We start from the raw sequence: 288,358 nt of genomic DNA on the forward strand, positions 1-288,358 counted from the left end.
GTGCAAATAGTTTGGCACTGACAAAATATATGTATAAAAGTTTTTCCTTCTTGACAACACATTTAAAAATTTAATTGGGATTTAATTACTGTTAAAAGATTTCACCATTTCTTTCAGGACATTATTCAGTGCCTACAACCCTCATTCAGGTAGTTCTGTGTCTCTCTTGGCCATCATTTTTGCAACAGGTTATTAAAAAATATTACCACACCATGGTTTGAAATACAGCATGGGTATGGGTGGTCCTGATTTATCTTTGCTCAGGTCAGTGTTGCTACTGCTCTCAGGAAAAGGTAGGAGACTGGAGTGGATCTGGGGAGTGAGAAGGGATGGCAAACAGGAGACACAAGGGGACAGAAAGCACAGATCCATAACACATATTCTCCTGTAACTCAGGCCTGCACCAGGCATCACCAGTAACCACAGCATGCAGTACTGTTAATAGACCAGGCGCTTCTCTCTGATCTCGTTATGCTATTAGCCTAAGCACACATAACCTCAATTGTTTGGGAAGGAGAAACCTTTCATTTCTGATTTAGCTCTGTGAGCACTGGCCATTTGTTCCCATGCCAACATTGGTTAATTGATTTCTTCTCTCAATATTTTTTTGATCAGATCTCCTCACTTCTTGTGTATGGCTCTTGAGAAGTCAAAACCTTCTAAGACAACAAAGGTTTTACTATACTAAACAAGTTGAATTAATTTATGGTGCCTCTTCCTAATAATTTTTCCAGTCTTACACCTTTTTCAGTTTAAAATCATTCTTTGCCCAGTGTGCTGAGGACATGTTGCCAATGCCTTGTATAATGACATTAATATGTTCTTATCTCTACTGGAATTGGTTAATGCGTCAGATAGAGTGTTTTTGATCTTCCCAGGTGCTGAGGAGCTGCATCTTTGTCACCAATGCACAGTATGTTCAGTTCTTACTTGCTGGGTTCTACATGGAGTACATCTGAAAGCTCTTTTAAAAGCATTCTAGTATCGCTGTCCCTGTTTTACAAAGGCAGTTCAGATGATGAAATAACTTGCCCAAGGCCACACAGCAGACTGATAGACAAAATAAAGTGAAGACTGTGTATATCTTGACCAACAAATCCTTTGTTGTCTAAGTTACAGACTGCAAAAACAACTCAGGCCTTTTTAATCTAAGGTTTAGACAAAATAAAGTTAAATATTGCAATTAAGGAGGATGGAAGACCTTTTGATAAACCAGAAAGTGACCCCCATATGAAATTCTGTTGACATTATATCCACAGCACTTCAAAAAAAAACCCAGGAAACATGCCAGAGCACATCATTGCTTTGTTCTCATGACAGTTTTCATCTGTGGAGTACAGGCTATCCTTGCTAGGTCAGAAATAATTTCCAGCTTTCAAGGAGACAAATAGCTGTATTGCAGGCTCAAGTAATATTGCATTGCCCTGATTCTGCAAGACTTAGATTTTTTTACTTTATTCACTGTGATTAGTAGCAGCTGCTTACATGGCTTTTCATTAAATGCTCAAATGCATGCTTGGAAGATTTTAGTCAAAAAGTCACTGGGAACAGTAGAAGCATCTGAATTTGGGAACTCTGTCCCAACCCACTGTCCCCCACTGGGTTTCTTAAAATGTTGCCATGGTCACTTTTCTTTGAGACAAAGAGAAATCCTCTAGGGAAGTAGGTACTGCTTACATTTTATTGCTTGCAGCAAGGTCTGAAAAAGTAACCTTCACTGAGTTTAGATCTTATTACAAGTTTCTAAACATGTTACCCTGACTAAAGAAACACAGAACTCTTGAGGTTGGGAGGTATTGGTGAAGACTGCCCTGCCCAAGCCCCTGCTCGAAGTAGATCAGCCATGGCAGCTTACTGAGAGGTGTGCCAAGTAACCCTGAGACTCCACAGAGACTCTCTGGACAACCTTTCCAGTGTTTGACCACACTCATGGAAAAACTCTCAAAGATTTTTCTCATGTTTCAGTGAAGTTTCATGTACTTTAATTTTTGTCTCTTGCTCCTTCAAGGGATGTGACCAAGAGGAGTTTAGCACCATTTATCTTTATTCTCTACCCACCATCCCAGTCTTAACATGGATGTTAGGAGGTGGAGAGTTGGGCATCTTGCTGAAGTGCAAAAGAATACTATTGGCTTCTCTTTCTGTGTTCATCAAGAAAGTCATCCCTTTGTAGAAAGCACGCAGCCTCCTGCCCTCTCTCGTTCTGCTTGTTGGCAGGCACTGTTGTTGAGCTTGGAGCCCAGCAGCTCTCTTGGACTCCTCCTCTCTCCAGTGCTGTCTCCCATGGATATTGGCAAGTAGATCTCTAAAACAAGAAAAAAAAAAAAAAAAAAAAATTCTAATTCTGCCTTTCAGAAGTCCAAGGCTGTGATTTTGTGATTTGCTCTGCTACTCTCTCAGGATCCTGACATCTGCAATCTCATGGTCACTGCAATCAAGGATGCCACCAAACCTCATATCCCCAGCTAGTTCCATCTGGTTTGTAAGTATCTGGTCCAGCTGAGCATCTTTTTTCTTGGCTCCTCAATCACCTGTGTCAGGAAGCTATTGTTCACAATTTTATTGGAAATGTCTTGTATATCAGGTGTATTGGTAACAAAAAATAAGGAAACCACACTTCTTTTTGGAGATAATATCACGTAGCTTCATAGATGTAGGTTTTTTCCCAACTGAAAAATGCTGGCCTCAACCCGAGACACTCATCTGTAGTATTTACTTAATGCACAAATCAGGAGTCTATAGACTTGGATACAGGACTGAAGATTACAGTGACTTGTTCCTCAAATGAAATTGGCACAGATATCAGGTATTCCACCTCATCAAGCAGAGGAATGACAGTTCAGATTGTCAGCAAGTTCTCTATTTTAGGAGCAAGATATATATTCTGCTGCATTGTGACTTACTGAAAAACAGAAACATAGTTTTGAATTTCTGTAAGATTTCTGCTGCACAGATTTGTGAATATGTACCAAATTACATTGATTTTAAACTTATATTTGTACTATATTAATTTGCCATCTCATTATACTACAGTTAATTCACTGTTTGCACTAGGTTTATTTGTGTTTTATGCTAGTAGCTTTGCTGTGAGGAAGACTTTTATAGTGCACCCATTAAGGTGTTACTATGCAGTGATAGTCTCTAAAATAGAACTCATTTTTGCTCTACTCACTACTTAGTATTTAACTTGCAGTAGTAGTTTGAGAGATTTGCTTGGGTTTGGTTTGTGACTTTTTGAGAGAGGTGGGAGGAATTATGTGGCTGTTTTGTATGCAAACCAAAATGGAGGAATGATTTTTCTGCCAATATGTATTTAATAACTTGAGTTTATCTGGAAGACGAGATGAGGCCTTTTTATTTCAGTGAATGCAAAATCACCAAGTGGGATAGGGCATTACCAATTACCCTTTTACCATTTTTAGCTCTGCATTCTTGACTGACTGTAAGGTTCCCTAGGGTCTCTTCCAAGTCCCTGGTTGGAGAAGGAAATGGAGAAAGGAACATGGCTGAAAAAGGGGAGACAGCAATGACATGGACTTCGAGAGTGATTTTAATGCTGTAAATTAGATTAAGCCCTGTGACACTAGGAACAGTTGCTTGGGGAACAGTCCCTGCAAGTGTGATGTTCTTACAAAAAGTCTTTCATTTTACTGGCTGAAATGTCCTGAATGGGGGCTGCAAGGGACAATGCAGCTTTTACGGCTGAGTAAGACTTCAAGAAGTGTTTTGTTTTTCATTTTACCAGTTTTCCAGTCTTCTTGCTCCTTTGGCATGTTGCCAGCTTCTGCTAAAAGTACAATGAATACTGTACTTGTTCTTGCAGAGAAGGTATCACTTGCTGAGTTTGAAGAACTATATAACTTCCAAGTGCTTTTGTATTACCACACATGTGCAACAAGAGTCCAAAATCCTAGCCCTTTTCCAAGCTTATTATTTATTATAGAAAAATTAATCACACTTTCCATTATCTTAACCACAATTTAGTCCATTGTATTAAAACTTGGAGCAAAGTCTATGTATTGATAAACCCATTCAGATTGACATTCAACTTGTGAAATAGTCTGACATCTTAGCAAAAAACTTTATTAGTAAATGTTTGGTTAATAAGGTAAAAATCTAGAATTAGTATCTTGACTTGTGTATGTTGTCTGTGTAGACTTCGGTAAAGCATATGACCCCATCTCCCACAGGATCCTCCTAGAAAAACTGCTTGTTGCAATTCAGTGTCCCCTCTATCAGTTTGCAGATGACACCAATCTGAGTGGGAGTGCTGATCTGCTGGAGGGCAGGAAGGCTCTGCAGAGGGATCTGGACAGGCTGGAGCATGGGCCGAGCCCAGTGGTGTGAGGCTCAACAAGGCCCAGTGCTGGGCCCTGCCCTTGGGTCACAGCAACCCCAGGCAGTGCCACAGGCTGGGGCAGAGTGGCTGCAAAGCTGCCACAGGAAAAGGCCCTGGGGGTGCTGGTGACAGCAGCTGAGCGTGAGCCAGCAGTGCCCAGGTGGCCAAGAAGGCCAATGGCATCCTGGCCTGTGCCAGCAATGGTGTGGCCAGCAGGAGCAGGGCAGGGATTGTCCCCCTGTACTCAGTGCTGGTGAGGCCACACCTTGGGTACTGTGCTCAGTTCTGGGCCCCTCACTTTAAAACAGACACTGAATTACTGGAACATGTCCAGAGAATGGCAACATAGCTTGTGAAAGCTTTAGGACATGTCTCAGAGGAACCTCTGAAGGAGCTGTTTTTCTTTAGTCTTTAGAGTAAAGGAAGCTCAGGGTGGACCTCACTGCTCCCTACAACTGCCAGAAGGGAGGCTGCAGTGAGGTAAGGGTTGATCTCTTCTGCTGTCCTTGCAGTAAGAGGATGAGAGGAAATTACCTGAAGCTGAGATAGGGGAAATTCTAATTTTTTTTCTTTCACTTTTAGGGTGGTCAAGTATTGTAATAAGTTGCTCACGGAGGTGGTAGAGAAACCATCCCTGCAGGTATTTAACAGCCATCTGGATCTTATGATCTGGTTTAGGGGTAACAGGGGTAGTACTGGATGGATGACTGGATGATCTTGTAGGTCTCTTCCAGCCTTGATGATTTTGTGATTTAAATAATGTTTTAGTGTTTTCATGCAGAAGAAAGTAAGTGGAAGGCAGTGAGTAAAGAACAGATGGACTGTAAGGATGACTTGCATATGAAGTCTTTACTATTCAAGGCTGCTAAGAAAATAAAACAAAATGACACTATTCCTGGAAAAACTTATGATGTCAGGGAATTGCTTATTTACCTGCATTAACCAGTTGCCTGCTGCTGTCAGCTACAGGAAACACTTCAGAAGTTGGTTTCACACAAAACGTCTCATGGGAATATAATTCAGCCACCACCATGCTGAAGTGTGTTTCTTCTTTCCCTATTTGTTGTGCTTTCATCCAGCTCTTGGTATGCATTACAGAATTTGTGTGGAGATGGGAAATACACAGAAATACAAGCATACAGCCATTTTCTTCCAGACTCCGGGAAATTAAAGCTATGTAAGGGCTACAACATGTAGAGATGAGAAACTGATATTTCTTGTCACTGGCTAGGCTCTTCTGTGTAAAGGCCAAAATCTGTGCTGTCTTTCTCTGTACAACAGAGATATCCCATGATAAGCTCTTAAGAGTGCCTCATCACTTGGTTTCACAGATCCACAGATTCATCAGTGATGTCAGAGCTGAGAAGAAGGTGCATTTCATACATGCTGTTAAGACATTGTTCAAGTTCAAGATTCATCTAGGCTTAGCCTTCTCCTCTGACATACTAAATTCTATAGCCAAGAATGCAACTGAAAAGAGCCAGGCAGCTGCAGTCACTAACATAAATACTTCCCCATGTTCTGACAGAACTCCGTCCTCCACCCCTCCTAAACTGGTGCCATCTACATAGCAGTGGGACTCACTGCCATGGAGCATGACAGAGTGCTCCATAAAATACTTTCCACCTCTTTCTCTGAGAGATGGGTGACTTCAATGCCTCAATGCAGGTATCCCCATCTGCTGACATTTAATATGACCTTAGTGCTGAATGAGTTTCAAGCAAGAGGAGTTTAAAGGTCAGGGAAAGCAGCAGGCATGGATGAGCACCATATGAAAACATGTTTATATCTTGTAAAACAAGAAGCACACAATCAGCCCTGCTGTGAATATGGACAGGTGTGCCAGTTTCTAGAAGAAATTTCTAGACAGAGGTGAAGTTTAATAGCTACCATTTTAAAAAAGCCTTTTAAAAACTGTTTTCAAAAACAACAGTTTTAGTACCAAGTTCTGCACTGGAGAAGCATCTTATTTTTTTTATAAAAGTCAAACAGAATTATTTAATGACTTTTAGTACTTATTTGCCTTGCATCCAATTTTTACAGCAGACAGAACTGACTAAGAACTGATAGACACCTAAAAGATCCATTTGATCTCAGATCAAGTCCATTTAATCCCAGATAACATTAGTTATTGGAAACTGGAGTTGGACTCGATGGAGTTGGTCTCAGTATGGACTTGAGGATCCTTATGGGTCTCTTTCAACTTGAGATGTTCTATGATTCTATGACTCTAAATGCAAACAAAGGGAAGGAAATTTCATTGTAGAACAATTGCATTCAGGAAATGAAGCACAGCACAGAGATTGTTTTCTGGTGCTGTTTTCCTTGGTTTGTACTTTAAACAGCTCTGCACTTGTTTCTAGATAACTTCTGATCCAAGCCTTTGGAAAACATTTTCCTAGAACATGAAATTCCTTCTTGGAATACATTGGATCTGGAAGTCAGCACACAAGAATTTGCATTTTGGCTTTGTATTCACACATTCATATTTGTGCTCCCAATGAGGCATGAAACCCCTCAATCATTTTGATTCTAGTCTTTTCAGATGTAGCAATAAAAAGTTGATGAAATATTTTCAAGATAAAAGAAAAGTTAGAATACATTAAGATATTTCTGTAACCTTGTTTGTCTGATCACAAGCACACACTGCATAGCTGCGTATTACCAGACCATTTTAGCAACTTACCCACATTTTAACAAAGCTTGTGCAGACTTTGTCTTGTCACTCATTAGTCCTCCAATTTTCAACATCTTAGAGTCCAATTAGTCTACTGGTTTTGCTATATTCCATATAACTCATATTAAGCATCACCCTTACTGTTTCAGGTTGGGCATCCACACCAAACTGGAACAGGCTGATCTTTCCCTGCTTTTCCCACTAGTCTCCAAGGAAAAAATTATACTGGTTTAATTTAGGTGTGACTGAACTATTAGAGGTAGTACAGCAGTTATGCTTTATCATTATTAAATGCATCTGTGAGGCAAACATTGAATAAAAATGGTGATGCTTTTGTTACCAAAATGCTGCTGCAATTACATTTGCATTACTCTCATCACAATCAGTCTGTCCACTGTCACTATAGGCTGTGCAAAATTTTTGCAAGGGATCCCTTTGCTCTCCTCCACATTTGGACGTTTTCCAGACCTACCAAATCCACATCTGACCTGCCTGGTACTTCAACAGGAAAGTCAGACCTTACCTTAGAAGGCACCTAAGTGCCTCCCAAACATATTTCTGACCTAGAAGAAAACTGTCAGAACACACTATCTATGGATGGAGATTTTCTGATTGTTAGTTACTGCTTCTCAGCATAGACAGCCTTGACTTTTTAGGTTTTCTGTTGCATGCATTATGAAAAGGCTGCTTAGTCTGGCTTTGTACCATAAATGTTTTTCACTTGAGCAGAACTAGCAGATAGCTGCAGTATGTTGGAGTTTTGTTTGAGTACTTTCTGCCTCCAAACATAGGAAAGTTAACGTTCATTGTGATCATGAGGACATGGACAAAAAATATATATGCTATTCAGGAAGAACCTGAGCACATCACTGTAACAGGAATTGCATTAAAGATGACAAATAACTAAAGTAAACCATTCTGTATTATCTGTTCACTGAAGGTTGGTTGCAGCTCAGTACTACACAGAAGTGCTGAATTACTGGCAAGAATAAAAACCCAAACCAAGGTAGAACAAGGTAAGTTCTAGAAAATATGTTCAGACAATCTCTAAAAAGTAAAGGCTCAAACTACAGAGAAAAAAGAAATCTGTGATAATTGTGTAATGTAAAGAAGTAAAGAATGCCTTTCAGTTTAGTACTAGTGCAAGGAAAGATCATGCAGGGTAGGTCTCCAAATTAATTTGCCTTGACTTATGCAGTGTAAAACCAGGACTCAGAAGAAGTGAGATCTATCAACTTCATTTTAAGAGAAAAATCATCAACAGTAGGAAAAGAAATGAGGTTTTCTTTAGAGCAACAAATATACAATAATAACTTGTGGAGAGAAAGCTACATGTTCATTCTTAGTCAGCCTTTATTTGAAGTCCATAAAGCCAAATTTTTGTTGCTTAGCAGTAGTGTGTCACCTTGGTGAAGACAGAAGATAGTATTCAATATTCTATTCACTGTAGCCTTACTTTAAGCGACCAGATACTTTATTTCTTGATAGACACCTTGTGGCTGATACAGCTAAGCAAGGAAATGTTTCCCAGATGTCTTTGTGATGTCCCTGTGTGACCAAAGCCTATGTGCTGCAACTTCCCATAAAGTTATCAGGATCAGGTTAATTGTAAATTATTGTTTAACACATCCCAGAACATTTTCCTTTCCTAATAAATGTTCGAGTGTCTTGAATTTTTTGTACATTAACTTTTCCAGAGGTAGTGACAAAGTTATTTGCACTCAGTCTATATTATCAATAGATTGCAGAGTGGATGATTGCAGTTCAGTTGCAAACTTGTGAAAGACTTTGTTCTTTTCTCCATCTTTGATATCTCACTACCTGCAATTGGATAGAACTGGACAGCTACAGAAGACCTCTCATGTGAACAATCTAGGCCAAACTTTTCAATATAACAATCCCCAAAATAATTTTGGCAATTTAATAAGAGGATTATCCACCCCAGCAACCTCCTTTCAGCTTTTTGCAGAAATCAGGGATCCTGGGGTTTTTTCTAGTCTTCTTAACTACTTTGAAATATGACATCAACTTGCCAAGTTATTTAATAGTTCAAGGATACTTCAACCCAGTCAAATTTAATATTAATCCATGATTATACTTTAGATCTTTCCAGTTTTGTCCCACAGAAAAGTTCAGTCTTGACATTTTGGATAAAGTTGTAAATATATTGACAAAAAAAAATTGTATAAATTCTTTTTCTGCTCTGTGAAAAAATCCAGAGTATAGAGCATTAGACTAACATGGGAAACCACATGGTTTAATGAAATCCTTAGCAAAAAAGAAGCAAGTACACCTTCAAAAACTATTTTGGGGTTCTTAGCACTGATGGTCAGACAAATCTATCAGTATGGGTCTGAATCTCATTTTCAGGATGTCTTTAACTCTCAAGGGAGAATTTATAACCTCTAAACATGGCTATAGATACTGGTCTTGTGACTGAAAGATAGTCTTAGGAGGCATTCAGAACGTCTGAATAAATGCTTGGAGTGGTAGACCATGGAATGAATCAAACAACATGCACAGAAACTGCTGTACAATTTATGCAATTTACACCTGATGAATGCAGTGAGGATTATGTGAGTTGAAGTATGTGAGTGGTAGCAGAAAACATGTTTCTGTGCCTTGTCTAAGAAGCATCAGATCCATGGCTTTATAAGTGATTAAAACATATTTCCTCCAAGTAATATTGAGAAGCAAATCCACAGAAAACAGAAAGGTCACCCAAAGGGCTTGGGAGACCCTTCTCATGACAGCTCCTTCTTCAAAGCTCTGTGGCTGTTTGCACAGACCTTGACAGGTTCAGCCCCTACAGCATCTTCTGTTGTGCACTGACCTTTTAACTGTGCTTCTCTGTACTCTTTTACACCCCCACTAGCTCAGTGAACAAAAGGAAGATCTCAGACATAGATTTATGTGAAATGCTGGTGCTTATTTCACTGGCACAGGTGTTGTTTTGCATGGACTCAGTGCTTTCTGCCAGAAAAAGAAAGAACATGCTATGCTGGTCCTCTCTCTGTAGGGAATCTAAATATTTGACTGGTGGCACGCATGAGATTTATGTTGCATGTTACTCCCTGCTAAAGATAGAGCCATTCCCTTATTGCCATAGTTTTCGGCTCCATAGTTTAGTCACTGTGCTATAAAACTTCATTAACTTCAGTTAGCACTCATGTCTTCTACCAATTCTCACATAACATGGTAATCTGAGCGTCCCTTTAAGCCAGATGTACTGTGTATGCCCTTCATCATTCACTCAATAACTAGAGTCATAGATAGAGAACTGTGCTATTTTATCATTATTTTTGGTAATTGCAGGAAAAAGTGGAAAACCTGACCATGAGCACTGAATCCCTTCTCAGAGAAGGACAAATTGTCTTCTGTGTTAATGGTCATCATTAAAAGAAATAATCTACTCCAGTACAGAGTTTAGTAACTGAAGAAAACAGCATACTAAAATAGCATCAGAAGAAGAGCAGTTCCATCTAGTTTGATTTTGCCAGATTTGTGGTTGCTCCACACTGGAGGCATGGTTTTATTCCTCTGAATGTTTTGCATTGTGTTTCCAGACAGAGGTTCATGAAGTGAAAGTAGAAGTTAAGCATCTGCTGCCTGTGTACATCAACATGTATATTAATGTATTTGAGCAGGGATACTTAGCAGGGATTTATAACCTACTAATAAGTAACCTCTTGAATTATGACAAAGAATTAATCTTACCAAGGGTGCAAAGGGAAGAGGGGATGATTTGTGGAAAGGACAAGGGATGCAAAGGTCTTGATTCACTGGTTTTTATACTGTGTCATAGAGAAAGTCTGCTGCCAAGTTTTGTGAACAGTCATTCAAACAACTTCCCAGAGTGTTCCTTGCTAATGTTCTAAGAATGTTTAAATCAAAGCTCTCAGACCCAAGTAGGTAACCAGGGAGGTCTAGACAGTAGAAAGGAAGGACTACATTGTGCAGCCATAGGACTGGGATGCAATTCTGTTGAATTCTCTTCCCTGATCTCACTCAGATGCACTGGAAGCCTCCAGCAGAGCAGATGGGATTAGACTGCAGTTCAGCTAGGTGCCTAGTTTAGCTCTTCACTTATTACTGTTCTGTGTATGGTCTTAAATAATCAGGAATAAAGCGAGGAATAAAGCAGCAGAAGCCTAGAACAGAAAGATACCGATGTGTCTGTCTCAAACATTGATAGACTGTGGAGCCAGCCAAGAACTGTTGTTAATAACAAACTTCAAGAAAGATCAATATGTGGCTGGAGAAGGGGCCACGTGGAGGTAGGGCAGCACATTTCTGGAATAAACATCTGTGTTATGGCTCCTACAGATAAGGACAGGTACAACTCAATTGCAGGAATGAGACAGAGAATTGGGAAAGGGGGAAATCAAGAATTTCAGAAAGGTCTGAAGGAATGAACTGTGCACGATGACTAATTTGCATAGAGCAAGAAACTTAGCTCCAGGGTGGGGAAAACCTGTCTATAAAGAGGTACCCCAACAATCCTAGGTGATGCCTCTAGGAGCCTGGACAGGCCACCAGCAGGATCAATGCTGGAGCCACAAGGACTGCTGAATCCTTCCTGCCTGCCTTCCTGCCTGCCTGCCTGCCTTCCTTCCTTCCCTCCCCTCCGCCTCACTGGCCTGCGCTTATATAGGTCAGAAACTAACATACCAATTTCCATGCCCGGTGTGTAATTTATTAAGGAAGTTTGTGGGCTTTGGTGGACCCTCTGATTTTTGTTGTTCCTTGTGTTCCTTCCCCTTAAGGGTGGGATGCCACAGCCAGCTGCCTTAAAGAAGGGAATGTAAATCAGCAAATAGTTACAATTATTACACCTTTGAAGGTCACCTGCAAAGTGGTGTCTCCTAAAATGCTGCCCCACAATCAGGCAGCTGTGGGTCCTGCCTCTGAAGCATGCAGCCTTTTTCAGAGGTTTTACACGAAGGCATCAAATACAAAAGTCTGGGAAACAACAGGATGGATTTCTATTCACCAATGTGGAGTCATGAGCATAGTTAAAATGCACACGACATAAAAAAGCAGCTTGCAACCTTTGTACTTGTCAGTAGTTTTTCAATAAAGCTGTTTATCACTAAACAGTTTCAGAACTAGCTGAGGCCCTAAAGTAGTCTAAGTCTATGCATATTTTATTTCTTCAGATAGAATGGGACAACTTGCTCTATTTCACAATGCAGCTAGATTTTTGAATAAAAGAATGAAGTTGTTTTAAGGTAACGTTTCTAAGTCAGTCATTATCTCCATCTAGTTAAGCAAATTCTCAATTCTGAATCTGTTTAATTTGAACTCTTCCCCGTTTCTGGTGAAAACAGCCACACACACAAAACCTAACAAATGAGCAACAAAACAAAAATGAAATCTTCAAATGTTTCATAGTCAACCCTTCCATTAGAAGAGGGGAATTTGCTTGGCAAGCTCCACCTGATGACTCTATAACAACTTATGTCTCCAACTTGGTAACAGTTGCAGCCTTAAGTAACAGAATGGAAGGGAGAAGGCATCTGTAAGCCAATCAGCTGTCCTAAGCACTATTGCTAAATTAATTTTCATCCTGATAAGGACTAAAGCTATGTAGTGCAGAACCAATCCCTTCCTGGTGCCCTTCCCTAAGGATGCTCCCATGAAGGCTTCAGTAGACTCATGTGGAAGAGAAGGACTTGGGCATTGCTTCTGTCCTTATTGAGTGGTTCTGATAAGTGCATTTTTTTCTGCTTCCCTTATATCCCAGCTTCCACCTGAATTCTTTGCCTAATCCTAAACAGGCAAAGAAAAACATTGAAACTCTTGCAGGATTTCAGTAGAACAGTGACACAACAGTAAGGTATTAAATATACCAGTTGCTCCAACACTTCAGTTGTAATAGGGAAAAGAAAGCAAACAGAGAGGGAGATCAGCAGGACAATGGAAGGTTTTGGCTTCCAGCAAGTATGTCATGTTTAATTTCCAAGCATCTATCAACTGTATTGAGAAAACAAATTGCTCCCTTTTTTCCTGTCTTGCATCATCTCTCCTTTGTTAGTGCTTTTTCAAACTTTATGAACTCAATGGATTGTTAGCATGCATTAGTGTGTTAGTGTGACATGTTCAACAAAACATCCTAGTCATCCAAGATCTAAATACTTCCTGGGAATTCAGTCTCTGACTTAAGCTACAAGGATCTTTGCTTTATCTGCATCATCATCAAAAGATGCTATTCAACATGAGGCCTCTCTAAGAAAGGAAAGAAAAAAGGAAAACAGCAAGCAAGGTGCAAGTTGCTGCTGACATCAATGTGCCAGAGAGGTTTTGTTCTCTAAGTATGCTGCAATTAATTTTTCCTTTGCAAACTAGAGATTAACACAGGTAACACATACTTAACCTCACACATAATCCTCAAATCTGTGAAGTAGGCAGATCTAATTGAGGATAATAAGTTCCAAGACTGGCTGAATTCTTCTGTATTTGTCCACAGCTATTTTTCCACAACCCCAACAGTTTAGTTGAGTCTAATATTTTCTTTGTCTGAAGTATGGCCCAGGTTAGGCGGAGCACATCATGACAAGTGAGACTGAGCTGGCTTTTCCCTCCACTATGTGAGGCCCTGAACGTGAAGGCTTCACTGCCTTATTCTGTGAAGGCTTCAGAGAGCCAGTATATTCTAAAGGAAACACAGACTTCATCCAAACTAAGTAGTCTTTGACAGGTAGATTATAATGAAGCTTCTACTTTGAGATAGTCATTGCCCTTAAGTATTTAGCAAAACACAAGTTTACTGAAGGTGCTTGAAAGGATTTGTGCCAATTCAAGTCACAGGTGAGCCAGAAAATCAGTGTGAAGCAGACTTCACCTCTTCTGCCCAAGGCAAAAAGACTAGTCAACTGCAATGGGCACAGTTCTGAGAGGAGAACTAATTGTTTGGTGTTGAAAGGACTTCCCTACCTCTTTTTCAGGGAGAATCAGTTCCAATCTGTGAGTCAGACTTAGAAGCAGTCTTTGGACTCCCCTCTAGATTGCATTTTTCCAGTTCATAAGGATAGTCCTTGCTGGAAGCAAAGAAATACTAAGCTTATCCATGCTTCAACAGCTTGTGCCAAGAGTTGGAAATTCCTTGGCTGTATAATTCATCTGCACAAAGGCAAATCAGACGCCTACACAACACAGCTGCATCAAATTGGCAGGCTGTGTTTTTGCCTCCTCCTCTACTCCTAATGCAGATAAAGCTGTTCTCAGGCATGGGTCTAGCAAGACTTGCACCAAACCCATGCACACTCACAAGTGTCCACTCAGCTTCCAGGAGTTCAGCAGCAGGGAAGGCTGGGGCACCTCTGTTTGGAACCAGACACATGTCAGACTACACACAAAACCAGCAGCCCCCTAGAATCATGGAGTGACACATTGATGTCAGTGATTAACTTGATGCTGAAGTCTGAGTGGATATTTCTAAGTGCCCAACTCAGACCTTACCCTCCAGCCTTTATTGTAAGACAAAAAAGGTGATGTAAAAGCATATATATTTCATACAAAGTAAATTACCTTCTCTTTGTTGAAGCAATGATTAAATTATAATTTATATATCAAAAGCCCTCTTGCTTCCTGCTAACTGCAAAAGATGCAAGTACAGCATGTTAAGCTCACTTGAGTGTTTTTTTGAACAACATCTGATTTTTAGACCGGCTAAAGGTAAAGACTCACTGAGATCAATCCCTGAAAAAAATAGTCCTCTTCACTTCCCAAGGACAACTGCTACATAATGCTGGAGCAAAGGCAGTTTGGTGTGGGGAACTGAGTTACACTTTGTCTGAGTACTGAGTTGCTGTCCTAGGGGCAATAGGATCTCTCTTGCACAATCAGTGCTGTGATATTTCACCATAGTTCACTTCAGTGTTGCAATTGTAGGTACACAGGCCAGTATGAATTCACAGGGCACTGTGATAGGGCCTTTTGAGGGGCAAACCCTCCCATCCACCTTGGAGGGCAGTGACAGAGCTTCTTTTTTGCAGACTCTCTGTGGGAACCAGTTGATCATTCCAGCCACTGATATCATGTCCCTGTCCTCCAGTCATGTTGGTAGCTTCATCTTTGTTCCAAATCACTGCAAGAATCAAATTTCATTAATAGTGATAAAGCAGAACAAAATGGGGGCTTCTAAGAGAAGATTAGGCCACAGAAAAAAAAATTCAATAAACCAGATCTAATACATAGAGGATAAATGATAAATATGCACCCAGTTCTCTCTGTGCAGTAACTCAGTGGAATGGATTTATTGCACAGCAGGCTTGCTATTTGTTTTCCCTCTCTTCCCAGCATGGGGGATTTTAAGTTAAACAGTTTTATTCATATCAGAATTCACTCATGTATCCCAAATTGGCTGCTTGCCAACATTGTTGGCATTTCAGGTTGATCACATCTTAATCTAGAGTCATTACAGTAACTAGGAGGGAGCCTGAATGTAGGAACAGACCCTTTCCTGGAGAGTTGCCTTTGAGATTTTAATGTAAAAGGGCATCCATACTAATTGAAAGCTTACCTGGAATGGCAGGTGTGAGTGCTGACTTTGGATAATATGGATGCAAGTGCTAACTTTGTTTACATGAGCCATGAAAAATGCACAGGAGTGTTTGGTATTTTCACTCAGTCTCAGAGCAACATTCAACCCAGCAAGTGTCAGTTTCTGGCTCATTTGCCAAGGATGTTAATGATATTACACATAGATTTCCTGAAAATTTATCTCATTTTCTCGACAGCAATGAGAGTAAGAAGTACATACAAAGCATTTAAATGCAGATAAGTAAAGATCTCACAAGAAGTCCTGTCAAGTGAGAGTAGAAGAAATCATCTGTTTGATACAGTAAGAAAGGCCCAAGAACAAAGACTTTCCTTTCCCAGGTCTTCAGTTTCTCAACCTGGAGATCATGCATTTTTTGGCTTGGAAACACACTTTTTTGTATGTTTATTTAATATTTTGTTAAGTAGAATTTCAGCATGGAATAGGAAAATGTTGTGAGATAATCCATGACCTCAGTGAACTTATTCCAACAGATATGAGGAGGCTGTTAATGTTTATACAGAGTGACGTGATTTTCCATACTCAGCCCTGTCTCTCTAGCCTCGCAGGGATATACAGGCCAACACTAATTATTCAACACCCTTTGCCTTTGGTTTCAAGCCAAGATGGAGCATCTTGAGGAGTCATACATCCTCTTAACAGAACCTCTTGTAATTTCAAACCTTAGTGGTCTGAGGGAAGATAGGGGGTGAACAGTCACTTAGTCAGCTCCACGTAATCCGGTTTACTGGAGAAGAGTGGCAGGCTGCAGACAGAGCAGAGAAAGTATGGACAGCAAAAAGGTAGATGTGAGATTGATGTCATATAACCCTCTTCCTTGATTTCTGTCTGAAACAGGAAGTTTCATACAGTGTCAGCAAGGAGTGCATATCACTGCTTCCCCCAGTGACAAGCAACTGTCTTATGAGCTGGCCAGAATAAAGACAGCTGAAAACCAGAAAAAATTGGGAGGTACATTAATTATTTGCAAGAAGAAGGAAGGGGTAGCCACCCAGACAACCAGGGTCTGTGTTTAGTTTTCAGCTTCATCTGACTTATGCTATCTCCATTTGCATCAGGTCTTTGTGTCCTTCCAGTTCGGCATTTCAGGCTAAGGCTTTGTTCCAGAAAAAAGCGGGTCAGACAGAGAAAAATCTTAAACTGTATAAAATCGAGGACAAATGTCTTTATTTCTGATGAAGCATTAACCAAATAATACTTCCAAGAGAGCACAGAAGGCCAAATAGCTTCTTGCTTGTAGATCAGTTATGTACTAAAGAAAGAGCAACAGAAATAATAGAATTGCTGTAGAGATGGAAACAATAAGGTGGTTATTGGCCTTCAAAAAATATGGGCATGAAAGAGAGAGGAAAGACATGACAGGGTTGCATACAGTGCAATGAATGTGTTATAAGCAGCCTTTCTCCCCATCCCCACTGCCTGACCTCCAGCTGTACCCACCACAGATCTCTTCACTGCCCCTGGACAAAATGCTGGGCAGAGGCCAAGGTGGACACATTTCTTGTTTTATTACAGAGGATAAATGCAAGCTTAAGTCCTTTCCAAGCCAAGAGAAAAACAGCTGCCTGTAGAAGGATGAGACAAAAGGAGATTGTTTGGCCATGAGTTCTGCTTTGTACCCATAGGCAATAGGCCACAGGGCAGTGAAATGTGGCAGTGGGGTGGGATTCCCATGAGGCACCCAGAGGGCTGCTCTTAGCAGCCTTTCTTTGCACATTCAGCATAAAGGACACGCCAGGAAAGAGGGGAACCAGAGAGCAGCCTCTTCCCCTGGCTTCTGCAGAGACCCTGCTGCAGCCCGCCCCCATCTCAGATGAGCAACCCAGGAGCCCTGGGGGCCTCACCCTTCTGGCAATACCCACACTGGGCAGATGATGAGTGCTGGTTAATACCTCCACCACTGCTAGCTCTAGCCCGCTAGAGCCCTGATGGCCTGTGACCCAAACCCTCACATCACCCAAAGAGCTGCTCCCAAACAGCTTCTAGGCAGCCTCCTGACCCTTTCTTTCACTTATTGCCAATGGCAGGGCATCCACCCACAACAGGGTTAAACCCTCCTGCTTGGGGAATCCTAGTGACTTCCTGGGCTTTGCTGATCTGCACCACCTGCAGAAGGCTTCACATATCTGTATATGTTTTAAATAGTGTTTTAATGTAGGTTTAAGCCATGCTTTTTTTCCATTTCCTTTCTTGTCTTCCAGGGCTCTTAACCACTCCACAGCTTCCTCCTATTGTTTCTGCCAATGTTCTCTCACAGCATCTTGACCTTCTAGCCTTTTACGGATGCTCTTTACACCTCACAGTAATTAACTCAGTACTGGGAAGCACAGCCAAGTTCCCACATCAGACATTTCCAGGCAGCCGTGATTAGGATTCACTCCCTTATCTTTCCGCAGTCCCCCTCGATTCTGGACCCAGAAACACATGTATTCTTGGCCAGCAGAGCAAGAAGGATAGTTTTTAAAGACCAGCTGCTAGAGGAAACGACAGTGGTTGATTGAAACAACAGAGAAAGAGTGAATCTTGAAAAAAAAACAGAAATTCACCATCTGGGATAAAATGATAGAATAAGATTTTGAGGTCTGACATGAGATCACCAAGTCAACTAAAGAGATGATATTTCCATACCTCTACAGGAGTTCTCAGGGCCTGGATCACAGAAACAGCCCGTCTTCACCAGGCCACAATTCACATGAGATGTGACAGAAGATGGTTACAGATGGCTTCTCCTTTTGGTCATGCTTTGTATCCAGGTAGCTTAATCTTTTTCCTTATTGGTACTTCCAAAATGTTTCTGTATGAAGTACAAAAGGATTTTGTCTTCTGGCTCTAAAATCAGCTGAAGTTCATTAGAACAAAACTCTGGCTGAGAAACAAATATGAAAAGACTACACTAATATTGGGGATTTATGATTTTATTAATATGATATCCTCCTCTGAATTGACTTGTTGATTAGAAATGGGGGAATTTTTCCTTTATGGACATAAAGATGACATAAAGCAGATATACCTGGCTCTTTTCTCCTTCCTTAGTTTTATATATAATTAGATTTGATCCACATGATGTGTCTTTCTGATGCAGGAAGCAGGAACTGAAAACACATTTCCCTTTTTATTACATCAGAGGATATTTTTTCATTCAAGACTGCTTCATGGCACAGTGCCAGCCTTCCCCTACAAGAATAAGTGAGTGATCAGTACAATAAAATTGTCAGATCCAGCTGGTCTCTCCTGTCTTTTTATTTTACTCTTAGATGCAACACAGATAAATTGACAAGCCATCTTCCACACATATGCATTGTGTACATGCATGGGCAAACTCCTCTCCCAAGCCACCACCAGGGGAAAAAGTAGGATCAGAGGAGGCATAAATTACACTGGTGTCCAATGACCAAAATCTAAAGGACAAAAATGACAGTATCAAATCCATCATGGAGAACAAGAGTAAGTTAGTGGGACGAAGTAAAGCACTTTTGTGTCTGTAGTTCATAATGAGTATAATGAGACAGTAGCTGGAAAGGGTGAATTTGTTGGATGCCCATAAGCTGTGCTGGGAGATGTATTCTGTTACTTTTACTGTGAAACTGTGGGAGAAATTTTGTTTTAATCATTTAACTGCAATACTGAAGGTTGTTTTCTTGGTAGTAAAGCAATTCTGGCAAACAGCTGTAACCTACACAAGAAGATTAGCATGTATAGACAGTAAGGAAATTATGATTAGTCAGAAGATGGAAACACCTGAAGTATGTATACACCTCTTCAGAAAATTTGTTGGTTTTTTTTTTTTTTCTTACAGCCTTCTTCTTGTTGTGGGTGGCAGGCTGGGGTTTGGAGGAGAGATGAGAGATAATGCTGGGCAGGCAGGGGAGAACACAGTGGCCTTGAGGACAAGGAGAGGGAAAAGCTGGAGATAAAATGAGAAAATATGCAGAGAGAAAGGCATGGGAAGTGCAATGGATTGTGCACATGTACATGCTGGGAAAGGGGAATTTTGAAATGAGAAAATTCCACCAGCGAGACTGAATCAAGAGGAAAGTTAAGTTCTGAGACGGAAAGCTTTAAAAAAGAATTTTTAAAAGCCCAATCAAAACAAAATATGGGAAAAAGACAAACACGAAATAAAACCAGAAAATCAAGACCTTGAAAATCAGAACTTCTATAGGAATTATATGGAAGCGAAGGACAGACACAGCCTAAATGGTATTTTAAACATTAAGTAAGAACATTACATTGGGATGATGGTCTCTACATGTGCCCCTCCCCTCCTCAGCTCAGCTTGTGTCAGACTGTGTTACAGCCTGACATAGAAAAAGCTACGATTTGGTGAGCAGAAAACTGATAGAAATGTGAAATTCAGCAAGGGAAAACTGCAGGAATTTCATCTTAGATATATGTACTAGGAGAGGGAAGGAAATTACCAGCCCTGCTGGCATAGCAGGTATCGGTAAAATGCCTAACAGAGATTCCCTGTAAACTCCTTAAGGAAATCAAACTTGTTTTTTTTTTTAAAGTTTGGGTTTGGAAAGGAACATTTACGCTGAAATAGTAATTTCTATATATACGTTCAAAATAGTTAGTTGTTTTATTACACAGACAGCCTGAAACTGTGTCCTTTGTTTCTAAGGATTTCTAAGTCATGTGAATGCTCTGCTACTGCTGAACAGTAGTCGTCTATATTGAATAGTTAGGTTTTAAACAGAGGGGCATATTTTTAAGCATTTCACATCTACAGGCAGAGGAAATGTAATTAAAACAAAAAAGACTGGCAAAATATTTAAAATATATTTATGGTTTCACTTTTTTCTTTTTTTTCTTTTTTCTCTTTTCTTTTTTATTTTCTTTTTCTTTTCCCTTTTTCTTTTTTCTTTTTCCTTCATTTTTTTTCCTTTTTTATTTTTAAACAATAAGTCCTGTACAAATATTTTGAAAATGTACACTCAATTGAAGTACCTATATAAGCAGATTTTGTGACCAAATGGCCCATTTGGGGATATGACCGGTCAAAACCCATATATCTGACTCAATAAACAATTTAGACCTGAGGCTGAAAACATAGACAAGACAGATCTAAAGACGCTTACATGAGGAAATTAAGAGGGGTCAGCATCTGAACTCTTACAGGAGAGATCCCTCTGTCTTTCACAAAGGGGTCACAGAGAAAAAATTGTAAGGACTTTCTCACCTGATAGCTTCAGTGTGGGAACATATAATTGTTATCGAAAAGCTGGGAAAATCAGAACATGGAGAGGTCAACATGATTCCTTCAAGGACAGACAATGAGTCAGAAGTATACCAACAAGAGTGGTGTTGTTCAGATTTCCAAGCCAGGGTCACCACTGTTGCGTGCCTGGACTTGCTTGCCAGTACCAGGTGAGGAACATTTCTAATTATTTACCAGTTATGGAACTATTTGTTCTTCTGATAAAAGACTCTGAAGACCGGGAGTCAGGCTCAGACATCTCAATACCCAAGGGGAGTACAGTGTTAGTGAATTAAAGAACTGTTTACCCTGGGGAAAGACTACAAAACTTCAGAAACATCTCCATGCATTTGGGAAGTTTTATGGCAAAACTGTGGTGCTGTGAGAGTAACAAGCTTTCCATAGAGGTGACAGCTGTGCTGAAGGGTTACGGACATAGCTGGGAATTCAGATGCTAAAAGCTTAGGTCCTTAAATCCTTTGTAAAATTCAGCCCTTGCATCTCCATCCCTGCTTCTCATTCGCTATAATTAATTTGTACGTTGATCTCTTCTGATTTGAATAACAAGCCAGCAGCAGAAGTTCTAGTCTCACTCCTAGAATTCTTGCCTATCTGGATCCAGAAACCTCACTGCAAAAGTTGGTTGCATTGGCATCTATACACTCTCCAGTGCTCTAATAACAAAGACATTTCCCCCTGCACAAGTTGTTCAGTTGCTGAGATGGTGGCTTGGCAATTTGAATTGCATTTGTGCACAAAGTGTAGCCAATGATCCACACATCCAAAATGTTATTTCTATCACTTAAATGTAGCAATTTCCCTTGTCACTTCTAATCAAACACATTGTTGTTGTTTTTAAATTGACAGAAATGGAAATTAGCAAGTACTCAAGAGTCATTGATTTTATGGCACTGCTAACTGGGGCACCACATATTCACCCTCGCCATCATGCAAGAAATATGTTTGCTACACTAATAAGGCTCTGGATGCACCTTAGATGTTGCATTTGCTTTTCATGAGTCAAGTTTAGTGAACTGTGGTTTGTCATGTCATAATGCACACAGAGAATTTGCATTTGTAAGAACATGAGCAAAAGGCTCAGTTTTGCCTGCACCTGTAAATCCATGATAGAATAAAAATTTGTCGTTTCAAACAAACAGCTGAATAGTATTATCTATTAATTAACTTGTCCTGGCACTTCCAATTTAAGGAGAAACTTCTGACATCTTGGTTGGGATGCTGAAGGGTCACAGAGCTGGATTTTGCTTGTTTGAAGCCATCTTTGTTACTGTCACCAGCACATAGTTGTGACATTCAGGAGCAGTTATGGTGCCTTAAACCACAGTTACTGAAAGAAACACGTTTTTTCTTTTACTTCAGGTCCAGAGGAGCAGCCCAGGAAACGCAGCTTTTGACATTTTTTTCTAGCATAACTGTAAATGCAGGGTTTTATCTCTGGTGTTTTTTCCATTTGCTTGTCCACATGCCAGCCCATCCATGTGGGACTACTCTGGCCTTTCCTTTAGGTGAGGGTTTCACAGTTGCACCTGCAAGTCTGTGGTTGGCAAACGCAGCAGGTAGGTCAGGTTTTCCAGGAGATGCACAGAGGAGCCAGAAAGCAGCCAACTGTGAATTCCCACAGGCTTGTAAATCCAGGTTTGACTGTTTATTTCCAGACATACTGGAAAGGCTTTTCACATCATGTTCTTATCAGTGTTATTGTGGCTTAAAAAGGAAGCTGCATACCAATGGAGATAGGAGGAACGTAACCACAAACAAGGGAGGGTTACTCGGCGGGGTGAGGGAGTATCCTTGCTGCTGACTGTTGTGGAGTATTTTCAGTGAATGACCTTGGATTTTCTCCCTCTTGGAAACCATGGCAACCAGCATTTGTTCTTGTAAAATAATTTCTTGTCTCGCAGTGAGTGATTATATATCTTCTCCGAACTCAGAGGTAAAATCTCTCCACAAAGAAGAGCAGAAATGGCTAAAGAGAAAGTCTGACTTGATTGTTCTGAATCACTATATCTTAAAATATGTGATGCAACATGGTTATCTACTGCTGACTGAACAACAAGGTAAAGAGTAGCCTCTGGATTATTGTCTGATCTTGTTTCTAGGTTAGCATAATCAAGTCTGAAATAAATACAGACATCTTTGGTGAATGCCCATTTGTTTGCCTAATTAGCATCTGACAACAATCAGGAAAAAACATTCCAAGATTATACTGAGGCTTTTGTTGAGCACTTTGCGAATCACTGACAGGGTCATTTCCCTGCTCTTAAACATATTTTAAAGTGATAAAGGCTATTTGCAAGTTATCCTTTTTTCAGATAATCAGTCTGTGTAATTCTGCCTGTAGCACCTCATAGATCTTGTGATTCATCCATACAAAACCTCCCATCACCTGGGAATTTCAGGGAAGGGAAATGTCTCTCATACATCCATACAACTCAAATCATCGGCCAAAAAAGCTGAACATCAAACACAACCCCAAATACAACAAGACAATCGAAATCTACTTAAAAAATAAAGATGTGATAGCAGCTGGGCTTGTCTGTGCACCATACCATCCCTCACTTGCCCTCACTTGTGAAAAAATGTGCAAAAAGGACATGGAAAATCCTTCAGGATCATCTCTGAGGTGTGTGGAACTTCATTTCACAGGGAAGCTGATTCAACTGTGCTCTACCCATCAGAGCTTTGTAGCTGCTTCCTTTCATCTGGAAACAAGGTGCAGATGCTAAAAATTGCATAATTTAAGCATAGATCCAAAGCAAACAAGTCCTAAGGGGAAGCCAGCTGTTTCTGATTGTGAATAATCCCTCTTCTGCAGTAACTTTGAGCCTTCTGCAGAGCTCAAACAAATCTGAGTGAGGACATGGAAACCTCAAGGGCACTGATGCTGTTAGAAGCATCTGAGCATTGGAAGCTGGGTGGGAAGCAGATGTCAGGTTTTCCTGCTTTCCCTCCTGCCTGAGCTCTGTCAGATGGCTCCATGAATCCCAGCAGGTTTCCAGGTGGTGAGCCCAACTTGTTCCTGAGGACCCTGGGACTCCTGGCCCCACAGGAAGGCCCACAAGTTCAAGTCTAGGGTCTTCTGCCCTTGGCAAGAGGTGAAACACCACCCTGGGGACAGGGATCCAGCTGCTGTTGCAGTCACCCTTGGGAGCATTGCATTTCACCTGGCTGTCCTTGCAGGCTGTGAGTTCCTGGGAATTCTAACCCAGAAACAGGTTTGTATCCCCACCCACTGCCTGCAGTGCCACCATCTCAGCAGCCCCCACAGCACCCTGCTCTCAGGGCAGCCCTGGGAGCTGAGGGACAAAGCTGCTGACGAGGCAAGCGGGCAGGGCTGTCCCTTGACAGCACAAGGGACCACCCTCCCCAGCTGTTTGGTCCCTTCTGAACCTTTCCTTGGGATTTGGGCACCCTCCCTGGAGCTCCAGTCTCTGCTTGCATCCATCATCACCTGAACACCAGCCAGACTACAAAGACAAGATTTCTGCGTGCGGTAATATCCCCACAGCTTATGTGGATACCATGGTATACCAAAAGGCTAATACCGTTTGTTGCTTTCTTATATCAGAAAAAAACCCTCCATACTATAGACATAACAGTGGCATTATTAGTGACAATTAAATGCCATACTTGAAAACTTAACTCCTACTTCATCACAAGACTGCCCTCCTGCTGCTCTGCCATTAACAGTGACTTTACCTTGCAGCTTTTAATCATCATGCCAGGACATGCAGCTATGTGAGGACTCCCCATCAGCCAGCTAACATCCTCCAAGGAAAATGCATCAAAAGCTCATTTTAAGAGGGGCTCTGACTAACATGGGGAGTGCAATAGGGGCAGGTTACAGTGAGACCTACATGTGCCAGTCAGAGGCACTGCTGCCAAAACTGTGGCAGCAGAGAGACCATGAGCTGAACGGGTGCATGGACCGCTGCATAGGAGGTTTGCTGCAGCCTGTGCTGGGGAAGGAGCACAAGTGCAGAGCTCTGTAGAGGGCAAAAGAGGAGCTCTTAGAGGACTCAGATTGATGTAGGTGTTTGGGACACTGCTGAGGCCCACCAGAAACCCTTCTTTAATAGCACCCATGGTTTAGTTCAGGAAGCACTACTGCACTGATGGACACACATAGTCTTGGGGTGCACACCATCCCAGCCCTAAGCCTGGGAGCCCAGAGATGGGGGCTTTCCCCAGGCCAAGCCAAACCACTTTGAAGAGGGTTGCAGTCATGCTGCAGCTGCTGCAGGAGCCCCTCTGATACGCCCAGCCCTCCTGGGCCACCATGCACAGTGCCCACATGACTGTGCTGAAAAGGAATGCTGAGCAGACGTGCATTAGCTCACAGATAAACTCTGCAGCCTTTTCCAGCCGCTGACTGTGAAGTGGGGGTTAAAATCTGAAAGCATTGCATAGGATTAGCCATGCATCTGCCATTAAAATCAATCCTCTTCATTGCTTTGCAAATCTCCATTTGCAGTTTTCTGCCTCTTGGACACAAGATAAGAAGAAGGGGACAATGAAGGAGACATATGTAGGGGACAATGAAGGGGACATATGTAGAGTGACTCCATGCCATTTATTAATGATCTCCTAGGACAATATTCAGATTATTTTAGTTCAGTTTCAGTTCAAAATGCCTACACAAAGAAAAGGACAATATACTGATTGGGAAGAAAAAGGTATCTGCTTGTTTTCTATAATACCTATGGGTCCAGGGACAAAACTTACGTCAGGACCTAGACAAACACGTTTTTCAGCAGATTAAAAAAAATAAAGTACAGATGTCGGTATTCTGTTATTTTAAACTTCTGTGGTTTTTTGTTTTGTTTTGAACCATAGCCTGGGCGAGGAATTCATACTTTCCCTGCAGCATGTGTGCCAGAAACATAGTATTTGCATAGATAAACAACCCCCTGAGATTCTCCTGTAATTGCTCAGTCTTGGGCATTGCCACTTTAGGATTCAGAAGATTGCAGGCATGGCATGGTGATAAGCTGGCACCTGCAATGCGTGGGAGGGTGGTCACAAGTGCTGTGTGTTGGGAGAGAAAGAAGTGATAGTAAAAACAGTAAAACAAATTGGAGGGAAAAAAAAAGAAGTGAAATCCACAAAACAGGTAGCTAAATATTTCTGTGGATGCTTTTATTTTTTTTCCCAGAAGAATGTTTATCCTGTCAGTCGTATAAAAGATGAGGCAACTGTTGTTTTTAGGAAATGACACAAAAACAAAAAATACAATCACAAAACAATTGCTGATCACAAAGCAATCATAAAAAAAGATCAAAAAGCAAAAACATGGTTCCTAGTTTTTTGCATAGATGCCTCACACTTGTTTCTTGTGGAGGTGCATGAGAGGTTCACTCTAAAAGTGATTGAACAGGTGACAGACTTGTCTTGTATCCCTCATTTTGCTCACCTGTAAGGAAGTCCAGCAATAAACATTTCTAGGAAGAAAAATGAGATCTAAAGTGCTTTGAAAGTAATCATCTCTCAGCACAGCAAACTGAGAGATGACAGCCAGACAGGAAGGGCAGCTGATGCTAGCACATTTCCACAGGCTAGAACAGCAAGAAGATGAATGGGGGCAGCTGGCCATTGCAGTCTGGTGAGTGGCCCAGCAGTGGAGTTCAGGGAAGAGGGAGCCTGAGTAGTCAGACTGCTGGATGGGCACTGCAATTGCTTATCCTCACCGTGGTAGTAAGTCCCACCATTCCACACTTCACTTGATCATTTACACTTACCAGTTCAGTGGAAACCTCAACATTTCCCTTTTGTACCAGTTAAATTTAGCATTCCAAACAATCAAAAATGTTTGATTTTGCAGCCTGTGTAGCAAAAGTAGAGGAAACAGCACAAAGCTCAAGGGTGAGCAGAGCAGCAGAGAGGGAAGGTCTTAGTTCTTTCTAACCACGGAGGACAAGGGACTCATGTTCCATACACATTTTGCCTACTTTTCGGGTTTTGAGGCCGGGCTCTTGCAGGGGGGTTCTCCACAATGAGTCCACCCACTTTGTGTGGCAGCTTTAATTACACATCCAGCAGCAGTACATAAAGTTAGGACACTAGTCACAGAGAGAGCATGAGGGTCCACGTCTCAGCTCCACCAAAATCTTAGCGATTTTACCACAGAATTTCTGTAGCCATCTCCTGGATCTCAGGAAGACACTGAACTTTGATCTCATACTCCCTGGTAACAAAATGTGTTTCATTGGTGATCTGCCTGTTGCCCACCATCTCCATCTGCAAACAGTATTGCCATGTGCAAAAATACATTATTCAATGAAGAAACCATTTTCTCAAATCCCACAGCTCAGGGGAATAGCTTTCACAGCACAGTTCTTTTAACAGCTACAGCTGCAGACAGTGGAGAAGGCTGTGAAACTAAAATGGAGGAGAAGATATGCCGTGTTTCTAAGCAGTCTAAAAGCAGCCATGCAATAAGAAAGCACCAAAATACAGAATGACAGTAGGTATCAAAACCACAGACCAGGGTGCATGCTGGGGAAGAGAGTGAGACAGCAGAGGCACCCTGGTAAGAGCTGCCTGCAAAACCAGAAAGGGGGTAGGAAGCCAGTTTCTTTTGCACACTGTTACTAACCACTTGTGACCAGCAGAGCTTCAAGATGCACAAATGCCTGGAATAATTAGGTCAGTCGTGTCTAGATGCAGAGACAGCTAGATCAGACTTGGCTGTGCTTTAGCTTTCCCCAGAAACCATGGCTGTCACAACACCAGAGTTCATGAGATGGATATAAAAATTCTGCATCCGAGGGGTTATAGAAACTACCCTATTGTCAAAAAATTGAGTGGGCTACAGGAGCTACCTATACCTCTGCATCCTCTTGCTCCCTGCAGATTGCTTGCATAAGCAGGTCTTCGACTTCAGAGGCTAGTGAGAGTAAACAGGAGAGATCAAACATATTCCATACTCATCCTGTTTAAACATAAGCTGAGTTGTCTATGAGGCAGGACACTAAGTCCATGCAACACACTGTGTATATTCAAATCCAAGGATTTCTGTGAGTAGGGAAGGACTGTGGGATTACAGCCTGAATGTTAAATAGCTTCCTCATCTTCACAATGTCAAAGCATCATTTTATGCCCCAGGAGGATTCCTGGATAAAAGTAATTAACATTATTCTGCCCGGTGTTTGAGGCAGTAGGTGTGGCAGGCCGGGGGTGCCGCAGGCAGACCCAGAGAAGGGAAGGGCGGTGCTGGCAGCAGAGCTGCTCCGGCAGGAAGGCAGCAGGGATGGGGACACGTTCCCTGCTCGCTGCCTGGGGTCTGCAGCCACACCGGGATCGCTGCAGGAGCTCAGCCTTGGCTCACCCCTCCAGCATCACTGAGAAACCTGCTGCCGGTGGAGGGTGATGATAGAGTGTTTCCCGTAGAGATTTCAAAACCTGGCAGTGGCAATTTGTGTTACAGCCACATCACCAGGTCTCAGACAGACCTGTCAGTGTCCTCACACCAGAAAAATAAAGCAGTAACATGTTTTTGTTGCTCCTTTTTGTTTTCACAAGATAACAAAGCAACCCTGCTAATGAGAGCAGGGGAAATTTATTTGATTTGGTTTTGTTTTTATTAGGACGTTTGCAAGTTCTTGTGACAGCAAAGAGAAAGCTTCCCTAGGTGTTAGCCCCATGCCCAGGATAAGTTCTAGAAACTGGATCCATTCTTCTTTTTAGTGGAATAGAATAACCACTGAAGGAGCTCTGCTTCCTTCTTTGATGTGTGTTAGAGTCCATGTAATTTATTTTTTATTTGATTTAAACTGAAATGCAAAAAGACCTGCTAGTTAGCAATAGCACAAGAACACAGTACAGTTGGAATATAAATGACATTTGACAAGAAAAAAAGAACCTTTTTTCCACATAGGTATTTACAGTATTTTGTACCTACACATAGGATTGATTCTAGCCTTTGATGCAAGTTATGCTGAAGAAATCTTAGTGGTACTGAATTGTGTTGATTTATCTAAAATTTTTAGATTTTGCCTTCCATTTGTGGTCTTCAACATTTTCTACAGATGACTGTAATTTCTTTCTTGCCTATCACAATAATATCATTAGAGAGCTTGGAGACAAATACAGGAGCTTATGCCACAAATGGGAATAGATTGATGAAAACACATAGAATATCACTTGCAAAACAGCAGTTATTAGAAACATAATAGTTGATTACCTAAGGTACTCACCAATGTCCTTCACTCAATCCCTCTGGGTTTAGTAATTTAGGAAGGAAGGTATTGTATTTTAATTTAGATTATGGTTATTGTAGTCTCCATAGGATTTGTAATATAATAAGGCCATCCAGCAGTTTTCAACTCTGGTAGCAAAAAATGTTACCGTGCCAAGGACATTATATCATACATTGACACTGGTTAGCCAGCAAAAATAGTACCTTATGACAGAGTTAGGGCAAAAATTAGACTTTTATATCATAATTCACAACAAAATTCCACCACCTCAGGGAACAAAGCATGACAGCAGCAGACAGAAATATACCATGTTTATAGACAATAACTGCAGCAGAGCTTCAGACAGCATCCTGCCAGGAGCCACACAACAAAACAGGCTGGACAGGCAAACTGGGACAACAAACAAGAAATACTGCTAAGTGCTGAAAATTAGAAGCAGTGATTCCAGGATCCACCTTTCACTCTCATCTAGAGGCGGCACTTGCTATCTGCTTATGTGTCCCCTGTCCCACTATTGTTTCAGGAAAAACCTCCCTTCCTTTCTTCTTATGATAATTAGCTGTTTCCACGGATAGACCCATGGGTCTCAAAGGCTCTTTACAAATGTTGCTGTCTGGTGTTGAATGTACACTACCTGCATGCTTTAGCAATTCAGGGTTTTGTTTTCTCTTTTTGAGTCCCTGTGCCTGTCCTTTGAACACCACCCACCCATAAAAGTAAACTTTTCTGCTGCAATACCATTTATGTTACAGGCCTGGGTGAGCAGGCCTGGGTGAGCAGGCCTGGGAGCCAAATGCTGTGTCCTTTGGTGCTCTCTTTGGTCCTGAGAACCACTAAGTCCTTGGGGACACTGGAATGAGTGGTGGACAGATGGACAGGGAGAGCTGGGAGAGGGAGTGTGACCAGAGGATGGAACAAGTGCAGGATTAATGCAACAGCTGCTTGGCTTGAGAAGGAAGGGTTTATCTGTCCAGTTTAGTTTTGCTTTACATTACCTAACTGCACAGTAAAACGTTGGGAACAGTTCTCTGCCCATCTGCACTTGCCAGGGGTTAAACCACAGCACTGGTTGCCCTGAAGGGCTCAATCACCTGTGCTTTGTTTGCAAGCTGTACGCACCCTGGGTATTCTCCTGTGGTCTTTCCCCTTTCATGAAGTCTGATCCTGTATTTAAATCTCTCAAACTAATTAACTGCACACCTGTTCCTAAAAAAGGGACCTCTGAGAGCTCCCACAGCAACTGGAGATGTGGCTTGCCAAGGTGGGGGTGTTGCCAGGATTGCATCACTTAAACATGTCAGGCAATTGAGCCTAATGGGACTGACAGAAGTGATAGAGGCCAGGAAAGACATCATGGGAACACTTTTCACCACTTGGTCTTGATTCACTCTGCTGTGAGAACCCAAGCACAAGGCAAGTTCACAATGTCTAGGATCCTAGGAGTGGGATGGAGCTACAGCAACCTGCCTTAAGCATTTTGGAAAACTGCTCTAGAGTCCCCATGCCATTTGCAGTGTCTTTTCTTCAGCAGAGTCCCTTGGAAAGGGCAGTATCTCTGAGCCCACTCATAGACAGGTGTCCAAGAAGCAATATCTTGACTGCAAACAAAAATTTCATTCATGTGTTTGAAGGTAGGACAGAATTCTCAAATAGTGCCTGTTTCTTTGTCCTAATAACAATTAGCACATAAATCAGGTCTTAGTTCTTATGAGTGCTTTGCTTCTTAAACAGAATTGCTATGGCAAAAGTAAGGAATTGATTAACAGTTTGATTATTTTGAGCTTACAGTAAGAGAATCAAAATGGAGAGCTAATTCTTCATAAAAGATGGTAGCACTTCAGAATTTGTCTGTGAAAGACATGCTGTGAATCTCTTTACTTACACTGCAGTACCACAACATCTGCATGTGAAATGTTCAAAGTTCAAATCCACAGCATTTCAATTTTTTTTTCTAATCTATTTGGTCCATATCAGTACATATTAGAACTCTCTGGCTGAGAAATATAAAACAACAAAAGGATCATAAATGATCCCCACAGGAAGCTGTTCAGAGAAGCACACACACTTAAAGGTTTCATCTTGTCAGTGTGTATAGGCACCTAAAGGCAGCAGAGCATCTGAACAAAGGCTGGGGCAGTCAGCTCCAGGTAGCCCTGCCTGAGTAGGGGCTCGACCAGAAGACCTCTAGAGGTCCCTTCCAGCCTCAGCCATTCTGTCACTCTATGATAAGCGGTATTGCTTTCAACAAAATTAATCCTACATTTAAAAAGTCATACAGCTAGTTACTTGTAAGGACAACAGTGCTTGTCTGTAGTGCTGCACATATCACAGCCTGTGTCCTCACCTAGAGAGCACCATGCCAGACCAGTTCTCAGGAAGTCACAGGTTTTACACCTATTACATAAGCAGAGGATGTGGTCCGGGAATTTTTCATGTATTATCAAAAAATGCTGTAAAGGATGGGCATGAAATCAAACCAGAAAATGGGTATGCATCTCCTGAGTGACAAGCATATTATGTAACCTACCTTCTATTCATACACACACCACAGAGAGCCTTCCTTCACCACCACTTTTATCTTAAATTTCGTGTTCGACAGAAGTCCAGTGCTGCTTCCTTTGAAATTGATGTTCAAATTATCATTAAACTTGATGAGAACAGGACTGGTCTGTCTACCTGTCTGAATTTGAAAAGCGATTCCAACACTAAAGAGATAAAATTAAGTCAGAACATTTGCAAATCATTTCCGTACCCAGCATGTTGTTATGAATGTCTGTGGACATAACTGGGGAGAATGTTAATACAACTGGCTGTTAGCACAGAATAATAATTATCTGCTGTTAGATTAGTGTAAAATGAAAGATATAATTATTTGCAATGCACAAAACTTGAGGCTTATGATAATGCTCTGTTTTGTTGAACTTTATTTCTTCACAATTGTCTTAGTACGTGTTAATCAATTTTTTCTGAGGAATGTTAGTCCTATTGCACTTTATTTCCCTTCTCTTCAGAAGAGAAGGATTTCAACTGGTGGAGATGCATCAGCAGATCAATTTTTCTAAAGGCAAAATCACTAGATGTTTACCCCACAAACTGGGTTTTAATCAATGATGTTGTGCTGCAGAAACAAAGTAAATGACAGTCTGATTGACTGGGAAATAGCCAAGGACTGTTGCACATCTGTGCCAAACTTCAGCTGGGTTAGTGTGAATTAAAGTGTGGGGTGTAACTTGCTCTGACAGGAGATGAGGCACTGTGTATCTGTAAGGCTATTACATATGCCAGCATTGCTCAGCAGGGTTCAGCAGAACTGTACTCCAAGAGTGAATCCAATCTAATGATTTCAGATCATACACCTTTACCCTGGAATGGTGCTGCTTGAAGTTCATTCGAAATGGAATTTATAAGCTTACTGACATGGGATTCCTTTTTGCTTATAACACTGCTGCAATTAGCGGTAAGGTTAAATTCCAAAATCAGCTATCAAAAATGGTGGGTTCTTTATTTCTTGCTATCTCCTGCTCAATAATTGATTTTCTTTTTTCTGAAGGCAATGCTTTCATTGTCTTCAAAATTGCAAGACTCCACACAGAGTAGCTGGCCAGAACTGTAGGGAGTGGCATTTTGAACTTAGGATTTAATAGAAGCAGGTAACAAAAACACGGCTGTATTGTATGGCACAGTATGAAATCCCTTTGGAATGGCATTTCCCTTAAATCAAAAACAACAACAACCAACCAACCAACCAAACAAACAAACAAAAAACCAACCACCAAACCTAAACCTATTACTCTTTTGTATCTGACCAACAAAACAAAAGATTCCAAGAGGAATCTGTGCCTAAGATCACCACGAATAAATTGCAGTGTATGATATAAATTCCCAAGAAAGGAAGTAGTCTAGGAGACAAGGCTGTAAATAAAAATACATGTTGGGCAATCACTTTATTTTTGTTTTATTCAGACTTTTACTCTACTACTTGTATGACAATATTGCAGCCAGGAGTTAATCCAGTTTTTACCAAAATATTGCATAACCTGCACTGCCTGTTTGCTTTTTTACTGGTCTGTATCTTTCATACACTTAAAATGACAACTGTACAACCTTCCTACCAATGTCCCTGCTACAACACATAACCTTCTAATCCTAGAACACTGTGCTCCTGATCCCTCCCTGTTAGGTTGTCATTATGAGAGCAAAGAGAGCATCACGCACATCAGACAGGACAGGGGCTTCTCAAGTAGTACACACAGAGATACTTCCTACTGCCTTTTTTATTTAACTTCTAGCTTAAGAAACATAGTGTGTCATAGTAAAACCCTGCCTCACTGAACATGGCTGTCCTCCAAACTGTGTAACACAGTCATATGTTTATGCTCTCATACATTTACAGAACTTTGCTTCTTTTGTGGCTGTGGTTCTCTGTCTGTTTAAGAGGGGAGAAGGAGCTGCATGGAAAAATTGCAGAAAAATTTTCCTAGGTCTTCCTATGAATTTTGTGTCTGTTTTGAAGACTTAAAGCTAGTCACAGCACAAATAGTGTTTTTTTGGTGTCAGCTAAGGGCAAGGATATAGTTACTGTTTGCATAGAGAGCAGTAGGTAAGCATGTAATGCCTAAAGTATCATTTCAGAGTCAGCAACAGAGAAGTACATCAGTTTCCTTGTCCTACTTAGGTTGCCTGGATGTGTCACAAAGATGAACATTCACCAGAATTAGCCTACTTTGTTAATTGGACTGAAACCACCTACAAAGACAAAACTTTTCAAGTTATTGTCTTCTCCCTGTGGCAGATGTCCTTCATCATGAAAGCACAGGTGAGAGAAAGGTAAGTGCCAGCCACCTGGGAGTTTGGTATACCTACAAGGAACATGTTTCTACACAAAGGCAACATCATGCAAAAAACCCCCAGCAGCTCTTGAAAACATCATTGAGCACACCAGTTCCAGGTAAAGGCTGCTGGTTTGCTGATTCCTGTTTCTATGATGAGTCCTGGAGCAGCTGAGGTACAACTTCCCAAAGTGAGAGGCACCTGTAGCTCCAGAGAAACATCCACTCCCTCGGTGTTGCCCATCACTAAGCTAGAAATGCCAGTATTACTTGGGCATCAGTACTGAAGTTCTGTGCCCAATGAAACTTGTCAGAAACACCAATCTTGCTCAGCTTTTACACAGATCAAACTTTTGAAAGAAATCACAGAAAATGTTCTTCCACATACTTTGGGTGCATATAAATTTAATACACAGAAATGCACTAAAAATCAAAAATTTAACTTGGCAATATTAGTCTTTTTAGACACTTCCTAATATATCTCACCTGATAGTCTTTTTTTACCTCCCACTCAGGCACACTCATCTTTTTCTATTCCAAGCAAATAATACAGATAACCATGGTGATGGTACAGTCTATAAAAAACATTTGATTTTGCTCACTGTAGCTCAAGACAGATGTAACAGTAACAGAAGAACAAAAGTAATGACAGAGCACTGGGGTGTTAAGCAAAGTTTCTTTCAAAGGAGAAAGTCAATAGCTCAAGAATCAAGGGGAAAAGATACGTGGTTTTGGCTCAAAGAAGTCACTGTAGTAGTTCTCTTTAGGCAGGATTTCATCCATGATGAAAAAGAGGGATCCATACAAAGGTAAAATATTAGTGATAGGTCTGGGGAAAATGCCTCCTTTATTTGGCCTTTATAATACTAGAACAGAACAAACGTAAGGAAAAAGCATGTAATATTAATATTAGGAAATAGTTTCATGCAGATAAGCCCATATGGGATCTATTGTCAGTAGGCTTGGAGGATTATGGAAGGACTGGATAACAGATAGTGGCAGCATGGCATCCTGCTACAAAAAACTGTCAAAGACTAATTACCATCAAAAAATCGTTGTGCCATTTCCATGAGAATGCTAAAAAAAGGCTTCTCTTTTGTGCTGAGTTGTTAGTGACAGCCTTTCCTGCATGTTCTTCTAATATATCTAATACTGCCTTCTGTTAAAAGACTGAGGCAGGACAGATCCCATTCTGGGTATCTGTGGCTAGTTTAGCAGTTTTTAATCATGTTTTTGCCTTCCTTTGTTTGGCAGGGAGAGTGACCCAAGCAGAAAAGGAGGTGGTCAAAGGTGAGGAACATTTCCTCAGCTCTAACAGCAAAATTCACAATAGTTGCTGAACATAGTCCACTCATAAAAGAGATGTCACTTGGTGGCAGACAGCTCTATTATAGTTAATCCTAAAAATAAAGTACATTTTTTGTAGTGGTGGGTGTCTGAAGATGCAGACAGTGACAAACAGCATCTCCTTTATCTTTGCATTTTTCTCTTGATGTCTTGATAACACACCCATGTCAAATATTTAAAAGAAAGTCATCTTTTCCCAATCAACGTATTTACTCCTCCAGAAATGCTAATGGAGACTCAGTACCAAAATAAGAAAGAAACACAAAGAGGGCAGCAGCACTGTACTTTCATCTGCCATAGCAAGCAGCTGTCAATGTTAATGTAAAAATTATCCAGCAGGCATCCAAATTTATGCTAAGTAAACATTTCTTGAATCTATTACACACAGCAGGAACCTAGTTTTCTTCTGGCCATTGTTCTGAGTAACTATTTCTCAGTCTTTCTTTCCTATGGTACATACCCCAAGCCAGTCACCTTGCTGTGCAAGGCCATTAGCTTGGTTGGGCAGATTTTCCACTTTGTAACTCCATACCAGCTACTTGCAGACGCTTTCTTGCAGACATCCCTGAAATGGCTTCCAGGATTAGCTGCTTCACCACATTTCCAGGGACTGAGGTGAGACTTCACAGGCTCTAGTTCCTCAGACTCCCCTTCCCCTTCTTGAAGACAGGAGAGATCCTTGATTCCTGCCACTCCTCACAGCTCTCTCCTTACCCCCTTTTGGTTGCAAGCAGCCTGTAAGGACACAGGCCAGCACCCCCGCATTGGGGGTCCATTGCAGCCTGTAGGGAAACAGGCCAGTACCCCCAGCACTTTGGGTCCATTGCATCGGGGCCATGGAGTCTATAGGTATAGTTTGCCTATATATATTCCCTGACCTGACCATCCTCCACTGGGACCGAATGTACTTTGCTCTGGATTTTCCCACTGTTCCTGAGATCACTGAGAGCAAGTTCAGTAATCAGAAATGTGAAGAAGACATTGACTACTCCTGTGTCTATTGTCACAGGGTTGCCTGCCCACTTGAGCATGGGGCCAGGTTTTCTCTGGTCTTCCTTTTGCTGCCGCTGTCCTTGTGTAAACCTTCCATGCTGGTGTTCACATGTGTTGCCATATTCACTTCCAAATAAGCTTTGGCCTTCCTGACAATTTCTACAACCAGACAGCACCTCTGCAGTCCTCCTGACACCTTTTCCTACTTCCACCTCCAGTACACTTCCTTTCTATGTCTGTGTCTAGTGGGGAGCTCATCCTCTGCCCTCTTTGCTTGGTTTCTGCTTGCTGTCATGGACCATTTTTGAGCTCGGAGAAGATTAACCTTAAACATCCACTAGCTTTCCTGGACTCCTTCTCTCTCCAAGGCCATATCCCATGGAATTCTTCCAGGCAGATCTGTGGACAAATTTTGCTCTCAAGAAGTCCAAGGTGGTCTTGCTGTTTGCTTTATTCCCTCTTCTAAGGGTTCTAATCTCCACCATATCATGGTTCTTGCAAGCAGGCTTGTCTCTGATCTTCAGATTCCTGATCAGTTCCTCCTGGTTTGTAAGAATCAGGTCCAGCCAAGCACCTCTGCTCCATGGCTTCTTGATCCGTGTAGGGAAGATCAGTGTTGTTTATTCTTGCATTGGAAATGTCTTGGAAATGGTGTTAATTGCTGCAAAAGCACAGTAGGTAAGACACTTCCTCTTGCAGAGAATACTTTACTGTTACTTTACAGACACAGGCTCATGTCAGGCTCTGACTGGCTGTTGTAGTGACAGTTATGCTGCTCTTGAAAAGGCTCTTGGACCATCTTGTGTACATCTACACAAACCACTGCTCCCTGCTGACCCTCTCCATTGCATTTATCACCATCCAAGGTCTTCATTGGCTTGCAGAACAATATTCAGTCATCCATTTTCCTTAGAGATCTCTAAGGAAAGTCTAGGAATCTCTATCTTTTCATGCCAGTCTTGTAATCCTTGCAATAGCTACATTTCTGAACCTCTTTTTCACCTGTGTTGCAAACAACTCTAGGATTTATTTGGCTTAACTTTGCCATAGAGACATTGTAGGGCTCTCCTGAGATCACATTCCACAAGAAACTCAGAAGTTTTATTAAATCTGGTTGACTGCAGACTAGAAAGAACAATAGATCTCATACAAAGATGGACTACAAATACAGAGCAGTTAGAACAGTTAAGGCATCCATAAAGCTTATGGACTGGACTCCAGGAAAGAGGCACCTCTGCATACAGGGTACGACATCCAATCAGCTGGACACTCTGAAACAGGGACTAAATCTTAGTTTCATTTTATTCCACTGACCAAAAATACTACTTAAGGATGAAACTCCTTTAATTCCTTCCCCTAGCTTTCATGTCTTCATCATCAGAAAAGAGCTGTAGCTTCCTTAGAGAAAGCCATATAGGGCACAAAAACCAGGAGTTCAACACGATGATGTAGGTTACTGAACCATCATATTCAATCCCAGTGGGACAGCAATTCTTTATTAAACTGAATTGAATAGGTACAGAAAAGCTGTCTGAAGTGCCAGGAAGGAAGTGTGGACTGGATATTCCTGCCATTTAATTCCTTAACTGCTAAAACTCCACTCTTTCAGACACTGCCAGTTCCACTGTAAAGAGAAGAAAATTTTAAGACCTGTGCTAAGAACGAAAATGCCTAAACATGGGGATATGGCAAAAGCAAGGCTATCTGAGGTATAATTCCCCCTTGCAGGACCAACAACAGGGCCTGTACACAACGGTGACTTTCAATGAGTCACAGTCTGGTGGTGATGTTCAGTGTATGCTCCAAAGACTCAGCACTAAGCCTGCTCAGCCCCAGGCTGCCATGCTGACCAAAGATGCCAAACTAAATTAGTTAATTCCCAAAGCCACTTACTTCATGGGAAAGTGTGAGAAGAGGACAGAGCAGGAGAAATGGTAGGCTGCAAGAAAACCTAAGAGGAAAAAAAGGAAAAAGACACAGAGAGAGAAAAAGACACCTGCATATAATGCCTGATTAAACAATTCAGCTGAACTCATACAAAAATAGAAAACCAAACCCTCTGACCAAGCCTGGGCAGAAATGCATAGTGAAAATTCAGGACTATTGTGGCTCCTAACAGGAAAAGTTTTTATGGACCTAATTTATTTTCTTAGTTAGTTTATGTATACAGCTCTAAGCACAAATATTCAAGAAAGCCAGCTTCACACAGGAGAAAACTTACAGACCTCCCGGAAAGGCTTTAGTTGGCACTAAGGGACAAAAACACTGACACAAACAAAGAACTTTATTTGAATGACTTGCTGTAGTCAGAAAAAAACCCAGCTGATCTACTTCTTTCCAGATTCCAGGTCAATTGGACAGGAAGAAACTTCTTTCAGCCTGAACAGGCTCTTCCAAGATCTGAATGTCAGCTAACTGTATTATGCCAGCTAATTAAGACACAGGCAGAATGAAGATCCTGCTGAACACAGCGGGATCCCATAACAGGATTCAGCAGACTGTACCAAGTCACATGGGGTGGGACTCCAGGGCTGGTGGTGACCCACATCCATGTGCAGGCTGCTGGTTCTGGGCAGGGATGTCTGCAGGGATTTTATCTTTTTGCAGTCATTAGAGACTATGAGCTGAAAAAACAGAAGAAGCAGAAAAAGGTTGTCTTTCCTTTTCTTGTCTGAGATTTCAGATTTCTGTATCATTATAAGATTTAAGAACTCTGTAAGTTACAATGGTAAGCTTTGCTGCACTATTCCTTGGTCAAACACCAGATGGAATTCTGTTATAGATGGAATATTTCAGCTTGTTTTGACCCGCAAGTAAGGAGAGAAATGGTTTTTTTAGTTCTTGTATTGACACAGTAAGGTGGCTTTGAGTTTCTTGGAAATTAAGTAAAGGTTTGTGTTCTGTATGGTTCAAGAACACAAGAAGCTTTTTTACGTTACAAGCAAGAACACAACCTGCGGCGAGGTGTACCTGGCCTGGCAGGTCAGTGTCCGGCTAGCAGAGGGTAGGCCGACACCCAGCTGCAATCCAATCCGAGCATCCCCTGGCGTCTGAGGGCCTCAGGCTGTGCTCGCCTGCGGACTGGTCTCACTGCCAACACGACAGGAAATAAGCAGCTGGACTCTTGATGGGGTCAAGTCAGGTTTAATGCGAAGCCTAAGACGACAACCAGGGAGAGACCTGGAATGGAGGGTGGAACAAAGTTATATCGGAAGAGGGTGTTTCAGGGAGGGGTTTACACAGAACCAATAAGGGAGAATGTAGGAGTGAACCTAACATAACAGGCATTAAGGAAAACCCAATCAATACAAAGTAAGGGAGGGGCCCCGGGACCACAGCCAATCATAACCCCCCTAGGGAAGAAGATTCTGGAAACCGGGGAGGAGTGGGGGGTAATTGACTGGACCCAGGGAGGAGAAAAAATTTACTTATAAGGAGATGTGGGGGAGGAGGAATTACATTACTTAAAAGACTGACAATACAAGTGGCGGGAAAACTGGGGAGGGCAGAACCATTTACATACAATGGGGGAACAATACAAAATGGGGGAGTAATACAATAAACTTAACGAACACACTACAACAAGACTGAATCAATAAGAAGTAATGATCATCTGAAATTACTGATTGAGTTAAGAATTAAATATATTTCACAGGTTGGCTTTTGCATTACGGCAGCTGTTGCTGCCTTGACAGTGAAAAAGATGACAGTAATGGGAAAACGTTTTCCTTTTGGACTCAAGGACAAGCAGCAGAGAGAAGAGAGAAAGTAATCAGGAACAACCCAGGACTAATGCAAGCTGAAAAAATTCCAATTAAGAGCCCCTAAATGTGATTTCTGTCCATACACTCACCTTGAGGACTTCAGCACTTCCCTGCTTCCCAGTGTTGAAACTTTTGGCTTTTGCTTCTGCTAAAGATCCGTTTCCCTGGAAACAGACACTATATTCTAGCAAATAAGGAAGAAGACACTAAAAACTGATGGTTAAAGAAAACTCTCTTCCTACCTGTTGAACAGCAATTTTCATCCATACAGTTCATCTGCACACAGAGATGTAAAACTTTGGATTGAAGTAATCATCCTGTTGATACACACAGCTGCCTTCCAGAGGAGGAGGTGTTTTAAAACAGCCCTTCTAGCTTGGCTTTTAAGGACCTGGTACTTGGATACCTCAAAATAGTGAGTTGTTAATAGTGGGGGTTTGTTCAGAGAATGCATGATCATGTCTCACTTTACTACTTCATCTGTACAAATTATGCACATTCACTGGCCTGCACTTGATTGTGCAGGATAGAGCTCTCCAGAAATTCAGTGATACAGAATTCTTGCATCCAGATTCAGTAGTACAGATTAGTTTATTATGCTCTGTTTTCTCACTTCACTTTAGGCTTCTAATTATAAACATCCTAAGAAAGCCAGGGTAGCACTGTGTGTGAGAGGGCTCAAATAGACATTATGAAAGATTCTGTACCAGCAAAATATTTTGTTAGCAACAAAGCATAGAAGGTGTAAACAGAGAAGGCAACCTTGGAGTTGACTTTTCTTTTTTGCTACCTGATGCTAGAACCAAATCATGAATATTTGATTGCAGGTGGGGTTCTCCCTGAGCTGTGGGAAACCAGTGCCTCCCTCATTGTCTCACAGCAGCCAGGAGCTCAAGAACTGCATGCATCCTCAGACTGCCCCACCCTGTGCCAGTACAGTGTGGGGAGAGAGGGCATCCACCAGGGGTTGCTCTTGGTTTGTTCTTCACAAGAGAAGCCCTGCTGGCATCTTTTGCTGGACAAGATAAAAGAATATGATCAATTTTTTTCTATTTTCAAAGGAAAAACAAAACCAAAAACAAAAAAAACAAACCCCAAAGGTTTGGTAAACCAGACCCTGAGGTGTTGAAGCCTCAGCAAGAGAGATCATCTCCACTTGCCCTGGAAGCTGCTTTTAAGTGGGGCTCTTGGTTTTGGTCTTTGCTTAAGCTGTGTCACCAGTGAGCCCTGCCTGGCCTGTGGGCCAGTATCTAAGCATGACCTAGGCCATGTCCCATGACCAAGTCCTGTCATGACCCTGCTCTTCTGTCACCTGCAGCTCCCAGCTTCCCTGACCTTTCATCTGACCTTCATTTTCCCTTCTTTCAAGGTTCATTCCTTTGCTCCAGGAACACTGAGTGTCTCAGAGGCTTCAAATTATGACTTACCGTCTGCCTGTAATATGTTCCAATTGCATTAATTTACAAGGAGAAAAAATCCCAAAGTGTCTGAAGTTCGTGGCAGTTAATGAAATACTATCCTTGTGCAATATATCCTTGTTTTATACAACCTCATTTTAAGTTATTGGATGTTTTCTTAATGTTTTTTTAACATACCAAAATCTGGGTTATGTTTCTAATGTCCTGAAATGGCATAAATGTGCTCCTTTGCTATGTATGTGCTTAGACTCAGGATCACCCCTGTCATAAAACCAAAAAGCTGATGGATTGTCTAAGGAAATATTATTGCAAAGCATATTTCTCCTATTGAAACCCCAAAAAAGCAAAGTACTTACATGCCTAAATGTATTGCTTGTTTGTTTGTTTGTTTGTTTGTTTGTTTGTCACTTAAATCAATATTCTTTGGTAATATTTGCATTTTATATAATTCAGACATTCCCATTAGGCTTGAGGTATAACAGTGCTGTACAAGGATTCTTGGGAGGTGTACTCTAAATTGGTCTTTTAGAGCTCACGGAAGAGATGCATTTGTTTTTACCACAATGATACCCTGGAATGGCGTTCCTGGAAGGTGTGGTTGATGCACTGACCCTGTAATTGTTTAAGGAGCATTTGGAGGACATCCTTAACAATATGCTTTAATTTTTCATCAGCCCTGAAATGCTTAGGTAGTTGGGGGACATGAGCATTGTAGGTCCCTCACAGCTGAAATATAATATTCTATTCTGTTCTATTCTATTCTATTCTATTCTATTCTATTCTATTCTATTCTATGGAAAGCAGTGAAACATAAGCAAAACATCAAAGCTAATAACTGGGCAAGAAGACTTCTAGACCACTTTTTAACACTTTCAATTAAGTTTTTCTAAAGCAAAAGGTAATTATCTTTTCTATTTAATGATTCCACCTGTGTCATAGTTTGCATGCTCATGTTGACTGTATAAAGGCCTCTTCCAATTTCCAATTTTAATAGATTTTTAATGCCTTTCAGTATGTATTCCGAGAGAGTGGTTTTTCTGTTTTTGTTTTTTAATTGACTATTATTTTTCCCAGTTCTTCTATATCTTTGAAATACTAGTTTTGGGATCCAGCAAAACTTTGCTGAAGCATGTGAGCTGGCAAGAGCACAGTGCTCATCTTGGGATAGCATTAAGCCCCAAACCCAAACTAAACTTTAATCTTTGCCACGGACAGTTGCCTTCCAAAGCTGTTGCATGAGTCTGCAAAAGACACAGAAGAAAGGCAATGTGAAGGACCTTATATATAACATTCATATTCATATGAAAGTAGGAGCAGTCATGTAGATGTGAATTAGAAGGAAATACTGTTCAATAAAAATAAAAACAGGTGACTACAAGATTCCAAGTAACAATAATAAGATCTGAACCTGGTAGCTTAATGATAGCTTCAGCTCAAGCAAGAGGAAAGTTAAGCCTGGATTTATTTAGACAAGGATTACTACTATTTTTTCATCTGCTTGCTGTTTACATTAGGTATTGACAGAATAACTCAAACTCCTATTGAATTTCTGCACCTCAGTGCAAACTTGTCAGTGATTGAGATACACTAAAAAGATCCATGACTGAAGTGCATAAAGAGTGATGTATTCCTACAGCCTGGAACAGTGTTTTTTCCTATTCAGATTTCAAAATATTTTCATGGGTACCCAATCACTTACAAGTAAAAGATGAAAGTTCAGCTCTGTACCTTCCACAACAAACATTCTGTTTCCAGTTTGCAAGCATTAAGACTTACATAAATAGGACCAGGATTTAATTTAACATTAATTCTACCTGCCTGTCTCCCAGGCTGGAGCACTCCTGGCAAAGGTTGCTTAATGTGGTCGAATTTGGTTGCTTGAGAAAGCAAATTTCCCTGTGCTGTCTTCAGTGATGAAGAAGCTCCTTGCTAGAATGGAAAGACCATGTTGGCCAGAGGTGACTTTCAGAGGCTACACAGACTAACATGGCTCCTCATAACCATGTTCTTGTAAGGCCTGCCATGAGGCTGAAATTAATTTCTGTGTCATAGAGCAAGAGATGATGTATGACGCAGAATGCTTCAGTAGAGACCTCAAAAATTACCTTGTTGGTTGTGAAAATAGGTAGCTTTGAAACTTTAGACTTATTCCTCACTTGCTGAGTTTCATTTTCCTTTAGAAGTCTCCCTAGATTTGCCCTTAGGAAAGTTAATTTGTCCTTGCTATCAAAGAAAAAAATTCAATCCTGTGCACAGAAGGATAATTTAGGACACAGTTGATGGGTTGCTGCCAGTTGGTTGAGCATGGTGCTGATAATGCCAAGGTCACAGGTTTGATCCCTGTACAGGCCATGCACTTCAGAGTCAGACTGATGATCCTTGTGGGCCCCTTCCAACTCAGAATACTCTGATTCTGTGATACAACTGAGTCCAGTGCAAACCTTGGCACTGACTTGGCTGTTCAAGCTGTCTGAAGGCGATTGGTACATTTATGTGAGACAGAGTGTACTTTCAGGCAAAACTAGGAGGAAAAATAGACCCACCAGTGAATATGTAAAAAGGTAATGTATGTGTGACCTTCCTGGAAATGTTTACACTTTTCACAGAAGACTATTTCTATACATTTCTGTAACACTAAGGTTTAAAATTTTCAAGTTTATCTGTGCAGCATTTTTCAAGACTGACTGCTGTAGTCATATCACATGGTATGCTGTAACACCTTGTTAGACAAAAACAGACCTCTCGTGTGATGGATCCCCATGCTTTACACCAAAGTATACCATGAGACTGAGGTGGGGGCTCATATTTGAGAGGGATGATAGGAGGTTATGATGCATGATGTGCTGGAGACACTCTCTTAGCAAGTTCACAGAGCACTGTTTGCTCTCTTTTTGAGCAACAAAGTGCGAAGTGGTGTCATACGAGTAATTTCTTATTTTTGAAAAGATAACTGTGAATTCTGTATGGTAGGTATTTTTCTGAGTTTAAAGTTATCTTTTCATGAAGCTGTCACTATCGGGCACAGTATTTGTTCATCCTGTGTCTGGACAGAAGCAATTCTGGGATGAGTTAAAAACATTTTACTGAGCAAGCTCATTTAGTTTAAAAATAACTTGAGATTTCTTTTTGCTCAATGGCTCCAAAGGCTGAACAACCCCTTGTTGAATACTTGGTGGACTTCAGAAAGGTGAGGTGGCTAGAGATGAGAGACACCATTACCACCAGTGCAGATGGTGCCTCTGTTATTTTGTAGGATAGTGTCCGTGATTTCACCTGATGTAACTCTGATTGATCACATAGTTACATTAAAGGATCTACAACAGCGAGCGATAGAAAGGGAAAGCATGACATGGGCTTCTCCTGAAACTATTGGAAAGCACTGAGGAAGCCAGTTGTGACTGTCTGTTACTCACTGAGGTTATGACTGCTTCCAAGGGCCAGGAATCTCTTTTATACAGACATTAGCTATTAAAAAACTAGTCTGGAAGAAAGAGGCAGTACTCTCATCTGAGGAATATTGACACAGGCAGAACAGCCAGTGAGGCTATTGCTGAATTCAGCAGGGATGTGATAGGTGGGGATGAGATGGCACTCACCGGAGCTCTGACAGGGGATGAGCTGCCCACTCACACAGCTGGGCTTACCCAAAGGTAAGTTTACCCTTTATTAATCTTCATGTCTCAGACAGGGAAGCATGTTCACCTAGAGGAGCTGCTTTGAATTAGTTCTCACTCCAAAGATTATATCCCAGAATACACTGGGTTGGAAGAGACCCACAAAGATCATCAAGTCCAGTTCAACCCAAGAATCACATCATGTGCCTGACAGCATTGTGCAATTGCTGCTTGAATTTTGTCAGGCTTCGTGACCCTTTCTCGAGGAGCCTGTTCCTCCCTTGACACAGCTTCAGGCCATTCCCTCAGGTCCTGCCACTGGTCACCACAGAGAAGAGATCAGTGCCTGCCTGTCCTCTTCACAAAAATGTTTTAAGCGCAGTAAGGTCTCACCTCAGTCTCCTCCAGGCTGAACAAGCCAAATTACCTCAGCTGCTCCATAGGGCTTCCCCTCAAGGCCCTTCACCATCTTTGTGGCCCTCCTTTGGACACTCCCCAATAGTTCTGTATCTCTCTTACACTGTGGCACCCAGAGCTGCCCCCAGCACTCAAGGTGAGGCTGCCCCAGCTCAGAGCACAGCAGGACAATCCCCTCCCTTGCCTGGCTGGCCATGCTGTCCCTGATGCCCCAAGGACACGGGTGGCCCTCCTGGCTGCCAGGGCACTGCTGACCATGGTCAACTTGCCATCAACCAGGACCCACTGGTCCCTCTCTGTGTTGCTGCTTTCCAGCATCTCATTCCCCAGTCTGTCTGCACATCTAGGCTGTCCCAGATGCAGAATCCAGCACTTTCCCTTGCTGAACTTTGTATGGTTGGTAATCTCTCAGCCCTCTAATTCATTGAGGTCTACCTGCAGGGCCACCCTGCCTTCAAGGGATTCAACAGCTCCTCCCAATTTTGTATCATTTGGAAACTTAGATAATGTCCCTTCGAGTCCTGCATTCAAGTAATTATGAACTTGTTGAAGAGTGTAGAGCCTAAGAAAGAGCCCTGTGGAAGCCACTAGTGACAGGTCACCAGCCTGATGCCACCCCATTCACTGTAACCCCTTGTGCCTGACCCATCAGCCACTTGCTCACCCAGTACTTGATGTGTTTACCCATCTGTGTGCTGGACATTTTGTCCAGAAGGATCCTGTGAGAGGCAGTATTGAAACGTTCACTGAAATCCAAAAGGATTGCATCAACTGGCTTCCCTTGATCAAGTAAGTGGGTTACTCTGTCATAAAGTTAGGTTAATTCTGACAAGCAGGACTTTCCCATCATGAACCTGTGTTGGCTGTGACCGATGGCTGCATTGTCCTTCAGGTGCTTTTCAATACCTCCCAGAATAGTATTCTCCATAATTTTGCCAGTCACTGAAGTGAGACTGCCAGGCCTGGAGTTTCCAGGCTCATCCTTGCTCTTCTGGAAAACTGGGACATCAGCCAGCTTCCAGTCAACTGGGACCTATCTGGATTCCCAAGTCCATTAGAAAATCATAGAGAGAGGTCTCGTGATGACATCAGCCAGCTCTTTTGAGTCTTCTCAGATGAATTCCATTGGGCCCTATAGATTTACAGGGAATTGGGAGTTGATCATTCTCACAGCCACTGTCCTCCAGCTCAGGGCCCTGGGGCCCATTAATCCATCATTGGCATTGAGGACAGAGGCAAAGGAAGCATTAAACATCTCTGCCATGTCCATGTCCTTGTTTGTGAGGTGGCTGTTCTCATCCTCTAAGAGGACAATGTTATTTCTCCACTGTCTTGTGCTATTAATGCGTTTAAAACCCCTCTTTTTATTGTTCCTCTCAGTTGTGGCCAGCTTCATCCTCAATTGAGCTTCAGCATGACAAATTTCCTCCCTGCAGTGGTGAGCAGCATCTCTGTGATTCTCCCACATCACCCAACATTACTTCTGCTGAGCCTACACCTTCTTTTTTTGCCCCTACCTCCCAAAGAAGATTCCTGTTCAGCCAAGCCATCTTCTGCCTCCCCTGCTTGACTTCTGGCATTTGGGAATTGCCTCTTCCTATGCCCTTAGAAGATGGTGCTTAAAATGTGACCAGCACTGACAGACCCCAGCAGCTGCAGAGCATTTTCCCAGGGTACCCTACTGACTGATTCCCTGAGCAGCCTGAAGTCTGCTCTCCTCATGTCCAGAGTGGAGGTTTTGCTCGCACTTTTCCTTCTGTCAACAGATTTTGAGCCAGATTGCTTCATGGTTGCTGTGATAAGGACAGCCACCAATCTCAACTAACACAACCCCCTCTGTCTGGCAAACAACTAATCAAGGAGAGCACCTTTCCTAGCTCTTTCCTCTTAGTACTTGTATAATGAAGTGGTCATCCAGGAGTTCTACCCATCTTCTGGACCTGTTTGTGCCCACTATGTGGTATTCCCAGCTAATGTCTGCCAAGTTGAAATCCCCCATAGAACAAGGACAATTGATTAAGAGGTGTCTCTTAGCTCTTCAAAGAGTAATTCATCAGCATCATCATCCTGGCTGGATGGTCTATAGCAGCCTCCCATAATGACATCTGCATTGTTTGCAGATCCTTACCCAGAAGCCCACAATTGTGGCATTGACAAATGTGAGCTCCATACACTCCAGCCCTTCTGTGAGCAGAAAGCTAATACATGTGTGACCTTCCTGAAAATGTTTATTTCTGTAGTGGATGCAGCCTTTGCAGAAGGGTTACAGAGTTTCTGTAGCTCTTCATATTACTAAGGTTAAAAAAAGTGCACTGAAGGTTCATGTTCATCATTCCAGCAATGTGTCTCAGGTGAGAAATTTCAAGATGGCACAGTTGGAAAAGGCAAGGATATGAGCCCCAGAAGTAGTCAGAATGACAGAATCACTGCATGGCAGAGAAAAAAAATCCATCACTTGAATGGTTGTGAGTAATATATTCACACTTCTCCCCTACGGCTTGGTGTCTGAGTCTCAAGTCAGCTGAACTAGGCATTTATGTTCTGGAAACAGGGAGGATGCTTTGAATTGAGTCTGGACAAAGGGACAGTAATAGCCTTTTTTTTTTTTTCCCATAAGTAGAAATAATCAGCTCACCAGATTTAGGACAAGCTGCCTCTTAATTTTTCTTTCTCTGTTTTTGTTTTGTTTTGTTTTTGTTTGGGTTGTTGTTGTTGTTTTGTATTGCTTTGTTTTGTTTAACCTATGCATCTCAGAGAAATCACTAGTGCAAAGTACTTTGATTCTGTCATGGAGGTATGGACCCTGCTAACAGCATCCATGCATCCTCCAGATTCTCTAGAAATAGTGAAAAAATTAACAGAATCTTTAAGGTTGGAAAAGAGACTTCTAAAATCACAGAGTCCAATCTTGACCAAACACCTCCTTATCAACCAGACCATGGCACCAAGTGCCACATCCAGTTCCTTCTTGGCCACCTGGGCACTGCTGGCTCATGCTCAGCTGCTGTCACCAGCACCCCCAGGGCCTTTTCCTGTGGCAGCTTTGCAGCCACTCTGCCCCAGCCTGTGGCACTGCCTGGGGTTGCTGTGACCCAAGGGCAGGGCCCAGCACTGGGCCTTGTTGAGCCTCACACCACTGGGCTCGGCCCATGATCCAGCCTGTCCAGATCCCTCTGCAGAGCCTTCCTGCCCTCCAGCAGGTCAGCATTCCCACCCAGCTTGGTGTCATCTGCAAACTGACTGAGGGTGCACTCAATCCCCTCATCCAGATCATCCATAAAGAACATGAAACAGAACTGGCCCCAGTACAGAGCCCTGGGGAACGCCACTAGTCACTGGCCACCAGCTGGTTGTATCTCCACCAGCAATCTCTGGTCCCATACAGCCAGGTTTTTACCCAGAACAGAATACACCTGTCCAAGCCATGGCCTGACAGCTTCTCCCAGAGAATGTTGTGGGAGTCACTGTCAAAGTCTTTGAAGTCCAGGCAGATGATGCCCCCAGCCTTTCCCTTATCCACTCCCTGGGTAACCCTGTCAAAGGAGGAGATCAAGTTGTACAGCCGGACATGCCTATCACAAACCTCTGTTGATGGAGCACGATCCCCTGGTTGTCCTGTACATGCTGTGTGATGGCACTCAAAACAATCTGCTCCATAACCCTCCACAGCACTGAGGTCAGGCTGGAAGGCCTGTAGCTCCCCCAAACTTTCTTTGACCCTTCTTGAAGATGGGCATCACATTGGCCACCCTCCAGGATGAATAATTTTCCTGTAATTACTCAAAATATCTATGATTTAAATCTTTACTATTAAACAGAAACAGTAGAAGATGGCATGAAGACACCGAACAAAAAGTTACATTCAGTGAAGTGATACAGTGGAAATTGGTCTAGTAAGGTTTTCTACAGCAGAAGTAAAATGTTTTGGTTAGACTGCCCCTTATGTAGTTGAAATTAACTGCACAGTTTTAAGTACCTATTTACTACTTCTGAGTGCTTAAGTGCACTGACATGGAACCCTTACTGTCTTTTGTGCATCTGCAGAATGTCTGATATGCTCAGCTTCACTGCTTTCTTCTTTGACCATATGAATAACTCAAAGAAACTTCTAAAAGTGCAGGAGCACTGACATGTCCCTAGGGTTATGTCACCAGACAACTGCATTAATAGAAACAAGGCGTTCTGGTCACAGAAAAAGCAAAATTCTAAGTGAATCGTCAGGCAATGCCTTTTTCCTCCTTCTTCTCAAGTTAAAATGACAAAGGAGATGGGAAGTAATGCTGCACAATTAAGCACTGACTTCTTTAAGTCTGTAAGGCACTCAAGTTCATACAAAATTTATCCCAATGGAATGTGGAGAGAAGAGAAGCTATGCTGGAAGCCCAAGGGGAGAATGCATATAACAGATACTAGTACTGCAAAATGGAGTATAAACCATAATACAAATAATACAAATGGACACTAATTCACCTTTACCAGAAGCCATGTCTGTTTCAGAGAAGAAAAAAAGAATTACATCTGGCATATAAGTAGTTATCTTTCACTTGCAATGAATTAATGTCTTAGTATTAGGGTCCTCTCTTGATTTTATCTCCATCTCCTGGCATGAGAATAGCTGATGTAAAGTTTGTATTTGCAGGTGGCAGATAATGCAATACGTAACTTAAACCCTTTATGTCAACAAAAGCAACAAATGCAATGAAACACCAGTATATGTCACTGCAACAATGGATTGTGCATGAAAACATGACACTGAATACCAAGAACAAACCCAGCAAAACAGCTACCTAAATTGGAAGTTATAAAAATGGTCCTTGTTGTGTGTATGAATCTACAATACAAGTTTTCTTGTCCCTCTGAAAATATAGTAACTTCATGTTGCAGCAATTTGTTGTGATTCAGCTTTTTTGACAGCAACTTGGCATACAGGGGAAGAAAACAGAAGCTGTCATCATCTAATTGGATAAAATTTTTGTTCTTAGTGTGTCTGCTCTGGTCACAAATATAACAAGGAAGGAAAAACACCACACAGATTGAAATAAAAGCTCTTTAGAATAGACAGGAGAATACATAACAGCATCCAATCAAGCCACAAACCTCAGTATGTTCTTCAACATACCCATCTCTGTGTGAACATAAAGTAAAAAATATGGTAAGCATTGCCACACTGTAGCTTTCTCTTCAAGCTAATGGAGAGACAAGTAGTAGCATCTGGAGAGCAGATATGACTTCTACATAAGAAAGTACTGTTGTGTCTGCACCAACCTACTCTCACTTGAGCTTTTGGTTGTTAAGGGGAAATAAGAGAGAATGAGGCACCAACTTCCAGTGAACTTTTGTTTTGTATCATGTTTAAATAACTGTTGAATAAAATATACTTTCTGACTTTCCTCACAGAGAATAGGGAGGCTACCTCTGGATAATCCTTCCTGGCATTTTCATTTCAACGTAATTAACAAAGTTACCCCCTGTGCAAACATGGTCCTTGCTGTTTAAACACTCATATGGCTGCACAGTCCTAAAGTTCTGTCCTGGCTGAATGAAATGTCCAGTTCCATCAAAACCGAATTAAGTAAATGCTAATTGTTTCACACTTTTTGCTTATTGCTTTTGTCTCACCTACCTCTACACCTTTTTTCAGCACAGAAAGATTAGGAATGAGTGACTCCTCAAATAATATACAAGCCAAATGCAAAGGAGTCAAAATTGTATCACTCGCCTCTTTGCCTACCCTGAACCTGCTTCCTCTTCCTCTTTAGATCAAAACAACCACATAAAATACTTTTGCTAGCTCCTTTTCTGAACCTATGGTTCAGCATACAGTTGAAGTCCCTACTCAAAATCTGCAGGAACTTTAAAATATTTCAGAGGTTTTTCCAGGAAATGAACAGAGGGGAAAGCAAGACACCCGCCTAAAAATCCCTTTATAAAAGATTAATTTTTTTTTTTTAATATTCCGTGTCCTGTTTTTAGTATTCTGTTTTTCAGGCTAGACTATGTTTGGTAAACCTGATCATCCAAGCACTCATGAAGAAGTGACATTAGCTTGGGCATTATTAACAGAGCTATTAATGCTCAGATAGTTGGCAGGACTGAGCATGTATCAACAGCTCAGTAACTGCACACAACTCTGAGACTTACCACCTGCATCAGCTCTGCCTTTGTCTCAGTGTGCACAGAGGCTGTGGCAGCATTTGCTGTGTCTTCATGCCTTCACAATCATTGAGTCCAGTCGTCAGCTTCATTCATGAGCTGAGGGAGTGAGAAATACTTTGCACTGAGGACCAGACATATTTAAGGAGGAAGTAATTTATATCAATGATGAGAAGAATCTGTATTTTCTTTGTTTCTTTCAGAAGATGTGAGGGGAAAATAAATTTTATTAATAGCATCTGAAATGTATAAAAGATGTTAAATTTCTTTCATCTGGCCCACTTAAACTGCTGCCTATTTCCCAGGAGAAACCGATGTGTCAAGAAAACATCTTTTATTTACTTCACTTTTCTTGTCTTCATCAGAGCCCAAGCTACACCATTTCCAATTTTATTACACTATTTTTGAAACTGCAGCAGGAAATGAGCTAGATTTCCTCAGTATGGACTGTAGCACTGCACTTTAATGGGTACAGTCCAAAAGGCATTTCAAGTGTTTTACCTGTCACTTTGTACTAGAGAGGGAATTCTGTAAAGGAGAAAATATTTCCACCTTAAACACAGATTTGTAATTTAAGTAAAGATTTTCTCCTTTTTTTGGTAAACAATTAGGAAAGTTACACATGACAACAATTTTCCCAGTACCTTTTTTTTCTTTTTTTTTGTAAATAATGTACTAAGATTGCCAGGAAAACAATTCAACTTGAAAAATACAATAAATTCATACAGAGAAACAGCCAGATAGCAATTAAAATTCTACTCTGGTAGAATGAATTAAAATCCTAAGCAAAATAACAGGACCAACAGCAGTGGAGGCATAAGCATGTGTTACATCCTAAATCTACTTTATTTTAATGTCAAAAAATATTTGCAGGTCTTCTGAGGGTTTTCTGAAACTAAGAGAGGAAATTAAAAATATTTTGAAATTACTTAAAGCTGGTAAAAGAAGCTGCAGTAAGAATTCAACTGTATTTCTTCATGCAAACTGGTATCATAATATGATTTACAGTTATTGACCAAACCCAAAGCTACTTTCAATTTCAACAGAAGTGTTGCATCTTAGTTAATTTTCTTTATCCAGCTAAACACTCATCTGCAAATAATGAGTTCTTGAAAAATAAATGAAACTGGGTCACTGCAAAGTCATCAGTGACTCTGGGGATGGGTAATGTGATACTGTGCCTTTTATATCCAAGCTGTCAGTTTTAAAATCCAGTCTAGGCCAGCAGTGACTGCCACTATATGATTTTTGTCATGCGTAACAGGTTACTAGATTTGGTTCATTTTGCAGGGAAAAAATAACATCTCTCTATGGAATGTATGATCTTATGAAACTGTCACTGAAAACTAAATTATCCTGCATCACAGAATCACAGGACTATAGGCAGGCACCTCTGGAAGTCATCTGGTCCAATCCCTCTGCTCAAGTAGGGCCACTTAGAGGTGGCTTTTAACTATCTCCAAGGAAGACTAAAGCTCTATGGGGAATTTGTTCCAGGGCTCAGTCACCTTCAAAGTAGAAGTTTCACAATATTCATAGGCACTGCCCGTGATTTCAGTGTGTGCCCACTGCCTCTTGGTCCTGTCCTGAAAAGATCCTGGTTTTGCCTTCCATGCACCTTCCCTTTCCCAAAACTAATTCACATCAACAAGATGCCTTTGAGCCCACTCTTCATGCTGAATAGTGCCAGCTTTCTCAGACTCCCTGTGTATGTCATGTGCTCCAGTCCTTGAACTATGTCAGTACCCCTTTCCTGGACTTGAGTCTCCAGTATGTCCATGTCTTCTCTTCAGATGCAGTCCACTACTGGACAAAGCACTCCAGATACATCTCAACACTGCTGAGGTGAAGTTAAGGATCTCCTCTCGGGACCTGCTGGCAACACTCCCCCTAATACAGTCCAGGATACCTTTTTTGCAAAAATAATGCACTCGTGTTCATTGTTGGCTCACTTGGTGTCCACCAGGACTTGGTTCTTTGTAATGCTGTCTTCAGACACTTGGTAGCATCAATGTGAGCCTCTGTGATCAATGAAACCTCTCTGTGAAATACTGGGTCTTCAATTCGCGCTAGGAATAAAATGTTTGAAATTGTTGAAGCTAAGCAAAGCTGACTTCTCTCAGTGCAGGGCTAATATAATCAAATGGGCACCAGTCCAACTTACTGATCACTCTTCAAGTGAGCTACAGAAATCTGAAACAGTTAACATACTGCAAGGCAGCATGAAGAGCTTTATTGGAGACACACTCTCAGAAGTTCATATAACAAAGAAATGTTCTGCTTACAAAGAGGCTTCTATGCTTGTACATTTTTTACACAAGATATGCTCAAATCTAAGTTTTGATTTTGCAGAGTAGCAATGTTAACTGCAAATATATAGTTCAAACGTTTAGATTACTGCATCATGTTGCATCACCACTGTGATACCGCAAGCTAAGACTTTAAATAAACTGACTTCTGGGTGGTCTGACTGCCTGCATAAATAATTGTATTCATGCCCACTAAGGCATATGGATATATATTTCCAGAAAGAAAAATAAAAAAATATTTTATTGCTTTATCACTTTAATTGTAAATAAATAATGAATTATGCTTTTATATCAAGGTACCAGTCTTCTACTTCAATTTTATTATTCTTTAACATGTATCGCATATCTTCCCTCCATCTCAGAAGACACTTTTATGATATTTGAATTTTACACTGAAGAAGGACCAAAGTGGACTTCTCTGCAGGAGATACTCCTGCTCTCTCATTGCTATTACAAAAATATTTTTGTGGAACTTGTAACACAAGGCTGCATCTCTTTATTAGGAAAACACCAACACCACATTCTTCAAAATTACTGGAATTTTATTTGCCTCAGGCTTATGACTTGCAACCAAAGACATTGTGCAAAGAAAGCAAAGATTAAGTACACTTTAGGGAAAAGGTGATAATCCACATTGGTAACATAGAAGATCAGTCTGATGAAAGAAGCCATACGTTACACTATATAGATTGCAATATTCAATAGCATTTTTAAACCAACTTCTTTAATAGAGAAAAAAAAGTTAAGCAAAGTTTACAGTAGACATAAATTCGATACAATTCAAAAAGGCTTTTTCTGAAGATCATCAAGCATAAAGTGGAAAAATGTATATGGGGTAAGGTGTATGAAAGCTAACTACTGAACATTTATAAGCTATTAAACAAAGTCGCATATATGTACCACAGTGTAAAAAACCAATACAGGACAAATAAAAAATTTGAAAACGGCCTGATGAAAAATAAAATAACCAGTGGTTTTGAATGACTTCTCCTGGTTATCAATGCTACAAAAGACTTTTTTTTTGTTGTCTTTCTGATGCCACTGAAAAAAACCTTATCAAATGATAAAACCAGGCACAATCAAACCATTACCAAGTCAAAACCAGCCCATAGAAATATACTATCAACCCACATTTTCCCTCAAAAGGTTTCTTTGTTGTTGTTTTGAGGCCCATTTGGTCACAATATGTTACATTTTTTTGCCTTTTTTACACCATGATATCATACGTTTGTCTGGCACTATCCTAAAGCTAATTTATAGAGAATGAGAATACAGAAACAACCCGATGTCTATTTGACAAAAAGAATTCACTGGGTGTAAAATAGGAGAAAAGAGAAGAGAAGGGGAAGGGGTCAGTTCTGCCAAGAAAATAAACCCTATGGATCACTCATCATCACTTCCGCTTGCTTCCGACTGGTCCTAGAGGTAAGAGACACAAGACAAGTCAGAAATTCTTTCCAGCTATTCTGTGGAATTTGTTAAAGAAGGAAAAATAAAAGGATGTATGAGGAAGAAATACGACAATTAAAGTGACAAATCAAGATAGCCTGAAGAAAGGTACTGTGTTATCTAGTATTTCTCTTTCATGAAATTTCATCTAATTGCTGTAGACTTCTTTAGAGAGGAAAGACAGAGAGTCAAGAAACACCAGCTCTTTCTTTCTATCCAGACATTTAAAAACAATTGGCAAGACATCTATTTTCATTTGTTGCAATAATAGAAGCACCCACTAAAACAAAGTAAAAAGTAATCAAGCTGTAAGTTTTTCATCTGTGGACAAAAGCAAACAGACCATGAGACTTAAAGGTTCAATGAATGTAGGAACAGCTCGAAGAAATAAGATCCAAACTTCTTAGACTTCTTTTCTTCCAGCACTGGGATCAGATCTCATAAACACCTCAGGTACAGTTAACACCCCCACCCAATTTTCTCAGGATGATCACTACAAGTTAAATACGTGCTTAAGCATGAATAGTTGAGAATTCTGACAGCAAGCAGGACAGGGCAGAGACGCAATCACTGTAACCACTTCCACAGTCTCACTGAACAAAACTTACATTTTCATCTTGATCCTCATCACTATCATCATCACTCACGACAGGCTTGGCTTTTGCTCTGCTTTGCCTCTTCTTGCCTTTTCCTTTCTCCCGACTTTTTTCATCCTTCTTATTCAACTTGATTTTGACTTTCACTGATTTTGCTGCAAAAAGTTCAACAGCGTACATTATTGTAACATTCACATATCAACTTTAAATGCTGTCTCTTGTTACAGAAATTCACCTCTAGTAGCAGCCTGAAAAGGCATTCCCCTCTGACTTTACACGGACTGTGGAACAAAAAGCAAGAGGTATTTGCTTTTATTTCTCTTGTTTTTAATAGTTATAACACTAATATATTAAACTATAAAGACTAACTTTTAGATGACCATATCCATTTTCGTTTGATTCTCAGAATGTATGGTATACATAGGTAGTATACGGTCCTTTGAAAAGATATACATTTAAAAGTATTTTCTTCCTTACCACAGAAATATTTAGCCTTTGTATAAACAGACTTTTTTTTTTGTATTTTAAAGTACAGAAATTCTGTGTGGAGGTTACTGGTGAATTTTGAGTTAACATGTTTCTAAAGCACATGTTATTCTGATTCCAGAATATCCACTCACTTCCAAATGATCTACTGAAGCTGCATGCTTGCACCACACACTTGTAAGGGTAACTCAGGGCCAAGCAATACAGCTTCTGTAACCAGAAAAATGGGGTAGTTGGAATTTGGATAGATGTACTGGATGGCACAAAGTGCAATGAAGGAATCATCCTTCTCCACTTCATCATGTTTCCAAACCTACAGTGACTTAATGAGTGTTCTGAAACAATCAGAGTTTCACTTAGTCCTTGTCACACTGAAGAGTGTTTTCAACATCATGTGGTTCTTAACCATATGATGAACTTTGTATGTCACATCGTGCCTGAAGGTTGACCGCTTGCCGATAAAGATCGTCTCCAGCCTTTCCAGGCACTTCCATTTACAAACAGCATGAACAGGCCCTGAAGGGCTTATAAGCAATTATGGTTGCCCACAAAGCACCTCTACAAATTGTTTCTTGCTTAGGAGTAATTTAAATAGAAGTAAGCCAGAACACCAAGTTGAGAGACCAAAACAATGTTACACCTAAGCAACCTTAGTAAGAAACTTCTACCAATAGAAAATAGAACCTTATAATCAGTCTCCATGCAAAAGCAGCAAAACCTGCTCTTCCATCCCCTGAGATATTTCCTTGTCAGTATCTAGCTGGGGACTCACATTCTGATTCTGATTCTTCTTCCTCATCTTCTTCTTCATCATCATTGCTTTCATCCTCACTTTCTTCTTCTTTGGCTATCTTCTGTCTTGCGCTTTTGAACACAGACTGAAGAACAATGGAATCCTCATAGATCTACAGTACAGGTACAAACCTCTGTCAGAACTATGAAGTCAAGCAGAATCAGAAATTCACAGCATAGACCTAAATTTCCAGTGCAAGTCTACAGAGTACATGGCCTTTTCAAATACCAAGCAATAATGTCTGTTGCATGAATTGTATAAGAAATGCCAGCATTTACTCCTCATGCTCTAAATTAAGAATTTTGTCAGTAGTGAGCTGCAAAGAAACAACTCTTACAAGGTATTACATCTAAAACGTCTAGTTAATGTTTTTCTTATTATTTCTACTACCATAGGAACTATGGTGCATTTTCATCAGATCATAACACCCTTGAAAACCTGCCAAAGGAACAGACTTCAGTAGTAAGCAGCATAATTAAAACACGAGTTATCATCTGACAATATAGTTAATAATGACAAATGGCTAACCCTCATTTAATTATCTTTAGTTTTTTTTCTGAAATTCAAAGAGGCTACAAGGAAAATAATTTATCCCAAGCAGCTCATCCCTTCCTTCCTCTCAGATTTAAAAAGACTGAAAAAAAAAAAATGAGGCTTCCTCTGAACTGAACATGTGCTCTCAAACATTCTCTAGTATCCAGAGTATCTTGGGTACATTAGATTTTCTCTTTAACCTCCAGCAGGAGGGGATTCTCAAGAGTGACTACTTTTGGCTTGTAACATATTTCTTAGATTTAACAAAGTAAAAATATTGCTGTGTTGCTGAGTATCAGATTCTTTGTCATCTCCTGAACAAATGACCTTGTGTGGTTTTTTTGGTAAAATGTCAGAAGACAAGCGCTGCACAATTCAGCTTAAAAAAATTAAGAATCATTCCTAGAAGAGTACAGAGTCACAAACTGTATTTGATTTTATCATCATCATCATCTACCTCGGCTGTCTGTCATTCTACTCCTATGGCTCAATGACACACTTCCTTGTATAAAGCAACACAAGGTATTTGTGACAAAAATAATGGAAGGATTTTGGCTGCCATTATGCAGTCTGTATCCTAAATGTGATACAAGTGCTCTAATACTTTGTGGGTTCAACAGGCTGAATTAGAAAAAAGTTTGTTCAGAATACTTAACATGAAATATCCAATTCCTACTTTTCTCACTTGACCACTAAGTGTTTTTTTTGAAAAACTGCCTTTCATCGTGGATTGCTCCCCATTCTCTGGGTTCCTCTGTGCTTTTTGTTTTGATATGTTTGACTGCTGTTAATCATGGTAAAATTTTTATGTATCTATTATCAATAAAAAATAATGCTCTCCTACCTTACAACATTAGTGAGCTATGAGACTCCAGAACTTCCTTCCTTAAAGTCAAATAATAATTGACTTTTTCTTATACCTACTTCTTTTCAAATGAGCTATTGATAGAACCTACCAAGTTCCTCTTGAGAACTATTTACTTTTCATATACATAAACCTAGCATATTAATTGTTCTTAGGAATGGCTCTTTCAACTAACCTTCTCTTTCTCACAAAAACACTTTTCTAAGAGGAAAAGAATTAAAGACCTGTACAACATTCTATTTTTTTAATGTTGGCCACTACATATTTAGGGCATCAATGTGACCTAGACTTTCAAACAGTTTTCTAATGAAATACAGAGGTTTCAAAAATTATTTTAACCTTCTTTATCTGGAATTACTTGCAATATTCCTATATATTTTGATACACAAAAATCCCACTGTGGCTGCTTCACGAATAGCTGTGCAAATAGAAATTTTATTATTTTGACAGAAACCCAATTCCAACAGGTTTCAAAAAATCAAGCAACCATGACAGTAGTTCCTTCACAAAGGGAGAAGCAACAACAAAAGAACTTCACAACAAATTACAACATTCATGAGAAATCTTTTGTTTGAAGAGACATACAAACATCTTTAACCCTGTATGCATCTGTGTGTGATTTGACTACTATAACTTGAAAAGCTTTTTAAAACACTGAAGTTTTATTGAGGACAAAAGCCTAAACACATAAAGTCATTCTATCCATGAAAACCCTGAATATGGTTCCATCTCAGATGAAACTGCTTTACGCCAAGGAAAAGCAGCAGGCACCACAATAAGAGAACACTTGAAGTTCACTGAGTGCTTAAACAACTACCTGAATTAGCTCTTTTGTTTTGAGTGCACACGCAAATAATCTAATTTACTGAAGTGAATTGTAATGTCAGGGCAAATGTAGACCAGGATTATTACAAAGAACACAAGGCATCATGGAAGCCTGGAAAACTGGAGGACTACTGCAGAAGTGTCCTGTAACTCAGGGTAAATAAAAATGAATGCTCTGAGAACTTTACATAAAAAAAAAAAAAAAGAAAAAAACCCCAACAGAGTAGCAATATCTACTAACACTTCTATCCACTCAGTATTATTCCTCTCAATTCTACCATTTCTGCCTAACAAGACACCAGTCTTCTGTAAGCAGGTTGAGTCATTCTGATGTGAATAATTTCATTATTTTCCCCATTTCACTACTGTGGTTTTTTTACCTCTTTTTATCTCCTCTACCGAACTTTACCATTTTTTGAAATCTCATTTATACTTTTTGTTAATAACTTTCCTTCACTTTTTTCCCCTCTCTTGTTATAATTAGATACTTAGAGCCATTTTACTGCTATATGAGTAAGCAGTAAACTGAAAAACTACATCTGAATATGTAGCAAAATTTTGTCCTAAGAATTCTACCACAATTAATTTACTTTAAAAAATATTTTCAGCTGATTTGTAGTTGCTTCCATGTAACTGAAGACAGTAAAAAATCCCATGTACATATTAGAGAAATAATTTTTTCTGTCTCTTGATATTAAAATAAATCACTAAATGATGAACTGACTCCAACAATTCTTCATAATAAATTCCATACTAATTTTTAATTCTCAAAATCTAATGTAAACTCCCCAATTTAGCTAAATGCTATCATTAATGTTTAGAAATTTTAAGAAAACATTCATTATTGGCAGCATCATCATTCAGCTTACTTTTATTTAGCCTTCAAATAAGATCTTTTTTATCTCTTTCATGTTAGGGAAGCTGTCTTCAGGGTCTCTGGTCAATTGAATATTGTGTTTGCATCACACATTTGTATCTCATGTTTAAAAAAAATCATCCAAGACTGTGTTTCACTGTATTGTGAGACAACTTTCTTATCTATCTTATATTTCATATCTGCCATCCAAATTTCATAGTCCTTCCTTTTGCATCAGCACACTGCTCCAAATTTTGAGCCCATTCGTCTGTGCTAAACATCTGTTAGAGAAGAGTTTGCCTTCTAAACCCGAGACTCATCTTTCAATAATAAAAGAAATTTAAAAAAACAGATGCTTCAGAGGCTACATAGATCTTTACTGATGGAAATTCCTGAATTTTTATCTTCCATTAGCAGGACTGAAAAGCCTTCTATGATGGATTTCCTCAACATCGTGTCCTAGAGCTGTACTGTTAAATCTGCTATTTCTGTGATCCACTGTGGAAAACCTAAAGAGATGTATCACTCCCCACACTGCTTTCACCACAGATTCAAAGAGTCTTACTGCAGCTTTAAATTACACACAGATCAGAAAAAACTGATCTCAGAATTAACGCTAAAACCAAATTTTCTGAAAATACACACTGCAGCAGTGTCCAGTGAATTCTGGATTCTAAAAATGTGGACATTTTTCTCTACTCAAAGTAAGAACTGAAACAGAGAGTTTATATACAAAAATAGTAATCAACAAGCACTAAAAATGTTACATAGGGAAAACCCGTATGTTTAACAGAAATTAACTTATTCAGACCTGAGATCCCTCCAAGTTGAATGTCTGTGCATTGTGACACAGCAACATGACATCTTTTTCCAAATCCCCAAGACTCCGATATTTATGGTTGCGAATTCTTTCCTGTTGCATTTGTTGAGGAAATGAAGACAAGTATTTATAGGCAGTGAGGAAAGAAGAACAGCAGAGAGGAAAATGAATTAATATTTGATTCAACACACTAAAAGCTTTCTCTTAAAAAATTTTACCTAAGCATCAAGATAAGTATCTGCTTAAAACATAGAATGTCTTCAATATGTTGTTAGCATATTATTCAAGAAATGCATCAACGTAAAAGAGCAAAAAATGAGCAATTTCTTTGTGAACTGTAAGGGTTAAAAGCAAGAGAAATTGAGCTCTTTCGGTAAAAGAATTCCAGTTTTGTCTTTCTAGGAAAGAAACCCAGTAACTGTAGCACAAGTGAAAGATATAGAATTATGACATCACCTAAGCTGTAACATGCCGCCTAGACCCCATCTACCAAACTCTGGATCTGACCTGGCTCTTCCAAGGTAAGAGGTTAGGGTCTAGAAGGGAAGCCCTGTGAGATGCCAGCTGAGATCACTTGGTCTGTTCGGCCTGGAGAGGAGGACACTTATGGGAGACCTGATTGTGGTCTACAACTTCCTTATGAGGGGAAGCGCAGGGGCAGGCACTAAATTCTTCTCTGTGTTGACCAATGTTAAGACCTGAGGAAATGGCCTGAAGTTGCGTCAGGGGAGGTTTAGGCTGGATATCAGGAAAAAGTTCTTCACCCAGAGGGTGGCTGGGCCCCGTAACAGCTTCCCAGGGAAGCGGCCACAGCACCAAGCCTGACAGAGTTCAAGAACTGTTTGGACAATGGTCTCAGGCACATGGTGTGATTCCTGGGGTGTCCTGTGCAGGGCCATGAGTTGGACGTGATGATATGTGTCCACCACTTCTAATTCAGGATTTTTATGGTTCTATGATTTTAAACGTAAGTAGAGGTATATTCCCGTAGAACTGTGAAATCTTTGTCAACAGCGTGTTTTTTACCAAATCTGTTGACAGATTCACAATTAGGTCTTTGCAAAAAAGGCACTGAGATATCATCCCTGTCACATTACTGTAGTTTGATTAGGCCTTGAAATTACAGTGATACACTGCAATATACACCAAACAAAATTACTAACAAATTGTGTGACAATGTTTAAAGTCTAACCCACCAACACAGGTGGCATGAAATATTAATACTGTTATTTTAAAAACAATGTTATAGTCACACTTCTGTAAAACAAAAAGAAATGGAGGAACCTGCACTTCCAAAATTCCACCATTTCTTACCTTTATCTTTTTGAAGTCCACTGGTTTCCTAATCAATTCATAATACTCTGGTAGCTCTTTCCTAGACGGGAGCTGAATGAAGACTTCACTTAGCTGCCGTCCTGAACTGTTGAGAAAAATAAAGCCATACAGAAAGAAATTATTATTAAAACACACACATACTATCTGATAGTGAGAAAAAAATTAAAATAATGGAATAAAATGATGGTTTTTCTTTCAAAGAATTAGAAACTGAACCCTGATTTTTAAATTTGGTACAGATCATTAACTTACAATTTGGAATTTGAAACTGTTGTCCTAACATACCATTAATATGTCATTGACATCTATCATCACTAGAGATGAATATGTAGAAGAAGCTTTATGAAAGAAGAATTTGGATTTGCATCTAAATTCCACAGTCTTTTGCTGAGTACACTCTTATTGTTTCCTTGTTCAGTAATTTTTAGAAATTCTCTCATCTATCACTCTTTAAGTTTGTCTTCTTCTTTATCACTATATAGTTAATCTTGTAATTCTTCATTATAGCAAACCATACTGATTTCCATTATACTAAATGCTGATTGCTATTACACTAACTCGATGTTACAACCAAAAAAACTAGTAACTTCTATTAATGACTGTTGGGTTTCTGGGAAGATCACTCCAAGTATATTGAAAATCGCTACTGCCATTTGTACTTCTTCATTCATTTGAAATAAAGCAACAGATTTTCTACAAAACTTTTATACTATGGGAACATTGCCTATAACTCAGATGTGTCTGTTCATCCTCTTTTAATAGCTATTATAACAATTTTGTATTGAGGATCTTTTTTTTTTTTAATTTTCTTATTTGTCATTTTCCAAATAATACATGGCTACAAGTCACCCTGAAAGAAAATGTGCTGATGACACTTATGGGTTTAGTTTGTTTTGTGTTGTTTTTTGTTGGGTTTTTTCCCCCATGTGCATATAACTTTCACAGAGCAGCAGAAAAAAGCAGTCCTGTGAAGAGCTACACACAGCATTCACAAGCATTTCCCAGTTCACATTCACATGCCTCCTTCTCTCCCAGCTACTCCAGAAAGGCCCTGTTTTCTCAGCTGAATTTTCAGACAGTATCTCAGGAACATCAAACTCCACAGGAGTTGGGCAAGAAGGCTACCAATTACTGGTTTTCCCCTGGGCTTTCTCTTGCAACACCCTTCAGAGTGGTGTAGGATCTTACCAGACATTAAACTAAAAAACTGAACTGAATGTTAACTGAAGCAATTCTGCAATGGAAAATAAAGGTGTTAAAAAGTATAAAGCAGGCAACAGCTCTCCCCTTTATGGAAGTAATGAATGCTTACTATACAGAACGCATTTCTTAATGCCTGAGGTAACATCAGAATTTGAGAAGGTACTATTTTTCTTATAGACCTGATAGATTAATTAATAAGAAGGAATAAACAGATTTTCCTCATTTCTTTTCTGGTGCTCACCTAATCCACTATTTTTTATTCTTCTCAGTTTGGTCCTGAGACAATGCTGCTCCTTCCATCACAGAGGACAGTAATGTAAATACTCTAATTGCAGACTGCTAATCAGCACTATTCTACAGAAATTTTGACACCAACAGGCAGCTAGACTATTTTTTTGTTCAACAGAGACCTAGAAACCAAAAGCCTCTGTCTCATCGTGTACAGTTGTGTCAGACTCCCAGCAGCAGCGGCGGCAGCAGCAGCCCTTGCCTGCTCAGCAGTAGCTGCTAAGCTGCCTCCTGGGTCTCAGCAAGGTTCTGGCACACACCTCAGCAAGGTTCTGGCACACACCTGGCTGCTGCAGGTGAGACAAGGCAGCATCCATATGGTGCATCCATGTTCCAGGAGAGGACAGTGAAGTCTAGGTATTCCTCCTACAACTTACAGCCATTGGGACAGATACCCACAGAGAGCACTGGTAGCTCAGCAGCAGCTACTAGCAACTTCACCCAACAGATCTAATTTATTTGGGAAAAACGCTGTTAATGAAATAGACAAAAGCATACAATGGCCAGGTAACTGTCACAGCCGAGTCTTAATTATTTTTCTCCTGCCAGCAAATAACTGTGAAATTTTGGCCACTGCACCTGCCATCTCCTTTGGTATGGACTCACACATTCATTACTTTTTACTTCCCCTGTCCAAATGTTTATACAATGGATTTAAAGGCACCAGCCTTTTCTTCACCTGTGTCTGTGTCATGCTACATGACAGAACTTGTCTTCATCACAGACTGCCTTCACAGTGAAACTGGAAGCAATACAAGGAAAAGCAATGCATTACATATACATTCTACACAACTGACTGAATTAATGTGTGTTTCTATTCATTTGAAATTTGAGGACTGCATTTTTATTTGGTTTTGGGGTTTTTTTTGGTTCACAGAGGGAAGTGTTGAGCAGTAACAGCTGCAAGTGAGATCAGTGGAATTTCTTCTGAACATACACAACACTATGAAAACCAGCAACTGGATCTCAGGTGCCCAAACAGTATCTTAAAATTTAAGTTTCTATTCCCTGTTTATAAAATGAACATAAAGTACTCTAAAAGAAGTACTATATCTGCAAAACATTCAGATTCCTTAGGAGCATTATACAGAAGCCTAGGGAGAATTCAGCTCTTCCTAAGTGATCAGTGCCCACCTTATACATGCAAGGCACTGATTGTGAGGAAAGCAAAACAAAACAAAGCACTATCCTCTTGCACCATTACACAGCACACTGTAATTTACCTGTCTGCACTCGGGTGCACTATGAGTGTGGATTAACTATATAGAAGGACTATCACTGCTGTGTTTTATTTCAGCAGCCTTAACAGAAATTCCAATTTGAGTAAAATTACTGAACCACTGATGCTGGGTTTCTTCAATTGTGCTTCAGAGTCTAATACTGAACAGAATTACTTCAGTAAAAATGAAACAGCCACTAATAAACGAATTCTGATCAAATTTTGAAACATGTTTAGCCTATTAGTCCTACTGATGTAGTTTCTGGTAATTATAGCTTTTAATCTCATGGCTGTATTCTTTTCTCTTTTTACATCCACATTCTCTTACACACCCACCCTCATATGGTATTTTATATTAAAAATACAACTCATAAATTATTAAACAGCAATATTCCATTTTCCAAGTGCAAACCCAGCCAACTATGATTTGTTCACACATTCTATTAAACTAAGAATACCATAGGAAACTCTCAAGATTTTTCTTGATATAATTAATTACTGAAAATCACTTATGGTCATGAAAGAAAAAGCATTAAGGGCATGACAGAAGACTACTGCCTGATTTTTGTCTACTCAGATCAATAACAGCTTATTTTGTTCTATCATTTTTATAGAACCTACTCTCACAAAGAAGTATTTTTGTGCACTCCCATTGTATACGTGCATCCATACTATAAACTAATGGGATCTTTTCTAACAATCTCAAATTGCTGTGTTGTGGATACAGTAGGTGAAAATCAGTAATTATTAATGCAACTCTGACTTTAATCCTTTTGCTCACTTATGTAATTAGAAAATAATAACCACAACAACTACCACATAAAAATCATGTGCAGTAAAAAAAAAATCACTTATGGTTGCCTAGCAACTAGCAGGCTACGTGCAGAAAAGAAGGACCAGAATAAATTAAAAGATCTGACTGTGAAAGAACTGTGACAGTTCATTGCTACTGCATCAGCTCAACATGCTAGTCCCATGTGTGCTCACATTAAAAACACCTGCATACTGCACAAGTTAAAACAGCATAAAGAAATACTGCTTATTTAGGAAATGTTTTTTGCCTAGAAAAATATTTGTGTGCAATGTTTTTAATTTTCTCTCATTTCTGTCAAATGGCTTACAAGATGCATACAAGCATATAATTCCACCCTTTTAGTCAGTATCGTCTTTGGTGAAATGAAATGCAGGAACCCATTTGTATGAGGCTCTTTTTTATATTTGTTTTCCCTGGCAGTATTTGGCCAGAAACAAGCTGCCACAGGCCTGTTAGAAGTGTACTACTACCAATACTCTTTCTCCTTTGGCATTAAAAGGAGAGATAACTATAAAGCTGAAACTGCAATATGTTCTCGTATTTCTGGTAAATTTCAAACTTTTAACAGATAATGAAATTCAATTTCAATTCAATTTCTTCAGTTTCAAGAATGAAAAGTCTTGCACGCTTGCCCAAGTCAGAGCACTCACAAACAGAACCAAAAACTCCACCCTTCAATTTTTTTCTATCCTTATTTGAATGTGGTCAACAGCTATGTGATAGCAGGAGAAGATTTTGTGAAGTTAATTGCTACACCACACAAGTCCTTACTTTTAATCTATGAATAGATCAGATGGCAGGTAGGGGACAAATGAAATCACTGTAAGGAACAGAGCAATCAGCATCCTGGGACCCTTGAATTCAGCCATTGATATTTATGCAAAGTTAATGCAAAGTAGTGGTAGTATCAAACTGGTAGCCAGGAAACATTAAATTCCGATGCAAGGCAGAAGAAAACAGTGAGTTTGTAAGGAAGTTGAAAGACTGCAAGATATTAATGACAGAATCATAGAATTACTTCTGTTGGAGAAGACGTGGAATATCATCCCGTCCAACCATTAAGGCCAGCACCCAGTCTACCACTAAGTGCCACATCCTCGCACCTTCTCAACACCTTGAGGATAGTGATTCTACCACTTCCCTGGGCAGCTGGGTAAAATGACTGAGCACTGTTTCAATGAAGTTTCTCCCAATATCCAGTTGAAATCTCCCCTAGGGCAATTTGAGGCCATTTCCTCTTGTTCTGTTACTTGCCACCATGTAGAAGAGGCTGAACCTCTCTCAGGCAGCAGCCATAGAAAGAAAGCAGTGACATGTTCCCTAGGCCTCCTTTTCTCCAGGCTAAAACTTCCTCAGCTGCTCCTCACAGGACTTGTGCTCCAGACTCTTCACCAGCTTTGTTGCCCTTCTCTGGACACACTCCGTCACTTCAGTCTTCTTCTAAAAGTGAGGGGCCCAAAACACAGGATTTTAGGAGTGGCCTCACTAGCGCCAATTACAGAGGGACAAGCATTTCCCTAAAACCTGCCAGGATGAAGTGTAATTTATTTTCTCTACTTTACTTTTATTTATTTAACCACGAAAAGAAAGCTACACTTACAGCTTGTCTTCCTCTGAAATAAACCATAAAGAGGAAAACTACCACAAGAGAAAAAATATAGTTTAGGAGACTAAGTCTGCATGTTATGATGCAGATCAGCAGCTGGGGCTCAAATGAAGCATAAAATTTCCTTATTATGAAAGAAAAACTATCAGCAGTAAAACCCTCCCTTCTTTAAAAAGGTTACAGCATTTTAAGTAGACATACAAACTATTTTTTGTATGCCAAACTGATTTGGTGGTGCCAGGCAATAGGATGAGAGGGAACATGTAGATAACAATGCACAGAAAAGTTTCACCTTAATATGAGGAAGAACTGCTTTACTGTGTGGGTGACCATGCACTGAAACAGATGGCCCAGAAACTGTGGAGTTTCTCTCAGTGGAGACATTCAAGAAATGTCTGGAGCAACCCTGTGTCATGTGCCTTGGGATGACCCTGTCTGAGCAGGGAGGCTGGACCAGATGACCTGCTGTAGTCCCACCCAAACTGATCCATTTTGTGTTTCTATGATTTTGTGGTGTGAAAACATAACATACATAACATATGATTCCATTATATTAATTTCTATGGACATTCCCAATTTTGGAGGGTAAGAAAGACAAATTAAAAGCATGGGAACTGTAAAAACATGTGACAATAATGTTGGACTGATGCAGTGCAACTTGCTCTCTTCTAAACAGATGTTTTACACTGCAAGGCTAGAATAAGGTACAAGGGTGTAACGGCACTTAAATCTTAGTTTAAGAAGTAATTGGAACAAAATCTCAGATTAATATGTTTTGCAAATGGAGTCTGCAAGGTGAAGCTTTACTTGGGAAAATCAGGAACAATGTGTAACTGGAAACATGTTTCCAAGTCCCTGAATCTAGGGTCCTGTTACTGTACATAATCATATAGAACTTTTTTAAATCAAGGAACAAAGGCCAATGTAGTAGATAGGGTTAGGCGCTCGGAAAATCTCGCGATGTCACGGAAAGCAGTAGAATTCCTCTCCCCCTAACGCCTAGTGATAAAAGATCACCCAAGAATGTAGTCCCCCCTAACATTAGAAACTTTCGACTCCTTACTAACCAATTACAGTAAAGTAAGACCCCCTGACGTAAAGAAAAAACTTTCCCAGTATAAAACCCGACGAGACGAAACAATAAAAATCTTGAACCATCGTCCACCATACTAGTGTCTGTGTGTGTTCTTAGCCCGAGTGACCCTGAGCAGTAAGTCGCCGTGCCGTTTCCTCAGAACCAAGTTGCCTCGCCTTGCATCAGAAAGCAACAGGCCAAATCTATCTAATTATTTCTATCCCACCATTCCATATGGAAAGATTACAGAACTCTTAATTAACAACTTGTATGAACTAATAAATGCTTCCAGTCATATAACCTTGTGACCGCCATCTTGTACTTTTACATATTTCTATACTTTCTATATTTATGCTTTCCTTCTTTCCCAAGTGTGGGAAAGTGAGAGCAACCATCTTCCCCTCTCAAGACTGGATAAACAAACCAAGCTGCATCCCCTTTTTAAGTTCTCCCATGCTACTTATCACTGAAGTAATTAACTTTTCTTGGTGTAAACGAATCTTTCTTGAATGGAAAAGCATACACGTACCATATACAAGCTTTAACAGTATCACATATAATGACATACACCCATAATGAGTATTTCCATGTCCACATATGCAATAGTGCCACAAAAAGGCTCCTGTTTTCTTACGTCTGGATAATATTGATGGATCATAGTTGGCTTTGACCAATAATTTCTCAGGTAATTCTTCTCCTGTCAGTTCCACCTGAACTGGTGCTTGAATCAGAAGAAATGTTTCTGAATTTCTTATTTTTTGGTACTTATTTGAGTACCATATAATGCACTCTGAGATAGTCTACTTCATGCCATTTCTTTTACTCCAGACATAACTGTGTCCAGTCTGCTGTGATTAACACACCGCTATGATGTTTTACTTCTGGCCAGGACACTCCTCATTTTTAATACATATCATAAATATATTGTGATCTAGGCCAACACCAATTCTCCAAGACCTCCTTTTCAGTTTATCAGTGCCTTTTTAACAGTGCCTTCAGCTAGGTATTTTTACTTATTTTCACTCAGATTAATGAGCTTGCTCATGTATCTTTCTTTCATACCAGCTTGTAATGTTCCTATGGTACCCTAAAAATGCTTTAGCAAAATTGTAGAATCATAATCTGGGTCAGAAAAGACCTTTGAAGATAAACTAGTTGAACTTCTCTGCTGTGGGTGAGCAGAGACATCTTTCACTAGATCAGATAACTAGAAGTCAGAGGATTCTGACCATCTTTTCTTTCCTACTTTTGCTTCATTACAGATCTATTCTCTATTTTAAATGAGTATAGATGAAACCTACATTAATTCAGCTTTGACTATTATGGCAAAGCAGTGTAGAAGAATAAAAAAGGATCTGAATCTGCAGTACCACTACATGCTTTATGGTTTGATACCAAAAGCTGAGTAATGAGATCACAGGTGCAGTTTAAAAAGGTGGCAGTGACTTCAATAGTAATTTCTATTTAATGATTTGGAGCATGTACCCCACAGTTCTTCAGACTGAGGTATTAGCTATCTGTTTCCAGTTTAACAAAGATAAATATGAAGATAAAATAAAGAAAAGCCTGTCAACATGAAGAAAATCTTGAAGCACATCACTCCATATTGAAATCCAATGCAAAAGAGACTGCATAAATCAAGTACTGCCAACTTGTCAAAGACTTCAACAACTCTCACACCAAAGGCACTGAAGCAGTGCAAGCTCAACATTCTCAGTGTCCTCCATCTTTGTCCTTTTTCTCCTTTTTAAACTATTTTCCTTATTATATGGGACACATCCTAGACACCATAATTTCAGGAAACGAATGCTGGCCGTCAGTCAAATCAAATCTCACCACAGTTTTTTCTCCTTCAGTGTGTATCTAGCTCTCTAGAAATACCCAAAAGAAAACCAGCTTTTACTTGTAAATTGCTCTCAAAGAACTATTAAACTTATTGCCAGTGGAATGTTTCATTAAAATCAACATCACATTATGATTCACAATGGGATATTGGAAGATTGCTAAACTGTACTGCATGAAAGAGAAAAATAGAAATTAAATGGTCAAAATTGTATTGAGGACATGGAGGAAGAGGAAATTGACCTCAATACTTACTTCCACTTTCTTGCATCGAGTTCTTTATCCGAGGTTTACAGGTTCTGGGATAATGACCTCTGCATTCCTTTTTTTGAGAATCATATGCTGCATTTATTCACACTAAAAATTTACCTAAAATAGTTTTGATCTTCATATTTAAGTTTGGCTGTGCATTTACTATTTACTAAAGCTCATTGTTTGTATTACTGAAATCTTTAGCTTTCCTTCACAGAGACAATTTTTTTGGATGCTTTTTAAGTAAGGGAGGAAGGGTGGTACTTTTCCCCAGTCATTTACGACTAAAGTCAAGTTCTAGACAGTTATGAAAGCACTTGAAGAATCCTCCCCCTGCATCAACATTAGACAGTGTCACCACAGAAAAGCAGCCAACTAGTATTTCAGATTTTTGTTAGCACCATGGATTTTACCTTTTTTTTTTTTTAAGGCTTTAACAAGAACAGAAATATGGTTCTGTATTTAAAAGCAACTCTTCTCAAAAGCAAGGGAAAACATGAGATAAAGCATGGAGAGACTTAATAGCTTAGTAATTTTTTTTTTGTGCTGGACTTTATTCTGCACAAATTTACTAAAGATTGTAGAATTGGCTTTTACAAAGTAACTCAGCCCTAAGTCAGTAAGATTTTGAATGTGTATCAGCTGATCACCTTTTGGCACACAATCAGTTCTCCATAGCTCAGATGAGCCCTCTGGACTTATCGTAAAGAAAAGATGAACATCTTTTAGCACTGATTTAAGCTAAAGACAACGATAATTTCAAACATTCAAATACTAAATACATGAAACCCACTTTTTTTCCCCAGATGAAACTCATGGCCTACTTTTCTTCCAATTAACCTGTCCCTCTATACTTGCCCCAATTGCCTTCACACTCACAAAAGCCCAGAGCTGAACAAACACTGAACCCCCAACAAAATTGAAGGGTTCCAATGCCTAAAACACACTTAATTCTACAGCTGCAAATCCTGAAAATATTAATTGAACTCTAGAGCAAGTTAACGCCAAATATTTTAAGATATTTAAAGTTCCCTGATGTCTAAATTTGTAATACTATTTTTTCATAGTATTAGGTGGTTTGATGTTCTCTCACAAGAAAATTAGAATGCAGAAACTTAGAACTCCTCCTTATAACTTACAGCACTGAAGAGCTCAGTTTAAGATGTATTTTTAATTCCTAACAGAATAGAGGTCCATACACTTTTTCAATTGGAAGTAATTTTGTCTTGGATAAATGTGGGCTCCAGGGAGACGAAACAGTATGCCTTGTCACTATACAATAGCTCAGCTGTTAACTTTTTTTGACTTAAATCAGATAGGAACTTCCTGGGGGCACAAACATCAGGTAAAAATCTTTAACCTCCCCAGAAGCCATCAGTTACTATCAGTAGCTATTCCCTACTGAAGGCTAGTGGAAGCAACTTTACTTGCTCTTTCAAAAGTGAGAAGTAGATATCCTGATCAGAAGTGCTTGGTGCTTCAAAAGAAGGTTCAAGGCCAAGGGTCCAAAGTTCAGAGATGCCTCCTTCCAGTCCTAACTGAAATACCTAAACTTAAACACTTCTCCCTTCTCAGCTATTCTGTTAACTGAGAGTCACAGCAAACCAAATACATTGAGGTTGTAGTCAGCTTCTTGCTCATCATGTTTGTTGATATGAACGCTGTTGCAATACAATAAGATACTTTTTGATGTACTCTCTAAAGAGCCCACAGATCACAGAATGGTTCATTTTTAACAGTTATGTCCAAAAAACCTCAGAGATCACAGCAGTGTGTGCTTCACCAAGTACCACCCAAACTACCCTTGAGCTAGAACAGATGCAGACCTCGAACAGTAGCTGCAAAAAAGGGCAGAGTGAAGTTGCCATTTGAAGTAAGCAACTGAAAGTTGTTTACAGGCAAAAATTACATTGCTACATCTAGATGCAGGTCACCTAATGCAAATACTTCTTGATTTTCTCTCAATGCATTTAGTACTAACTTAGTTTATAAGAGGTGCTATATGATCTACGTAATTCAATGCACAGCAAAGAAGGCATAAGCACACAAGAAGGCTTTACTGATTTTTGGCAGACACAAACAGTTTAAATACAAGTTTTGCAATCAAGTCTGATTCAAAGACATTATGAAATAATTCTTAATTTCTTGCTCATGAAGCACAGGTGATTTGCAGTTTGAAAATCTGCAAAAGAGAAGTCTTCAAATGACATTTCAGTTTAGAAAGAGTGTTGTTCCCTGAAGTGCAACTATTTTGCATATTTTTATGTTGAAAATGGGGATTTCCTGACAAAGAGGCTCCCATCTCTGATGTTTCAGTATTTCTGTATTTTTTCTTTTGGCAGCTCTAATGCTTGTGATATGAGCCCTACACATTTTGGGCAGTCTTTCAGTCTTTCATTGTAAGATCCATGTAAACTTGAATTAATAAATCTGTAGCCATGTCTTTGAAAAGATTTATTTCAACACATGCTCACTAAATTGAAGGAAAACCCTGCTCAAGCTGAATGTTCTTAAGTACACACCTTGAGCAGAATTATTTCATTCCTAAGCAGAAGCTCTACACTTACTTTTTTCTTACTTTTTAAAATTGTGTTTCGACAACCTTCTATCAGATGGGTCTTAAAAAAAAACTCTACAAAGCTTGAGACTTTCAGGATCAGGCCCTAAGAGGAATTACTCGTCAGAAAACAGTGTCAACATGTCTCTCTAAAGACTGAAAAATACGAAGTTGCTATAAAAGGCAGAGAATGGTGTCAGCAGGGAGGGAGAGAGCACATGTAATAGAGATAGACTATCTCCAAGCTCACCTGTCCTTGTAGTTTATCACAGTATCAATAATGGCATTCATTTGTTTTGTCAGTTTGGGCGGGTTGGGCGACAACTTCTCTGCAGGAGGTCTGCCTCTTCTTTTCTTTGCTTTCTCTCCATCCTCCTTCCCAGAGTCCTTATCCACGTTTCTTCGTCTCTTTCGCTTCTTAAGCCGGACTTCCTCTTCCATTTCCTCCAAATTGCCGTCTTCAATTGCCTGACAACCATGGATTCAAAAAGTATGATTTTTAAACAAAAGAGATATTGCAAAGGGAAATAACAAACTATATTTAAAAACAACAATAAAAACCCTCTGCAATTCCACAGAATGCAGATAATTTGACTCTAAATGTTCTGTTTATTTACAAACAAGAATACAAGAAACTGACCTATTAGCAATCAAAGAGACACCAAACATTAACTTTTCCTAAGGATCCCACTATAATCTAAACATGTTCTTTTATCTGAACCTTGAATTCTGCACCAAATCACATTTCACACATACTGACCGGGGGTACTGTCTCAGTAAATGTACAGAAAGCATTTTCTCACACCAGTGTCACTTCTGGGTTACACAGTTCCATGCAAAACAGACTTTGATACCACTTGTTTTCAAATAGGACAATCTAAATTGTGCTCAGCTCCCAAAGCCAGTTCACATGCAGTTCTTTGCGCATATGCACAAAAGAGAGATACTTTATGTAGTAACAACTCCTAAGCCTTCAAAGCAACTTTTAAATCACCTAAGCGTTAAAATCATCTCAAAATGTATCATTTTCTTCAGGAATAGGAACCATGAGGTAGGAAGAAGCACTGCCAGTATAGTGGTTTGCTGTAAACAGGACTCATAACATGGGATACATAAAACCCATCCCACAAACTAAACCATACACACAGTCACAGGCAATTAACACTAATTTCAACTGTTTCAATTACCTGGATGTATGCTTTTAACCAGACCCAGCAGCTCTACACAGAGGGAAAAAAACTGCTACAAAAAACCAAACTAGGAATAGAGGGAACCTGTTCACACACGTTATCAGATCCACGTCATAAAGCAAGAAGCTGAACTTTTTGTGATTTGAGAAAGCAAACAAAAGAAATAAAAATACCAGGTCATAAGACAACTGAAATTAAAAATAACAAGTAAAATAAAAGAAAAAAATCTTAAAACTACAGCTCTCTAATTAAAGCTTTCTCAGAACATAACTAATGTTGATATTTGTCGCTTTTGCTTCTCAATATTGCCTTGAGTAGATGCAAATGCTAATCAATCCTTTCTCGTAGCTGAAAGAGCTCTAATCCTAAGGCAATTACCTTCATTTCTCCACAGCACCAAACATGGCTAATATTTATGATCATGTGAGCATAACAATCAATATAAAAAAGTGATTACAGCCTAGACATAATTTTTCTCAATTGTGCACAATGTCTCTTCAAAAACGTTTTGTGAACAAAACCTGATGCACAACACAAAATAACCTGGCATGTTTAAAAAAACAGTGGGATTTTGAAATCTGTTTCCTATGCATCCTCCGATGTGCAAATCCACAGGCAAACACAAAAGCAGAATCCTGTGAGACAGCCGGAAACTAGGCCTTAATAATCAAAAGACAATTTACATCATGCTTCTAGCATTCAGATATTCACTATGAAGGAGGCTCGAGATCTGATGAGTTAGGAAGAAAGAAGAAGGGGAAAAAAAAATCTGCACACAAATTCATTAATATTCATCTGGCTAAAGCAGGACACGCGCTATAAACCACTGAGGCTAATGAAGATTAAGAAAAGAAAATTTCTCTGCATATCTTGGAAGCTAGAAAAGCTAACAATAAATACAGCATGCAAGGCTGTCAACAGTTAATGTCATTGCTCTCCTCAAGCACTCAGTTGTACACTGAAATACGGAGAATACCGACTTTTGATGTGTTACACACCTACACATGCCTGTGATGTAGTTCTACTGAATCTTCAAGACAGCAATGAAAAAGGATATTTACCTTACCACTATCAGCAGGCCGGCTATCGGAAATCACAGTTAGTGGGGATAAAATTAACAAGCCAGCAAAGCAGCGAGCTGCTAGTCTCTTCATCAGCTGATCAGGAAAAAAAAGAGAGCTGGGGAAAGGCTATGTTTTCATATACAAGTAATTTTATTTTACTGAAAATTTAATACTGAAAGGATTGTGGATACTGAAATCTGCTGTTTCATTCTACCTACTACAAGGCCTGAAGCCTTCCTCCTTCAGCTGGTTTTAATATTGACAACTGCTTATCATATTTCTCCCCTTATTACTCTAAGCATTCAAATTAGATTTTTAGCTGATTCTTGTTATTACTTTAATAATAATAGAACAATTAGACAATTTCATGTATGATTTTAAAACTGAAATTGCTTGCATACATTTTAAAGATTCTTCATTACAGAAAATGTATTCCTACTGCCCTACAGAGAACAGATCAAGGTTACTGAAACTGATACAATAACTTATTCTGATTTAAAATAAATAAATAAAAAATAAAACCAACCAAGTAATCATTCTGTTAACTTTGTTAACTTTTTCTGTTAACATTTTTCTGTCCTTCAGAAAACTTCACTTAACTACAAAATATTTATATTTTTGCTTGCTAAACAGATTTTCTACCACCAAAAAGACAATCAGAGTAGTTTTATCATCACAGAATTAATAACATCTCACTTAGAATTCTGCATAAAATTTTTGGTTAGAGTAGGCAGTATTTTGGGAAATAAATATTAGCAAAAAGAAAAGATAAAAGCTGGGATTTTTAAAAATATTACATATAGCAATTTAGTAAAGACAAATGATAAAAATAAAACCCAAGTAAACTAACATATACTCTTGCACTCTTAAAATCAGTAGCTAGCAGGTAGCAAAGGAAGTCTTAGCAAATTACAAAGCTATCATCAAACATTAAACTTTCTATTTAGCCAGTAATAAATCAATCAATTACTATATTAAATTTTCAAAACTTCCATGTATCAATGTAAACTCAGACAGCTTTAAGGTCTTAGTGACCCCACTAGAAAATCATTTTGACAATACAAGCAGTACAGAAATGTTGCTATTACAACTCTTAACATTTGTTCTCAAGAGACAAATTTGTATTTTGTACATTAACAATGACATTTAAAACTAAACCTACATGCTTTATTTCGTCTTAAAACTGTATCATATGAATCAATTATCAGCAGATCGGTTAATGCTCTGTGCATATATCTACACATATGATCCAAGCATGTGGGTATCAGCAGCAACATATTTATTAAGCAAATTCATCTGACTGAGCTCTTTGTTAAAAAAGCTTACTATTCCAGGCCCTAAGTGCCACACTGAAGAGAATGCCCTTCCAAACCTTTACCAGTACGATTATGATACAAATCTCAGGCAGAAATCTCCAGTTTGTGACAGATGATGGGCTGTGTGAGAGTGCAAAATAAGACAGACATCTCCCATGTTCAAATGCCTCTGGATTAGTGAGGCATTGAACAGCAAGGAAGTCAAGGAAAATAGTACACAAATAAAAATTTAACACTTTCCTTCCATTAAGGAAACTGGACAGAACAGTACCAAAAGAAGTCTGTACACCTCATTTTTTTCACAGACAGCTGTAAAAATTTAATGTCAAATTTTGTAAGTTGTCAGGCATCTCATGAAAGGCAAATACACCAGTGAAATATGAGGACCCTGCGTTAAGTTCTGTACTGACAAAATGTTCCTGCCTTTCTGACGCATATTGCTGTAACTTAGTCCATGTACACAAACCAATTTCATTTCTAAAGAGGCAAGAGCACACTTATGGATTAAAGAAATCAAACTGTCTTCTTCCAAAAAGAAGCTTCCACCTCCCAAGAGCAAATATATATTTTTCAGGAGGCAAGCAGAAGTTACTTCTGAGACACTGTGACTCCCTATTGCTGCTTGCAATTAGATTTTCATCTTTCCTAAAGAAGAGCTGTTTTGAGGTAGAAGCATTGTTAGGGAACATCGTTACAACATTGATACCTGAGCTCCAAACATAAAAAAGTAAGGATAAAATGCAAACTGTTTATTTTCTCCATTTGAAAGACAGGATACTACATATGTATTCTTCTGTTGGTGATAATACAGCACTGTGTCTCAACACCTTTTCAAATCAGAATTACAGATGCAAATAAGGATTTAGTACTAACAGCTCAGTTTTGTTTCACGACTGTTCTGCAAGTCAGTAACTGCGTAGGCCTTATACAACTAATATGTTTTAAAATAATTTTACAGGAATCAGGTAACTCAAGTGTGGTCGCAGAGTGAATTAATGGAGGTGCTCACATAAAATCAGCTTTGGTGTCTAAGGCCTGTCTCATTTAGATGGTGAAATACTGCAGCACATAATTACTTTTCCTTTGACTGGAGATAACTAGGTAACTAGAAAATTGAGACATAGTGAAAGCTATCAGTACTACAGTCTAAAAACTGGACACAGAGCAGAAGTGGCACAGAGCCATATATTAAGTCTGCTTGAAGCTGTTCAGATGAAACAGAACATGAGTACAGGACATGCAAACTCTTTCTGTGTCCCTCTCCAATTTTACCTTAATGAGATGAACATTCAGAAAACTTGCTGCATCCCTCAACATCAATGCCCTGTGCCTCTCCAACTTGCAAAGTTGAAAGATAGTTATTCTAACTAACATGTAAAGAAATACCCTAGCATTGTAATTAAACTCAGTATTTCAAGAGAAAGCACTTAAACATAGGTGAACAGAAAAAGCCCACACCATCTTACCAAATCCCTGAACATAAATACTAACCCCATCACACAAAATCTCCAAAAGAATGAGCTTTTTTGGGAACAACAAGTAACTTAACAGGGCATTTTAGTGACTATTGGCCAAAAGGCACTAAGGTTTAGTGCTTTAGGGCTGTTAAGCACTTAAAACCAAAAAACATGTCACCAGTGCAGTAATGAACAGCAGATGATGCTTTGCAAAATGAAGTTCACATTTATGACATTAGAAGACAAGAAAGGAAGAAAAGAAACCTAGGGACAGCTGACAATAAACACCAAAAACCCTAAAATGACATCTACCTAGCCTTACCAATTTCTCTCTTCAACATGATCCTTCTTGGAATATTGTATTGGTGTTCCAAAAAAAGTTTTCCTCTTTTGCCTTTTTTTTTGTTGGTGGTGGTTTTTTTTTTTTTTTTTGTTTTTTGTTTTTTTGTTTTTTTCTGTCTTGCTCTGTCTGAAATACTTCCATTCTTTATTTTACATTTGTCCTCAGATTAAATCTGGCAACCAATGAAGATTTCAACTTTTCACTCTGCAGTTCACATTCTTAAATAGATCTCTTCAAAATCCAGTTCTCTTGCTTGTTTTTTTACAAATAACATTCCTGACATCTGGGACTGCTTCTAATTTTCACATCAGAATTGTTTCTAAGCTCTGTACATCAAGTTTCCTTACATCGTAATTGTATCTTGCTATGCAACAACATAGAGGTCGGTATACTAGATAAAGACTGCGAGGAAAAATGATTTTAACACTTGGCAATTAGATTAAAGGGCTTAAGATATTCTATCAACAGTGCAATCAATACACACATGAAAATAATTTTAAAGGTTGGTGAAGAGTTATTTTAATTCAATTTCACCTCCTTGTTGACTATTACTGCACAACAGACTCACCAGTCTAGTTTTTCTGAGACTAAAACAGAATACAGACCACAATCTGTCAAAGGCAAAGAATTTGTGATTACATCCAGTTTCAACTTGCTTTCATCAAAGTATTGTTTTTTCTAAAAGCTCAAAATACAGTTATTGAAAAAACATATCAACTTGTAATACACAGTCTTCTCAGAGAGGCTGAAATTCCATCAAATACGGTAAATGAGTTCTTCAGCCATATGTTCACCAAGCAAGAGTCTGTGTCGTCACATCACTGAAACTAGCATCTTTTTAAGAAGTGTGAGAAAATAGACTGTTTTCTGTTTTGGATTTGAAAATTATTAAAAGTTGCCCAATTATTTCCACTGAAACTCCAGCTGCCTATATTTAATTAGACATTAAGGAGAACAATAATGTAAATTATAGGTTTTTCCTAAATTCTGATTCAAAGACTGATGACAAAATGCTCTGACACAACCATGCAAAAATATGAGTTATCTTTAAAGAGAAATGGCCTCAACCAAAGCAATAAAGCATAATATTAAAAAAAAAAGGTAATGACTTAAAATATTAATAGGATCAAATCTTTTATCATCAGTGTTTTCTTTTGGGTGTGAGAATATTTTTTCAGGTCAAATATCCTAGTATTTCATCTTGATATAAGATACCTTAGTGCAGAAGCTCCACCTTTAATATGATAATTATGAAGTAAAGCATCATGCAGAGCCAGCACTGATAAACTCTCAGTTATGACAAAACCCACTGACAAGTACGTAAAATTTTCTTCTGTTCAAAAGTGAAATCTTGTTAAAAAGAAATTTTAAAAAATCTGTAATTAGTCTCATTTGTCCCTCTCCCAAAAGGCAAACAGGGATGTTAAACGGAACTTCTCAAGCTGATTTTGCACCAATGAGATTTTCAAAAACTTTGGGGACAGAGAAATTGAAGAGCACAATTAACTACTCATGATACCAGGACCCCACTGCTTGTCTACTCAGTGAGCAATGGAAGTGCTCCGTTAGAGGGAAGGAATTGGGTTATAGAAAGAAACAACTGTATCATGCTGACTATAAAGATACTTTATTCAAAAAATCAGAGCACTGAGAAAATACATACTCAATGTGTCAAGACCCTGAATGTGAAACTACTCAAAAATCATCACTATTCTGTGGTCTATATTTACTTAGCCATACTCTGAGAAGATCTAAAGGTCTGCCAATTGTCTTCTACAATGGTCTTCTTTTCAAAATGTCTTGCTAAAAAGACTTAAATTCAAAAACCTCTTGACCAAGCCAACCTCATCTAGGAGCAACAGAAAATGAGAGAAGAATCTAAAATAACTCTATGCCAGAAATATTGATATCATCCTCTTACTCTTTATCATTGAACTGTTTTGTTGTGGTGGGGTTTTTTGTTCATGTTTCCCAAACCTTCTTCCTGTCATTTTAGAAAGCTAGATAACCTGCTGAAGAATTCTTGTCACTTACAGTAATAGTAATAAATACACTTATGAACACAGGGGTAAAAACTCTCTCCTTCATGACTGGAGGACAATTAATAATGGAGTTGTGAAATATTCGGCAGGAAAATTTCCAGACGATAAACAAACATATTCCAAAAGGGATCTTACAATCTCTCAAATACAAGGTATCCTGAGTATTTCAGATTGCCTTCATATAGTACAGAACTTTAGAGCAAATTGATAACTCAAAGACTAAATACTGTTAGCAGACTGGTTCTGGAAATACTTGCAGGTATCTTTGGAAGTATGATTGGAAGTAAAATTGAGAGATTGAGTGAGATATAACTAACTTAAAAAGACACTGGAAGACTGTAAAGAAAATACTGCAGGCATGTTTCCCAGCTTTGGATTTACAAGCAATCCATCTTGAAGTAAAATCTAAGCCATGACAGAAATGTCTCATTTTATCCCCCTTTATTTTGCTCACTATGTCAGAGATACAGGTGCTTGTTGCATAGAAAAGATTCTGGAGCATTTAGTGACTGGTGCTACTCAGTGAGAAAGTGTAAATAGGGAAGGTTTCCCCCTTTTTTAATTTTATCAGTCTTATTAAGAATTCTGATTCAGGAAAGCCTACTACAGGAATGTAGTGAACTCTATACTGACAAAGGCATTGTGAGATAACTGGTACTAGAGTTATGCTTTTTCTTAACCAAGTACATTATCTTCCCAACACAAGGGGCAAGGAAAGTTAATTGCATGAGAAAATCACCTTTTCTGATGGGCATCAGGAGAAGGTGGGTGGCAGGGGGTGGTGGTGGTGGTATCTTTTCTCATTTTTTCCTAAATTCTTTTAAAATAATAAGCTTGGAATTTAGTCAGCATTAAACACGTTTCTGTCTGAGAACAGATGTTATTTCCCTGGCCTCTCAAAAGTTTAGAAAGAAAATAGTAATAGCTTGTAATAGCTTAGTTTTTACTGAGGGTTTTGCTTCAAGAACTTACTTCCTTCTTTGGTCTAAAATAAATCTTTTACTGGAGGGATTTATTGCCCTGTTGTTCTTCTGAGGTAATTTTTAAATTTAATTTTTAACGATTTGCTAAAATAGTTTATGAATTAGTTCAGAACTCATGAACAAAGCTTAATTTAGTAGTATTGCTTTTAGCACCTACACTCCATTCAGGCTCACAGACAAATGTCATAGAAGAGGAGGAAATATGCTGCAATGAAGTTATGGAAATACTCATCAATAATAACCACATTCAAGAACAAAGAGGAATTCAGCATTCCAAGGATTTATCATCTCCTACTAAGGTTAAGACGTCGTTTGCTTTACAAGGGAGATCATGCATACAAAACCTATCAGAAACACACTTATATCTGACTACTTAGAAATAAATAGTTATTCAGGATGACTTCTTTTCCAAGTTCTGAGGCAAGTATTTACACCTGTGTTGTATCCCACATTTCGCAAAATACTGTTAGTGTTGCAGGTTTTTGAGTAATTTTAAGCAATGTTAATTTGTCTTTTTCCCTTGACATTTACCTTTTTATAAACATGACATCCTTTTGTTGTGGAAAAAGAAGGAAATCTTTACTTCACAATGTCTACTGGCAGACTAGCAGTGTGGATGAGGTTTGCAGCTCATAATGCTAACAACTAAAGATTTCTTCTGTTTGATTTTACTCCTAATGAAAAAGATTTTTAAAATTCAATTTGAGAATGGGAATTAATGGATTTTTAAAAATTATTTTTGAAAAAATGTCCAGGTGTTTAGCCCTTCTTCATTCAAAAAAAATTGTCTCCTTTATCTTCTAAGACCCTACTAATTAATCAGAAAAATACCTGGTATAAAGACAGGGTTTATACCCTCATCAGACCAGCTCTTTGCAAAGAAACTGCAGTCTTGGCACTTTCCAGGACATTTGCTTCCACTGATCATTGCAAATATTTGCGGCAACAGGCATCTGCTCTATGGTAAAGATAAAACCGACAATTCTAAGCACTGGAAAAAGTAAGAAGCCATTACAAACTCTCTTGTTCTGTGACATACTCAACAGCAGGACACCGTATGTTAGAGTGTTTCCTATGAAGAACAGAATGCCTTTTCTTCCATTATGGAAACAACAGGTGAGGACTAAAACAAAAAGGGATACTGAGCAGATTTCCAGCATGAAATCACTAATTTTGAGATAAATCAGTAGTGTTACAATAAGTGAACTATTTACCTCTCACATAAACAGATATTCAGGGGTGCCTTCTAAACTGCTCAGAAAAACAGTAGAAGTTTTCTCTCTTTTTGATTAAAAGAATAATAGACTAACACAAGGCTTCTAATTTAAAGATGAGCATAAATTTTCTCTGCCCTGAAACCCATGGCTCTTAATGATATAACAAGAGAAGTCTATGGTACAAAGCTTAAACTGGCATTTTTACATATGTCGAAATAAACTCAGCTACTGCCAACAGTCAAACAATCAAATATTTTCATTCACATGTTCTTCTTTCTTATATTTAAGTATATTCACATATTCTTAAACATAATCTTTTATTTCAAGTTTAAAATGTGAAACAGTAAATGGGAGCAAAATTGAGAAAATAAACTCAAAACAAAACAGATAAAGTATCTTGCACAAAATAAATACATGAGGAAAAAAAGTAACACCGTTCAGAAACCATTATAGATTAATTATTTTTCAATGGATGTTCACAGATCTCTTGTATCTACTTATTCGCAGAAAACAGCTTAAGAATTTTTGCAATAACACGGGAAATTTGGTTTAAACATCTATCATTATTAATATAAGTACTGCAAGGCAATTAAGAATGGGAAGCACACAGTGTTAAAATAGCATGACATGACATAAACATACTTTAAGAGATTAGAATACTCACTTCCTGTGCCAAAAGAGGAAAATATTTATAGAAATAGATTGTAGTTAAATAACAAATACTATGAGGTGTCCCTTTATGACAATTCCAGTATCGTTTTTTAATAATTGAGAAGAATTTGGAGGAAGACTGCATGGAATGAAACTAAGTAAAACTTTGGAAAAGTTGCTGAAAAAAAGCTAAAATCTTTTATGTATTTTATATCAAAACAGTATGTTGTGATGCTACCTTTGAGCACTGATGCAGTGAGTTCCATGTCCTCAGGATGCTTCTGAAGGTGCAGTTATATGACCATGCCAGGACTCACAGTAGATCCTGACCCTTTAATATGCATATTACAACCTAGAAGTAAAAATCTAGCATGACCAGTATCTGTCTAGAAGGCTTTTTTGTTCTTTTGGGGTAAGTTGCATTGCAAATCACAGTCTGATGAGCATGAACTATTACCTACAAGCAATACAAAAAATTCTTGAAAAGCCGATGACTTAAGAGTACATGAAGTTTCTCAACAAAATGACGTATAGTATAGTATAGTATAGTATAGTATAGTATAGTATAGTGCATATACAAAAAACTAAAGAAAGGCTGTAAGCAACAACAAAGTCCTTGGTTCTGCATTTGAAACCCAGCTAAAAATGTCAGATGCCTCTGAAAAGAACACATGATGAATAGCCATGGAGCTATGATCTGTAACTTGCTAAACATGCAAATTTCAGAGTATGGGACAAAATTACATGGTTGTGGTTACTCACAAGTTTTTGTAGGATTTTTTTTAAGGTTAAAGTTTTACCACTAAAATAAGTAAGTACTGTACTCATCAAGCAGGGTGCTTCACGATGACTCAGGAAGCTGACAGTCACGACATGCCTAAGCATTGGCTGAATAGTTTTTGAGAAATTCAGACTGAAACCTCTGTGTTCTTCCGTATCTGTTAAGTTAGTACTTCCATACTTGTTTACTTACAAGAGAAGACAAATTGCTATCATTTAAGTTGCTACAGAAGTAGTTTCTATAGAAGAAGCAGAGCTCTGCATACATACACCAATCTATCAGAAGAATTATTTTGCCTATATGCATACTGCATAAAAAACATCAGCATACAGCCTTCCATCACCTGCTCAGGTCTACCTTCAGAAGACAGCCTTTTACAATAACGGTCTTACAATTTTCCTCTGATGACAAGACAAAATATTAAATGGCTCCCTTTTCACAGAGTGAATAAATACTTCGGCCAAAATATACACTTTGAAGGTATGGGTAATTACCTGTGTCACAAATGCAAATCAACATACGAAAATGTAATGTCTTTTTAAAAATTAAAATTAAAAAACTGATATGTGACAGAAGGTTAGCTACCATACCACCCCCACCATTGTTACTTTCAAGTCATGTCAGAGAACATAACAATACAGTGGACCCAAATATTAAAATGTTTGCCGCTTCTTGTTCCATTGTCATATATGCCCCCAGCAACAACAATCCTTTAGACTTCAAATGCAGACTTTGGTTCACGTGGGTTTTGTGAATTACTTAATAGCTGGTTTTATTTCAGTTTTAGAGTCATAGAATATCCTGAGTTGGAAGAGTTCAACTCCTGGCCCTGCACAGGAGAACCAGAAGAATCACACCACATGCCTGAGAGCGTGCAAATGCTGCTTGAGCTCTATCAGGCTTGGTAACCACTTCCCTGGGGAGTCTCTTCTAGTATGTAAACACCTTCTGCATGAAGAACCTTTTCATAATACATCTAAACCTCCCCTGACACAACTTCAGGTCATTCCCTCAGGTCTTGCCACTGGTCACCACAGAGAAGAGACCAGTGTCTCTCCTTCCTCTTCCCTTTACAACTAAGTTATAACTGCAATGAGGTCTCACCTCAATCTCCTTCAGGCAGTTGATCAGAATTTTGAACTTCCATGTAAGGAGTATTTCTGGCATCTTAACCACAGGGACTAATTCTTCTTCTGAAAAATTTTGCACTTGAAACAGTAATAATTTAACAAAACATGAAACCCAGATTTTTAACTCGCAACTTCCAGGCTATATCAACTTGGTATGTCAGAGGATACAGCTATTTCAAAGAAAATTAAGTTTATTTTATTCTAATGCCAAGAGTACTCCCCACATTTTTTTAAAGTAAGTATGTATTTGGCATTACTATTTAAGGTTATCTAGAGGAGAACACATGTACAGTTACACTTCAAGGCATGTTAATATGTGTTATGGTACTTTACATGTAACATTATATAGTCAAAATCAGACTGAAATAAAAAGAATCCTATGAAAATATGACACTGTTTTACTGGTAGGTACTCCTCATAAACAGCTGTTCAGATTTCCTGACTTGAAAGACTTTATCAAAAAACAAAATCAAACAATAAAATTTCTTTATGGAGAATATCTCTGAAGAAGAAGCATTTAAGAAGCATTTCAAAGTACTTTTTTAGTTTCCAAAATTAATACTCTTGACCCTGATTCCACATTCTGAGAAAAGACAAGAGAATTTCTGATAAAGTCACACAGCGTGATCAGGCTCTTTCCCTTAGAAACTAACAAAGCTATCCTGCCAAAATAGTGAACCAAAGCTATCAGGTAGATGCATTTAATTCCCTCTCATCCATAAAAAACCCAAGAAAATACCCTTTCTGCTTCACTAGTTTTAAATTCACTACAATGTGAAAGTACCCTTTTTTCCTTTTCTTAAATAGATTCTGAATTGAATTTAATGGAAAGGACATGAAAGATAGATAGTAAGTATACCAAATACAAAAATGTTTCAATGAGGCCTTGAAGTCATATGCAATTTTATAACCTTTCAAAAAGCAGCTTCCACATGCATAAAACTTATCTAATATTCACAGTGAATATTAGAAAACAGTACCTGGAGCATTCTGATGATCACTGGTCATAAAATAGACAACACCCTAGGATGATGAACTTTTTCATCTTCCAGTAACAGTCGCTTACATGTGACTTTTTTTTCTCGTACAGCTTAACAAATTCAATTGCATCTGCAATTCAATACTACAGAGCACGGTTTAGATTAAAATGCAATTTTCTTCAAATGTCCTGTGCAAATACTCACTTGATTGTGAAACAGGTTTAGCAGCAACTCAGGAAACTGCAACTGCAACCAGTAATATTACAGAGTAGAAACAAAGAGAGAAAATCAGGGGTGCAGGGGTATTATGCACATAAACTACTCAGATAAAATATCCACTGGGTAAAACCTTTTTTTTCCCCTCTGTCTATGAATTTCAGCCTCCAATACTGACTAAAATCACTACAGACTGCAATACTAATTCTACACACAGGTATTTCAGTACTTAATGTAGGAAGGCCTAAACAACAGGCCCTGTGGCAAAGCTGACCTCTAGACAAACTCTTCAACCAAAAGTCATGTGTATCATTAATCGGTGAAGCATTATTAGCAATATCATATATGTACCTGCTCGCTGGTGAAACACATATTTACCTTTCTGTATTTAGAAACAGGACAAGACCACATCTGGCCTTGTTTGTGGGCGAAGGATCAAAGACAACTCCCCTGGCTCCTCCTTGAGCCTTGGCCAGGCTTTGGGAGAAACCCAACAGGAGGATAAAACCTGATGTGTCTGTATTAGAAGTAATGGTAGCTTGCTTATTATAAAAGCTGGGGAACTCTCACAGCAAAGTCAGAAGCCTCATTGCCTGCAAGGTGGATGCACCACAGGATTTCCCAGCTGCTGGACATGGTTTTCCAGTCCTTCACTCTGACACCTTCCCTGGGCTGATATGTAGATCTGGATGAAGGATAAAGCAGGGTAACTGTAACCTTTTTTAATCACTATAAGCAATTTTTGTAGTTATGATTAGATGCATTGCTTAGCTTATCCTTTTGTGATTCTTTGCAGTTTTGCATTATAGAACACTACACTATCCCTTAAGTTGGTATCTGTCTCTGACCCTAGCCATCAGCACAACACTACTGTAAAATCAAATTCCACTACCCCAGTTTACAAAAATATGTCTTAAAATACCTTCCTAGTATTGATTCTGAAGTTATATATATAGAACTGAAGCTGTCTAAGAAAACACAAACCTACTTGAAAAGTTCTAGTAATTTATACCAAGTTATACCAACAAATCAACCCAAATTTACTATCTCTGCTATCAAACCTGTTAACGGACTATTATAAAGTGTGTAAAATCAAAAATGTAAAGTTCCAGTTGGTAAGGAAACAGTTAAAAACACACCAAAAATTTTTCCTGCTAGGCAGTTTATTATACCATGTAACTTTAATAAACATAAACAAAATTTATGTCTATGTTAAACAGTATCATCAGATATTTCATATGAGTGAAAGCCAGCACTGTTTTTCTTTAAGTAAGACTGACTAATTACAAACCAAATGCATGAATTTCACTTACAATTTTTAAATTAGCAAAACAAGCATAACTTTTACATGTCTGCCTGACATAAATGAGATGCTGTTAATTTTGTAATCAGGTATGCTTCCCTGATCAGCATATAAAGCTATTTCAAATTAACAAGGACAACTAGAGACTACAACTTTATTTATGTCACCTAGCCAGCAATTAAACTGCATGAGAAGCTGAAACCAGATGCAAGAGTCTTGAGGGTCTTTTACTGACTCAAATAAATCCTGTGTTTCTTGAAGCCTGTCTCAGGCAATCAAATTCTTAGTAGATGACCCCTCTCAAAAATAGTATGCCATGGGAACCAGCAAAGTATTTTGCAGTTCTGTAGAAGTGGTGCAGGGACAGAATCTGCTAAAGCATGAAATACGTCCAGAATATAAATGCTTTGTAGATCAGGAAGCAAACTCCTCCTTCCAGATTTTTTTTTTAAGGAAATATGGTTGTCATGCCAACAGTTATAGAACAGTGAGCTGCAGCGACAGCTAGTGATGAAGCCTGTTACTGTCTTAAGAGTTTTCCTGGGAGACTGTCAACAAATGACAGGCTGCTCTGGGCAGCATCACAATCTCACTAAATACTGCCTATGATCACAGGTTTCGCTTCTGTTATTATTTTGTCTCTTGCTTCTACAGTCTTGATCTCCTAGCAAGAAGGGAGCTTGGCACACTTGGTCAGTGTACAGACATGCATACAGACCTCATGGTACACTGTCCTTGAGGTCCTGTTGGGATGTGCCAGAACTACACTGTCCAGTGTTGGCATGTATCAGCAGAGAGTTCGGGATCTAACTTAAAAAGAGCCAGCACCTATTCCACAATCAAGAGCTGTGGCTGCTGAATTAGGTAAAACACCTTGAAAAAGATCTAGTCAGCTCCCCAAGACATAAAAGAGACAGCTCAGGACTACACACCAATATTATGAAATCAACGTACTGATCTGAAACAGAAGGTTTTGCTCAGAAAACTCTATAGGAAGCTAGCTATAAAGCAGCTACAGCAAGAGAAGAAAAGTGAGGGGCATCCCTCACTGCTGGTAAATAAATCTTATTTTGTAATACCGCAATAAAAATAGGCCCATGGTTACCTTTGGAAAATGGCATCTACCACCTTTTTTTTTTGTTGACATAGTTAAGCATTCCCTTGAATATGCTAGTAGTGCAACACTATTATTATGACATCTTCTTGAGATGGCATTACAGAAAAATCAAACATATTCTCAAAGACATGAAAGTGACTTCTGCTGAGAGCGCAATGGGTGCGACAAAGAACTCTGTTTCACACACATGAAAAATAAGATAATTTAAAAAAATCCAGAAAACTTACATTTCATTTCATTGTCTATCCAATGAGGTAGTTTTATTCTGAATGTGCACAAGCAATGATACATTATAAATGTAATGCCACTGAAGAGACCAAAAAGTATTATAGAATCACAAAATCATGAGGTTGGAAGAGACCTTCAAGATCATCAAGTCCAACCCATGTCCTAACACCTCAACTAAACCATGGCATCAAGTGACATATCCAGTTTTTTTTTGAACACATCCAGGAGTGGTGACTCCACCACCTCCCCAGGCAGGCCAATCCAATATTTTGTCACCCTCTCTGTGAAAAACTATTCCCTAATATCCAACCTGTATTTCCCTTGGTGCAGCTTGAGACTGTGTCCTCTGTTCTGTCAGCTGCTGCATGGAGAGAGACCAACCCCCCCTGACTGCAGCCACCTTTCAGGGAGTTGTAGAGAGTGATAAGGGCACCCCTGAGTCTCCTTTTCTCCAGAATAAACACCCCCAGCTCCCTCAGTCGTTCCTCACAGGGTTTGTGTTCCCAGCCCCTCTCCAGCCTCGTTGCCTCCTCTGGATGCGCTCAAGCGTCTCAAGGTCCTTCCCAAACTGAGGGCCCAGAACTGGACACAGCACTCGAGGTGTGGCCTCACCAGTGCTGAGTACAGAGGAGAATGACCTCCCTGCTCCTGCTGGCCACACTGTCCCTGACACAGGCCAGGATGCCTTTGGCCTTCTTGGCCCCCAGGGCACACTGCTGGCTCATGTCCAGTCGGCTGTCACCAGTGCCCCCAGGTCCCTTTCCAGCCACACCGTCCCCAGCCTGTAACACTGCAGGGGGTTATTGTGGCCAAAATGCAGGACTCAGCACTTGGATTTATTAAACTGGATTTATTAAACTCCATCCCACTGCACTCTGCCCATCCATCCAATCATTGCACGTCTTTCTGCAGAGCCCTTCTACCCTCCAACAGATCAACACATGTCCCCAACTAGGTGTCATCTGCAAACTTATTAATCAAGGACTCAATCCCCTCACCCATGTCAATAAAGATACTGAACAGAGCTGGCCCAGCACAGACCCCTGAGGACACCACTGCTGACTGGCCCCAGCTGGATGTGGCACCGTTCACCTCCACCCTCTGGGCCTGGCCACCCAGCCAGTTCTGAACCCAGCACAGAGTGCTCCTGTCCAAGCCAGGGGCTGCCAGCTTTTCCAGGAGTGTGCTGTGGGAGACAGTGCCAAAGGCCCTGCTGAAGTCCAAACAGAGAACATCCACAGCCTGTCCTGCATCCACCAGGTGGGTCACTTGGTCACAAAAAGAGACCACATTGGTCAAACACGACCTTCCCCTCCTAAACCCATGCTGGCTGGGTCTGATACCCTGGCCACCCTGTAAGTGCTGCTTAATGGCACTTAATATAAATTGCTCCATTATCTTACCTGGTACTGAGGTCAGCCTGACTGGTCTGTAATTACTAGGATCCCCCTTTCTACCCTTTTTGTGAATGGGTGTCACATTGGCATCTGGAACCTCACCAGTGAGCCAGGAGTTCTTATTAGTAGTTCTTATACTTCCATTTGCTTCATCACACCCTCAAATGCACCTGAAAGCATGTTAAACTAGGTATACAGTAGAATTATAGTAGTAATTACAATGCACTATGAAGTACCTTGTCCTAAAAGGCAATTCAGTGAATTTGAAAACTTGCTTAATTACTCAACAGAGAGAAGCGAGAATAATTTCTCTCAACAGAAGAACAAGCCATGGCGAAAAAAGGGTAGTATATGTAGTATATGCACCATCTTGCCTGGCAAGATTTTTAACTTGGCTTCACAATACAGTCTCACAAGCAAATATAAGAAACAATTACTACCAAGCGTATGGAGACCTGCTAAGAAATTATTTTCAGAGTAGTGCTTTATAGCTTTTTATCAAATGGTCCATCACTTCAGTGTTCTTACTGTCTTTAGAAAGACAGAATAGAAGGTATGCCTACTAAATCTCAAGAGAACACCAAGTTGACCAGAAATTCACCCAAGGACAGGCTTAAAATTAGGAGTAATTTTGCTGAAGAAAACTTGAGAATTATTCAACAGGGGCATATGCTAAATCCTCTTAGGAAGGAAAGACTGACTGTATGAAACATGGTTTTGAAAAGCTGGCAAGGAAGTAGAGCCACAGAAAAGGATTAAGGTCTTACACTGGATCAAAAATTTAACATGAGACAATACCTTCCATGTTAGGAAATGAACTACTGAACTATGAGGTTGTACCACAGAAGTTATGGAAAGAACTCCTCCTTACTCAAATGACGATGCAGCTGGAATTCTGATGTCTAGCTTTTGATCAAACTTGTAGAATGATGTCAGTCACATGGACAACAACTATGGGAAGTCACTGAAAACAATCAGGAGACTCAGAAAACAGGAACTATGGGAAAAGACTGCATAATCATGGTAAACTTTTTGAACTTACTCAACTGGGAGACAACTCTCCTATGACACAAAGAAATAAAAAAAAAAGTGCTATCAGGCTACTCTGCATGAGCAGAGTTACTAGGACCATGTAATTAGATGAAAATTCAACAGGAAAATAAAATAAAATATAAAAGCCAAACAGTCAGAAACAATCCACTGCAGACTTCTAAATTCACTGCTCAGAAATGCCTAGAAGAGGTAAGATCCTGAACTTCTATTATAAATGACATAGGACTGTATGATTCTGCCTGCAGTATGACAGGGATCACAGGATTTCTTTTAGGCCTGCTATTTTTGACAATAAAGCCCTCAAAACAAATATTACAGCCAACTGAAGCCACAAAACACAAAAGCCAAAGCTAACTTCTATGCTGCCATAGCCAGAGCGTTCCATCATTAAAAGAAGTAGTTTAAAATGACCCTGAGTAGATGTACACTATACTGCATGCACTTCCACTGCAGGATAAGGTAAATCTTCAAGAATTCAAACAGGAATTAAATTTTTTAGATCTTTCTTCCCCACTTGAAAATGTCAGGTATCAAACCTCTGCAGTTTCACAGACTTGCTTAAACTTACAGCTGGTGAATAATTCAGGCCTTTTCTCCCCTAAGCAACAGGTCTGGATTAGCTCTTAGTACAGTACTGCACCATGCAGTCTCCCAAACATCCCATATTAAACTAAGTAGGTAAGATTTTTATCTATCTGTAGGGAATTACACAAAACCTACACTGTATATTCTTGTTGCTATTGTCTGTAATCAAACAGACAAGTTTTTAAAACAAAACTTACTCTGTCAAACCATTTAAATTAGTTTTGCACTTATAATATTTCATTTATAAATTTTGGAAATCATACTATAACAAATTTTTTGAAAAGCCTTGCCAACAATCACCTTTTTACCATGCTCTCACTACCACACTGAAAAGACACATGCATTATTATCCATGTGTATGGAATGTAGATTTCAAAGAACAGCAAGAGACAAAATCCCAGATTTGGTGTTAGTTTAGTGTAGAATCTTTGCTTTCAGATCTTAAAATTCTTAAATCATTTACCAAATGTTTTGATCTCAGTGGAGTTAACAAATGCTCAATACTTGGAAATTAAATAGCCTGAGAGAAAGAAAATTTAAGTGAAAATTTCTGGATTCTTAAAAGGATTAAATATAGGCATCAAAAAATATAATAAGCTTGTGTGGCACAGAAAGTTTAAATATATACTGACTAATGGTTTTCATGAATATTGAACAATTCTTCATGCATCTGAAAGACGACACACGCAAAAGTACCTGAAGATGTAAGATCCGTGCAAATAAGAACACTTGCAATAGAATGCTATCATAGTCCTGACCCAGCACTTAGTAACACTCATTTAAGTTTGTGGAGAGCAGTTCAAAACTTACTTATATCTTCAACATAGAAGTAAAAGCTGGATAATGAGGATATTTTAGGCCTAAAATTGTGCTCTCCCAGTGCAGTCTCCAAAATGAAAAGAAAAACCTACCACAAATGTGTAAATTTCAAGTGTACAAAACTACCAACCAACCAACAACCTACCCGCAGCCACTGTTTCTCTGTGAGAGCATCACTGTAGTCCACATCCCTGCGCTGACGGGATCCTCTTCCAAATATTTTCTCTTCTTCTTCTTCACATGTGAGCCTTTCAACTTCAGCATCATCCTTAATAATCCAGGATGGTAATTCATCCTCCTCCATCAAGCGAGGTTTACGTTTAGGGTTTCTGGCATCTTCCCTGCGACGATCCATGTCCATGCGCTGCAATGACAATTGGCAAAGGATAAAAAAGTTTTAAAGGCAATTATTAAGTGAAATACGTCAATGCCCACCTCTCTAATAACTCTTGAAACTTTAAACAAAGTCCTTCCCAGACATCTCCCTTTCATAATATTCCTAAATACTTCTAAAATGCATCTGTAAAAAGAAGCTACACTCAATTGTTAATTTCCAGTCATATGCACTATTTCACAACTAGCTTTCACTGAAGGAACTAAGACAACACACTGCCAGGTGACACAAAACAGATCACAATAACACTGCTGTCCCCATAAGGTTTTACTACTATGTAACTAAAAAGAGTAACTAAAAATACACTAGTTTTGTTGCCCTGAATATTAGAAGAAAATTTAAAAGTTGGTACAAGCAACAAAGACTCAAAGGAGAACTAATAAATTCAGAGAAAGGCTTGTTTACACAGAGCCAGAAAGCCAACATGCTTGAACCCCTGAATTTTTTTCTGATTTTATTGTTGTATCAGACAAAAATCAAAATGCAAAAATATCAGATAAGCTTAGGTGAAGTGCTACAAATAAAAGAAGGTGATGTTAAGACTTTCAGCTGAAATTTAAATAATCATTCATTTCACATGTGGTAAACAATAGCTCAGACACGGAGACAGACGATACATTCCTACAATCTACTGTTGACTTATCAGTGAGGTGTTTTATAATCCTCCTGGGGAAGCATCCACCTCTGTCGCCTACATACTGACCTGGCCCTCATGGTCCCATGAATTGCACCTGCATTGCCTTAAGTGCTCAAATCAGATAATATGAATAGGCATTTCAAATTGGCCTTTTGAAGACTCATACTGTACTTAACACTCAGGAATCAGCTGCTAAGCAGAGAAAACAACCAGATGGCCACCAACATTTCACTTTTCTATTTGAAACAAAATATGTAAATTGACTGGCATCAGAATTGGCTGTAGCATCATACAAGGTTACTGCTTTGGCCACTAAAACTTCATAAAGAAACCATTCTCAATTATGTACAAATGTCTCCCTTGTTAGCCAAAACAAACGTGCATTAATTCAGAGGTATTATCTCTCCAGAGGGACAGCTCAAACCCAGCCAAATTTAAAACCTGAGGCTTGGTAATGGCACCATTGAACATGCTGAATCTTCTCTCATCTTGGGACTTCTCAAACACAAGCATTTCTAAAACACGACCTCAGGAAGTTCATCTTACAACTTGTTTTCATCACCTTCCCTTGTGCACTATCCAATTTCTAAACTCAGTGAAAAGCAGAAAGCAAGAAGTAGTCTTCAGTCTGCAGGTCCAACTATGTTAAAGAAGCAACTATAAATACATGGGCGTTTTCCCTGCTCCCTATTACTTCAGACAACAGCGAATGGGATATGCAGCCTGTAGTTTTTTACAGCAGACTTCCATATTTCACCTATTAAAGAACATTCCATTCAATCTGAATTAATTTCAAGAAGTCTCATTCAAGCAAACATGTGGCTTGGATTATTCTAACCAGACAACCAGACAGCTGCACCAAGAGACAGCTCAAATGGGATAAATTAAATAGACTGCTCTATTTCTATTACTTAGCTGAGAACCTGAACGGAGTCAAAAGACATCATATTTTTATGCCATTAAAAACATGAACTCAATGCTGAAACTTTGTATTTTTTCCCCAATGACTATGTTTCTCTGTCTAACACAAAAACTGAACACTAAGATAGTGTATTATAGTAGCTGTTTTCTGATATAACAGTGCTTGGGAAGGAAAATTGAAGATAATCTCAGTTAATCTCAGTTAATCTGAGATATCAGAGATTTTTTTTTTCCTGAGGATACTACTCAAACCATATTTACACCTGGGAAACCTCCAGTTCTATCTTCCCATCTCTTTCCAAAACCTGTGCTTCCAAGAGACATCTAAATTATTTTTATATAACTAATAATGATATGTTTTCTGTCATCAATAAGGCCTAAATGCTAAAAATAATATGCTACCACTACTTAAACCTAAGCATAGAACTTGAACGTTGGCACACTCAAGCCCTAAAATTTCCAGTTTAGAAAAACCACAGAACACTATTGTCCTAACGGTGGATGGTTATCTTAAACTTTCCAAATTACAACTAGAAGAGTCCTTGGAAGAAACATCAAAACCATTCCATGTAAAAGTTTTGAAATTATAACTAAGATAGCCCTTGAAAAAAAAACATTCAAATCACTCTGTGTAAAATCTGTAATTTATACACCCAGTTCTAGTAGATTGCCATTTTCACTTCAAGGACATTAACTGTAATAGCACAACTGGAGTTTTGGTACCCATTTGGCCTTCCACTTGAAAGGCATTTTTACTTATAAAATCATGTTCTTTTAATGTTTTCTTTACTTTATTTAAGCAGTTTTAACAGTAAAGGGAACTATTTCTTTTCCAGAGAAGTAGCTTATTGAAGCATTCTTAAAAAATGACCAGAGTTGTACAGGTCACATAAACCACCTGATTTTTCTCTGAGTATTTTCCAATTTTTTTTTATGATGTGAAGCCTCTAAAAGCCACAGGAACAAAGTCCACTTGTACACATCTTCTCCCTGAACAGTGTATTTAGCTCCACAGCCACATTTCAGGTCCTGCAACACTTCTAACCTGCAAAGTGACTATAGAAAAGATGCTCATGGAACTGATCTTTCTTGTTGCTCACTTCAAATAAGTAAAATACATGCTTTTACACACCTAAGACACTAAGACACCCAAACACATTTTTGTTGGGTATTGCAGACTCCTGAATTCTGATTACATATGCACAACTTTTAAAGGGAATGAAGTGGCACAGGTATAACTACAGCAAGGAAAATAAAGACTACCTTTTGTTTTTTATCTGACTATGTAAGACTTGAAATATTGATAAAAAGACAAATAGCTCTAACTGCCAAACTTGCTTTTCACATTTTTCTTTTATAGACAAACAGTTTACAAAAAATTAAAACCATTTTTTGTATTAACAATTTAAATTATTTCTTAGCCATTCATATTTAACTACAAGCTTACTATCTTACTATTTTCAAACCCTGGCTTTCAAAGCGTGTAGTTTTGCCTCTTAAAATTTTTACTACCAACTCCTTACTTTCCCTTAAAAACTTCCATGTAAATTAATACGAAAAACATACATTCAGCTCACATAGCTTCACAAATGACTTGGATGCAAGACTTGAAGGGATACTACGCAAGTTCACAGACAATAAAAAAACTGGGAGGATCTAGTCACTACCTCAAAAGCAGGGAGGGACTGCAAAGAGACCTTGATAAATGAGAGGACTGGGAAATTACCAACCATATGACATTCAAAAAGGCTGAGAGCTAGATTCTGCTTCTGGGATGGGGCAGCCCTGGGATGTACTGACAGACTGGGGAATGAGATGCTGGGAAGCAGCAACACAGAGAGGGACCAGTGGGTCCTGGTTGATGGCAAGTTGACCATGGTCAGCAGTGCCCTGGCAGCCAGGAGGGCCACCCGTCTCCTTGGGGCATCAGGGACAGCATGGCCAGCCAGGCAAGGGAGGGGATTGCCCTGCTGTGCTCTGCACTGGGGCAGCCTCGCCTCAAGTGCTGAGGGCAGCTCTGGGTGTCACAGCATAAGAGAGATACAAAACTATTGGGGAGTGTCCAAAGGAGGGCCACAAACATGGTGAAGAGCCTTGAGAGGAACCCTTATGAAGAGCAGCTGAGGTCTCCTGTTTTCTTCAGTCTGGAGAAGAGTGGGGGGACACCTCATTGCAGTCAAGCTCCTTGTGAGGAAAAGACGAGGGACAGGCACTGATCTCTTCTGTGGTGACCAGTGACAGGACTTAAGGGAATGGCCTAAAGTTGTGTCAGAGATGGTTTAGGCTGTATATCAGGATAAGGTTCTTTACCCAGAGAGTCGTGGAGCACTGGAACAGGCTCCCCAGAGAAGCTGTAACAGCACGAAGCCAGACAGAATTCAGTAAATGTTTGGACAATGCCCTCAGACACATGGTGTGATTCTTGGCTTGTCCTGTGCAGGCCCAAAAGCTGGAATCGACCTTTGTGGGTCCCTACCAGCTCAGTATGTTCTGTGATTCTGTCAAAACTGTCTTTACTCTTGACTCCTCAACTTTTTTTATATTAAATATCCTTCAAATTTAATACTACAAGTTGAAGAAAACAGATACAAATTCATCAGCTACTTTCAACCATGGATTCGTTCTTTTCTTCTGGGTCTGAAGGAGAAATCAGAAGCTCTTTTCTAGCTGCAAATCCACATTCACAAAAATCAGGGTATGTTCCGTCAATAATTCAGATGAAATTTATTTCTTTTGAGTTGTAGATCAAATAGCCATCTTTTGATTTGTGTCATGTAAATCTCCTTACACTCAAATCACTGATCGAAAAGTTTAAAAAGACAGCTGTCTGTAAGCACTCCTTTTCTCTGCAACGTGGCTTTACTGATTTCAGTTCTGAGTAACTCTTAATGAAGCCCAGCACAAAAACACGAAATTGGCAAATCAGCAAGAGAAAAAGAAGAGCCATACGGGGGAATATGGCCTTTTCCAACAGTGTACATGAACAATTGTAACTTACAGAAAAAGGGCCCCTGCATGCTTGTGTAACAGCAAATTTTTACAGACGAATTCGTAAGCAGAAGACAATGAGGGAATAAAACCTGTACTGGGCACACAGGTTTTTGCATTGGTCCTATCAGCAGTTGTTTCTGCAGATACCACCAGATACACATCCATTTATGCACAGGAGTGTCTTGTTTCACCTTGCAGAAGAAAGCTGCCTCTGTAGAATTAGAGGGCCTGGTGCTTTACCTTCGGTATTTTAAGTATTGCCCTGTACTGGTGTCAGTGGAGCCCAGAGGTCCTCTAGCAATCCTCAGACTGTACAAACACTAAAAGGCAAGAGCTATGCCTACAAAGGCGTTTCAGTAATTATTCCATCAGTGCTGAAGTATCATAAACAAAAAGGGAAGTAGTAATAAAAAGAAGTGGCTCACATTTGAACCACTAGCTCTATTTTGATAGCTGTTGCAACAGTTGTAGCAGCAGAGATGCAGCTGATTCCCGATAAAACCATCAACAATACCTCAGTTAACTCACCAAGAAAACAGCACTGTTAGTCTACTAATTTATGACCCTGTTAAGTTCCTGTAGCTGTCCTTGCCAATATCAAAGTCCATAAGTAAGACAAAATGTTGAATAGTAATAGTATGCTGTAGAATTAGCAAGACAAACTGTGACTGACACTTTTGAACTATAAATTTCTCAGGTTGTGTCAAACTCTTCCTCTAGACTGTCACTATTTCACTGACAGCAAGCAATCTCTGAAGACTCTGTGTCACTTGAGGAGCTCTGTATTTAAGCAGACTAGACTTTTTTCCTCAGATGAACAACACAAGTAAATAAAACCTACTTCTCTAGTAAAGTTTTGACAAACCTGAGTGATAAAAAGGTTAAGGCTTTTATTAAAAACACTAGAAGAAGATGATTTTTCTATGATTACACATCCTCACCATAAAGAGATCAAATTCCTCCTCACGTCGAGCAATCATCTGATTCAGTGTCTCATCATCAGGAACTTCATCTTCTTCCTGGTTAGAAAGATGGATAAAATTATTACGAAGTACTCACATGCACCTTGAACTAACAGTCTCCCTCAGTTCAGAGCTCCACTGGCCCTCTTTCTCTGACAACATGTGGGAGCACTTAAACTGAAATGAAACCTTTTAAAGTGTTCAGCTATTCAGAAGTAACAAAATAAGATGGTAAGAATGACAAATGACAATTATTACTCCCTTCAAAATTTGAGAATGAGGAAATGACCAAATACAAAACCAGGAAATTTTGGCTTGTGGTTTTCTTGGCTCAGAAGCACAGTTAGTGCTTTGGTTAAAACAGATGTATTTCTGTGCTGCTATTCTACAATATTCCTTCAGAAATACCATTCTAGATTTTGAGGGTTTTTTCCCATCAAAGCAAGATGACTGAAAAATTCCTGATTAAATGAAAAGAACAAGACATGTTTTTATGCTGGAAAATAACCCTGCCTGAATCACTTTCTCTTGACCATTTTCTGCTTACAAATTGAGATGTGAAAATTTTATTGCAAAATGGATTATTTAATAAAAACAGAAAGAGTCACTAGAAAAACAATTTAGAACTGTAGTGTTCAACTGAAAATATTAAAGCTGAAACCATTATGATACCCACTTTAAAACAAAGCCTAAAATATTCAGACTTCCTCCCTGAATTATTCTGAAACCACAGACAACAGGTCACTCTACACAGGGCTTTCTGAACAAATATTACACTATGCTACAGACCTAAGTTTTTCCTACGCTCAAATGTGAAAAGTTTAAAGCTTGCTTAGCATGGGAATATTTAACTAGATTATCAGTAAACAATATCTTTGTTAGATGTGCCAGTTGGCATCTGTAAGTCAAAGCTGTGTCAATATTGTTGATAATTTAAGTAAGAGGTTTACTTTTTTCCCATCAATCTCCCACTTGACACTCAGTGCTGCTGAAATGAAGGAGCAATGGCTGACCATTGCAGGATGGTGCACATTCAATTCCTCCTAGTCCTCAAGAGGCTGAGTGTTTGGGCAGAGTTTTGAATAGTCTCTGTTCATAAAGAAGTATTAATCGAAAGCTTCAGCTAGGAGTCAGACTACAACATCAATGCTTTAAAGACTGATGGTGGGCTATGGCAAATAAACAGTTTTTAAATCTGCTTGCTTCAGGATGGCAGATTAAGTATATAACACGCAAGAAACAAATTGTTCTGAAGTCATCTACAAAATAAGGCATGTCATGCAGGCCTAGCAGCAGCCCTGACTTCTGAAACACTGTCAGATAAATGCTTCAGAAACAAATGTACTCCAATTTTTAAAAAAATTCAGAGGATTACTGAAAATGTCTGCTGGTTTCCTACTCATATAGGGAGTGTGGTCTGCTTTAGAACTACAGGTTTACTTAATCAAAAATGGTACATACGAATATCACCAAATTTCTGCATTAACACCACAAATAAGACAATTACTGATAAAAAAGTTTTGTCACTCTTCTTTAATTTCTATGAAAAATGCTAAAACAACACAAAATTTCATCTTAATCATGCTTTTCTAAATGCTCAATGCAGAGTTTACACAAGAGGATTAATGACTAAAGAAGTAAACTCCTTGATCTTTGAAACTTTACTCCATATAACGAAGATGCTAGTGAAACACAGGCTGTAGAATCTCCTATGAGTGTACCCCTATTCACACACACAGGCTCCACTCAGAGGCAAGATTGGTCTCAAAAGCTCTGTCTTTAACCAGTTCAGGGTATTTTCAAGTTGGGAAAAAGTCAGTGCTGATCAAAAATTTCTCTTTGTGCGTCATCAGTATAACTGACACATTTATTTAATTTCTCCCAAATACAGCTTTTGTCCAAATATTGAATTTTGTTCAAATTAAGGGAAGAATCTGCAATGACAGGTGAAAGAATAGACTTATCATTCCATACTCAGAGTTCCATAAAAGAACACAATGAAAAGAGGACACTCAGTGTCCTTCACTTCCCACTATTAAAAGAACCTCACTTCCCACTTTTAAAAGCAAAGACTTGACAGCTCTTTTAAAACCGCTAATTATTTCTGAAAGAGAAAGTGGTGATGAGAAGTCTGGGCTGGACATGGCATCAGAAAGAAACAGTTACTTTTGGGCTTGTCCTAAGCCCAAGGCATATCAAAGCAGATCTTAACTCTTAAATAGATTCCAAATGAAGTACAATAAGTGGGGTCCTTCAAAACTGAACCTAGGTAGTACTAGCTGCTCAGCATGTCTGGAAATCAAAGTGCCTAGCAGAACACATATATTGGACTTAGGAAATGGTTTATAATGTGTTCTGGAAAAAAAAATCTCTGTTTGAATGCAATTATTTGCCAAAATTATAAAGGCTAGATTGGGTTTTAAGTTGGAAAGCATACTTCTACACTAAGATTTAACCATAACCATTACATCACAACCAGTAGTTTTCAATCTATTACTGTGACCATAAAAAAAGATAAAAATTAAGTTATTTCTCTAAATGGATGGTAAGAAATGATAATGAAATTTTTAATTTCAAGAGTTATGACAATCTTTGTAAATGATGAATAAAAGAAGAGTCAGTACTTCTTGAGTAGTTATTTCTAACCACCTTACCTCATTTTCTTCTTCATGCTCCAATATAGCTTGGAGGAAAGCTCTCCTTTCATGGCTTGAAGATTTCTGATCAAACATTCCTGCCTGAATAACTTTTTGATCTACATTCAGCTTATACTTTGCCGCAGCAAGTATCTTCTCTTCCACACTGTTCACAGTGCACAGTCGCAGGACTCTAACTTCATTCTGCTGACCAATTCGGTGAGCTCTATCCTGGGCTTGCAAGTCCTATTAGGCAAAGAACACAGAGAATAATTTAACAGAGAGAGTGAACACAGATAGTAAAACTCTTTTTAGTCTCGCCTCCCGTACATTTTACATGTGGTCATTGAGTATTATGTGAATTGAATACATTTGCACAATAACTGAAAACACACACACAACTATGCACTTCCAGGGATATTGAACTTACTTTCTTACAAATAGGGGAAAAAAAAGGTGGCAAAGGCATAATTCAATCTACCCCTTCTGGCTTTTTAAAACAAGCCAAAGTGGGTGTGATATCGTCTTCTTCTGGTATCTAGTTACTACTAACCACCACAGAGTAAGTTGTCCTCAGACCAAGACTCACATGATCACTCACATGGTCACCTTATTTCATGAGACAGGCAGCATTCAGCATGGTGTGTAATACTTTACTGAAGCATTACAAACTACCTACCAAAGGCCAGTGAGTTGGTTACTATATCCTAAGGGTTAAAGAATGAGTACAGTTATACTAATGAAGCAAGTTTATAACACTCCTAGCACTGAGGATACTCCAAGACTCAGATAAAATATATATATAGGCACAGAATTAGTTCACCTATTCAAATGAAAACATTTCCTGATTGCGGCAGTTTGCCTCACTAATTCCTCTCAAAGCAGCATTTTATGTCTTCCTTGGATTTTTTCCTTTCATCCCAGGCTACATCATCTATTTAAAGAAGCAGTTCAAAAAATCATCATGGATTCTTTGCACATTTTATGAAGATAAGAAAATAAATACAACCTGATGAGGATTCCAGTCACTGTCAAAGATTATAACAGTGTCAGCAGCCTGGAGATTTAAGCCTAGCCCTCCAGCCCTGGTACTCAGCAAAAAGATAAAGTATTGTGATCCAGGTTCATTGAACTTCTTCAACAGAGCAGCTCGATCCTCTGATTTTGTTGTTCCTGAAAAAAAAAATTAAAAATATCATATACTAAAGTTGTGAACGGAAATAGTATAAATGTAACATCTGTTGCTAAAACTACATGTGAAAGGGTATTTTAGTGCACTGCTTTTTGACATCTCTGCCACATTTTCCATAACACTGGCCATGAATGTTTAGGTCAACTGTCTATCACACCTATGAGATGGACTTCTAAAGGTCTCTTTAAATGCATTTGTTTTGACATTTTTAAAGTAGATGTTAAAATGTTGGCTAACATTGTTATACCTTTTTGTAACTCATATAAATTTCAATTGAAACTACTATATACAAACAGAAGAGAGCTCTAGTTTTGATTAATGCCTTCTGGCTAGAGCAGCATTAAATATTCTTAAAAGCTACTTATATAGAGATTTATCAAAATGTCACTATTTGCCTTGGGAGTCATAGTTAATGCCAAAAGACTGCAAATTCTTAAACTTCAGGGTGATATAATCATAGAAGATGACACGACAATTTTTTTTTTATTACTATGGTGGGTTGTTCCCCAACTGGCTTCCACATATAGACCCCTGCGTCCCCACACTCAGCAGTACATGGGGAGGAAATAAAACAGAAAAGCTCCTGTACTGAGAAAAAGGCAGCTTAATAGAAGTGAAAGGTGTGTGTGCAAGGACAAGAAGAGGAATTTATTTACGTTTCTCAGCAGCAAACAGATGTCCAGCTGCTTCCTGGGAAGCAGGGTCTCAGCACCTGTAATGACTAATTGGAAAGACAAATGCCATGGCAAGCAATGTCCCTGCATCCTCCACTTTTCCCTCAGGTTTTGGTTCAGGTTTATAGCTGTTCGTAACCCTTTGGTCAGCCTGGGTCAGCTGTCTTACCTGGGTGCCAGTTCAATGCAGCCTTACAGGCCTTGGGGGAAAGGTGTGTTTGGAGAGAAAGCCTTGACACTGCAAGTGCTGCTCAGCAATAGCCTAACAATAGCCTAACCGGGGTGATGTCACTGGTGGTGTAACAAGTGCAAAGCACAGCATTACACTGGCTGCTAGGAGGAAAATTAACTCCACCCGTCTGTAGCCACCACAATCATACAGCCAAACTGCGAGCCCACTGCTGACACAGTGAACCCAATAAGCTTGTGAACTGGGTAGGAAACACTCCATGTAAGAAGTCATCTGGGCAGAACCTGGATAGATTATATCCCAGTATGAAAGTATCTGTCATTATGAAACTGGAAAGGAAGAAGAATGGTTTATGCAATTTAATAAACTACCTGAAAAAGCCAATGAGGTGTATTTACCATATTGCGTCTTGCCATAAATATTCTAGCATGAAAAGGAATCCGTTTAAAAATACATGATGTAAAGTTATCTAAAACATTTAAAATGTAATGTAATTTATTTGTCTTGAATAGAAGTATTAAAGCACATGCAGGCCAGAGGTATGAAGAGGGCTTTGTTAGCATGCCCTCTGCTCTTCAGACAGTTTTGGCATTCTATGGCACAGTGAGATAGCTCATTTGTGTGTCCATTTCATAATCCCAATTTACATTCAAGGATAATACTGGTTCAACTTCATGTTCATTAATATTAATAAAAGATGAGAATATTTCTTGGTACTACTTTTTCTTCTGATTAAAGCATGAAGTTAAGAGTCAATTTAAAACACTGTTAAAAATGTTCAGAAGAAGCTTTAAGTCTCACTCACACTCTTTGTATTTACCTGAAATCATTGCTTCTCTACCAAAAAGCATTCTGCTAAATGCTGCTGGTCCTATGTAATACTACTATGTATGAGATAAAACATTAAGCAAAAATGATCACTATTTAAGAAGCTCAGTATGAGGTAGAGATCATCATCATGGAAGAAGACCAAAATGGAAACTTCTTTCACACTGGTTTAAAACTTACGTGGGATTATTTTTAATTTTTCTTTCATAGAATTGCAGGACTCAATTAGCAAATCAAATAGATTTGCTCTGAGATCATCGAGTCCAACCTTTGATCAAACACTACCTTGTGTACTCAATTACAGCACTGCGTGCTACAGCCAATCTTTCCTCAAACACTTTAATGCATGGTGACGTTCCCATGTTCCTGGGCAGGCCATTCCAATGCCCAATCTCTTTCTGTGAAGAAATTCCTCCTAGTGCCCAACCTGAACTTCCCCTGGTGCAGCTTCAGACAGTGTCCTCTCGTCCTGTCACTGGCCGCCTGTGAGCAGAGACTGACCTCCACCAGACTACAGCCTCCTTTCAGGGAGTTGTAGAGTGTGATGAGGTCTCCCCTGACCCTCCTCTTCTCCAGGCTAAACAGCCCCAGCTCCCTCAGCTGCCTCAGCTGCCTCTTCCAGGACGTATTCCCAGACCCCTGCCCAGAACCGCTGCCCTTTTCTGGACATGCTCCAGCAACCTCAATGTCCTTCTTGGAGCGAGGGACCCAGAACTGAACACAGAACTGAGAGTATGGCCTCTCCAGTGGGTACTCACTGAGTACAGGGGGTCAATCCCTGCCCTGCTCCTGCTGGCCACACCATTGCTGGCACAGGCCAGGATGCCATTGGCCTTCTTGACCATCTGGGCACTGCTGGCTCACGCTCAGCTGCTGTCACCAGCACCCCCAGGGCCTTTTCCTGTGGCAGCTTTGCAGCCACTCTGCCCCAGCCTGTGGCACTGCCTGGGGCTGCTGTGACCCAAGGGCGGTCTGTGAATCTACTGGGGATACATTCAATCCCCTCATCCAGACCATCCACAAAGATATTGAACACTCAACAGAGACACTGAACAGAACAAAGATATTAGTATCTAAAATGTTTCTAAACCATCTTTTTGTTTGAAGTAATAAAACATATCTACACATGAAATAATTGAGGCTTTTGATCAACCTGTGAAATTCAGGCATCACACTGAAATTCAGCTACCTTGTGAATGATAGCAGCTGAATTTTAAACAGACAAAAATCAATTTATTCCACTGGAATACAGGCCTAACACTGGCATTATCATCTCTTATCATGAGAAGATTTTGAGGTAACTTAGATAGTGATGACTGATTGGGAACCTTGGATTTTAAACCGTATGTGAAAAAGAGATGAGCCTCGAAGCAGCAAATCTATACATAAGCTGCATTCCTGGTATAGATCTGAATGTTTATCAGAAGAATCCATTGACCAAATGGTCCGCAGATTAAACAGAAAAAATAAAACACTGAAAGAGACAGAGAGAAATACTACCAACAGAAGCAAAAGTACGTCTTTCTCAGTACCTTCTTTGTGTAGAAGAATATGAGAAATTCTACTAAACTGCCACTGAAGGGTCTACTGGCATAACTTCATGGTAAATACACTTGCAAGATTATAAACAGTATTTTGAACCTGTTTTCACTCTTGTATAGTCACAACACACTGTTATGAAAATATTGGCAGGAGAATCCAGGGCTCCCATGCCCAAACTAATGAAGGATACTACCTTTTATCTTAGTATTTATCCTTTTTTCATTTAGCTTACCATCGAGGCGCAAGTAAAGGAAATTTCGAAATGCAAAGTAATCTTCCATAATGGTCATGAGTGATGTCATTTGACAGAAAAGAAGCACACGATGGTTAGTAGCTCGTAACTTTGGTAGAATACGATCGAGTAGCTCAAACTTCCCTGAGGCCCGATAAAGTTCAGCTCTGTTGGAGAGAAGCAGCAAAGTAAATACCAGAATAAGCCCACATTTAAAAGTCTGTAGTCATTATCATGTCAGAGTATAACAAAAAGACTAATTTACTTAATCTAAACAAGACTAATAGCACTTTTCTTTCTTTAAAATTGCACATGTTGGTGAAAATAAACACATGCAAAGTCCCGTTTTCCTGAATTTTTTTAATTACAGAAATTGTGCTGACTTTCAATCACTCAATTCTTTTTCATTATTTATTAAAACAAACGCTATTTCTTAGCTAAATAAGCATTCTATAAGCTAAGACATTCACCTCTTGCTTTGTTTTCAACTGGCATTAAAACAACTTTCAGTTGCAACTGCAGTTTTAAATTGTATTCATCAAGCATTTGTTGGAAATTACCCCGTTTTCCACTCAACTACCACACATGTAGAAGTGAAGTATTGCAAATGGAACTAATATATGGAGATAGTGGCAGGAGTCTGACATACACTCTTTAGCCATACAACTTGGTCATCCCGAACAGTATTTAGCTGTTTTGATTAGCTACTCTTTTGTCTTCTATGCAAGAATTGCAAAACCAACTCCTAGCACAGAAATGCAACCCACAACCCAGAATATGAATATAAGTAAACAGAACATCTAAATCAACACCACAGTGATACACTTTACAGGAATAAACTTCATGCAATGTTTCTCTAACCTTGAGTCTGCACTCTCAAAATACAATTTATCATTAGCAATGGCACAAAATCCAGATGATACATAGCCTTCTGACATGCACTCATCTGTAATCAGCCTAAACTGTTTGGGAGACAAGTATTTTGGTATACTAGCTAAGGCCACAAAGAGTCTGGTATACTAGATAAGGAAAAAAATATATCATTAGTACCTAAACAGGAAGAAAGTCAGGTGGATCATACACACTTTTTGTTTAGAAAGCATCCATTAACTTGACAGCTGCACAGAGTGTCAAGAAAAATAAAACAAATCTTTTTCATTTCAGAAAATGGAAGAAATGCAACTTTAATTTGGAAAAGAGATAGTAAAAAAGGAAAAGTAGAAGGCAAAAGTAACAATAAAGAGAAGAAAATCCTAACAGATATCTCTGAAGAGTCATCCCAATGAATTTCAGATGGTATATTATTTCAAAATAAGGGAAAAAGAAGACAAGAGTCTTTTCTGTCTACCATCCTGAAGGAGACGGACAGTCATGAAAAGATCCTGTAACACTTCTATTACTACTAAGTTTTGCTTTACATATGTGCCCTGTACTTCCTCTGCCTGTGTATGAAATGCTTGAGTTCCCTAGCATGTGGCTTCCAGAAAAATAAAGTTATCATTAATTCCAATACAACACTATGGACAGCAGGAAAAACAGAGAGTTACCCGTTAATGACCCCATTTGAGTAGCCCAGATGTTCAGCGAAGGACTCCTGCAGAGTTATAAGCAATAAACTTATTACAAAATACACAGCAGTCAAAAACTACAAGTTCTTATAGAAATCAAATTAAATATATGAGTATTGTGGGTTGCATTCAATTATGTTCATACTCTTGGAAACCACCTTGTGGTAACAGTGCTCTGCTTAATGTTTTCCTGTACAATTATTTGAAATTCATGATTTGTAGAACTGACTTCTGCAGCACACGTTTTACCAGATTACAAACACGGTAGAATACTGATTATTAATTTATACTGATCAGTAGATGATCCATCTGCAAATTACTCAATTTAATTACTCAGCATACAAGATCACAAAGAGAGAAAACTACTACAACAAGAATAATAATAATAATAATTAAAAAATACTATATTACAGTAGGCATTTAATTATATTTTCATAAATTTGGCTATATACCAGATATCTATGAGCCTTTCTATCTTTTGAGATATATTACATTGCTATACTTAGGTCCTATTGAGAGATGGTATATAGAGTACATTTTTGCTGAAAAACAACATGGATAGAATAGAACAATTGCAGTCGACACTGCAGAAGATTAGCAGTCTGCTAACTACAGAGATTCTACACATGATATTTTGAGCCAGTGTCTATACGTAATGAATTTGGAGTACACAAATGCAAAAAATAGCTCTGGGTTGTCTTAAATTAATAAAAAACTCTTCACTTTTTAATGACACTGCTCCATAAAATTAACTATTTTAAAAACAGACTTTGGATTATCAATAAAAAGATGGCACTTGTTGACTATAATACATATTTTTTTCTGAATCTGTCCCTTCCAGTATAAATTATGTGGACAGAGATGTCTCCTCCCACACACATAAGCTTTAGCAGCAGTTTTCTACTATCCTATCCTATTTTACTGAATAAAAATAACTCTCAAAATCAGACCTATCAGTCTTACCTCAATGTGTTGAAACATGTATGGGTGATTGCATATCTTTCTCAATTGCATGATAGTGTTCATAAGAGTTTTTGCTCCACCTTTTCCCTATGGGTACAAACAATTCAAACCAAATAATTAATTTCTCAGCTTATGAATATATTCTTTCAACATACTTTTATCCCAAATCCAAACATTACATCACTAATTAAAAAAAAAAAAAAACAAAAGGAAATCAAAACACAACAAAGCTCTACAATAAGAAAAAAACAAACCAGGACAAATCAAAACAACAAAAATCAAAAAACTATTGTCTTGCTCTATAAATTCATCTGTCATAAGGATGCTCTGTAATGAAAAAGCAAGAGCTGGAAGGAATTGATAAAGTTCACTAGATTTCTACCTGCAGTATTCTTGATACTGTCCTGCTTATTTATTCTGTTTAATATGAAACCATACAAACTTCATAGTGTCTGAACCATCTAACAGAAGTAATTCTAGCTGGACTATTTTCAATTCCATAGTAGCTTCTCCAATCCATTAACTCAATATATGGATTTCTTACTCCAAGCAAACATCAGGCCAAGCAAAACATCAGGCCAGAGATACTAAAATGCTAAAGCTCAACAACTTTGTGAGTAATATTATTTAAGGAAGCATATTCTCAAAACATACACTACAGGTAATAAAACATACACTATGGTAATCTTGTAGAACCAGGACACTCATCAGACACTCAGGTGTAACACTACACAGTTAAAAACTAACTGCAGCTGGTCAGCATACATTTGAGACCATTGTATCATATTAATGTTGCCAAAAACCTGTTGCTTTCTAATGCCATTTTGTTTTGTTGCCGCTTTATAAAAATGTGATCAGAGTGGCATCAGTATTCCAAGTTTGCTATATGACTAATTCAGATTTATTTTAAAAATCTTAGCCAAAATAATTTTGGCTAATTTTGATCAATTTTGAGTTGTAAACTAGGGGAAAATTCAGTACTTAATTATAACATATATTAGCAATATTCTAGACTTTTCTGGGAAGTACACCGAAATCATAACTTTCATCTAGAGATAGTCCATTTGAAGGGGGCACTCCATATATTTAAAACTTGGTTTTGTTCTAAGATCATGTCTAATTTGCTCCAAAAATGCAGTTCATATTTGTTATAAAAATAATTTCCTAGAGCTTTCCATCTGAGTGAATTGTCTCTAATCTCAGCTGGGTCCAGGCCAGAGCTGCAGAAGGACATGATTTTTTTCATAACACAATGGTTGCTTGATCATTGAAGCTAAGCAATCTTAACAACCACCTCCCTTTACTGACAACATGTAGCAGTGATAACAGAGTTTGATTTAACATTTTTTAAAAAAGTCATTTAGGAGAGAGTTGCAAGAAAGGAAAAATTTTAGCCCCCTGGGGAGAGTGGATGGCAAGGGAAGTGTTCAGATGACAGCAAAGGCAATTTTAACCGGTTAATCACACAGGTCGAGAAACAGGTAGGGAAAAATGCATGGAAATGTCTGAGCAGATGAAAAAAAGACCAGAAAAAGAAGTGGAAGACTGTGATACAAAATGAACTTTTTTAGGACAAACACAGACACCAAACTGAAAAAAATGCATTAAAAATACAACTGAGGAATATGAATTAATGTCTAAAAGGTGTTCAAACTATGAAGATGCATTTCAATATCCAGTCAAAAAGAGCCCTTTTGCTAGAGTTTAATTAAGCACCAGTAAAGAAAACAATTTGACTGCAAAGAACTAGGAAGGTAAAATAAGATACTGAAGAGAAAAATCACCAAAGTATTTCTTCGTACCAATGCAACATGAAAACGGATAATGGAAAGACTACATGTGCACTATATATAAACACTAGAGGGTGCAAACTGAAACTCTTATATTCTAGATATTCTGCAGTGTCTGTTCAAAGTATTTCGCATTTACTATATTTCAAATTTGTTATCACATGAAAAGTTGAAGAATGGCAATTTCTTTACTCAGTAGTGACTGGATCAAACCCCATGACAGCATAACCAACACTTACAACTACAAAGTCTAAATCTGACTATATGACATTTAATCTTCCTGATCTCAAAGAATTTTGTCACCAACAGATCTTGTAAGGATGAATGCAAGCATACAGTCCTAGCTAACTGAAACAAGACTTAACTAATCGCTCTGAAAAACAAGATAAATGATCATCTCTAGCCATCACTCCCACAAACACAATTATTCAGATATATTACTGAATTAAGCTCAGCCAAGGAAAATGCAGTTTTTTCTCAAACATTGTCTGTTTGCAGGAAGGCAGTGCAACTACACTGAATACAACTGAGTGCAACTACAAATCCTTGTGAATAGCTGCTGTCTTGTAACTAAAAGGCATGCCTGAAATTTCTCTTCCCCTGGGAGATACCCGCAGTAAGGATCTATACATTAATTTTATAAAACAGAAGTCATGTTATTAACATGTTCACTCATAATACATTATTTCCTTCATATTTTAGTCTTTCTTTTGTACCTTCTTGTCTTTTTCAGAACCATCTGTGAGAAGGATCCCCTTGGCTTGCATGTGACGGTACAGGATCTTTTGAAGAGCTGACATATCACATTTGATCACATATTCCACCTGGTATTTAAAAAAAAAAACCCAAACCATGAAGATGCTGGCATAATAATGTTAGTCAGAACTAACTGCAAGTTCTTGTCATTCTACAACAAAACAAAAAAACCTTACTAATCTTCTATCTACCAGATCGCCACATAAAGTTTCAATGACCAGCAATGCAACTGCAAGCACAGAAACGAGTATTTATGAGTCACAGCTGCAGTGAGACAGCTGGATCCTAAAGATGCAACTGCAAGATTACCAAACATACTTTATTTCTCACTCTCTAATTTTTAAAATCTAAAAAAATAACTTTAAACTAATTTTGAAATTAACATGCAACTAAAAAACTATTTTATGTTTAATAACCAATTGAATTTATTTTGTGTGTTAAGTATTATAAAAGTATCAAGCAAAGCATCATAAAAGTATCATCACTATGTATCTAGTGATTATAGAGTCTAACTGGCATAATGTTTATCTAGACTGCCACCATTTTCTCAACATCCACTAAAACACTAGGAATTAATACAGTATTGATTGTATGATTGCTACATTCAGGCTGACTTCAGCTTTGCAAAACTATATTTAGTTCTTAACTGCATACTAGATTTAAAAACAGTAACAGAAAGACTTCACACACCAATTTTATGCGATTTTTTCTATTGCCCAATGTCCAGATTATAATCACTACAGTTTTATTAAGTTATGTCAAACAAAAACTGTAACATAACAAAACCACACTAGAGGCTAGAAATCTTTCAAGCTATGAAGGAAAGACAATGCATAAGATTCCTCATGTTTAATAAGTAAACAGGAAGAAAACTATCAGGTTATTTTCTTCTCAAAAAGACAAGAGTATAAACTCCTTAAAGAGAAGTTACTTTCTTTAATGTTTACCAACATTTGCAAGAGCAAATGAACTTGATTCGGCTTCTGCCCCCATGTTCAATCCTCATGGCTGGATAAACTTCTTTTCTCAGATAATAGCAACAAAAATAAACATGGTCTTCCGAGTATGAGTGTGTGTGTAACTTGAAAATTTTGCCTCTCCAATGCCTATTACTGGATTTGTCAGTGGTTTGATTTAAGTATTATTTTCAAATGCAAACATCTTTTATTCTCAAATAAATTCTTCTGAGGATATTGAGAATTTGACTTTTGAAGGAACAGAAATTTGCAACATAAGTAGTATTTACATGATTACAAAGATGAAAAATAATTTAAAATGCCTTTCTTTGTATTGTCTCTAAGCATCTGTACACAGTTCTCCATCCATTTAGCCAGTCAGCTCATAACACACCTTATAAGTATTTCAGTTTGGTTTGGTTTTAATCCAGTTTACCTTAAAACCAACTTTTCCTTATCACACCTTCAAATTTACTTTTTCTTTAAATTTTAGTTGCTGTTATTCTGTGAAGAGGGATGCAGAATTGCAGAGGAGGACACAATGGGACAAAATAATTATCCAGAAATAAAAATAATTTCCTTTGAAATCAGAAAATAATTTTATGTATAAATAAACACACACTATAGAAGTCCTGTTCTGCAAAATAAATCTCAAAAGTTAATGCTTAGAAAGATTATTAAACCCCTTCCAAAACTCCTCTCATTGCAAACCTTTTCTGGGAGTTGAGACTCAACCTCCTTCTTCAGTCTTCTCAGCAAGAAGGGCCGAAGCACTTTATGCAGACGACGGATGATCAGAATAGTTTCTTCCTCATTTAAGTCCACCTAGAAAAGTTTATAAAAGTCACTACAAGGCAACTCAAATATATTAGTTAACGTCTTCTCTCACATGGAATGCTAAGAATGTGCAATGATTATTTGCATCTTACAACCAAACTGACACCGAGTCAAAAAATGCAGTTTAAACCTTAAAATTTTGGTATTATAAAAAAGGGGTCTTTTAGTTATGCTAAATTCTTAACATAACTAAAGTTCAAACACTAATCCTTCTGAGTAAGCTCTTTTCTGTTTTCATCAAAGTGGTTTATTTCTGATCTTTTAAAAAAACACTGCCACAGTACCCTTTCTCCAGTCATGGCAAATGGAGCGTTGAACCACTGCTCAAAGGTGCTGCAGCTCTTGAAAATGGTTGGAAGAAGGAAATTGAGGAGAGCCCAAAGTTCAGGCAACTTGTTCTGCAAAGGAGTCCCAGTCAGCAGGATTCGCCGAGGGGCCACATAGTGAGTATTCAAGACCTGAGTCAGCTTGCAGTGATGGTTCTTCATTCGATGGCCCTCATCTACTATCATGTACTTCCACCGAATCTGAAAGAAAAAGAAGAAAAGTTGGCAAAGTTAGAACAGGGCAGACTTTGTCAAGGTGCTCGCAATAAGTATAAAGCAAAAATACTTAAAGCCTGAGACATCAATCAGTCTCAACCTTGATGAAAGCCAAATCAAGCATTATGCAACTATCAGTGTCCTTGCTAGCAACACACAGAGAGACAAACACTAGGTACACTCAATCTGATGATGAATTCTGACTGGAACTGAAACAGTTAACAGCAAGCAGACTCCTTCCATTTCTGGGAAAGAGATTAGAATGACTGGCTCTTCAAGGCCAGATTATGGTTCACAGTGGAAAAAAGAAACCATATAAACTGCAAACAATCTGTCTGTACCAAGAACCTTGACAGGAGACAAAAGCCTTTTCAGATAAAGATGAGTATGCTCACAAACACCAGCAACCCTGAACTTTATTTTGTTTCAGCTAATACTATGTTTTTACTTGAAAAGAAAGCAGCATAATTAAAAACATCTCAGTTACTGCATTTTCAACTAAAGTATCTATTTATTAATATGAAATCTTAAATGCAATCACAGCAGATGTTGAAAGCTGTTGTTCAAGTGCTCTGGTATCACATGTACTACAACATACTGACTATGTGACCAGTTTGTACTTTTACACGTGCTACCTAATTCCATTTCCCAGGACAGGATATGTGGCATAGTGCTGTCCTTCTATCTTTCAGAAAGAGTCAGGGTAAAAAAAGGAAAAAGAACATTATGTAGTCTCAAGCTATCCTCAAGCATTCAGAATGATACTAAGAAAATGCACTGCCTTTGTATTAGAAAGGACAAACAAGTGATAGGCAGTAAATATGCAGAATGTAATAGATGAAAATGAAGTGAAACTGAACAATAAAACTACAGGAAAACCAATATGGTTTTTTTGTATAGCAAAATACCTCTGCTTTGTGCACACATGAAATAGTCTTACAGTGTAGTAGGCTTTTTAAATTAATTATTTTTGATACCTACCTGTAGAGAGACAGTGAGCCCCTAAGAAGTGCAAGGTGTAGACTCTTTAGGCTGGATACCAAATTCATGATATAGGTAACTAGTCATGTGGGGGAAAGTGACCACAGAGCTGGAAGGGCCCTAACAGGAGTCAGTTTCAGGACAGAAGTAACCGAAAAAGTGAAAAGTCACTGATGCAGATTAGGCTGAATATTATGCAGAGGTGAGAAAAGTCATGTTCTTCCAAGGACAGCCAGGTATACAGTACTGACAGAATTGCACAAAGGAATTAGTCCCCTGGACACATTTGGGAAAATCCTAGTGTTTACAGAAGGGACAGCTGTGACTGAGAAGTTCAATTATAAACTGAGAAACAGTTAATGAAAGACATAACTTTTATTGAAGGACAGAACAACCAGGAACTTTCCCATAAAATAAAAATGTGTTTTGTGGTATGTACCACTTGAAGGTGTCTGGGTCTTGCTGTAGAGACATAATGGTCAAAATTACCTTAGCAAGGATATGTTTGTCCTTTATGATGTACTCATAAGTAGTTAAAAGAACATTAAATTTTCCACTTCGAAGCTGAGGAACAAGTGAGCGGCGCATTGCAGGTGTACCCTAAAAGAGAGAGACACGTGAGTTGTGATTCTTTACTTTGATGAAGAAAAAACATTGTTTTTATGAATTAGCAGATAATAAGCAATCAGATGAACCTGCAATCCTACCATTCTGTGAATAATACATTGATAAAATTCCAGACCTTGTCAGAGCGCCTTTCCTAAACCTCTGCTGGACTGTAAAGCTGCTGATGGGGCTCACGGAAATATAAAGCCAGTGGTCTGGTCTCCATATAAATTGTTTGGCTATATCACTACTACAGGAGCCAAACAAAAAAGCATTTAGCTAGGAATAAAATGTTAGGTAGTTACCATACTTAACTCTCAGCAGAAGCCTTGCAAATGTGATAATTAAATATTTGGTTCTGCATTTTGTACAATGATTTACAGCTGTTTTACTTCTACAGTCTTTTACAGTTTATGATAGTCCTCTTAGTATGGCTAACTCACACTGCTTAGTACATGACAAAACCTGATGAGCAGATAGTTTAAGAGCTCGCAGAGACAGAGGAAAAACTGTCTCTAGTTCTCATTCCTTCAATTCTACAGTCATATAAAAAGCAAATCAAACCTTGTAAGATATCTTCACCACTGAAGGAGCCCATTTGTCAAATTCATATGTCCAATTGGATAAAGTCCTATAGAGATTATAGAGAAAAAGTAACATGTTTCATCATCTGCAGATCAAACTTTTTAAGTGTTCCCAAATGGTTGCCAGCTTTTTAACACATTTTATGTAATCAACCCACATAAATAACAACTTCTTTTAAAAATGCACTTTATATACAGTGCAATAAAATACAAGCATCTCAGAGGGAAACAACCAGAAAAAAAATGTGTGAAACACTCATTCAGCTTGTATTCAGGGCCTTTTCTGAAACCAGTAAAAGTAGTGTTTTACATGCACGTTTATATTTTGGAACATAGTAACAATAAGAACAGTGTCTCTGGACAAAAAATAGATTTTCAAGTTCCTCTATACTAGATATATCATACAAAACTGGACACTACAGCGTTTCAATTACAGCCCAATGAAACTGACAACAGACTTTATCTCTGCTCTACTCCAGCAGAACTACTCATAGTGCCACCAACCACTACTTTGAGGATCCACTCTTACACTGTTTCTGCTGTTTTATCCCAACAAAAAAGTTGCTATATAGTGAAGCTAATTGCTATTATGAGACAACAGCAAAAAAACCCATTGAGGTTTTTCAGCTGGTTGCTATTTTTATGCTCTTCTTAGTGGACCAATGATGGCAGCAATACTAGCAAGGTAGAAAAGGCAGAGAAAGGCAGCTTTTAAAATGTATAAAAGAAAGAACTTTCAGCTCTTCTGACTTTTAAAAAAAACACTGGAGTACATAAAAGAAATCATATTTTTTACTGTGCTGACATGAAAATTGACATTAATAACACTCCCACTATTTTTGTTTTATAGATCTTCTCCCAGGTGTTTCTTCTCAAACTAAGCTTATCATTTGTGTTCATACAATTAAGCACACCTGTGGCATTTATCTTAGTTAATCATTTACTACTACAGCAAAGCCAGAAGAGAGGACACCTCAAAATAAGTCAAGAGATGACTACAAATCAAATTTATCCTAATTCTAGAACAAATTTGCATGCTCAGCATAACTGGTGGACAAATTAGCTAATGAAATTACCAGGGAACCTCTCAACATCAATCAAGTCAATTACACATAAAAATAAGGTAACAAATCCTCAACACAAGATTTCCACAATGACTGACATTTTTTATTCAAATCACTAAAACCCACACGTGACCTTTGGAGAAAATAAAATGCGCTGAAAGAAATTTATATAACAAGCAGCATTTTGAAAAGCTAAGGAAAAGCAAAAGGGGGGGCAGCACAATAAACAATCATAATCTGCACACCTGATGAAAGTGTGTATATCAATCAAGGCTACATATATCCAGGGATACCTATACAGTACTTGAAAGATCAACCTCATTAAAGCATGCTTGCATGGTATCAGATGAGGCACCAGCTGCTTAAAGAATTAAGCAAGAGATTTTTATTATCAGTTAAAAGCTGAAAGGTGAAGTGCTTGCATGCAATAGGAAAGAAAAAACATCCCCCTCACTTGGCTTAAGAGTGAATTACAGTAAATTCAATACAGTTTGCCAAAATTAATAGAATCAAGTGTTTTACCAGCTTTCTGGTTTTGCCAGTGTGTTGTGCTCCAAATAAACCAATCTACAATGGTTAGGACAATAATGCCAGAATGAGACACATTACTTACGACAAGGGAACAATGATGAGATAGGGGCCATTGAGTCTTTTGTGCTCCATCAGGTAAGTGATCAGAGCAATAGTTTGTATTGTCTTTCCTAGTCCCATTTCATCTGCTAAAATTCCATTCAGATTGTTATTATAGAGAGAAACCATCCACTCCAGTCCCTGGAGCTGAAATTAAGAGTAAGTTTCAGTTATTTAAAACCCACAAAAATAATTAACAATAAATCAGCAGCATGGAACTAATGTTCTGATGTCCCTGTCTACTTACAAGTTGGATTTCCTTTAGTAATACTTTATGCATGGAGACCCCTGCCTATCCTTACATGGAAAACATGTTCTGTTTAAAACACTCGGTAAGATGAAGTCAGATTTCATGTATAAAGGTTTTACTACTGCACACAAAGCAACAGAGGCACTTATAGTAAGGCTGATAAACACCACAGCAGGTATTTGTTCCTCAGTTTCAACACTCTCAAATGCTGAAGCTTTCTGTGTGTATTTCATGACATTTGTGTGTGTCAATTAAAATCTTTCAAAACCAAACTCATCATAACCGCTCAAAACACAAAGTCTCACACTTGCCAGCTGTATCACTGGTATGCTAAAGCTCTTGTAGCACATGTCCACTTAGTATTTGCCATTCAAAACTCCATGTCAGAATAGGCCACCTTTGTCCAAATATGCCTTGTGTATAAAATTCCAGAGATGGAAGGAAGGCAGAGTTCTGTAGCTTAGCAGTATCAACATCATAGAATTTCACACTCCAAGGAATACTGCTAGAAAGCACTTTTCCCTTCTCAGACAGATTTTCACATGTGTTTATCACATTACTGACCGATGTGTGAAGTTTCTGCTCCTCATATCCAGAGTTTTGGTGTGTCCCATGCATGGAGAGAACAGGAAATTAGGTGGCCTGAGAAAGTTCAGAGGGAAAATTCTACAATACACTCTTGAAGTAATTGTTCTTCCTGCACGACAGTATCCAAAATAACATTGCCAATTTACTGGCCTTACATACATGTGGACTGATTAATATTTACTATTAAGTCATCAAGAGCTGACTGGAATCTGTAGTGTCACTCTATGTCCCACCTACAAAGTCACTTCAGAATTGAGGAAAGCTCTTTTGTCTACATAATTATTCTTTTATATATACAAGCAATGTTCTCAATAGAGATAAGATGCAGGTTGTTGGAGTTCACTAGAAAGTTGTGTGATAGCAGAAGTGCAGAAAATAGGCATCAAGGACATTTTCAATCACATGTGAATCTAGCTTATATCAAAATAGTAAAGGTCTTGGTTACTAAATGCAGCGAAAGTCTGTGAAGAACACGTGACACCAACCTCCATAGCAAAATATTTATCTTATTTTCAAGTTGCACCTATCACTGCCCCAAAATATTAGGACCTTAATTAAAAATAAAATTCTAAACTTGTAAATATTGGAAGGAGGAAAATACTGTTAATCCACCACAAATTAAAAGAGTAAGAAATTAAAGTACAAGTCAGAAGGATACCAAAATCAAAATATTGTTCACGTGTAATGAAGAAAAAGTAGAGATAGCTGTAAAAAGTTTGTATTATTCAAGGAGTATGTATGTAACATTATCTGTGACACGTATCATTGCTTTGTCCATACTTCCAAATTCTAACCTACTACAGCCTTTGTATTTCTTAACAAATTTTCAGTTTGCCATTTGAAAGGTCACACTGAAATGTTTAGCATAATCCCAAGTTTTAGGTATTTTATTGTTTTAATGATTTCTCACCTGATAATGTTTTAATGTGCCATTAATAAGAAGGGAAGACTGCTTTTCCACCCTTTCAGTGATAGCATGAGCAACAGTGTAGTAGGATTGAGACCCTCTAGCACTATATTGCATGCTATATTCATCATCCACATCTTGTTTCGCTGTCCTGGAAAGCAGAAAAAGAACTCAAGTGAATTCCTAAAAACAAGTATTTTTTGACCGTGGCTTACATGTCTAAAGAAACAGTTCAAGTCCACAGCTGTGAGTGAGGTGAGTACACCAAAGGGTGCAAGATTATAAAGAGTATACAATTAAATTACCATGTTCCTTCTCCGGCAGGTATTTATACCAGAGAAGTAAAGCAATTCACCGTAATCTAAGGAAAGCTACTCTTGTGAAACACCACTGTTAGATATCACAGTTCCTAATAAACAGTACTTAAGGAAAACTCACTCAATGATTTGCTTTGCATCTTTCTCAGAAACTTCCTCACTGTTAGGATCCAGGAGTATTTTCTCATCTGTTTCTAATTTGCTTGATTCTTCTTCCTCATCCTACAGAAATACAGAAAAAGAACAGAAGTGCTGGGAAGTATAATGTGTTCCTCAGTCATACTTTCAAATGGCATTCTCATACTGGTAGCTTTCATTGGTCAAGTGTTTTATGACAGACATCTGAATCATAAGGTTCAATTTACACCTATTCTGCAATAAAATTGCACTGCTGCATAACAAAATGATTAATTTTTGACATACACTAACAAACAGGAAGTCAATAATACTTTGAAATACAAATTATTTTCCCCTGTCAAAGGCTTTCTCTGACTACCGTATTCATGGAGAGTATTCCAACACCATGTGGATTTTTTTATGTTGTATTCTAGATGTCTGATCAACTAATAAGGCTTAAAATACTGTCCCGTACTACTGATTTAGGCCTCTAGTTTCTTAATTTTTTAAAACCAGTTATTTTTACTCTTTTTGAAATAACTCATCTTTTCACTAGTATTGCAGCAGATAGCATTAACTTGAAATCTCACTAAGTGAGATTCCAAAATCTGACAGATATCAGGCCCTTCTCTCCTACCTTAAAACTAACAGACATGTAGAATTACATAACCAGAAATTACTCCTACAAACACACACCGTAACATCATACAGTCCAGTCACTTTCAGTGGTTGTTTGGTCTAGTAGTGTAAAGACTGTTAAACATAGGAGATCTGAGTACTATACCTAGTTCTGCTACCAGACTGTTGATTGAACATGGTCCTTCTCTATTCCTCATTTCTATTCTCCTTTAGAAAGTACTGATCTGAAAATGCTATGCAATTATCACTATTCATTATCCATAGTATGTGATATGATAACTCTGCAAGGCTGGGATCTTTGTAGGGGTTAATGGTATGATTATTTTCAAAATTTTTATAACAACAGTATTTAAATCACCATCCAAATACTGAATCAAATAAGCCTACCCTGAAAAGCCTGAATATAAATCCCTGTCATAATACCTAACATTTTAGTACACATAAGTAGTAACCATGATTTTTATTGCCTATAAAGCCTTCAATGCATAAACTTTGAAGATGTTAATTTCACTCAGCACACAGCCACAATGCAGCATTTTCTGAGATGTATTTTAAAACAGGAACCTGCTAAATCATCTGGTTTATTACCATTTATAATCAGAGTAAACTATTTACTCTTCCTAACAACAATTACCAGTTAGGCCTTTACAGAGTATATAAAGAACAAATGCTAAAAATCAAGAACTACAGAATCAATTCATTTTCCTGTTCATAACAGTCTTAAAGCACCTGCACATCTGCTATCACCTCCCATCTCTTCATTATGAAGAAGGGGAAAATGAAATATTAAATAAGTACTTGTTTTTTACTGTATTGTCACAGTATTTCTTTTTGAAGATACATACCTCCTCCTCATATTCAGAGCCACTTTCATCTTCACTGTCTGATCTGGGAGCAACTTCATAGCTGTACAAAAATGACAGAAAGATCATGAATTACAGTTAAAAGGGGGAAGCTAATAGGTGCAATATATCTCCCACTCAGCTTACATACAATAAACTGAAACAAGAATAGAATTGGTAAACAAGAAAGTATAACATGAAAAACATCAATGCAAACAGAAAAAAACAGTCTACTTTGTATACTAACTACTTACCCAGGGTTCATTTCCAGCCAAGCATCCAGCTGACTTGCTTTGGGTGCTTCTGGTCCCAGAAGAACTTTGCCTGTTTCAGTGTGAGTCACTTTGACTGGAAGGTCACTCATCTGACTGCTCTCATCTATGGGCTAAAAATTCAAGTGACAATTTACACTATAAGGCAACTGAACTTCATACTTTTCTTACATAATAAAAAGAACTAATAGCACTATCAAAATTCCAGTTCTGTACAACCAGTGAAGTTCTGTTACTAGATGCCACACTTTCCCACTAAGCAAACACCAAGTCACAGTATTTCTGTGTGTAACATACTCTATGTGACATCCACAAATGTACCCCAGTATCTCAAGTAAATTAACAAGAACAACATGGAAAAGAACATGCTATTGGTTTTCATGGACCAAGACACAAGTTAGGTATTTTATAGCCCTTTAATCCTGTTGTTTATACCAATAGACATCTGTAATGAAGAACATACAGGGACCTTATGGCTTTTTTTTTTTGAGAAATAAGAATCAAACAATTCAGTTAACTTTCTAAGTAAAGGCCTGTTTTAAAGATTCACTGTCCTAACTTCTTCAACTAAGCTGATGAAGCAGCTGTAAGAACAAAATCTCTTATCTGTGTTGTAACAGATCTAGAATAGTATAATCACTCTTTATGTTATTTTTTTGCCCTGTTTAATCACAGATTTTTTTACTTCAAAAACTTTTTGCCTTCTAATACTTTTTTACCCAAGAATATTTTCCAAATAAATACATATGAGCAAGAAAAACTAATTCTGAACAGTTCTAAGTAGTGACTCACAGAGTGCAAAACACAGCCAGTTTCCATTAAACTGAAGTTACAGAAATATTATGTGCATTTTCCTTGTGCAAATACAAATATACTGAAGTATTTTTGCTATAACTCTAACTATACTAGCAGAACTATCACTTCCAAGTATAAAAAGAGAGCACAAGTAAAACAAATACAATTCTGAAGTCTTTATATAAAAATGAAGTGGAAGAGAAAAATTGTATTAACAGAAGAGCTCTGAATGAGGCAGCATATGCTGTGCTACTGAATGGACAATATTATCTGAAGAATGACAGAAAAATTACTAATTTCCATTTGCTTCTGAGGAGGAAAGAATTTTCAGATGTCTTAATCCATCACAACACTGTACTCAGTCCTGTGACTGCAAGATAATTACATGCAATGTCAACAATGTATTTTTTATGAAGATGAGAAGATTGACTATATCGTGTTCATGCACTCAAACTAGAAAATAAGTTGTCTATATTTAGACTGCAAGAAAAATATTTCTTGTAAGCACATAACAAAACTGAGAGGCAGACTTCATCACACTCAGTGATAGATTCAATATAGTTTTCATTTTAGTCTTTGATTTTAGGAATAGCAAAAGGCTAGCATACATGTTAACCTACATAATTATTATTTCTGTTTATAAAAAACAGCTCCTAGAACAGTTGTCATCATAACTCTTTTTGAAGTTATAGCCATGACACAAAATCCAGAATAATCACTGGAAAGTTGTTTTTTTTTAAAAACCAAAAAGTAACAAGAAGCAAAAAAACACCTTGTAAAAATTCATACCTCTCCATCAGGACCAAGACCAGATGCCACTCCTTCTGCATTTTCCTCAGCTTTCTACAACAAATAAAGAAGTCATAAATACTACGGTCAGATTAAAAGTACAGAAAGTATACTTTATATGATGTAAATATTTTGGATCATGAATATGTTTCACTTATTTCTGAACAGCCTGGGATTCATGTTTTTGAAGGTGTGGATGGATATAGGCAGAGATAAGCCCAGAGCAATAAACACACAAAAATAATTTACTAACGTAAGGAGGGTACCTACTCACTTCAGTCAATGATATAAATCTGCATGTAAGAAGTGGTTGGCCCACTCAATTTCCAGCTCAGACCTAAAGCTCAGTTGCTTATAGGCTATTCTAATGCAAGTAAAATAATAAATTATTTTCATATTATTTACTATTAATTTCCTCTAAACTGCTTTAATCTCCTAAATGTGTCAGCAGGCATCACAGATTGTACATTCATGCAAGGCAGTTTAGTCTTGCATATGTATTTCCGGTTTTTTGGTCTGACAACTAACTAGAAGGAGTATTTTTGGAGCTTTTTGTACTACATTCCAATCATGTGTAGACCCTACTCAAATTAGAAACAAAAGGAACCCATGAATCCTTCACTGGAGAAAGCTATATTTTCTTCTCTCAAACCTGAGAAATGTGCAGTATCTTCTTAAAGGCTTATTCGTATTTACCTCACTTAAAATGTCAGCACAGTATGAGGAAAACAAAAAGACATATAGTTTGCTTCTGTATTCAAACTTTCCTACACAATTCTAAGCAAGAAAGGACATTTTACATCTTCTCCTTATATCACACTGCTGACTTTGTAGTACTATAGCAAAATATTCCGGATACTAAAGTTAAGAGAACAGACTAACAACAAAAAGCGATCTCTTAAATTGTGTTTAGAGATAAAAAACTTCCAAGTATTATTAAAGCAAGTGATCAATACAGACCATCAAGTTATTCCTTTTTTTTTGTTTAAGAAGTATACTTGAGGAATAGCTGCACTTCTCAACATTGATATAATCCTTAATATCTGCTTCAGCCCTTTTCTTTGCCACTAAATTCCATTATCTAAAGTATGTACTTGAAATGAATAAGCAGCAGCTGATGCTCAGTAGGAACAACAATACAAGCTTCAAAGCTGCCTGCGTCAGCACTTCGGTGCAGCAGGTGTGACTGCTGACAAAGAAAGGAACTGTTCCAGAAGTGAAGATTTTAAATAAACACAAGGGCAGGATAAGTTACGAAAACACTTATCTATTCTTGGCTGAACACACTACATTGACTGAGAATACTTTTTCCCCAGATGAACCAGGGCTGGGATCCATTCTTTTACACCAGAGAATGCTGCCTAATACATAAAGATTGTTATAGCTCGACTACAGGCAATGGAAAAGAACCTTAAAACTCAAATCACAGACAAGTAGCAAGCATCAGCACTGTTCACTGTGCAGAAGACATAACCTGCTGTGAGAACACTAATAACCTACAGTTAAAAATTTTGGAAATCAGAACATATTACAAAGAAAATAAATGTAAATAATGACAGACATTTTGCACTTTTATTTTGGACCATGCAAACTGATCTTTAATGTTGACAACTTAACCCCTGAATTGGGGAAATTTCAGTATTAAAAATCAGGAAGGCACGTTTTGTTAATTTTCTGCATAATGACAGGAAAAACTACTAACACTAAAGAGAAAAGCTGCACTGCAAGTGGAACTAGCCTGGAAGATGAAAATCTCATATGGAATATTTTTTCTTTTGCATGACTACAGTAAGAAGCTATAGACAGAAAACACAAATAGAGGAATATGAAAGAATCAAACAAGGAAAATCTATAATGAAAATTACAGAAACTGTATCCCAGAGAAAGAATGGACTAATCTCAAATTTTATTCTACTAAGAATATAAGGTTCACTCGGATATCTATAATGAGCTGGCAAAGATTATTTCTTCATCATCTTCCTCACTGCCATTTCTAGGAGAAAATCCTAAGAACTCTCTTTTTTGTTTTTCTGTAGGTACAAAACATTAACTACAGTACTACGAAATTAAACTTTATTACAGATTACAAAACATAAAAGTTTAGGAATTGAAAGTGTATGACTTGCAAAAAAGACACAGTGCCCACTAAATGTAATGTGTTCCACAGTCATGGAATGACAAATTCATAGAATACTAGATTAAAATAAAGGGTAATATTTGTGTGAACTCCTACTTCCTTCAGATGAGCAAAAGATTGCTGGAAAGAAGTTAATTACAAACAAAAAGATGCAAATGACCAAGACAGAGCAAACATATTTTTCTTTTTTTTTGCTAATCTTCCCTTAGGTTTTAGGGCAGGATATATATAAACACTGAATATTATTTACAGGACATATTTCCTTTCAACTTCAGGAACAAAAAATTACGTCTTTACTGACATGGCCAGAAAATAATACTGTTTCTAATACATACTTAGACTAAACTGACATAGAAAGAAACATATCACCTATGTGGACATACTTATTTACATTATTACAGTGATGCAGTTCCTCCACTTGCTGTCTCAATAATGATTATCTCTACTGTGCATTTTGTACATTAATCAGGCATGTTCTCTCTGGTAATACAGGCCAAGAACCCCATCCACATTACATCTTTATTCTGTAGACAGGTTATTGTTCCTATGTTAAGAACATAACTCTGAGGAACAGACTTTTTTTTTGAGAGCAGGAAAAAACATGTACTGTTTTTTAGGTCATTAATGTCCAAGATCATATTTTTTCTATGCTGTTTTTTTTTTAGCATATTTCCAGTACTGTTAGCAAACCCTGTAAACATGGTGCTAGAATTTGTCGCAATAATTAGTAGCAAATCATGCATGGAATTAAATTATAAAAATTCTCTTACATATTCTGCAAGAGACAAAAGGTACTCTGAGGTCATAAAAAATAAAAAATAACTTCTTAATCACTATTTCACATATAGAATTATTTTTTGGAAATTGCCCTGTTCAATTTCAACAACTTTCTCTTGCATTTCATATGAAGAAAAGTAAAGAAAAGTGGAAAGTTTTAATTAAAGGTTGAAAATGTACAATGAATAATATTACTGCAAAATATCCATTTACTATAATAAACCTAGCCAAGTTTATTAGCCATTTTCAATGGTCCTAACAAAATGGACTTCACCAAGTATATAATATGGAGGTCTAAAATATGTGTCCTGGATGAGACAGCTACACAACTAAGACTCTTGCCATCTTCTTCCCAGAATGTATTTTTGATACATTGTTTTCCTTTTGGGTACAATAATCCTAACTTATGCATCTGTCCCAATTTTTACATGTACAAAGTTCATGAGCAAATTAGTGCCATCAGGAGATCAGCAGCTAAGAATTTTATAATTCTGCCTCTTATCACCTTCTTTTCAGTTAATAAAACATAGATATATATTTCAATGGAGAGATAGATGAGTTCCCTCAGTATTAAGAATTTGGTGGTGTAGATTATTTTAGACACCCTGATACATGTATGACAATCGGGCATCACCACATTTATCAACACTTAAATTGGATTTGAAGAAGAAATGGCTTAAAAATATCAGCTGTAACTACTTGCCTTCTTTCTTCTCCTTCGCTTCTTCTTCTCTTTGGCTGCTTGTGCCTGTTTATGCTCCCATACCAGGTTAGTCAAGTTAGCCACATACTCATCTGTCTGCTGCAACAAGTAGGCCAGGCGTCTGTCTTTCTTTTGATCAATCAGCTTACGGTACCCTTCTTCATCTTCGGCCTAGTGACACAGAAGAGATGTCAGTCATGACAGAAATGATGGTGAATGCACACCGTCCAGCTCCCATGTCAATAATAAAGTGTTATCTTAGGTCGTTATGATCTGTACTGAGGGGCAGCTACATGGGTAAAGAGCTCGCTGGATGATCAGGCCCAGAGAGTCATATATTTGTATCAATGTCACAGCATCATAGGGGTTGGCAGGGACCTTAAAGATCATCTAGTTCAAATTCCCCTGCCATGGGCAGGGATACCCTCCACTAGACCGCACTGTTCAAAACCACATCCAGCCTGGCCTTTAACACTTCTAGGCATGGGGCATCCACAACTTTTCAGAGCAATCTGTTCTTGTTCCTCACCACTCTCAGACTAAAGTATTTCTTCATAATACTTACTCTAACCATACTTTAATAGAACCATAGAATTGTTATTAACACTGGAAGACCCCGAAGATATCAAGTCCAACCATCAACTTGACACTGCCAGGTCCCCCGGTAAACCATGTCACCAAGCACCACATCCACATGCTTTCCGAACTTCCCTAGGGAACTGTTTCAACGCTTGACAATCCCTTCAGTGAAGTACTTTCTTCTATGTAAAATTCAGTCTAAACCTTCCCTGGCACAACTTGCAACTTGAGACTGTTTCTGCTTGTTACCTGGGAATATGAATCAATCCCCACTTTGCTACAATCCTCTTTCAGATGGCTGTACAGAGCAACGAGGGCCCCCTGAGCCTCCTTTTCTCCCGGATAAACTCCAGGTCCCCCAGCTGCTCCTCACAGGACTTGTGCTCTAGACCCTTCCTCAGCCCCACTGCCCTTCTCCAGACATGCTGCAGCACCTCAATATCCTTCTCCGAGTGGGATCGCAAAACTCAGTAGAGGATTTGAGGGGTGGCCTCGCCAGTGCTGAGTACAGGGGGTCAATCCCTGCCCTGGCCCTGCTGGCACAGGCCGGGATGCCACTGGCCTTCTTGGCCACCTGGGCACTGCTGGCTCATGTTCAGCTGCTGTCAACCAACACTCAACCAACACTCCCACACCCTTTTCTGCTCTGTAGCTTTCCAGACACTGCCCCAGTCTGGGGCTGTCGTGACTCAACAGGGCAGGGCACTTTGCCATATCACTGGCCTCGGCTTTTGATATAGTCCATGATACGACTGGCTTTCTGGTCTGCAAGTGCAAATGTCTGGGTCCTGCTCACCTTGTCATCCCCCAATAAAACCAAAATGCCTCACTGGAAGGTGTCGGAGGTCATACTTTATCTGAAGACACTATGAAGAGCCATACTACAGGAGTCCCTGCATCATGTTGTGTTTAACACAACTATCAGTGACACAGAGGAAGGGATGGAGGGCACTTCAGTCAACTTCGCAGAGGACATGAAATCACAGGGTATCTGTCAATGTGCTCAAGGGTTGGGCTGCGCTTCAGAAGGACCTGAATAGGCAAGGAAACTGTGCCATTTCTGATGTTATAGGTTTCCAAGACAGGACTGAAAAAAGCCTTGAGCAATCTGTTTTGAACTCAATGTTAACACTTCTGGAAGGTGGTTCAACTGGAGAGGTCTGTGAGACTCTGAGACAGAGATTCCACAATTCTACACATTTCTTACTCTCATGGACTAAGGACTAGAAAAATCTGCAGTAGTTATGACTGGCAATGGAGGGGAAAAAAAAATCAATGCTACATTAGGCAGACTGAATGTCCTGAAACAGAGATGGTAAATCTCCTACAGAGATGACTGTGGAGAGTCTGGTTCAAGCATGGCTTAAAGAAAGAGGCCATGAAGGCATACAGTTGAGAGAAAAGTAAAAGGTAGTTATAAAGCAGTTCCCAGGCTTGATTCTATAAACAATTAGGCTCTCTCAAGCACCACTTTATAACCAATAAGATTCTCAGACAGTCTTCCCATAACAGGCAAAACACTCTGTCCTTGGGCTCTCTGGGAAAAGATAGCTCCCTGGGAACAGATATGGAAGTTTTGGGAACTCTTCATATCACAGTGGGAACGCTGGTCCTGTTTTCAATAAACAATCACAGGTATGGTAAAACAAAAGGAGTGGTTAGAGTTTTCTCTGTTAACCTATCGTAAGCTTGGATTTTGCAATATGCATGAAGTTAATTAACACTGTTATATAAAATGGCTGATTGATCAATAAATTGGAGTTCGGTGATCATCAATCGGATGGCCGTCTCCCTTCACTTCAATAGATGACTTTTTGAAGACATGAAGTACAGGCAGTTCACCAAGGGGAGGAACACAGGAGCTGGACATAAAAGTGCATTTAGTCCTTTTTCCAGTATGAATACAGACCCTTTTCTTCCAGATGTCACGTGAACCCTTCTATTTTTGTTTATGTACTCCTGTTCTACTCTCGTTTTATTTAATCTCTGAGATAGAACTCACTATGAGAAACAGGATTCACCAGATAAACCCTATCTGAGTCATCCTGGCAACTTCTGCATCCTTGTCGTACTGTGTGTGGTGGACATACAACAAATATGATTTTCATGTGCTGTGACAATATAATGCAGAATGTCAGAAAAATACAAAAAAGCAGCAGAGGTGCCAGAGGTGCCTGTCTCAATTTTGGCTGAAACAACAAATTAAGGAAGTACACAGTGCTGTATAAAAATCAAACACAAGCAATAAATACTTTAAAGATGATTACTTTAAAATACAGCACTTTGGGAGATCTCCTGCTTTTCTAGAGACACCAGAATGGCATACAGTGAGTAAGAATAGCTATAATGTTCAAACTGAGCTTGCAAAACTGCTTGCAAAATTCCATTGCTATGTTCAAGCCATCAAAATTACAATATTCAAACCCCAAGTTTTCAGGAAAAATAAATTATCATTACTACTGTTGTTGTTTTTATTGTTTCTAATGTTGCTGAATACACAGTCTGTGTAATCTAGCCAAGGTACTTCTATATATTTAAGCTTGTCTTGACAACATCTTTTAAAATTACACCAACACCCATTTTTGCATGACACATATATAGTACTGCTAATGAGCTGTGACACAATCACAATTTCTAATCATTGTAAATGAAGAGAAATTTGTAGAATGAATTCAGCATTCCTGAAAAGATATGCAAAAGGTTTTAGACACAGCATATTTTCATAGACCATGGCAAGCATCTGAGAGGAGATGATGTTTTAAAAAAACCCACTAGTACACATCTGTGAATTCCAAATTCACTACAACTGGACTAGAACTAAATAGGCAAAGTAACCCTATTTACAAAACATACAGATTGGTTTTGAAGAAGGATTTAATTGAGCAGTGGGTGGAAAACCCTAAACTGAGAATGCCTATGAAATTTTGTACATATGGTAAGAGCTTAACCAGTCTTGGTGAGGTTTTAGGAGAAAGCACTGCCCATCTGGAAGCACTGGTATCCTGTTCCATTTCTGGACATTCAAATCTACTTTTTTCTTTTCAGCAGTGTACATCTTCATTACTTATCACACTGCATGTTCAATTTTACATAAGCTGAACCTCACAATACACAGAAGTATTTCCCAAATGTCAATATTGCTTTTATTTAAAAATCAGCTCCTTCTTTGCTAATAATTAACATTTTTACATACTAGGTTAGACAAACTGATGATGATGACCTCCAATTATAAAAAAAGCACTATAATACTGATTACCATGTAATTTTAAGAAATGCTCTAGGGCCTACACATCTGTTATTCTCTTACACAACTTCTTAATTTACAAAGCTTTCTTTTCCAAGTTTCTATCATTGTTATATTTAATTTTTTCTGCATTTCATTTTGTGATTTTTAAAATGAAACTGTTCAGCCCATTTTCATGGTGGGAATAGATTCTGGACAGGAACTAGCATTTATATCTGCACCTGTATTAGATACTTACTGGTTTTTGCCAGCAAGTTACAAAGTAAGCTTGTCATTTTCCTTTCATTCTGTGTTGGTGAAACATTAATAAAATGTTAAGACAGAGCTAACCAATGTCTCGAAGAATTTTTTTTACCCCAAGTCACTGACATACTTGTACATATGCACTTATCTTTCTACAGTTTGAATTCCAGAATTATTTTAACTCCTAAAATCTAGGCAGCCCTCCGACTGGTTCCACAGCATTCTGAAGAGACATGGTTATACATAAACCCATTTTACTCTGTTCTTAGAATAATACAGCTGGTACTGTGAGGGTAAAGGGAAGGATAAACCATGAAATGGTGAGGAGTATGATTTAAAGCATTAAATGGGTAGAACTGACTGGTATTCATTCTCAAAATACAGGTGTTACTACTATTGGTTATATGTGGAATCAACTGTATGTAAAAATTGTGGCGTAATGCATGAACAAGTTAATCATCTGGAATCTTCCAAACTATAAACCTATAAATAAACCGAAGCCCATTATTTGTAAAATGGACCAATAGCCCTGCAATCATACAGAAGGGTTAATATGTGAACTTAATAAGATTAAGTTGCTGTTATTCAGAAGTGGCAGTGATAAGTTTTCATGCTAGTAAAAAACACCAAGATATTTCTATACAAAAACCTTAAAAAAGAAGGCCCCTTAACTTAAATTAAATATATCACACTACTGGTAATAGAAACATATGTAACAAAATGTAGTTTGGATTTATACTTTTTTCATTACTGAGTACTTCAAAAAGAAAATGCACGGGAGTGGCTGAGAAAATATATAAGCATTTTAAAGGGATACAGTACATAACTTTAAATAAAATAACCATCTTCCTTCCTCTACTTCTTACCATTAGTCTCCTCATTCTTTCTTTCTCAATTCTCTCCGTTTCTTTTTTCTGCTCACGTTCAGTATTGGCATGCCAAGTTGCCACAGCTTTAGAAAGCTTCTGAATTTTCCCAGCAACTGACCGGTGGTACTCTTTAAAATCTTTAGCATGCTGCAATATGCTATTCAGGTATTCCTAGAAAGAGAATCAAGTTAGTGCAGGCAGTCTGACCTAGCAAGGATTTGAAATTAGGAATGTAGGAGTTATGATCTCACAGTCTTCGAATTACTTATCACAGCACTTGGAGTTTTTTAAAAAACTCCAAAGGTAAATAAAATATGTAAAAGAGAACATCTGCACAGCAAAGCAAAATGCATTTCTGTCATGGAGCAAACCCAAATAAGTTAAAATACCTGGTGCTTCTGCCTACGCTTCCTTTCCTGCTCTATCTTCTGCTGCTTTTCAAGCTTTTCTGTCATACGAGCCTCTCTTAAAGTCTGCCGCTTGCTTCGTTTGTAGGCTTTGGAGTTCAGCGCTGTCTCCAGTGTTGTGTCACGACGCATACAGGCTACTACCTCTTGTCTTAACTACCAGTGGAGGGAGGGGAGAAAAGACAAACACGCAAAAAAATATAATAGCTCTTAATAAAACAACTTTAAACACTGCTCTGGCAGAGTAAAAAAGTAAACAATTCAAAATATATCGCAGTCTCCTCTTCCGTTTTCATTATAGTTCTGAAAAGATACAGCATTGATACAGTTGCAACAGATACATCTGTTACCCTAAACAAAAAACTTTAACCTTCAGAACGGTCAAAAGCATTAATTACTTTTAATTATCATTTCTTCCCTCCTTATAAGATGCTGGTAAGAACTGTCCTGCCACAGTGAAAGGGGCCAGCCTAGATGTTACACCATCAAAATAAAATGCAAATGAACCACATACATAACACATTTTCTAGTGCTGGACCTGAACATAACTGACAATTTGTTTCACTGCCAGCTGTACAGAAGACAGGTGGGAGAGGTAAAGGTTAGGAGCTTGGAACAGTATTGCCATAGTCCCAGCAGCAGAACAGGGAGAGCCTGCTGCTTTTCATCTGACCTCTGACAAAACTTCATTATAAATGAATGCCAAGGGTAGAAAGGAAGGAAGACTTGGACACCATGGCATAACTCCTGCCAAGGCTTTTGTCAGGAAGTATTTTGGCTGACCTGCCAAATCACATCTTTGTTCTTCCAAACTAGCTGTAAAAGCCAATGGCAAGAGGCCTGTAGAAGTCTGGCAGTTTGATTCCTTTCCTGAAACTAATTTGCAGATACAGGCACTCAACATTCAACTTATTCAACTTATATTTTATGTATGATCCTGTTATGTTTCATTTTCAAAGTCTGTAGCATAGTGGAAATACGAAAAACAAATCACAGAGAAATACCACACAAAACACCAACACACAACTTTATTAAAACAAAGGGACTTGTGGAAATACTAAGTATGTCCAGAAAGAGTTATTTGTTGAGAAGGTCTGTGATGAAAATCAGCTTGCAGTCTATCCAGAACTTATTCTGTCTTTGTACCAATGTCATGTTCATTTTGAAAAACACAGTTCTATAGTCACATTCTACACTGGAAGATAAAGCAAGGAACAAAAGTAGCCCCTGCACATTTTTATTACCAAGACAAAATAAAATCTAACCTTTCCGTGACTTGCTTGTTGGTTACGTCAGCTCTCATGCACGATCTGCTTACACTTTGCAATAACCCAAAATCTCTTTCCAGCTTACTCTTCACTGCAATAACAGGTTTGCCTGTGACTGCTATGAAAATTTTCCTCAAGTAAATGGCATTACCTGGCGTTGGAAATTCAGTAACCGAAGTGCCTTCAACTCCACTGTAGCTTTGGTCCGCAGATCAGGGGGCAGAGAGCCAGGCAAGTTCTCCAGTTCCTGAATTCTGTGAGCAATTCGAGCCTGAAGTCTACAAAACCAGAAAACTGGGTAAGACATCACAAGAAATCTGTAAGGCATTACTAAAATTTGATAGTAAAAATAGTCAGTACAACTCAGGCATTCACTTGTATTTTTCTGGGGTTTTTTCTGAGCTAACAGGCTTTTGCAGAGATGACACTAGGTGTCTTTTTCCACTTTGAAAATAAATTGTCAAGTGATCAAAATGTCCCTTGGCTTTTCTTCTCAACTAGAACTAGATATGTGAAAATAAACTTGGGAATTCTATTTTACACATACTATTCAGGATTCTGCTTTCAAGCTTCTTTGATGGGTATTATTTTTATGCAGTGTAGTCAGTGATGACATAGACCATACTTGCCTTATTAACTGGAATTATATTTCATTATTTTATTGACAAAGTAAGTTTGTTTATAAAGTATTCACAGCTATATAGCTGCTACTGCAAATCGAATTCTACTTCACTCTTCCTTTAGAAGAATGTATTTTGTATTCATTTGCAAATTCAAGAGAGAGAGAGAGGGACTAATAGACAGAACTTGATTTTTTTCTGCCTTTAATATTACCAGAAGAATTCTGAACTTCCTGGAACAACAAACAGGATGTGATGCTTCATTACTGCAGAAGATTATATTGGTATCTTTAAGAGAGTAAAAACTGAAGCAGAATTAGGTAAGTAATGTTTGTCGTACAGGCTGAAAAGCAAATCAAGAAGAGTTATTTCTAACCTAGAAAAACTTTCATTCCAGTTTATATACCACACTATAAAAAGCTCACATTTTGCACAACTGGGCACTCCAGTTAGTAAGAATATATTTTAGTTCACCTAAGGATGTAAAATTTTCAGAATTAAGTGGTTTCTTGGAGAGATGTACTAGGCAGTGTACATTCCTACAAAAAAGCAGCTAAGCTGTTCCAAATCATATGCTCTACCTGTCGCTTACCCACACATGGATGCAATCCTGCATCACAACAATTATTTTTAATTCTTTTTCCCTTCCCAAATAGCTGCAGTGTGTCCCCTGAAACTCCACCTAGAAAACAGTTATAGCCAAACCCCAGTTTCTCTGACTTTAATGAAACCTTAAGGGAGCAGTCACAACCTTTCCAAACCTTTCTTTTGAGCTGTGAACTTATTAAAGCAGCTGAATATTGAACATATTTTCAATTTCTTTTTACATTCTTGCTAGCAATGAATGTTCCTTCTTTACTATACACGCAGATGAGTTAATCTAGGTTCTCCCTGGCATGCCTTATGGTTTCAGATAACTAACTGTAAGAGTCACTTCCAAAAAAACATGAAGTGAAACGCTGACCTCTTAGTTCTGTCAGAATTGGTTTTTTCCTTTCAATTCAGGTATAAAACATACAAAAATGCCTGCTGTTGTAAAAGTTTACACAATAGAAGTCCAAGCAATTGCCAAAGGGGGGTTGGCCTCTGAATTCCTATCATCAAAATTTGTAACTAAAATCCAAATATACATTTTATTGAGATATGTCTAAACATAATCAAAGCTCACAGAGTGTGCTTATTATGTACCAACATCATATTATGCAGTCCCCTCCCATATAATATCCATTTCACTGCTAACAATTTTTTTTTCAACTTGAGCTGATAAAAAAAGCAGATCAGAAATGAATGCACAGGAAATTTTATCCTTAAATTATACAGCAGATTAGTATATCCAGGATAACTTTTCCTTCAACTATTTTCCTTCGTATGTTGAAATGCACTGGGCTACAAACAATGACAGTTCAAGGCTTTGGTGGGTGATTGCCCTTCCTTTAACAACCCTGTCAAAGGTAAGGAATACAAACAAAAGCATCAATATTTCTAAGTCAGTAGAGATATTACCTCAGAAAACTCTTATTGTAACTCAGATCAGTTCTCTATTTTAAAAAAAGTCCAGAAAAATAGAAGTTGAAATAGTAAAAGAAAATCCATAGTATCTGTATGGAAGAATAAAGAAAATGACAACCAGATGGGTTATGTATGAACCAAAAAAAAAAACCAAAAAACACTTTGAAGTTTAATTTCACACTTTCCCAGAAGTACTATTTATACGTATTGTCTATAGTACTAACAGAGTAATTATAATAATGCTTTCGTCAGTAGTAAGCAGGAGTTTTTAAAGAATTCCAAGTCAAGTTAATAGAAGAACTATCGCTCATCACTGCTGCCTTTAAGTCTTTAAATGATGTGACCACAGTTTGTTGTACTGCTGTTATTTTCATGGAATAATGCTAACAGCTGTCAGGTAAAGAGAATCCAAAGAAAAAAGTTTCCTACATCTTTTTACAATCACTTGAAGTATCTAATCTCACTGTTTAAAGGAGATGTAATAAATTAATCTTTGCAGTTCAGCAATCTACCTCCATGCAGAAAGTGGCCACTGAATGTATGCAGAGATTTCTTAGCAAAGTAAGTGATGCACACCCATTCCTCATTAACTCAGGTTAGCAGCAGAGATTATGGTTGTACAGTCAAACCTATCTGGCATGGATGCCAGGCAGTAAAGAAGATGCCTAAGAAAATACTTTGCAGATAACAGAAAGAAACCGTGTACAATCTGCAGGACATTTCCAAGTGTCCAAGTGTATTATTTTTTTAATGTGCAATGAGAATGAGTGTGGAAAGAGCCTTTCAACATAATAAACCAACTTTAAATTACAGGCATTATTACCTTTCAGACAGCTATTCAGTGAGAATAAAAAGCAGCACTTTATTTTGAAGAAAGCATTAAGGAGAGTTTTATAAAAACGTATATTGGATTTGCATGGCTAGGTACTGCTAGCAGGAGGGCTACAGCACTGGCTTCTGTGAGAAGCTGTCAGAAGTTTTCCTATGTCCAGTAGAGCCAACACCAGCCAGATCCAGGACAGACCCCTCCACTGGTCAAGGCTGAGCCAATCAAAATGGTGGCAATGCTTCTGCCATAGCAGACTTAAAACGGGGGCGGGGCGGGGGAAGTTACTAGGCAGATTAATTGTGGCTAAAGAAGAGCTGTATGAGAACCTGTGAGAGGAACAGCTCTGCAGACACAAAGATCAGTGGAGAAGGAGGGGCCACAGGCAGCAGAGCTGAGATTCCCCCACAGCTCATGGTGCAGGTAATGGTGAGGCAGCTGTGCCCCTGCAGCCCATGGGCAACCACAGGGATGCAGAGATTCACCTGGAATTCAAATGATTTTCAAGATATAATGCTCCTTTATTAAAAGAGTTTAGTGTGAGATCTCAAGAGCCAACTGTTTCATAAAGCTTGCACTAACCTCAGTGTTTTCAGGATAAGGATGTTTATTTTGGCTTTTTTCTGCTCCCTTTTTATTAAGAAATTGTGACGACACATTTCTGCCTATATTAAAGCTAAATCCAGCACCATTCAAACCACAGAAGCTGTGAAACTGTCTTTTTCAAAACTTTTGCCTGATGTTACTTACACAGTTTTAAGTAATGAAAAGATTTCCACGAGGTCTACATATTCTGGAACTTGAAGCAAAATTAAACACCAGTAATGTTCAACATTAAAAAGGTTGGGATCTTATTTCTCTGTTCTAGGATAAAAATCCCATAAAATATAAAATCCTTCTGCTGGAGAATCCCTGTCAAACTTTCATCTCACTACGCCAAGAACACCAGTGTATTTAGAACCTAACATGCTGGATCTGTAACTGGTTCTTTACAACTAAAAGTATCAGCTTTATTTTTTGTTACTCATTACTTTCCTCTGTTTATGAACACTAAGATATAACAGCTTGGCACAAACAGTGAAGTAGAGCAAGGCTGAAAACAGGAAGAGCAACAATTTGAGGTTAATTTATGCAGAAAACATTGCATCATGCATCATACTGGCCGTATGATTCTTGGTTGAAGTTAGTGCTACAATTCTTCTGACAGAGTAACTGAAACCATAAAATGGTGTGTTCTACAAGCTTCTGAAAAAGATGCTGGAAAATACTAATTGCTCATGCTGAAAGAGATACAGCCATTCAGTCCCAGGGTGTATACATAAGACTGGCAGTATCACGACAAGAATGCACTGGCAGAATTAGTTAAGCAATACCTGACACAAAAAGTAACAGCTTTTCTGTAATCAAGGACTGAATTCTGGGCATGGCATCACACCCAAAATCACTTCATGGTGCTTTACCTTTATAAAGCAAAAGTTGTTAAACCAGTCTTCTGTGAGATCACCATCCCTTTTGGCTACCTTCCTCTACAAACTCAAAGTAACAATGCAAATGCATCATGAAACTAAAACAGGTAATACTCTGAGTGCAATTATTTTCCTCTGACAGATAATCATCAGGAACATATTTTAGGTGCAAGTCAAAACCCTTCTGCCTGGCAGACTCTCAAGGTCAGTTATTAAATAGCCTTGATGTTGTGAAGAGGGAAGAAGTCTCTTTCTAACTGCAAAAGAGATGTCCTACCCTATACTTTTTAACAAATATAATTCATCATCTAAACAGAACACTCGGGAGGCAATTTTTGAAACGGGTATACATTTTCCTAATTGGCATACTTTTTTCCTAATCTTGCCTGTGACTTTCTTATTCTCTTCACTCTTTGGCTGTCCAGACAAATCCATCATATTCATAAAATGTGCTTTTGCTGTGGTTACTAACTCTTCAGCCTTTTGGCTGTCTCTGTTCTCTTCTAACTTTCCTTTTTTTATAATAATGAAAACCTTGAACACAAAATTGGTTTCACTTTAAACTTAAATGGTTTCCTGTGATACTGCCACTATGCTTCACTAGTTCATCATTGGGGTAGAATTAAGTAATTCTTGGGTTTGATATTTGTGTACTTCTTGGTAATACAGCCTTTCCCTGGAAACTTTGTTTACACTATTACCACTACAGTAGCTAATTGCAAGGAGTTCCAGTTAAGGATGTGAAAAACAAGAATAATTTTCATCTTGTTATTCACTCTTACCTATATTCACGTTCTTGGAGTATTTCAACAGGATCCAGTCCTTGTGGCTTCTGGATAGGGCTGATGCGGTTCTGCTTCTGCTGCAGCTGGACAATGGGTGAAGATTGTCCCGGCGGGGGCTGTGGTACAGAGGGCCCAGGCATGGTGGCAGCAGGCTGGGCGGCAGCAGGAGCAGGAGAAGGCCTCCCACTAGGGGCTGGTGCTGGAAGCTTTTGTTGTGCATTGGAGACGCTCATATCTGGGGCTTGGCCTGAAACATGAACAGTACTGATTCATAACATGAAATATGGAAAGCAGGAAGAAAATCAAGATGGCTTTCTGAATACAAGATATGAAGGTAAGGTAAACATTCAAAATCACCAGAAAAAGCACACTGAGATTACATTCTGTTTTTGAAACAGGCATACTAAAATGCAAGTATACCATACATTGCAAGAAATGGCCAAAAGAAAAACAAAACACATGAAATTTTATAATGAATGCCATTTCTTTTGCTATTTCTGTGGACTTTTAATTCTAGTGTCATCAGAAATGAAACAGCTGTAGAACTGACTTCCTCCAAATGTAAGACCTCATTCTGCCTCTTGTTCACTATCCTTACTGTTAAAAGAAAGCATCTAACCACAACCTAGCAACAAGCAGAACTAGGTCTGATTTCAGACCTCTACCAGAACTTGATAACCATGTGAAAATTTTTCAACTGTATTCAGAAATACCTGCCAGATATAAATAGCTTTTGTTTCACTATGATCTCCTATAAATTTTATTCATTTAAAATATCAGAAACTCAATTATTCTAATCACTTTGAAAAGCAACACCTCCGTTAACATGAAAATGGTACCTGTCATTTACAGTCCCTAAAGGTCATGGATTTTAGAATTTCATTATGACAAGTTACCCATGCCTTCAGATGTTCATGAATTCACTGTTAACAGACATTGCTAAAATAAATATTCTGCTTTAATTATCTCAAGAGTTATAGTCACTTAAGCTAGGGAAAACAACTGTAAAGTACACCTGCAATCTTGCAATCAACCTTGATTCAAACCAAACCTGAAATATAGAGAGATCACCATTTGTCATTCACACATCTGCATCAAACTCCAGAAAAGGAACTTGAGCACAAGCTGTAGATTCTTTATGCAGCTACACTGCATTTCAGCTTATAAGAAGGAAGAAAAAGCAAGCCCATCAAAAGCCTCTGGGCAACCTCAGTTCTCAGGGAATCGGGGAAGCTGAATGACTGCAATGAATGACAAATATATTTGAAGACATGGGGGAAAAAGTTGCAGCGTTCATTTGATCTCAAAGATTGCACTGATCCTTCAAAGCAATTTGATTCCAAAAGAACAAAATATACAGAAGGCAACAGCATAATTCTACCATGATTTAAGAACTTCTTTTAGAGTAGCAAAGGTGAAAGACAAGCTTGCTACAATTAAGTATACTCAGAACATAAGTTATTAAGTTTTATGCATGTTCCTCAGAAAACATACAGATTTCATTCTGATTGTAAAAAGGTGCTTCATGTTCAGTCTGTCTAAAAATTGCAGTAATTTCATGTGGGTCTCTTCCATATGAATAAAAGGTTAGACTCTCCTTGATTAAAATCTTAGACACAGTAGAAGTTACAATATTTTTCTTGCACAACTTTTTACCTTTCCTTTTTACTTTTCCCCACATCCTTTTCCCACTATACCTTCAGTCCACGTTTTAGGGGTAATGGCAGTTGTATGTCCAGGCATCCCTGGTGCAGCCCCTGGTCCAGCAGCAGCGCCACTCATTGCATGTAATCCAATACCTGCAATTTGACAGAGGAATAAAATTTGCTGAAACACAAACTATTTCCAAGATTCAAAAATCATTGTTTTCTAGCATGCTAGTCTATTCAGGCAAGTAGTGCTTTTCTTCTTTAAGTAAGGATTTAAGTAGTTTTTATCGTTAATACATATGAAAGTAAAACACATACCTAAAATCATGTTTCATGAAAAAACCCAACTTAATTGGTAGCAAAGCCACATCTACCAAAATGAAGTGAACAGTGACATTATTAAAACTTAAGAAACAATATCATCTTAACCCTTGATTCTAACACAAACTCAGTAATGGAAGTGTTCAGAAACTAACAGGTTCAGGGTGTTTAATGTAAGAGTTTTCTTAGGACCAAAATGTGCTTGCTTACCTTACTGCAACATCTATCACCATTGTGAGAAAAAAGTAAGCACACTTCCTTTTTCTTATGTTTTGCACTTAACAGCACACTGTATGTGGTTTATTTTCAACAACCTAAATAATCAGTCAACTTGATCCAGATTATTTATCTACTTTCCTGCATAGCAACAGGAGACTGAAAATTCACCGTAAGAAAAACAAGGGGAATTGCTATCAGTAAAGTACAATTAACATTCAAAAACTGTCAAGCATACCAGGACAGACACAGTACAGCACAGTGAAATAACTTCTATTTCAGTTATTAGTATTCTATTTTGACAATATCCTATTAATAACAGATGTGTTTCATGCACTTGCTAAGGCTTAACACAGGTCCAAATTACAGCCCTGCACAGCACCCATTTCTTAATCTATCACAGGCAGAACTTCAAGAACTACCTGAGCAATGACTTTTACCAAAGACTCACTTACCAGCCTGCCTGTTGAAGGCACTGGGAGGCTGCTGCTGCTGAATGCCAGGCAGGGTTCTCTTGCCCTGGACAGCAAGCTGGAGGTTTTCTGGCAAGGGCTGACCCCTAGCCAGCATTTTGTATGCTAGAATCTGAGCCCGCAGCTGATGCAGCTGTGCAGGGCTGAAAGGGGAAGGCCCTCTGTTAGGCTGATTCATAACTTGTGGGTCTCCTGCTATAATGGGTCCTGGCTGACTGGGAGTCATCTGAGGTGGTGTTGGACCTCCTCCAGACATTGGACTGGACACATGTTCTGGTGCTCCGAGTGGAGATGGATGTGGAGACATATAACCTAGAACAGGTAGAAGAATCATAAAGTTACCACTCTGCTAGTTAAACCTGAATTTCATCCAGTATTTTAACAGTACATAAAGTATAAAAGTATCTCTCTCAGGTCTGGATAGCTGTAGCATTTTCTGTGAAGACAAAAATGCAATCCAAAGTTCCCTGCGATATCAAGACAGACTCAGGAGCTCTTCTTTAAGAAGAACTACAGTTATTTAGTCCAATAATTCCTAAATATAACAATTACCTGTATATTTGGAGTAAGACAAACTAAAACATGAAATATACAGAAGCCTGGGGTTATAGTGTTATTTACTAGAACTATGGAAAAATGTTGCTTTGTAGAACACATGGAGTGAAGTCTGCCTAGTTTATAGCTTAATAGCCTAAGTTTATTTTGAGGCACATACATCAAGGAATATCTATTCACTTCCACAGGCCCTCTTTGCCAACACTCAGCAACATGTAAAAGTAGAAATAATTGGTATTCACTTTCCGCACATCTACTCTTTAGTTTATACAGATTAAAGGTTTGAGCCAGACAAGGCACATTGAATACCTTTTGCCGTCTGGATACTCAACAACTTGGAACATCAACTGCAAGCACAAAAATCACTGTCTGAAGAAGCTGCTGAAGACTATGTCAAGAGCAATCACAGTTCTGAAATGAACAACACTTATATCTTACTATACCGCTTGAAAAGTGGTTTTAATTCTGAACATTAATTACACCTACTACATATTTTCTTGAGCTCCAAAAAGCACAACAGACACCTAATTTTTGGGGATTTCATCCACCAAGAGTGAAAAAGAGGTAACAATATTTACTCACTTCACTCTGGTATTGTGGAACACAAATAATCTTCTCACAAATTGGAAAAGTCTAAAAAAATTTCATAAAAATCTAAAACTCTTCTGGCTCATTTTCATATTCCATGTTTACAGCCAAAGATCATAACTCCAAAGAACATGATACAGTTCATGATTCTGTGACACCCAAACTACTCTTTTCCCAATTTTACTGACACATTAAAGTGAAACAACTTCTATTTCGTCTATATGTAGTACAGACCACAAAAGAAATTTTGCTCGCTCTTTAGCTTCACTTTTCTTACTGACCCTTCAGTAAAGGCAACATAGGCAAAACCGCAAAGTAATCTCCACTGTTCATTCTCAACTCTGGGATGACAGGAGCTGTAAGTCACTAGAACTTTAACCAGCGAAGAGATCAGAGTGCCAAAGAACTGAAACTTGTGCTCAACTTAAATAAAGGTTGTAAATGTATGAGACAGAAGAAAAAGAAGAAAGGATTTCAGTTTTCCTAAAAAAACCCCAAACAAAACAAGATAGAAGAACAGTGGGGAAAAGGGGATTTGTGATAGGAAAAGATCAGATAAGATAGAAACATTCAAACTAAGGATGATGACCATGGGAAAAGATGATGATTTTGGAAAGAATAAGAGAAGTTATATAGTTCAAGAGAAAAATGAGGGCAGAAGTTCAAAGAAAAGGAAGAGACATTAAAAAGTTAGAACTACTGGAGCTATATACTAGTTCAATATAAAAATTGTCTATACATCCCTTGTTGGTGATAAAAAGCATGATAAATAACTCAAGTTTATTCCACTTATCCATAACTTACTTTTATCTCGTTATTATTTTAAGAGAAGAGGGTAAGCTACAAATCCCTCTTGCTGAGCACACTGCTTAAAAAAAAATAGCCATCACACCACAACAAAACAAAAAACTATGCAACTGCATTACTGGTTTATACTACAAAGTGAGGTTTATTGCAATGTTTATCCATTATTACATTTCTAAATCTCAGGTTTTACTTTAAATGGCACCTAACTGGAATGACATTGTTTTCAGAACTGCTTTTGAAAAAACAGTTTCTGTCCCTCCTCAAGTTATACTGCCCAAGTTTTAAATTCCTTAATGACTGATATGTTTCAGACTCAAAACCTTGAAATGCATCTGGACTACAAAGTTTAAAACAGTGGTTTAAGATGTTGAATATTTGTTTTCAGTCCTGACAGTTCAAGCTGCAAAGTCTGTGACTAAGTTTTGCAAAGAGGAGTTTTCAAAAGCAGACATTTTTTGATCTTTCCAATTATGAATTTATTACTTGTACCTTCTCTCTTACTCCAAGTTCTCTGCATTAGCATTTTTAATAATGGAAAACTGTGCTTGGCAAGAAGAAGAATAAAAACATTCCATGAAGTCAGGAAAGAACAAAATCCTTCTAAACTTCTTGTAAAGATGCTAAAATGTGGCATTTACACAATGTAAATTTTGTGATGCTATATGAAAATTTTTCTTTAATGTCTGAAAATTTTCATATTATGATAGTGAAAAAAAGATACAGTCACAAGCCTGTCCCAATAAAGTGTTTATACTACTTGCTTTTTTCCTATCCTATTACACATAGACTCTAACACAGATAAAGCATGCACATGAGAACATCCCCTAAAACTGTCCCACCATAAAAGGACAACAGTAACCTACACTTCTGAACAACACAGAGAATACCAGGAAAGGGAGGCCAAACAACCCTGTCTGTAATTTTAAACTGCGGTAATTTCTAAGCTTTATCAGGTTTCCCCAGATTTTGTCTAACTGAGCTCTGAAAACCTCAAATGACGGTAACTCCTATTAACTGTAATGCTGGATTTCCTTTTGCTTAAGTCCCATCAGAATTTCACTTACACAATTTGTAAACATTACTTCTCTGCTTTTACTGTGCATCTTTGAGGAGAGTCCTGTCTTTCCCATAACCCTTCAATGGGTTATAGAAGAGGCTTCATTAGAAGCCCTTCTCAAGTTTTCCTAACTGAACGCATAATCAGAAACATATTTAATCGCACTTTGGCATCAACTTGTTCAGCAAAAATACAACACAGCACATCATAAACAATGTATATTATTTACAGTATGAACATTGGAAGAAATCCTAGTTCTAATGCTTCTCCAAGTACTGTTGGAGGGCAGTGTGTACACAATGTTTCTGCTTTAATTGTTTTTTGTTTCACTTCAGATAACAGAAACAATAACATCTTTCTTTTCTGTTTTAAAGCTGAAAAATCAGAGTGCTAAAAATTTAGACCCTTTTTTCAACACTTTTAATGCTATAATGAAATGGAAAGAACACCTACAAATTAATTCAAAAACCTAGTAAAGATACAGAAAAAACTCAAAGTTTTAGCAGTCCAAACACTGGAATGTTCAACAGAGGTTTTGAACTGCCGCTACAATTTACTAAGTCTTAAACAATGAAAGTGTCTGAGGAACATATAGGTCACATCTTTATACTAAAACCAACAGAAAAGGTATATTTGTACTCAAGAATATGACTGTAAGAAGATTTTTGGATTTGGAAGGTATAGACAGGATTGAAGAAATATAGCTGTGTAACTCACTGAACTATCACTTCAATCATCAATTGAAGTTAGCTTAAAAAACAAAGAAAAAGAATCAAATACACACACACAGGACAAAAGCACAGTGTTTTGAAACACAGTGAAAAGTATGCCCATGTCAGATTGAGGCTACAAACTTTCCTAAGGCAAGCAAACATAAAATTTCCCTCTCAGTAGTGTGGCCAGGGTTAACACCAGTTACTGTGAAATTGAACAAAGAAGAAAGAGAGGTCATGTGTGCAAGTAATTTACAACTAGGACTGCAGAAATAAAACTGTTGAAAGGTCTTACACTGGCAGGCAGAAGAATAAGGTGGCAGGTCTTTCCTCATCTTTAAAATTCTGAATGAATTCAGAAAAGGAAATGCAACTAGTTTAAGAACAGTAGGGACAATGAACATTACCTCTGAAGCAGCAGTATATTTGTGAATTCTAGAAGTTAGAAAATGGCATGTCTCTTTAACTCCAACAAATACTGCATGACTAATAAAAAGTAATATAGATCAAGTCCCAGAATGCTAAATTCCTTCAGCCCTTATGTTTCCACTTACAAACAGCAAGAAAAGACAGCAGAACAATTCAAATTTGCCTGTATTTCACTGCTGTATCACAGTAACTTCATTTAATTTTTACAAATCACAGAAAACCACAGAAATTGTTTATTCCAGTTCATTTACATATTTTCATGAAGTTTTTATAATAGAAGTATTTTATTTTATATAAATAATTGGCTTGTCTTTCAAATTTCTATCCAATCCCCTTCAAAAGTCAATTCTAACCATGATTTTAATCTGCTGGATAATATTTTTTTACAGTAAATGTCATACTCCTCATATAAATACTGCAGAATTCACCACAGTTCACTCACAGTGCCGGAAGACAGTTTCTAACCAAATTCAAAATCGGAAACATGTAGTAAGCTTACTATTTAAACAGCTAAATATGAAATTGGAGCAATGCATTTTCCACTCATTTAACCTGTTAGCATCAAAACAAAGGCATTAGCACTAAACAGGAGCATCACTGTACATAAGTTCAAGAAAAGAGAATCTGTCACCAAAACTAGCCAGGAATGTTACCCTTTCTCCAATTTGGTAGTAAGACTGGAAAGAGCAATTGCTGAGGAGAAATACACCAACTCATAGTATTTTCTCCCATATATTCAGACTTCTGAAAATCATCCTATTGCAGTACACAATAAAAATGTGATGATCTGTCTGAGCTAGTAAAACATTCTTTCTGCATGACTCGCATCTCACTGAGCACCAATAAAAAAATAAACAGAGAAACTAAATAATAAAGTTGCATACCTTAACTTAGTAACTACTGTTGGTTAAAAAAAATGCAAAAATCTCAGAACAGTAATTACCATACAACCAGTGAACAGGCACTTAGGTAAAATGACACAGTTCTTGCAGATTTAGCTTTCAAATGTTTCTGATTTGCTCATAATTCATTTCCCCTCAGAAAAGGATAGTTAATTATTTCCTAACATAAGAATCATTACTTCCAAAATTCTGTATCAACTTTCTCTTCTTCATTCACAAATGTATGCTTGATTTACATAACCATATCTACAACTGCATGTGCAGTTGTCAATTTACTTCTAATTTATCACGCACTTTTGTAAGCATATATTTTATTAAAAAATCTTGCTTTTGCACTTAAATACAAATATTTTTCCCTCTTTTACGAAATTACTAAAAAGACTAAAAAGACTGCTATTGGAACATCTGGCATTTAAATGAAAACTCATTTTGTGACCACTTCCCATTGTAAACTGCATACAGAAGGACAACAGCCTATGGATTCATCACAAGTACTCCACCCAGATTTCTAAGTACTGAAGCATTTTATGAAGACTATCCATCTTGTCATTGTCAAAAAATTTAAGGACATTGTTTCCCAGTCTAGCTTACCAGTCCTTCTCAGAATCTTGGAGCCCATGAACAGGCAGCTTTCTGTCAATGAGGGACCACTACAGCTACAATAGCCTACCTAGCTTTTCCAAAACAGACCAGCGCTCTTGACCTCTAAACAAACTTCTCCCTTTGGTCTATGGGACAGATGACAAAGACATCCAGTGCTGATTTAGCTTTTGTATGATACAAAACCTTCCACAAATACTTGGGCAATCCTTGTTCCAAAGGTTAAATATCTTCATTAAGTAAAATACAGCTATTTGAACACATTTTGAATTCAAACAGTTTGTAGGCAATTTTGCAGATAGCAAAATACACTGGTTTTTCTTTTTTTTTTCCTTTAATGGCTTCATCACTTACAAACCCTTTTACTGTCTGGGAATGTGCAGACTGATCAAGTATTCTTTTAACTCTCTCATCAGACAAATTAAAAAATGGAGCTTAACATTCTCTAGGATAAAACAAACACACTCCTCTCAGCAGTATAGACTGCTTTTTATAACACAGTTTATACTACTACACAGCAAACTACTTCGCTCCTCGACATGCATGGCTCTTGGCTGTACTAAAACCTGTGCTAGAAAAATAAGTACATTCTTCTCAGATTCCGATCAGCCTTTGTAACCAACTTGTTTATTATTCACTGCTAAACCTCTGTGTTATATAAAATTTTTATTTGTACTGACTTCAAACTTTTTTCCAGATCATAAATACCTTGAACAGCACTCAACCAAAACAGACTTCCAAAAGACTAGAAAAATCTACAATTGGATGATCATCTTCTAGTTATAGTTAAGTTTATAATCTGTCATTTAATTATCATAATGTATTTAATGCAGATTATATTGATTTTACTTAGTGATATCTTTGTCTTAAATCACAGTATCATACAGTAACAAGCCAAGGAATTTTTACGACTCTACCAGGCAGACAAGGTTGTGTCAATCATCACGCTACTGGCTTTAACAATGCACAGAGAAGCCCCATACGTGGGCTAAGATCATTTTTCCTGACAACTGTACAAATACTGTATCAGACCAGTTGACATTTTAATGAAGGAATTTAGCTTATGGCTTCCAGAAAAATGACAGGCTAGTTTGACTAGTATATAAAAATAATACAGTAGTATCATATTTACGTAATATATAATAGTAAATTTGTCGGGCTAAAGGCTGACTTTATGCAATTCAGATGGACTTGGACAAGCTCAAGAAGTGTGACAACCTGAACTTCATGAGGTTTAACAAGTCCAAGTGCAAGGTTCTGCACAAAGGTCAAGACAAACCCTAGTATCAATACATACTGGGGAATGAAGGGGTTGAGAGCAGCCCTGCTGAGTAGGCTTAGGGATACAGGAGGACAAGTAGCTTGACATGAGCTGTCGTTGTGTGGTCACAGCCCAGAAAGCCAATGGCGTTCTGGGCTGCATCCAGAGCAGGGTGGGCAGCAGGGCAGGGAGGGGATTCTGCCCCTCTGCTCTGCTCTGCTGAGACCCCACCTGCAGGGCTGCATCAGCTCTGGAGTCCCCAGCATGGGAAGCACATGGAATTGTTGGACAGGATTCAGAGGAAGCCACAATGATCAGAGAGATGGACCAGCTCTCCTGTGAGGACAGGCAGAGAGAACAGAGGTTGTTCCTCATGAGAAAGGCAGGTTCCAGGGAGACATTGTTGTGGCCTTTCAATACTTGAATGAGGCTTAAAAGAAAGCTGCAAAGAGACTTTTTACAAGGACAGTACCACAGGACAAGACGGAATCATTTTAGTCAATAAATTCAGACTTAGATGTAAGGAAGACTTTTTTTTTTTAATGAGGGTAGTGAAACTCTGGCCAGATTGCTCAGAACATTTGGTAGATGCCCCACCCCATCCCTGGAAACATTCATAGTGACTTTCAATGGGGCACTGAACAACTCTGAACAATGGGGCTCTGATCTTGTTCAACATGACCCTGTTCACTGCAAAAGGGAACAGAGACAGAATGACTTTTAAAAGTCCTCATCCAACCCAAACCATACTATGTTTCTATGATTCTGTGATTTTTCCAGAAAACTGTTCTTGATGGTCTGAATTACAGCCAACATCCCAAAGCCATAAAGAGGGACAATATTTATTTTACCTACAACAATATTTAATGACACACGGCCATTCTTCCTAAGCTCTCAAATTAATGGGGAAATTTAAAGCAATCCCTGTCCTGGGGTTTTGGACTTATTCAGCTACTTTCTCTCAAATGTCCCCCAAAACCATCAATTAGTGCATATTTATCTACTTCAACTTGAGGACTACAAACAATACCCATGAAAAAACCAGACCTAGAACTAATGAGGTATGATTTCTACTTGACACTTACATTGTTAAAAATTGTACACAACCGTGTACTGTAAGCTCAACTATCAGACATCCATGAAGAAGTGAACGTTATAGTAAGCCTTGGTTTCTACCACACCCAACCGAAGATTCTGTCAGGACTTCAAGAGTTACCAGGCATCCTCCCATGGATTCTCAGAGAAGTCATTCTGTCCTTTTGCCATGAGTAAACTGTCATTAAACAGTTTACCTCTGGCAGTAAACCCTTTGGCATGGGTAAACTGTCATTAACCATACTGCATATTTCCAGAAAATTTGTAAAAATACAAGTGTGCTACTTTCTCTAATGTTGTGGGAAATCAGATAAAAAAATATCTAATAGGCTGACAGGCTATCAAGGAACCTGGTTTTCTACCCTGGACCTCAACACTAATGGCAAAAACTTACAAGTCTAGTAGATGGGACTTTGCCCAGCAAGTATCAGAACAGCATCAAGTGCCATCACCACTTTTTTGTGGAAAAGACAGTTGTGTAAGAACAAAAAAAATGGAGACACAAAGTCAATGAAAGCTAAAACAGTCCTCTATAATGTCAAAAAAAAAGTATCTGGAATATTAGAACATCGGGAGACTTTTTTGACCACTTCTTTTAAAAGCCTGCTCCACATCATAACTCTAGTAATCTCTGTTTACATTGTAACAGTTGCTGGCATACAAAAAAAGAGAGTAGGAATCTGTAGTATCTATCCTGACAAAGTTACCATCAATACAATCAATCATCTTTTTACAGTGCAAAATAACCTGGAAATTTGACCTGAGGCAGCACAGAAAAGGAGAAAACAACTCAGAAGCTACTTGTATTTGAAGCATTTGCAACCTATGCTCCTGCATTTTCAGTACATAATGTATGAACTGTCCCATCTTCATCTTTAGACCAAATGCTCTTTCATTTCATCCTAAGCAGAAGTGTCCTCTAAGTGCAAAGACACGCAAAATTTGTCTCCCAGATGATCACGCTTACATTTTGGTGAAATGAACAAAAGAGGAAGTTTTACCTAATGAAGAACTTGTCTCTGCAAAGTCAGTTCTATTTTACTAAATTGATACTGAAAGGTTTAGTGGAAAAACATTACTTTCTAATTATCTGGGTCCCAGACTGGGATTCAGCTGGCAAGTTACACACTAGAGTTTCAGTCACATACCACTGAAAAGCACAAAGAAGTTCAGGACCACCTCCTAACAGATCTGTACAGAGTGTGTCACACCAAGAGTCTAATATCATCAGGGATTCTTCAAAAGTTGTTGTAAGATAATTAAGCATGCAACATAGAAAGTTTTGTCTGCTGTTGAACTTATTAATACTAGCAGGTGTTTCTAGTTAAATCTCCAGAATACGAAGCTGCTCATAGAATGCATGTCCTTTTATGTTCCAACCTACAGACACAAAGAAGGCACATAGCGATATGTTAAAAAGAGTTTCTATCTTCTGGCATAAAAACCATTGGAAAGTACATTGATCAGCACTTGATGATAGTAAATCATATTAAAATGTACTTACATTCACAGCAGCCACATAAGATAGTAAGTAAGTTGATGGGTTTTTTTCTTTAGAGATGCAAACTGAAATCTGTGATGGACTTGCCCCAGCTACAGACTTGAACCTTAGCTTTTCTCCAATACATGCCTAATGGATACTCCAGCAAGCAAAGCAATTCAGCTATTTGCCTTGCTCTGTTCAGCTTTTCCAAACAAAGCTGAAGGGAAATAACTGGCAATCTGTAATATGGAATGACAGGCTCTTTGTGGAACAAGAGGCACCAAAATCATAGAGCATGCATATTATGGATAAACCTTGGCTATGCTGGTCCATTGGACTCTGAGGTGGACCCATTCCAGGATGAGGAGGTCGCATACTCTTCATGGAGCCACAGTGAACATCTTCAACCATTCCTTTTTCATGCAAGCCATCCATAGACTGTGAAAACAAGATAAGTATTTAGAGAGAGATAGTGTATAAATCCACTCTAAAAATATGAATGACTAACTCAAAATCTAAACTAATACATGAAGAGGAAGAACTTCTTTCAGCAGTCATTCAAAACAAATAAAACCCAGGAACCTCTGCCCTGAAATCACATATTTAGGGAACCACAGAACACTATTAGACTGCTTGTCCCTTGTTTCCTTTTTGCCTTTTTTCCCTGTATGAACTTCTTGGCAATGGCAGGGAGGCAAACTGTCCAAATACAAACACATAACCTGTATTGGCCTCATATTACAAAGCAGTGTAACATACACTAACTTATGAAAGTAGAGCCTGTGGCTTAACTTGAGTTATTTTTAGCCCAAACTTTGCCCTTTCAGTCACTGCTTTACTGGAATGTCTCAACATTGTTTCTCTTCAAAAACAAGGGTGACACTGCAGGAAGTAACAAAAACAAGGATAGGCAGTCAAGGAAGGGAAAACAATACTTGTGCTCCCTACAGCGCCTGTCCCCTCATACACTCCTCTAAAACTAGAGTTCCCATGGTACTTCAGACACAGAACAGTTCCAAGTGCTCTCCTCAGAGAGTGTAGAAAATATAGCCTGGAGTCTGAAAAACATGCTGAAGACATTCTGGGCACTGAAAAAGGCTCCATAATAAAAGCTGAAGAGTTCTGAAAGTGAAAACAAGGGAAAAGTAACATTGGAAGAAAGATGTCCCCAAGAAACAATGAAGTTTTCCATGAAAGCAAAACTTCTATCATATTCCTAACTATGGAAAGGATTAAGCTAATTAACTTCTAACTTAGAGCTCTGTAAGGCTTTGTGTTAGGAAGGAAGGGACTGGAATCACTTAGCTCTTCTCTACAGAAATACACAGCTCTGCCGCATTCTAACACACGCATGCATGCACACTAAATGCTGCTCTTGCAAACACTACTGCGAATGGAGACCTCGTGGTCTGTTTTATCTAAATGTACATCTCTTTATTGAGACTTCTTTTTAAAAAGAGACTAAAGATAACTTATTCCAGTGGAAAATGCAGGAAGCTAATTAAACAAATGTGCAGGAAGCTACATCAGCTCATAGAAAAGAAGTGTCACATTTCTTATTTTTGAGTAATTTGTTGCACATGACTAAATTTCAACAAAACTAAACAAAGGTCACCCTTTCTACAAAAGAAAAAATAATTCTAAATTTCAATTTTCATAAACCCTTCACATAAAATTTTTACTTTCAATTGCAATCATCAGATTTGACTGAAAACACCTTTAAACACACAGAATTTTTTGTTGTTATTCAGCATTTCTTAAGGATTTCACTATCATTTTTTCTTATCAGAAGTTTGAGTTAAAAGGAGGAAAGTTATAGAAAAGGAAAAATAAAATAGATTTTTCATGTTTCACTAAATCATTTAATTATCATGAGAGTGTAAAAATGTTTGTGAAAAGAAACTGTATCAGAAAAATACATACTACTCAATAAGCTATTTTTAAATACAAGAACTTGGGCTATGGTGTAGAAATGTACGCACAGATGACTGACACATTAAAAATAGTTCCACTTTGTGAACCAAGTAAATCCAAGTGCCCTTTTCTGAGGCATGAAGATCCCTCCCTCTCTCTTTATCCCTTCTTACAAAGACAGCCAGTGCAGAAGAAAACTCTTGCTTCACATTCTGTCTGCATGAGATGACTATTACAGAAACCAAAACACCTATAAAGCTGGATGCATTCGTATTTTGTCATGGCATGTGCTGGCTGCCATGGTATCTTTATGGCTACCAAGAGGAGGATACTTGCTGGTAACTTGATCTGATCTCCAGAACAGAAGTCTCTAGCTGTACATTTGTGGCATATGTAACTGCAGGGATGGGTTTCACGGCACTAAAAGGTGGCAACCATGAAACCTCTGGGAACGCAAACAGTTTGGGTGGGAGTAAGAAGGCACAGAGCATGCATTCATCAGAAGTACTAGCATAAAGAGCATGGGGATGGAGTTGCCAGTTAAAAAAGAGCCACAGAGAAAAGCAAGTATGTGGCCTTTGACAGAGGAATTTTTTTTAAAAAAATCAATCAAGAACAGAGAGGTAGTAACATGACTATGGAAGAAAACTTTTATTCAAGGCATGCTTCTTTGGAGATCATTGATCAAAAGAACGGATTTTTGTAAAGAAAGTATTATTAAAAAAACACAGCCACAAAAACAAGTGTAGCAAATTGAAATGCTTCAAGTCTAATGGAGGAGAGACTACACATATAGCAAGAAAGGAGTTTGCATCTGTGTATTTACTTATGTGGTGAAAAAACTGAAAACTAAATTTATTAGAACGCATAAATCAGCTTTTTACTAGCAAAAATACAAAAGATGAAGGTGGCATGAACTTCTGTGAAGTCAAAATTAGTTTTAATGATTGCATAATTGCAAATGTATGCAGAGACTGGCACATACAAGAATGTATTTCATACAGAAGAACCTCTACTGGCTATGAAAAAACCATATACAATAGGGAACACAATTCAGCAGAGGACAGCAGTGGCCTATAAGAACTGAGGAACAGTTATTTTTGGTAACTTTTCTAAATCACTGTATAGTTACAGAGCTAGAGGATAACTCTAAATCTATGCCACAGGTTAAAAATTACAGAAGGTATCTAAACACAATGTCATTTCTGTAAATTCTTCAGTCCTCTCTAAGTTATGGGAGCCCAGAGCTGATGCAGCCCTGCTGCCCACACTGTTCTGGATGCAGCCCAGGACACATGAGGCTTTTTGGGCTGGACATGACCATGGCTTGGTCATGTCCACCCTCTCATCTACCAGCACCTTCAAGCCCTTCTCAGCAGGGCTATTCTCAATCTTTTCATCCTCATCCTGGGCTGGTACAAGGAGCTGCCCCAACCCCAGTGCAGCACCTTGTTAAAACACTTAAGATTCCCATGGACCCACTTCTCAAGCTTTTCCAGATCTCTCTACATGGCATCCCATCCTTCAGACATTGTCTGCACCACTCAGGTTGGTATCATCTGCAAACCTGCTCAGTCCCCTTGCCTATGTCATTAATGAAGACATTAAGTAACACTGGTCCCCATACAGACCCCCGAGGGACACCACTTGGCACTGGTGTCCATCAGGACTCTGAGCCATTGACCACTACCCTCCAGGTGTGACTGTCCAACCACTTTCTTATTCAACAGTCCACTCATCAAAACGATCTCTCTCCAATCTAGAGAGGAATGTTGTGGGGGACTGTGTCAAAAGCTTGATCAATTCAGACTAAAACCCGGTAACCTCACTCTTCCCCAGAGGAGCTTCTATGCGGATGCAGAAGAAAAGTAAGACTAGGGCAAGGAAGGTAGCAATGCTTTCTTTTAACATCCTTCAGCTTCCAAGTATTACTTCCACAGGATTCTCTGAGGCTGTTACAGTTTGTCCATTTAGCAGTATCCCTGAGAGACTTCTTGAGTATTCTTTCTTAAACACAGTTGTGATGCATCCATGATACAATTCAATAAAATCTGGACCTATATTTTGCTGGAAATTTGGTCGACAGTCCTTAAGAAACCAGCAAGAAATGCAGTTAATTTACTGCTTCTGTCAAAACTGCATTATGTAAACTAATAGTAAATTTTCCCGTGGAAAGGTCTTCTGGTTTCCAAGTGAATATACAACCTTTAATTTTCATAACAACTTTTCTTAAGTAAACATGCTTTAGGAATTATGATTTATTAATAAAATTTGTTTCAATCACTTTTAGGTATTGCTTGATCTTTTGGATTTTTTAAAGCTTTTTGCATGATATTATCATTTGTAAGCTAGTCAAACATCTAACACAGTTGTTTCACTTAAGCATGTGAATTTTAAAAGGAAGAGTTAAATGCCAGTGCATACATAAGTATCCCACAGAGCAACTGCAAAACTGGGACACTTCTGGTGCAATCCCCCATTTCTACTGCATTTCACTTAAAAAAAGTGTTATGATATATCATGGCTTGCAAGTCAGCATATTTTATTTAGCAAAAATAAAATGTTTATTTGGTCCAGCTACAGGTGGCTGACCAGTTTTTTAATTTCATGAACAGCACTCCAGAAAGACCTGCAAAATAATTTAAAGGCACCCTTCTACAGCATTTCTTATATCCTTCCAACAGTTATCCCAATACACTATTTCTGGAGTTGCACAGAAAAACAGACCTAAAACCTCATATAGACTGAAAATTAAGTAAGATTTTATTTCACTTTTTATTTTTTTCACCTGTATCACATGTGAAGACATGCTGGAACCTCAGAAGTACAAATGTAAAAGACAACAGTAAGCCTGTTGCTGGTAAAAAATAAAGACTTGTGAAATTACAATCTTTATTCCATTTTCAGAACCAAGGTATAGAAAAGGTAATTTACTGTAACTATACTGAATGATCATCATTGAATAGGCTATCCAGACTCTTTGTGGTACATTTTTCAAAATATTTCAATGCCACCTCAATGGGAGACTTTCTGCTCTGACTCACAGAACCTTGTGAGATGTTCTCTGAAGTCCCTGAAAAAATGTGGGATGACATTTGTTGGTTTGTTTCTAACTATACCATAGGACTGACTGCCTGATATATCAGTATAACAGGATATATCAATTAAAAACAATGTGTGAAGTATTCAGCTGTTCTATGCAAAATTCCTGGGGCCACCTTCTTCTACAGGTACTAGAAAAATTGAAAGGAATGAAGTGAGAACCCTGCCTATGAAGTCTGGTGACAGAGTTCTGAAAAGCTGGGCTGTAACTGACCCCACAAACAAAAAAATGCCAACTACAAATGTCTAATCTGGCTAGCAGCTAAATCAGACACCTCAAGATTCAAATGCAAATGTTATAGCTACTGCACATACTGACCTCTCAGAGATTACAGCAGGTCAGTGCAAATGGAAAGCTGGATCACAGCCTCCTCATGTCATCTAGTCTTTGTGTTATTACAATATTTTTAGTTCTTCATGTAAAATATGGTGATGTCACGTCCCTACTGATTGGATATTCTTTTAATGAATGAAACTGATCCATATGTGAGAGTGTCAAAATGAAGACGTAGTTTCAAGAGGAAGATTAAAACATGCTTCTATCACTTTAAAACAGATTTTATTGGAATTTTTTCTCTATGTGCATATAACAATTCCCAGTGTAATCAACAATAGCTGCCAAAATGTTTTCAATATCTTGGCTCGGTAAGCTATTACTACGTATTTCTGAGTAGAATATCACTGCAATCAAAATTATTCCGGGTTCTAAATCTCTGGTACACAACCAAACAAAAATGACAATACGTAAAGAAACTGTACTCACAAAGGAATTTCCACACAGGCAAGTATTTCCTCAAAGCAAAAAACATTAATGATAGTCTAAGCACACAGTCTAAGCACACACAGTCTAATTTTAAGTATATAACAATAACCACAGAAGTACAATTATTGACATGTTCTACATGATAGGCCATCATGATACGTCGTTTTATATTCCTTTGTAAGATGGAGTCCTCATAAAATAACTTGAAAGCCATGTTTTTTAACCACATTTTCAACATGGAAGAGTAAACAAATTTGTAAAAGAAATCCTTTAAGGTGGATTAAGATTGTTTTGGGGTTTTTGTTTTTGTTTTGTTTTTTTTAAGGAAAAGAACAATAATTTCATTCAAAATTAAACACCACCCCAGAAAAAACCACATGCTACACCCACACAGACAAAAACAAAAAAAAGTGCTTAGAACAGTATGCCCTAAAGTTTTAACACTATCATTCATTTTTTTTTCTCCCTAGTAACATCTGTCTTACTGAAAAGTACAATTCACAAATTAACATTTCCAAACTACTAACTATACCCCAAAGTAGTCTACTAAGAACAAGGAAGCTGTGTTTAATCTGATACAACAATAATCTTTAGTAAGAAAGAAAGAAGTAAGAGCATAGCTAAAGTTCTGCAGGTGATGTATAGAAGCAATTAAGCAGGTCTAAATGTGCAGTTTAAGTGGAGGAAGTAGGGAAAAAAGGTTCACTTGTAATAAACTATTACCTTATGCATTTGATGCATGCCTTCCTGTGGATAATCTGTAGGCCCCATTGTTGGCATTGGATGTGGGACACTGGGCGGACCAGGACTTGGCCCCATCATGCTGTGAACGGAGCCAGGAGACGGCCCTGGTCCTGGGCTAGGTCCCAGAATCGGTCCAGGTGAAGGTCCTGGTCCAGGGGAAGGACCAGGATGAGGCATGGCGCCAGGGTCTGTAGGCGTGGACATCTATTTTCTGTCTCCTTTTCAATTAGCAGAATAGCTCTAATAACAAAAACAAAACAAAACAAAAACAAAACCACAATTTCTATGTGACATTAGGGGTAAGGCAAAAAATTTAATAAAATCAGTTGTTACACACACACATACACACACACATAAACATGTACACAAATACACATGCAAGCTGTCACCAGCAGTAAAAGGCTTACACAGTCCTTAATGTTGCTCATTAGCTTGACCATCCTTCTAAAAACCCACTAGAAAGATAAGGATCCTGATAATCTCTTCAGTTTCTGGACATTTGTATGGTACCCAACACAGCAGCTGGTGTGCTATGCGAAACATCTATCAGAAAAACGGCTGAACTGACTTGCTATCACCAGATGTGCCATGTGGGCCAAGCACAGCACAGTAGTTGCTAAAAGCAGGAAAGAGGACAGGACATCTCTGTAACCTATATGTTAAAAAATCTTTCCCTAAACAGCTGTGACTAGCCTGAAATTTGCACTTGTAAAATTCATGGTAGTAGAGTGAAAACATTAAAAGGATTATTAAGACTATTTTCAGAACTTTTTTTTCACTTGCCCAAGAGCGCTGAGACATGGCTCCTGCCTGCCCTGGAGTGGCTGAGCGGGCAGAGCCAGCAGTGACAGCGATGGGTTGGAACATGGCCTCACTGCCCCCAATCACTCCCTGCCAAGGCAAACAGCTCCAGTGTGGAGCCATGGACTGCAGTGAGCAGGGCTGGAGCCAGGGGAATCACAGGGGAGCACTGACACCCACCTGGGACTGGCAGCTTGCCCTAGAGCAGCCGACCGGGCATGACTGCAGCCAGCAAGGATGGCGGCTGCTCCAACTCTCTCAAATGGGGTCCTAGTGAATGTGACCAGAGCACACTGGCTGCGCTCCCATACGACCACTTGGGAGCAGCCAACAGAGGCAATGAACAGACCCAGTGGTTGGAGAAGAAGGGCACTCTCATATTAGTGAATGCTCCCTCAGGTATGGTTTTCTGACATGCCACAGAGTTCATGCCCCCTGAACTCGCTGCACCAGCCACGTCAGAAGCCTTCAGCCAGCTAGACTATCCATTGGTAGATGAAGCTCTTCAGGACTCAGGCTGCCAGGAGTGCCTGATGCCTCTCCGTAGGGCCGCGGCTGACCATCACTCCTGTCACAGAAGATGTGTTATTTTAAGTGAGCTGTTGCCAGGTTAAGGAGCCATGGGTGAAGTGAACAGCCTGTGCAGTACTTGTGAGAATGAGGGAGAGATTGACAGGCCATTCTCAATGTCTCACAAGTCTCAAACCTCTACTGAAGAGAAGATGCAGGCAGACTCAGAACCCTACCAGGCAGGAAGGCAGAGGTCTCTTGAACACAAACACTGGAAGCTGGCCATTGGCCACACTAGCCAGAACACCCTTCCTCCTGAAAACTTGAAGACAACAAATAGGACTGGTACCATTTACAAGAGGTATGATGCCCTGTAATGGGCCGGACAGTCAACTGATGAGGTAGACAAAGGTCTTTCTGGGATGGGGGAACCATCTGGAGTAAGACAGCCTGCCACTCTTACCACGACTGCCCCTGTTAATAAAAAGGAAAGGGTAGTTGATATAGGTGACTGCTTCTTAAGGGAAGTTCGCTGTGCAGAGCAGACCTGCTATGCAGACCAGACCCAAGTCACAGAGAAGTCTGCTGCTCCCCAAAGCACGTGGGTCCAAAATTGGATGTCATCAGCAGAATCTGCTTTTTTTTTTTTTACAATAGCATACTGATACCTGAAGGTATGTACCTTTTGCAGAGTGGAAAAAGAGCTCTACCACAAGAGCTAGCAGGGCTAATTGACACAGCTTTGAACTAGATTGGGAGGCAGGAAGGGATAAAACCAGGCTTCTCAGTAATAAGCAATGGGATGGCATACCAGAACCTGAGGAAGTGAGATCACTCTATCTGCTCCATGAGGTGTAGGCTACAATGAACTACAAGCATGAGAAAGGAGCAAGGGGAAGCTTTGGCCCAGTGCCAGAAATATGAAATCACTGACAAAAAAACTCAGTGGGATGAGTCCTGTGACTGGCATGTCTTGCTGGATGCTTACAGGCTCTTCAGGAGGACAGGCAGGACAGGTAAAGTAGGGGTATAGCATCGTTTATAACAGAGGGACAAGAATGTATGGAGCTTACAACTGGCAACAGCAAGATTGAGACCCTCTGGGGTAAGATTAAGGTATAAACAAATAATGAAGATATATCATGGGAGGCTGCTATAGATCATACAAGCACAACAATGAGATCAATTCCTCAAGTAACCAAGGGAAACCCTAAAACTTTTCCTTATGGCGTAATTCAGCCTGCCAGATGTTAATTAGGAAGACCACACAGCTGGCACAATCAGGTCCAGGAGATTCTTAAAACATCTGGATGCTACTTCATAGTTCAAGTCCTAAGAGAGCCGGCTATGAAAGATGCTGTCCTTGATTTCATGCTTGTTAACAGGGAGGGTTAACAATCTAGATATGGTGACTGGTGCCCATTCTTGGCCTCAGCGCCCACAAAATAATCAAGCTCAAAATCTGTTGACAGAAGGAAAAGTGCGAGCAAAACCTCCACTCTGGACATGAGGAGAGCAGACTTCAGGCTGCTCAGGGAATCAGTCAGTAGGGTACCCTGGGAAAATGCTCTGCAGCTGCTGGGGTCTGTCAGTGCTGGTCACATTTTAAGCACCATCTTCTAAGGGCATAGGAAGAGGCAATTCCCAAATGCCAGAAGTCAAGCAGGGGAGGCAGAAGATGGCTTGGCTGAACAGGAATCTTCTTTGGGAGGTAGGGGCAAAAAAAGAAGGTGTAGGCTCAGCAGAAGTAATGTCGGGTGATGTGGGAGAATCACAGAGATGCTGCTCACCACTGCAGGGAGGAAATTTGTCATGCTGAAGCTCAATTGAGGATGAAGCTGGCCACAACTGAGAGGAACAATAAAAAGAGGGGTTTTAAACGCATTAATAGCACAAGACAGTGGAGAAATAACATTGTCCTCTTAGAGGATGAGAACAGCCACCTCACAAACAAGGACATGGACATGGCAGAGATGTTTAATGCTTCCTTTGCCTCTGTCCTCAATGCCAATAATGGATTAATGGGCCCCAGGGCCCTGAGCTGGAGGACAGTGGCTGTGAGAATGATCAACTCCCAATTCCCTGTAAATCTATAGGGCCCAATGGAATTCATCTGAGAAGACTCAAAAGAGCTGGCTGATGTCATCACGAGACCTCTCTCTATGATTTTCTAATGGACTTGGGAATCCAGATAGGTCCCAGTTGACTGGAAGCTGGCTGATGTCCCAGTTTTCCAGAAGAGCAAGGATGAGCCTGGAAACTCCAGGCCTGGCAGTCTCACTTCAGTGACTGGCAAAATTATGGAGAATACTATTCTGGGAGGTATTGAAAAGCACCTGAAGGACAATGCAGCCATCGGTCACAGCCAACACAGGTTCATGATGGGAAAGTCCTGCTTGTCAGAATTAACCTAACTTTATGACAGAGTAACCCACTTACTTGATCAAGGGAAGCCAGTTGATGCAATCCTTTTGGATTTCAGTGAACGCTTCAATACTGCCTCTCACAGGATCCTTCTGGACAAAATGTCCAGCACACAGATGGATAAACACATCAAGTACTGGGTGAGCAAGTGGCTGATGGGTCAGGCACAAGGGGTTACAGTGAATGGGGTAGCATCAGGCTGGTGACCTGTCACTAGTGGCTTCCACAGGGCTCTTTCTTAGACCCCGTGCTCTTAAACACAGTATCACAGAATGGTTTGGGTTGGAAGGAACTTTTAAGATCATCTAGTTCTAACCTCTCTGCCATGTGCAGGTACCCCTTCCACTGGATCAGGTTGTTCAGAGCCCAGTTCAACCTGGCCTTGAACACTTGCAGAGATAGAGATCTTCAACTTCTCTGGTCAACCTGTGCCAGTGCTTCACCACCCCCACTATAAAGAATTTAGTCCTAACAGCTAATCTAAACATATCTTTTTTAAGTTTAAAAACACTGCTTCTTGTCCCACCACTGTGTGCCTATACAAAAAGTCCCTCTCTCTCATTTTTATAAGGCCCTTCAGACAGTCAAAGGCCACAATTTGGTCTCCCTGAAATATCCTCTTAAAACCCCTACTCTCTCTTCCTTCCTTCTCAGGAGAGGTGCTCTGTCTAAACTTCTTCAAGGCCATCTTCTGGACCCACTCCAACAGGTCCATGTCTTTCTTACACTGGGAACCTGACACCTGGACACAGCACTCCAGATAGGGTCCCTGAAGGAAAAGTAGAGAGGTTGAACCACCTCCCTCACTCTGTGAGCCACACGGAATGCAGTTGGCTTTCTGGTCCGGAATTGCACATTGCTGGCTTACATTCGCAAAAGACTGAAGAAGGACTTGAAGGGATACTACTTTTGCAGATGATACAAAAGTGGGAGGAGCTGTTGACTCCTTCAAAGGCAAAGAGACCCTACAGAGAAACTTAGAAAAATAGGAAGTCTTGGCCATCACCAAAGGTATGAAGTTTAACAAAGCCAAATGCCAAATCCCGTGCCTGAGATGCGGCAACCCTTGAAGTACAGACTGGGGAATCAGATGCTGGAAAGCAGTGCCAGGGAAAGGGACTTGGAGCTCCTAGTCAACAGAAGGCTGAATATGAATCAGCAGTGCCCTGGCAGCCATGAGAGCCAAGTGTGGCCTGAGAGCATCAGGGACAGCATGGCCAGCCAGGCAAGGGAGGGGATTGTCCTGCTCTGCTCTGGGGCAGCCTCACCTTGAGTGCTGGGGCAGTTCTGAGTGCCACAATAAGAGAGATATAAAGCTACTGGAGAGTGTCCAAAGGAAGGCCATGAGGATGGTAGAAGACCCAAACCACAAGTACCAAGGAGCAGCTGAGGTAATTTAGCTTGTTCAGCCAGGAGAAGACAAGACTGAGGGAAGACCTCACTGCAGTCTACAACTTCTTGATGAGGTAAGGAGGAGGGACAGACAATGTCACTGTGTCTCTTCTATGTGGTGACCAATGATTGGACCTAAAAGAATGACCTGAAGCTCTGTCACAAGAGTTTTAGGTTGGATATCAGGAAAAGACTCTTCACCCAGAGGTTTTTTGGGCACTGGAATGGGCTCCTCAGGGAAGTGGTCATGCCACCAAGCCTGACAGAGATCTCTGGCATCTGGTGTTGTTCTTGTGGTGTCCTGTGGAGTGGCAGAAGTTGGACTCAATGATCCTTTTGGGTGACTTCCAGCTCAGGATATTCTGTGATTCTATGACCTGATACCTTGGGATCCTGTTTCCTTGCAAGGTAAAACGCAGAGATGCCTATGAAGCTTCTCAGTTCAAAACTCTACAGTCACTAATTAGTCCTCTATAACTCCACAACATGACCACAAAAGGAATCAACTTATCAAATGTTCTCAGCCGCAAACACCATACCATCCTCTAAGAGGCCTATGTTTTGTATGAAGGACAACACACATTTCCACACAACAAATAGTTTCTACATGTTTCAATTGTGATATTGCAAAATCTAAGACTGACGCTCTCACAGCTGAGTCATGCACTATGTGCATTATAAACAAAATTCAATCCATTTAACAAAGCAGATAACTAGCACCACCACTACAATCCAGAAGAATGTATACAGAACCATAACACAATCAATAATAAAAGTTCTATCAGTATACAGTATCCCAAAATATCTTATTTCACAAACGACATCTACCTATACCCATGCATTAAAATGGGTATTAAAATCTTTCTCTCTATTCACCTATTCAGCCTATTTCAAATTCAACTCGAAATTCTCATAAAAACTAGCTCCAGTCTCAAGTCCATTAGTTACACTGCCATCGACAAATACATTAAACATATCCTGCATGCAAATTTGAAAAATTCAGAATTCTTTATAATAGGATAGCAAATGTCCAAACTATGAAAAACAGTAACTACCAGAGGTGAATGCGTCACTTGCACCAGACCAAGTCCCCTCATCACCTTTCTCTGAGCGAAGATACATCTCACATAACTGGGAATTTTCTTAAACAGATTTGTATTCAGACATTTTATACATCAGAGAAAAAGAAAAAAAAAGTAATTTGTAAAACCTATATTGGGGAATATTTAGGCCTTTATGAAAGTCTCATGAAAGTCAAAGCAAAAATCTACAACAAAACAACACATCCAAAAGTCACCGAGTTCCATGCAGACAGTATTGGTATTATTTTGGCTAAATTCTGGTGCCTGCAATGAAAAAAGCAGTATGAAGCCAACTCCCTGCCAAAAGCCAGTGTTGACCTATTTCTTTGGACTGCTTTTTAATGAGTAGTGCCCATTAGAATTAAAAAGCAAGGGGGAAGGAGAGGCAAAAAAAAAAGTAAATGTTTCCAACAAATTACAACACTATAGTGAAATGAAAAGAAAATTAAAAATACCATCTTATCATTCTAAATTATGAGGCTCTTGGCCCTGATTCTTGAACACATTACATGTTGTTGAATTGTTTTTCAAGTGTCCAATCTTATAGTTTCCTCAAAATGCTCACTGGAGTAGTATTATTTACATGACTTCAAATAGGATGGGGTTTTTTTCCTGAACCGTAATCCTTTACCACCTCTTAGATCTATTTGCATCAACATGACCAATTTTCTTTTGTGAACCGCTCCAGATGAACTACTGGTAAATGAATCAGTTGTGGGGAATCACATGCTTCTTCCTGTCGTCTCAGAGAATTTCTCCACCTTTGCTGGACACAACCAGAGCTAAGACAGGGAAATAAAAAAGGCATCTATCGTATGTCAGAGCCAGATCCAAACACAAACAGCCACAAAACCAAGAGCCCAAGATTAAGGGAGACTTAAGATCTCTGCTCAACTATTTCTAGATCAAACAGTTTAGGACAGTGAATATCTGCACTGTGAACAATTTGAAATAACAGCCTCTAAGCATAAATGCTTCTCCACTGTCATTTTATATACACTTAGAAAGTTTTGTAGATGTAACTAATTCACTGTACAATATAGTCCTCATCAGTTTCTATTTTACACACATTTTGGTATAAACCTGCTAAAAACCCACAGGGTAACAAAGGCAGGGATTTTTTTTCACATGAGGAAGTATTAGCAGATCTCAAACAAAAACACAGCAGGTAAAAAACCATTTGCACTACTTTGGAATTCAAGACCAGCTGTACACCCAAAAAGATCCAGGGATTACAGACTGCTTTGACAGGGCACACACCAAGTCTAAGAACAGATGGAGCAGTAAGTATTTATAACTCTGCTAGCTAGTTCCCTTCACCATCCAATATAACTTCTGCCTTTCCTCTCAACCTAAATTGAACCTCAGCCAGGATGTTTTGGCCACATCTCCTGCCTCAGATATGCAGTGGAAAGCAATGAAACTATACTGCTTAGAGCTTATGAAATATGGACCCACACAACAGCCACACAGACATTGCAAAGTGCAACTTTGTCTTCACAAGGGAAATAGTTACATTTCCAACTGCAGTCACGAATCACAGCTGGTTTTGAAAAGATAAACTGTAAACTTGTGATACATTATAGGCTACAGGAGCTATCTTTATTATACTCTTTATTATACTACCATCGAAAACATGGAATTATACCGTCAGTGATTTGTATTACTTACATAATCTGCTAACTATAATCAAATTAATATGCTCAAAGTAGAAGAGCTGATTAGTAATCATAGCTCATCATCACTAAATAACTTATCACACTTAGAAGCAAATCAGTGTTTTGTATGCAGGACACTGCATTACCTTTTATCATGATTTAATTACTGGCATCTCATTAAATGACAATTCAATCAATAAACAGGTTTACATGAAACAACAAAAATCAGAGAGAAGACTCAAATCCTTCAGCCAGAGTTATTAGTTCACGTAAGAAAAGCCAAACACACTAACATGTGCCTTTGCATGTTCATTTATGTCATGTCAGCGTAACTTGAAAACCTTCTGCAAGGGCATCTGTAGTTTAAAATACTAACCACAGAACCAGAAATGCTGAACCTTAATTACTTATCCAGACACCTAGGCCAGAAGAAAAAAAACCTCTGCAACACTCCTTTAGCTGTGTGTCTAGCTCTCTGCCAGAAACCGCAGAGAGCATCCCCATACAGCTCATTAAACAGGTGGAATGCTTACACCAGAAACTTCATTGTGGAGTCAGGTAGTATGAGACAGTTTACTTTATAGTAAAAGTCAGTACTCCTCACCTTGAAATATTGTAGAAATGCTTACTCCTACTGTATACATATTTCAGCTTTACACAAAGTTCAACTTTTCTCTGTTGCTCTAGCTTATAGCCTACCCTCTCAGGGAAAACTAACATCAGCAGCAAAAAAAGACTTGTTAACAGCTGGGAGCTGAAAGTACTCTAGACTGTCACAAAGCATAATCACAAATTGGAGTGCACACAAGTTAGGCTAACCTACGCTGCCAGACTTTACTGTGAAGACACTACAGCACAGACATATGATCCTTCCTGATAGCTTTGCTGCAGAAGACAGTAGCCTTCAAGAAAAGAAGATAGCAGATAGCTACAGTCAAAAGTTTAATTGCCATCAGGCAATGTCCAAGATCAATCCCACATTTGCCACATATGTAGATTCCACTGTAAATTTAAAGCACAGGAAACTGATACAGGACACTACTGAATGGTCATGGATTAGGTTTTCGCACTTTGAGCTTTACTCAGGTAATAACCACAGTTATTGACCACAGTCTTCTCATTTGTTTCTAAATAAAAAACCATAAGAGATGCAGGCAAAAGGAAAGGAATGCACCACATTACCAACAGGCCTTGGCTTGACTTAAGCAGGGAAGAAGAGGAGGAAAAAGGGAGAAAATTGTTTTAAATACAAGTTACTTGTATTTAAAACATACATTTACTGTAAAAACAAACTTATCATTTTAACATTTTCTCCAATGTCCCACCTCTAAATGATCCACCTAGGTGTTCAAACTCTGAAGTGATAAATAGGAAATATTCTCTGCCAACTGGAGACAAACAGGAAAATGTTAATGCCTAGTAAGTAATAACTTTATACAGGTGTCACAAACAAAGAAAACAATTTTCAGTGTTAGTCTTCTCATTCTACTGTATTTACAAACTATCAAAACTGTGTTTAAGAAAGCTTTACTTCCTTCCCTTATTCATCCTTCTCTTATTTTATCTTGGAAATAAGACATGAGCTTTTCTCTAATGCCAATTTTATGACAAATGATCTTTATGCCATAATGTTGTGTTTACCATTCTAGTAGAGAATCAAAAATCTGATAACATCCAAAAGTGATGGAGGTCCAGGAAACACCTACTACACATAGAGAATTCTGACAGAAGCAGGAAACACACAGAAATGCAATAGACATTTTGAGGACTAATTTGCAAAATTATTCTAAATCACACAAAGAATGAGGAGTTTCCTTCTGAAAGGATCACTTGTAGTTCACAGCAATATTACTCATCAGGACAACAAAAAGACAGAGGTAAAGTGTAGACATTTTTTAAGTTGCTACTGTGCATATTTTGACCTTAACTTCAAAAGTCCAACAAAACCTGAGAAATATATATATATGGAGATAGTAATTTCACACCTTTGTCATGAATATATATAATATAGGTAAGTGAGCTGAAGGAATTTTTCTCCTGCCAATTTTCAAGCCTCAGGTGCTGGTGAAAGCACTTTTCAAACTTGACAAGAAACGTTCATAGACTACTTCAGAAATGAACAAAAGATTTAAGACTGCTTTGAACACAGTCCTTTGGCATATGTTCCATGCACCACAGAAATACCAGTCTTAAAGCTGAGAAATAACTCATGAGAGATATAATGTTTTTAATTAAGATTTACTCTCACCTCTGGTAGGTCCACATATGCTGTATGATCCACTCTAAATTTTAAAAGCTCACTATACAAAAAGTCTTTTTGCTTTCTATAACTGAAATGATATATATGTATACATAACAACCTGCCTTGAGGCAAGCCTATCCTTCTGAAACATTACTTTTTTTCCTTAGAATCACAAAAGGACAAAAGAAACAAAGTCAGAGACAGTAATAGGGCAATTAGGTTCGGAAAGAGAAAGTGTGCCCGTATTTGCACAACAATAGTAAATTGCACAGAGGAGACTGCCCCACCTCGAACAAGTAACTGGTACACTACCAAAGGAATTAAATTCTGGTACAGTGTTTATCGTTTGGGTCTTAGGGTCTGTGGTTAAAACCACTTAACACTTCAGAAAGTTAAAGCAAAGCAAGAATGCAAACGGAACAATGCCGTGTCACAGACCACAGATCAATTCTTCAACGAAAGCATGCTGAACACTTTCAGCGAAAAAAAACCCGACCAAACAAAAAACCGAAAAACCAACAACTTTTTTTCTTCAATTCTTCAGCTAGTTATTTACTTGCATATTCATATTCACATAAATATTCATAATAATACACCCTAAAAAGAACAGCGTTAGCCTAACGTTCGGTAAGTCCGACTATCAAACATATGAAGCAGATATCAAGAAAAACCAAATTCGGTACGATGTACGTAATCTGCAGACACTTTTACACTCCCTTTACTTGACCATAACGCACGCTCAGGGAAAAAAAAAAACAAAACAAAAAAAACGACCCAAGTCGCTCGTTAAACTGTAACTTCAGATCGAGTTAGAAGAGCTGTAACTTTTCCAGCCGTGCGCAGTTTGTAGTTCCACCATTATAAATTTAAGAGGGGAGGAGACAACGTAAGAAACTCCATTTCTGCACCGTGAACACAAGGAAGAGCCGCGGCGCAGGACCCGCGACCCGGGAGCTCCGGGGGGCGGCGGGGCAAGGCGGCCGCTCCCTCCCTCCCCGGGCGGCAGCACCGCTGCTCTGCCCTCGGGTGCTCGGGCCCTGCAGGACGGGCGGGCGCAGGCCTCGGCGCCGGGCCGCCCGCCGCCTCCCCCGCTAAGGCGCCGGGGCGGGCACGCACAACCAGCAGGGCCCTGCTTTCCCCCCTCCAGCCTTTCTGGAAAGTTTTCTCCCCGGCCAACAGGCTGTAAAACGTCCCTGCCTGGAAATGCGGCCCCGCTGCTGCCTGCCCCCGCCCCTCCACGAAGCAGCGGGTGCGCTGCTGACGGCGCTGCCCGCGCACGGCCCCGTACCTCGGCCGCAGGCAGGCGGGCGGGCGGCCGGCCGGGCGGGCGACCAGCCGGGTCATGCCTCAGGGCTGGGCTGGGCCCGTCTCCCCGCCTCTCCTTCCCTCCGCCACCATGTCACGCCGACCAAACATGTCTGTGCGCCTGTGTGTGGCGGCGGTGACTTCCTGATCCGCCGCCGCTTGCACAGGCGGAGGGACGAGAAAGGCCACCCACCCTCCTATCCTCCCCCCGCCGCCGCCGCCGCTGCCTCCCGCCTCTACCCCGCAGCGGCCCGGGGACGGGCTCCGCTGCCCTCCGGCCCCGCCCGGCACCTGGCTGCAGCAGCGCTCTGCCGCCCACCCCCGCCTCCGGCTGGGCACAGAACTTTTCCAGGTGCCAAACACCGCCGTCCCCTCTCCCAACATAGGGGCAGGCGAGCTGCAGCTACCTGGGCATCCGCGCGCGTTTGCATCCTCGCTCCCGCCCGGCCGGGTTAAAAAAAAATAAATTTCCGCGCACACCGGAAATAAAACGCTTTTTTGCTTGGCAGGCGATTCCAAAATTGTAAGCGCATGTTTTGTGCTACTCTGCTTGGAGGTGGGGAGGAGGAAGGGGGCGAATTTCTGCAGGGAAAACGGGAGGGGTACGACGACATGCAAGCTATTTTGGGAAGTAAACCGCAACACCTTTACAGTAGGAGTGACTGCACAGTTAAAAACAAGAGACCGAAAAGCAACAGGAGCCGCAGCCCTGTTGGGTTAAAGTCCCAGCCCCCGCTTCTTCCCCCTCCCCAGTGTGTGCAATGTTTGCGACAGGCAGGCAGCGATGATCCGGATCATGGCCTCCCTGGCTCTCCCGGGGAATGCCGCTACTCTCCTCGCAGGCGAGACCGCTCCCCCATGCACCATGTTCCTCCCTCCCCATGCCTCCCCACTTCCCCTCGCTCGGCTGGGTCTGCGCCAGCGTGTGCCACGGCAGAGAAACAGCCGCGCCGCACCGCGCTCTGCTGCCTCCGGACACCCTGAACTTCACCCTGCGACCCCCGGCAGCTGCAGCGGTGCCTCCCCCGGCCCGTCCGTCTGGGCTGTCGCTCCCCAAGGATCTATTTCTCCCGTGGCCGTTTTGCCCGCAGCCCGTGACACGCTCGCAGGGCGGCAAGACCGAGAGTGCCGCTGACTCACGAGTCAGTCACCGGCGACTCCGTGGGGGTTCCGTCGCTCCAACTCCGGCGATCCGCATCGTGATTATTCCAGAATAATACCGGATCAAAACTTTCTTTTCTCCACCCACTAGGGCATATAAATATTCGGGAGGGCCGGGCGCCGGGGAAGGTGGGGAGAGCAAGCAGGTGGCACGGCGGCGGCTGGGACCGGCGGGGCCGTGCCCGGGGAAGGGGAGCGATGGGGAGACGGAAGGTGGGCACAGTGCGAGCCGGCACAGCCGGTGACAATAAAGGACAGTGCCAGGCACGGGGAGCTGACGGACCGAGTTGCAAGTTGTATTTACCTTCCGCCCGGGCGGAGTGCCGTGCTGACTGTCGCTCCTCTCCCCCCTCAGTGAGTCACTCGAGTCCAGAACCGGAGCGAGGGACTAGATTACGAACATGACTTCATTGATGACAGCCATTCCCTCCTCTTCTTCCTAAACTCGTGCCCCTCCTCCGGCCCCCCTTCACGGACGCCACTGCTCAGGCAGCGATGTTGCCATTGGTCCGCCGAGCAGGGAGTGTCCGCCCCCTTGCGTAGAAGAGGCGGTTCTATTGGCTTGAGGAGCTGTCGCTCATCCGGGAGGCCAGAGGGGCGGAGGTGTGCAAGCGCGCGCGGGGCGGGGTGCGCTGCGCTGCGCGGCGCTGTGCGGCGGGCGACCGCTGCGCTCCCGCGCTGGCCGCGCAGCGGTGGCGGCTTGCGCTCCCTTCAGGTGCCGCCGCCGCGCTCCTCCGCCCCTCCCAGTTAGCCTCTGCGGCGCGGAGAGAGGGGCAGGACCTCCTTCCCCACGAAGGCGGCAGCAGGGCGCGGGCGGCACTCGCGGGAGTAGTTTGGGGAAGAGGTGAAGAAGGTGCTGGAAATGCGCTGTGACTCTGCCCCGCTGAGGGGGCGGGGAGGAGCCAGCGTGACGGGCCTGGAATCAGCTGTGTCTGGCTGTTGGGAGTGAGTGTGTGTGTGCGTCTGTATGTGCGTGCCCAGGGCGGGTGTCTTCCCCCCCTTAAAAAAAAAACACGTGGTGGGGAAAACTTACACCCCGTCCCCTGTCTCCGGTAGCAGAGGGCGAGAGCCGGCTGCTGAGAGCATTCCAGCGGAACCGGCCTGTCAGGCCGGCTCTGGCCCCGGCCCCGGCTCCGGCTCCAGCAGCGGCGCCGAGGCTGCCCGCAGCCTCTCGCGCTGCAGGGCCCGGGCGGCTGCTGAGGCATCGGCGCATAGAGCGAGCCCGGGTGAAGAACCGCGGTGGACCTCTTTTTTTCGGAGGGATTGGGGGGGGGAAATAGTGCAGTTGTGTTTGGTCTGTCTTGCTTGCTTCTGTTTGAGTAGGTTTTTTAAAGTTGGTTTGGAAGGACGCTTTCCAGTTCCGTATCCTAGTGCCGATTTCTTTGAGATTTTTTGTTTGTTTTGGTTTTAGTCGTTCTTGTTGTTGTTTGAATTTTGGATTGGTTTTTTTTAATGCTTTAGGTGGTTTACAGGGGCTGCAGAGCCCGCATGTTTTTTGTACAAGCTATACTTGCTCATGTAACAGGCGACTAAGTACTTCATTAAAGAAATGGGCCCACGTGTCTGAGGGTTTGTTGTTTTTTCTTGAACGCGGGGTGTAGAGATAAAAAAAATACAGCCAGACTACTGCACTACGTGTTGCAGGTAGTTACATTCTTTAAAGATCGTGTCACACGGGTGGTATTTGCCATTCTGAAAGTAAAATTCCACTTTGTACAGTGGAGTAAGTATGTTCGTAGGAACCTAAGTAAAATTAGTAGCTACTACAGAAGCTCAGGTGTGAGTTTCCTGTGTTGTGGTCTGGTGGAGTAGTTAAAGACCTGAAGCAGTGCAGGAAGCGCCAAATGCACCTTGTGCTCTTAAAGTAACAGGTATTGTTTACACGGTGTTTAGCTTGAAGCTCCTTTTATTGTTCAAATCACCAATTTACAATGCTGGCAATACAGTGTTAATTACTACTGTTTCTGTTGTTTCCAGCTTAATCGGCTTCATCTTGTTTTTTATGTAAATGACCAAAATGCTGAAAGGTAGGTGTGTAAGAATCAGTGCTAACTGGACAGCACAAAGTATCAATAAAGTAAAAAGTTTAAAAGGTTATATTTTCAGTTCACCGTTGTCAGTGAGAAATATTTACTTGGGAACAAAATCAAAGAAATCGAATCATTCAAATCTTAATATACAAAATAACTTAGGTCATTATGTAAATCTTTTGATCCACTTTTAATTTATAGCTCTGGTTTTAGCTTTGTCTTAAGCTGCAAACTGCTGTCTAAGAGATAAAATAATGTAGTTAACATTCTTGGAACATTATGCTAATGGAAATGAAAGAGGTAAAGAGATGCTTTTTCATTATATTTTTTTCTTAATACCCTTTTCTTAATACTGAAACTCTCATTAGGCAGTCATTTGCGTTTGTGGTTTGTTTTTCCTCCTCCATTCCCCAGTGTAAATCTGAGGACTGTTTGGCTTTTCTGTCTGCAGAAGAGAAAACAAACATTAAATAATGGAGGGGAAGCTTTCTTTCAAAACAGCTCAACTGTTTGCTGGATTCAGCAACACTCAAGCCATTCTAAACCAGGTCAACCCATTCTTTTTGTTAGAAAGCATACAGAGAAGAAAAAGAAATAAAAAGTTAATCTTTTAGGCAAAAGAAAAAAGGTTCGCTTGCCTCTGGAATAGATGCAGCTATATTTAGTTAATGATTATTTTGGGAAGGTTGCACAAGCCAATTTTATTTTGTGAGAGCATGAACATGCCTGTTGCTGTGTCAGTCTGAAGGCTTTCTCTTTTTCTCTTTTGATGAAGTACCATTGAATCTCATTGTAATCTATCCAGAGGGCATGGGAAACATGAGTGGTTTTTTGTCAAGGGAGGCATATTCACCTGATGTGAAAATCTTAATTGAGTCAATAAGGCTTCTCTATATGAGACTTAAGTAGCTGAAGCTTTATGCATAATGAATATGTAAACATGATGAATAGTCAGATGCTACAGGATAAATTTGTTTTCCCCCTATTAATTTATCTAACATAACAAAAGGAAGAAAAGATGAGGGTCCTTAAATTAATGGTTTGGGTGTGGCCATTAATGGTAAAATAGCATGTAAAATTTTCAAACTAGATGAGGTACTACTACAAAAAGAGGTATGTCTTTGATTAGCTAGATATGTTGTTGTAGAACTAAAGCTTGTTTATTTGAAGAATGGTACCAACATACTAAGTCTGTTTAGAAACTGATGTATTGGTGGTATTCTTGCAGAGACACTTCTACCAAAAGGAGATCATTGCCGCCAGGGAATTGCAGTTGTTTACAGCAACCTCACCATTACCACCTCGGAACCCCTGCTGTAACAGTTAGGGCTGCTATTTCTGGGTTTGCTACCCATTGTCTGCCAGAGACAATTGCACTCGCTGCAACAGAAATAGCAGAAAAGATTATATTTTAGTATTTCATCTGATTCTTAGCAGAATCCAGCTGCTTTAGCCTGTGTGGCATGTGAAAAGGGGGTACAGCTAAATCATTCCAAGAAGATGGCTTTATGCTCAGGCTTCTGCATAAAAATGTTCTTTCATGTGTCCAGGTAAATCATGAAGAAGCGAACTTGCCATCTACAAGTCTATGGGCTATGATGGGTTCCTTCACATCTATGAATGCTGAAGGAACTAGTAGATGTGATTGCTCTCAGATCTTTAAAAGGTCTCGGCAATCAGGAGAGGTGCCACAATACTAGAGGAAGGGAAGTACCACCCTGGTCTTCAAAGGGGGCAAGAAGGAGATCCCAGGGAGCTACAGGCCACTTGGTCTCATTTAATCCCTGAAAAAGTAATGAAACATTTCATGCTGGAGGCCACCTCCACAAATGTGGTGGACACAAAGATGATGAAGAGTAGTCAGCATGCTTAACCAACCTGATTCCCCTCTATGCTGAGACAGCTACCTGGGTGGATGAGAGGGAAGAGCAGTGGATCTTTACCTGGACTTTGAGCAAGGATTTTGACATTGTCTCTGGGATTATTCTCATTGGTAAGCTCAGGAAATATGGGCTGGATGAGTGGACAGTGAGATGCAACCTCACTGATCGCTCATCCAGCCCAAATTTCCTGAGCTTGAACAGCAGATCCCCGAGGGTTGTAATCAGTGGCACAGGATCCCATTGGAGGCCTGTCTCTAGTGGTGTTCCCAAGGGGTCAGTACTGGTCCAGTATTGTTTAACTTGTTCATCAGTGACTTGGATCAAGAGGCAGGTGCCTCCTCAGTGAGTTCACTGACAGCACGAAGCTGGAAGGAGTTGAGAGAGAGAGCTCAACTCTTCAGAATGACCTCGACAGCTTGAAGAGGTGGGCATAGAGGAACTGTCTGCAATTCAACATATCCAGTTCTGGGCTCCTCAGGGCAAGAGAGGCATGTAGCTCCTGGAGCTTGTCCATCTGAGGGCAGCATAGATGGGGGTTGGAGCATCCCAGCTGGGACAGGGCCTATTCAGTCTGGAGAAGACTCACAGAAGATCACATCAATATATGTAAGTATCTGATGGATGGAGCCAAGTTCTTAGTAATGCTGAATAATGGGGAGAAACTGGAACATAGAAACATCCACCTGAACATGAGGAAGAAATTAGTGCTGCTAATTGAGCACTGGAGCAGGCTGCCCAGAGCAGTTGTGGAGTTTCCTTCCCTAGAGTACTCAAAAGTAGTCTAGACAAAATTCTGACTGCCATGCTCTAGGGGATGCTGCTTGAGCGAGGAGGCTGTGACCTCCAGTGGTCTTCTCCTGACCCGTCTGTTAAAGGGAAACAGTACTTTCCTTGAAGAAGGTTAATCCTGGAGGGAAGGTTACTCTTTAACCATCTGTTGTTTTGCTGCTTGTAATGATCTGAATATAAAATACTCAGGTGTATGTAGAGTGTATTTCAGCCTGGTATGATTGACAACAAAGTCAACTGGAGCTGGTTCAAGCTTTTCCTTCTCTTGTGGAAAAGTTAATTACTATTTAATTTTAAAGTAAAACTTATGTTCAAATACAACTGTTATGAATGTGCTTGTACTCATGCCCCTTCCCCTTAGTCTTTTTTTTTTTTTTCTGGAGACACAGTCATCTATCTGCATTCATAGGTTTAAAAGATAGAGCCTGTTTCAAAGTAGCCTCATTTGCTCTAACCTCTCAAGGTATTTTTGTGAGTGTTATGTTGAAAAGACAATATTCAAGTGAGATCTTTTCAAAGCTTAATAGAGGTTATTATCAATCTTCTTGGTCGAAAGATCCTTTCTGAATACATTCCAGAATAAAGCTGGTGTGTGAGGAAGGTGAGCTGCCTTGCTGAGATAATCCACTACTGTTCCTATTTATTTTGTAGTCTCTAAAGTTCTTGAGTTTGGTTTGATGTCATATGTTACAGGAGAGGAGAAATACTCTGTACAGAAGAGATGACTTTGTACAGAAGAGATAACTGTGTTATCTCTTTCTCCCTTTGTTCTTTTCAGGCTGCCATTGTACTTCCCAAGCAAATAGTCCCAGTTTTGCGTGTATGTTTTTACAAGAATAACACTTGATTTTTTAAAATTTTATCTTAATGGTCTCTGAGCCTCTGCTATTTCTCAACATCCATTTCAGTTCCAATCCTCTCTTCTGCAGTGCTCACCAAATCCCACTAGCTTTGTGTCAGCTGCACATTTTGTAAACATTCTCATTAGTGAAGAAATTTAAAAGACTTTTGAAGATAACCATGCCCAGCCTGGATTTCTCTGGTACTCTGAAGTGTCCTCAGTTGTTAAGCATTCATTCCAGGGTGTTGACCTGTTGCTGTTCTGGCATCCTGTTATCTTCTTGTGTGCCTGTAGTAAGATGATTTGTTTTCTGGTTCTGGCTCTTCCTGGCCTGTTACACAGCCTGCTGGATGTGGTCAGATGTCTTTTGTTCAGTGGAGGAAACCCAGAATTCTGAACTGAAGTCTGATTTCTTAGAGAATCTGTTTTGCTGTTCTTCCCGTGGTTAGTAGTGCTCCTATGGCAATTGTGAATTTACCCATCTTTAAACATTCTGTGAGTTTGCCTCTTAAATACAAGAGGCAGGTAGAATCTATCATTATTAACTTACTCTGGTGTTCCTTTTTACAATCATGCTAATTACATGGCAGTGTCAGAATACATGAAGAAAATTAACACTGTAAAATTTTGAATTTACCAGATTGTGAAAAATAATTTCTTTGCTGTATGATTACAAAGACTATGGTGATTCAGTTTAGTCCAAGTGGAAAACAAGTATGGGGGACAAATGAGGTTTTTCTTCAAATAAGGCTCAAGTCAAGCCACTATTCAAAGAATGGCATATACTACATACATGTAATATGGAATTTGGAATATGCTGTTAGGTTAGAAAGGAAAACTGTCTTGGCAGTGAATATTGTGGGCCTTTGAAAAGCATGACTTGCCCTGAAAATTCTATGTAAACCACATCTACACACCAGGAAAATCTTATGACTGTTCGATTTGTAGAATTTCCCAAAATTTGGGTTTTTCTCTTCCACTTTTCTTTCCTCCAATCAAATTTGTGTTCCTCTCTTTTCTCACAATTGTTTATCCTTTACTCCTTCCTTCTTTACAGTTACCTATTTTTTTTAATTTGCTTTTTCTTCCAGAATTTCTTTTCCTTCATCAGTGCTGTTTATGCCAGTGTTAAAGACAGTGACTACAAGGTGAAATTACACTATATAAAAAAATACTCATTTTTATAAGCTACTGGTCACTGTTTAAACAATGTTTGAGAATCTATTATGAGTACTTTCTCTTCTTGCACTACAGACTTTGGTTTTGCCCAGATGCAAGCATGTTTAAGACAGTGGAATCTAAGTAAAGCTAACAGCTGTTAACAGGACTTTCATCCTCCCTAAAATGTGTTTTTTGTCATACTTAACTTCATCATATGAAAGGGGATATTCTTGTCCTGGCAACTAGGAAAAAAAAAATTAAATGGCACAGACAGAAAAAGAAACTCTAATTCTCATTCTCTGAAGAGAAACTGTAGAGATTTTTTGTTTATTTTCACAGTATTTTTCTAGGTCCTATTTCATGTGTGCTTAGTTTACAGATTACAAGATTGTGAATCCACAAGCAAGTCAAAGGTTGTATCAATACATTTTTTTTCTAATTCTTGAGCAGTAGGATGTTTTTAACTTCTAAGTCATGGTACCCGTTTTCACATAATGCAATAACATCTGAATATAATTAGAACTTACCGGTAAATTTTATAAATCAGTGCATTGTATGAATTAGCTGAATATTGTAAGATTCTCTCCTACCTAAAGGTGTAACATCTGAGACAAGTCCTAGAATGTCTCATTAGCCTTCTTATCTCAGAAATGTATTTTATCAAAAATCAGCCTGGTGAGTATGATGATAAAGGAAAACAACAGTAAAATGGGGAGGAAAATGGTCTACTAAGAGAGAATTGTTTTGGTATTTCGTTAAATGTGTTCTCAGTGTTCAAGGGCAATTTTGTTGTGTACTATAACAGAGTTTTCCCAGATGAATGACTGCTAGCTGCTCAGTTACACAATTTGATCAGAAGTACCAAAGGCATATAGCAGATTTGGGATGAGTAAGTTTTTCTAGAGGCCATCAAACACCTGGATAAATTGGAGCCATCTCTGCTGCTCAGCTTACAGAGTAATGACAAGATAAAGCCTTGAGGGTGTTCTTAAGGGTGTTCTGTCTGTGGTCCCCTATGAGCTCATTGCTAACTGCTATAGGTACGTAGGACTCTAGAGATATTTTTATTTTCTATTTATACTTCTTCCTTACTAAATCATTTGCATGAACATGAAAAACAGCTACTCAAGAGGGAAGATATGCAATTTAAGATGTAGAGTTTTGTTTTCAGCTGGTCTTGTCAATATGCAGACTCTTTCTAAATTAGCGTTCACACTCTGGTTAGGATATAATAATAGTTTGCTTCTGTTTAGCTTTGAACAGCTGATCTTGAAGCCAAAATAAATTGTTCATTGGGAGATGGTATACAGGACAGGCCATTCAGTAATGCTAATGGAAGAAGTAAATGTCAGCTTTCTGCAACTGTTGTTTACATTACTCACTGCTTCTACCAGTCTGCTTACACAACTACTCATATTACCACTTTTAACACAGAAATTCAGATAAATCAGATTAATTTTGACTGGTAAAGTTAATTGGGTGTGCTGGACATGACCTTACATTGCAGAAGACCAAATGTGTACTGACCTGTATGCAAAGTAGTGTGGTCAGCAGGGAGAAGCTCTCCCCTCTGCTGTGCTCTGCTGAGACCCCACCTGCAGGGCTGCGTCAGCTCTGGGCTCCCAGCACAGGAATGACGTGGACCTGTTGGAGCGGGTCCAGAGGAGGCCACTAAGCTGACAGAGGGATGGAGCGCCTCTCCTGTGAGGAAAGGCTGAGAGGATTGAGTTTGTTCAGCCTAGAGAAGAGAAGGCTTTGAAGTGACCTCATTGCAGCCTTCCAGTACCTGAAGGCAGCCTGCAAGAAAGATGTAGAAACACTTTTTACAAGGACAGGTGAAAGGGAGAATGGTTTCCAACTGAAAGACAGAAAGTTTAGATTAGATACTAGTAAGAAATTGTTTCTTGTGAACGTAGTGAGGCATGATAACAGGTTGCCTACAGTAGCTGTTGATATCCCTTCACTGGAAGTGTTCAAGGTGAGTTTGGATGGGACTCGGAACAACCTGCTCTAGTGAAAGGTGGTGCTGCCCATGGCAGGAGTTGGAATTGAATAATTTTTACGGATCATTTCAATGATTCTATGATATGAACCAACCCATTGCATTTTGGCAAAGTAATGCTGCTTCAGACTGTGTTTTTGACATGTTACAGAGAACTTCATTCTTCACAAGAAATGTGATAGGTGAAGGCAACTTTTAATCTAACAAAAAGGTGATTCCAGAAAAAAAATCATCCAGTCATAACCAGGATATCATACAAGGGATTAATAACTGTGAAGAAATTGTAAGTTCGCATGGTCTAGCTTAGCCAGAAACATCTGTGTTATGAAGATGTGTTCCTTTTAGAAATCCCAATGATTTCTAAATCATTGTTTTTCAGCCTCTTTACATGTTTCCTACTTTATTGCATATAAATTCTGCTACTTAGCTTGCAAGAGTGTTGTGTTCATTGTTGCAGCAGCTTTGCCTGCTGTTGGTCTGAGAGCTAGAGGCTGTTTGGCCTTTGCGATCTTGTTCCGTGACCTGTGCATGTTAAACTTAATGGCAGTTAAAAAGCATTGTTTTAATACATGATGTTTTAATCTAGCTGTGTAATGTACTTGAGTTAATTCACAATCATGTGCTTGACAGCTCTGGATAGGATAGTGATGATGATACTGTCCAGTTTGTCTTGTGCAATAAAATGTAAGTTAGCTGAGACAGCTAGGAGGTAGTTAGCCTCTGGCAAAGAAAGTTCTCAGAACAGCTGTAGCTGTATACTGTTTTCATACCTTGGAAAAATCTTTATACTTTCAGAGACTTATGTATAAATTCAGAAAAAAAAGTCTGTCAGCAGATGAAATTTTGAGGCTTAGCAAAGACTATTCTCACCAGCTTTGCTAGAGATCTATGACAAATTACTGAACTCTTCAAGGTTCTACTAGGCTCACATAATGCTTCTTTCATTACAGCTCTGACAGAAATTTTAGTAGTTTTAAATAAAATATTTTAATAGGATGCTACCCCTTGGGTAGGCTTCCTCTCCCATAAATCATAAAACATGTTCTTGGAGTTGGTCTATTAGATTCTTAAATGTTTGTGGAGATTATACTACCGGGTCTATGTTTGATTGTGCTGTTCCAGTTTAACCTGTGATAGCTGGAGGTGTGGGTATGGCACTGCTTCTTAAGCCAAAACCATGCAGTGGCTTTTGCTATGGGGCTTTGTCTGGGGATATGGGGACTGTCAGTGCCAACTTCACTAAGTCACCCTGTGCTTTCCATGAAGAGAAAACTTAGCCAGTTGAAGAGACTTTACATCATGGAACACTCCATTCTCCTGGCTGGCAGGAGCAGAATGGTGCGTTAGTAATGTCTAACTGCTGCAACAGTGTGCTGCAATGCTTGAGTCAGAGCCCTATAACCTTTCCCATGCACTCTTTAATACTCAGGTGGAATATAATGTATGTGTGAGACTGTTACCACAATCAAAACATTCTGTTCTTGTCCACCTGATTTTTATTTTTTTTTTAGGATTTTTAAAAGCCTTCATTAGTCTCAAAGCCTTTGTCTCAAATATAGATCTATCTAAGATCATGGTTTTCAATTATTTTCCTAAAATAGAGAATAATCAGAATTCTTTTTAAATGAAAAACTTGAAGTAATGAAAAAAGTTAGGGCTATAAACTTTATTTTTTAATGCTTTTTGTAACTAAAGGAGCAGAATTGGATACTACTTTTAAACAGTGTTAAAATCTGTTTCTGATAAGAAGATACTCAGAGGAGTTAGAAGCTTGTAGCACAGTGTTGTATTCATATTGCTGTTATCCTATTTCTAGAGTCCTGTACCTTCTAGATGGTTTTCTCATGAGCATCTCTTCTCAGCAGTGTTGTTCCTGCTGCTTCGTCAGGGCTCCTCCATGGGTCCTCCAGACCGGGAAACCCACCCCCTTTTATCCCAGTTATCCTCATTTGCCACAGCTGCTGCCCAATTAAGGACATTGCAGCTGTAGCTCATTTAGAAGAACTAGGATCAGGGCAAGGCCACTTACACAATACATATATTTTACAAGGACTCCTACTACATTCATACATATGTTTACAATACGTATATTCAGGCCCCTGCAGCACAGAACTTATCAATGGTTTTCAAATATTTCTGTTATCAATTTTCATGAAACAATTTTTTTTTCCAAATTTCACTTCCTCTAGAGTGTGTAAAACGCATGCAGTTAACCAGCCATTCTGAATTTCTGAAAATTTACAACTTACTGAAAATATCTGGGACTTTTCTGCAAAATTAATGAGGACTTTTTCCACTATAAGATTTGTATAGAATGACATGCTCAGAGCAATAACAAAATGGAGCAAAACAACTGTCAGGTTAATCCCTGCAGCAGAGAGTGGGAATCTGGCAAAAAGTTGTCATCTCTTGTTACCTGTCTAGTAATAGAGGTGTTATAAAGTGTCTTAAATGACATAAGAGTTCTTGAAGTACATTAATATTAGACAATAAAGAGTAAGATTCAACTAAATCATAACATACTAGTATCTGGAAGAAAGTAGATAAATTTAATACCTCAGAGTTAATTTTTTCAGGATAAAAGATGAAAATATCAAGGAAAATAAGCCATCATGCAACTGTGGATTTGTACTGGAGAAGTGTTTGTCTAATAGGGGTTTAACTCTCTTGCACTTGCTAATTTCAGTAAATGTAAAGGGGTGCATTTAAATGGGTCATGTCTAATTAGAAGTTTGGAAAGCAGAATGATTCCATTCCAGGGAGGCCAGTAAGCTAAGTAAATATACACACCTTAGTTACAAAGGGCTTGATATTAATATTTTGGGTGATGAAACTAGGTTGATACATTGTTGTTAATATTATATTGTCCATAGTGCTTATAATTTTGTGAATTGTTTCTTGTATTATTTATTGGCCCATTGTATTTACTTCTTATTTAGCAGGGCATATTGATTTTTCTAAGTGTGTCAGAGGTAAAGTCCTCTGCCTCACTATTGCCTTCATGCATGCATTCTTATATGTGCCAACAGTATCACTAAGGACAATGGTTGAACATGTTTTGCCCCTGACTGCCATCTGCCTTTTCACCAGGCCCAGTATTGTGAATAAATTATCAAGCAAAGCAGGCTGTCAGTGTAGTATGCCTGGGTATAAGTGTGTGTTGACATTTAGGTTCAGGAATGTTAGTATGTGTGGTAAGCAGCACAGATTCATAATTGTTTTTAACTTTCTCAGGAGTCTTTCAAAAAACACAGAAAACCTGAATTCTGCTGGTAAACTACTGAACCTCTTCTAAGACTGGATGCATTAAGAATAATTAACAAGGAAGACAACAAATTTGTGAGTGGATAGATGCAAGCAGACTGAGAAGAGTAGTAAGACAGCCATCCCTCCACTGACCAAATAAAGTGACATTTAAAAGGTAACTGGAAACCATTACTGGAGTGCTGTATAAGAAAATCCCAGGGACAAGGAAACAAATATAATAAGTTACAAAAAATAAGCTATTATAGCCCTAGATGTAAGGGATATAATGGTAAAATAATCCCCAAGCCAGCAACAGTTTAGTTGGAGATGCAGTTGTGTAAGGACTGAAACAGGTATGAACCACATGGAAATCTCTTGCAAAGCATTCATTATCCTGCTCCACTGTAAACAAACCAAGCTATTTTTTTATCATCAGAAGATTATTAGGGGCACTATTATTATCATTATTAATTAATTGGGAATTATAATCATAAATAGTCTCTTTTGTGAAAGAGGTGATAATGGTTGTTGAAACAGGAAAATTGTTTTGAAGTAATGATAAGAGTTATGTCTCTTCCCTCTTTTAGCATCTCTTCCCACATCACTCCCACTGCATTCAGCCATTGCCCTGCCTGTTCAGGGGGACTTGCAAGAGACTAAGTTTGCTACTTCTGATTTGTCCTTCCATGGTGTAGGACAAGCAGAAGAAGAAAAAAAATGTGGTGCTTTTGTTAATCCTGTTTGCTTCTGCTGCTGCCTTGCATCCCTCCAACTCTTTCTTCAGAAGCTAAGGTTATGCAAGTAGCAAGTAAAACCAACTCTTCAGGTTGCTGAAACAACTGATTATTTCTCTTATCCCAAATAAAACAGGTAGGTTGCTCATCTGAATTGCTTCCTACTTTGCCCGGGCCAAAAGCTATTTTTTTTCACTTGAGACTCTGAACAGGCTGCATTTTAGAAAGAACTATGTTCAGAGCAATCTAAGTAAAGGTTGCACAGGCATGTCTGTTTCTGAAGCTGCTGCACAGAGGGAGGGCTTTCCAGAAGAACCCCTGAGAGCAAAGGTGTGGCACAAATCCTTGCACAGGGCACATCCAAACTGGAAGGTTAACCCTAAATACACTAGCATCATGCTAAATTCAGAAACCATCCCAAAAGTTAAGTAGAAGTTGTCCACTTAGAAACTGATTGGCTAGATGGGCAGATTTCTAGCTAGTCTTGTTGCCTGGGGAATTGGCCTGCAAAACCTGTGTTTGTCACAGCGTAGAATTTCTAAATAAAGGAGTTGGACCCTTATGCATGAGTAAGGGCAAGAGCAGCAAGTTGTCATTCCAGTCCAGCTGTCAAAAACTTGTGGACTGTTGGAGAATAACTCAAATACACTGTGTTTCACTGCTTTGTAGTCAGCATCCACAGAGAACATTGACAGGATGTGAAACTGTGTTACTCAGGCAGTGATGAGGCTCCATTATCAGCATCATTGATGTATTCATTGCTATTCCTTTATTCCTATACATCACGCATTAAACATGCAAAATTTTGACTGCTTTGAAGAATGAAGGATCCCCCAAAATATTGGTCCTTCTACATACCCATTCTCTTTCCTATACTTATTTCCTGTGGGTTAGAGTGGATGGGGCTTTTTATTGGTTTTGTGGGGGGCTTGTCCATATTTTTGTTTGTTTGTTTATTTGGTTTTTTTTGTAAGTCTGCCTTTAAATATGCCTGAAACTTGATTAATTGCATCTGTATTCCTAGCTGGAGTACACGGTCTGCCTAGAAGAAAAATAGCCTTTTTCTTGCATGAGAGAGGAGCTGAGGAAGCACAAGAGAAGGTAAGAGTAAGAGGAAGGTCATAATGGGAATAAGAAACAAACTGAGTTAAAACTAAATTATGGCAAAATATTCAGGCCAAGGAATGTAAAATGGAGGTTCCTGGCATTTAGTGGGAAGCACATTTGACTGGGCCAGTTCTTTTGCCTCCTTATGGCTGGTGCAGGTTTTTCAGGTAGCTAACATATAACTTTAAAACTAACTTCTATGCTTTGTTTCATCTGATAGGCGTACTTGGAACACCCTGTATAAGCGACTTCACACAGAAGCAATTATTGATTGTAGTTGGTTAGAGGATGATCTTAGGGATAAAGAAAACTTTGTAGAGATTGTAAACAAGTAACATTTTTATCATGCTACTCTGGCTCACGTATGCTATTGTTTTGTTATGGTTAAAGGAGTGTTATAACAATTTAAGAAACAAGTGCGTTAATGCTGCTGCAATTGTGGAGCGGCTGAATTGAGGGTTAAGGCAATCCACCTTCAGAGATCTCAAATTTCAGTCATTATGAAAGTGCTTTTTACCAGGCATAGCTTATTCATTTCAAGGATTATGTTGTTGTGTAATTTTACTCAAGAAACAGCCTGGCTATTAGCAGACACTGATGAGTAGAAAATATGTTTCAAGGACTGTGATTGCAATAGCTACCACAAGCAATGCAACAGACCATACAACCTGCACATCAGTTTGGGAGTGGAGGTCTGCAGTTATATTGAAGATTTTATTTAATGGCCAGGCTTTGCCACAGGCTTTCTGGAAAATCAAAGCATTGGTTTCAAATTGGCAAGAAAATTGGCAAAGGTGTTACCGTAGATGACTTGAAAGGTCATAGATTGAACCTTTTCTACTTTGTTTCTGAAAGTACATGTGTTAATCTGGGTTTGTCCCTCTTTGGAAATTCTTTTAATTTTAACTCAGATAACAGCAAATTATTTGCTGCCAAAGCATTATGGAATTATGCTGCACACAGCTACCGTATTTTCTTGTCCTGACAAATACTACTTTCACTGGGGTTTTTTGTACCTTGGCTTAAAGAAAGTGGCATTAAATTGCATTGGAAGCTAAACTGAGTAGACTGTATTGATAATCCTGTTCAGATCCCTTGTACTGGCCTTCTTTTTATGTACTCCTGGCATATAGAGCCATGTTAACACGTGATGGTAGAATTTCTAGATAAGCATGCCATGATGATACATTTTCTCCCCTAGTAGTTCCTTAATCTACAATTATACAGTGGAGAATAATATTCTTGTGCTGAAAATGTAATTTGGCCAAACACCTAAGTTCTTGAAAGTTAGATAATCTCCACTTTGAAAGCACAAAGACAGCGTGCGATTTCCCTGAAAGAAAGAATAAATTAGTGGTAGATACAGGGACAGTACACTGAGGTCAACTCTTTTTCCAATGATCTAGGTGGCAGAAATGTTGAATTCATGTTGAAAGAGTGAATTTCCTCTTTCAGCTTGATAATTTGCATTAATTACTCGATGGGAAGAAGAGGGATATTCTGAAGGCATTCCGTAAAATAACCATGGTCAACAAGAATTTTGACGGGTAAGTTTAAATACTTGTAGTTTTAAATTTGGGTTCTCTTTAGTAAAAATTCTTTTGAAAACAAGCTGTCCAAGAAGAGATAGTGAAAATAAATAGCGACTTATCTTACCCTTGTAATGATTTCCTGAGTAACTTCACGAGGTGGAAGTGTTTGTAGGAGGATGTACTTTGATTTCAAATAAAGCAGGGTTTGTAAACATATTCAAATCACTGTGCACATGGCAGCTTTGTTTGCTCCTAGAACCTATGCTAGATTGGTTATATATTAGAAATCTCATGCAACATTTATATTATTGTGCAATTAATATCTTTAAAGGTTTGCTAAAATACTTTGCAGATTTTTTTCTAATACCATAGAAGTTCTGCTATCCTTCCAATCATAGATTTTTACATTACAAAGTTATTTTAGTACCCTCTTCAAAAAGCACATTACAAGTGTGCTGCTCTATTGGGCCTTGCTGGCTTGCCTGCTAGCTGGATGCTGGCTGGGTATCTGTGACTGTGCAGTTCCAAAAGAGCCATTTTGTGGTTGTGGGGGTTGGACGTTTTTTTGCAGTATGATTTAAAATCCACTTTCTTCAAGATCCACCACCCACAACTACTTTTTGGCCAAATTTAAGACTGAAAAGAGGGAACCTAGTAGTGACTTAGTCACTTCTGTTGTGTGCCAACAAGTTGCTCGTTTGCTGATTAGCCACCTGCTTTTGATCTGGATTATATCCAGACCTGCTCCAGCTGGCCAGAGAATGGGAATGTCAGCTGTAGTCAAGGATACCTGCAAAGCATTGAGAGCTGCAGTAAAGCATCTTTGAAGAGAAGCACAGGGAAAGGCAAATTAAAGGGAAGGCAAGGGAAAAACAGAGGCAAGGAGCCAATTTCTGATCTCAGCATCACTGATGTCACCAATACAAATTTGGTCCACAGAGTGCTGAGGAAATGAGAATAGAAATAGGTCAGAGGGAAAGGTGACAGACTAGCACAGGTGACAGCAAAGGGAAAATTAATTGTCTCAACTGTAATCTTAATGACTACTCTGCTTTAACACTTGAAATGTCTCTTACTCATCCAAGAGCATAAAATTAATAAAATCTTTCCTACAGTCTGCTTGTATTTCATAGCTGCTCCAGACAGGAATTTTTACTAGTGGTGCACCCATCTGCAGATTCATTTGAAAAGCAACATGCTTTTCAGATCTAATGAAGACGAAAAGGTTTAAATCTCCTCATGTTTCAAGTGAAATCCTATAGTAACAAACATACTTATACTTAAGATCTTCTTTCTTGTAGTGTTCTACACATTTCTAAGGTTGCTTAATTTGCTGGTGAATATCAACAAGTTTCAACTATTCTTTAGAACATGTCTTTGTAGAAAATTGCAGCAAACACACAAAAATTTTCTTCCTGAAATATTTTCTTTTGAAATTGGTCATGAAACTCTATTGGTGAATCAAAAAAGATGAAAATAAATGTTAAGTTTGCTGCAAGGATTTTTTAGTTGTTTCATTAGACTATTCATTCTGAAATTATTTTTTCTTCTTCTAAAGTAAGGAACAGAAAATATGCATGAACAATCCCTCACCTGCTTTCAAGTATTCTTCAATCTTAAAAAGTTGTGCGTAATTATTTGTTTACAGTGAGTCCATTCTTTAAGTTTTTGAACATTTGCCCCTGGAAAGTTGTTGATTTGTTGGGGTTTTTCAATGTTTTGGTTTGGTTTTTGAATTTTTTTTTGGTAGATTGACCAACAATCATAAAAACTAAGGCAAATAGTCAATTTCATGTGTTTAGGTACCACAAGGGTTAATATCATTCAGTCTGATAATATACATTGTAGTTATTGACTTTCACTAAAGAGAAATAAGGCTTTGGAATTCTTTGTCCTCTTGAATAGCACTATGATTTTTGGAAGTGTTTGAGAAGTCCCACTGAACTGAGGGAAAGGCAGCAATGTCTCATATTCCTATTTTCAAATACTAGGAGGCCTGATCTAGCAGTAACGTGTGCTGGGTTCATTTTCTGACTGTTGCCTTAGAAAGAACAGGGTTTTTTTGCAGAAGTTTTTTTTTTGTAAATGTGCATTTATAGGAGATTGTCTTTGACTTGAAGCTGACAGACTTTGTTGTCTGAAAAATCACCTCTCACAAAAAAGAAAAAAAAAAAAAAAAACAAAGAAAAATTTCCTTCCAGTTAGTTACAGTCTTAGACATAACTACGAGATACTGTATATTAAAATATAGACATACCACTGCCCCTAGATACAAAACTGTCATCTGAGGTCAACAGTTTACATTAATAAGATATTTGAAATTCTCATTTCCATATATTTCTGTTGCAGGTTGATTTCTTTTGTTGTATATTACCCCACCCACAAAACTTTGCAAGTGGAAGCCTCACACAGGACTGTCCTTGTACTTGAGCAGCATTGCTTGCAGAATTTAACACTTGTCATGTTTACAGATTTCCAGCTTGAAACCTAAACCGAGCAGGTGTGTGATTAGCTAATTAACACAGCCAGCTGAGCTTTTTAAAATTAATTTAAGTATAAAATATATAGCATACAGATAGCAGTTTTAATACTTCTGGATGAGGTCATTCCTCCTAATTTGGAAGCAGATTCAGTAGGAATAGATATCTATTTAGCATCAACAGGATTGTATGATAGTCTAATGAAAGTCAAATCATGTTATTCAGCAAATATTTAAGATTAGGAAATACCTGTAGGTTTTTGCAACTCAGTTCCAAAGTTGAAGAAATTTCAGAATTTAAGATGTCTTGCTGTAGTAGGTTTATAAAATACCTTAATGCTATTATTTTGGAAAAAAATAAATATCATTGTTCTTTGTTTTCATTCTTGTTATTTCTGCATTTCTTGCAGAAATTTTTTTATTTCTCTTAGCAGCAGCTGGAGCTGAGTTGTGGTCCACATCTTCCTAGTAAAATTTGTACAACCATTCGGGATAGAAATTTGCATTAAGCTTGCTGGTATAAACTTCAGTATGCTATAAATGCAGCCAATGCACTTTTTACCAGGGCAGCTTCTTTATTGGTCCACTGAAAAATGTTCTCTCTACAGTGATCCTACTTGTAAGAGTGATCTGCTCTTTGTTGTATGCTTAGTAGGAAATGTGAGTGAAACCTGGGATGAATTGTAAAAGTTTCTTCCCTTCAAGCTTGTTTGGCTTTTTTTTATCATGCCTTAAGTAAAAAGTCTGCTCCTGCAAAGGTAACCTTCGCCATTTAGCTGGAGAAGGAGTCACAAGGTGATCATGTGCAGCGCACCTCCACGCTTCCCTCTCAGCAGTTCCTCCTTTCCTCTCTGGCAGCTGCTAGATTGGAGGTGAACCCTGTCCTGCACTGGGCTGGTCCAAACCAGATTCCACTTCACCTGTTTCCAAATAAAAATAATCATCTTTCCAGGTTGAGGCTGCAGTCAGTTGCCAACATTTGCTAACACAAAGCATGCCTGTGAAGATGTGTATTGATGACACAGGACCATAATTCTCATAAGGTCTGATTTCAGGCAAGTGCTTTTATTAACATCCCTGTTATATGCCACTCATGGACAATATCCCCCTGATGCATGAATTGCAGCCAGGAATAATGAGGACATATTAGGAGCTCTTAGGAAATGAGATGACACTTCAGCATGACCATGACTACGGTTTATGACTGATATCATAGTGGAGGGGTCGCTCTGATCTCTTGTGGAGTGATTTACCACACATTACAGAATACATGCAGAAAACTTCATTAAACCATATGTAGTAAAAAGATCCTGAACTCCCTAATAAAAATGTTTCTCCAAATTCTGCAGTGTAGAGTATCAGGAATGCATTAAAAATCTGGTTTTGTCTAAGAATAAAAGTGCATTTGACCTCTTAGGAAAAATTGAATTTAGCACAATCTGAACAAATACTTTTCTCTTGGCAATGCCTGCTGTTCCCTAAAAGGATAGTCTAGTTGTTCAGAGGATTTTTCTTTCCTTTGTTGCTTGCACAGTCTCACATATTCTCCAAGAATAAGAGTAAAGAAATTGGTACTTCAGCCTCATCTTTCTAGCTCATAGAAGTGATAGAGAAGACAAGATCCTATTTCTAAGCAAGAACATTCCATTTTCTAGCTTATAGACCACAGATAATGCATGTGAAATTGCTTGGGAAAGTTCTCATGATTTCTTGGGAAAATTACAGAAGAGCTGCTTCATTCTCATTCTTTCTTAAATCGGGTTAATGTAAAAAGCAGCCACTATATATCTTGAATCAAGGCACAGTATTCTTTAAGTTGCCTAGATGCTTTGTAATCTAGGCAACTTGATTTACAAAATTATATTTGTCTTGATATGGTGTCAATAACAATATTTGCACAAAAGAATAAATTTTAAATGTTTTTTATTCTATTCTGCATTTTCAAATTATTTGATTCTTTTATAGTTTTTCAATCTAGTCACTTAGTCATTCCTGTAACTTCTTGTAGTTCAGAGATTCCTAGATAATATGCTGCAAGTACTGAGAATAGTTGGAGGTTAAAAGAAGTGCCAAAATCTATCTGGTTTAATCTTTGCCGTGGTTTGAAGTAAGAAAACCAGCAAGGTATGCTTTAAATGCCAGCTGAAAGTCAAAGAGCCATCTAAAATGTAGGAAGTGCTTTTTGAACTCTCCAGGAACTGGATTTATATAATAAATATGTATAGCTTATCTATAAGTCCTTTTATATTCTGGCTTCTTCACCTTGCGACAGGTCTGGTTGCCGGCAGAAGGCATTCCTTCAGAGTTTTGGTGATCCAGTCTACTCTGAGTGTCATTGAAGTGGTGGAAGGTGGTGTATTGCTGCTTTCCTACAATGACATGCAAGTAGCTCTTTAACATAAATACCCATATTGCTTCAAAGCTGGTGCAGGTAGTTTGCCCATAGCGGGTTCATATTTTGTCCAGAAACTGTAATCCCATTGTTTTTTTCCGAAAGTTGGCATATCACTCCTGTAAGAATGTACCCTGTAAAAGGCTGGCTATGTGTTGTGCTATGTGTTTCTCAAAGCTTTTTAGAAAGCTTTTACAACAAAGATGTTTTTAGAGAAAAATATTTTTCAGCTTTCAGGTATAACTACACCTCCAGATATAATTAGAATGTGATTAGGCTGGTTTCCCCTAATTTCAGTAATTTCTCAGCATTTTTGCTGTAACATTTTCCTAGGCATTGTGACAGAAGGGGAGAACTTAACATTCTTAATATCTTTTGATCATCTATGTCATTTAGCTTGTTCTGATGCATCTGCCATTGCAAAGGAAACTAAGTTTTCATACCTGGGGCATATCTTTTCAATTACTTTTACAAGTAATTGTAAACCTTATATATGTAGTTTTTAGTATAAAGACATAACACCACCCTGGGGGCAGGCACTGTGCCTGGAACTGTCCTGCTGGACAGACCTCGACAGGGCAGGAGAAAATATTTTATAGATAAGGAACAATAAACAACCTTGAGATTGAGAGCTGGAGATTGAGAGCTGGAGATCTCCGACTCATTCTTCAAGTTAAAAGAGACTTTTAACATTCTCGGGGTCACAGTGACACAAAAGGCCCCGAGAGACTTTGATCCTTCAACAGTCACGGGTAGGACGAGGAACTTGAGAGAAGTGGGAAGCCTGACTGCCAGTGCAGACTGAGGCAAAGAACTCGGTGAGTACCTCAGCCTTCCAGTTTTCACAAGTCCACCCTTCTCCCTTACCGGGATTGATACACTCTACTTGCTTTCTTTTCTGACCTATGTTCTTATAAAATCCCTTGTTGTTCTTCACATCTCTTGCCAAGTCCTGTTCCATCTTTGCCTTGACTTTCCTGATGCCATCCCTACACATCCAAATTATATCCCAGTAGTCTCCACAGGTTACCTGTCCCTGCTTTCACAGGCTGTACATTTCTTTCTTACTCCTCAGTTTGATGAGCAGATACTCAGCCTTGCCAGTTTCCAGCCTGCCTTCCATGATTTCCTACACATTGGGATAAAGATCTCTTGTGATCTAAGAGAGTTCCCATCAGCCCCTCTCTTCTTAGGGACCTTATTCACCAATTTTTTTCCAACAGCTGGAAGTCCACTCTTGCAAAGTTCAGGATCTTGATTTTGCTCCTTGCCAGGCCCAAACTCCTTGAGATCATGAACTCAACCAGCGTGGTTGTTACAGCCAAAGCTGCCTCTGATCTTAACTCCTTTGATATGCTTATCCATCACATTGGTGAGTACCGGGTACAGTAATGTCTCACCTCTGGTTGGTTTGTCTAATACCTGTGCTGGAAGTTGTCCCCCACACTTTCCAGGAGTCTCCTGGATTGCTTGCTGTATTGATTTCCTGTCGCAGACATCTTTTCATGAAAATCCTTTCCTTAGGATTTTTTCCTCCTGAGAAGCTGAGAGGCCTCAGGAACAAATTGTAAACAATGATTATCTGCTGCTGTGGAATGCAACAGGTGCATCTTTGATTGGCCCATCTTGGATGTTTATAATTATTGGCCAATCACAGCCAAGCTGGCTCAGACTCTCAGCCCAAGCCACAGACCTTTGTTATTCATTTCATTCTATTCTTAACTTACCTAGCCTTCTGAGATGAGATCCTTTTCTTCTATTCTTTTAGTATAGTTTTAATGTAATATATATCATAAAATAATAAAGCAAGCCTTCTGAACATGGAGTCAGATCTCCGTCTCTTCCCTCAATGTAAGATTCCTGTGAAGACCGTCACAATTTCCCAGTTGGAGTCCTCATCAGGATGAGAGCTTGTGAGCATGATGCTTCCTGTATCTGAAGCAAAATGCCTTGTTGAAAGGCTCCCTCTAATCAGGCAGCCTATAGCAGACTCCTGTCACCAGGTGTGCTTTGTTAATTCTGTCCTTGGTTTTCACCTACAGGGTCTCAGTCTGTTTATGGCTGTTTATCAGGGACACCTCTTCACAATCTAGCCCTGCCTTAACATTGAGCACAACACCTCCCACCCCTCCTTCCCAGCTTTTGTGTTCTGAAAAGCTTGTGGCCCTCAACTGCAGTGCTCCAGTCATGTAACTCATGTTCCATGTTTCTGTGATAGCAATTAGGTCATAGTTTTCTAACTGCACTGTGGTTTCCAACTCCTCTGGCTTGTTACCTGTGCTGCATGAATTGCTGTAGAGGCACTTTAGCTGGGCTATCCACCTCTTCATCTCCTGGGAAGAGCCCTCTCTAATTCTTTTGGGATGATTTACAGGTATTTCCCTGCTGTTCCCTAAGTGCTGTTGTTCCTGGTTCATTTCAGATAAGCCTATAGACCATCCTGTTTCTCTGCTAAAAGTAGTTTAAAGCTCTTCTAGTATGTCTTGCCAGATTGTTCCCCAGAATAAGTGTCTGAGTGCTTCAGTACTGAGGCTTGCTTAAGCACAGCACAGAGATGTAGCAGTGTTTGTAAAAGGTATTCCTAATTCTGCAGAACCCTGAAGGCCAGAGCATGAAAAACCATCTGGAAATAAGAGAAAGGAAGGAATATTGTGCAGAGTCTAATAAAGTCTATTCTTTTTTTTTGTGAGAAAGCTGTTGAATGTGTGACTATGCGCTCAACAACAAACAATGCCTAAATAAGCAAGTAAGGTCAACTTCTTAATAATGATAATCAAGGTCAACATTTTTAAAAGTGCAGACTACTAATTACAGAAATATAGGGCCTAATCTTACAGTCTTTCCCACAGAGAGAATTTTCTTGGCTACACTAACAGTGCTCACCAGAGTAGATATTGGAATCATAGAATGGTTTGTGTTAGATCTTTGTGTACCGGACTCATTGCCATGGGTGGAGACGCCTTCTGCTAGACTAGGTTGCTTGGAGCTCCGTCCAACCTGGCCTTGAATGCTTCCAGGGACAGGACAGCTACAGCTTCTCTGGGGGACCTGTTTCTGTGCCTCACGACCCTCCTAGGAAAGAATTTCTTTTTAATATCTTACCTAAATCTACTCTTTCAGTTTGAAGCCATTCCCTCTTGTCCTGCCACTAGAAGCCCTTGTAAGAGGTCTAGCTTTCTTCTAGACCTCCCTAACATACTGGAAGACTGCTTTAAAGTCTCCCTAGAGTCGAGTCTTCTCCAGGCTGAATAAGTCCAGCTCTCTTAGCATATCCATTATAGGAATGGTGTTCCATCTCTCTGATCATATTTGTGGCCTTCCTCTGGACCTGCTTCAACAGGTCCTTGTCCTTCTTATGTTGGAGCTCCAGCTACATTACGTATAATGTTTCCATAAGTGATCCATTCATAGATGCAGACAAAAATTATCTCATTTACCTTTTTCAGTCATGAAGGATATACTTGGGCTTAAAAGCATCATTTCTTTAGAAGCTCTTTGAGCAGATTCAAAGGTGACCAAAACTCAAGTGTTCCCAATTTTGTTGATCGTTTAAGGTTTCCCTTCTGCAGAGTGATTTAAATTGAGCTGGCAAACGGAGTAGATGAAAACAGGCAGACTTTCATCTTATTTCATTGTTTATGACAGATTGGGTGGTGCCTGGAAGAAGGTGCATGTATAAACAAGTTCTAAGGTAAAATATTGGCAAGTCTGCAAATGCTGAAAATTGAGCATGCATCATGCTGAAATGATGCTTTCTCAACAGAGAAAAACAATCTTTGTAGGTGTTTGTCTCAGAGATGTTTCGCAAGATGTCTAAGGTTTTTGGAAGAAGTAATACAGATGCCAGACTTGTTAAACTTTCTCTAAAGATTAACCTGTACCCACTGAAAATGAAATTAAATGTAGTAACTAGTAATTCCCTTCTCTCAGTAGGGAAAATAAATTCATTAGTTTTGCTAATTGAAATGTGTTAGGTAAATTTAGATGAAACTGAGCCACTTTTCCTTCCCTACAAGTTCTTCACTGCTGTAACAACGTTTTCCACAGTAGTCAGATTTGCAAGAGGTTCTTTTTCGTTTGATGCTGAAAAGCAAGAATTTGCTGCAGCTAGTGCTCAACTTTTTCTGTTGCAAACCTTCCTTTCAGAAAATATATCAAACTTCCCACATCTCTCTGGCCATGGGACAAAGTAAAACTCTGTTCGACACTTAGTTTTGTCTGCTGAATGGGTGTTTTCTTAACTTTTGTAAATACTTAAATAATTTTAATTTTATTCCATTTTAAATTTTCACTCACAGATTTGGGTAAATATGATATTAACTAACATTTTCCCTTTCTCTATAATTTTTGGAAATGAGCAAATATTGCCCTTGTTTTGCAGGCTGGCACTCAGGACAGAATTGTTAAGTCATTTAAGTAAATTGTTAAGTCATGGAAGAGTTTAGGCACCTAGAAACTAAGTGGAAGCATGGAATCCATGAGGGCAACGGAACCTTAGCCACTGAGGTGGGTGGGTGTTTATAGCAGAGTCAAGTACAGCAGGTTGCTCAGTGCTGTGTCTCTTTGGTTTGAATATCTCTAGGGAAAGAGACTACCATCCTCTCTGGAAAACCTGTTCTTGTGTTTGGTCACCGTCACAGTATTTTTTTTCCTCATGGTTAAATGGAGCGTCTTACTTTGATTTGTGCTTACTGACTCCTCTTCATTCACTGGGTATTACTGGGAAGAGTCTCACTCCATTTTCTTTATTCTCTTCTGTTGGTTGTTTATATGCATTTATAAGACCCTCCTGAGACTTCTCTTCTTCAGGTGGAACAGTTCCAACTCTCTTAGCCTCACTTTCTGTGAAAGGTGCTCTGATCTACTGTGTTTGTGGTCTGTCATCAGACTCACTCCAGGAGGTTCAATGTGGCTCAGACCTGGATCCAGCATCTGTGTGTGCATCACCAGTGCAGAGTAGGGAAAGAGGATCTCATTGTTTGGCTTACTGGCAGTGCTCTTCCTAAAGCAACCCAGGATACCACTGGCCTTTTTTTCCTCAGGGGCACACATCTGGTGCATGGTCAGCTTGTTGTTGATTCAGACCTCCAGCACATTTTCTGACAAGCTGCTCTTCAGCTGTTCAGCCCCTGCGTGTAGCCCCACTGTGTGGCAGATTTGTGTATATACATTTTGTACATTGACCTATTCAAGTGCGTAGGAACCTGAGCTTTCATCATAAGGTACTCTAGGTATGTACCCATGCCTAGGCTGCAGCTGGCTTGACAGGTCTGAGGGCTGCATTTCAGGTCATGCCTGAGCCTGCTCAGAGGTTGTTGATAAGTTATCCTGTGCCTACAGCTCCAAAGGGTTCCAGTGCTGTGACTGTGTTTTTAGCATGCACCTGAATATGTACTGCTGAATCATCCCAAAAGAGAGCAGCTGTGATCATTTTCCTCCTTAAATACAGCTGGCAGTCAGCTAACTTTTTTTTTTTTCCTTTAATGCAACAGGATTTGCTCAGCAAACAAGGAACCAGGTTTCTTGATCTTCTGCAATTTCAGAAAGTTCAAAATCAGCTTGCAGAGAACCCAAGTTCAAATTAACTCATTTTCTTTCTGAGCCAATGTATACATGCTGTTTTTCAGCCCTGGCATGATAGTACTTCTCAGTTAGGTTGGATGCTTGTTTGTAGGCCTGCAGGAACAAGCTGTCTTTCCAGAGGTGCTCTGATACCATGGCAACTGTCACTTGACAAGCAGACAGATAGCAACCCCAGCCCCTGAGCCATCCCATTGCCCAGAGCTACTGAGGCTTCATAGTTCCAGTAAACGTTAGAGGTTGCACTAAGCCTGATGTGATCAACTGCAACTCCAGTGACTTCAAAGACGTTTGTCCCACTGTAACTCTCACTGGAATTACTATTTCAGTGACAGTGAAATAATTCCTATCAAGTACAAATTACTTAGAAGCTTTTGGATAGAACTTAACCATACAAGTATTTGCCATAGCTATGATCAGTAAACTGAAGACAGGAAGGCAATCTACTTTTAGTGTTTATTCAGATGTAAAAGTTCAACATGGCTACACTACAGGTAAATTCCTAGAGAGAGTTTCCATTACAAACACAAAATACTGTCCAGGGAAGCAGGACCAGGGTGTATTAGAAAAATTAATTTCAAGCAATTTACATCTGTTCATTGCAAAAGAAATTTTTCTTGCAACTACTACATCAAGAGAAATAGAGAGGCATTTGTCTTTGTTCTGAAAATGTAGCATAACAGTGAAAAGCAAGGGGGATGCCAAAGGCCAGACTGAAAGGACTCATGGGTTTGCCAAATAGGTCAGAGTTAGGATTGTCTGCCAGTTACTGATCTGAAGCCTTTGTATGAGGTCTGACTGGGATGAAGGGTTTTTTCACCATAACAATTCCTGTGGTGCTGATAACAGACCAACATTTCAGATGCTGCTGAACAGCATTTGTGCAGCATGAAAGCATTCACTGCTCACTCTCACCCCAGTGAATGGATTGGAGTGTGTGAGAGGCAGGGAGAGGACACAACTAGGCATATAGCCCAAACTGACCAAAGAGATTTTCCATGCCCTGCAGTGTCATGTTCAGCAATAAAAGAGCGGGAAGAGTGGTGTTAGGTAGGTTAGCTGTCTATTGCTTGGTAACTGATGAGGCATCAGTCTAGCATGGGAGGTGATTAGTGATAGGCCTTGTATCATGAGCTCTGTTTTTTTTTCTCTCTATCTTCTTTCAATTTTCCATTGCCTGTTAAACCATTCTTACCTTGACCATGAATTTTCTGGGGTTTGCTCCTCCCTTTTATCTTTCCCCATGAAACTTTCTTTGGGGGTGGGGAAGGGAGCAAGTGTCTGTGCCCACAATAGTCTAGCGTAATTCATATAAATATCAGTTTTCAGGACAGCTCTTTAGGTGTGTGTTTAAAACCCATGAATTAATGAGATTGAAGTTTTTTGTAGAACAGTTTTGTGCTCTGAAGTCCATGGAAGCAAGAAGCATTGAACAGGCAGAGAAATTCCTCGCAATTTCTGGAGAGCACCATGTGGAGAGAAGCAGGGCCTCTCAATCACTCCAGTCCTTGCCTTGTCTTTGTTTTTCATAGTCAGTGTTGGTGTCTGATGAGACAGCCTTTAAACAGTAGCCACCATGAGAAGGCTTCTATCAAGAAAGATGAAGACTGCTAATAGCACTTTGCTTGCTTGTTTCAAACAATTGTGTTCTTTCCAGCCTGAAAGGTTTACTGCCCATTTGTGGATTTCATGTTTCATGTAAGGCTGGCATCCCTTTGTCCCAAGAGAAATCTAGAAATGTGAGGAAAGCTGCAAAACCATGATTTTGAATATCAAATAGTCAAAATATTTGCCTGTTTTAGCTGAGGAAGAAGTAATTCTCAGAGGGAGATTCCATGCCCATAAAAAGCTGGTCAAGGAAGTAGAAAATGAAATTATATGTTTACTTCCCTTTGACCCTCCAAAAAGAAGCTGCTCTAATGTGTTATCCTTGCAGCCAGTGCATCTCTGCTCTGCATTATCTGAATGCAGGGTGAAGTCCTTTACTTGCTAAGGATTGAATAGGGAGCACAGACACAAAGATAAATATCATACCGGGCCTGACTGGGATGGAGTTAATTTTCTTTCAGATGCTGCTCTGTTTTGGATTTGTGACTAAAGCAGTGGTGATGGCTCGGTGTTGTGGCACGGCTTGTGTGGCATTAGGGCTTTCTGTTTCCCCACTGTGGCTCAGTAACAAGAGGGAGCATGAGATATTGGGAGAGGATGTAACCAGGACAGTTGACCCGAAGTGACCAAAGGGCTATCCCATACCATAGAATGTCAGGGGTGGGAGAGGGTTTGGAGTATTTTGAATGTAAACATTGCTTGGAGACTAACCAGATGTCAGTATCAGTGTGCTTGTGGGAGGTCAATGGTTTCTTTGCATCCCTTGCTTTTGTTTTATTCTTGCTTATTGTTGTTTTCTTTCTTCTTCCTTGTTCTTTCCCATTTTAAACTGTTTTTATCTCAACCCCAGAATTTTCTTGCTTTTATTCTTCCTAATTTCTCCTCGTCTAACAGTGGGGGAGTGATAAAGTGTCTGTGTAGGCTTGACATGCTGACCAGCATTAACCGACAACATACCCTAAAATAATAGTCATCTGTGGCACCTGCCAGGCAGAAATCACAGAGGACCTGATTTTCACTCTTATGCATGAAGTTGCTTAAATATTTGTTGTATAAGGCCCCAAAATAGAAAAGAGACATTGAGACTTCTGAGAGGGAGAATGTCACAGATGAGTCCTATAATATTAAGATAAAAAATTTTTTCTGAACTGGAAAAATCTTACATTGTGTATCTATAGAACTGCTTTTATATAGGTGCTTCCTGATCCAGTTTGCATGTAGCCATCATTCTATTCACCCCAGAAAAGAGTCTCATTTGAAAGCTTGTCTTTTGAATTGTGCCTCCATAATATCTCCATAATGACAAAATTTTTTAACAAGTTGTGGCAGGATGCCCTGACCTATAAGGACCTATCTGTTACCCATCAGCTGATGCAGTAGCTCAGGGCATCTTCCCCTCACATGTATTTACTAATTGCTAAAATAACTCAGTCAAGGCAGCTTGTCTTGTAGCAATTTATTTTGGCACCATGGCGGTGACATTCCCAACTGACAATAAACATCTTGCCTTAAAAGCAAGATTGTAGGAAGATAAGCTTGAATTTCTGACTGACAGACACTTCACTTGACAAACTATGGAAGCTACACCATACTTTCATTTGCATATTCCCTGGAAATGTGTGGGGAGCTCTCCTCAAGGTTTGGGACGCCTGTCTTGAGTTACTCTCCCAAGGGTTGAGTGAAAGGTCTCTGTGTACCCCCTGATCAATTTGGTGGTAAGTTACATTCACTCCTATTCTATTTCTTTGCTAGCTTTTACATAGGTACCTTTATGTCAAGCACTGTTTTATGTAATCTGTTAGTAGTTCTTTTGTTTTATCCTGTGTAGTAAGTAACTCTCTTTAAGGCCTTTTGTCTGTCAATCTCCTGTCTATTTAATAAATAACCCATTTTATAATAGACCTGATCTGCCATTCTTGAGAACTTGTGAGCCAGAATGATTTAGGTGCAGGACACCTAAGCAGAGCTGCTGTGAAAAATCTGAGGCTAAGGCAGCACTTGTTCAAAGCTCTCACTCAATCCATTGCACAAGTGTATGAAAAAAGACATCTGAAAGGACACTAAGACATTTAAATTGTTAAAAGCTTTCAATATTTTTTACCTCCTGGACAGAAGAATCATGTATCAACAACAATGGAAAAAACTAGCTTGGCTTTAAAGAAAAGATTTTCTTTCTAACTTAACAGAAAACTTGAATGCTGAACTTGAACAAATGCTGTAATTTATCTGTTTATTGCAATACTGCCTTAGTATAGCACTGTATAATAAGCATTTCTCATTAATTGCTAGCATTAGTGTCACACAGCCACTAATACATTACCTTGGGTGCACTATCCCAGAAAATATTAAAATGTGAATACTTCCCACTTGGGAAAGCTGAGACACCACCTTAGTCTTTTTCTACTTGATGTAAAGTGCTCTAGCCAACATTTTGTCAAGCTGACATTTGAATGCAGATAACACTGGCGCATATATATATATATATGTATATGTATATATCTATGTAAAATAAACATTTTGATGCTATTGATAAGAGATTATACAATATGAGTAGTTTACCAAAGACTACAGACAGTGAGCATGGAAATATCTTTGTGGACCAACAAACACAAATCTATTAATATGAATGATTACCTTTGTATGGTGAATTAGGGTTACTTGGACACTAATCAGACACTGTTAAACATAATCTTGGGATAGTTACATGATATGTAAATGAATTATGGCATAAACAAGTGATGCTGCATGGGTTTTGATTGGATTCAAGATGAAAATATGCAAAACCAATCAGAAGCAAGCTAGATGTTGTTCAGCAGATCCTGTTCTGGTTTTTAATCACAGGTTCAGATTGAACATCATTCCAAACTTGTGTTAAAGTTAGAATTTTCTGTCTTGATTATGAAAATAGTATGATGAAAATAAAAATTGGTCCATGTCCTCTAGCCTGAAGGATGCATCTCCTTCTATCCCTTCCTGTATCAGCTCAATGGAAAAACTTAGGTTCAATCTACTCCAGTATCTACTAGATATGGAGATGTTAGCAAGGTCTTTTCAGCTTTTCAGCATTTCCCTATCACAGTGGCATGTGCATCTATAAAATCACAGCTTTCTATTTACTTGCTTACACTTTTTGTCCACACCCACTCAGCTTTTACTAGTCAATCTTGATAAATCAGCTTGAGCTAGAAATCAATGCTGATATGACAACTCATAAGAGCAGCTTCAAATCCACTCTGTTGAGAGCAAATCCATTTTCTTTTAATGAAGGCATACCTGCTTACAGAAGTGATCAATGTGGCAAGACATAAGCATGTATTTGACTGCAAGTATGTGCTTAAATTTCCAAGCACTCTCAGGCTAAAAGCTTGTGTTCGTTTGAGCTAAAGATTATATTGCTGATTCTAATAAATGTGAAGAAAGCTGCTAAACTAATGATGCAATAGGAGCTGAGATGGCAGTAATTGTGTGTGTCATCTTTAAAAATAGATACTGTCCCTCTTGCCATGCTTGTAAATATCATGACAGAAGAGAACAGAAGAGACAGAAGAAAAGGCTTTCCAGGCGTGTTTGTTTATTGTTAGGATTCATGAAACAGACGTTGACAATCAGAATATTTTCCATTGTGTTTTGCATATTTCAGTAGGTGTTTATGGACCAGGTTTAGACACATGACTGATTTTGTAAGAGTGTGAGGGAGTCTAGTAAAGGAATTGGAATCACTAGGAAAGGGGATCAATGCCCTGTCAGATTTCTTCAGGGCTTCTAAGCAATGTTGTATACTTTTGACTGTAGCATCAGTATGAAGAAGATGCTTCCTTTTCTCTGCAGAGGTAGCAACACTGAAAGAACAAGATGAAATGCACTTGTCATCATTGCTTCAGGTGTAATTGCAGAATAACTGGTTTCAGGCAGTGAAGGCTGTGACTGAAAAGCATGTAGCATCATGCAGTTTGAGCTAAATTACATCCATGCTGTGAACTAGACTTCATTGTGCTTTGTGCATGGACTTCATTGTGCTTTTTGCCCAGGCATCTTCAGCAAATACACTTCTTTAGTAAGGCAGTACAAAGATACTGTATTAGACTGACCTCCGCAATGCTGGAAGGAAAAAATGTGGGCCTGCATGATGAATTAACTTAGGTGAAGTTTCCTTTACATGTTCAGGAAGGGCTGGACATGTTTATACCAAGGAGAAGTCCCACAGAGCTGTACAAAGCTTTAGTCTTTCAGAAAATGGTGTGAGTGTTTTGCCTTCTTGAGGTTTTTTCAGTTTGCCCAACAGTTTTTTCCTGGAAAGAGAATGTTTGCAGTGAGCCAGCCCTGCTAATGTCTGCTGTCCATCTCCTTCCAGGGTCAGTGAAGCCTGTCTGATCATTCCTCTCCCCATCTTTTGCATTAGAATGTTGCCTGGCTGCTGTCTCGTGATTTTTTGTTTCAATCACTGCTTTTTTGTCTTTAGTCATTATTGCATTGTGAAATGTTGATTGGATTGGAAGTCACTGTATGCACAATAATATAAATATTTTCTTGTAATATCTTTTCTATTACATATTATACATTCTATCTATTACACATTACACATTCATTGTTACAGTGTACTCCTTGCATTTCAGAATGTCGTGTGTTGGATCAAACATTACTCTGATGATGTGACAAATGCCTTTGTCATGGTTTCTTATGCATTTATACCCCTCATCAGGTGATATATTCTGTTGAGCTAACTCTGAAACGGTACATTTTCTATCAGCACACTTACGCTTGAGAATGTGTTGTACTTCTGCTTTGAGTATTATAGCAGTTCATGAAGAAAGGACTGAATTAACTTTATCATATTCACAGTGAGGAAAGAAAATACATGCATGCTGAATACTTTAGTTATAGTGGTGAATAATAAATTGTTTGTGATTTCATGAGTTATCCCAAAGTACGAGTTACAGTACAGATAATAAATGAAAGCTTATATTGTCTGAAGATAATAGCTTAGGTAGCACTGCATCCATAAACAAAGAACACTTACACTAAAAATCAGGATGAATATTTTTTTTCCCATTTGGGGAATCTATTAATAGATTTTTTATTTCCATTCTGGCTTAATTCTCTGCAACCTGTATTGGCTCTGGTGTCATTATATTTCAGTTTTCTCCTACTATTGTGTCCATGGCCTTACTTATCCATCATTTTATCTGGCCCTCCATTTCAGATGTTAGGTGTAAGCTGGGATATTTATCTTGGCTAGAGGTAGACAGAGACCTTCAGTCTGATTCAATTGTTCCCTTCATTCTCCCCTCCACCAACAGTTGTTACAGAAATTTAGAAAAATATATGTATTACACACACACAGACACGCACTCTCCTCAACTGCTGGACAAAGAACACTTTACCACTTTGTACCCTTCAGATAAATTTTTATAAACCCATGGCAACTCCTGTTAGAGTTACTAGACTGAACTACACAATAGCATATATCCAAAAAGATTTTCTTAGTAACGGGGAGGTATCACAGAATGTTGAAATTTAACTGGATTCAGCCTATAAAGGACATGTAGATGGCAACTTTAAGTCTTTTAAGCGATCATTGAACTGAGTACTATAAAACAAGAGAAAAAGAAATTAGTGCTGAAATGCATAGTTATAAATGTCATTATTTTTTGCAGGCTGAAGCAAGCATTCAGACCGGTTTACGGGTTATAAACATGTTATATCAATACAGATTATATCAATACAACTTATGCTTCTATGGATTACAGACTAATTCAAAAGGAGAGTGCCTATATAGGACTGGCCTAACTTGCCTTTAAGGAGAGACTAAAATTCACTGGCTTTTAACTAAATGATACAAGTTTTATTATAAAAGAAAATAAAGACCCAGGTGATAACTGCTCCAATTTTTTGCAGGGCAAGCTGATCCATGCAATCTAGTCCCATTCACACATTACTAGATTGATATCAATTGTGCAATGTGATCTTTGTTGCCAAAATCTTATATGAAGCCTATTGATGCTTACTCTGATCAGAGAAAAAGTGGCATAGGTCATTGAGGAAAATAAAGTCACACATCAAAATAGTGTGACTAATGTATAATAGCCAGACATTGGGAAAACAGGATTAACAGTACTCAATGCATGCTTTAAGATTACAACAGGCACTAAGGATTGGGCATAAGCTTGCCCTGTGAGGAGGGAAGCTGAAATAACCATTACAAACACAACCTAAGCCATGGAAGTAGAGCTGGACGTCCTGGCCCGAATACCTCTGAAGAATAAGGTATCACAAATGAGCAATGCAGCACTAAATCAGCTAACAACACTTGGAAGATTCAGGAAGAGTAGACAGGAAAATAAAATGTATAGTGATGACATTTTCATGGTCTTACATTTTATGGACCTCCAACATTACTTCCTTGATTTATAAGCTGGGTTTTTTTAATCCAAAAATATGGGATCTGGTAGAAAAAAATAAAGATGGTATTAGAATGCAGCTCCTTCTATGTCACAGAGAAGGAAGTATTAATCAGAACTACATAATAACTGCAAACAACTGAGAATATCCATAAATATGGTTGAGACATAGAGCTTTCTGTGCAACCTCAGAGACATATTGAAATGACAAAATGGAGAAATAATTGCCAAACTGGTGGTGACCATCACTGTTCATCATGCTTTGCATAGCAATGAACAGGCTGAGTGCCCTTCCCTTCAGTTGTAGGCTGAATCCAGTTAAGCTACCTGGGCAAGCTATTGAAATTTTGTTAATGTTGCAGGTAAATGAGAGTCAGATGGCAAAAATATTTGGGGTAAATGCTTCTTTATCTTCCATCGCTGTAAAAAGTATCGTTCACACTCATAATAATAGACAAGGGCTTAATAATGAACATTTTATCAATGAACACCTTGGTGATTATTTACTTATTGCAGTAATCACGTGTAGATGTAGCCACCTTGCCTTGGTGTTAATCAGAGAATTGTAGGATATGGTGAGTTGGAAGGGACCCACTATGGTGGAAGTGTTTTGAAAACTTCTACAAAGTATGTTGGTATAGTGTGTCCCTCAGAGTCCATCACATTTTGGGAGGAGTGTGGCAGAGGGAATAAATAACCTGTAGCCCAAGGTATGATTATTTCTGAATTTGAAATAAAAAGGCATGGAAGTTCCTATCACGAAAGGAACAAGAAAATTACATCTCTGGCTTTCTAAAACAAAAATGCTGTCACTTTTTCTTCAGGACCAATTTTAACATGGCTTCAATCAGACATTTTGAGATGCTGATACTAAATATCTCTGCACCGACAGAAGTCTGAAGTGAACTGTTAGTCTTTTGGTTTTCCAGAGTACAGCTCACTTTCAAATGAAGAAGCTGAGAGCATTCTCTCTTTTCCCATGGTGCACGTTGATAACTGTGGGCAGCTGCACAGTCCAAAGAGAGTTCCTGAAAGGACCATGCTTCAGGGCTGTTAATTTGTTGGCACGGATTCTTGGGTATAGAAGGTGTATTTTAAGAGATTTGTTAGTAGTGATTTCACCAAGAAGAGCTTGTGACAAGATAGAAAGTGACACTGCAAAATATCCTTAATGATCAATTCCCCCTCTTTTTTAAAATTAACTTCAATTTCTATATAAATAGATCAGGGCTCTGCTGTTGGTCTGCATTTACATAATTTCCATCCAGTATGTTTTTTAATGTATGTTTTTTAAATTTTGGCTTTGTGGGGCTCAGAATGACAGAACACAAAAATCACATAACTGTATGCAGAATATGTTAATATACTCATTTTATCAACCCGTTTTTTTCAGAATATACTTGTGCCATTCAAGTGATTTAGTTCAAAGCTAAGGCCTGGTCTGTCTAGAAACTTGCTAAAATGGGTGAGCTTGACTCTACTCAGCTTAGACCAGATCTTTGTGGTTTTCTTATCTTGATGTAAATCCTTGTGATTAAATTCTGAGTGTTAAACACAGGAGCACTACATGGGAAGGGACAGCTAAAAACTTCACAATTGCATTACTATGTGTAAGATCTCCTTCCAGCATAAAATTAAATGATACATGGTGCCACTAGTACACATGGTAAATTAGTGTCAGTTTGCATTCTGTTAAGAATTGGAAAATTAAGAAATTTACCTAAATCAAGCAGTCCAAAGCACACAGGGGTGTGTGCTCATATGCATATGGGAGCATATAATGTGTTTGAGAGTAGGAGGGACACATTGTATGATTCATCTTGCTGACAAGCAGAAACATTATTTGATATCTTAGATGGAGCCCTAATACTTCATAACTTCGTGTAAAGACTCTGGATACAGTTTTGATAGACAGCAAAATATGTGTATGGTGAACCACCTGCCATCTTCTTCTCATTAAAAAGTTGCCTTGTTTATTCATTTATTCCTGACAAAGATAAAACTTCAAATAAGAGTTTCCATTCTACTTTCTATGCAGTACTCTTCTGATGAATGAAACACAAAATTATTAGTCATTCTTTCCTTTTTCTTAGTCTACCATTGACTTACATAATGAAAAAAAAAAAAAGATGGTGGTACTGTTCCGCTGTGGCAAAGAGAGAAAATGGAGAGGAAGAAGCTTTTTAGACAATTCCCATCATAACTCTAATAGTATGTCATAGTTAAGGGGATGCATCTGTTATTAGTGGACAATTAGACTAACTAGCATGAGATTTTTGCCTGCTAGGCAGGGTACTGTGGGATTTTAATATTGAAGTTTTTAGAACTAAGCTTTCCTAATAAACCAGATATGTAAGTCCTAACGCTACATCAATGAAGTTGATTTACATATGAGTAGAAGGTCAGGATACATATCTGAAATAAACTGAAAACTCCAGGCTACTGCACGAAGGTAGAGGAGACACACATTGACACAGTATGAAAAAGTCAGAGGGTTAACTTACACAGTTTCTCTTCTTCTGTCCATGTTTACTCATAAAAAGCTGCAAATAAAGTCTTTGGGAAAGAGCACAAATGCAATTCTAATAAGCAAAGAAAGGGCTTTAGAGATCACAGATGAAGTTGTTATTGAAAGCAAAGAAATAGGCAGCTGAGGACATTACAATATTCATGTTGACTGAATTATAAACTCTTGAAAGTCTTTCCACATCTTTAAAAAGATGCAGAAGTCAGTGTAATAGGAAATAGAGATACGTGTTCCTAAAACAACAACTAGACTGAGGTCTAGGTTCCCTTAAGTGTTAGGCTGACACCACTCCTCAGGACTGCCTGGTCCATGGCCATGTTTGTGCTTGGAGAGTTCTTCTATTCACAAGGCTTTGTTAGGCCACAAAAAGGTAGCACTTAAACTTAAAACTTTATTAAGCTGCCTCAGCCCAATTGCTATCAGGCTATATGCTATGAAAAAGACATTTATATAGTATTTGTACTGTAGGAAAGTAATACTCCTGACTGGAAGGATGAAAAGGATGTGTAAAATCTAAATGTACATAGGCTAAGGATCACTTGTGTCATCATCAGAATTTATTGATGGGAGGGCTAATAAGATGACCTTCTGTAACAATATAGGCCATCCCATTCTTTACCCATGGACAGCTCAGTTGTGTTAAAGACCAAGGAGCTGTGTGTAAAACAGCTCCTGAATCACTAGCAGTTGCAGTCCAATTATTTTGAAGTAAAATGATAACCTTTTATTTCAAGACAAATTGAACTGAACTATGGTGTTTCAGAAGCAACCTAAGCCTCTGTGTGCAAAGGTCCAGTACACTCAATGCTTTCTCTAAAATACATTGAACAGCTCTTGGGTCACCCAGAAACAATCTCTTTTTCTCTGTGTTTCAGTTTCTCTGTGTTTCTACTGTCCAAGTAGAAACCCCAGTGCCAGTACTCTGGAATAATCAGCATAGGTGACATTGCCAGTTTTGCAAGGTGATACTGCAGTCCTCAGGGGGGTTGATAAAGGGCATGATTCAAATTCAAATAAACCCTTGGCTCTGACAGTCTGGACAGTGTTTTACCAACATTTCAGCAGGGCCACATGTGACTGTTAAATTTTCTTGCTCTGTGGCTACTAAAATAATACAAATACACCCATTTTGAAATGGGCTTATCTCTTCCTTCCCACCACTGTCAAGATGTGACTGAGTATGCTAGAGAAGCTGGTGAAGGTCAAAGAACTTTTTCACCAGGTAGGGTTGTTGTCATCTCTGATGGAAGTAGGTTTTGCTGTGTGAAAGACTTGGCTGCATTTGGGGTTGATTCAAGATTTTTAGTGTGCCCTTACCTTCTTACAATATTGCTATTTATTTGTAGGCATATCTGTAAGAAAGGTCCTTCAGCCTTTACTGTCATGATGTAAGTCTAAATTCTGGATGAACAAAGCTGTTGGGAAGGGATCAATCTGCCAACAGCCAAAGGTCAATGCCTAAGTATAAAGCAAAGAAATAAAATCAAGCCACCATAACCTAAATCCTTCAAAGATACAGGCAAAATGCCAAGATAGGTCACCCACACTGCCAAAGCAGGTTGCAGTGGCTGTCAGCCAAGCTAAACAGCACATTGAGGAGATCCAGTCTTGCAGACCAACAAGCCTATACCATGCAAGTGCCGCATATCTCCTACAAACATGCCCAGGTAGTGTCACTAAACTCCCAAAATATCATGAGTCACGTGAAATAGACAAGCTAATCGATAATTGTCCCCATGTTACCTAGATAATGCATACCCAGATGCCCATCAGACCTAGCTGAGTGCACACTTCAGAGCTCAGCATCAATGCCAGCTTCTGGTTCTAAGAATGAGCGTGTCATGAATCCTAGTGCATATGGCCTTGAAAGAGAATCTTACCAAGCTTACTTTTCCATGATACCTCCCTTCCTAGCCTTGCTCTACCCTGTCCTTAAGTCTGCCCTCTGTTCTCACGGGTTAATCTGCTCTGATCTTATGCACATTTGGAATATGGAGGAACTGTGCCCCACATGTCTGGTGCCTGCACTGTCAGTGGCCCAGTGAGGTTTTTGTTATCTTACTGGGCAAACCAGAGCAAGCAAAGAGTATGATGGAGGATGATGAGTGGCTCTGCGCAGGAAAGGAGTGTCCTGGTCCCAGCCACAGCCCACACCAGGAGAGTAATGTCCTGGACAGAGGCACTTCCCAGACACCACTGTGCTCTCCATCAGGCTCTGCCACAGCATCTCTGGGATTAATTTCTCCCCACTCTGATGAGGCAGAGGAAGGCCATTCATACACTGAGGACAGACCTGCATGTCAAGACACCAAAGTAATTGAAAAGATGTTTTTAAAAGACAGACAAAGTTCTGGATGTTGTTGATAGATAAAGTTGAGCGGGATGTTTCACGGATTCGTGTGCAAACCTAGTGTGCAATCCTGGTGTGAAAGATTAATGTCTAAGAGAGAGCTGTTGAGCAGATGGCCTTCACCTTTTTAGGTGTAGATGCACTTTGGTATTTTTTTTATGTACAATACAAAGCTGGTTTTTTCCTACTTAGCAGCTGGAAGTAAGGTGAATTTATCAGCCTCAGTGGTGTCCCTTCTGAACAACAGCATCCCACGAAGAGAAAAGGCAAACAAGTAATCTAGCACAGCATGGCATGGTTGAAATTATCTCTGCCTTGTTTTGTGCACCTGGTAGAACAAGCTTTTTGGTACAAGGCAGATGTAATTCAGTCTTTGTGCTGACTCATACTTGGCAATTATCTGAGAAAAAACTGCAAAATATGATGAATTATTTGTTAATAATTGGGATTTTTTTGTGTGTGTATGTGTGTGTGTGCACATGTGTGCGTATGAACAGCTGCAGCTCAGTGGGACTGAGAAACTAGGGTGGACTGCATTTAGAGCAAAAGGGAGGACTTCACTGGTTGCCTCCAGTTTCATCTTCAAAACCACCATTGCCTCTTTTCTTATCTTTCTCCCCCTTTCCACTCTTCAAATATATCCACCATATAGCATCTTTATTCATATTCAAGTGCTCAGATATAATGTAATACACACAGTCCCTTCCTGCTGTTCTACAAAAGAATTTCTTCCATTGCAGTGGAAAGTTGCAATGTTTATTACATCTCTGTCTAAGATGAACCCCAAAGCATGCATTTTATCCCCACTCATATAATTGTCATGAGGTAGAAAATGAAATTCCCAAGATCAAAAAACTGTAGAAGAACTTCAGAGAACCGCATGCCAGTTTTTACTTTGCTGTACACTATGTTTAAAAAAAATCTGGAAAAGGGAGGTGGTGAGCAGAGGAAAAAGATTCACTGAGTATTTTCCAGAGGATTTCCTCTCTATTGCTTAATTCTTTAGATTGTTGAAGGAAGAAAATAATCTCTCCTTGCTGCCTGGAGTGAGAGTAAAAGTATTCTGAAGAGACATTGTGAGAACTCCATTTAGTACCATGGATGGTTTCTCATTCCCACTTGCATCTTAATAAAATTAAACATCACCTCAAGGTTTGCAATGAGGCTATAATGTTTTTTAAAACTTTGGTGGGATTGGGATAAATACTTTTTTTCCTTAGATGATTTAGAAAAGAGCTTTATCTCAGACTAGTGAACTTCATCACCTGGTTCAGAAGTAAGGGAGGAGCTTGGGTTAATGGTGTGTGTTTATCCAGGTGATGAGTGCTAGTTTCTGAACTGTATACTGCTGTTTATTTCCTGAGAGAGCAGAGTTTTTCATCCTAATTGTCAAGGGAAGTTGAGTATATTGTCTTTCTCTCTCTTCCCTCTATTCTCTGTTTAGTGAGACATTTAAGGCCACACTACTAGTTCAAGAAGCATGGCTCTGTATTCCTCTCCTAGTGGCAATTGAATAGTCTCTACCTGCTTTCATTATTTGGTGTCATCTTCAAAGTAATAGCCCTTTTTCTTTCATAGATTTTCTAAACTAACTCTGTCTTTCCTCACTCCTCTCTGCCACTGCCTATTTGCACTTAGAGCTACTGTTAGTCTCATCTGTGCCTGCCATCTGCTTCTGGAATATTATGAAGCTGTAATCACAGGACATTTTGAAATTTATTCATACAAATCAAAGACATTCAGTTGCTGTCAGGGGTGGATTTAGAGCTAGAAAAGGCATAGGTCTCCTGGCAGAGGCTTTCAGAAACAGGAGCTGGCAGAGGGAGGCTGGAGGAGGTTTCCTTGCCCAGTTTTCCATCCCACTTGGCTCCTGACCTCCAGCATTTTTTGCATTCTCAGGGCTGGCTTAAGCTGACATCAGCTAACTCTGCCAGATTTGCAGTTTAGTGGTAAACATGAATCTGGGTGAGAATGAGACTAAAGGAATTTTTCACTTGTGATCCCATTTATGCCTAGCCTGTAAAAGTGTATAACCACAGTGGTAACCTCTGTCTTGCTCCTTTACAAAGAGGCTGTACCTCAGCATACACTTTTTCTTTGTTATTTGAGGTAGAGGCTACTTTATTAAGTCCAAGCTGTACCTGTAATTGTGGCTTAATCGCAATCAAAGGCCTCTAGATGCTACTGTAGTAAATGGTAGTTGTAATATCAGATGGGGAGCTTATCTGTATCTTCCCACATGGAAAGCAGAAGCTAAGGGTTGCTCCTGCACTGCTCAGTTTATACTCTCAACTTCCAGAATAATGGGATAGGTTACAATAAACTATGTTTTCATTGTAAGATGCTGTAGACTGCTTCTACTGCTCCAACACAAGTTCTACAAAATGAAACAACTGGTGCCAAGGACTCACATGGACAGTATGTACATTTCAGGGTGGTGGAGATTTTGCTTTGGACTTTCTCTACTCTGATCTCCCGGACTGGTTTGGGGTAGAAGTGCCTTAGTTGCAGTCTTGGTGTGCAAGTTCTAATTTGGCTTCATTCAAGGAAAGACTGGTGCATGCTCTATGCAAGCCAAGGTGGAGGTGATGGAGAGCTGCACACTTCTCATAAAACTAAAGGGCTGGTTTATGCGGTATATTCCACTGACTTTGAAACTATTTAAAATCAGTTTAAAAATGTTTTCTCTTTCACAGTTCATTTTCATACATTTGGCAGATTGGTGTGCCTTTCAAAATGTCTCTTCTAGGTCTCCTGCTTTCCAGAAGCACCTTCAAAATGTCAGTGTTTCTATAGATGTGTCTAAATGGAAACATTATGTAGGAAAAGCAACAAAAATGAAAAAAGAACTGTTACATATTTCTGCAAAAACGAACCAGTTGTTCAGTGGATTCCCTTTTCCTCCAAGACCTGTAAAGAGCTGGAGATCCAACATGAATTGAATGTGTCAATGGCCTCAGTGTGCACTGCCTGTGCTGCTGTAGTCCCAGCTAAGTAGCATTAGTCTCAGCTACTAGCTGGAGACAAGCCAGCTCAGGGTCCTGGAGGCTGTGGACACAAGCTAATGTTCTGTGGTCAAGAACTTGGCAGGTATTAGACCACAGACATCAAATGAGTAGAAAAGCTTCATTTGGCTCTGTTGTGGCTGGTGAGTTGCTGTGTGGGAATAAAAAAGTGTTACCTACTGATTTGCAGTGGCAGGACAGCAGCTGAAAGATTGCAAAAGCAGGATAGTTTAATTCCAGAGGTTTTGTTTTTTGTTGTGTTTTTTGGTGGTTTTTTGTTTTGGTTTGGCTTTGTTTGTTTTTTTGTTTGTTTTTGGTTTTGTTTTTTATTATTTAGGGGGACATCTTCAAACCACACCCAAAGGAGCTAAAAGTGACACACAGTGAAAACAGGAGCAATGTTTTCAAGGGATCAGAATTAAGATAAGTTTCTTCCCTATAATTGTCTACCTACCTCCTGGTGCTACGGCACTTGATAGCATTCCTTCACAGGTGGAAAACCAGTGAAGCTATACTTAATTAGAATTTAAAATCCCTGACAAGGACATCTTGGGTGGAAAGGTTAGTCACCTGGTGCACAGGCTTCATGAGGGATGTGGCTGGCACCATGTCATCAAAGGCTAACAATAGTGCAGATGAAAGAGTAGACGTGGAAAGGATCAATGAAGGCAATGGTAATGTGAGGGAAATATAAAAGATAGGGGAGAGGCCATAGGCTATTACCACCCTTGATGAAATGCCTGATCCCCTCATCCCATTGTTGCAATTTTTCATGTTTGCTGTCGGGTAATGTGGATTGGCAGCAGAGCTCTAGAAATGGAGGAGGAGATGGTGGTTGTGCACAAGCAAGTGGGAGGGCACTGAGGCCTTGAGTCATGCTGCTGTGGGGAGGCTGTTGTGGGGACACAGTGGTGAAGCACGCAGTGGTACCTACCAAACCCCCTTCTCAGTGCTAGTGGGTGATTTCATCTCCAGGCAAGCACAGATTTCTTTGTAATTGTTCAGCTAATCTCACAAAAGGACTGTACAAGTGAAGTGAACAGCAGATTATTTTAGATGCAGATGACAGACTTACAAGTGGTTTTGCTACATTCAAAATGCACCAGAACAACTGAAACTCACTGGGACAAGTTGAAGCAACCTTGTCCCTGCTCCTTCACACAGATCCTGTATGAACATGCTGATGTGCATGTTTTGGGATGGGATGACAAGCCCATTTACCTATTAAGCTGTTAAGCACAAAAATCTTAACAATTCAGACAAGAAGTCTAATCATGTTCATCATGGAGTTTGCAAGTCATTTTTCTGGGCCACAACCAGCACGTGTGACAACAGAGGTTGTAGCTAAGGCCCTCCATCTGCATCCCTGTGCCTGCATTACCACTGCTTGGATGGGGAAGGGGCACCCCTACCTGTTAGTGCATTGTGGTGGTCAGCAAGGGTAGGGGCCACAGCCTAGGGATGGGAAAGGGTAGGTTTGATTATGGACACTGGAAAGGACCTGGGGTTCCTGGGAAGCAGAAATTCAAGGTGGGATAAAACCATTTTCTTCTTGCCCGGTTTAGCCCTACATGGACTTGTCTAGATTTGAAATGGGTGGGGTATTTTTTAGAAAATATTTAGCAAGACAATTTTAAAACAGCTTGACTCTTGGCTAGTTAGAACTTCACAGCTATAAATTGGGCTTATTTTATCTGCACAACTACAAAGTCTGTCAGGTATAAACCAACAGGATATTAGTATATTAGTATGTTAGGCCACTATACTGCAAACTCTCAATCTCAGCCTGTTTCACACAGTTTTGTACCTCACTAATCTTTTACCTGTCTTTGAAATTAAAAAGTTTGCTGAAGTAATTACTGATTTGTAATAGGAAATACTGTAGAATTTTTTTAATGTATGGCCTACAGTGAAACAGGTACAAATCCATGGATCATGCATACTTTAAAAAAAATCTGGCTTTGGTAGTAAACCAAATCTGCAGATTTCAAAAATGTTATTTCTTCAAATCCAGCCCAGGATTACTAGTGGAACTGAAAGCAGGATTGATTTCTGACTGTTCAGGTTCAGAGCTCCCAGGACTGTCCTTAAGAAGCACATTTTTGCGGGAAATCAGCACCTAGTTTCCCAAGTTCCTGGATCTGATCTTAAGTATGCATAAACAAAATTAAGATACCACAGTCTCATGAGTGCTGGTGTGAAGGATGAGATTGTGAAGTCATAAAATACCAACTGGCAAAACTAATTTGGAAGCAAATAAAGCAGAGACATTTTTATTTTAATTTTGTTTGTTTTAAAGTCACAGCATGGCAAATAACATGATTATACAAATAATGTGATTGTTCAAGGTGCTTCTCACTGGAAGATTCCAATCAAGGCTTACTCTTTGTTTTCTATATCCAAATGATAAATATTTTGCCTTTTACCAAATAATTATTTATAACCCAAGGTCTGGTACCTGCAGATAAACTTGTGCTTCAGCACACTCTTCTGACATGAAAAGCATACATAAATCCCAATCTGAACTGCAATTTCACATCCTCTTTGAAACCACTCTAACAGAGGCATGGCAAGTCATTAAAGTAGTTGGCAGAGCAAAGCTTGTCAGTACACTTACACTGCAGGCATGTAACCTGTTTTCCCTTCCTCCATCTGCTGTATCACTTTGGGGTTGAGTAGGCATTGTGCAAAACAATAGCTTCTACGATGTCAGAAATATGTAGAATTCCCCTCTAGCCTGCAGCCTTTTCTATCCCTTTATATTGTGTCAAGATTTTGACATCACACCTGTGAGTGCTTTACTGAGTCTGAGGGAAGAGGAGCTGAAATATAATGGATGGTATGGTATTGCCAGGAGCATGGCAGACCATGAGAAGACCATAGGCAGATGGTCTGTTAAGTGCTTGTCCTTTGCAAATGTGGGGAATACCACTCACAGAACAAAAACCATGGCCTCGGGCCACCCCCACAGCTGGGAAATCTGCATCGGAGAAGAGTGCTGCACTTTCCAAGGCCAGTCATGGACCATTTCCCAGACAGAGGCTGGGAGCACTGATCCTGGAGGAACCTGCCGGACTGAACTAACCTTCCCCTCTGTAAGTAGAGCCAAACAGTGGAGCAGGGTGTAGAAGCATCACAAGAGCCAGTCTTGGTTCAGTGGTGGCTGCAGAGAACAGCAGAGTCTCAGGTTAGAAAAGCATTCCTGATGGTTACTGCCAAGGTAAAGCATTCCAAGGTTACTGTCTCCGTGCTCTGGGCATAAGACATAAACAAAATGTTTCAGTGCAAAAGGTGCGTGATGCCTATGTGCCTTTATTATGGGAAATATTCTTCTGAGAGCCCTGTGGATTTTGGGTGTCACTACCATCCTTTTCTCCCCAGTGCCAGGTCCCAAATTCCACTGAACTCAGTTTGATGCACTCAATGCAGCTGCTTGATGATAGAGAAAATGTCTATGGTCAAAGTGAAAACACTCCAATAATGTGAATGTGAGATGAGAAAGTAATGGTAACATAAAGGAATGTTTAAGGCTTTTTCTCAGCCAGAGAGTTTCCCCTTTCAGAAGTAAAATCAGGACATGTAACAAACAAGCATGAATTGAAAGAGAAAGTAATCTCGTGTGTCTTGTTTTTGTTTTCTCTTAGGCTCAGATTTGTACTGCATTGTAGCCCAAATTAGAGACATCTGGTTTAAGTCTGTAGGGTTATTTGTTTATGGGTTTGGCTTTTTAAATTTTCATTTTCTTCCCTTTTTTAGCTGCACTTGTCTGCTCAATGCACTGTCTTGCATAGTTAGTAGATCCAGCAGATGACCAGGGCTCAAGCTTTAGAAAGACATCTTCTTTCCTTTACTCTTTCCTTTCCCCCCCCCCCCTCAACCTTTTACTGTCTGCAAAACCAGCTGCAGAAAGGGAGAGAGGCTCTCCTTCCTTAGAAGTAAAGAGTGCCACCTTTCTTGGACGTGTTTTTCCTGATTTCTGCAGCTAATGGAATAATTTCCCTTCCTAGTTACTTTGATGAGTCTCTTTCTGTCTCCCAGTGAGTGGGGCACCTGTAAGGGTTATTGGCATCCAGACACTTTATTATAGCCTCTCTCAAGTAATGGGTTTGATTTTCATGTTCATTAAGGTCGCTCAACACATGGTGAAGTGCTGCTTTTAGGACTCTCTAGTCTCCCAGGTTGGTGTGAAAGAGGTTTTGGCACAAGTGAGAATAAAGGCCAGTACTGTCATTACCTCCTGTTCAAAATGACTCATTACTTACTTTTCTTTGTGAAATTGATGCTGTCAGTGATGTGAGAGACCAAGGATGTTCTTTCTACTAGAAACACTGCACAGAGACTTGAAGGATTTTCAGATTTTCATTCACATTTCTGCTCATTAGGTAATGCATGATGCTCACTAGGTAATACAGCTTGAGGCCAGTTTTGCTCTCCAAAGAATAAAAAAACCTTTCTTTCTTAAAGGTGCTGTAGAATTCATGCACTTTAGGATTGATTTTTATTTGTACAGCACAGATGGCCCAATCACCTCTGTCTTCACATAGAATAAACACAAATGAATCAAGTGCAAAAATTACTTTTTTGCAGGTGCTCTCCTTTTCTTCTCCTTGGATAAATCCATTTGTAGGGTGTACATGGGAAGAACTTTTGCATGGCCTGAGTTTTTTTTAGTTCAGAGATACATAAAGTGCAGTTGCCAATAAGCACTTCAGAAAATTTATGTTCCGTCCATAGTTCCTTTTTCAAATTTTCCCCTTTAAATAACTTGCACATAAGTCTTTTACACACCATTGGCACTTCTTCATCACATACTTTCATAAGAACTGTTATATTGCTTCAGTCATTTTCTTTGTCAGTGGGATGACATATACCTCCATTAGATGAACTTTTAAATCCCTTATTTGTGAAGGAAACAAAACCAGATGTCATGTCTGAGTAGGTTTTCTCTGTATTTTAAAGTCTCCCTGCAAAAGCATCTGGTTCATCACCCTAAAGGACACAAGGAGTGTGAGTTTGCAGAAATGTGTGGCCCTGTCTTCTCATAATCACAGTTTTCAGTGGGTGTATCTACACTAAGGCACTGCATTGCAAAATGACAAAGATTGCCAGCCTTTGTCTGGTAAGCAGCCAGGTATCAAATCCATTCCACTTGCAGCCTGTTCTGTCTTCATAAAGACTCTTCGGGAGTTTGCAAAGGACTGTGGCAGATAGAGAAATTCTTTAGTAGTTTAATTATGCATTCAGTAAATCTCATAATAATAGAGTATTATATTTAATTTCATATTTTACTTATTTCTAATAAGATGCAGACTGCTAACTTCAGATGTCAGAATTCAGCTAGTTTGTACCTTACTAGTGTTTCTTGAGACCATCAGCACACTTTAAAAGACATTATGAATCATAGGCTGTTTACCTTTCCATTTCCACCTCAGAAACAGAGCTGTTAGTAAGGACTAGACAGACAATTCTGTGGGAGGGGGCAAATCTGATAGGAATTTCTGCAGTGGGAGTAAATTTCCACATATTTGCTACATACACAGACATTTTATATATATATATATATATATATATATATATATATATATATGGGAGTTTGCTGCAAGATTCATTTAAAATTGTGGTACGATGTAGTTTTCTCACCCTTTGTTATTGAAACATTAATACACATTTTGCACTAGGTGATGAAAGCTGTTTTACTTCACTCTACCTCTGCCTTTTAATTTATTTATTTCCTAGTTCTTTCATCACTGTCATTTTATTGGCTATTTGCAAGTTCAATCTTTTAATTTGCCCTGTGTAATGAAATTCTTCTCAAATTACCTGCTGTTTTCCATCAGCCAGTGTAGCTACCTTGTTATTCTGCTCCCTTTTTTCTCCCATGACCATCCGTCCCTTTTTTGAACCTGTCATTCTGTATAGAAAAGCAAAGACCCCTCCTGTGCTGCTCCAAAACTCTCAGGGAGGCAGGGTTTTGCCTGCTGTTTCACCTTTGGCTAAAATGCAAGTAAAAGCTTATGAATTTATTCAAATAATAAAAAAGTTTTATCAGAACTAGAGAAGAGGCCTGAGGTCAAGTAGTAGTGGTGATACAATTGTCCTCTCCATCCTTCATGACTCATGTTCATCCTCCTTCCTTTCACAGGTGCATGTAAATGATGACTGTTGTGCTATGCAGGTAGGGCCAGTGGTAGCATCCTAGGCTGATGGTGCTAGGGATAAAATTCTGTGCACTTCAATGGTTGACTGAGGACACTACCTACTTATTGACGTAAATAATCTGCATTATCTCTATTGTGGAAAAGAATCTCTGTGGACTTTTTTTAAGGACAAGCAGAACCGGACAAATGAGAAATAAGTGAATTGCCTTTCTATTTCCTTTGTACAGCACATCTGCCCAGCCGTGCCCTACTTTGCTGCTGCTCCTCCTCCTGCTCACATGTAAGCCTGGATGTCTCTTTGGAAGATGCAGCTGAAAGTGGTTGGCTGTCCTAACTGATGTGTTCTCCTCCAGCACTGACCTCAGGTACCACAGACACATGCCAGACCCAGTGGCTGCTCCTGGCTTTTCTGCCACTGCGCAAGTGCTAATTGTCAAACAGCTACTGAGGTCGCTGGAAGTACTTTCCTTCCAGTATCTGGTCCACATTGTGTGGGTTTTCAGGCATAAGCAGTTTCTGAATTCAATAGCAACAGTCAACACACAGATTTAAAAATTGCTGGAGAGGTGGTTATGATCCTCTTTTCTAGCCTTCTGGTTAGTCAGAGCTGTATACACTGTGTAGTACACAGCTCAATTTAAGCACAATATTTTCCTCACCAAGGCAGAAGAAAGGTATTTGAAGAAGAAAGAAGAGGATGTCTGCCTGCATTTCTTTATTACAAATTTTCATCCATGTACAAATCAATTGCCATTTTTAGATTGCATGGGAGAGATTGCAAAGATTAGGCACAAAGTAAAACTTGAAAATAGATTCCTTTTGGTGTGTACCAAGCTTGGGGCCCTTATGAGATTGTATCACTACAAATGGTACGCCCAGAAATATATGGTTCTGGCAACTGTGAATACTTACATGACCCTTGTCATTTTAATGTCTTCTGAGTAGAAATTCATACATGTGCTCTTGCCAACATTATATACTACCTGTAGGGAAAGCTTTTGATTTTTTTGGTTTCTCACATCCTGGTAGGAAACATACTTTATCCATAATTTTGTACAAGTGGAATCAATGTGTAAAGTGTTGAAGTGGGGTCCTGTACATCCCTCTTCCCCTAACTCTTCAGAAAAAGTCTAAGTGGTAAAGGATGTAGTGCTTTCTGTCAAGAAAGACAATGCTATTTCTTTTTCTCACTGGCATTTGGCAGTTCACACAAGCTGGATCTTTTCTCTGCAAGTACCAGTCTGGTTGTGTACACTGCACTTCTCTACTTACCAGGTAACTTCCTTTTTCACTAAGAAGTGACAGTGTCGTAAAGCTGATTACACTTGAAACAAAACTTTTGCATTGATGCCATAATGACTGACATAAGGACCATTTTCTATCCTTTAATGAATTATTGCAGCAACTGACAACTTTTAGCACAGGTGGCCATTAGCTGCCAGGAAACACCTGACCTAAAGCTGAGTGTTTATTAGCTATGAATGTCCAACCAGACAGCCATTACATCAAGTATGAAATAATTTTCTGCATGTCTAAAAGTTAGAAGCTGAGCTGGCCATTGCCACGGCAGGCAGCCCACAGATGGCACGTTGAGGCACTGGCCACAAGACGAATGGTCCCATCATAATCTGCCAGCTCCGTCTCACTTGTTTGGGAGGCAGTGAACACTGGTAATATGCTTTTCCCTCCTGCTTTCAATGGTTTTGCTCCTTCAGATGTGAACGGTCCTTTTCAGGGAGCAGAAGGAAAGTCATCACACATTGCCTGACCCTGGGTAAAATGGTCCTGATTTGAACCTCACGTGGGGTTAAGTTTACATGAAGTCTGAAACACTGTCTACAACAAGAAAAGTCCCTGTTGAATTCAGTAGAATTTAGATCTCATGGAGAGCAATAAGGAATCCTTTAAATCAGCTGCTGTTATGCCAGTTTTGGTTGTTTATATTTCTAGCTTTTGAAGCTTTGCCAAGGTAACTTGCAAGGCTTCAGGGTGCCTTCCCCTTGAAACCGTACAGTTAAGATGCTCTTCGTCCTGATTCAGCATGATTCTTGGATAGAACACACTGTTTCAATACTTTTGCCTAGACAAGGGCGCTCTTCAAACTAGAGGCTAAAGAAAAGAGTGTGTTATAAAGCTGGAAAGGAACTTTTTACAAAACCATGTATTGGTAGGAAAAAGGCTTTAAGCTGAAAGAGAATAGATGTAGATTAGATAATTAGGAAAAAAAAATCTTACTTTAAGGCTGGTGAGGTACTGGAAGAAGTTGCCTAGAGAGGTTACAGGTGCCCCATCCCTGGAAATATTCAAGGCAGAGTTGGATAGGGCCCTGCCAAAGCTTACTTGGTAGAAGATGTCCCTGCCCATGGTAGAGGGGTTGGAACTAGATGATCTTTAATCTTTCTTTGGATCTGCTACCCCAAATCATTCCTTGATTTTATGAAATCAGGCTGCCAGCACTGGAACATGCATAGAACTTGCCTGGTACACATTGCCAATGGCTGAGATGTACATAGAGGCCCAGCATTCCACACAGGGAAAAGTGAAATGTTTCATACATTTTCTGTACATATAAAAGCTAAGCAGTTCAAGCAGCCTACATCTGAAGCTTGCTGTATAATTAAACACTACTGCATCATCTAAATGTGTGCCCATTACACAGAGTTGGGGTTTTCATTAACAGCCCTGTCAACAAAGCCTCAGTGATACACATTCAAAAAAAAAGCCTCAGTGATACACATTCAAAAAATAGATCATGTTCAAGTGTAGAGAAATTTATGTTTTTACAGACTTTTATTCAATAAATTATATTTAATTTTTCTGAGATTCTTCTTTTTCTAAGGAATAACACAGACAATAGAGTTTTACTTAATAGTTAAAGCAAAAAAACCAAAGAACCTTTTATTTCTCCTTATAAAACTTATGAAGTTTCTGACATTTTCTCTCAGGTCAGAGACATTGCATACAAATACCTGTTCTGCCATTCAGTCAGTGAGGCAAAATCTGAAACCAGTCTCATCCCTGGAATAGCTCAGCAAACAAGCTGCATGTAATCCATTTTTATTATTAATACTTCAGTTAAGATTCAGGTACCATATTTTACTCCTTATAATGAGCATGGTTTTACAATGGATGTTTGGAGTTTATGGTACATAACATCACTGACATCTGCAGACTGCCTGTCATGTGCACCAGAGCTGGATTAAATATAAGTACATTTCTTTGGGCAGTAACAGTGTAGAGAGATAAATTGAAATGTATGTCTACTTTGCTCTACATGCACAAACATGATTTTCCCTGTTATTTCACCACATGGATATATTTGTTATAATTTTGTTTATCAACAAAATATATTATTAGTGTTATATTGCATGTCACGTAAAAAAAGATTAGTTGGTGATGTCTACTGCAGAAAATGCTCATGTGTTTCCAGTCCCAATGATTTTACAGTATAATTCCTAATATCCCCATATGATTTGGGATGAAGACCCAATATTATGCATTTCCTCCTCTCATGTCTTTTACACTATGGGGACAGACATTATATTTCTGTAAGAGGCATGACTTGGCTGATTCCTGGATCCATGATTTTCTTCTGTGCTAGCCATATCTTGAGAAGGCCGAACTGGAACAGAAGGGTCATCAAAATAAATCTCTCCACCTACTGAGTAGTTTATGTTCAGAATTTGATGCGTTGGTGGGAAATATTTTTTCTGTTTCAAACAAAGATCAATTCCTAATTGCCACAGTCCTCATGAGGACGTTCTAGTAGCTAGTTAAGCACCATCTTGCTATTTTTAAAATGAAGCTGTTAAGTTGCAAACCTGCCATCACACATGCACAATCCATCTCACTGTCTGTGGGATACTGCTGGGTCCAGTTTGAGCCCAGTTGTGTAACAGTGGAGCCTGTTATCTTGAATGAAACAGCAGCAGTGTGTTTGTGCTGAGGACAACCCAGGGAGGAAAGCACACAGATAGCTTCTGGGACTTTTGGGGGACAGGCCTTCTCCTCACACTGTCAGTTGCAGCTCATGTGGTGATCAACAGCATCCTCCAGCAACAGCTTGCAGGCTGAAGAGGTATGCTGGCTCTGCTACCTCTCTTGTCCCATGCTCATCCCTCTGAGAGCAGAGGGCACCATATGTAATCCACTGCTGGATGTGTGCAGTGCAGGTGCCATGCTGGACATGGATCAGTGGAAAAAGCTGTGCTTCTGAGGGTTTTCAGGTGGCCATTTTTTCCCACAAGCACAAAACTGTAGGTGCAAAAGCAACATGAGGAGGACAAGCAAAATTTCACAGTCAGCCACCTCAAGGGTAGGAGTGGTGAATCTTTTCAATATGAAGGAATTAATTTTTACATCTTCTGTTCCATGGCTTCCTATCATTGGAGTAGGTTTGCTCCCTCTTAGTTCCTAAGGCTCATCCTTGCATCTACCCCAACAAAATCAGTAGAGTTGGCTCTCTGATCCCATGTATGCATATCTAATGGCTACTACCGAAGGAAGGCATGAAGATGAAGCATGAGGCTGATGTTTGTGCTTGAAATTTCCTCCCCTAATTTGATGCTGGGTTTCATGTTGCACTGCCGTATTTCTCCACAATATATGCAGTAAGTCTCTCTGTATTTTCTTCTGTGGACCTCCTTCTGTATCAGTAAGTTGCACAAAGCCAGATTCTTGTTTTGAACTTTATGGATCTATGTTTAAGATACATGAAACTCCAGTATCATGAAACTATTTAGGACAAAAAAGAACAAAAACCTAACAGCCACTGAATCATAATAATCATAATCAATAATCATAAGATTATTGTTCTTTCACAGTAGGGAAATCTGTTTAATCTCCCATAACTAAACACCCTGGCCTGGGCACTGTGGAGAAGCAGACTATGCACAGTCAGAAATAGCAGCAGGAAAGAATGCACATCAGGGAGCACATTCTTCACCTTACCCTAGAGATACTGAAGAAACAGAAGGGGGAATCTCCTTCAAATAGGAACCAAACCACCCACAGCAAAATTTTCATCAGAAAATGCCCCGTATTAGACCCCAGCTAATCTAATCTGTGTCAGGCTTTTGTTAGGATTCACTCAGAAGTAAGACAGTTGGTAGGACTATCTCAAAGATTTATCAAAGAGGTAGTTAATTTAGTGTCTCATACAGAAAGATCTCAATTTTTATACTATAAAGCTTGACTCCTGACAGTGGGCGTAGTGCAGACCCCAGACACCATCTGGACCTGTGGAGGGTGCAGCCTGTCCTTGCTATCACTCAGAGGGAAGAGAAGGAGAGACATCTGCACTCAGCTTTGCGGTCACAGGCATAACATCAAAAGACAGTTAGTATGGTCTTTAATGTGGGAAGAAGAGTGCAGATTCATTATGAAGTTAAGCCAACAAAAGGATCTTTTCCCTATCAGCAGTCAATGCTGGTCGTCCCTCTCCTGCTCTCCTGTTTCTGTCACTTTTTTTTTTTTTTTTTTTTCTTTTTTAAAGAAACCCAAATAGTACTCAGACTGCAGAAGCAAAATCAACTACGTAGGATTTTCCTCCCTTACTCCCCCCACCCTGACAGAATGATTTTATCACATAATAACCAATCTAAACAGTGCGGTGAAAATCCTACTTTGCATGCAAATGTGCAGACAGTGTTACCACAGGAATGGAGTCTGTTTGGGCATGGGGTGAGCAGAAGCTCTTTGCTCTCTTCTGAACAGACCCAAGTAGTGCAGCAAGACATTTTCAGATTCAGGGAAAGCAGGAGGAGTATCTCTCTATTACAGCGACTTGATGAGGGTCTCGGGGTGAGAGAAGTGGACGAGAATGTTAGTTCATGATCAGAAGGCTGGATTTATTGATATATGATATATAATACATTATAACTATACTAAAAAGAATAAGGAGAGAAGTTGCAGAGGCTGCTAAGCTAAGAATAGAATAGAAAAGAATGAATAACAAAGTTCTGTGTCTAGCAGAAAGCAAGGACAAACTCTCCTGTGAGTGGTCAGCAAATCTAAACTCACAGAAGACTAATCACTGCTGCACTTGTTGCATTCTACACTAGCTGATAACAATTGTTTACATTCTTCTTCTGGGGCCTCAGCTTCCCAGAAGATGAACAGATCTCAAAGAAAAGATTTCTATGAAAAAATGTCTGCGACATCTCTCCTGGTTTTTGCCACTTTGCTTTGACTTTACTGCCCAGAAGGAGACATTTTCAGATGCAGGAACCCTACAGCCAACAGGAGGTTAGCAGCAGGAAGATTTGTCCTCTACCCAGAGAGTCAAGTGGTTCAGACCAGCCTCATACCTTTCATAGGAAAGCAGAATTATCTGCATACACTCCAGCTGGGATTGAGGCTCTGTTTACCATCACTCTTCAGTTTCGGAGAAATTGTAAATGACTCCTTGCCTGTACAAAAACCAGGGTTTCATGGCAAGACAGATTTGGCCTTCTGCCTGCTGCATTGCCTTGGCCCTTTGGAACGAGACTGCTAAAAACACTTGACAGCTTGTTTCCACAGATTTTATACTATGCCCTGAAGTCATGCCATAATCATGTAGCTAGCACTGCTGGTGCCTACATGTCCCCATGCTACAGGGGGACACTAATGTAATGGCATAGATAACCACTTCCCAACAGTGTGTAGCTGACATGAGTGTTGGAGATATGCTGTCCAGACACCTCTCACATTCCTGTGAGAGCATCACTGCAAGCTATGAAAACAGCTCACTTGTCAACTGGCAGCCACCCATGCTAAATAACTGGGTGCAGCCCTATAAGAGACTTTTAACATCTGGTTCTCTGCCTATATTTGAAATCACCCATCTCATTGTTATCAGGAATTACTAATAACCCTTCACTGGTTCCTCACAGTTGGTGGTATGTACTAAGCACTTGTCCAGCTGTGTTTTTGAAACACAGTGATAGAAATTTGATCTAATATTCTTGCCACCTTACTTATGCATGCTTTGTCTTATCTAAGTGGTTTCAACACTTCATACCTTCTGTTTCTCTCGCTGCTGCATGTCAATATTCTCTGTTTATTCTGCAGGGAACATACAAGCTTTATTTGCACAATTGTGAGTACAACAGGGCCCCAAGATTACTGTTCCTCCCATAGATGAGGCTTGAATTTTAGCATTACTCTGGATTCAGGCTGAAGGATTCACACACTCATTCAGGCTGGGATTCAAAAGTAGCAAATAGCAAGGTGACGGATAGCTACTTCTGGCTTTTGGCATGTAAGCAAAGGATTTAGCAGGCTGTAACTGCACAAGCTTACAAAGCCTGGAACAGACTGGCAGGCACTGACGTTTGTGTCAGCTGAAAAAGAAAGGAACAACAAAAAACATGGAACACAGAACAGTAGTACTTCAGAAAGGAAATCTCAGCTATTTGCAGGATGCCATCAGCTGAAATTTCTAAAGACCAGAAGGGCCCATTTTAAAGTGCTCAGCATGCCCAGTCAGGGCCAGGTTTTCAGTCAAGCTCAGTTCCCATGGAGGCAGCTAAACAAGAGCCAGATTTTTAAAAGCACTCAGTATCCAGCTGTTTCCATTGCAAAAATTCTGTCCCAGTTTTTAAACAGACCTTAGCACCACCCAACAGGCTGTGTTATTTCAAAAGCTCGCTCTAAGTGACTTCACACCTGGTGTCATTGTTTCATTGGCTACCTGTAGAAGATCAGGCCACCTCCATTTCTGCCTTCTTCCACCTCTCCTGAGCCCTGATGTGATCTGAATAATCAGAACTATCCAATATCTGTTCTGGGTACTGTACAAAGGGGGAGTATCAAGAAATGCACCTCACAGACTACAGCATGGTGAGCTTCACAGTTCCGCCAATTTACCAGGCACTTTTGAGCTGCAAGAGCCAGCATTGTGTGTTGACTGCCAATCATGCTGACTCACGTCAAATTATGTCATCTTCCAAATGTCTGAGTTTGGAGGTCTCAACCTTTTTCATATGCAGATGAAGTTGAGAGTTTCTTTCTCCTGAAGTCTGCAGAAAAACAGAAAAGACAGCAGACTCCATGATTCAGGGAAGACTGTGTGGCAGGTGATATAAAACATTATCTGATTATCAACACTTGTAGAAATTGCAGTCTTCCTTCCATCAGCATGTCAGTGTGAAGGTTTCTAAGGGCAGGAGTAACCCTCTGCTAGGAGAAGCCAGCCTCAGAGGTCCTAAACCACACACAGCTCTTACACTTTCTCTCAAAAATTCTGAGAGCATGTAGGAAGTGCTCAAAATACAGACAGCGTGGGAAAGGGTAACATCTTCTGCCCTAGTGCCTAATTCAGACCATGGAATGAATCACAGAAATTCTCAGAAGGTGATCTATGAGAAGAACCAATTTTCTTTTATTTCAGTTGTTTGTGTTGGGACTTTTCTGTTTGTTTGTTTGTTTGTTTGTGTTGAGTTTGGAGGTTTTTTGTTTGGTTATTTGGTTTGGGCAGGGTTTTAGGGTTTTTTTGGGGGGGGCTGGTTGGGAATGGGGAGAGGTTGTTCTTTTATGTGAAGATCAAGGTGACAGAGGGGAAGGGCAAAAACTTGATTCAAGGAGCCCACCACACAGACAGGCTCAGGCTGTGCACTCTAAGGCATGGGTAGCTGAAGACACTTTTATCCTTTCAGAGAGAGCTTAAAATGTTCAAAACAAGCTACTTCAAAGAAGAAAAGACCTGAAGAGCAGGTGAATTTCAGTCATTTTTTAAAAAGATGCAGTTAATTTGAGAGGCATGTATCTACTCATTCAAAGCGTCATTCTCTCCTCTCATTTCCTCAATCCCCCTTGCTGTGTGACCATGTGACACGCAGCCGTTTGGTGAGAATCGAGAGAGATATTGGCAGTTTGGGAGCTGTTGTTCCTGCTTATGTATGCAAAGAACATAATTGCTAAGTGCATCATCTGTTGTAATTTGCACATCCACACACAGAATAGATCAGGGCATTCTTCCCACAAGGATGCAGTGCCTTTTTTCCCTCTCTGCTTTTCTGGGCAGTAAAATATTAGGTCTTCTGGATGTCACTGCAGCACAGGCTGAACCAATGCCCTAGGAGGTGATCCCTGCCCCAAATATCTTACACTCTTAATATAGCTGCAGACAACCAGAATGTGAAGCAGTTTTTCTGTAACTCTCTTGTTTCACACACAAGTTTGAAACTACTTGAGAAATAATTTAGGTAGGTCTGCAGCAGGTGTGAGATGCTAGCAATGCCAAACCCAGCACTACAAAAACACTCTGCAGTCACAGACACACCAAGCAGGAGCTGTGTGGATCCCAAAGGTTTTCTAAGCAAGGGCAAACCATGGAGCAGTCAGTGAATACTGGTTTGGAAAGCAAAAATAGCAGCTGAAAAGAAAAAGTAGCATCTCTGTAATGATAAGAAGACAAAATACTGGAAAAATGGTTAGAAATCTAGAGAGAATATCAGGGTGATTTTCAGGCTCCCCATCAGTTGTGTTGATTCTTACTGTCAGCCATTTGACTTATCATGATCTTCTGCAGCAGAAGCCAAGCCAGTATGCTCCTCAAAACCTTAAGATGCAGGTCAGACAAAGCCCTCACCTGAAAGTGCAAACTTCACAGGCATATTAGACACCTCAGAAACCAGCCTTATGCTTCCTCATGGCAGGGACAGGGTCTTGTTGTTGTTCCATCTGACTCCCCTAAGTCTTTTCTCCCCTAAGTTCTTGTTCCATCTGACTCCCCTAAGTAAACATGCAGCTCATAATGTGTCTTGAATTCCTTTAATTTCTTCACCAAGCTGTACTTCTTGCAGAAGATTCCTCAGTTACTGTTTAGGACCTTCAGCAATAGAATCTCATTGTCCAAAGACTTTTTTCAGTCTGTGACAGACCCCACTGATGTTTATATTAAGATCCTTTACTCAGTGGATCCTGATCATGTTGTCTCAGGGAGCCTAATCTCTTTCCCTGATGCCTGGAGTGCTATGTCTCTTTTTAAGCAGAGATTCAAAAGAGAAAATTTCCCTTCAGACAGTGGTCTTTAAAACAGCAATGCACCTTGTGTGAACACATGGAGAGCCCGCTGAGCCTCCATCAGTGTGGGAATGTCAGTTCCTTCCCAGCCTAGCTCTTCAGGTTAGTGGAGCAGAGAGCTGCACAATTGGATGCTACTTTTGTGTAGCAGCACCAGAAATGGGGGAGCTGGGGACTGCCAGTGAGCACCAGGCATTTTCCACACATGTGCTTTCAGGTTATGCTTTATGTGTGCATGCAAAGCGCTCTCCTCCAGCTGCACCACGGGGACGTGGCCCCCAGGCAGAGCCAGAGCCACTAGAGGGCATTTGAAGGACATCACATGAGTGGGTGGCAGGTGTCTGGGCTGGGGGATGAGCCAGCCCTGCCAGTGTGTCCCACTGTTCCAGGCTGAGGCATGCAGCAAGACGTCTGATCTCAGTGCCCTTCTAATTCTATCTTTCTGCAGTTGCCCCTGGGTACTTTGAGTTAGTGGCTTGCAGGAAGCATGGCATAAGTTCTTTCCATGGGTGAACTGCTGCAAATGGGCAGCAGCTGAGGTGGAGCAATACTGCTAAATGGACTACTGAATTACTATACCTCCCTTGATCGCATCCTTGAAAATAGCTATGCATGTAGATATCAAACAAAGCTTTTTTCATCAGTTTTAATCAGCTGCCTGCAACCTCCTCATTTAGTGTTTCTTGGCATTAAGTCAGAAGTCCATGATTTTCCTATATTTTGCCCATCTACTCTCTCTTAATAGAGAGAGCTGTTCTCAAAGACCAAACTTTAACAAAAGCCTACACCTACATTTCATACTAACCTCTTTCAAGTCCATTTCCCTAGACTGAGGAGTTGAATGTGGCCTTCTGTATTCCAGATGAAGGACAGGGCCTTCAAAACAAAATATCTGCAGTGACTTCATCACCACATCTGCCATCCAAAGGGAATGCCTGACACAGACTATATAAATCCTTTCAGTCAAGCTTAAACAGCTCCCCCAGTGTTCCTCTTTACTTCCTCGTTATAATTTTTTTTCAAGAGACCAACAGTACAGAAACAGCATGCTCTTTCAGCAGGCACTTGCTTGGTGATATTCTGCACAGAAAATCAGATGAATTCCCATGAGTAAAGTTTGCATTGCAGAGTTTCAGGTTGGTATTTCTACCAACTGCTCCGATTGTGTTAGAGGAAAGGGATAGGGAGGACAAGGGTGAGCTTCCACTTGCAGTGGGACAAGAAATACTAGAATGAGTTTGCCTTTTTCTTGTCTATTGTCAGGGTTTTTTGTAGTCCAAGAATGACCAAATTCTGCCTTAGTTATCTCCCCATCAAATTGCTTGGCAAAACTTCAGATGTGCAGGAGTGGCCTTCTAAAAATAAGCAGGAGTCTTGCAGAGTTGAGAAGGAAATCCTAATGCTTTCCACAGACTTGAGAGAAAGGACGCCAAACCAGCATTGAGTCAGACAGGTCAAACTCTACAAAAGTAGAAAGGGAAACAGTCTGTCTATCCCTCAGACATTCTTAGTTTGAGTCAGGGGATTGGGAGCCCTTTGGGTACGGGTCCAGAGTCTCAAGCCCTATAAGTGGCAGAGAAGCACAACACCATGACTCATCCATATGTGCTAGAATGCAGCTGTTGTGGGGTGGCACTGGGAGTGATAGGCTGGATTTAGCTCAGGACACAACTGCTCAGGTGCAGTAGTATGAGCACCTGTCTGCTCTTGGAAGCAATCCTGATGGACATGTGAGATAGCATTGGGGCTTTTGTGTTTCTCACTGGGGTTGCTACACCACCCTTCTGCTTCCAGGAGCTTGGATTGAGCACATCAAGCTTTATAGTCAAGAGAGGCACTTTTATACAAAGTCATGCCTTAAATCTCAGCAATAACTCAGAAGGCAGTGCAGGGATTATTTTTATGCCAGTGGTAGGGACAAGAGATGTTTCTTGGGGCACAGTAGCAGACCTGTGGGTAGAGCTCAAGAACGTTGATAACGTTATTCTGAGTCCAGCATCCAGCTTTTTTACATAGCAAGTCAGGTTTTACAGGCATTGAGCTACCTGTCTCCATTAATGAATTAAGACCCAGCAAAACACAAACTGAGCTAATTGGTATATTTTTCCCTTAAGAAGAGAATTAGAAAACACACTTGTACTGGGAATTGCGAATGATACATTCTGCCTGGAGGAAAACAAATTATCACTCCAGCAGGGAAACTCACATCCCCAGGGTTCTGAAAGCAGCTCATGTTGACTCTCTTGTTTTAGTCTGTGGGGGATTTGAGAGGAATGATTTGAGACAGGAGCAATGGGGAAAATTCTCTCCTTGTGTTCTCTTTCTCTTTTACATGACTGTCACACAACAGGTGATGAACACGCTTCCTCAAAATCGTTGTGGTAAATGCAGATTACATTTCATACACAACAGACAGTTGCTGCAAATCTTGACTTTTTTACATTCTTTACATTCTGTACATTACAGTGTACATTCTTTAATGATATACTGTTTTCAGGGAGGCCATAGATGCCATTCTGTTCAATAAGTAATAGATTATATATTTTTCCTCCCACAGCATGAGGTGCTGTTTGAAAGGAGAACTGAATTAAATAAAGAAAATAAATAAACTAAATAAAGTTCCCACAGTGAACAGAAGGCACTACAGTTACATAGTTAAAACTGCTGCTGGTTTCAGGATGGCTTTGTCATCTTAGGTTACCTTGGTGACACACAGGTGGGAGAAGACTAGTGTGATACCATAATCCTGACTTCCACAAGAATGTAGTATTTTCCTTGGGCTGCTATGCAAATTCTTGAAACCTCCTATGAAAGCCATCTGATCAGATCTTGTATGAATTTGGGCTATTGCAAGGATACTCCAGAGGTTGTCTGAGGAGACAGTTCACATATGTCCAGTGTTAGACACCAAGAGAGGACATGAGCTTCGCAGATCGCATTTCAACAGTGACTTTATCAGTTGTCAAGGCTGCACAAGCACTGGATTTTAAAGTTGAAATTAGGTGTGGAACCTTAAAATACCACTTTTGTGGAATCTTGGCTTCTGGCATGGTAATCTTACCCTGGTGATGTCATGTGGACAACATTGCCGTGTCCTGGTGAAGTCACTGCAAACAGGTTATGTTTGCAACATCAAAGAGGAAAGGAACAAAGTAGAAACATACTTTTAGTATTAGGTTTAAAAAAATCCTGTATTTAAAAGGTGTATTTCTTCTATGATTACAAGTGTGGGAAAATCTGGGATACAGAACTTCTGCATAAATTGAATAAGTTATCATTATTGGACAGGAGTTATGGCAAAGTAAATCTACTGGATGCATAGAAATTATAATTCTTAGGAATACATCAGGATTACATCAGGACAAATAAAGGCTGAAGGTAAACTTCGGTCAGACAGTAAATACAAAATAAAAATACTGTACACAGACTTCTGAATAAGCACATGGAAGCTTGAGCAATTTCTTAAGAGAGCCAAAACATCTTGCTGACCTCTGTTTGTAGGGAGTGCTATTCTCCTTATGGTATAAGACAAGATTCAGTTATGCGCATTTATCAAAGTATTTGTCAGTATTTGTGTGTTTGTACTAACACGAGTCTAGATGGCTGTATATGGGTACAGCACAATGAAAAAAACTTAAGCAAAAATTAACATTTCTTAATTTTGTTTTTTTCTTTTCATGGTAATATCTGCTGTCATAAGATAATAATGTGTTCTACTATATAGGCTTTGAGAATCAAAATGTAACATGTAGCCCTGAACATTGTCATCTTCCTGGCAGAAACACAGGGTAGTATTTGGAGGAATTTATGTTTGCTGACAAAATATCTAGTTTCCTACGTGCAGACCTATTAGCTACTTGTAGATTTTAAAACATGTGCTAAGCAGCTGTGACTGTGTGGGCTAATGCCGCATCCAAACCCGTAGCCTTCTCCTCTCTCCTCATTCAGACTGCTGGGAGAAAGGGCTGTGCTCTATTTTCTGTGCAGCCGAGGGTCTCTCAGGAGACACCTCTTGTTGAGTGAAGAGTGTGCCTCAAGAAGGCACACAAGCAAGAAGTGTAGAGCTGCTACTGACTTTGACAGGCTTCCTCTTGTTACTTCCTCATAATCCCATCTTTCAAGCTAGTATTTGGAGTGGGCAAGCGACTTTATGTGGAGATTTTTGTGCTTCTCAAAAAGAGACAATTATACACAGTGATGTTTTTGACTAAGCAATGCGACACAATCTCAATTACACTTCAGCCACCACATATTTTCAGTATTGCAATCACAAGAATCTTTCTGTGAAGAATAAATTGTAGACAAAGTAACTTACTGAGAAGAGCACTGTTTTTTGATATCTCCCTCATACAAACAAATAATAGTTAATAACATTAATTGAGCAGATTCTAGGGCAGCTGGCCAAGGAAAGTATTTGTCTTGTGCTGAACACCTTCTGTTGCACTCTGCAAACACAAGCTGCTAGAATGACCTCAGCACTTCTTTTGCTTTTATTCAAAGTCACCGAGATGTTTATGATTCAGTTTCCTCCCTATCTCAGCAGTAAATACCTACGCAGCAAAGGCCTGTAAATCTGCCATTCAAGCAGCAAAAAACAACAACATGCCAATCCAATAAATGACTCCCTCACAGTGTTTTCATTATACAAAGAAGACTTTTTCTGTGTTCTGTCCAAGAACACCATCCTGCAAAGTTTGCTTTATAGTAAACAAGGGAGGTCCAGCAGAGATGGGCAGCAGATCAGAGGAGAATGTCATGTTGACTAAAGCAGGGTGAAAAAGAAAAGAAGGCGTAGTTATTGTTGAGCATGTTCTTAAATTATCCAGTGATTCTGTTAAATTAACTTTCCTACACAGATTGCATTTTTTTTGGAAGTGGCCTTTTGTGGCGGTATTCATTAATACCTAGATATTTAGCAGTTCTGTGAATGGTTTGATATTCTTTTCTGCTTTCTGAGTAATAAAATGAATTATTTTCCTGTATATTTTGCTGCTAATCCACTAGAAAGGGATAATCAACCAACAAGCAGTTGAAGCAACTTTTTTGTGGGTAAATAATAATTTATATTTGGCTACAAAGTGTATTTCAAAACCTTGCGAACAAAAAAATCTGTCAGAATGTAAACTAGTGCATTCATCATTTACAAACTGAAGAAAAGACTGTTTCAAACTTACTGAGTAGTTTGCTCATTATAATTTGTTCAACTTCAAAGTATGTGATAAAGCAGTGAGGAAAACAATTTTGAAATGCCTCTTTCAGTGCCCAATGCCCCATTTATACATCTGCTGATAAATAAATGCAGAGCAAAGATGGTGTTAAAAAATAATTTTGTTTCACTATTGCTACTTTTCTTTTGAGAGCTAGTAGAGATCAGCATTTTTCTTTCCCTATAAAGGTATATTTTCAACATTTCTTTATTACTTAGGAATAAAAATAAAACACCTGCAAATAAAAAAAAACTCTAAGAAAACTAAACCAACCAACCTGAACAACAAAAAAAAAACCAAAACCCACAACAGCCCCACAAAAACACAACAAAAACCTCCACAACACCAAAATCAAACAGGCCCCCTTGCAAAAAAACAACACACACACATGAAAAACCCTAAATAAAAGAACAAAGAAAGGCAAAGAAAAGGACCAGAAATCAAGAGCTACAATCAGATTGGCTCAAACATTTTATATCCTGAAGGACTTGGTTGTCTTCCATATCTCTGGGCTCAGCCTGTTGCACAGGCATCCATGCATTTTTCTCCTTCAGAATAAAAGCCATTTTGCCATTTTCAGTTGTGGCAGGATGTTATATAAACAGCTTTTTACCTAACTCAGGAAAAATAAGAGGAAGAAGAGGAGAAAACCCAGATGATTTCATCTGTTTGTTGCATTTCTCTGTAGTGGCTTGATTTTAAAAAACTGAGACACTTGCTTCAGTAGGTATGTTTTAGAGCTGATGCCAGGAAGGGAATAAAAGTGGTGAGACAAAGAAATAGAGAGAAGGTCAGAGCCACTCCTCTTCAGTGTAAGAATGTGGAAAGAGAACAAAGGGGGAGGATGAGCAGACAAGAGCTATGTGAGCCTTGGAACAAGAGGAAATGGCAAATTGTTTTCTTGAAAACAAGAAAAACAGAATTCAACACTTTCTGCACATAGAAAATAATGTTAAAATGTTAATTTCAACATGTAGAAAATAATGTTAAAAGCAACAATCAGCTGAGGAAGCTGAAACCTAGGGATCTTGAAAGAAGGTTCAGTTTTGGCAGTATAATAAGACAGGGAAGAAAAGAGGGGAAAAGTCTCAGACCCAAGGAAAGTCAAAGCACTGCAGGAAGACAGAATGAGGAGGTCAGCTCTGTCTGTGTTCATCTGCACACCGAGGGCTTGGCGCACATGTGTGTCTGCACGAGGAGGAGGGCAGAGCAGTGCACAGTGTGACTGCACTGTGGCACACTAGAAAGAGTGCTTACCACAAGAAAAAGACACACCAGAGTGATTTAGCACCAGCTGTGCTTACTATGTTTTAAATGGGTTTTTTTTCCCTTGTTTTGTACAAACAAGCCTAATTTTGAGCAGGATATTGTCCTTTCATTGCCTTCCCTGTAGCTGATGTTCTTGTCAGCATCTCCTGCCCTAAAATACAAACCGCATTGTAATGATGCTGCAGTGCACTAACTTTCAGGGACAGTGGGAAGATCAACCCTTTGATAGCTGTGAGGCCTCTGCTGCCAGAGTAGGAATAAAAGCCTTCAGAAAGGGATGGCCTGGCTGCTCCTTATTAAGGTATTTAGTATATTTTGTCATGAAACACTGGAGAATCACAAAGTAACACACGGGCAAAGCACAAGGCCCAAGGAACAATAGGAAGCCAGTGGTGACTGCTTTTTTCTAGCTCAAACTACCTTGTTGATTACAGCGTGGTAATAGCAGTGTTTCGCAGGCAGATGTGCTCCTTTGTAATGCACTGTGTGGGAACAAGGGAAAATTAAGGAACACAGGGCTGGTCCCCACCTTCCTCTCCAGTAGTACAAGGCTCCAGAGAAAGGCAATGCTGCCCAGGGCAGGAATAAGCACCATCTCATTTTTTTTATTGCCTGAAAGATCAATTATAGAAAAAACAAAAAATGGCAGATTTTAAAAAGTGTGCATCGCAACTGTAGGAAAATATCCTAGCAAGGTCATGGTAACAGTTTGCTCCTGTCTATTTTATCTCTACCTATTGTAAATTCCACTACCCTGCTATGTCACAGAACTTAGAAAACTCTTTCTACAGACCTGAATTAAGAGCTGTCTCTGGAAAGATTATCTAAGATGTCTGTCTCAGATACCTGGAAAACCTTAAGACATCTTTATTGCAGAGAGCTGTAATTATCTAATACACCGGGAATATGATTCAATTACACATCTATTGCAGAAGCAGAGCCAAAAAACCCCACAACAAACTGTGCAAGTTTGCATTTCTATAACTGCAGAAAATTGGGCGGTCCAGTAACCTTGCCAAGGTGTTAGCCATCAGGAACTTTATTCGGTATGCTATGTGTCTGTTCCCCACAGCCTTGCACTACAAAGGAGGTTAGGACAGGGGTTCCTTCAGGCATGTGGTGGAGCTGTGTGCATCAAAAGCAATACTGAAAGTGTAGCTTGAAGCAAGAGTAAAATGTGGTATCTTTACAGCAGTGTTATTTCACAGAAATACTGCCTTGTCTAAGTACTCTGGATAGCCAGCCAACTCACCACAAAATAGGAGAAGAGGGGTTGGGCTAACACAAAACAGGCATGGATTTGCCCTCTGAGGCAAGCCAGACCGTAGGAGCATAGTACTGGAGGCAGAGGGGGCAACACCAACCTCCCTGAAGTGGGCAGCCTGAGTCATGCCAGGTGAGTTCTGTGGAGAGCCTGGTGCTCTTTATGGATGGAGCCTTAAGTCAGCAGCCCAGGAATGCACTTTCTCACAAAATGTGTAAGCCTGTGTGTATGCATTCCCTGAGGACCTTGGAAAGAGGACATGACTTCTGGTGCCAGTGCCATTCATTTGGCTGTCTGTCCCAGGCTGAGGTAGGCAAGAATTTTTTTAGAGAGTTATGATGATCCTCAACATCACCATATGTAAACTTGATTAAAATCGTGCTGTCCTATTAGCCCATTTTTACTTAGCCTTTCCTCAGGCAGGTTCCCAAACACTAAGCAAAATGGACTTCAGGATCTAACTCAGGGAATTTATTTTCTTCCATCACAACAGGAGAGAATGTTCTGCTCTAAGAATCTGAAAAAGATTTTTAAAGTATATCCACAAAAGAAGTTTCCTCTGGAACCCTTATTTCCTGGCTGCAGTATGCCTGTCACATTTCCACTGATTCATTGTTCAGCTTCAGGAAAGAAAACGGCTCTCAGTCCCTTTGCTGAAGTTTGCTTCATTTGTAGCATAGCCTGTGATAAAATCCTCACTGCACTGTCTTGGATATTCACTGCATCCTTGTTAAACAAGGGGGAATGCTTGATGCATAAATTATCCTGCGCTTAATTTTGCATGTCATATAATTTTAGAGCATTTAGAAATGCTGGTCTTAGCCAGCATTTATCCTCACAGCTGTGGCAATTTCAGTCTCAGTGACTTGCTTGCTAAGGATACAACACGGAGTTTCCACTGTAAGCAATGCCCACAGTGTCTGAGGGACAACAGAAAACTTTAAGGCATAAACTCTCTTACCAAGCAGCATTCACCTTTCTGCAAAGAACAGGCATGTAGATCAAGTTCTGCTCAAATGCCTGCACTGACCATGACCACTATGAACAGACTCCAGCCCTCCAGTCCATAAGCAGAGCCAAGGAGCATGACATCACCCAATCACTTAGCAGTCACACAGCTTGCTCTTTCCAAGTGTGTCTTTCCCTCTACCTGGTTTTGCAGGCTCCCAAAACAGTGCAGCAGGAGAGAGAATGTTTTTCAAACCTGCTTGCTACAGTGGGCTGTGCCTCCAACGCACTTCAGTATATTTAACTGGAGACAGCTGCAGCAGGCATAAACAGTATCAAACCCTGGTGAGTTTTAGGTCAGCCGCAAGACTGCAGGCAGTCCTGCCCGCTGCAAAAGTACAACCCTTCCCACAGGCCGGGATAGGAAGCCTTCACCTTACCTTACCTAACCTTGACAAATCAAAGTATCATGTATTCTTATATAAATTCCTGATGGAGACAGGCAGCTGACTTCATTTTCTGAAACAAAATTATCCAGAGAGACTCATACTTTAAAGGAAGTTTAAAAAAAATACTATTAAAAACATCTTGTTCTGTTTTTCACAAACAGCAGAAACTCCCTCATTAGCTAAAGGACATCACATTAAATAGAGAACAGATGTTGTAAATAATGAAACTTTTTCTTGAGAATACTAACAAAAGGCCTCATGGTTCCCCTAGCATCTGTGTTACATGTTGTACTCTGAAACAATCCACTTATATTTTACTCTTCATCTGTCAGTTGTGAAAGTGTTTTTAAGAAGGTAGTGAACCACTCATTCAAGATTGGATGACTGAAGATACCCCTGGACATGCTCAAGCAAAACAGAACCAATCTCTTTAGGAAAGAGAACCAGCAAGCAGGCTCTGTGTGTAAACAAAATTCTCCTCACAAGAAAACACGATGACCATCATGACAGATTTGTTATCTTAAATGGACAATGAGATGTGGTCAGGGCATGTGAGCTTAAAGGAAATGGAGTGAGGCACCTGCTTCGGACCTCTGCAGTTTGTTTCAAGTCATGGAACAATTCCCCTCTTCTCCTCATTTTCATCCTCTTTCCAGATAAAGGCCACAACTCCAGCTTTAGTAGCAACTGAATTTTTTTTCTGTTGTAGAATTCCAGGAAAAGGATCATGCCTGAAAACGACCATTTCATTATTTGTGAACTGAAGCAGCTGAGAAATGCTTTGAGAAAGGACATCCCAAGGTTAAAAAGAAGGAAATGTTTCTTCACCTGTTCTTGTGCCTTACATCTATCTCATGATTAAACTTGCAATATCTGCTCTCTGCCTCTCTGTGGCTGCTTCCATCTGTGCAATTGTGTTGGGGTCACTACTCTAAAATCTGCAGCTGTCCTCAGCCTTTCCTTTGCATAGTCATTTGTCACACCAACAGTTTTCCACCTGAAGGGTTTGTTGGCAGCAGGAGAGTCTCTGTGAGAGTATTTGAACACCTGCCCTAAAACAGCCATTTCTGAATTTAGCCAGGGAAAATCAACTAACTGGTAATTCTCCCCTCTATTAATCAGTGATGGAGGCTTGCAATGCCCCAAAACACTGTTTTTCATCTAACATGGTAAGCATCTAAATTTAGCTCCTGGTCTGAGCAGTACTTGAGAAAAAAGCTCAGTCACAGAAGCCTACTCTGAAGTGCCCAAGTTCCCACAGCGCAGATATCCCCATGCCTATTAACCTCTGCTTCAGCCTGCTCTTGGAGAGGCAGTCCAGGGCCATACCAGTTGCAGAAATGCCAGACAACAGTGAATGTGGAGAGTCTGGTTCAAGCATGGCTTAAAGAAAGAGGCCATGAAGGCATACAGTTGAAGGAAAAGTAAAAGGTAGTTGTAAAGCAATTCCCAGGCTTGATTCTATAAATAATTAGGCTCTCTCAATTGCCACTTTATAAACAATAAGATTCTCACACAGTCTTCCCATAACAGCAAAACACTCTGTTCTTGGGCTCTCTGGGAAAAGATAGCTACTCTGGGAACAGATATGGAGGTTTTGGGAACTTTTCATATCACAGTGGGAACGCTGGTCCTGTTTTCAATAAACAATCACAGGTATGGTAAAACAAAAGGAGTGGTTAGAGTTTTCTCTGTTAACCTATCGTGAGCTTGGATTTTGCAATATGCATGAAGTTAATTAGCACTGTTATATAAAGTGGCTGATTGATCAATAAATTGGAGTTCGATGCTCATCAATCAGATGGTTGTCTCCCTTCACTTCAATAAGTGAAGATGCCCCTGAAGTCTGGATCCTAGCAGTGATACTGCTCCGCTTCCTTTGAAGTGGAGTCCTATTAAAAGCACTGAGAAATTTTATCAACAACAGGAGTCACTGAAAAGCCATGCTTCTGCAACCACAAAGAGAATATAGTTACAAAACGTGGGGCAAGAAAACAGATAAATCTGTTGGTTTTGCTGACAGGCATAGCCCATCTCCTGGATAGGTCACCTGGGCAGTGGACTGGTACATTATGTCTGCAGAACTGTTGAAAGACCTTGTGCTTATATAGAATCAGAGAATTCTAGGTCGAGAAAAAAACCCTACTCTGGGACAGGAGATTCATCTAATCCAGCCAGTAATATTGTCTTCTTCAGTTTAATGAGAGCTAATTTCATTGTAAATCCCATCACAAATTCCTTATATACCTTATTGCTAGCAGATTTTTATATTTTCTCTGCTATCAGTTATTATGTGATGTGTTAGTCTTCAGCAGAGTGCCCTCATATCAGATCCCTTGAATCCAAAGATGGTACCTCAGAGAAATAAAGTCACAGCACAAAGCCCACATGCCAGCTGGGTTGGTCACTGCACAGCATGTGGTTGAGAGCAGGGAGACAGAGCAGGGTTGTGCCTGGGAGCTGGCTCTGCCGTGCCTGCCCCGTGCCTCTCTGCAGCCACAGCCTCTTGAGCCTGTTCTGGGGCTTTCCCACCTGCAGAGGTTACAGCACGGAACTCCAGCATTTTATTTACAAGCTTCCCATGAAATGTGACTGTGGAAAGTTGACCTGGGCTGGATGCCAGGTGCCCACCAAACTGCTCTAACACTGCCTTCGTCAGCAGGGCATGGGAGGGGAAAAAATAAAATGGAAAGCAATTCATAGGCCAAAGTAAGACAGTTTACTAAGGGAAAAGTAAACTGGTGCTTACTCCAACAAAGGAAAAACACAATGATTTTATTCTGCACTTCCCATGGACTACTGCCCATGAAGCAGGGCTGCAGCACATGTCACAGCTGCTCTGGAAGGCAAACACTGTAAACAACCAGTGCTCTCCCTTCCTCCTCCTTTACGTAGCTTTTCCGTCTGAGCTGACATCGTATGGTAAGGAATGTCCCTTTGGTCAGTTTGGGTCAGCTGTCCCGGTTATGCCCTCTGCCAAGATTTTGCCCAGCCCCAGGCTGCTGGTGGGAGGGTGGAACGGTGGAGAGACAGCGCTGGTGCTGCGAGAGCCGCTCAGCAGCAGCCAGAACTCTGGTGTGTCACCAACACATCTCTAGGGGCCAATGCAAAGCACCGCAGTGTGAGGGCACCTGTGGGAAATTGAACTCCATCTCTATAAAATGACGACAAACAAAACTGCTTGCATTAAAGCCCTGCTGCGCCCTTGTCCATATTGTGTGTACTTTCCCAGATGAGGAAGTGTTCATGAGGAAACATCCCCCTGTCTTCCCCGTGTGGGGATAAAGTTAGTGGCTAATGTGTACAGCAGGGTCTCAAAGGTTTCTGGAACTCATAAAATAACAAAGAACAGGAAATATTTACAAAGCAAACTCAAGTGAAAATAAATGAATTTTCTTTCATCCTTCAGAAGCTGTTGGGTTTTAAAGTCTGCTACACTTACAGCCACTTTAGAACTATGAGGTGAAAATTCAGGTAGGTTCAACTAAGAGAGTATTAACTATTTTATGTGTCACATTGGAATTAATGGCTCAGATGTTGTCATTCTCAGAGAAGTGCTCAATATGGAAGTGTGGTTTCTGGGAATGCAAATAGCTCACACGGGTTTTTGGCAATGATAAACAAATGGATGTTTGCACAGGTGTAATTAAGCACAGAAGAGGCAAACCTCTGCACAGAACTGATTTACAGTCAAATTTATGAGCCTTGAAAATCCAGATTACATTGCATGTTGCTGTGTTATCAAACTGCTGTTTCAGTTTCTTGAATTACCATATCTTCCGAATAATGTAAATTAGGTGATAACTTTGGAAATAAGGTGAAATTGGTTTAAACTCTGACAACGTCAGTGGAGGGGGCAGGGGGTAGGCAGGACAGTGTGTGAGTAGTGCCTTATTGCAAGAACAGGAAGTCCATCTTCCGAAACAGAAACATAAAGCACTGCAAGTCATGGAAATAATTTAATAGAAGGTAGTATCTACCTTCATGGCAGTATGTCTTTTCCAAATAGTGCACCAATAGATAAAGAATATTCTTTACTTTGAAGAATTTGCCCTTGCAATAGAGAAGTAAAACCAAAACTATTTTGTACATAGGTAAGATATTTGGGGATGTCATGAAGAATGTGGGACTCATCATAAAAGTTTAAACAAACCTAACTCTGATATTGCTAATGCAAAACTTCAATCCCTTCAAAATCAGAGCCATCATTCAAACAAGATTTCCTGCAACTCTAAAGGCTTACTAAATCTCATAACAGAAACAGATTATTCCAGTTCTTTATTCCTCCCTTACATCAATCAGCCCAATCTGAATTCAACAAATTTCAGGAAATTGAGAAAGTTATGAAAGAATTTTAATGTTATTTAAGAAATTTTCTGTCTTCCTTATGATTACTACATACTCAAAATTGTAACAACCAGCAGATGTCTCTGCAACCACTGATCAGTGCTGCACACAAGAGGAAAAGAGGAAGAATTTAATGAGTGAGCCTTCACTTTTAGGTTGACTTCCAGAAATGTCAAACCTACACAGCAAATTTCCGAAGAGCAGAGACTGACAGCATTATAGCAGCACTCCCTAGGAAGGAATCAGCATCTTACTTGGTTTTAAAAATAGCAAAATGAGCACTTTAGAACTGTCTGTTTACAGAGTGGTTTATAAAGAATAAAAAGTCTCTAAATTTGGTATCTTTGCCTGAAAAAGGCCTTGTTCTCAAAAAGGGCAAGCTTGCCATCCCTAGAGCTAACCTGTGCCTGTACTCCTTGTCCTTCCACAGTAGAAAATGACTGCCACAAAAAATCCCGTGCTCTGCTCCAACTCAGGGCATGCAGCTTCAGGCTTTCCTTCGTTAATGTATAAACAGAAACATGTGAAAAAAATAGTATTTACCCTAACAAAACAAGACACCCTGCTGTACATCAAATTCCCTCTGTGGGGGGGAGGATAAGCTGGAAAATGAGGCAGATGATAGTTATGAGTCACAGTATTTAATGTGCTATGGTAAGGCACTTGAATGTTATGACTGTGAGAGCAATAGAAGAAGCTATTTGATAACAAAGCCCATATTTTCTACCACTGTGAATGATTTGTAAGCCCACTGAGTTGCTGACTTGCAGCCTGATGTCTCCTGGTAGAGTCATCTTTATTGAACCCGGCTGGTGCTAAAGATTTCCCGGCAGGTAGATTTGTGTAACATTTCTGTCTTGTACAGAGGCAGTCCCTCTTGGCACAAAGTTACAGTTGGCTTTTGGATTGAGACAACTGAGGAAACCCTCAGGGAAAACAGCAGAAATATGGAAGTTCTTTTAAGCCGTTTTTTTCTCTTCCTGAACTCTGAGTGGCCCAAAACCAAGTGTAACTTGCCACTGACTTCAATAACCCTGCTTGCAGACCACTGCAAAAATGAGCATCTCTTACTTCCTCAAAGGTGGCATGAAAAGGATGCTGAGGATGTAGAGAGGCTCTTTGGTGTGAGTGCAATTGCATGTCTGTCAGGCTGCATCCACACTGTGGGTGGGAGGGAGCACAGGCTGGGGCTGCATGCTGAGAATGGAGCCCTTGCTCTGGCTGCTGTGTCCCCTGACCTGCCACACCGTGGGCAAGGCACAGCCCTTGCTGCAGCAGCACTCTCTGGCAGTAACATCTAACACACACACATGCCACTTTATGGAGGATACTAACGTGTAAGGCACTTCTCTGGGTTCAGTTCTCAGACTACAATATATGTGTAGGGCCACAGTTTATCTTCCCCAGATCTTCTAATTATTGAAATTCAAGAAACTCCATTTCTTTCTGGTAGTGAAATAGGAAAATCCTACTGGCATTTTGGTTCTTGGCTGAAGACCTGTAACAAGTGTGATCCTTCTACTTTCCCTTCCAAGTAAGATGGTGGGTCATTCAGTTTACAGGGGAAAAAAGACCAGATGGTGGTAAATGTCTTAATAGATGACATACGTTTGTATGAAAGGTTTTTATTTTTCTTATTCTTTAATTTCTGTGAATTACATTTTATTCCCCTCTGTTTTAAATAAATTAAGTAGCAAGATTTGTATATACATTTAACCACTATTTATGAAAAGCCTGAAGTTCATACCTGTGATCCATGGTGTATGATGCTGCCACAGGAAAAGTAGCTAGCGTTGTTACAGACCTTCATCTTAATTATGAAAATTTTTTATTTAAATATAGAGCTGAGCATACAAAATACAGCACTAGGCCATCTGTTAGTTTTCCATCTGGACTCATTTGCAAAATACTCTCTGTTTCCCTCCTAAGCACTATTTATAATCTTCCTTGGAAAAAAGTATGACTAATCTATGGCACACAGGAGATTGCTATTTGAATTCCACTTTTAATAGAAGTGGCTATATAGTTCAGAGTAGTAGCAAAATATATTTATTTTGTTTTGCATGCAGGTGTAAAAGCTCCCATGATTTCTAGACACACATACAAAAATTTTTCCTATCACACTGTTTTTAACTAGCAAAAAGTGAAAACCTTCAAGATTTTTGTTTTAATGGAAAAGTTACAGATGAGAATGAGCAAGTACCATTTTGAAGTGCCTGACCAGGACTTTTGCAGTGATTCTGAAGTGGCTTGTATTTCTTTCTTGCTCAGTCTGAAACATCCCCAGAGGCCTGATTTCTGAAGATGAGCACTCAGATTATACTTACCATAAGGTATCATCTGAGCTGAATATTGCAATATTAGTGTAATTGCTAGTTGTTTGGTCCAAACCCATGTTCCCCAGACCAGTAAAATTGTGGGCAATGGGTCTGGCCATACCTCAAAGCAGCAGTTGCAGGGAGCCCACTGGAAGCCCCCTGGAAGACACGTGCATGGGGCTGATTTGATGGTACCCTCCAAGGCCATCTCTGGGTCCTCCAGAGCCACCGACAATGAGCTGCTGGGAGTTGTGTCCTATTTTCTCTTTCCACTTAGTATCATAGAACAGGGAAAACCTCATTCCCTGGAGGCTATTCCCTAGTCATTCTTTTACCCCTCGGAGTCAGGTATCCTGAAGCACCTTCTCAGGTCCTCCTCCCTCCCCTAACATGTCATCTTTGGCCAAACTCTACTTCACAGTTGCCAGAGTGGACAGCAAAAAGGGGCTTATTTCAAGGGTTTATGATTTGATGGGCAATAATTCAGTAGTATCTTACTCTCCTCTTCCCCTTCTCTTTATTTTTCAGAGAACAGAAAAATGTTTTGAGTCACCCCTGCTTGTTTTAATTCTTCATAAAAAGGCAAAGGCTGATTTCTCCTGACTAACTTGCGTGCAAAGTTCTGAAGAAGTTCTTTGCAGGGTGCAGATGACTTAACATCTTTGGGGGTTTTTTGGTAAGCAAACAAGTTATGCTCTAGAAAACACATGAAAATAAAGAACTGGAATAAATTACCAGTCTCCCTGGCATTGCTTCTTCAGGCTGTCTAGTATCTAATTGCTCTTGCCTGTCTGTCTTTCTGCCATCACCATGACACATGGTTTTAAGTTCTCTGCTACAAAGACTGTCATTTTTTTCTTTCTCAGTTTTCAGTACTATGCATAAATGCATTGTTGCCTTCCCCTACAACTCAAGCCTGAAAAAATGTGGTCCCTGACCACATTGTGAAATGGAAGATACTTGAAAAGTTGGAGCAGTCCATTTGCAGAATCCTTACTTTAATACTGTCAAGACCTGAAAACTCCATGTTGCAAACCAGTTTTTATTTTATGTTAGTAAGAACAAAATGACACTCTAAAATACCAACTATCTTTTTAATGTCTTCCTGTCAAAGAGGAAAAACTTGCCTTATCTCAGTGTTGTGTACATTTACAATGAAATAGAGAAAATCAGAACAGATGCAGGAGGTACAAAAGACTCATAAGTACTAAGTTTAAATGACTATAATGCAAATATTAGTAGCTATTTACTAACGATTTAATTAACTTCCCCCCACCCATGCCACCTCAGTTTTAATTCTTTCAATAACAAATGGCAACTGTAGGGTGCATTTTGCAAACATTCCCCCCTCACAAATATTTGCATACTTATGGCTAGATGTGGCTCAGGAACTGAAGAACATTCTGTGGCATGCAGTAGGCACATGTGGCTCCACAGGTGGAGCCACTGTTACCAGATTTGGGCTGTGTAGTGTCCCCATTCAAAGTGCTTCAGAGCCCTTTATGTACTGTCAGCCTTTGGTCCCTGCTGGCTCCTGTGTGCTGGTGATGCCCTGCCCTTTGCTCAGTCACCCATTTTTGCCAGTGTGACAGCCAGAATCAGACCCACTAATTGGTACCAGGCACTGCTGTGCCTTGTCAGAACCAGCTTCCTGGAGACACCTGTGCTGCTCTGTAGCCACCACTGGGAGTTGCAGACATAGTTAATACTTCTCCTGAAGTTTCCCCTCTGAGTTTCCATGTAGAAAGTAGAAAAACATTAAATAAGACTCTTTAGTAACTCACTGGTAGGGAAACTTATTCTTGAATTTTTCAAGGTCCCTCTTACTGAGCCAGCATCAGCAGTTACCCTTCCCTGCTAAGTCAATGGAGCTACCAGAAGACCAGTCACTATTTTCTGCTGCATCTGAGATGCAGACAGAAGAAAGCTACCTATCCACCCTAACAGTAACCTCAGGGGTGTTATGTATAATGTTTGCAGAAGAAAACCAAAATGCAGTGGAGCAAGGCAAGGCGAAGTCAAGACAAGGTGAGGCAAGGCAAGGCAAGGCAAGGCAAGGCAAATAAAAGATCCTAGCACTGGCAGAAACCTCTGCTTTCTATCTGTTGCCCAGGAGGAAAATGTTCCACACGAGGAAGTGTTGTGTCTAATTTAACACTCTAGATTTGCACAGTCTCAGCCTCTGGGTTAGAATGAGGTAAAAGGAAGAAATAGCACAACTTACATTTCTCAGTAGACCAGGACTGGTCCAAGAAGTTACTCTGTCTGTATGAGTTCAAAGGAAGTGATTTTGAGCTCTAAGCTAAGGTTTAAGATGAAACTCTGTTTCACAGATACATAATAAAATTTATGTGCAATGAATGTGCAGATCAGTCTCTATTAGGCACAAGTTCCAGGGTTCAATGTGTTCTGTAGTAAGTTAGAGTACACCTTCCACAGTTATGGTTAAGTAGAAATGACCCAGTTTTCAGAAATGCTAGACACCCACTTTTTTTATCAGCTCCCATGAGATTTGCAGATACTCCATACTTTTTAAAATCCCCTCACTCTCACTGATACAACTAGGGCATCACATACCTACAAGTGAATTCTTTGGCAAACAATCTGCTCTGGGGTTTGTCTTCTAGTTTGTTGTTACTTTAGCCTCAGGGCTGTTTACTTGCATAGAAATGGCTACTCCTTCTAACAGGATTTTTTTGGAATCTACCCTGTAAATCTCTTTGCATTTAGAGTCAGACTCTTAAATGTATTTAAAATGCTTTAGAAAGCTGCACTTAAGAAAAGTCAGATGGCAGATTCATGGAACGATTTTTTTCCATTTATCTTGCCAGGTTAAAGGAAAATCTTCCATGGCAACATAGCAGCAATCACCCATCCATTAACAAAAAACCTTTATTTTTTTTTTTCATTGTAGGAAGTGTAATTTCATTTCTCTTATCATTATGCCTATTTCACATACTTTCCTACTCAACATTCTTATTTTCAGTCATTTGAGTTGCTTATAAATATACATTTTTCAATGCCAAGAGAATTATAAGCCCATTATTAACTTTACACAGCTTGAATTGGCAGTCTCTTTCTGGGATGTGTGCATATTCTCACTTTCTGGGATGTGTGCATGTTCTCACTTTCTGGGATGTGTGTAATCCCTACCTAGAGAATTAGAAACTAGGATGCTTATTTTTTTGGTTTCTTTTTTTTAAAAAAAAAGAAATTTTGCTAAATAGAAGTGTTTTGTAAATGGGAAGAGGCATTTCTGGAAGAACATTGTGCATGTGGGGGTCTTGTATTGTAATACTGCTCCATTTGAAATTTAATCTTGAATTTGTTTGAATAGCAGTTAAAACAATGACTCTCTGAAATTGCTACAGGTGATTTAGTGGCATTCATTCTTAGTGGTAAAGATCTCATAGACTTCATGCAGTATTCCTTTGAAATTAAAGAGAGCAGAGACTTATTTTTAAAAAACAGTGTATGTGTATTATGTGTGTCTGAAATTTTTCACAGATATCGTGACCAAAAATGTTCATTCCTGTTCCTAGAGGTAAGAACCTGCAGGCTTTTATATGTAGCTTTTAAGTCTTCATGGCAAAATCAAGATGCAGTAAGAGGCTTTCTTGCATTCTAGTCCTTTCTACACTCATCTTAGCCATTACATTGTATTTCAATATACAAAACCTGGTTTGGGCCCACATGTAAACCTTGCAGATGTTTCAGTTGCAGATCCAGCATTTAGGGGGATGTGTTGATGCGGGATGAAGTAGAACAATTTTTGTCCTTCAGAGTACCAGGAAGAATTGTGAGGATTGCCTAAATCCATTGTTCATATTGTTATTATTTAAAAGGTATCACATGACTGTCATTACTACTGAACAGTGTTACTTCATCATCATGAGGTATATCAAAGAAAACACCACACAGCACAAACTAGGCACAATCTAGATTGCTGTGTGGGTTTTTTCCTTAGGAATCAGACATGCTGTCAACAACTACTGGATTTGCCTTGGAGAAAGGCAGAGTAAAATTGTGTGGCAGCATTCTCTTCAGTACCTTTAGGCATGATCCCTGACATTTGGATCAGTAGCATGTTTGTAACAGGATGTGGGACCAAGTGAGTTATTTCATCTCTGGGTCAAAGAGCCTCATCAAGGATAACTAATTTTTTGTATTGTGCCTGCATAGATGTATCACAGAGCTGCATGGCCTTGGGTGTGAGTCTAAGACCTTGGTTAGCATTTTCTTTCACTCCTTCTTTAGCAAGATTTTTTTTCCTCTTTAATCTCTCAGTTTCTTCTTCTCCCAATCAGAATCTGAGCCTGTATTTAAGAGCTTCTTTACATTATGAGTCTTGTCTTATATTATTCTCTGTTGCAGCATTCTGATTTATCTATAGAACTGTAGGTTTTGAAACCACTGTTTTTTACAGCAATGGTTTGACTTTCAAAATATTTTTAGTTTTAATTACTGTGTATTGAGTTTCTAGGTATAAAACTGTCAGATAAACCTGAGTATCTGCATAAATGTGGGGGACTGCATGTGTTATCACTCAACAATTGCTAATGGGCAGTTAGCAAACTCTTGTCTAGGATGTCTGCTCAGCTGCTGCAGAACAGCAGTGATAGGATGAACCACAGATTAGTTGTCAAACTATGTGCAGTCATGACCTTGATTCTGATTAACACAGCAGATTATTCAGATTGCCCAATCTATCAGCAAGGTAGTCTGCACAGCCAATTTTACTTCAGTCAGTAATATACAAAGTGCTCATTTCACAGGGCATCTCAGACCATATATTTCTTCTGGCTTCATTTACTGTCTTGGGTGGCCAGCAGACAGGTGACTCCTTGTTAGTCCGTAGGGGCTGGTTTGTGTTTGGCCTTTTCAACAAGGATAAGCCTATTTTGAGTACAGGGACTGGAATCTTTCTTCTCCTGCCTGGGATGGAGGAAGACTGCGGTGCCTGTGACTCTGTGCTGCTGACTGCGCACTGGAACTGACCGCACTGTGAGTGGTCAGTTGTGCTTTTCTTCCTGGCAGAGGGTGTGCACCAAGGCAGGCAGAGGGCCCACAGCAGGGAGGCATAGCCTAGCCCAGGCTCTGAGCTCTGGGCTCTGGGAGGCTCCCCAAGCTGGCAGCGGCACTGCTGGCAGATGGGCTGGAGCTGCAGGGTGCCTGTGAGTGAGGTTGTGGTGGTTCATTGACACACAGCACCAGACAGCAGCCCTCTAGTGCTCCTGGAGCCCAGCTCAACACTGGTTCCTCTAAGGATGTCAGGACGTCAGTCCCTACCTGGGACTGATGTGCTTATTCAGCTGTATTGTGCAGATGTGTGAAGTTGCATGCACACTGGGCCCAGAAGAATAATTATGTTTTCCCTTGCTGTTTTCTGTTTGCGAAGCTGCCCCCCTACCAACTTGTCAAGCAGAATTGGGTAATGGAACTCCACTACAAGAGAAAGGTCTTTCCAGAGCTCCCTGGACCTATGGCCCTAGGGTTGATTATCTATAAAATGTTTTCTCATTCTCTTTTTTCAGTACCACATAATTTTCTGTTCACATCAGTTACCAGTACTTGGTACTTCCAGAAGCAGTTCAGTGCTTCAATCCTTGAATATTTCACACACTTTCTACTGACTTTGTCTGTATTTGCTGTCCCTGTTTCTATTGTGTCCTCTGGTGTTTGTATTTGAAGGTCTGTAGAGGTGGGACTGCATGTGTCTGTGTACACAGCACCTGGCACAGTGGAGAAAGCCAACTTTGTGCTCCTGCATTACAGATAAAACATGTTTTCAATCTACCAGGCATAGATAGGTAAAAATGTAAGGAGCAAAATGACTAGAATTTGGTGGCTGCTGTCACTCAGCACAGCCAAAAACTTGCTACAATTCTACTGTGAGTGTTCTTCCAATAATCTTTCTGAAAATTAGACACAAAGTAGATCTTTTGGCATAATTCTCTTGCATTTTTTCCTTACTTGGCTCATGTTTGTCATACTTAGGACTATTTTGTTATTTCTGCTCTTAATGAGGTGCTGTTTCACTTTTTAATGAATAGCCTTTCTGAGGTAAAGAGAGAATTGCAGTTAATTTTTGGATATATCTTTTGATATATCCATCTTTGCTTTTTCATTTTGTGCCTAAGGTCCTCAAATTGAATGAACTTTACTGCCATCTGGAGATGTAGTATTTTCATTTCTGTTTGTCATTTTACCTTTGAATTTCATTACAGAGCCTTATTCTTAGGGTTTAAAGAATAAAAGCATTTTGGTGTTTTACTTGCTGTAGGGCTGTACTTCTCTTTATAGTAATTAGGTGCTGAAATAAAATTCACCTCTGGCCCGTGACGAGAGTGTTTAATATTGAACCTAGTGAGTTAATCTGCCTAAGGGCAGACCCCTACTTGCTGGATGTGTGCAGGTTTTTGGTGTCAGGGGAGGATGATGCCAGTGCCCTGCAGTCCTGCTTGGGGTGAGTCTGGAACCTAGGGGCATAAACAGACAAACGCCCTCTCTCTGAAACCTGTCAGTATCTGGAACTGTTGGAATTCTAGCAGGTGTCAAAGGTAGAGTTTTTGGGTTGGTATTACCTTCTGCTGCCCTGGTGTTAGTTTTAGTTCAGGCATAGCAATGCCATCCTCGTGTAAGAAGGCACCAGCTGGAACATTCACTAGTGGTGTGAAAGTCTTTATAAAAGGGGTACAAGATCTGGTACGAGAATCGGGAAATGCTGTGTCAGACCCTTAGAAGACATGTTATTAGACTGTGGTGGGTTGGCTTTGGCTGAATGCCAGGTGCCCACCAAGCTGCTCTATCACTCCCCCTTCTCAGCTGGACAGGAGAGAGAAAATAAGATGGAAAACAACTTGTCAGTTGAGACAAGACAATTTACTAAAACATACAAGCAAAGAGAAAAAAAAAACATTACTTCCCATCAGCATGAGAACCTATGTCTGACCACTGTCTTGGAAGCAGGGCTTCAACAAGCTGTAGAAGGCAAACCTCCTCGCCTCCCTCTTCCTCCTCCTTTACTTAGCTTTTCTATGTGAACTGATGTCATAAGGTATGGAATATCCCTTTGGTCAGTTTGGGTCAGCTGTCCTGGTTTTGGGCCCTCCCAAGATCCTGCCCACTCCCAGCCTGCAGCAAACAGAATTTTGGAGAGACAGCATTGATGCTGTGCCAGTCCTGCTCAGCAGAGGCCAAAACACTGGTGTGTTATCAACATGCTTGTAGCTGCAAGTGCAAAGCAGAGCATTATGAGGGCTCTTCTTTGAAAAATCTCAAATAGACCCATTGTATAGACTCCTTCGGAAATAAGAACAAAATTATTTCAGTACAAAAACCACAGACTATCAAAGAATCACATTTCAAACAAATGAAAGTAGATATTTTTGATCAGTAGGCATTTAGTGTGTAAAGCTGCTTCCCAAAGGAAACTGTGAATAAAAACCCCTTTGTGTTCCATCAGAGGAAGATGGTATTAATGTTGAGAAGACAGAAAGTTACTCAGCAAATCACATCTGAAAATAAGTGAAGGATGGGAGAGTCTTGGAGTCATGGTGGCAGGATATGCTTGTATTGTTCTTATTCTTTCCTGGACAACTGCTACTAGTGGAGATGGGCTGCTGGATGCTGCACCTCCTTTTGAGACACCACAGCCCTTCTTATGTTGTCCTTTTATTGTGACAAACATAACAGTGGGAGGTAAAGGGATTGATGCAAAATAAGTGAACTAATGAAGTTGTGGGTTGTTTATAATTTGTATTGTTTTATCTTGACACTTAAATGTTAATTAATTTTTGAAAGCTTCTGCTCAAAGAAGTAGGATAGCAGTTCTGATATAGTTGCGCATAAACTTTTTTCCTACTTGACATAGGGAAGAACACATTTCATCGAAGAACAATAACCTTAAATGAAACTCTTGCTCAACACTGCTTTTCAACTGCAGCCATTCTTACTATCACTCTTACAGTGTTTGTGTCATCAGCGGGAACATCTGTGAAATTCTATGTTGTTTTTTCACATATCCACAGTTCGATAAGAGAATGACGTAAATACAGGGCAGAATGAGCATTGTTATAAATGTTTTGCTTTGCTGTTATAAAAGAAATTATAAACCTGGTTATGCTCCTTTTGCTTTTAAGAGCTTGAATCTGCAGGGAAAAAGAAAACCAACAGGAAACAAATTTCTGTTCTTGGAATACAGTCATGGCCAGGACTTTGATTAAAATGAAAAGAACTGTTTTGTGGCTAAGTTGCATTTGCAGAGAGAAGAGAAGTACAGGGAGAAAGATTCCCTAGGAACAGGAATGACAAGTTTCTTGAAACCCATCTCTCCTTCTCCCACCAATCTCACCTGATATTTTATGTCCCAGCTGGTAGCTGGAATTGCCACACCTGTAGTTTCAGATGTTGCGCACTGAGTCGCAACAAATTGTGTTTGTCAAGGCACTGTCTACACAAGGGTGTTTTTCAGTCAGTTCCTACTAGTTCATCCTTACTAGCATGTGACCTCAATACTCATTCTGCACACCTCACATGACCCACTTGTGGTCAGTTATCAGGCAACAAAACCCATGTCAACAGGGATTTGGTGAGACTAACTTAGCTTCCAGTTGCTAGTTGTTCAAGGTTTATTGAGTGTTGTGTCTTTAATTAGGGAACTAAGGTGTAAACTGCAGTGTCCTTTGCAAAGTCAGACCGGTGGGAATAATTTCAGAAGTCAATTGCCACACGCTGGATAGTAATTGGGAACCCAAAGGGATTCACATATGAATAGTAAATTAAGGTGCACAGTAGTAACCAGAATTTATACCTGGAACATCAGAGTTCCTAATGACCCTATTAAAAGGAATTAGGTCATTTTCTACTTAAAGGATCAGAGATACTGCATTTTCTAAGGATACAAAAAATGCCTATGAGCAAGACATGAGGGCTTTTCTGTTGACAATTGGTAAGTGCTGCTATTCAGAATTAGTGTCATGGTTTGATATTGGCCAAACACTAGACAGCCACAAAATTCATTCACTCACCTTCTTCTGTTATAGTTGGGCAGAGGAGAGGGAAAAATATTAACGGAAGGCTCGTGAGTTGAGATAACGACTGGCAGAAAAATACTCTAAGGGCAAACCAGGTTCAAATTTGAAGGTGTAAGATAAATTTATTATTAATAGAGTCAGAGGAGGATAAGGAAAAGTAAAATAAACCTTTAAAACACCTTTTCCCCTGCCAGCCCCTCCCTCCTTCCCACTGACAGTGGAGGAAGACAGGGTGTGGAGGTTCTGGTCAGTTCATCACCTGAGATTTTCTGTTCACTCAGGAAGAGGAATCTTTTCTCTGCCTTGGCCATGGGGTCCTTCCCACGGGCAAAGAGTCTTCCCAAAACTGCTGTGGCGTGGGTCACACATCCACAGGCTGCAGCCTCTAAGGACAGGCTGCTCTGGTTTGGAAGCAAGGGCCCTCTCTATCTCTGGGAGCAGGAGCCCTCCCTCTCTATTTGGTTCTCCCATGGATCCCAGCATCCACCCACTCTAGCGTGAGCACTTTTTCCATGGGCTGCAAGTGGATCTCTGCAGCCTCATGGACTTCATGCATTACAGGGGGACAATTTGCTTCACCACAGTGCTCATCTTGCATCTGACACTTGGAGCACCTCCTTCCCCTCAAGGCATCACTGACCTTGATGCCACCATGTTGTTTTCTCTCACATGTCCTCATTTCCTCCTCTTCTCTGACTAGAAGAAAAACTGCTCCGTGTAGGTACCATTGTCAACAAGTTCTACCAATTCTGAGATTCCTGCAGGATCCCACAGTGCCGAGAGGTTCCACGTTGGGGAGTCACTCGTTGTGTTTCTGCTGCTGGCCAGGTGACCCTCCTGCCATGGCACAGGCAGTGATGGATGCCGTGGCCCTGGCACCATTTAACATCTCCCTTCATGTGGGGTCTGGGAAGGAAAGGCCACCACCACCTCTGCCCTTCTGCCCTTCTGCCCACGGCGTGGCTGCCTAGGGGCGGCCAGGCAGGCAAGGCCCGCCGTAGGCTGCGTCGAGATGGCGGCAGCTACGGCTCGTTGCCACCACTGGAAAAAACTGCACATGCTGTTTGGCTTTTCTTCTTAAATATGTCATCACAGAGGTGTTGCCAACTTCTCTAATTGTCCCAGCAGCATGTCCATCTTCAGAGCCATCAGACATTGCCTCTGTCGGGCATGGTGGAAGCTTCCAGCAGGTGCTGACTGCCTATACAGAGTGAAGTTAGGCAAGATTATTTGCTATGTCTTATTTTGTAACTGGTATGTGTGCCTGAGTTTTGCAGAGCAGAGCTGGTAAGTAAGAGGGCAGGATTTACAGCAAAGAGACTAAGGGAATTTTAATTTTCAGATGTTCTGGCTGAAGAGCCAGATGGGACAGCACTTTCTAAAATTGTTAGGACAGTCTCAGTTTTCTCTTGCAGAAATACTGAAGAGTGAGAGCTCTTTTGTGGCTCATGCTATGAAAGTGAACGTAAAAGGTGGAATAATGAATGAAGATAGGTGAATATACTGCATGGACACACTGCCAAATTAAAACATTTTCAAAGGCCAGATTTGAGCACAAGATGTAGTGCTGAGTTTCCTCACATCTCAACAGAGCACTGACATCACCATTTCTGTTCTGAAAGCCATCTCCTTAAAAATTATGAAAACCATTGGTATTTAATCCTGACATAAAGAAGAACATATATTTGTCTAGCTTTGGTAAATATCACTGAATCTGAATGCCAGTTCCCTCTTGTCACTCTTAAGACACAGTTTGGGGTTAGTTTCAAAACTCTTATCCAAGCCTCCTTCAAATCCAAATCCATGTGCTGGACCACCTAACCCAACCCAGGCAAGATGTATCTGAAAAGTAAATCTTACAAGCATGAGTAAAAGCAATTGGATATTTCATGACAAGAACAGCATAAAACTGGCAAAAATAAAGACCATCTAGATCTGGGCAGCTCTTTGCTGCCAGGTTCTCCAGCCACAGGTGTATTAAGTGTTAGCCACAGGTCTGGTGCCTCAGCAAAGTAGCCCACTTACTCATACAGAAGCTTGTCTGTGTGTTGGAAATGGTCAAACCATATTAAATCTCTGGAAAATTAACAGAAAAGAATGTCAGAATGTTAAAATCTTACACAGAATTCTTGACAATTAAAGTTATTCACTTCACAAGAAAGAGGTGGAGCATGTGACATTTTTGTAGAGACAGTAGCTTAAGTCTCTAACCTTCCCTTATCAATTATAAACCTAACAGTCTGTTCAGATTTTTTTTTTTCAGAATCAGTTTAGGCTGCCAGGCTCCCTTCAGAGCAAGGGCAGACAGCAGTGACTAGAGGTTGTATCTGGGTCCTTTCTCTAAAGACCTGGGAGATGGGATCTGTAGCACTCAGTCCTCTGAAGAAAGGGAACACCATTGCCATAAGAGGTATCTTGCATTTGATCGCCTATATTCAAAATTAACTGTGCCCCTCAGCTGGGTAAGTGTAACAAAACTTGTAGTTGCTTTTTTTTTTTTTTGCTCAAAGACACATGACGAGCTTTCAGTAGAATTTTTTCTTCCCTAAAACTGCTTTTTCTACTCCAAGAAAGGTTAGCACTTGGCAGTATATTGTGAAATAGTAACTTCTGCTCACACATAACAATGTGAGAAAAACCTGTTCTAGTAAAGTCTAAAAGCTACAGACATTCCACATTATATATAGTGCCTTACAACTGGAGCACCATCTGATGAACTGTTATTTTGCTTCTGCTACCTATTATTTTCCACTTAAAAGACATTCAATATAACAAGAAAATAAGCCTGATTTTGTATGGACTTGTGGCCTATACTTCTGCAATGTATTAACAATATTAACTTTCTTTCCCTCTACTCTTTACCTAGCATGTCTTTCAGCTTCTCTCTGCATTCCTGAAAAACCTACTTCACTCCTACTATTAAAATGGTTCTATGTGGTTTGAGGTTACCTAGATGATGACTCCTCATGGCCAGACAGCCAAAAAGGTAGTGGTTGAAGTTCACTTTTTCTCTGCTGTTAGTGGAGAAACCAGTTACAGATTTTCCTATAGCCAACTTTCAATTTCCCACAAGGCTTCTATGCACTTAATTATTTTTGAGAAATCTGTCTATATCAAATTTTTTTGGAGTCCATTCTCAAACTATCAGAGAGAAGGTGATTGAAAAATTGTTCATTTAGGCTTTTCCCTCAGAAGCTAGGGCTAATAATTTTTGTTCACCTGTTTTTTGTTGAGTAAGGTGTGCCATTAATGATTCTGCAACTGCAGTGAAATGGTCCTGGTAATTTAAGGTATTTTGGTAAGTCCTGACATCATGGTGTTACCATTTAAGTTATTAATTTCCAGCCTTTTAAACAGATAATCTGCTGAGGCTGGTTCTTTATTCTATAAGCTTGTTAACTTTCATGGCAGAGGAGAGGCAACCCAAATGTTTGAGCCTGGTTATGAGTGCAAGTTTTGTATTTGGGTGCCTGCACCCAAGAGTTCATAGTTTCTTCTTTCTGACAAGAGTCTCTCCTGTTCCACTTCTTTCTAAGAAGGAATGTTTCTAACTTGTTTTAATTATCATCCTAGAAACAAAATACAACTAAGCTGAACATGCCTTCCAGTATTGGTCTCACCTACTACTGATTTTTCCATTTGCATTTCATCTGAGCGGGGCAGAAAACAATCAGATGAGGTACTGGCTTTGTTCCCATTGTCCTCAGCATGTTTTTCTCTCACCTTTATCTCAAGAATCATATACTTGATCTTAATTCTTAATATATTTCTAAAGACTACATTGGCTTCTCTGACTGTGACAGAGCTCTGTGTGTGTATACAGGTGACAACCCAGCAAACTGTCATTACAGTGAGTACTGCTCTACCTAATAATAATGCATCGACCTACATGGAAGGGTCCAAGAAAATATAACTTAAAGGTCTTATACAAGATTCCAATAATGAAATTCTGTTCAGTCTAATATCCCTACGGTGCTTTGACTGCAATTTTCCCTCCAAGCTCATCTGTTTAATAATCATGGAAACCTGGAATCATAGTATGGTTTGCATAGGAAAAGACTTTACAACCAGAGCAAAACCCTCTGCCACAGGCAGGGACACATTTACTAGACCTGGTTGCTCAAAGTTTCATCCAGCCTAGCCTCAAACACTTCCAGGAATGGGGCAGCAACTTGTCTGGGCAACCTGTTCCAGTTCCTAACCATCCTCTTAGTAAAGAATTTCTTCCTAATACACAATCTGAACCTACTCTCATTTTAAAGCCATTTCCCCTTGTCATGTCACCACATGTCCTTGTAAAAAGTCCCTCTTCAACTCCCTTGTAGCTTGCTTTAGGTACTGGAAAATGCTATAAGGTCTTCCTACAACCTTCTCCTCTTCAGGCTGAAAAAGCCCAACACTAGTAGCCTTTCTCCATGGGGGAGATGTTCCAGCCCTCTGATCATCTTTGTGACGTTTCTCTAGACCAAATCAAGCTGGTCCATATCCTTCTTATTTTGGTGACCCCAGAGCTGATGCAGCCCTCCAGGTGGGGTCTCAGCAGAGCAGAGCAGAGGGGCAGAATCCCCTCCCTGCCCTGCTGCCCACCCTGCTCTGGATGCAGCCCAGGACACGTGTGGCTCTCTGGGCTGGCAGTGCCCATGGCTGGGGTATGGTGAACTTGTGCAGCAATATCCCCAAGTCCTCCTCACCTGGATGGCTCTCAATGCATTTTTTGACCAGCCTGTATCCATGTCTGAGATTTCCCTGACCCAGGTGCAGGACCTTCCATTTGACTTTGTTGAGCTTCCAGAAGTTTGCACAGGCTGTCCATGCCCCTCGGAGTGGCATCCCTGCCCTCCAGTGCATCGGCCACACTGAACAGGCCTGTGTGGTCAGCCGGCTTGTGTGGTCAGCCGGCTTGTGTGACAAATTTTGATCCAAATAGACTGTTCTTCCAGACTTAACTACATGTAAACATTCATTAACAGCACATTTCTCCTGCATTCATCCAAACAAATTAAAACATGTGTTACATTATACATCTGTGTAAACCACCGGGGATGGCACTGCCAGAAGTGAAGAAGAACAAGCCCACTGAGAGTGAGGAAAGCTGGTGGTGGTTGAGGAGGTCAGCTGCAGAGAGATTGCAGACACAAGCTGCTTGCTGTGGGCTGTGGACGGGGACACTCTGGTTTGTAATAGACAAGAAAGGGAAGTTGCAGAAACTTCACATTTGTAATTCAGCCACATGGCTTTCTTTTCTCTCCTCCATTCTTAGGAGGCAGCAATAGAAGGTAGTTTTTCTGTGTCCATTCCATGTCCTTTAGGCAGGTTTCAAAGGGATTTTCTCATCCCTAACAGCTGCAACAGACCTAGGAGTGACAACATTCACTATGAGGATAACTGCAGCTTGTCCTAGAAGGGGGGAATTATAAGTGCAAATCCAGTCACACCTGCAAGAGAAATGAGGGACCACCCTCACTGTTCTCAGGAGACCATGCAACTTTAATTTACATTGCACAGAGAAATCGAGTCACAGGTTGGAGCAGGACCCCAGCTTCTCTGGACTTTTGCTCATGGAGCCTCATCACATTTTCTATCCATGTCTAATATTATAAAACCCATGAATCTGAAAAATCTTTACTAAGATAAAGATAGGTAGTATAAGGAACAAAAACTTTTAGTCTTACCATTTACTCCCAAATTCTCCTTAATTTCGAACAGTTAATTCTCAAAACTTTAACTTTGTAAATAAACAGAAAGAAATGCACCATGTTGACCAGGATGCATGCCTACTTCTACCTTAGGGCTACAGCTGAAATGCTTTACCTAAGTCTTTACATTGGTTTCATTTCTTAGATTTCCCCTCAAGATGAGCACATTTTCATTATGATCTAACAAGCAATGGTAGAAAAAAAAAGAGTAAACAAATTACTTCCTTGCCCAAAACACATAAACACTTTATTTGAGGACTAGAATGCTTACAGAGGACTCATAAGAAAAAAGCACAGCTTACTTCTGTCTGTCCATTCTTTGGAAGCCCAGCTGAACTAACAGGGTAACTGGCTTAGCACAAAGGCAGCAAGCAACTTTTCATATCCTTATCGATGTGGATTGAACTGGGTTTGCAGTGCTGGGAATCCAGCAGTGTTTCCACTGCTTCTTATCCAGCTTGGCAAAAACCAACCAACCAACCAGCCAACCAACCGACCAACCAACCAACCCAACAACCCAATAATATTAGAGCAGATTGTTCCAGAGTCTCTAGCCTGGCTGAGAAGGAATAATCCGTGCTAAGGACTACCTAACAGCAGACATGACCTACACAATAATTGGTTCACATTGGCTTCCCCACATGTTCCTTCCCAGACAAATAATTACTAGCAGCAATAATGGAAAAAAATATTTTTATTTTTTTTTAATGCAAAGCACAAAGAAGGGATCAAATGCAGGAACTAATTTTTTTTCTGTGCTAGCAATGCAAGTCAGTTCTTCAAGTAGTCATGAGACACTTATAGTCACAGACAAAAGCTGGTATTACACAGTCTCTGTCTACAGCTGTCTTAATGTTCTAATGAGACTTGATCATTCTCATTATGCATGTATTTTCTGTTTGCTGTGATCTACAAGCAAACATCAAGAGGGCCAGTAGCATACTGCTTAAGAATTTCAATGAAGCATTAAAAACCAGAGCAGCAGAATATATCTTTCATTTGTCTTGAAGTGTAGACTATCAGAATCCTTTCTTTTTTTTCCCCCCAGTTCCTTTCTTTTAATGTTACTTAATCTGCTTAATAATTACCTTCTGTGTGAAGTTTCTACAACTTTAATTTGAGCAACAAAGCATCATTAAATGGCTTGGTTGGAAGGGACTCTTTGCCAGTTGATAACTAATAGTAAGCAAGAAGATACAGACAGCAGTTAATAAGGATTACTTGATGAGACATTTAAGAATGTTCAGTATACCAGGACTATATGCAGGGCAAATCTTATTTATAGTGTAAAGTAATTTCAGTAATAATATAATTTTGGATCTGATGTACACGATTATGATTTTTTTTAAGTAATGAAATAGTAACTTTTTAGCTCAGAAGATCTGCTTCCACTTATGTGGTTTTCTTTTCAGAGAAGAAAAGATTTTAACAAACGGTACCATAAAACACCAGCTGGGATTTGACTTTACGACTTTTCAAATTTTAAGAAAATTAGGAATTTTCAATGCCCAGTCATCATGGTGTTTTATTAGAGGTCATTAAGCAGGAAGAACACATTTGCCATGAGTAGAGAATTTGATTGCACTTCTCCACGATTTTCACTAGAACTCAGCCTTTGCTACCTGGAACATTATGGTAAAGTGCATTTTCAGACCCTATAATGCCATTACAGAAATACTGCAGCCCTTTCCAAAGAAGATACTTTCACAAGATATATTAGGAATGGAGGGACTTGCCAGATGGTGAACTGTGTGTTTATGCTTATGTCATCCAAGACACACTGTAGTAGGTAGAGCACCAAAACTGGCTGTGAAAACAAGTGCCTTTACCTCTGAGATCATCATGGCCCAATGAAAAGTTAGTCTTTATTTTATTTTTAATCAAATATTTCCTTTCATTAAACTTGCTTTTTCTATGTTTTCTTCTCCTTAAAACACTGTCTGAGGGTTCAGAAATGAAGGATCCATGCTGAGGACACTAAAAAGAAAGGATACATAATAGCCATGCTCATTTGAGAGATTATCTGTGCTATTTTTCATGTTAGCTGTGCCCTCCAGACGAGGTATCCACCACAGTAAATGACTATGCAATTGGCTCTTCTTTTTTTATTGAGTCCTTTACTGAAGGACATCAAAACAATTCTTCGATTCTGTGATAATCATAGAATATCCTGAATAAGAAGGAACCCACAAGAATCAGTAAGTCCAGCCCCTGGCTCTGAACAGGATGCCCCAGGAATCACACCATGTGCCTGAGACCATTGTCCAAACGCTTCTTGAACTCTGTCAGGCTTGGTGCTGTGGCTGCTTCCCTGGGGAGCTGTTACAGGGCCCAGCCACCCTCTGGGCCCACCCAGCCACCTTTTCCTGATATCCAGCCTAAACCTCCCCTGACACAACTTCAGGCCATTCCTGTGGGTCCTGTCACTGGTCACCACAGAGAAGAGATCAGTGCCTGTCCATCCTCTTCCTCTCACCAGAAGAAGATGTAGGCTGCAATGAGGTCTCCCCTCAGTGTCCTCCAGGCTGAGCAGACCAGGTGATCTCAGCTGCTCCTCACAGGGCTTCCCCTCAAGGCCCTTCAGCATCGTCATGGCGCTCCTTTGGACACTCTCTAGCCTTGCATGAGGCTGTTGTGGCACCCAGAGCTGCCCCCAGCACTCGAGGTGAGGCTGCCCCAGTGCAGAGCACAGCAGGACAATCCCCTCCCTTGCCTGGCTGGCCATGCTGTGCCTGATGTCCCCAGGACACGGGTGGCCCTCCTGGCTGCCAGGGCACTGCTGACCATGGTCAACTTGCCATCAACCAGGACCCAGTGGTCCCTCTCTGTGGCACTGCTTTCCAGAATCTGATTCCCCAGACTGCATATTTAGGACTGTCCCATCCCCTATGCAGAGTTGGGCACTTGTCCCTGTTACACTTCCTTCAGCTGGTGATTGCCCAGCCCTTTAGTTTGTCAAGATCTCTCTGAAGGGCTTCTCTGCCTTCAAGGGAGTCCACAGGTCCTCCAAATTCTGATAATCTCTGTACCTCTCATTGCACTAGCTGTGCACATCAAAAACAGCCAAATTCACATGGGAGCCAGCATCTGCTCACGACAGGACCAAACAGTCTGACCCATTTAAGGTATTTCTAGTTGTTCCATAAATATATTAAAAATGAAACTTCTTTAACGTGCTTCATAAAAAGTTCCAGAAGATCTTGGAAAACTAACAATTTCCTGCAGAATTTACTTTTAAATAAAACTTTCTGTATACACTCATACAATCTTTCAGTAACAGCAAAACTCTTTCCTAACAAGCTGGACCATACTCTTCATGAGTACCATGGCCACTAGAAAGATAAATAAGTAGAATATTTTTCCCAAAGAGTGCTCTCATCTGTTCCCCAGGGAAAGGATTTATTTTTGCACACTTAAACATCTATCTCCAAAGTGGCAAGTGTTTAGCAAGAAGAGATTTTTATTGATCTTCCTGCTTAATTATATCTGTGTGAGAGTTATTGTGGGCTCTAATTAGGCACCTGTTCTCTCTCCACTCACAAGGAAAAAAGTTTCAATTAGAGTAAAACTAATCAAATTATTTAAGCACTATCCTTTTCACTTTTTATTTTGCTATAGATAATGGGAAGAAAATTGCCTTGAGTGTTCAGAGATTCCTACCAGACTCCAGTCAATTTTATGTAATAAAATAACAAGGCTAAATACTGTTCTCAGCTGAATTATGTACATGAAGACCTGTATTAAGTCCATTAGCAGATCTGATGTTCACCACTTTCAGTACTGTGGGCCTCTTTTTGGCTTTTTTACACTCATAGGTCTGGGATTGTAGTGCTATTTCTTCCTTTCCCAAACCACCTCAATTAGAATTTTCAAGTGGAAATATTTTTTCAGAAGCAGGTGTCTTTGAGCCCCCCTGAGTGTTGCAAGTGGTCTAGGTGTACAGTAATTGGGGCATCAGCTGCCACTCTTGTGCACAAGGCAACATGTTTTCCACCCTTTATCTACATTTTATCCTCACCACCTGAATTTATAGATGCAGGTTGTTACTGAGTTGAATAATTCCACCATGTGATGCATAAAAAGGTTTGTGGGGCTGTGTCCACACAGACTTTGTGTGGATGAAGACCAGACAGAAGCCTGCAGGCAGAATTCTCCTTGCTGTAGCTGAGGGTCATCTAATTTGCAAGCAAAGGCAAAAAACCTTAAAAACTAGATGTACAAGTTAAATTTTGGGCATTTGTCACACATTTGTGGCTGTGTATTGTTGTTCTACCTAAATAAGACTTAGGAAAGCAGGCAGGTGGGTTATACTCTACTTTTGACAGCATGTACTCCTTACAAATACATACACCTGAGGAATCTGGAGCCACACATGCCACATGGAGCCACACATGGAGCACAGAGGTGCCACCCTGATGCAAGGCAAGACCAGCCTGACAAGCCAAACATCTGCTGGGCTACTGCCTCTCCTCCTTGGCTCTTCCCTTGCCAGTGCACAGCTGGACAAGTCCAAAGAGCCTCGCCACCCCACTCCTCTCCACCCCACTCCTCTCCTTTCCTTCAAGTGAGTGATGCAAGGGCATCACAAAAGGCAGTCCCCAACTCTCCTACTTCAGGACAGCCGAGGTTCGGCCCTGGGGGAGGTAAATGAGCCTGAGGGAAAAGTCCCTGGCATCTTTTCTTGGCAGCAGGGTCTGCCTGTTGCCTCTGCTTCATCAGCATACATACTTCCAGCTCGTGGCACAGCCCAAGTCTCGTACCATTGCTTGTGATCAGATGCTGCTGACATGTAGTATTACCCAAGGGATGGAGGAGAGAGGAGCAAAGCAAGGGAGGAAGATTCCTAAAACCTGGGTGAGCTGCACTGCACCTCTAAGAGGAGCTTACTTATTATTTTCCATCTCTCCTGGCTCCTGCCCCTGAGCTGGTGCAAGCCCAGGCCTGTTGTTGAAAGGATTTTGTCAGAACGTAACACTAGCTTACTAACACCTGTTTGCATTTTCATAGAGACTAACATAGGAAGGAAATGTTATTCTAAATCAGCACACACATGTTCCTATCTCAGGTTGCATCCTTCCTGGGGGTAGGGAAGCACTCAGATGTTTTTCATCTGAATTATTTTGCACAATGTGGGCTACCCTACCTTTCCCATCCATTACTGCCATCATTCCTTTTGGGACAATAATGAAAAGGCTGTCCTCAGGATCCCATAACTAATATTACCATGTCTTAAGATGGAAGATATTATTGGAAGTATTAAAGCTTACACAGCAAGGGATAGTAGCACCCAGCCAGCAGGTAAAGGGGCTGTTTGGTTTCCCTTACTGTAAGAGAACACTCAATACTTCTGTATAACAGAATCCTGCTACTCATGCACAAAGCAAGCAGTGACATCACTTGAAACAAGCCATAAGTATCATCAGTCACATGTTCTGCCCTAGCACACATTGTCAGTGAGAGGGGCAATAATCTTTCTTCAAAGCAAAACCACTCCTATTTGTGCTCAGGCCAGAAGTGAAGTACTTTGGGTGGAACGGGCTCTGACCTGAATCTCCACCCCAAAGTGAAATAGTCTTGCTCTTTGAATGTTCTTTTTTCCAGCACTGTGCATCTGTGAACCTTCTGAATTATGTCTCAAAAAATTACCCAAAGACCTCACTTATATCAGATCTTGGAGCTTTTTTCTAGATTTAAGGAGGATGGAATATGTTTGCATAAGCAAGCTAAGCTGGCTTGTTTCTGAGAGGTGATTTGGCATTTAACTGAGAGGATAACAAAATCATTAACTGGTGGCGCAAAAGGAAATAAAGAGAATTGACCTGTGACACTAAGTATGGATCCAATTCAAAATTTCTGAATTGTTTTATCCACTAATAATGTACTAAAGACCTTTCATAAAACACATACATGGAGAGATAGCAGAGGATTCATCTGAATTATATCTCAGACCATGTAGTCATTTGGAAAATCACTTAAAGTACAGCATTGTCCCACATTATCTACATTATATTTTGAATCAGTAAAGGCTGCACAAAATCAGTGTAGATGCAGAGATCCACCCTGCTTCATCAATTAAACCAGTACAGCAAATTAAAAAATTGTAGAGAATATTTCTTCTTTCATTATACTGCACCATTTTGTTTAGAGCACTAGAAAAAGTCAGGGACGTCATCTGATTATCCATACAGAGTTGAAAATACTTCTCGAAAAGTAAACAAGAGCTTTCTCTTGCCTCAGAGAGCAGATGGTACAATGCAGTGTCAGATAATGTATTAAGATGAAAACAGGAGAGCCCCATGAAAATTCTAACATCAACAAAAAGTAGTTGGTGGTCCAAAGTACAAAAGGTCAGCACAAAACCAGAATTCGTTTGAAGTAACAATAGTTTGATATCAGCTCAGAGGAAGTTGAACAGACATGAGTAAAAAGCATTTTTATTTGATTTAAAAATTAAACAAATTCAAAATTAGGGCTGTGTTTTCTAGTAAATAAAAGATGAACCATGCATTTTACTCAGTTATATTGATAACAATACATAGTGGTCGGATTTTTTGACTCTTATGCCAAAGTATCCAGACAGATACTGAAAAAGACCAAGAATTGAAGTCCAGGTAAAGTAAATTGCCTTTCCCAGTGAACCTGTAGGGTAGTATATGATCTCATGAAAACATCAGCAATATAATTCTGATTCTTTCTGGCATTTAGGTTTCCTAATTATAAATACAGAATTAGAATTTTTTTACAGCCAAATTTAAAATTTTCAGGTGGCAGATTCTAGCTTAGACAGTTTCACTCAGCCCCACATTTAAAGATTATGGTCCACTTCTCCACTCATCATTTTACTTGCATTAACCATGGAGAAAAGGAGACTCAGGGGTGACCTCATCACTCTCTACAACTTCCTGAAGGGTGGCTGTGGTGAGCTGGGGGTCGGTCTCTTTCTCCGGGCGACAACAGACAGAACAAGAGGACACAGTCTCAAGCTGCGTCAAGAGAGATGCAAGTTAGAATTAAGAAGGAAGTATTTTACAGAAAGAGTGGTCAGATACTGGAATCATCTACCCAGTGAGGTGGTAGAGTCACCATCCCTCGAAGAGTTCAAAAAAAGACTGGATGTGGCACTTGCTCCATGATCTAGTTGAATTGTTAGAACATGGGTTGGACTTGATGATCTTATAGGTCTCTTCCAGCCTTGAATTTCTGTGATTCTGTGATTCTGTGAGTTCTTAGTTGCAGTTTTATCCAAACTCACTGATGGTCTATATCAAATCTTAGGAAATGCCTTCCACACATATTTTCTACTGAAGAGAGCACTGCAGCACCACATCTTGATTTGCTGTGAATGACCTGCTTCTAGAACAAGGTTTTCCATAAAAAAATACATCACTTTGGTGATTTTAGAGTCAAACCATGGACTATACAGCTCTGTAAAGCCATTCTCAATCAACACAGCCCCTTTCATAGAGGTGCTATGGCCTGTTATTTCATGCAATGCTTTCCTTTCTCAGAGAACTGAAAGGCCTTAATGCACAGAGGTGTGGGCCAGGGAGACCTGAAGAAGAGAATCATCTCAGGGAAGAAAGCAAGAAAACAAAAAGAAGATACCTCATCATAGTCTACTGCTTCCTCAAGAGGGGAAGCAAAGAGGCAGAACTGATCTCTGTGGTGACCAGTGACAGGAGCCAAAGAAATGGCCTGAACTTGTTTCAGGGAAGGTTTAGGTTCGATATTAGGAAAAGGTTCTTCACACAGAGGGTGGTTGGGCCCTGGAAGAGGCTCCCAAGGGAAGTGGTCACAGCACCAGCCTGACTGAGTTCAAGAACTGTTTGGACAACGCTCTCCGGCACTTGGTGTGATTCTTGTGCAAAGTCAGGAGTTGAGCCCAGTGATCCTTGTGGATCTCTTCCAACTCAGAATGTCCTGTGATACAATGAACTTATGAATTTTCATGCTGTTGTAGTCATTGGCAGAGACAGAGAAAACAGAAGGACATGTGTTACATGCTTACCTTGGCTACCCATCTAGTACCTACTGTAATCACTTCAGAAATGCACTACTGGACTGGGACATGAAGGAGAAGCACCCTCCTCTGCAGACCTTTCGGGTCAGAGAGAGCAGAGTGGGAGACAGAGGCACAACTGGCTGAATAAGACAAGTAAACTCCTCCACAGCCAAGTAGCTGAGCTGAGACCTTGATACCCTCCACTGGAATGCTGAAACTTCAGTCCCAGTGGCTGGATGGAGCAAAGGGGAGGATGGTGAATGTCTGGGCAAAGCCACATACTACTGGGGACTCTGCAGGCAGGAGGCACAAGATACCTGACAGCAAATGGGATATTCTTTCTATAGAAAACATAAGGACCTTAAGAGTAGGACCACCAAAAAGCAGAGGATAAAAGGGAATACATTTATAGCATTGCTTTCAGCAGCATACAAAGGGTAGGACACCTAGAACAGGCTGTGACTGTTCTGTAACCTGGTGAGCCTGAGGATATGGAAGCAGGGGAACGCACTCCAAGTTCTTGGAAACCTTTTTGATGTGCGCCCAAGGGAATTCTCTTGGCAGCACCATTTTTGGATATGCAAGGAGCTATGCCTGTCACATCAGCTCCTGGTGAGCCACAGGCTCCTTCAGAGATATAGGATTCATCTTTTTGCAAGGAGTGGATAGCCCATCCCCTGCAGAAGCACAGTCTCAAGGGACATGACACACTGCTTTTATCTCCAGCTACCCAGTCGCTGGACCTTGCAAGATTTCACTGCAGTGATTCCAGTGAAGGAAGCCTTAGGTGAGATTATCCACATTACAGGTGGTCTGCACCCACAAAATGCAGAACAATCCTCTCCAAAACATCCAGGGCCTGAGACTTGAGGGTGAGAAATTTGCTTCATGTGGAAATATTATAAAACACAGGAAAAAGAAATAATTACTATAATAAGCTACCAGAAATGGGTGTAAGGTCTCCTATGTAGCTGAAGATATTTATCACTGTCTTTATCACTGCCAGGGGATGACACAGAATCACTGCTGGAATTTGCTCAGTACGCATTCATGATTTCTTGTCCTTTCACGGTCCTTGCTCAGATGGGCCAAACAGTGCTGTCAGTGACTTCTGCAAACATGCGTCTTTCAGGAATTCACGTTCATAATGTATACCTCTGAGTGGCTTTAAAAATAACATTCTGATATTTGAGTTGAAGAAAAATGGGGACAAATCCATAGAAATTAGCAGCAAATTGGTAATACTGACCAATGTTGTTAATATACTAATACATAACAGTGTATTCCCAGGTAAAGCACAAAGAATTGTGAGCAGCTCAGGGCACACAGCAAACACTGTCTGGCTGTGCTTACAGAGACTGTTAAATAGTAGCTCCTTAATTTTTAAGATACAGCTCTCAGTTTCACTCCAAAGATCTGGCTAAGCTCAAATGCAAAACATAGTTTGTTGCTCCTTTGGAAGACTGAATAGCAATAATCCACTCTGGCATTTACACAGTGCTTCTCTCTTTGCTGTTTTACAGACATTATTCAATCATTTCTTGTGTCTCACCAGGGAATAAAAATACACCTTTCAGGAATGAGGAAACCGAGGAAGAGGAGCGAAACACCTTTGCATGGCTCACAGAGATTTGGTCACAGCAGAAGTTGTTGGATTCAGGAGGCTACTCCACCCCCATCTGCCACCCCCATCACAAGTCCACACCTTCCCCTTTTGGTGTTAGTGCAATACAAATGCTTCCTTCTCTTATGTGCTTGCCAAGACCTGGGGCAGAAGCCCATTATATTCTCAGGTATGCCAGTGGATGTGGTCATTCCACAAAGTAATTTATAATATGTACAAAAGCTTCTTCTAAGAGTGTTTGTAAGATATATGGGATTAGTAAAGGCCTAATAAAGACTAAGCCACACTAATAAAATGCAAAGGTTGTCATTTAGAATGGAAAATCCTATGATTTAAAGGCAGTGGCCAAATATTGGATCATTTTATATATTGTTAATAAATCAGAACAAGCAAGGCACAGAACATCTGGTATAAAAGTTAAAGCTCTTATCAAAGTCCACCAGACAGGGACTCCAGGATTTCTGTGTTGGGTAAACCCCAACACCTGTGTGAGAATCTCCTCCACTGTACTGGTGGCATCACATACATTTTGCCTGTGCTGATTTGGCACAGGGGTGACTTTTGTGGAAAAGGTCCTGTCACCTGTTGCTGTCACCCTACTTTCAGATCCATTTGATCAGGTGTCTATAGTCTAGTGAGGTGCAAGAGGCTCTGCAAAGAGGATATGTAAAACTTCACAAGCACATCACAAGTGTTTCCTGCCTGGCACATACAAAACATGGCTATGACTTGGTGAGCTACACACCACCTCTTGTGAGGAATCCAAGGAGCCTTTGTCACCCTTGGGTAACATGTAGGGGAGCGTACCACTTCTAGAGTGAGCCCTTGATGTTAAAACCCAATGTCTTTTCCACCAGCTCCATCAATACCAAGGACACCCCAAAACCTGACAACCAGTTCCCACTTTCTTTCCAATAGGATCTTATTCACAGAATCACAGAATCACTAGTTTGGAAGAGAAATTCAAGATCATCGAGTCCAACCCGTCCCCAAACACTACAACTAAACCATGGCATCAAGTGCCATATCCAATCTTTTTTTAAATACATCCAGGGATGGTGACTCCACCACCTCCCCAGGCAGGCCATTCCAGTACTTTATCACTCTTTCTATAAAGGACATTTTCCTAATATCCAACCTGTATTTCCCTTGGTGCAGCTTGAGACTGTGACCTCTGGTTCTGTCAGTTGTTCCCTGGAGAAAGAGACCAACCCCCCCTGACTGCAGCCACCTTTCAGGGAGTTATAGAGAGTGATAAGGGCACCCCTGAGTCTCCTTTTCTCCAGAATAAACACCCCCAGCTCCCTCAGACATTCCTCACAGGGTTTGTGTTCCCAGCCCCTCTCCAGCCTCGTTGCCTCCTCTGGATGCGCTCAAGCGTCTCAAGGTCCTTCCCAAACTGAGGGCCCAGAGCTGGACACAGCACTCGAGGTGTGGCCTCACCAGTGCTGAGTACAGGGGAGAATGACCTCCCTGCTCCTGCTGGCCACACTGTCCCTGACACAGGCCAGGATGCCTTTGGCCTTCTTGGCCCCCAGGGCACACTGCTGGCTCATGTCCAGTCGGCTGTCACCAGTGCCCCCAGGTCCCTTTCCAGCCACACTGTCCCCAGCCTGGAACGCTGCAGGGGGTTATTGTGGCCAAAATGCAGGACTCAGCACTTGGATTTATTAATCTCCATCCCACTGGACTCTGCCCATGCATCCAACCATTCCAGGTCTCTGTGCAGAGCCCTTCTACCTTCCAACAGATGGACACACGCTCCCAGCTGAGGGTCACCTGCAAATTTACTAATGGAAGACTCAATCCCCTCATCCATGTCAATGAAGATATTGACCAGAGCTGGCCCAGCACAGACCCCTGAGGACACCACTGCTGACTGGCCCCAGCTGGATGTGGCACCGTTCACCTCTACCCTCTGGGCCCGGCCACCCAGCCAGTTCTGAACCCAGCACAGAGTGCTCCTGTCCAAGCCAGGGGCTGCCAGCTTTTCCAAGAGTGTGCTGTGGGAGACAGTGCCAAAGGCCCTGCTGAAGTCCAGGTACACAACATCCACAGCCTGTCCTGCATCCACCAGGCAGGTCACCTGGTCAGAAAAAGAGACCAGGTTGGTCAAACACAACCTGCCCCTCCTAAACCCGTGGTGGCTGGGTCTGACACCCTGGCCATCCTGTAAGTGCTGTGTGATGAGATCCAGTATAAACTGTCCTATAAGGTAAGGACCTGGTACAGAGGTCAGGTTAACTGGCCTGTAACTACCAGGATCCTCCTTCCTCATTCACCCTTTTTTGTGAATGGGTGTCACACTGGCCAGCTTCCAGTCCTCTGGAACCTCACCAGTGAGCCAGGACTGTTGGCAAACGATGGACAGGGTCTTCGCAAGCTCACCTGCCAGCTCTCTCATCACTCTGGGATGGATTCCATCTGGTCCCAAGGATTTATGAACATACAAGTGGCTCAGCAGTTCTCTGACTGCCTCCTCCTGGATAATAGGGGGACCATTCTGCTCCCTGACACCATCTGCCAACCCAGGGGGAGAGTTGTCCTGAGGACAAGCCATCTTCCCACTAAAGACTGGGGCAAAGAAGGCATTAAGCACTTCTGCCTTCTCCTCATCTGCAATTACTAAGTCCTCATGTCAGTAGCTTTCCTCTTATGTACTTGGGATTCCTTGATCCCCTGCCTGTAATTTTACCCTTGTTAACCTTATTGCTTATTTTCTATGGACATTTACACAGCTTTTTGTCAGTCCAGCAGCTTCACCAGCACTTTTAGCTGAGGTTATGCAGCCAGTGGGAAACAAAGTTGAGCCTTGAGTCCCTTGAGCATCAGCAGCCAAGCCCTGCAGGTGGGGGAGAGTAACACAGAGGAAGGTGCAGTGCCCTCTGCAGTACTATCACACTTACCCATCTATTTTATGCCTTGCTGGAAGATGTTTAGTCTCACACTTTGGACACTCTTAAACACTTTCGTTTAGACCATACACGTATTGACTCCACAGAATCACAAATGAGATCTGAGATTATTAGAAGGGTAATAAGGATAAAGACCAGAAAACTTAATAGAAACTTAAAGCACCTGAGAAAATGAGCAATGTATTCCTTTACAGGCCATAGTCATTTGCACACTCAGTGGAAGAAGGAATAAAAAGGGGATTTGTGTCTTTGGAACACAGGGCATTCCTCAGCACATGTATCCATGCTTACCAATGTCTTCCCTGTGCAGTAGTGCTGAATAAAATGTGACTGTTCATGTGAGCAGTTCATGTGGCTTATGTGACACGACCTTTGGTGTTTCACTTATCACAGTCTGTTTCCTGAGGCATTGATATTTAATCCATGATCTTGAATCATAACATCTTCTGATCAGCATGAAAAGCTCTTTATGCAGAAACATTGCCATTTCCATTTCCATCTAGGTGCTTCCTCTAGCCTTTGGAGAGCTGGGATATGCTGGTGACTATGGGGTTTGTAAGGTATCCATACCCCAGGGAATGGAGTGCCTTATGTCTGATCTTTCAGCCCTATAACTGTTTAAGCTTTGCAAATAAGGGAGCACTTAAAAACCACAGTTTGACAATAACAGGAGAAATTTACCAGATCAAATAGCAAACACATTGTTAAGATGATATTTAATGAAGAAAATTTTCCTTGGGTTCTGCAGTGCTGCCACTTGCCTGTGATTCCGACTAATCAGTATCTGTAAGCCTTTTAAGGCTGTCATGTCCTGGAGAGTTTTAGGTCTGTGTCTTTTCTGCTTTTATAGCTAATGATGACTACACGAGCCACCTCTGAAAATTATTTTAGGCAGTCTTTTTTCTCCCAGTGTATACAGAAACACCTTCTTCTCATCCCTCCCTATCATCTGGCTTAACAAACCCTTACCTCTAATGACCAGCTCTAGGGGTGCTATATGCTAAGCAGGAGCTTGGGTTATATTTTATCTTCTATCCAATGAGGTCTTTTAATTAATGTTTCCATTGAATATCCAAACTAGAGCACTGATAGCTCCAAGCTTAAACAGCATTTTCAATTTACCAAGTCTTTTAAGGCATGATGTTAAAGCTTTACAAGTCATAGATTCAACAAGTTATTTACCAGATAATAAACATAGCCTGAAAATCAGTTCACTAACAGCACCACAGAAATAGTAATCACAATCTCTCAGCATCATAGAAAGTGTTACCATGGTCTCTTGATCTAATATATGATAGAACTGGAAAATATATTAGCTTGTTTGGTTAGTGCTTCTTTACCCCCACTGCAGCTTCATACACTCAGAGGAGCTTAGTCACACTAATACTGCCCCAATATTAAATAATGGAAATGCTGTACTATTAGTTTTCATCATTTTCAACTAAAATGCAGCTGCCTGCAATGACTGGACATGTTTTCCCAAAGCAGAATTTCAACAACCATTACAGAAGCTGGTGCATCCCCTGGAGTTCCAATGTAATGCCTTCAAACCACAGGCTTAGCTGTTCAAGTTTTATGGTTTAAAATTTATGCTAAAATTTATTTTATACTTGAAAATGTATTTTATTTTAAACTCTCCAGAATGCCCTCCAGCCAGTTAATAAATGGCAGGATAGGCTTGTTGTCTTCCAGCCAAATTGAACCAGAGAGGTTATAGAGCAGCACAACCACACCACAACAGAATGAGCAACCAAAAAACTCTAAGAGACACAGTACAAGAATTCTTAGTCATTTTACATCCATAAGAAATTCTCACTGGGCTCATTAATAATTTTTGCCTGCATTATGTTGATTGTGTACAAAGTTTATGTGTTTGTGTGAAAGGGATAGCAAACCACACTGAGCTAAACAGTCAGGAAGGGGTTTAACTATTGCAGCATGGCAAGCAACGACAGCCCTTCAACAGATGGAATAGAGCTGGTGAGTGCTGAGTATTAATACTCACTCCAACTCTCGTGTGACACTCCTTTGTCTCCCAGAATCATAAAGTTCACCAAAGTAAGCATAATTGTTTCCACTCCTAGCAGAGTACCTGCAGAGAAAGATAACACTTTGCCTTTGGCAAAGGGGGGTAACACCCTGGCACATATGCCCACTCTCTCAACAAGCTGTTGTGCCATCAACCTGGAAGTGTCAAAACAAAAGTTTTTTGTTTTCCTGCCTAACCTGCTTTCTTCCCAAAGAACAAGCCTCATTTCACAAATAGGCATTTCACAAAACCTCTTCTGAGGTCTTTCACGCCAATGTAAGGCTCTGTCCCCTATAGTGGGTGGACCCTGTATCAAAATGCATACATGGGTATGAGCTTGAGGAGCTGTTCAAGCAAAAATGCTTGCAGGTCTGCAGGTAAAACATCTAGATCCAGCTAGGAAAAGATTGCAGGGCAGCAGCAAAATGAAGGACGTAGCATATTTTTGCATCCTCTGGAAGATGAAGATGAAATCTGAATGCTGGATTCAAAGACTGAAAAGTGAATGAGAAAATAAGGCAGGGAAGTACTATGGTAAGGAGATGGCTTTCATGGAGCTGCTTTAAGCAAACTGTGGGGACTAAACATTTATAATATGTCCATTTATATGCCTTTAGAAGTGCAACTTAGACAATTTATGAGAGAGACAATGCATAAGTGCTTCAGTGTATGTGTCTCTTCTGCTAAGCTTTTTGACTTTAAAATAGCTAAGCCTGCATGTCTGAAAAACTTCAAGTTACAGTACAATAGAATTTCATTTTTACTAAAAATGAGGACTTTGTCACCTCCTGCCACTTCATCTCTCTGTTCTCTGTTATGACAGCCCAGCTCTTCCATAGGTCCTTAACTCATATGGAGAGCTGCCTCTGACAGATGATCAGGCTGAAGATCTGGCAGACATCCAGAAGCACAGGAGCTCATAACAGTTGCGGATGACACAAACTGACAGGGTGGCAAATAACCATGGGGACTCTTTGGTATAGTGGCACACACATATAAAATATATAAATTCATAATACATACACTTAATATAAATGACGTTTGTGTATACACACACAAATATATATGCATATTTGCTTAAGCAACCTGGATTGTTTGGAGAACTTGAACTATTTAAGCAAAATAGGCTTCCATGTGACTATTTAGTACATGGCCATGGTCATAAAAGGAAGACCTAAAGTTATATCTACAAATGCATGGGCTGCAGTGTGAGTGGCAGTGTGATGAGTCTCAGCTCAACAGGAATTAATCTTTTGATGTAGAGACAAATCAGATTATTATAGTTCTTGAACAGATAAAAAAGAAGAATGGGAAACAGCTGAAAGTATGAATTTCCCTCTGACCACAATGTCAATGAGCTGGACACTGGGCATCTGGACAGTTTTGAAGATCACACACTCAACACTTAGGCATGCATACACACAAACTACAGACATGGAAAGGGTACAGAAAAGAGCCATACAATGATCTGATGGGGTGAAAGAAGTACCTTACAGCAAGGATTTAGAGATGTCCTCTGAAATCTTTAATGATTTTAAGTTACAGAGAAACAGAAAATTTGAGAAAAAACTTCATTGTAGTCTATTAACACCTCCATGGAAAGAAAACACTAGGTTTTCAAAAGCCTTTTAGTTCAGCAGAGAAAGACACAGAAGGAACCAGTGTCTAGTTAAAAGATAAAGCCAGAAATGTTAGAATTATAACGATGACTCACTTTTTGCTGGTTTTTAGCTGCTGGAGAAAACTATCAAAGCAATCAAAGCCCTTTGCATTTGTTAAAATTATTTCAGGTTTTTCAATCCATCAAGGGCTTTTCCTCCTTTTGTCCTTCCAGTTCTCTTCCTTCATGCCCTGGAGAGAACTGAGCAAGCAACTGGGTGAGTGCTTGGCTGGTGAGATCAACCCACCTGACTCTGCCACAGAAGCTGGTAGAGTATAATTGTAGGGGACTGTTTTGGCACAACTATGTTGGCCATCTGAGTCCTTGGAAAGACACTCACAGAATCATTTGGATTGGAAGAAACTTCTAAGACCAAGTTCAACTGTTAACTTAGCACGGCCAAGTCCACCTCTCAGCCATGTCCCTAAGTGCCATGTCTCCACATCTTTTAAATACCTCCATGGATGGTGACTTAAGTCTGGGCAGCCTGTTCCAATGCTTGACAAAAATCATGTCATAAGGAGGCACTAAAACCATCACTGCAACTTGACCCAAGTCTGGACTTCTGCTCCAGGTCAGAGCCACCTTGTAGCAGATAAGCAGAATGGGAAATTTCTGTCATCTTCTAAACAAAGTATCCATTTCCTTTAAAGGTAAAAACACAGACCTTGCAAACACCAACTGTATTCTTACAGCCCACTTGGAAAAACCAATTAATTGAGGTGGCTAATCCTGATTCTGTTAGAAATGTGCATAGAACTGTCAGGAAGTTTGGACAAATTTTCTTCAACTATGTAGTGAATAGGTGCACTTTAAAAAAAAAAAAAAATCTGTTAATAAAGCCTAAGCAAGCCAAGTTCCTGAAGGACAGTTCTCACCCACCTGGGGGCTGATGGGATCACGCTCATTTCTCTCCAGCTGAGTCCAACCTTGGGCACTCACTGGTAGCAAACAAGAGGAGAGCATACTCCTTCCATTGGTGCCCAGTGACAAGAGAAGGGACAATGAGTACCAACTGGAGGTTCCCTCTGAACATCAGGAAACATATTTTTAATATGAGGTTCACCCAGCACTGGCACAGAGCTGTCCAGGCATCTTGTAGAGTCATCCTCCTTGGAGATGTTCGAAAGCCACGTGTACAGGGTGTTGGGCAATTGGTTGCAGATGGCTGTGCTTGAGCAGAGGGTTTGAGCAGCAGAGGTTCACCAGCAGCAGCTACACTGTTACTCTAATTTTCAAGAGCAACCCGTGCCTAGAGGGGCTTATGAATGCCACAGTTAGGTCTACAGCTGCTAATTCTCCACCTCCTATCTGGAATGCCCTTGGTGATGGAAGCCAAAACTATGGCCTGGGAATGTAGTGAAACTATGCGTGGTCAATTTTCCTGGGCTTGGCTTCATTGGCAATTAAACAGCCAAAACAGGATTGATCATACCCTGCTTTTTCTTATATTCAGGGGACTTCACTTCCATTTAACCCTACGTCAGGTCTCCCATGTGCAGGACAAACTCCATGAAAGCTGCAGAGTGACAGCCTACCAGTGCTTCTAGCAATTCCACTTGGCAGCGTGTAAGCACAAGATGTTGAAAACCAAGTAACACTAGGGAGTAATGCTGCATCTCAGTGCTTTTGGCACTGTCCTCCCAAAAAGGCAGATGTGAAAACTGAGAGGTTTCGGGATGAACTCCTTAGAGATGCTTATTAAACAGAATAGATTAAAGCAGGTATTGTTCTTAGGCCAACTTTTATTATGTTTACATAATGCTAAGTCAGATGTGCTTGCTAATCACTTTCAATAGCATTAACTTTTTAAAGATAGTACTTGTGTTGATATACAAAATAAAACAATTTATTGAAATAAAAGGTCAGCTGAAAAATCATTGTCTCTTCCAAGCCTTCTCTGTTTGAGTTACAGGATTATTCTCTTTACTGTAGGGATAATAGGGATTATATTTCACAAAAGGCTCCAGAATATTATCCATCTCATTCTTTTGTACCCCGGGAGAGGTTATTTCAGGTTTTGTGGATCCCTAAGGAAGAAGAAGGGAATCATATTTTCAAGCCCACATTCTGTGCATGTGCAAGCGTGTTCTAAAGGAGACAGAGCAAAGGCAGGCCAGACTGATACTACCTCACATGTCGTTGGGTGCCGTACTGCTGCTTTTCTCCTGAAGCAAATCCCCAAACCCAAGTAAGTACAGAAGTACAGAAAAACTCAGACCTGCACATTTGTGATTTCCTTTGAAGCTTTCATTTTTGAGGTATGTGCTGCCTTACAGGGTCACTTCTGATCTGTCTCAGATATCCATGAGCTTTCTGCTCCTGAAATGGGGCTAAATCACTCCAGAAATCATATGTAGGTTGAATATTTGGTGAATGCTGGCATGTCCACATCTTCAGGAGCACCTGATTCTTACCTGATTCGGATCCCTCATACATAGGGTGGTGTTGAGGGTGCAGAGACAAAGAAAACATGCCAGCACTGTGTGTGCCACAGGACAAAGAGGTCATTGGAGCAGTGCCATGGCAATTTTGTGTCTTCAAATTTTGTGTGTTACATCTTGCATTCCCCAGAAGTTTTGTCCAGTATTTTACAGTAAATGTAAAAGACATACAATGTAATTTTGTCATTGTCTCATGCATAGATCCATATTGCACAGGCTGAGAATCCAGGTGTTTTCCAAATTGACCTTGGCTTCTTGCACCAGATGAAGCCAAAGCCTGTCATCACCAAAACTTAGAAGTGACAGGGTAATTCAGGCTCTAGGGAAGGGACTCTAGGAGGTCCACAGGTGCAACCTCTGGCTCAAAGCAGGGCTACATTTCTTGAAAGCATAATGGACACCAAAGCCAGTTTTTAAATGACATTCTTCACAGAAAACGGAGGCAGTGGTTAAGCCTATCAGCCCTGCATTAGAAACAGATTAAGATGACAGAGCTTGCCACCTCACAGGCGGGAGCAGCCCACAGATTCCCTCGGCATCAGCTGCAGCTGCCAAAAACCAACCATTGTTGCAGTGTATTTGTTAAGTTTATTGTATTGCTCCCCCATGTTCTGTATTGCTCCCCCCATTTTATGCAAATGGTTCTACCCTCCCCAGTTTTCCCACCACAGCCCTGCCACTCATTTTGTTGCTATAGTTTCTCCCACCATTGGTTCTATCAATCCTTATATTATGTAATTCCTCCTCCCCTTTATTCCCATATATGTAGGCTTGTTCTCCTCCCTGGGCCCAGTCAATCACCCCCACTCCTCCCTACTTGCCAGAAGCTTCTACTCACCCGGGGTGATGATTGGCTGTGGTCCCCGGGGCCCCTCCCTTACTTTGTATCTATTGGGTTCTCCCTTATGTTTGTAATGTTAAGTTCACTCTCTCGTTCTCTCTTATTGGTTCATTGTAAACCCCTCCCTTATACACCTCCTCCCTTTAAAACCTTGCTTCTCCCTCTTCTCTTGGTCACTCCCTGGTTGGCTGCTTGGGATCTGCAATAAACCTGAGTTTGCCCCCAGGGAGTGTCCAGCTCCTTTTTACTTGTCTTGGCAGCAGCGAGCCCGTCTGCAGCCAGCACAGCCTGAGGCCAATAGACGCCGAGGGGTGCTGGCAGGATTGCAGCTGGGTGTCGGCCACCCTCAGCCGGACGACTGACCATCAGGCCAGACACCTCGCCGCAAACCATGAAGTAGTAGAGATGTAGGCTTGGCCCAGATCACCATGCACTGCAGTGGGTGAAGTCATTTGTGACCCCACTGTCCTCCCCTTTTTCCCTTGGTCTGAAGAATGGTGACACATGATATGCTCCTTCACAGGGTAGTTTCAGATCCAAAGCTGATGTAAATGATTTTAAAGCTTAATATAAATCTGGTTTGGGGATTACTCAGAAAAACAGCATGGGTGGGGGATCAAAGTATATTGTTGACTTGCTTCATTTGGAAGCAGCTCCTTTCTCCAATAAACGTTAAATGGCTTTTAGTTTAGAAACCTTGCACATCTTATGTGATTCTTGGGCACCCAGTAAGGATACAGTAAATAGGGAGAGCAGTCAGATCTGGAATAATATAATACGTGACTTTCGAAGTATTTCTGTGATACAGTAATTTCTATTTCTATCATCAGGGGCTTGAATTATTATTACTGAATTCCTTCTTAGATAGCTGAAAAGTTCTTTGCCATTGATGGAGAGACGATATCTCCATATAAAAATATACATATCAGTATTTAATTCAAGGTAGTTATTCAGAATTTTTGGGCCTGTTTCTTTTTCTTATTTACAAGTACAAATCTATTTACCTATGAACAAATCCATCAACAAACCTATGAACCTCTGGTTCACTCAAAAGAGGTATGCAACACATTTCAGTGTTGCATCTCTACATTTCAGTGACCAATCCCACAAAAAAAACGTTTTCCAAGAAATGCCTAGACCATCCTGCTTTCCAGTAGCCTGGTAACAAGAATTACAGAAGGATGTGGAAAACTGAAAAGAATGGAAGTAAAAAGCTGCAGTAGATGTAAAAGCTCATATCACACTTCAAAAGGATCACATTCAAATTAATGTGTTTGGCATGAATAACAGTAATCATTGTTTCTGTATGCAGTTTCTAAATATAATGATAAAAGATACTGTAAGAACAATCTGCTCAGAGGAAAATGGGGTGTTTGTCTTCTTCCTTACTCCCCACTTTTTTCTTTATTTTAAACTTCTGTTTTCTTGCTGTTATCTGTAAAAACAACACTTCGGTGTTGTTTCTGACCTCCTACTCTAAGTTTTTATTTTACATCGTTCTTGGTGACTCTTGTAGCATGCTTTGGTGGTGATCAGTGCATATATGGGAGTCCATAAATGTTGAAGAGTGAAAATCTAGCTGTCCAGTCCTTGGCAGGACATGGCAAGGATGTCCAGTCTATTTTAAATAGTCAGGAAGAGGCACTACAGTTGTTTTCCTTCCTTCCCCAAAATCCCAGTGTTTTCCCACCCTAACCTGGACAGGAGAAAGTCCAGGAAAATTTCTAAAGGCAAGTCTCCAGCATGATGAGGCAAGTTTGGTTTCCTTGTAAAAAGTGGGTGGAGACAAGGGAAAGAGAGCTGAAACTGTTTTGAAGTAATGGCAACCTCAGCTGCTGCAGTGGGGTGCAGAGATATGTGATATACTGTGATTATTGGAGTTTAGAGCCTTCCTTTTCAGACTAAAACATTTTTCACTCCTTTTGGAAACAGTATTACATTACAGGTGTTATAACTTTTCTTCAGAATCAGACTGGCCAGGGAACTGTAAATCTAAATCATGGCTGCCCTCAGGAAACCTGCCAGCCTGTAAACACAGTGAAATGAGTGAGATGAAAGTATCTGAGTGAGAAAATTAATTTTAGGCATTCCACTCAAGTCTATTTAGTTTTTACAGTCTGGCCTGGCATCTACAAGTAACAGCTGGGGAGGACATATTAATTTCCAGTGACTAATGCTGGGAAGATTACCTTAAGCTTGAAATCTTTACATAGGGGTCCAAGGGGGAAGAGAAAACTTATTCCCTTGAATTTCTCTTGTTTTTTTCCACACTGGAAAGTCATGGTATTCTACCGTAAGTATCAAGCTTTCCTACTTCTGACGCGTAATTGCTCAAACTGATGAAGTTTCTGATTAGGAATTTATGGAGAAAAGTATTTCAAGGTGCAGGCTGACCACAAGAATAACTTGTCAGGACATTGCATGTTTTCCAGCATATTTCGGGTTTTTTGGCACATTTGTGTGCTTTCAGAGAGTTTCCCCGTTCTTGAAGAGGTCTCTCTTTTCAGAGGATTTTGCTCACAGCTCCAGCCTAGCAGGGGCAGGATCCAAATGTGGCACAATCCAAAAATGTGGGAACAATTCAAAAGGATTTTTTTTCATGTTTCTTCCTCTGAATTTGAGCAAAGATTCCATTTAAGATGCAAAACTCTCTCAAGACACAAAATGCTGTCATTCATCAACCTATTTATACCCATGTCTACTCCATCATTTTTCATTGCACACGCTGTTGATTGTCGTCCGGGCAAAGTATGAAGCCAAAACACTGCAAGAACATTTCCTGTGCAGACTGTAAGAGAGTATGAGTCTCTTGTTAGCTCATTCTCATAATTTCCAGAGCACTTGATTTTGTGCCCAGATTTTGGAGAGTAGAAGAGCATCCAAGGAACACCCATTGCTAGCTATGCCATTTGTCACCTGGATTCTTCTAACATCTTTCAGACCATATTTATATCTCTGCTATTAACTTTTTTTCTTCCTACTTCTTATTCTTTATAAGACCTTCCTGGATACTTTCCAGGGACTATTTGTTTTCAGCTCCCTTATAAAGCTCCCAGTGAAGAAGCCCGTGGGGTTTAGCAAATACAGAGATACTAGGCAACTGCAAAAGCAGAAGACAGCACTGTGATTCCTTATCCCCATCTACCAGAACCAGCCATTCATTGCTGCCATTAACATTCCCAAGGTTATTTTTATACATCTGCCATCAGTTAAAAGGGACTTTCACTGTCCACCAGAAAGGAGACCAGCAACTTGTCCATCAGTTCATTCTCTCTTGCACAATTGGAAGGAGCAAGCTGCTTCTTCATTTAGCTCCATCAGTCTCATTTAGCCACAAGGGTGCTCAAGCAGCATTAAGATCTGCTCTAGGCATGAATGTGATGAAGAAACTCAGAACGGTCATTACTTGCCCTAGAAAACAGACTTGCCAAACAGAAGTTCTGGGGACAGATCTTGATTTCTGGTTGGGTGTTGTTTTGTGCTGGTAAACTCCATAGATGAGACAGCAGATTTCTAGGCATACTACTGGATGGAATACTGTGTTTGGGCTAGGTGTAGAGATGAGTTGGTCCTGTATCTATGGTTCAGGACGATCACACATACTCGAAGGCAGAGCTGTGTCTGCGCTGTTTATCCGTGCCCAGCTTCAGGCAGCAGCTCACCTGCTCTTCAGTTCAGTCATGGAAACAGAAAGGCTGCAGTCACATCATTGCTTCTCACCTAAAATGGCAGTCAGTGGAGCTGTGGTGTAGAAGGTCTTCCAGAACCATCGCCTTAATTACTGCAATTCAGCAGGCCAGTCCTGAGCATCCTGGGGAGGATCCTGTGTAGAACTCTTATGACAAGGAAAAGGAAGGTATTTTCTATGGGAAAGAGAGTGCGAAACATATTCACATTGGCACTGTCTGCTTGGCACTGTCTACTATGGTGACTGGGAATGGTGGGAAGGGGAGGAACATACATAAGAAGGAAATAGAAGGAACTAGGAGGTGTCAGAACTTGCATACATGATTTGGGCTGTACCAGCTGCTTTGGCAGGTTGAGCAAAAGGATGTAGATCCTAAAATCCTGGGCCTATGATGGGCAACATCCAAGCCTTCCACTTTGGAGTTGTTCTGGTCCTGACACTGGTGCAGAAATTAATTTCTTTTCTGAACACCTGGGAATTTACTGAGTTTATATACCCAGCTGCCTCTTCTGCCTCTTGAATAATGAACAGCAGGAATAAAAAAGGCAAATGTCCATAGGGTCTTTCAGCATCCATTTCCTTCGGATTATAGTTTCAGTTTTTCTGAAGAGAGATGGTGGGACTTGGACACCATTTTCCCCTTCTTTCCTGTAAAAAAATCTACTTCCCACTCTCTTTCTTACTATCCATGTTCTTAGGTGTGGAAATATGTTTGCTGTGCAGGAAAACTGACTCGGGGTGTCCAATATTCATTGATGTTTTGACCTTGGAGCAACAAATAATTTCAACTAAAGAATCCAAACTACATAAATAATTATGCATTCCACTAAAAGTCATAAGTCTCCAAAGTTTGTGAGACAATTACATTAAAAAAATAAAAATTTTAGGTGTATGCATACAGGCTTTCAAGCGTATGATAATGAAATATTTAATGTATTCAAAAATTGATGATGTTTTAAGTGTATATATAAAAACATGCATAGGTACATTACATGCAGTAATAATAATATTTTATATATATAACATGCTACAGAAATAAAGGAGCAGCAAAGTGTTCTACTTAGAGGTTACAGAGCAACAAGAGCAACTCTCTCCAGCCATCCTGTATGTGACTTTGTGAGAGAAGTGAATCTGATTACTTTAAAAAAACAAGGGTTATCATATTATAAATGGTTATGAGAAAACAATTAAAACATTCTGGAAAATGTATTTCAACAAATTACTGCCTGGAATTTGACATGTACTTTCATGAAAGTGTCTCTACTTCAAGAATATTTCTGTTGATAATGGGTCTAAAATAGCTTTTTAACACTGTAAGTTTTTTAAACATTTCTACATCTACATATTACAGGTGAAAACTTTGGAAGTCTGAATTACAGTTTGCAAGTTTCTAACCATTTTTTGTCACCCGAAATACACTGAAAATCACATGACCAAGTCACTCCTGTGACTGGATCCAGGTCTCATTATGCAACCCTGCAGTGGTAACTAAAGGAGCAGCTTTTGTGGTTTAGACCCAAATCCTCAGCTTTATTTCAGCACATACCCCCTGCATGGCACCAAGAGGAATTGTGTGAATGATTTCACAGGCTGAGCTTGTTTCCATCCCAGCAGTACAGTTCAGACATCATACACTGTATTTTCCACATCAAGTAGTCTCCTGGATATAGTAATGGACACCAAGCACTGAGATTATACAGAGGCAGGGACAAGCCAACTCAATCTCCCATTTGTTTTGAAATATCTTTGCTTCATATAATTTTTTGTCTTCATAACAGCCTATAAGGCAAGTTTGCTAAATTATTCTGCAGAAAAAACTAATAAAAGAAAAGTAATAACATGTTCAGTTGGTATCTATAGTAAATGTCAACTTTTGTAGACAAAGAAGAGGGAGAAGTTATCCACAGTTTAACTTAAACACTCACTTTGTAGCACAAGGATTCTTAAACTCTTTGAAGAATTAAGCCAGAATGATGAAGTCGCTCCTGCAAAGCCCAAGCTCAACATTTATGTCTGTTCCCTAGGACAAATACCTCTCTGGTAAAAGAATGTTTCAAATCAGCTCACTGCACTGCTCTAGCAAATATTCTGTACAATTCTGTCCTTTATATAATTTGGACTTTTGTATCACTTGTGGCTCCCTCACAGATAAAAAAGTTCCTCTTGCTGTTCTTTGTTGCATGTCTCTGATTTCTAGATAATTGAAACAGAAGAAGAGGAGTGTACTTAGGAGTGATACTTTCTAAGATGTTCTTGGCTTGCATCCCTAAAGCAAGGCTTGCCATTCTGATTTTTTTTACAAAACATGTGACAAGCTGTTGGAGTGACAGAAAAAAAGCTGGGAAGGGAAGGGAAGGGAAGGGAAGGGAAGGGAAGGGAAGGGAAGGGAAGGGAAGGGAAGGGAAGGGAAGGGAAGGGAAGGGAAGGGAAGGGAAGGGAAGGGAAGGGAAGGGAAGGGAAGGGAAGGGAAGGGAAGGGAAGGGAAGGGAAGGGAAGGGAAGGGAAGGGAAGGGAAGGGAAGGGAAGGGAAGGGAAGGGAAGGGAAGGGAAGGGAAGGGGAAAAATAAAGAAGTCTACCCCAAACACTTTACTGGTACTGAAGGAATAATGTTCTTGTTTTATTCAGAAGTACTTCACTACTTCTGTGTTCTGAGAATATAGACAGAAAGTGTAAGGGTGCAGGTAAGCTCCAGGGTGAAGAAGCTTGCTGCCCTCTCCAGTACTTTGAAGAAAATATGTCCTTGAAAACTGCAATCACATTTAATTATCTGCCAAGGGCATTCTGATGGAACTGATTTCAGGAGAATAAGGTTAACTTCTGAGCTCCATCAGGGTTCCACTCTGTGTCCTTGGCCAACTACCTACAAGTCTTGAAGATTTCTTTCCCAGTCTATTTAGAAGGAAAAAAGAGAAAATCATAAACCTGACTTCCAGTATTTTCTAAAAATTGACTCATTGCTTTTAGTTGCTTTGTAACCATGCCAAAGGTATCAGTTAGGCTTGGACTCAGGTTCAAAAGTTGATGTGAGCTCTGTTTCTGCAGATGGTAGTTCATTTTTATACAACAAACTGCAAAGTAAAACACTAAGCAAAACTAATAAGCTTGCCACTGTTTGAAATTGCAAATCAAAAGCATTAAATCACAGAGTTTTGACGGGGCATTCTAGCCTACTTCATGTGAACTTGTGGAAGTATTGAAGAAAATTTTTTAGCCCTGTCAATTCTTCCAGTTTGCATGATACTGAAGGAAAGTGAACATAAAACTTGTGGAGCTCCAGAAAATGCCAAATTCACATATGGGATGCATGTTTGGGCCTATTATTTTTCTCTTGAAATGAATATCTTCTTTTCTGGCTGAGATGTCATAAATGGGTCTGCTTCATATGAACAAGGGGAAAATGGGGATTCAGAAAGGAGGGTGTTTGTGAACGTGAAAGCATGTATTTTCTCATGCAACTTTTCCTTAATACACAAATCATCTTCCAATTAACAGAACCGATTGCACCCAGAAGATTGTTCGAAAAACTTTCTGCTCAACACCTGGTATTCTGGTCCTGGCTTTTGTAGTCACTGCAAATACGGAACACTCGATCCTCCCAGGTACAACAGCGGGCTTTTCCAGAAACACCTTAACTTGCAAGTTTAGCTGCAGGATGTGTCTGCAGCACAGCCCCGCGCCGCCCGGTGATGCGGGATGCTGAGCCGTCCCTCGGGAGCCGCGGCTGCCGGCGGGGGGACGCGGGCCGAGGGCGGGACGCGCGCTCCCCGGCGCGCTCCCCGGCGCGCTCCCCGGCGCGCTCCCCCGCGCGGCCACAGGATGTCGCTGCGGCCCGCGGGTGGGCGGAGCGGGGCCGCGCCGCTCGCCCCCGTGCCTGCGGGCAGAGCCGCGCCGGAGCCGCGCCTCGGCTGCTCCCGTCCGTGCGGGCTGCTCCCATCCATCAGTGTGCTCTGCTCGCCGGGCCCGCCAAGCTGCAGGGCAGCGGCAAGCGCTGCGTGGAGAACGCCTCTTTGTGAACCTGTCAACGTTTGCCGATTAACTTGTGTCAGCAATGGATATAGGCTTGCTTTTTCTACTCCTGCAATCTCTGAGAAAAAGCCTGTGGATTCCCTCCAAAGCTTGCAGATCATAAGTTTAAATTCGCCGAGACAGAAAGAGGCAAAGGGAGCAAGTATCGTCTGTGAGCAAGTATCGTCTTCTACACAGGAATTATCCTGTCACCCTCCCATTAATTTAGCAAAGGAGACTGAGGCGCTAATTCTCGTTTCATCTCTGTAGGTGTAAAGCAGGCTTAATTTTGAAAATTAATCGCTGTGATTGCATGAGTACAAGCTTGGTGTTAGATCAAAACTGAACTTCACACAGTCTGTCTTGCGAGACAATTGTGAAAGGATTTTTAAAATCTTGGTGAACTCAGGTAAAAAATAGGTGGCCTCACTTTGGGAGAGCAATCCCGCCTTAATGCCAAGAATAACAAAAAGGGTCTGAGTCTGCTGCATTTGCAAGGGGTTTGTGTAAGCTGTTGTGTAAAGCCATTAGTTTAACTCTGGCAGCGTGGCATAAAGAAAAATGCTTGAAAGACCACACCTTTTAGTGGGACACTTTTGTTATCCTCTCTGTCAGAGTTAGATGGATCTCAATTCCCACTTCCAGTTGCAAAAATACAGCTGCAGTCAATGTAAATTAATTTAATCTCACAACTGGAAAACAAAGCTCCCAAACATTACATGCATGCACTATTTTCTACCAGGATTTGAAGGTTTTCTCTACATTAAGTGTCCATCAAAGCTTTTTATCTTGCTAGTGACCAATAGTCTTCTTAACGCAACAGGCCTGATTTTGGAAGACAGCATTATTCATTACACAGATCCTATTGCACATTATAATGATTTCTGTCCATCTTTGCTGTGAAACAAAGTACTCTTAAACTCCTTCTCTACTGAAATAACCCCTTTATGCTCACCGAGACTTCAGATTAGGCTTGCTTCTTCAAAGCCAAATGGAGGATTTTTAACAGAAAGATCAAAGCCCAAACCTACTGCTATAAGAGGTGGCAGGAGCACTGCACTGTAGTGGTGCCACAAGCTGCTTGGCTCAGGGCTTCCAGCTTCTACACATGGCCTGTATTTCATTGCTGCTGCTGGCAGCATGCTCAAATGTGCAATGGACATGTGCCCTCAGTTACCTGAGGTTTTGGTTACCTTGTTTTCCAAGTGTCTCAAAAGCTTTCACACCTTTTTCTCAGAGGGTACCTTGTTCCAGCTTGTGCATTGGTTGCTTTCTCTCCATTTTGTGGAGATGAAGAAGAGGAGATACATGTGAAAATTCACACATAGCCTGGCACACTGCCTTGGGCAGATCCAGCTAGATCCTGCCCTGTACTCAGAAACCAGCAGATGTTCACAGATCCTGCACAAGGGTTCTCTGTATGACACATTTCCCAGCTGAGATAAAATGTCTCAGCTGTGCCCAGACTTTCTGCATGAGTAAGGACTAGGCTTGTCTTTGACGGAGTTTTATATACTGTACATTCTGTACATTTTTTGTGAGAAGAAATATATTTCAGGGTTTTGCTTTAATGGCAGATTGTGGGTATTTGTGCATATTGTAGAGTGTGTTTTCAAGGCATTTCTGTCTTAAATAATTCTCTGTGCCATTGAGCCCAAAAGCATGAAATAGAATTAACACCAATATTAACTGCAGAATTTATTTTATTAGGGCTGGCTTTTGAATGATAATGTTACCTGACCTGTAAGCAGCTGTTACAAGTAAATGTAAATCAAAACCAGGAAACTAAATTATTTTATAAAATAACCCCAAACTTTTTCTTCTTTCAGTATATAAAACTTTCCCCCCTTCCTTTGAATAATTCAGCTGTATCACTATTACACAGTTATGGCTACACTTCTCCTTTCATTGTTTTGTTTTCCTCTCGATGCTTCAGTTCTGCTTTATTAGTGAGACGGTCTTATTCCTGCAACTAAGTATATTTTGTGTGTTGATGATAATGACATAGTAGAGGCTAAGCTGTGCTGAAATAGATGAGGCGTGTTACACCCATTCTGATTTATCTGGCTCCTTTGCTAATTTGCCAGCCTGAAATCTTTGGCACAATTTCAGACCATGTGTCTGGCAGCGCTGGGCCCTTTTCTCTTTTTTTGGTGTCTGTCTCTGTCACTGCAGTTGAAGGCTTTTGGTCTGTTTTCATTACAGATGATGTGGCTCAAACTTGAAGTGCCATAACATACATTCTATATCTTAAATCCCACATTTTTTTCCTTTTTCCCCCTCCAGCTATAAAAAAAGGAGGCAAAGCAACCTGAGAGAAGGTGTTTTGTACCAGTTTCTTGAGCTGGGCACACGCTATCACACATTCCCACAGAGCTTGGAGGTACTTTGGAACACCAGCATCTTGTGTGATTGCAGTCACTCAGAGTTGTCTGTCCAGTGTGGGAGCTCAGAGATGTCTGTCCCCTTTTCTCAGCTTGGTAGCAATTGCTGTATGTAAAACTAATAGAAAAGGATTTACTTTTTCTGCCTTCATAAACCAGAAGAAAGAAAATCTGCATAGATTGTGATGAACTTGTATTTTTCGTACAAATCTATAATTGTATTATCCTGAGAAATGCATTTTGACATAATATGCTAAAAAATTACTCACATGGTTTCTGTTCCCAATCAGGAGAAATATACTTTAAACGAATGTATTGTACCTGATAAAATTATTTCTAGATTTGTCTTAGAAAATCTTTAATGGATGAAAAAGTTTCACAATACAGTTGCTTTAACTTATTAAAGGAACTAAATTAATAAGACTGCACATAGACCCCATGGAGAAAGATCAGAGAGATCTCAGACTCATCAAGGAAGCTCATCAGTCCAATACTGTTTTCAGGAAGGAATTTGGAGTGTCTTGGAAACAGAGGAACTCAAAGGACACTCATAGCTGGCCTGAGAAGTTCACATTCATTCTTGCTGGTCTTTGTGTGGAAA

General features: G+C 39.8%; 1 protein-coding gene and 1 long non-coding RNA gene across 5 annotated transcripts; one reads left to right on the forward strand and one right to left on the reverse strand.

The window, feature by feature from the left end:
- Nucleotides 1–54,363: 54,363 nt before the first annotated feature.
- Nucleotides 54,364–170,277, reverse strand: SMARCA2 (SWI/SNF related, matrix associated, actin dependent regulator of chromatin, subfamily a, member 2). Of its 3 annotated transcripts, none has more exons than XM_059491720.1 (34): nucleotides 170,106–170,277; nucleotides 157,206–157,466; nucleotides 151,018–151,141; nucleotides 141,196–141,525; nucleotides 140,252–140,353; nucleotides 138,552–138,801; nucleotides 133,500–133,626; nucleotides 132,063–132,236; nucleotides 131,671–131,844; nucleotides 126,739–126,909; nucleotides 123,122–123,175; nucleotides 121,520–121,650; nucleotides 121,269–121,329; nucleotides 119,789–119,889; nucleotides 119,354–119,501; nucleotides 117,589–117,752; nucleotides 115,892–115,958; nucleotides 115,211–115,321; nucleotides 113,483–113,725; nucleotides 113,073–113,186; nucleotides 111,366–111,473; nucleotides 108,860–108,946; nucleotides 107,876–107,922; nucleotides 106,329–106,495; nucleotides 102,680–102,843; nucleotides 101,689–101,916; nucleotides 99,014–99,091; nucleotides 93,275–93,493; nucleotides 73,508–73,725; nucleotides 62,381–62,486; nucleotides 61,058–61,159; nucleotides 57,146–57,278; nucleotides 55,900–56,042; nucleotides 54,364–55,261 (listed from the first exon to the last, which is right to left on the reverse strand). In XM_059491720.1, the coding sequence occupies exons 2-34, from the start codon at nucleotides 157,428–157,430 to the stop codon at nucleotides 55,226–55,228; spliced, it is 4,707 nt and encodes a 1,568-aa protein (XP_059347703.1). In that variant the 5' UTR covers nucleotides 157,431–157,466; nucleotides 170,106–170,277; the 3' UTR covers nucleotides 54,364–55,225. The 3 variants fall into 3 exon arrangements, with proteins under 3 accessions (XP_059347703.1, XP_059347704.1, XP_059347705.1); XM_059491721.1 differs by lacking the exon at nucleotides 170,106–170,277 and adding an exon at nucleotides 169,781–169,938; XM_059491722.1 differs by lacking the exon at nucleotides 170,106–170,277 and adding an exon at nucleotides 168,624–168,787.
- Nucleotides 170,278–170,571: 294 nt separating this feature from the next.
- LOC132086876 (uncharacterized) lies at nucleotides 170,572–238,181 on the forward strand. Of its 2 annotated transcripts, XR_009420448.1 has the most exons (7): nucleotides 170,572–170,746; nucleotides 181,742–181,928; nucleotides 182,341–182,623; nucleotides 183,512–183,588; nucleotides 185,050–185,141; nucleotides 217,851–217,988; nucleotides 237,478–238,181. It is a non-coding gene; the product is annotated as an uncharacterized LOC132086876 (long non-coding RNA). The 2 variants fall into 2 exon arrangements; XR_009420449.1 differs by lacking the exon at nucleotides 182,341–182,623.
- Nucleotides 238,182–288,358: the final 50,177 nt, after the last annotated feature.

Source organism: Ammospiza nelsoni, chromosome Z (assembly GCF_027579445.1).
Source record: "Ammospiza nelsoni isolate bAmmNel1 chromosome Z, bAmmNel1.pri, whole genome shotgun sequence".
Taxonomy (NCBI): Eukaryota; Metazoa; Chordata; class Aves; order Passeriformes; family Passerellidae; genus Ammospiza; species Ammospiza nelsoni.

Excerpts from the sequence above, each read along its gene's own strand:
- SMARCA2 (XM_059491720.1), bottom strand. The coding sequence starts at position 157,430 with ATGTCCACGCCTACAGACCCTGGCGCCATGCCTCATCCTGGTCCTTCC. Across the intron at positions 138,802-140,251 it reads CCCTAAAACGTGGACTGAAG|GCCAAGCCCCAGATATGAGC; the intron begins GTATAGTGGGAA and ends TTCATGTTTCAG. Across the intron at positions 107,923-108,859 it reads ACATGTTTCAACACATTGAG|GAGTCCTTCGCTGAACATCT; the intron begins GTAAGACTGATA and ends ATAACTCTGCAG.